The sequence below is a fragment of the Mustela lutreola genome, chromosome 11, assembly GCF_030435805.1.
Source record: "Mustela lutreola isolate mMusLut2 chromosome 11, mMusLut2.pri, whole genome shotgun sequence".
Taxonomy (NCBI): domain Eukaryota; kingdom Metazoa; phylum Chordata; class Mammalia; order Carnivora; family Mustelidae; genus Mustela; species Mustela lutreola.
Window position 1 is genome coordinate 91,742,386 of NC_081300.1, and position 283,533 is coordinate 92,025,918.

General features: G+C 53.6%; 1 protein-coding gene and 2 long non-coding RNA genes across 6 annotated transcripts; 2 read left to right on the forward strand and 1 right to left on the reverse strand.

The window, feature by feature from the left end:
- Window positions 1–29,954: 29,954 nt before the first annotated feature.
- RBM19 (RNA binding motif protein 19) lies at window positions 29,955–158,453 on the forward strand. Of its 2 annotated transcripts, none has more exons than XM_059139085.1 (25): window positions 29,955–30,115; window positions 34,081–34,263; window positions 36,107–36,232; window positions 36,434–36,472; window positions 36,747–36,939; window positions 38,092–38,366; window positions 39,975–40,055; window positions 44,845–44,923; window positions 53,427–53,498; window positions 54,231–54,434; window positions 55,163–55,293; window positions 56,066–56,187; window positions 56,627–56,723; window positions 58,306–58,416; window positions 60,492–60,692; window positions 62,019–62,148; window positions 69,002–69,180; window positions 71,454–71,514; window positions 73,250–73,329; window positions 75,874–75,929; window positions 77,599–77,715; window positions 121,435–121,540; window positions 134,392–134,512; window positions 152,725–152,837; window positions 157,870–158,453. In XM_059139085.1, exons 1-25 carry the CDS (start codon window positions 30,080–30,082, stop codon window positions 157,927–157,929), a joined length of 2,973 nt encoding a protein of 990 aa, XP_058995068.1. In that variant the 5' UTR covers window positions 29,955–30,079; the 3' UTR covers window positions 157,930–158,453. The 2 variants fall into 2 exon arrangements, with proteins under 2 accessions (XP_058995068.1, XP_058995069.1); XM_059139086.1 differs by lacking the exon at window positions 157,870–158,453 and adding an exon at window positions 153,423–155,813 and having other exon boundaries at window positions 29,957–30,115.
- Window positions 158,454–229,728: 71,275 nt separating this feature from the next.
- Window positions 229,729–240,905, reverse strand: LOC131811367 (uncharacterized). Its single transcript, XR_009345911.1, has 3 exons — window positions 239,763–240,905; window positions 236,528–236,614; window positions 229,729–231,454 (listed from the first exon to the last, which is right to left on the reverse strand). It is a non-coding gene; the product is annotated as an uncharacterized LOC131811367 (long non-coding RNA).
- Window positions 240,906–267,143: 26,238 nt separating this feature from the next.
- On the forward strand, window positions 267,144–272,998 carry LOC131811592 (uncharacterized). Of its 3 annotated transcripts, none has more exons than XR_009346006.1 (2): window positions 267,144–267,401; window positions 267,997–272,998. It is a non-coding gene; the product is annotated as an uncharacterized LOC131811592 (long non-coding RNA). The 3 variants fall into 3 exon arrangements; XR_009346005.1 differs by having other exon boundaries at window positions 268,000–272,998; XR_009346004.1 differs by having other exon boundaries at window positions 270,499–272,998.
- Window positions 272,999–283,533: the final 10,535 nt, after the last annotated feature.

Genomic DNA, 283,533 nt, shown 5'->3' on the forward strand with positions numbered 1-283,533 from the left:
GTGCAAGGCCACAGAGGTTAGAGCAGGGCAAGAGTTTAGGAAGTGTGCACTCTTCCCGGAAGCTGTCTTCACGGTAAATTCACACCCCGACCTTGGACTCGGTCCGCACCTGGCTTCAAATCCCAGCTCCGCAGATAATAATGGTCTCCCAAGAGGATTGCCAGGGGGAGGCTGGGAAAGTGACCTCTATTGCTATCCCTTCTGAGAGGAGTGTCAGAGGGGACGTGTCCCTGCAAAATTTGGGGCCGTGCAGACAGATTTCTCTAGGGAGAGAAGAGGCGCACTCAAGCCTGTGGAGGGGTTTCTGTAACCGCAGGTTCTGGACTTGGTCTTCTGACGGGGTCGGGCAGGGAGCTGGCTCGTGTTGCTGAATGACCCTCAGGGCACGTTTGCGTTGCGTTGGGCATAGTCTGGGTGAGCAGCTGCTCTGGGGAGCGGGGCGCACCTGGCGGCCCCATTAGGACGTCCTCTTCTGAGGACCGCCGGAAGTGTGCTGATAAAGCGGGGAGGCAGATGGGGACTCAGGGGATGCTCAGGGTCCCTTCAGACGTCCTGGAAAGGCTTAGCCTAATTTATCTTCTATCATGTTCTGTAAATTGGGGACATTAGCTGGCCAGGATCATAAGGTAATAGAGACAGAAGAACTGAGACCTCAAGATGGCTCCGTGGGGTAAGCGTCTGCGTTCAGCTTAGGTCATGATCCCAGGGTCCTGGGACTGAGTCCTGCATAAAGACTGAGCCTGCTTCTTCCTCTCACTCTTCCTGCTGCACCCCCTGCTTGTACACACACTCTTTCTCTGTCTGATAAATGAATAAATAAAATCTTAAAAAAAAATTCAATCAAGCCAAACTCTTGGCTAGATAGTTAGCCAGGTGTGTTTAATCTACCCATGACCCTGGTGAGCTGGGGACCCTTTCAATCCTCATTTTTCAGGAAGGAGGAGGGCAGCAGAGCCAAGCACTTTCTGAAGGACAGCCATGTACTGAGTGCCCACAGACACCAAGCACCAGACTATGATAATTTGATAACAGGGTCAAAGGACGGTTGTCCCCATTGCTCAGATGGGAACACTGAGGCGCAGCAAAGTCCAATCACCTGTCCGGCGCCTCTGGGAGAGCAAGTAGTAGAGCTGGGTTGCAAACCACAGTTTCTCAGGCTCCAAACCCCTTTCTTCACCAGTGCAGGTGCGCTTGAAGGGCGTGGGGGACCCCTTGTGGCTAACTTTCGCCTCCCTTGAAAAACAGTTCCGCTAAAAGGAGACTGTTGCCTGGAAAGAGGAGAGGAGGCTGGTGAGAAGGATTGCATTTCCTCTCCTGGGTGGAAAAGGGAGGCTCCCGTGAAAGCAACTGAATTACTCCATCGCGGTGTCTTGGCATCAGTAAGGAGAGAGATTTAAAACAACACAAATGTGCAACATTGTACATTCTTCTCTTCCTACCTTAAGTCAGTATCCCAGGTCACACCTGGATGGTAACATTGATTACAGTCAAGTCTTTCTATGTTTTATTCTTATTTACATTTTCCAAATATGATAAGCCGGAGTGCTTTATTTTTTCTTCTAGGGGAAAATATTGTCCTATGAAAAAGATCAAAAATTCTTTTTGCCATGCTATTTTTAAAAAGGATTTTATTTATTTATTTGACAGAGAGAGAGAGATCACAAGTAGGCAGAGAGAGAGGGGGAAGCAGGCTCCCTGCTGAGCAGAGAGCCCAATGTGGGGCTCGATCCCAGGACCCTGAGATCATGACCCGAGCCGAAGGCAGAGACTTAACCCACTGAGCCATCCAGGTGCCCTTATCATGCTATTTTTTATAAAGGGTTTTTTTGTATTTATTTGAAAGAGAAAACGAGCAGGGGAAGAGGCAGAATCAGCCTCCCCACTGAGTGGGGAGCCCAACACAGGGCTCCATCCCAGGACCCCAAGATGAGCCAAAGGTAGATGCTTAACTAATGGAGCTATCCAGGCATCCTCTTTTTACTGTACTGTTATAGAACAAAGTCACTGCTTTGGCGCCTCAGTCTACCCACTTATAAAATGAGATAACTGATGGATTTTTGATGACTCAATCGTGCACCATCACTAGACCCACTGCTCATGTTTTGGAATATCCTAGAAGCTGGGATACACCCCAAAGGTCTTCCTATGGGCATGGAGGGTCATGCTGTCTGTGGCCCCTTTCAAACCAACCCCCCCAAGGAAAGAGGGATGTCTGCTTCTGCTCCCCTTTGTCAAAAGGGCCAGTCACTGGCCATGTGTGCTTCTGTTCCCCAGAGTCCGTCCATGAGCTGCAGCTACAAATCCCCAAAATTGGGGGCTTCACAGTCCCCACAGGACACAGGACGGATGCGAGTGTCCATGCAGAATGCAGTCAGGATAAACTCTGGGGAAGGGTAAGAAGTTTGAAAGCACCTCCTATGATTTTAGAATGCCCCCCACGTGGGGTGGTGTCACACCCCCTGCCTGACACTTTGGCTGACCGAAGTCACTGCCGTCACCAGCCCCAGCCTCAGGCTAGCCGCCCGCCCATTGCTCTAGCCAGCGAGCCCCCTGGCTCTGGCATCTTCCTTCCTCCTGGAAGATCAGCCTTTCTGGGTCCCTAGATGGGGTTTGGGCCACTTTCGCCTGCCACCTCCTTCCCCAGGAGCGTTCCAAGACAGTTCAGCGGTGAAGGTTGTGCGCGGGTGTTAGAAGCCTGTCCTACTCCTGGCTCTGCCACTTGCTACTTGCTGACGCTGTCACACCTGGGAAGACGCTGAGGCTCAGGAGGCGCAGCATTTCCCCCGAGGCCACACAGCTGCTAAGTGGCAGAGGAGGGCTTTGAACCCAGATTAGTCTGGAGCTGCCCAGATCTTTAAATGTGCACTCCTGGCTTTCCTCCCTTTCTTCTCCTTCTGCTCTGTGTCTTAACGCAGGACTGCACCTTAAATGCAAAAAGCAGGTATCCGGGTGACACTAGGTCCCCTGGGTGACAGGGCCTGCCATCATCTGAGAGGTTGAGGGCACTCCAGTCCTGGATTTGAGATGTTGTGTAAGCCCCAGCTACGCAAAGGGTGGTGTGTGGACCACGGGACAGTCCCAGGTGTCACCCAGCCCTCCTGAACCCAAATATATGTATATAACCTATGTATATATAAAATATATCATAGGTATCATATCACATGTATAGTATATATATGTAATATGCACCTGCTCTCTCCTGGCCATCTCTCCATCTCTCTCCTTTCCCCATCCCTCCTCCCCTCTGTCCTCCAACCAGCTCTCTTGCCCCATCCCCCCCCATGCACACACACACATCTGTGCAGTAGGGGGGGAGGGGATGGGGGGCTAATGTTCGCTCCCTCTCAGGTGTTTCTGAGGATTGAAGGAGCTGATGCGTGCGCAGTACTTACAAGGGGCTCATCCGCCATCATGACAACCTACCGGCCCTTGTCACTGTCACTGTTGCCTGCAAACACGTGGCCAGAGCTGGGCTGCAGACCTCCATTTTCTTCTGAGCCCAAGCAGGCCGTTCTGTCCTGGACTCCAGGATTCCTCATGACCTGGTTTCCGGCAGGAGGGGCATCGGAACAGAGGTGGGCTGCAGGCTGGAGACATTTGGGAGGGGGGAGCAGGGGGGCACTTCCCAGACGCCTCTGAAGCACCCCCGCCCAGCCCCCAGTGTTTTCCACCTGCTGGAGGCCTGGCCCCTCAGGGCTTTCTTGGCTGCTGATGATTTCTACTGCCCCGAGTCCAGGCCCAATGTCCTGAGCAGCCCCTTTAATTTAATCTTTAAATGCACCTTCCTGGCCATGTGAGCCAACAGCAGGAGGACTTGGGGGGACAGGAGGGTTCTTCTGAAATAACTCCAGAGTGACAGCTCGGGCAAGAGGAAAAGGGGAGACTTCTAGCAGAAACCATGCCCAGCCCCCGCTCTGTTCACCCAAGGCCCACAGAGGAAGGAAAGCCCAGAACACACCCTGAAGAGCCAGCCAGAGGCCTTAACCTCCACACCATGAGGGCTTGCCACCTGGACGACTCCAAGAAAGCCTGCCAGCCTCCTGGCTGAACCCCCAGCTCCCCGGCTGAACCCCCAGCCCCCCATCTGCCCCAGGATTCCCTGATGGGCGCCCCAGCAAGAACCCAGCACATCTCCCCTGGCAGCTGGCTCTCCAATGAGGGAGAAGGAAGTGAGGGGGTGGTCCAAGCAGCCTCCTGAAAGTTCACAGGGCTCAAATCTCTCCCTCCTCAGGGGGCCTGGGCCGGCTTGGTTTACCTCCATGTGCCAACCAAAGAGGGGAGGGCCTTGTGGGAGGAAGGAGGGAAGAGTGGCACATCTGCTGCGGTCTGAGTTAGTGCTTATTGAAAAATGGGGGTCTCACCCTTTAGGGCCCCAGAGCACAGACCTATTGAATCTCAGTGCTCCTGGGGAAGGGGTGGGGGCGGGGGCCTGGGAATCTGCATTTTCCTAAAAGACCCCCCCCCTTCTCCCCGGGTTTCCACTGACAACAAATGTTTGGAGCGGTGGGCATTTGGAGCCGGACAGGCCTTGTGATGGGGCTGTCCCGTGGATGGGACGGTGCCCAGCACTGTCCGCAGGGCCACTACCCTCCAGACGCCAGTGGGCTGTGTCGCTCTGTTTCCTAGGGGTAACTCCACAGATGACCACAAAATCCGCGGCGTAAACATCACAAATTTGTTATCTCCCCGTTCTGTAGGTCAGAAGCCTGCCCCGGCTCTCCCTGGGCAAAGGGATATCAGCAGGGCTGTGCTCTTTTCTGGAGGCCTGAGGGAAGAGTCCGCTGCCTTTCTTCTCTCTGCTGCTAGAGGTCGCTCGCGTTCCTTGGCTTGTGGCCCCTCCCTCCCCGTCCAGAGCCCGCAACAAACATGGTGTCCCTCGGAAGATTGGCCCGAAGTCCCATCTCTGACTCTCTTTTCATGCCTCTCTCTTCCCATTTAAGGAGCTTTCCCATTCCATTTCCCCACCCAGATAATCCAGGGTGATACCCCCATTTTAATGTAAACCCATTAGCAACCTTAATTCCATGTGTGGCCCCATCCCCCTTCGACACGTCACGTAACATATTTGCAAGTTTACAGGGGTTAGGACACGGACGTTTTTGAGGGGACCCCGATTCTGCCTACCACACTAGAAGATACCCCCAGACTGTGACAGCCCAACGTGGCTCCAGACATTGGCAAATGTCCCTGGGGTTGGGGGTGAGGAATCACCTAGGTTGAGAACCTCTGATCTAGAAGCTTCTTAATTGTCTTAAAGTCTTTCTTCTGACAGTCATGCTCCCTAGTGAGTCCATTAGAACAACACAGGGTCTGGGGGGAAAAGCCTGTGTCTGGCAAATAGTGAGTATCGACCCCCAGAACCTTCATGACCCCCCGTGAGGCCAATGGCCACATTTGGGCAAGAAAGGTGACCTACATGACCTCCAGTTCCTCATCCGTACCTGAACTGCGTCTGGGGCTCTGGAGATTAAAATGGAAAATCTATGGAAAAGTCTCCCCACACAGTGCCGGGGGACCATGATGCTGAGGAAGATGGTCTCCAACAGAAAAATAGTATCCGGTGGGCTATCTTGGGGTTCCCCAAGTCAGAGCCCGAGACAGAGGTGACTTTGGGAGGTGATCCCAGGGAGCTGGAGCAGAGGGCGGCATGGGGAGGGATGGACGAGGGAAGGAGGAGCAGGGAAAGCCAACTGGAAGGTGTGTTATTGATCTGCATGCGACTAGGGACACAGGCTCGGTCCTACGTGGGCACCCGGCGAGCAGCGTGCAGAATACACCCCTGACGTTTCCACCTGAGCCATGGGAGAAGGGTGTGGAAAGCATTTATCACGAGCTCCGGACCCGGCAAGCTGAGGGTTGCCTGGAGAACGTTAATTCCCGAACTCTGCCCGCTGTGTGTAGGGGTCCAGACAGCCAAAGGCTCCCTTGCTGTGAGCAGAGCAGCTCAGAGCAGAAACCCACGGATGTGAAATATGGGGAAGGTGAGGTTCTGAGGGGCTGGTTTCCATGGCAACGGGATGCTGGGGCAGAAAGGGAACTGGAAAGGGGAATAGGGCTAAGAAGTCGCAGTCTATCTCGCGCATGTTAGGGAGTCAGCCTAGACCATAGGGAAGCCTGGGTCCCAATCCCAGCTTCGCTTCTGGCAATCCTTGTAGTAGAGTAAGACCCACTGCCTCTTTCTGCCCCAGCGTCCTCCTCTGGGATTGGGGATGCCACTGGCATCAATCTCCTGCAGTTGTCTCAAGGATGAGACAAAATCATGTAAGTAAAGTGCTTTAGAGGGATGACTTTAGCCAGAGGATGTTCCTAATACAGAAGTGACTCAAACACAGATGTCGAACCCCACTGTTTGGGAAAGTATGTCCGCTCCTCTTGCCCTCTTTTGAAAATGTCTGCAAAACAGACCAAAGTGTCCTCACCTGAAAAATGGAACTAATAACAAAAGCTAGCTCACAGGGCATAGTGAGGAGTGAGGGGAGCATGTGCCCATGCAGACGGGTACCCGGCACACAAAAGTGCCAAGTCTCGGCACGATTAGAAGTAACTCTGTTAAAAATGAAGGGTTAGCTTCAGAGAACTGAGGAGCTGGGACCAGGTTTTGTGAGTGAGCCCAGAAGGAGCCCAAATCAGAGAGAGGCTCTGCCCCACCCCCCGAGGTAATGGGGAGGTGTTTCAGAGAGGCGAGCACAGAACCTGACATGCCTGAGCGGAAGCTGGGAACCCAAGCGTTACCTATAGCAGGGGTCTGGCTGTGTAGACCAGAGGAGGTGTGGGGAGCACACAAGAAGACCTCTATCCCTGGAAGGCCAGAGTCCCAGTCACTGCTCTGCCCCACCGTTGCTGTGTGACCTTGGGTGAGTCCCTGTCCCTCTCTGGTCCAGAGCACCTATCTGAATAGTGAGACTGTAGACCATTGAACAGCTGAAGGATCTCCTAACCAGACACCCCAGCATCAGTTTTCCTCTCTCTTAGCCTCTGTCCATCTCCCCTTCCCCCCGGATGCTCCTCTGATCCTGGGGGGTCTTGTACACCGGAAGCCTTGGGACTGGCAGGATCATCTGGCCAGTGATTGTCACCCGGCTATCTAGTTCTTCACCACCATCTGTCCGGTGGGACTTGGTGTCCTTTGGACCGGTCATCTCTGTCTCCTCTCCCTTGATTTCCCTCCTTACCTCATCCCCAGCACTTGCCCGGTTCTGATCTCTGCGTAGTGAGAGCCACCTGGGAAACCTGCACGGATGTTAGCAACATCATCATGACCACTTTCTAAACAGGCAGCGCTGAAGCAGAGCTCCGCCTGGCCTGGGGGAAGTCACCCTGCCTTCTCCTTTCTCTGGAAGCTCGCTGCTGGCAGACGTAGCAATCATGCTTTTTTATTTTCTGTGCTTTCTGATGTTTTGACGCCAGGGAGCTCCCTGATCCTAGAGATACTTTCCCTCTGGCCCCACGAATTCCTAGACCAAGTAAAGAACTTGTAAGCCAACCAGTCCAGAGCTCACTCCCCACCCATCCCCTCCACAGGATGTCACACTCTGGGCCACTGTCCCCCTAGTGCCCTCATCACCCCAGGGCCAGGTAGCGGACAACTAGGGACAGCCACGAGGCTCCAGAGCCCCCAAAAACTATTCAAACGAGCTGATCTGAAGCCTACTTGCCTTGCTTTTCCTGGAGAAACCACCAGGAAGGCTCTCGCCCCTCGTCCCTCACCGCCCCTGCCTCCTGACCTCCCCCTGCCACCACCACCACCCCCCCGCCAAGTGCATCCCGGTGTGGGCCCCTGTGCCACACCATTCTTCCTGCTTCCAGGGATCCATCTGTATAGACGTCTTCCTTCAAGACAGTCACCTCTGTGTGTTTAGCACCTGATTAAAGCAAACCCCAGGTACCTTCTTAAATGGGGTGTGTCGGCTCCCACTGGTGATTCAGGACAAGACCTCGTGTGGGGACGCTGAAAAGTCAGCTCCCCACTCACTCATCCATTGCTCCCATTCAGGCTTTTGGATTACATGCAGGGTGAAGCCTCACCCGGGTGCTGGTGTGTTATTTTCCTTTGAACCCTCAAAAGTATTCTTTGGGGAAACGTATGAGCCTAAAAAAGCATTTCTCCCATTTTGGCTGCTCCTTGGAATCACCTGGGGGAGCTTTGAAAACTCCTGATTCCCCAGGCCCCACCCCCTAGGGAACACGATGCAATTGGTCAGGACTTCTCAGAGCTGTCCCGGAGATTAGACCGTGCACCCAGGTTTGAGGGCCGCAGGGTGGTAACAATCTGCGTCCCCATGTACGATGCTCCTGGAAGGGACTGGCGCGTGGACCTTCTTATTTACCTAAATCCCTGATCCCATCGGGGAATTAGTGACCCTTCCTAGCGGGTGGTCTCAGTGCAGCATGTGCTGGGTGTCTCAGTCCAGATGTGTCCTCAAAATCACTTAATGAAATACGCTAAGTATCTCTAGGGGTGCGGACGGAGGTAGGTTCCTTCTCTCCAAGTGCAATCAGACTAAAATCTCAGCCATCCTAATACTGGGCGAAAAGTTCCCTGTGGTTTGTGGTTTAGTCTCCATGGTCAGTATCTGTTATGGACCGAATCGTGTCCCCCCGCCCCCGACTCCTCCCAACCTCGGAAGGTGACTGTATTTAGAGCTAGAATCTTTAAATGAGGCCACTCAGATGTGCCCAAATCTTGACTGATGTCCTCCCGGAGGCTGAGATCTGGACACAGGCACCCACGAGGGAAGATCGCGTGAGGACACTGGGAGAAGGAAGGTGTCCTCCCGCCAAGGAGAGGGCAGGCAGAAGAAACCTTCATCCTGGGCCTCCAGGCTCCAAAACAGCGAGAAAATACATTTCTGTGTAAGCCCCACTGCCGCCCTTTGTCACAGCCTCTGTCCCAGCAAATGGATACACTGTCATACACCTAGTCAAAATACGTTGCATTCCAGACAGCTTGGATCTTTTTTTTTTTACAAATTTTTTTCTGAGAGCAAGAGCAGAGGGAGGAGGGACGGAGGGAGAGAGAGAATCTTCAGGAGGCTCAACGTCCAGGGCAGAGCCCAACACGGGGCAAGACCTCACGACCCAGAGATCATGACCTGAGCTGAAATCAAGAGTTGGACATTTAACTGACTGACCCCTCCCCCACCAGGTGCCCCTCAACTTGGCCTTTCTTAACACAAGGCTGGCCAACCACCAACTCACGGCTCTTGACAGTGGGAAAGAAGAGTAGAAGGCAGAGGCTCTGGCACCTTGGGCACGGTTCCATATCTGCCCAGCTGCCTCCCCCATGACTCGATGCACCCACCGCCACCACCGCACAACGCTCTTGGACCTCACTTCCTACACAAACTGCTGGCATTCCAGTCCTAGCCTCAGGGTCAGCTTCTGGGGGGGGGGGCGGGGAGTCCAGTCCCAGACACCACCCCATCTAGAGATCTGAGCCTCTGATCTATCCCGAGTTGGAGCTGAGGTCATTTTCATGTGTGTGATGATGGGCTTGGCTGGGCTTGCCTTGGCCATGGCTGGTATTAGGAGAGGACAGTCGTTCCAGGTCCTATCCGGAGCTGCCCGGTGCCCAGGGTGGCAACTATCCTCTACAGCAGAAGGCCGCCTCCCTGGCTCCTGTCCCCTTTTATTTATTTTTTTTAATTTATTTTTTTTAAGATTTTATCATTTATTTATTTATTTGATAGCGATCACAAGTAGGCAGAGAGGCAGGCAGAGAGGGGGGAAGCAGGCTCCCTGCTGAGCACAGAGCTGGATGTGGGGCTCGATCCCAGGACCCTGGGATCACGACCTGAGCTGAAGGCAGAGGCTTTAACCCACTAAGCCACCCAGGTGCCCCTCCTGTCCCCTTTTAAACAGCCAATGTGCCTATAGTTCTTGACATCACAGGACTCGTGCCTGGGTCAGAGGTCGGCACAGGCTCACCGCTGCCTTGACACCCATCTTCAACATGCTACAATTTGTGTGACCAGTTCCTATTCCAATTCCATTCAAAAGAGAGTGACCATGAGCCTGTTGAGTCTTACGGAGGAGAGGGGTAGGCTGGGATATCCCCAACATCTAGACACGTGGAAATAACGAAGGTGGTCCATTTAAAAGAAAAAAAAAAAAAAAACCCACTTCCCTAAAAGTTGAGAAAAGAAAATCAAGCTGCTGTCAACTTTCTCAAAACACTAGGCACAAGGCGGGGGGAAAAAAATCTCTCTTCATCAGCCTGCCCGTGCATGGGCGGTCCCCAACCAGGATACATTTCCTTTGGCCGTAAGATTGTTTTATGGGCTGTTTTTGGAAAAGAAGTAAAAGGTTTTTGAAAATCGTCATCCGATGCTTCCAAGAAAATTCAGACCTCTGAGCAGAGTGGGAGGCGGTGTGGTTTTGCCTGGGCATGAGTTGCCCCGGAGCCGGGGCTGGGGTGGGGGTGGGGGTTCTGGCCAGCTCTGGCTAGGGCAGGCGGAGCCCGGAGCACAGGAGGTCATGCTCACGGACATGCCAGTGGGCCACCCTGCACAGGACTGCCCTGCAGAGCTCACAAGGGGCTCATTCTCTCCGAGACAGCTGAGCACCGAGCTTGGGAGGAAAGGTGGAGACTGTGTTTCTTGGCCAAGCAGAGAGAAGGGTCTGGGAGATGGTCCTTTCAGAAGAGAGTCATCTGCACATCCCATCCTGGTAGGAGCTGACTCAGGGCAAGCTTCAAGAAGGAGTGGGAAACGTGAAACACCTTCAGGATCGAAGCTGGTCTGGAGAGGGAAAGATGATGGGGCAAAATGATGGCCAGTGTGGGGAAAGCCGGGTGCCAGGGTCCCTCTGACCTGCAAACAGCAGTTAGAAAGCAGATCCCTGAGCTGCTCTAAATGCAGCAGGTTGCGGTAAGCAACCAGGTTGACTGAGCCAAGCCACTTCACCCAGCGAGGGAGACCCAGGGGGCTACACTGCCCCTCACTGAGAGCACCTGATAACTGATATGGGGACAGCTCTGTGCTGCAGGTCACGCTCCTGAGCCCCCCAAGGCCCGGGTGGAAGCCAGACTTCACCTGAAACCCTACCCTAGCTTGGCTCCCTCCCCTGCCCAATCCTGATTCCCTCATCCCCCTCTGTCTCCGACCCCACAACCCTAGTGCCTCCTGCAATCAACCAAGGGCTCCTGAATCCCAGCTTCAGACTCTGCTACTAAAAATCTCCACCTGGGGGGAGCCGCATTTTGGGAAACACCCCCTCGGGGGTCATCTTGCCACTATGCCCTTTCTGTTGCCAGTCCCAGAGTTCTTCCCCTGATGAAACGCTGCCTTGTCCAGGCCTCCCTGCCTCCATGCTGCCCCCTGCAGGCCACTCTCCTCTGACGGGCCAGAGCGAGCCTTGAAAGGTAGGGGGGAAAAAAGGCTACTCTAGATGCTCACTCCTCCACTGGTGCTTCTGGGAACCGAACACCCTCTTATGAAACACCCCAAAATCCTCAAGACATTAGGGATAGAAGGGAACTTCCTCAAGCAGATTACAAGACCCCACAGCAAGCATCAGCCTTAATGACGTGCGCCAGAAGATGGGGAGCAAGACCAAGACGGCCACTCTTGCCACGTCTGTCCACGTCTGTCCACGTCGTGCTGGAGGCTGCAGCCAGGGAATGGGGAAGAGGAGAAGGGAGGGGGAGAAGGAAAGAAGGGCGGGCAACCAGCTTGGAAAGCAAGAAGTGAAGCTGCCTCTGCCAAGAGACGAAACCATCTCCTGGGGCACACGGAGGGTGGGGTCCTGATTTGCAGCATTTACGGACTTCCGTAGCCAACTCAGAGCGTCCGTCTTATGTCCCTTGATGTGGCGCTGGGAACAAATGCACAGAAGCGGCCCCAGGAGCTTGGAGGGCATGCCCACTGGTCAAGAGTCTTCCTCGGAAAGTTCTTCTCTGACTTCCGCTCACACCGTATCTGGAGCAGAGGAGACATTTAATATATATTGAAAGGGCAAAACAAAACCACTACTGTGACTTTCAGTTCCTCTTAAGTTAAAATGGAAACTCTTGGCTGTGGCCCCCAAGGCCCTGTGCGATCTGGCTTCTGCCCATCTTCCCAGCTTCACCTGGTACCATCTCCCCACTTGCTCACTGTTCTCGGCCATATCACCCTTCCTCTTAGTTCCTCCAGTGACCCAAGTTCCTCCCACCTCAGGGCCTTTGCACATGCTGCTTCCACTCCCAGCATGCTGCCTTTCCTCGGCTCTTACCGCTCAGGCTTCAGTTCAAAGCAGTGATTCTCAACTGGGAGGCATTTGTCAGTGTCTGGAGACATTTTGGGTGGTCAAGGATTCTACTCGATATCTTCCACTGTCCAGGACAGCCCCCACGACAACCATCCAGCCCCAAATGTCAATAACACCAAGATGGAGAAACTCTGGCTTAATGTCAAAGCATCTACGCTGATCACCTTATTAACGGACGCTTTTCTGTTATTCTTGCTTATAATATCCCCTGCTAGTCTCTTTCCTCGGATGACCTGACACAGTTTGGACCAGACCCACAGCAGACATCCCAGGATATTTGGGGAGATATTTGGGATGCTCAGAACAGACTGAACAGCCCTGCTTCTGTCAGATTCACAGAAGCAGGAACTGACACAGGGTCTTACACACGTGATTTATGAAGGAAGTACTCGGGAAAAGTTAGGAGGCGATGTGGGGGGAGCTGAGGGGGATACAGAGAAGAAGCCAAGCCAGGATGAGGTTTCAGCAAAGCCTCGGCTTAGCCTGATCCTGTGGGGAGCTCGGGGGTGTAAATTATACCTCTGAGCTGGTCCCAATCACTCGAGAAACAGAAGCTGAGCTCTCAGACTCCCGTGGCAGCCAGCAGCCGGCTAAGGGTCACTCCAGCATGATGCCCCGGGGTGTATCCTGTCTGCTAGCACCCCCACCCTCTGGGCTCCCAGGCAGAGCAGCAGTCATCTGATCCAAAGGCAGGTGCAGCCATGAGGAGCAAACCATCCCCCTGACCCCAGAACTCAGAGGATGTTCACAGATACACAAAAGAGACGGAAGCTGGGCAGAGTCCTGAGGGTCCAAATCTGCCAGACATCCGGATGATGGGATTCAAGTGAATAGCCGCGTGTCACTTTTTTTGGTCTGCATGCCCCAGATCCTATTTATGCCCCAGATCCCCTTTCCCCAGAGGCTGGCAGAAAGGGCCAAGCATTGGTGAGCACCTCCCGAGAGCCAGCAGCCAGGACAGGGCTCAGCGAGTGCCACTCGTCCCTGATTCTCGGGGTTTGGCTCCTTGTGCCTTTCCCATCATGAAAAGCTCCAGGCAGTTTCTCTCCCTTCCCACGATTTATGTTTCTACAAAGGGTGCTCCTGGAAAGAACATCTGTATATCCACCCACCAGACTTAATCAGCTCAGGGGTGCTCCTTCCCTCCCATGTGCACTGCTCTGGGTCTGTGGACAGTTCCCCATCTCCACAGTGTCTCGTAAGCCAGACAGTTTCAGGAGATTTGCAAACTTCCAAAAGCTGCCTGCAAAACATTCTTTGTGGAGATGTGCTCCCTGTAGAGAGGACCGGTTGTTCTGGTTGACTGTGCACTCCGAACTTGGCCTTCACCTTCATGTGGTGGTCGCCCCGTGAGCGTGTCTGCATCCACATTTCCTCCCCATTTTATTTATTTATTTATTTTAAGATCTTACCTATTGGACACAGAGAGAATGAGAGAGAGACAGTGAGAGAGGAAACACAAGCAGGGGGAGGGGGAGAGGGAGAAGCAGGCTTCCCGCTGAGCAGGGAGCCCAGTGTGGGACTCGATCCCAGGACCCCAGGATCACGAGCTGGGCTGAAGGCAGACACATAACGACCTAGCCACTCAGGCATGGCTCCCCATTTTATAAGGACACCAGTCATACTGGTTTGGGGACCTCGTCTTAACTAATCACATCTGCAATGACCCTGTTTCCAAATAAGGTCACATTCTGAGGCACCAAGTCTGGGACGTCGACATAAGACTATTTGAGAAACACAATTTCAGGATGCCTTAATGGAAGGCCGGTCCCATCTCGAGTTGTTGAAGATGGTGTCAGAGCCAAAGGTGCAAGGACAGTGATCACCAGCAGAGGGGGCAGGAGGGAGAAGATTGATGGCAGGGTGACCAGTTAGCGGTGGAGAAAATGAGCCAGCCCCCAATCCACGGATTCTGAGAAGCCTTCCTGGTAGTGCCCAGTATCTCAGACTCTTTTGTGCATTTCGTCTGTCCACTCAAGGCGACCTTTCACCCCCGCCACTGACGTGGAGACCAGTTCCCCAACCCACAAACCTAGAAGTGAGTGGGAACTAACAGTTGTGGGGCCAACTGTGTTCAAAGGAACATGTGAGCCAGTTAAGAATGTATCCTTCCTTCATGCCTTGTGCCGCTGCTCCTGAGATGCATTCTGTGAGACTTTCTGGGTCCTGCAGGATACACAGCAGCTGCCTGCAGCCGTGACCAAGTCAGTAACACAGGCCGACACTGGCCTGTCCTTCCTTGCCCCTCATTCCCACCCTCTGGGATCACTTGGTCCGACGGCCTGCCCGCGAACCCTTGCCTCAGGCTCTGCTTTCAGTCCAGGCTAAGACAGTCTGCAGGCTAAGACCTCAGGGAGATGGGAGTGCCTATCCCTCGTAGCACCTGATAAAGCCCCTGGGAGAGAGACTTGGAGGTAAGAGGAGGGAGGCGTAGGGGCTGTGATGCCCAGTCCCTGAGGATAAGCCACTGGCCACTGCTTATCTGGAGCTCATGGGCATCCACAGAAGCCCAATGGGTCCCCAAACAGCTCTATTTCTGCAAAAGCCCTGCAGCCCTATATACCATTGTTTGTAAGCTTGATTCCCTAATGCCCTCTGCTCTCCAAAAATTAAAAATGCTCTCCCCACTGGTCCACTCCCAAGAGCAACAGCGCACAGTCCCAGGGCCAGAACTGGAGGCCTGGAAGCTCTACCAACCCATGTACGGCCCTTGGGCCAGCAACTTAGACTCTCCGTGTCTCAGTTTTCTCATCTGTAAAATGGGGATCATCACAGTTCTGGCCTTCTAGCATTTTTGCAAAGCACATAGGAGGCTTTCCTGCCTCGCCTGGTTCCTAGGGAGCACACGAAAAATAAAAACAAAGCTACGGGGTTTCTGTGGCGGGGCTGGTCACTGGGAGGGAAGATGAGGGGATTTCTGAGGGGCCAGAAAGGTTCTGCTTCTCCACCTGGCTCCTGGTTCCACAGATGTGTTGGCTTTGGGACAATTCAATGTGCTGATGAGTGTGTTCTCCTGTCCCAATGTTACACTCTGCTAAAAAATCTGAAGCTGAGGAAAGGCTGAACGACCTGCTGCTTGGGGTGTGTTTGAAGCCCATCTGTGGGGACAGTGGGAGAAGGCCCAGCATGAGTGAAAAACCCGGTGACTTTTGCACTGGGCCCACGGAGTCAGAAGACCAGCTCTCCAATTTGGGCAACCTCTCAGATGGGTAAAAACCCATTTGATGTCCTGGTTGCACGACTTCCCACCTTCAGACCTCAGTTTCTCTGGGGGTCAGACGGAAAGAAAGGATGCTTGCCTGATCTCAGAGTCTGGTTATGGTTCTCCGTTTTACTGATAGGGAAACAGGCCCCAAACGGTTCATCAGAAATTCACAGGCACGAAAGCTTTTGGAAAGAGGCAGACTCTTGTCGCTCCCTCCCGGACCTGGCTCTGGGAGTAAGAACCACCTTGACGGCACAGCAACACCTGGCTCTCCCCCGCCACCAGGCAATATTCCAAACGCTTTGGGGTTCTTATTCCCATTTTGCAGAGAAGCAAACTGAGGCACAGAGAGTGAAAGTCACGGAGGCAGAGCTGATGCTCCTTGCCACCGCGGCCCTCAGCTCAGGGCCCCTGAGGTTGCGGGGTGGGCATTCGTCGCTCGCCGCTCCCCACCCACCCGGCACCCCATCCCCCCTCCCCTTCCCCTCCCCCACCCGCGCATTTAGCCGGGCTGGGTCCTTGCCAAGTCTGGGCTGTCACAGCGTTCCCACCTTTGATCACCAGTCAGCGTTCTTGAAGTGCCGAGCCTCCCAGATGTTGGCCTGATCAAAGGCAGCTGTTGCCCGGACCCTCCCCAGAGCACGACTGTAGACGCACGTAGGAGAGGCGAGAGGGTGGGAGGGGCAGGCACGTGACCGATGGGGCCGCTCCGCTGGGGGGGGGCGGGGCCAGGCTGGGCGACCTGCGAGAACCGCCCCCCCCCCGCCCCCAGCCAGGGTCTCCGCCTGTGTCACTGCGGGTCTGGGGGAGGACCCGGGTCCGGAGGAGCTGATGCCGGGCCCCAGGGGCGATGGCCTTACCTTTGAAAGTGCTGGCGCTAGCTGCGGGGGGCCGTGGCCTCAGCGCGGGCTCAGATGCGCGACCTCGCAGACTCCTGCCGGGGTTGCCAGTGGCTTTGATAATGACAGTAATTCCCTTCTGTTACATGACTCGCCCCATTGACTCCATCTTTCCGCGCAGGTCGTCAAGAGCTGAATTTTATGTTTACAATTCATTAAATAAAAGACAGAGCATGAAACAGCATGTACCAGATAATCCTGTGAGTTCTGAATTTTTTTTTTTTTTTAAAGCAGTTATAGGAACAGAGGAAAAATCTGGAAGAGCGTATACCAGAAAATCGACAGGGGCCGTGAGCGGGCTGGGAGAAAACACCTCGTTTCGGCCTTCTTACCTTAGTTCATCCATTCCACGACATCTGTGGTCTGCTTCTCCAACGAGAGTACCTAAGATTTATTAAATGGTTCCTGGATTCCAGAAACTGGCTGATCTCTAGTTTGCATTGTTAGCATATGCTATTTGGGGGATAGGAATATTAAGATTTAAGCAAAATAGAAAATGGAGCATATATTTGGATATTAGTTTTCTTTTCTTTTTTTTGGATATTAATTTTCTGAAAGATGTGATACAACCATAGAAACGTAGATGGAGAAATTGACAAGATAGAAGGCTGGAAAAAACTGAGTGGATAGACACGAGTAGCCCCCCCAGACCTACCCCTTGCCTGGCAGGTGGCAAACCCCATCTCCCTGTCTTGTCCCTGTTCCCATTTCCCAGGGAGCAAAACAGAAATGAACAGCCCATCAGAAGGGCTTCTACCCTGAGAAACCCCAAGGCCATAAACTAATGGGAGAGGGATAATGGCAGATTCCCTTTTTAAGTGTGTGATCTGTGCCGAGCACTTTGCAGACGTTTTCTCTGACCCTCAACAACCACCACAGCAAGTGGTATCATCCTGGTATTACCAAGACACAGAAGGGCCACAGAGGTGTGAGCTGATGGTTACATTTTCAGGAATTCTGTGAATCCATTAAATATGCCATTACTAAAACTTAAATTGTGGAAACGCACAATTACATAAGGTATATTAAAAAAAAAAAAAAGGCGATGCTCAAAACTCAACCCTTCTGAATCGTCTCGTAGCATTTTCCTGTTGTCTGTGCTCCTGGGGTGACCTCTGGCCAAGGGAAATATTGCATAACAGGGCACTCCCGTGTGATCTCTTCACAAATCCACATTCAGGGACATCACATCTATAGCAGTCAGCCATGGTGGGGTGGAGGGGAGTGCATGGCATGGAAATTGGCAAATGCCTTCATATCAGCGATTTTTTTCCCCCTAGGGGAAAAAAATTGTTAAACATTTATCATTGTTAAACATTTATCAGCACACACACCCCTTAGTGGTAAAGTCAGGATTTGAAATACACGAGAAGATCACCTGTGCTCCTAACACTCCTACTGAGGGTTCACGTTGTCACTGGTGGTCCTGGAGCCACCAGGTACCAAGTCTTCCAGCTACATGAGGAGATAAAATGCAAGTTTCATGTAAGCACAGAGGAGACGTTCTATTGAGAATGAAAAGCACATGAATGGAATCCTATTCTGTTGATCTACAGGCTTTGAATGAAGCTCCCAGCCTTGCCCCCCAGGCCTGACGGTGGGGGGATGGATGGTGGCCCCCCCAGACACACAGCTGAGAGCCACTCAATGCTGATGAGAATCGTGGGTCCCTTTCCTGAGCGCTTATTGTATGCAAGGGTGTAGGTAGAGCCTTCTAAGGGAATTATCTGGTGCATTCCCCCACAAGTGTTTGGGCATTCAAAGCTGCTTGAAAACAGATCCATGTTATTTTTCTATTCCCTCCAGGCCAGGCCCAAACATTCCACAAAGCGCCTTGGGAACAGAAGGGTCTACTTTTCCCTGCTCACTAGATGCAGTATCTGCCTTCAGTCCCTAAACGTGCTGTTTTTAAAGACCTAGGAGGAGACACAGTAGAAGTCACTGGTGGTAGTTTGGATCCACATCCCCAGCTGCACAAGCCGATGACTTCCCATGGTCAGAAACCGTGCACGGTCAAAAGGTTTGAAATTAGACCCACCACATCACTCTCCTGCCTCGGATCTCTCTGGAGCGGCCCAAAGCTCCCTAGTGAATGACCAAACTTGACCAAGGTCAAGGTCTGACATGGTTGGATTCATGCCCATGTCTCTAGCTGAAACTCTCGAGGTTCCTTCTGTTGCCTTTTGTGGCCCCAGCAGACCAAATACCTCAGGTCCTCAGTTGCCAAGCCCGCCACGCCTCTGCCCTGCACACCCAGGTTGTGCTTCCTCCCTGGGGCTGTCTGGTCACTTCCCCAGCTCCCTCCTTCTCTTCCTTCCCGACTTAGACCCTGGGGTCCCCTACGCACTTCCTCTCGGTCTATCTCCACTGACCAACCCTCCTCCGTGGACTTCGGGTTCTCACAGAGCATCGTCTCTGCTCGGCCCCCCCCTCACCCCTCACCACATCAGACCGCACGAGTCCTCCTCTCTGTCTTCCCCTTAAGAACGTGTGCGACTGGAAAGTAGGGACTTTGTGCCACCATCTCGATTGACCAATATTTGCCAGGTGCCTAACGGAGTCCAGCTCTCCCAGTTATGAGCTCTGTTCTGTGCTCTTAGCCTTATCTGTAAAATGGGTGAATAAAGATCTATGTGTTGGGGTTTGGCTTAACGGAGACCATGTATGTAAAAGTACTTATCATGAGTAACACAATCATTCAATAAAAGTAATTGTGTATTTGTGTGTGTGTGTGTGTGTGTGTGTGTGTGTGTGTGTGTTGGTTTTTATGGCCTTGTCCTCTGAAAGGGGCATTCTCTCAAGGATGGAAGGGGAGACCCAGGGACAGTGTGGAGGGGCCAGCTAGGTAGCCCACCTTTCTGCCTCAATATTCCCAGAGCTGGAGTCTCCCCACCCCTCCGTCCTGGCCTGCTCAGCCCCTGAGACCAAAGAGAGACTGATCAATCATCAAGACTTTAAAGGCAGTCGGCTTCCATACCCTGTGTCCTCCGATGTTTCTCTTAGCTACATGCTAACACCCGTTTGTTTAGAACTCACAGCAAATACATCTCGGAGAGGGCTTTGATCCCTGGCAGCTGTGTACGTGTGAGTGAGGCAGAGTCCCAGGGGCAGAGAGAGCCTGGAAAGAGGGCGGGCTGGGCTTGCCTCTCTCATGCCCTCTGAGCTTGGCACTCCCGCCAAGCCCCGCCCCAGCACACTGCCTTTGGGGTCAGAAACAAGAGCCAAAGTTCAAGCTCCAAAGTCAGAACATCCTGGGTTCCAAGGGAGTGCTGCCCTTTCCGACTGTGTGACCTTAGGCAAGTCACTCAACCTCTCTGGGTATCACTTTCCTCATCTGTTCAAGGGGCATAGTAATAGCTCTTGAAGCCAGGAGTTTGTGTCAAATAAACAAGATCATGCACTAAAAGCAATAGTAGCTGCCTTATAGGGAGGATACTATGGAAACCAAGGCAGTACCTTCATGTGCTTAGAAGAGCTCTCAGTTTATTGCATACACTCTATAAACATGACCTTTGTCACCACCATGGTCTGTGGCACCAGTGTCATGTGTTGCTGTGTGGCCCCCGACATTGCCCCCCTCTAACCCCACCATCCTGATCCAAGCTGCCATCACCTCTCACTGGACGCCTGTGGTATCCTCGTCCATGGGCTCCTTGTACTGGGAAGACCCACCACCAACTCTCCTTCATTAATAGGACTCTGAGTTCATTGATGGTGGCAACATCACCCCCTGGAAAGATGATTTCCCAGCATCCCTTGCAGCTGGTGAGAGCCATGTGCCTGAGTTCTGACTGACCGTGAGCAGGTAGAAACTGTTGATGGGGAGGACGTCTGGGAAGACCTTTAAAGGCACCGGATTCTTTGGCAAGGACTTTTGTTCTTCCCTCTTTCCTCCTCCTTCCTGCCTGGAATATAGACACATTGGCCAAAGCTGAATAGCAACTTCTTTCCAACTGCTCCTCCATTTTCAACAAACAGAGCTTCTACCTCATGTTCCATCATGGCTTCCCCAGCTCCTGCCCTCATGTCTCTATTCCAACCAGATGGAAGGGGATAAGGGGAGTGAATGATGACAAAGAGGCTACCTATAATCCAAAAGTGACCCAGGGACTTGACTGGTTGATTCATTGATTGATTGACTGATTTGGTTCACAGAATTTTTTTTTTCTCTTACTTTATGAGTCCCAACATCGAAAGGCGAGGACAGGTCATGTGAAAAATATAAATTTCTGGCTTTCCTTGAAAAATCAAAAGATCTTTCAGTCTCGGGGCTACACATCCATGTACCCACATCTGCAGGAGCCAGGCTGGATCTGCACTCATTGCACGACCCGCTTACGCCCGGGAAACAAACCACCTTCACCCTTATACAAATCAGCGTGCAAATAAGTGTGCATGCAGGGGGAGGGCGTATGGACCCCTTTTACAGGCTACAAATATGTAGAATTACAGCTTTTACTATCACACACGAAAACACATGCTTTAGAAAGTTAATATGCATTTATGCTTAAATAGGTAATATTTGAAAAGACTACACAATTTTATGACTCCAAAAAGATCAAGGAAAAAAAAAGAAAGAAAAAAAGGCTGTGTCTCCCCAAAGCAGTTCCCTTCCCAGAGACAGAATTGTGGCTTCACCTCATAGACACAGACTCCAAGACAGAGATTTGAATGAAAGTCCTTTGTTCGGTAGTTGATTCCCAGAACCACTGGTCGGGGAGGGAGTAGGAAGACAGAAAGAGAAAAAACAGCCAGTGGGAATGAGCTGATGGCTGCTGGAAATGACTTTGCCACTTGGCATGGCAGGGAGAGTGCCTGGGGCCCACAGCAACAGTAAGGGCTCACAAGAATTTTTTTTAAATCAGGAGAGGGGGGGGAAAGGGTCATAGTAATGAGTATAAAGTAGTGAAGCCTGACTGTGTTATATTTATCTTTATGCCAAACGCAGTCATAAAATAGGTACATGACTATTATAATAACTATATGATTATGTAGCCTATGACATAAAATATGACATATTTAACTATATGCTATATACTATATATACACGTATGTTATATACTCTGTTACACATATATAATATGTATATATGTGTATATATGACCACACCCACATATATGTAGTTATGTTTATAATTACAGCATGTGGCAATTTATGTATAGCATAGAGTTATACATATATATATATAAAATATATGCATCCTTTATGCAGAGGACATATGCACATATGTACATGTGCATGTATGCATTCATATATGTGTGTGTGTGTGTGTGTGTGTGTGTATATATATATATATATATATTTTTTTTTTAATGGGGAAAACTCCTCAAAGTCAAGTGTGTTCCAGTCCTGCAGGAGCCATGGGTCATATCTGATACTGATGTGGACAGCTGGGCTTCAGTCTAGCTGGAAGGGTCTGGGAGACTGTGTAGAGCACACCTGAGTTGTCCCTTTTCACCGGGGGATGAAGGATCTGGGCCATTTATCCATCTACTTCATTTTGACCCCCAGAGCCTCCCTGGTGCAAGGGTATTGGTATGAAGCCCTTTGGGGGGTGGATTGTGGGGCCACAGGAGTGGGTAGGACCTAAGTGCCTAGGGGACAGAAGTGGGCATTGACAGCCTATCTTATAAACATCTTGTCTGCTAGTTTCTTTCTTTTCCAGAAGTAGTCTATGCATATACAGGCGTGTGTGTGTTTTATACATCTTTACACAAGTCATAGCAGAATAATGTATACACGTATGAAGCCATCATCAGATACTTATGATGGCAAAAATAAAAACGTGCAGAATGGGTTTTAAATCTAAATGGAATCATTCTCTGCATAATATTTTCAAAGACTGCTTTTTCTCTCCAACTAATATATGTTGGATATCTTCTCATGGAGTTCTTTTTATGAGTTCAGTGAATTCAATTGTGCAGATAAACCATAGTTTTAAGAAATAATCTTTTAAAAATTTTTAACCAATCCTTGCCTGTTTTCTATAGCTTTGACTTTTCACTATTATAAACAACACATACTCAAAACTCTTATACACGTGTTAAAGTTATTTCCTTAACATAAGCTCCAAGAAATGCCACTGCTGTTATTTAAAAAAAAAAAAAAAAAAAAAAAAAGTATCCTGATGTGGTTTCCAAATAATCTTTCTGGGAAATTGTACCATTTGGCACAACTTTTTCCTGAATGTCACAAAACGTCCATTTCCCAACACCTTCGCTAACATTGGTTATTATATTCTTTTTCTATTTTTGCCAAGTGGGAAACTAGGAGCTCATCAATAAAGGTATCTTCAGGAAAGTGTTCCTAAGTATTGTTGTCTTTGTAGAAGACAAGAAAACCCATCAAAATATGAGGCTGTCCTGGAAAAATGGGAGATCCTGACCAATTACACGCCCACACTGGGCACAGAGGGTGTACTGGCTATGATCTGTTGTCCCCCCCAGCCCTGCCTGACTGAGGCTGACCTGCACAGACCCCACTGCAAGGGATTCCCGCATCGATCTATCACCTGCCAGCCGGCGAAGCCTGTGAGAGGCACTGTCAGGCTATGGGAGGCAGAAGACTAGGCAGTTAGATCTCCCCCAACGGTAGACGGTGGCCGTGTCTCCTGTGCCCTCAGCTCCCCTTTAAGTAGCCCCGGGCGGTATCCCTTCCCCTTCTATCCGTTTAGACTTTCCCATGGCCACTGTAATAAACTGCCACAAATTTGACAATTTATTGTCTTTCCATGCTGGAGGCCAGAGTTGGAAATCAGGATTGCTGGGCGGAAATTGGGGTGTCCGTAGGGCCGTGCTGCCTCTGGAAGCTCTGGGGGGTGGATCCGTGCCTTCTCTCTTCCAGCCTGGGGTGGCTGCCAGGGGCCCTGGGCTTGGGGCTGCTCATTCCAATTTAAGACGGCGGACGTCTTAAAATCTCTGCTCCATTTCACATCACCTCCCCCCCACCACTTGGTGTCAGATCTCCCTTCCTCTTGTAAGGTCATATGGGACTGCATTTCGAGTCCACCTGGAAAATCCTGGGTAATTCCCTCATCTCAGAATCACACTTATAACCTTAATCGCACCTATAAAGACAGACAAGATTTTTTTTTCCCCCACATAAGGTAACCTCACGTTGCAGAGAGGATGGTGTGCATGTCTAGTGGCAGGGTGGGTGGGGGGGGGGCATTTCCCAGCTTGCCAGGGGCTCCCACTGTCACCAGTCCTGGTATCCTTGGCATCTCCTTACTCTGCCCAGGACTCTGGAGCTGGCCCTGCCCTTGAGGAGTCCCTAAGACCATAGTGACATTTTCCCTCCGTGCTCACATGACCAGCGCCTGGTGTCCTTGTCTTCCTTCCCAGACAGAACGCGCGCTTTCTCTCTCTTGCTGTCTGCATTCAGACACCTCTGGCTGCCTTTAATTTCCTCTGGGTTCAAATCAATTTATTTATCCAGAAAATTTTAAGGACAAACTATAGCCAGGTGCTAAGTTTAGCAGGGTTCTGGGGAAAAGAGTCAGGGTCTGTCTTCCTAATGGAGTGAAACCAGAAATAAGCCCCAGCCACTGTGACCAGGCCAGGTGAGGCCCACATCTCTGGTGGTCCTGCGGGCCTGTGGGCAGTGTCCTCGTCCAGGAAACTTCCAGAAGGTTTTCCCCAATTCTTGCCCTGGTCTGCCTGGGGTTATACGTGATCCTCTTCCGCCCCCTTCTGGTGAATCTGTAGAATTGCAGGCAGCCCCCCTAAGTTAGCACAAAGACCCGCTGAGTGGAGATGCCTCTCCCGCAGTTAGGAAAAGGACAAAGGGCGTAGAATGTCGTGGGACACCACCAGCATTCAGCAAGAGTTCTAGGAGACAAAAACGTAACACCAGCAAAGAGGAAACATCCAGCTTGACCCAGGCCGTTCCAGGAGCAGCTTCCACACCATACGCCATGACGGCAGGCTCTGATTTCTTGCTTCCTACGTCCTGAGTGAGCTTGGCTGAGTCATTTCCCTTCTCTGTGCATTAGCTTCCTCATCAGTAAAAGTACCCACATCGCTGGGCCATTATGAGGTTTCGAGGAGGCAGCCCATCGATAAAGCTCTCAGCCCATCAACACACAGAAATATGATTTTTCTTGTTATTATTGGTGACGTGGCTGGATTGTCTCCACTCCTCACCACCTCCCTGGAAGCTGAGATTCCAGGAGAGTGATTGACGGTACCCAGGGTCACATAGAGGAAAGGGTCAGTGATGTAATTGGCTCCCAGGATGTCTCCACCACCTATGTCTCTACCTTTTCTGGAGCTCTGTGTCATCATCTCTGGATGGGCTACTCCTGGCTGTGATTTTTCCAGAGGTCTCTTCAGCACTGCAAGAGAAGAGGACATCTATCCCCTGGGCAGATGGGGGCACTGTCTACTCCCCAGAGAAAGGCAGGAGGGACCAATGGGCACAGAATTCGGTTTGCCTGGGACCTCCCTGCTCATCTACAAGTTGAGAAATCAGCTGGACTCTGGAGAAGAAAGCATAAACAAGCAATGCTTTCTGAAGGCAACTGGAATCCTGTATCAAACAAAGCCTTGAAAACGTCCATACACGAGCTTGCGTAAAATATTTATCCAGAGCAAGGGCTGGTGAACTGTGGCCCTCAGGCCCAGTAGTGCCCACAGCCGGCTTCTGCAGGCTCCACAGGGTCAGAATGCTTTTCATATTTTCGAAGGCTTGACACCTAAGCAGAGCGAACAGAAGAAGGACACCTGCCTTAGAACCATTAAGCTAAGTTGAGACCAGAGGTTAGGCATCGGGCCGGCTGCCTTGTCAACATTTCACTGGAACACAGGGACACTCATTTATTTCCATCTTGTCTGTGGCTGCTCACAGTGGCCGAGGTGAGTGGTTGGGACAGAGACTCAAATGCCTCTCAAAGCTCAATGTATTTGCCATTTGGCTTTTTACAGGAAAAGTGTGCCAACTCTGGATTGGGGAGATCCTTACCGAGAAAACCAAAATAACCAGAAATCCAAAAAGAAAAAAAACAGCGAGGCACACATTTCCATGAAAACTTTTGAAGGCAGACAGACGGTGACTGGCCTGAGATGCTATGTGTGGGGGTGGGGCCTGAGATGCTATGTGTGGGGGTGGGGGGGAGGACCACAGCAATTCAAGTTCATTCATTTGCCTTGAGCAACTGTTTTAGGCTGTTAATGCTGCTCTCTTGTGTGCCCCTGAGATTGGGATGTCCTTGTGCATGCCCCAGCTGGGGCTCTCAGGAAGCCAACTCGTGGATGGAGTTTAGAACAGAGGGTTCATTAGGGGGAACTCTTGGGGTGGGGAAACCTGGGATAAGACAGGGAAGGAGCAGGAATGTCCTGCTGAACTGCTGAGAGAGACCTCAGCCAACCTTGCTGGAAATTTTTCACATGATCTAAGCCAAAAGGCCAAGAAGCGATTGCAGAGAATTTTGAAGATGGGCTGAAACTTCAAGTTTGCCCCTCATTAAGGCAGAGGAGGCTGAGCTTTTATAACCTCCCACATCAAGCAGTCAGTGGATTGAGGCCATGCAGTCAGGTCAAGGCAGAACCTGGGGCAAGATAGCTCTTGGCAACTGGGAAGAGGCTCTGCCAACAGTCCTTCATGCCAGGGGGCTTACCACCATCCACCACTGCAAGTAAAAGCAGACACAGGCCAGGCCCAGTGAGGCTTACCTTGTAGGGGAGCAATAGTGTTAAACCTGGAGGCAAGCAAATGCTTATGCAATTACAACCAGCTGGGAAATGTGGAGGGTGTCCTCAGAGTCAAAATTAGTGTAGATGGAGGTGTCTTTCCAGGCCGAGGTGTTTAAGCTGAGGCCTAAGGGATGAGCTGGACTGCTCAGATGAAGAGTTGAGGGAAGAGCTCAGGATGTGCAAAGGCCCTGGGGTGTTATGTTAGTGTCCTTGGGCTGCTGTAATAAATTACCACAATTGGAGTTGGGGGGCTGCTTAGAACAACAGAAATTTGTCCTCACACGGTTCTGGAGATTAGAAATCCCAAATGAAGGTGTTGGCAGGACCATGCTCCCTCTGAAAGCTGGAGGGGAGGATCCTTCCCCACGTCTTCCAACTTCTGGTGGTTGCTGGCAATTCTCAGCTAGTGGCCACATACCCCCATTCCCTGCCTCCCGGCATCCCAGAGTTCTCCCTGTCTGTGTGTGCCTTTGTATGGCCTTCTTACAAGGACACCAGTCATTGGGGTTAGGGCCCACCCTCAATCAAGTTTGACCTCATCTCCAGATCCTTGACCTAATTATATCTGTAAAGACCTAATTTCCAAATAAGACCACACTCACAGGTTCCAAGGACTTATGTATATTTTGGGGAGAGACACAAGTCTGCCCGCAATAGGTGAGAACAAGGCCGCACATTTGAGAAGCAGAGAGGGGCCAGTGAGGCTGCAGCCAAGTGTGTGGGAGCAGTGGTCGGTGGCTGGACCTCGTGGGACCTTGAGGTCGGTCAGGAAATGAACTCCCTTTTCACACCAGCCTTTTGATCCTCTGTACACGAGACAGAGGCATCTGCTCTCAGCAATAAAAAAAAGAAAGCACAAGGATGCTGGCCTTACCCCCAGACCATCCTGTCTCGGGTCCCCAGGCCAGGTTACATGGACACTGGCATTTGGAGGCACCAGACCCCAGGATAAGAGCCCAAAGGGCTTGTCTTCTTAGAATAGGTTCCCTTTTTCCCCAGCCACGGTCTGGTTGATGAATGATTTGTGATGTCCGTTCTGTTTCCAGGCGAATCTTTGTGGTTCACTGCCAAGAACAGGAAGGGCCCCCACATCTCCAGAGGTGGACCCCCAGCAGGGCCAAGAGGTGGAGAGTGGAGGGGGGCAAAGCTCTGCTGCCACCTGTCACAGGTGAGCTACCTGCTGTCGCGCAGGTGTGGCTGAGGGGGGCTCACAGCTGGTCTCCGGTTACACTGTCCACCCATGCCCTGCAGGGTTCCTCTGCAGGCGCCTGGGAGTGGAGGGGATGCTCTTTTGGGGGGAGGGTTCCCGGGGGGATGGGCAGTGACTGTTGGGATCACATGGAAAGTGTCAGGCAGAAATCCAAGGGGTAATAGTCTCCAGCACCTTTTTTGCCGCCCCTACTGTCAGACCCCAGGGAAAGGCCACAGGTAGGGGAGGAGCAAGAGGAGCCCAGCTGGAACCTGGCCTTGGTTTCTAATAAGGGATCTTGAGCAAGTGCTTCCTTCTTCTGGGGATTCAGTTTCCCTGAGTGTCAATGTTTAGGAAGGTGGTTGCTTCTCCCTCTCCCCCCCTCGCCCTCGCTCATGTTCTCTCTCTCTAATAAATAAATAAATATATTTTTTAAAAAGTACTGTATTGGAGCGCCTGGGTGGCTCAGTGGGTTAAAGCCTTTGCCTTCAGCTCAGGTCTTGATTTAGGGTCTTGGGATCGAGCCCCGCATCGGGCTTTCTGTTCAGCAGGGGGCCTGCTTCCCCCACCCCCCAACTCTGCCTGCCTCTCTGCCTACTTGTGATCTCTGTCTGTCAAATAAATAGATAAAATCTTTTAAAAATGTATCAATATTAAACATCCCAAATTTGATGATTCCACTGTGGCTGTATCGAATGTATGTCAAGTGTTTCGGGGTGAAATAAAATCTTAGAAAATATAAAAATCTAATTCATGCACCAGAAGAAATTTTGAGAAGGAAGGTAGGCTTCTCAGCGTCCATGGGATAGGAGCTGAGACATTTGAAATAGAAAGGATGATGCCTGAAGTCATTTTAGGTATCCATTAGTTTACTGCCTAGAAGCGTTTTCCGAAGGTAGTGATCATGGCGGGGCAAAGTGCCTTTCCCTCCTGGAAAGGGAGCTCCCCCAGGGTCTAGACATGACTTCCGAAAGTCCCCAGCACACTCGTGAGGGCAGCCCTGGGTGGAGCCGGCTTTGACCTGCCTGATTATTAATCCTTGGGATTAATCAGAGAGGGAAGCCTGGTGGAGTCTAGGTGTCCCCGGATTATATCTGCTGGGAGAGAAAAGGAGGCAGGAGACAAACCGGCCAGGCAGTGGAGCAGAAGACTAATAATAATGTTACAACACAACTGTTTATTAAATGCACGGGGATCCGTAGCCCAGAAGCAGTCCCTCCATCCCCAACATGTGGCGACCATATTTTCCTGGCCCCGCGTTGGGACATGTGGATTGGCAGAGAGCATTTCATTTCTTTTAATACCTTTGAGAGACCTTCTGATTTGTGAATTTCTTTAAGGAAGGCTACGTTTAGTTGCACACTTTAATAAAGGCAGTTCATGAAAATAATAAAATTTTTAAAAAGTACATGAAACCAGGACTGGCCGGACAACCTGTACTTGCCCCCTCATAAAAGGCTAATATCCCGGAGCTGCCTTGTAAAGCCTGCTCCATCCCGTCCTGACCAGGGTCTCTGTGTGTGGAAAACAACCCCCTAATTGTCATTTAATTAAACAGCACTTTCATGAATATCAATAAATATCTGTTGAATAAACGAATGGCATCGAAACACGGTGACTCCTTTAATCACCTACTCTAGGCGTGAGGGGACATTTTTACATGTGTATGTGAGCTTTCCTGCAAAAGACTTTCTGCAGGAGGTGGAGAGGGTGAAATTCGATCTCCCAAGTAACCTATTAAACAAGCAAATCCTCATGTGGGGGGTTGAAGGGTGTCCCCCAAAGAGATCTACCGCCACGCCCTAACCACTGGAACCTATGAATGTGACCTTAGTTGGAAAGGTCTTTGCAGGTAGAAAGTTAAGGATCTTGAGATGATTTGAGATGGACTCTAAATCCAGTAAGAGAGAGGAGAAGGGTGTAGATGGGATTCACACACGAGGAGGAAGGCATTGGCACCAGGAGGCAAAGACAGGCACAAGTTAAGGGACCCCTGGAGCCACCACCAGGAGCTGGAGGAGGCCAGGAAGGCTCTTCCCCTAGAGACTACCAGGGGAGTAGCCCTGAGGGCACCTTGACTTTGGGGTTTCTTGCCTCCAGAACTGTGAAATAATACATTTCTGTTGTTTAAGGTCACTAGATTTCTGGTAATTTGTCACAGTAGCTGTAAGAAACCAATGAACCTCATAATCTTATCTCTTAAAACTATGGAACACTACTTCATACAGAACAGCTCTGTGCCTTTGAGCAAGCTGCCTTGCTCTGGTTCCCAGGCGACTCTCAGGCAAAACCACAGACGTTGGTTTCCCGTGCATACATTCTAGTACTTGCAAGTGATGCTCAAGACATTGCTTCACGGCGCCTGGCAGGCTTTCTGAACCTCAGTCTCCCCATCTCTGAAAGGGAGGCAAGCATCCCTAATCCTTCCTCCCATCCTAGGGCTGCTTTAGGACTCAATAATAAAATAAAATAGAGATGGAGGCTACAAAAGCTTCCAAGTGTTCCCGGGATTCAAACACCCAGCCGGCCACACGCAAACCCCCGCCAATGTTAGGAACCAGCGCCCCCTGCCGGCCGCGCCGCTGCATAGGTTTCTTCGGGCACGGCGCGGCAGCCTGCGCTTGCGCGGAGAAAGCAAACGCTCAGGTCCGCCCCTTGAGGGGTGTGACTTCTTTGGATCCCTCTGGTTCGGCCACACCCGCTTCCGGGGAGGGCGGGCTGACGTCTGGAGCACGTGATTTTGTTCCGGCTCGCCAAAGATGGCGGCCCCCAGAGCGGGAGCGTGAAAGTTGGTGAAAGAGGCTGTCCACCCGTGCCGGAATCGAAACAGTGGGGACCGTGCGCCATGTCGCGACTGATCGTGAAAAACCTCCCGAATGGGGTGAGTGCAGGGCCTGGACTTGGGAATCTGAAATTGGGACCAGCTGGGGGCCAGGAAGGAGAATGGCTGGAGAGAATTGAGGGGCTGTGGCCCTGGGGCAGGACTCAGGGTGCGTTCGAAACCTAGAAGGGTCAAGATTCTCGGCATATCCGCATTTGACAGTTGGGAGAGGGAGATAGCGACAGATCAGGTGTTCGCAGCCGGCCCGAGGGTACCTGACTTCCATCCTGACAAGTCTCTTCCTAGGAAGATGGCCAATACCCCCCCCCCCCACGTGTGCCGAACGCTCTCTCCTACAACCTCTCTCGTACGCGCACTTTTGTTGTTGTTCACTCGTCACTCGTTCGGATCCTGCACTTACACTCCTCTATGGCTCGGGAACTTGTTGGACAGGCAAATGGGGAGTAATAGGTTGAGGACCTGCGTTTCGATCCCCACTCCTGTCTTTGGGGCCAGTGGGCATGATTTAAGAAAACTGAGTGCGTGTGAAGAGCTTTAAACCATTCATTCAGTAAGTGGGGAGGGGGTGGCCTAGTCATACTTGTCTCTGTTTCCCAAGGGACCAGCACAGAACCTGGCACGTGGTAGGCCTTCAATAAAAACATGCGGAATGAATGAGTGAAGAAGTAGCTGCATGCCTGTGGTGTCAGATGACTCGAGGCAGTGGCTGGAATGGTTCATTCTTACCGATTTTACTATAACTTTGGTTTGGGGAGCTGTCCCTCACCATCCCTGTGGCCAGTAAGCTCATTCCCAAAATACAAAATGCGCCCTTCGGATGGGATGAGAGAGCTTCTGTACTCTTGAGTCTAACTCCTTAGGAGCTTCTCTCTTTAGAAGGAGGGATATAACACAAAGTTATTTCTGCTTTCTTTGTGGTTTTTAAACCTTTCTCCCCCCACCCCCGCCAGTGGGTTGTGGGAGAGCTATGACAGGATTTTAAGAATTCGAATAGTACAAAAAAAAAAAAAAAAAAAGGATTCAAACCATGGTGTATGAAATGAGAAGCAAAGTCTTTTGTTCCGTCCTACCCTCTGTCTCTCTCCAGGTGGAACCACCTTCAATGGTTTGTTTTTAGGACTCCTCACAGGTATTACTCCATGTCTAAATGGTGTGCTTTCTCCCCCATTTCTTGGTCTGTTTACCCCAATGGCTATGTGCTGACCCTCCCCCATGAAAGACAAGGAACCACAAACATCTGTTGTTCCCTTCCAGTCTGTTACATTATTATTTTTAGTTCTTTCAAAATACCTATTGATCCATCCACCTGCTTTAGGCAATCTCTCTCTCTCTTTTTTAAAGATTTTATATATTTATTTGACAGAGATCACAAGTAGGCAGAGAGGCAGGCAGAGAAGAGGGTGGGAGCAGGCTTCCCACTGAGCAGAGAGCCTGATGCAGGGGCTCCATCCTAGGACCCTGGGATCATGACCTGAGCTGAAGGCAGAGGATTAACCCACTGAGCCACCCAGGCACCCCTAGGCAATGTCTCTTGATGCCTCACTTTGATGGATGAGGATTTTAGCATGGCTGCCCTTTCTTCCCCTCCCACTTCTGTTTCACTGGGCTTCTTCCCTCATTGGACTGACTCTCTTACAATTGCTTGTCTTGTCTGGTGAATGAAGGAACTGATGAAAAACCAGTAGTAGTAGCTAACATTTTGAGAACTTACTATGTGCCAGGCACTGTACCAGTTGCTTTCAGTAAAGTAACTTATTTAATCCGCAGCAACTGACCCTATCAGGTCACTTCCATTTTTGTGTCCATTTTAAAGGTGAAGAAACTGAACTACAGCGAGGGGAAGTGACTTGCCTGAGGTCACACACAACGGGTAATTCATAGAGCAGGGACTGAATTGAACAGTCTCTTCTAGAATTTTCATTCCTGACCCCTACACCCTACTGTCTCTCCTTACATGATAGCATGCACTTTTTTCTTTTTTTTTTTTTTTTTAAATTAATGACTGATACCATTTTACTTTTTTTTTTTTTTTCCCAAGATTCCATCCATTCATTTGACAGAGATCACAAGTAGGCAAAGAGGCAGGCAGAGAGAGAGAGAGAGGAGTTAGCAGGCTCCCCGCAGAGCAGAGAGCCCCACGCGGGGCTCGATCCCAGGACCCCGGGATCATGACTCGAGCCGAAGGCCGAGGCTTTAACCCACTGAGCCACCCAGGCGCCCCAGTATGCACTTTCTTAGCTCTTACCCAACACGTGTTTAGTAGTGAGTACGCTATGTTGCTGACTTTGTAGACAGTGGGGGATAAGACTCAGTCCCCATACCTTTATGGCATTGATGGTCTAGCAGAGGACTTGGACACCAGATCGCCATGGTGTAAGAGGCAGGGACTGAAGCATGACCCAGTGCTGTGTGAGCACAGAGGGCTGGGTTACCTGACCTACCTGGGGAGTCCGGGAGAGGCTTCCTGGGGGAGGTGATTGAATGAGAGGAGTTAGCCCACGCCTGCTGGGAAGATTTCACCTAGAGGAGACAATTCGTAAAACGTCAGAGGTAAAAAGCAGAAAAGGCTGCAAGGCATTTGACAAGAGGTGGTGCTCCAGGGCTGGGTCAAGTTGATCATGGAGAATCTCGTGTTTTACAGTACTTGCTTATTCTTGAGCCTCTGGTGTTAGAAAGTCGCCAGGAGGTTCTTAACAGAGGAACGATGGGGGTCAGACTTGGGTGTGGTTGCTCCCATGTAATGGGGGAGATGAATTCACTGCCTTTTATGTATCTGAACTGAGTCACAGCTCTTGATTCTGTAGACTTGGGTAGATCATTGATCCTGGATGACCTTCATTTTCTTCTCTCTAAAATGTGGATAATTCCTAACTCATAGGGTGGTCCAAGATTTTAATGATCAGAGTTATTAAGAACCTGCCGCAGAAAACGTGTTTTTCCTTCCTTCTGGGCTGCCAGCATCCCTAGTTGCTTTAATTTTAGTCCTTGTTTTGGCTACCTGTGGGGTTCTTGGTGTCCCCACTACTACCCACACACAGATCCCCCAGTAACTGCTTAGAAAACTCAACTGAATTTCGGTGGTCTGGCTGGAGTGAGGATGGGGAGATGCTGGGAGTCCGTTTCTGTGTGGGGTTCCTTAACCAAATAATAATAATATTAAGGAATTAGTTTTCTATTGCTACTGTTAAGAAATCATCTCAAACTTAGTGGCTTGAAACAATACACGTTTATTATCCTATAGTCTTGGAGGGCAGATATCCTAAAATCACGGTGCTGGCAAGTTGCCTTCCTTCTGGAGACTCTAGGGGAGAATCTGTTTCTTGGTCTTTTGTAAGCTTCTTGAGGCCGCCCGTGCTCCGTGGCTTTTGGCGACACCCTGCAGGGTCAAAGCCAGCAGTGTGTCATCTTGCAGTCTCTTTTTTGTCTCCACCATCACACTGCCTTTTGCAGCCCTGACCCTCCTGTCTGCCTTGTGTAACGGGACATCGGTATTGGATCTGCCCAGATGAGTCAGGATAACTTCCCCTTCTGGAGATCCTCAATGTCTGTGAAATCCCTTTGGCCACATGCAGTTGCAGTCCCAGCGGTCCCAGGGGTTTGGATGTAGCCGTCTTTTGGGGTGCTTCATTATTCTCTCTACCCTCATGAGCAAACACATGTAATTTACCACGTTCATTCATTCATTCACGCATTTACGCTGACATTATCAGGTATTGGCGGGAGCGGCTATGGTGCTGGGCTCCGTATGTCATAGGTCTCTTTATCCTTTGAACAGCCCATAGAGTAGGATGATTTCACTGCAGCCTTCCTGCATCTAGATTTCCTCATCTACTAGTTCCTGTTCGGGCCAGAGCTGGAGCCAGGTCCCACTACAGAGCATGCTCTGCCCCAGCCTCCTCAATGTTGGCACTTGGGGAATCCCAGGGTCCAGGGTTTCCAGCCCTTTTGTTCCCTTGGCTCAGAGGACTCCCCTGCCCCTCCCTCAGTGCGCCCTTCTGTCGTAGATGAAGGAGGAGCGTTTCAGGCAGCTGTTTGGCTCCTTTGGCACCCTGACGGACTGCAGCCTGAAGTTCACCAAAGACGGCAAGTTCCGTAAGTTTGGCTTCATCGGCTTCAAGTCAGAGGAAGAGGCCCAGACGGCGCTGAACCATTTCAACAAGAGTTTCATCGACACCTCCCGGATCTCGGTGAGTCGGCTTCTCCTGCCTGTCGAGACGGACACCCCTTGATCTTTCCCTCCATGCTCTAGTCCTGAGCCGAGCTGTTTTCAGACTGTGCTGTCTTTGGTCCGTCTCCCTGGTTCTCCAACTGTCGTACATACGAATCCCTCGGAGAGCTTGTTAAAACAGTCTCGGAGTCATTGTCGGGGTGGGCTGGGACCCAAGAGTAGGCAGGTCAGCTAGTTCACGGGTGAAGCCAGTGCTGCTGTCCCCAACATGCTCAGACAACCATTGTTCTTTGTCAGTCGCTCACTCATTCAGCAGATAAACAGGGAGCACCCACGCCGTGCTGGGGATTTCGAGGAGCATGGTGCCCGTGGTCCCCGTCCTCGTGGGGCTGGCCCACAGATAGGCTGCTTTCACTCGGTGTTGTCAGGGCTGCGAGGGGGATGCTCCAGAGACCTCTGGAAAATAGAGGAGGCCCACGTCCTGGCCCAGGGGTTGTCAGGAGAGCTTCCTGAAGGAGGAGGTCCTATCCCTGTCACTCATATACATTTAATGACTTGGTCAAACATTCTTAACACTTGGTTGAGAAGAGAAAAGCAGATGTTAGGCAAGTATGTATCACATGACTCCATTCACTTAGAACCATATTTCTTAGTCTCCGTGTGTGAAACATAGAAAGAGCTATGCGGAAGGATTTTTACCAATACATTCGTTTCTCTCGCTGGGTGATAAGAATTGGGATTAAAAACTTTTTTTTTTTTTTCATTTTCCTTGTTGCTTTTCTCTGTTGATTTGAGTTTTTTTTCACTGAACACATCATTGCTACAGAAACAGCAGAAATATTTTGAAAGTCCGTAGAAAGGGGCATGGCAGGAGGACAGCCCCCCCCACCAACCCAGGATAGAGGTGGCCGCAGGTGCACCCAAATGTGGCAGAAAGTGCCGCCCGTCTTAGTAGTGTGTCGTGGGAGTCGTGTCAGCTCAGGCCTGACGCTGAGCAGGCTTCTCCGTGGCCGCCCACCTCTCTCATCACCCCGGAGCCATTCTCTGCGGCCAACGAGCTCAATGCGCGATAATTATAGTGAATCTGGAAGCCGTTAGCTTAGCCTTGCCTTGTGCCAGACCCCATGTCAGCCAGCCTGGGGCGCTGATTGGCTAAGAACTCGGGCTCTAGAGCCCAGGCCCCCCGAGTTCCTGTCCCCACTCTGTTACCTTCTCCCTGGGTGACGGGGACAAATGACCTCACTTTGCTGATCTGGGAAGTGGGAAGGGTGGTGGTCCCTCCGTCCCGCTGTTCTGGAGGCTCGCTGTCCTCCCGCTCGCGGAGCACTCGGACTGCCTAGTGTGGGCGGTGGGTTGCTAAGTGTAGCGACTGGAATGACTCAGAGAGGAGAAGGCAAAGGCCAGGAGAGGGTGACCGTGGCTGACCCTGGGACAGAATGGTGCCGGCCCCCTACACATGGAGTTTCTCATTAATACAGTAGAGTATCATAAATGTGTTTTCTGTTATGGTTTTCTTAATGTGTTCTTCTTTTTTAGCTCATTTTTCTATAAGAATGCAGGGCATTATATCTATGACGTACAAATTACGTGCCAGTCAACTGCTCTCCATAGGGCTTCTAGCCAGCAGGAGGCTATTAGTAGTTGGGTGTTGGGGGGAAGTGGACAGTTACACACAGACTTTTATTTACACAGGGTCAGTGCCCCTAACCCTGTGTCCTCCAAGGGTCCATTGTAATTTGCTTCAGCCGACTCCACTCGTAGGTGGCAATTGCAGTTTTCAAAAGCTGGGCTTCCAGGTGCTGAGGGTAGCACCGCGCTGGGCTGGGGGCAGGTGTCCCCGTCACCCTCTCTCTCCCACGCAGGTGGAGTTCTGCAAGGCGTTTGGGGACCCGACAAAGCCCCGGGCCTGGAGCAGACATGCTCAGAAAACAAGCCAGTCCAAGAATCCTTCAAAAGACAAAGATGCTGTCCCTACAGAACCCAAGAAAGTGCGTAGGTCACTCCCACCTACATCCCTCGTGTCAGCAAAGTGGTCACCTGCGGTGGGGGGTGGGAACAGAGCAACGGGAGCAGGAACCACCAGAGACTCCCTGTCAGATGGTTCCCGAAGGTGGACCCTCCCTAGGCAACCTGTCTGTCCCGTCTCCCCATCATCTGGGACTCTTACCCTCTGTGCCTTCTGTCTACAGGATGACAAGACAAAAAGGGTAGCAAGCGAATTGGAGAAGGTGAGTGTGTCCTGTGGACCAAGAGGAGGGGTACCCGGGACGGCACCGGGAGGGCTGCGGCAGGCTGAGACAGCGTGTGGTGCCTCTTGTCCTCCCTCTTCGTGCCTCTGTGGCTTCTTGGTCTCCTGTCTGATGACGAGTGCGACCAGCTGACCCCAGGGGTCCTCTAGAGACCCGGAGAAATGAGCACAGGGGATGCTCCCACCCACTCTCGGGGGGTCAGGAGAGTGTGCCCCAGCGGACCCTTCTTTCTCCACCTCCTCTCGGCCGCCAGCTGAAGGAAGACACCGAGTTCCAGGAGTTCCTGTCCGTGCACCAGAAGCGGATGCAGACAGCCACTTGGGCCAATGACGCCCTGGACACCGAGGCCTCGAAGGGGAAGAGCAAGGCTGCCAGTGACTACCTGAACTTCGACTCCGACTCGGGGCAGGAGAGCGACGAGGAGGTTGCCAGCGGGGACCCGGAAGGTGAGGGCATCCACGTGCCCCCGTCCACACAGAGCATGCGCCTGTGTGTGTGTCCCGGCCTGGGTGGCTCTGACCTGGGTGCCAGACACGGGAGATGACGTAAGAGACACCGTCCTCTCTGGGGGTGATTATCCCACCTGAGATCTGCCCGGACCCATGCTGGTCACAGTCGGTCAAGTATTTATTGAGCACCTGCTGAATGCCAGGCGCTGGTTTGGGCCTCGAGGATACAGCAGTGAGCAAAGAAGAGTTCTCTCCTGGAGCTGGAAGGTCAGGGGAAAGAAACAATAATTAAGCTTCTGCTCGAGGGCCCCCTCCTCGGAGGCCTTCCCTGGGGGCTCTCCTACCCCCCTTTCCTGCTTTCTCGCCGCAGCGCTCGTCTTCAGATATCATCCTTGATAGTGGACTTAATTCCGTATTGTGGGGAGGGAGGGGGCTTCTGTCCTCAGAAGAGGCTCACGGCGTAGCGTGGGGGCAGATGGGAACAGGAGCGTTTGCAGTCCGGACTGGTCACTGCTCTGGTTGTGGGTCAGGCATTGATTTTACCCGAAGGTGAGACAATGGATTGAAGGTGGATTTTATGCCTGGTGAAGTTTCTGGGCAAAACTGGAGTCTGGAGGACTCGCTGGGAGTGGGTGGGATATGGTGGGGAAGGGCCAGGAAGGGGTGGTCGCCAGCAGAGAGAAGAGCATGGCCGGGCACGGGGGACGGGGCTGCACAGGCGTTTGAGGGGAGCCTACGTGGTTTGGGGCGGCTGGAGAGGACGAGGTGGAGCTGGGGGGAAGCCAGTCAGCTCACGTCGGCCTGATGAGCGTGAGTGTCCTGTGAGCATCTGGAAGCCACTGGAAGCTAGTAGGTGAGGAGTGAACAGTCCTGTCTGTTTCTCTAGATGATCGCGCCGGCCGCAGTTGAAAGACCAGGCTGGCGCGGGCGGGGCCAGGGCAGGGAGCTGTGCAGGGAGCCACGGAACTCTCTCCACTTGTGGCACGTGGCGTGTCAGAACCCCCAACAGTTAGACCCGTTTAACATTGTGTGTCAGAGGCCTCACCAGGGCTGTTCAGCGCCTCAGGCCGCCATGCTGGGCCGCCTTGTTGGTCCCTGCCTCTGCTTGGCCAGTGCCCGTCACTAACTCCCAGCCCCCCGTTTTTGCAGAGGAAGGGGGCCACGAACCCAGGGCAGCCGTGCAGACAGAGCTGTCAGACATGGATTACCTGAAATCCAAGGTGGTGAAGTCCCAGTCGCCGTCGTCCTCGGAAGAGGAGGAGAGTGAAGACGAGGCCGTGAGCTGTGGGGCCGGGAGCGGGGCCGAGGAGGAGGAGGAGGCTCCCGGCCCCGCGCCCACCCAGCAGGACAGAGGGAGGCCAGGGGCCGGTCCAGCGCGGGGCAGCCCGTCCAGGAACGAGACAGCGGGGGTGGCCAGAGCGGAGGTGTGTGCATGGGGGTGTGCACTGGTGCTTGGGGGGCAGAGGGAGGAGGGGGGACAGCTGCCCTGGTTCTCGCTCACGTTCCCTGCGGGGCCCGCCTTCAGCTCTCGGCCCTGCTGCGTGCCTGCTGTGTGACCTTGGACAAGCACTTCTCCCCTCTGAGTCTGTTTTCTGTGGCGATGTGGAGAGCCTGTCTGCCTTCTGTGGCCCCAGAGTGTTCACGAGCTGTGGGAGGGGCAGGGGCATGTGACGCTCGGCGCTCCGTAGCAGGGAAGGCAGATGGGAGCCACGATGGCCAGTAAGAGATGGAGTCAGTGGACTGCTTGCTACGTGCTGGTTATAATGCCAGCTTGGTCGTTTGTCATTAAGTCTTACGACAGCCTTCCAGGGAGTGGGGGTGTGCAGGGATTCTTGTCCCATTTTACAGGGGAGGAACCTGAGGCCCAGTGAATGAAAAAGACTTGTCCAAGGTCACAGCTAGGAAGTGCTGGGGTCAGGCTTGAACCCACGCCCACTGGGTTCTGAAGCCTATGTTATAAATGTGGGTGCTACCTTCAGGGACAGACACCTTGTCCCCCCACTGGGCTTCTTCTGCTCAGAGACAGGGCAGGTCACACTGGGGCCCCCGTCCCCTTGCCTCCCTCTCCCACCCGGCCCTCTTCAAGGCTCCAAACAGCATCTCTCTTTGCTTTTCCTTGTCCCCCTCACTCCTTGATTTACGGCCCCTTCTCATAACCACACCCTGTCCTTTTGTCCTAAAAATGGACATTCCGGAGAGGTAGGCGAGTCTGGCGAAGTCAGAGAACTATGGGTTCAAACCCTAGCTCCGACCCAGTGTGACCGTGGGACCTGGGGAGAGGTGCTACTCCTCAGGCCACTGGTCCTCACCTAAGATAACGCTCAGCCTAGCAGCAGGCCCCATGCCTAAAGGGGGAACTTTAGGCACAGGTTCCCAAACCCCTGTGCGTAAGCGCATGCTGGCAGTCGCAGTTTCCGAGTTCAGGAAGACACCTCAGTGCCTCGTGCAGAGTCACAGTCCCAGGAGGGTCTGGGACAGCACCCCCTAATCAGGCACATGTCTGTTCATGTCTGTTTCTGCAATGAAACCAGGAATGACCACTCCTCCTACTAAGGGGGTAAAGGCAGATGTCATATTGCCTCACGTCCACTCAGAGCAGATTTTACTGGCCAGTGACTTTAAGTTAGGGCAAGTTTTGTTGCCAAAGGAATTCTGGTAAATTTAGATTTCTTTAGGACTCTCTGGATACAGAATTACAAAGAGGATCCTGAACCCACACCCTCTGAAGTTGCTTTGAGGATTCAGTAGGATAGCAGTATTTACTAAGTGCCTAAGTTAAGCCCTAAGTCCATGGCAGTGAATAGCAGAGTATCTCAAGGCTCCATCTGAGGCTCTCTGCCCCTCCTCGTAGCCTGAAGGCCCGGCTGGTGCACCCGTACCTCCCCCTCCAGCCAGACTGCCCAGCACAGCAGGCACGATGCTTGTCTGCATTCCCTGGCTCTCCCTGGAAGCAGGTGTCTCAGCGAGGCGTCTGGCCCCGCCTCCTCCTGCAGCTGTCCCCACGAACTCACTGGGGCCATTTCTGTTCTCAGGCAGACAAACCAGCAAACCAGAAGGAACCCACCACCCCCTACACTGTGAAGCTGCGGGGAGCCCCATTCAATGTCACAGAGGTACGACCAACAGTGCAACAACGGCGGGGAGACCCCGGGACATGGGGGGCGGGGAGGAGGATGCCAGGAGGCTCTGGTGCAGGGGGGCTTTGGGGTCATTGAGGACTTGATCTGGGAGGAACTGGGGTCAGAAAGACAAAGTTCGATCTCAGGGTCAGGAAACAGAGACGGCTCTACAGAGACCAAGAAATACTGGTTTCACTCTCTGGTCCTGTACGTTAGAAGTGGCAAGCACTCTTAAAAAATTTAAGGGTGTCTGGGTGGCTCAGTCGGCTAAGCATCCCAACTCTTGATATCGACTCGGGTTGTGATCTCAGAGTCATGAGGTCAAGCCTGTGTTGGGCTCTGCGCTCAGTGTGGAGTCTACTTGGGATTCTCCCTCCCCGCTCGCTGCCCTTCCCAGCCCCCCACCCCCTGCACTCTTTCAAAAATAAATCTTAAAAAAATTGTTTTTAAAGGATGAGCCAGATGATTTGTGATCAGTGTGGTGACTACTTAACCCTGCTGTTGTAGCACTGAGGCAGCCCTAGACAGTAGGTACACAAACAGTCATGGTTGTGTGCCAATAAGACTTTATTGACAAAAATGGGCTGCGGGCCACATTTGGCCCACATCCTGGAGTCGGCTGACTCTGGGTTTACATAGCAGAGAACTTTTTACTTCCTCATATAGGTGATAGAAGTTCAGTGTAGGAAAAATTTTAAAAGTAGCTAAGTGAAGAGAAGTGGAGTTATCTTTAACTAAGATGACCATATTAAATATCCTCCAGCTGAGTTGAGAGTGAGAGCAGTGCTAACCAGATAGTGTTAGGGTGCCAAGACGTACATCTACTTCGTGCAGGTGTAGTTACTGACGGTCCCAAGCAAGGTGGGGCAACATTATACACAAACACACACAGACACTTTATATCCCACTCAGTGACAACCAGTAATCATATCTTGTTAGACGCTTTTTTCTTTGTATATAAATACTGACCTCTGTTGTTTAGTTTTATAAAGCATTTCTACAGTAAGAACTATTTTGAAACTGTTTTCCTCTGTTACCACAATATGTTAAAAATACTTTTGCATATTGAATTTTCTGCAGCGATATCATTGTTCACATTGTGTTTTTTCTTACTCTGGACAATATTCTCACCTATCCCCCGAGGTGGAGCATGGGCGTTGTTTCCAGTCTTCTGCTGTTAATAAAAATGTAGTCATCATTCCTCGAGACTGGGCATGAGCTGATTTTTTTTTTTTTTAATTCTTTTGGGGGGGGTAAAGATCAGATAGCACAGATTTTAGGTTTTGGGGGTCATATGGTGCTTGGACCACATTTCTTCTGTCTTTTAAAATAAGCCTTCAAAAATGCCAAAACCATTCTTAGCTTGCAGGTCATACCAAAGCAGGCCATGGGCAATATTTGGCCTGTGGGCCACAGTTCGCCAACCCTTGCTTGGGGATATTTTATGTAAGCCCATGCATGGACATACTCAAGGCTTTGATAGAGAATGTCAGTTGCCCTCTGGAAGCATTGCTAATTTATACTCTCTTCAGCAGAGTATGAAAGTGCCCACATCTGGCGACGCTGGGTGTTCATCTTTATCAAGATGACAGACAAAAATGGTGTCTCATTTTAATTTATGTTTTAAATTATTGGTGGGGTCGATCACTCACGTTTGTAAATCATCATACATTTCCTTTACACAGTGCCTGGCCGTATCTTTGCCCTTTTTTTCCTCTTGAAGTGTTCATCTCTTTTGATAGTCTGTATATTTACTAATTTTTAAAAATGAAGCTTAGCAGAGTTCCTCTATGCAGTAAGCATTTGGGTCACACTGTGGAGTCTCTGAGTTAGCTGGTAGAGTCCTTCTGGAAAAAAGAATTCCATCTATCCACACTCTTCTGTATGTTGCATTTTTTACTTGATGGTACAGCATGGGGAATCTTCCGGATCAGGACATTCTTTTTCATGATGCACTATATTCTACTGTTACAATGTGCCACACTTTAGTTTTAATATCAAACACGAAGAAAATCATGCTTTAATTTAAAAAAAAAAAAAAAGAAAGAAACACTAGATGGCTTTTTCCAAAACTAATTAATTTAAAAAGTCACTTTTTTCTTCTCCGGGAATAAAAACAAAATGTAATAGAAGAAATAGTTTGTATGTAAAACAGAAAGAAAACCTACCTTTAGATAGTCTGAGGAATATTTGTGTGTTTGTGTGTGTGCGTGTGTAGGGAGGCTTTATAGATACTCTAATAAAAGGTTTTGGTTTTTTTTTAAGATTTTATTTATTCACTTGATAGAGATCACAAGTTAGGCAGAGAGGCAGGCAGAGAGGGTTGGGGGGAGGCAGGCTCCCCACCCAGCAGAGAGCCTGATATGGGGCTCGATCCCAGGACCCTGGGACCATGACCCAAGCCGAAGGCAGAGGCTTTAACCCACTGAGCCACCCAGGTGCCCCTCTAATAAAAGTTTTATAGAGAAAACATTAACCTCCAGTGAGGGATTTAAAAGAATACTATGTAAATGGGAAGCCATACACTTTTAGAATGTAAAGATGCTGACTCTTCCCTAATCATGAATGACTAAGTTCAGTTATAGCTCATCAGGGTGGGGACGGTGTCATAGAACATTCAGGAATATCCTGTAAGAATAGACCATTCCCCTATAAGATACTGAAACATGTTTGAGGTGGCAGCAATTAAAACAGTTTGGTTCAGGCAAAGTTGTGGACAGGTTGATGGACTAGAATAGAATTCGGAAATAAGCTCTAATTTGTATCAGCATTTCCTTGAGGATCGTGGGGGTGTCCCGTGTAGATGAAGAGAGGTTTTTCTGTAAGTAATAATGGGACAACTGGTTTGTCTTTTTGAAGAGAGAAAAAAAAGATGCATCCCTGCCTTATTCCTTATAGCAAGAGAAATTTCAGATGTACTGAAAGCTTTAAAAAAATGAGACTATAAATGTTACAGGAAAAAGCTTTGCTGAATTTACTTATAATAATAGAATCAAACAGGCCTCTCTGAGCCATTTGCAGAACTCGGTGTCTGCAAGGAAAAAGATGTATTAATTGATGGCATAACAGTTAAAACTTCTGTAAGATAATAAATGTCAGAAAGGAAAAAGACAACATTTGTTCGCAACCAAACAACAGGAACATCTGGTTTCTTTAATTTACAAATAGTTCAGGCACTTTTGGGACTTCTGACCTGATAGGAAAACGGACAAAGGGTAGGAGGTCTTCTAAGGAAAATACATATGGCCAGTAAGGATGCTTGAGTTCACTTGTAGGTAAAGAAAGACAGCTCGAAACTGGAAGGTGACATTATGCAAAAATTTTAAAAGTTCAATAATGCTTTCAGCCACTGTCAGTAGAGGTGTGCACGGCAGCCTTTTAATGGACAATTTGGAAGTATCAGTCAAAATTAAGAATATCCATATGTTGGAGCGAGCAATTATAATTCCTACACAGGAATTTGCTGTGTAGGCGAGTGAACCAAATACACCAAGATTTCAGTGCAAGAATGTTCACTGCTCTTGTATTACTGTTTTATTTATAACGTCATGTATCAATTTTTATCATGTCATTTATAAAGGGAAAAAAGCAGTAATCCTTTACACTTCATCATGAGAGAAGCCTGCTTCTCCCTCTCCCACTCCCCCTGCTTGTGTTCCGTCTTTCGCTGTCTCTCTCTCTCTGTCAAATAAATAAGATCTTTAAAAAAAAAAAAAGCAATGTACAGAGGAGCATGGATAGGTGCATTTCTTTTTTCCAGAAGAAGACACATAAAAATGAGGAAAAAAGCATTTTTGGGAGAATTTGGTATTTTTGACTTTTTTTAATGGAAGTAGGAATAGGAAAAATTCACAGCTTTATTGGACTTCTTTCATTCATTGTGTAGTGCTTTGATTTTTACATTGTTTGGACATTCTAAGCTTCCCTAAATGCCTCGGGCCAGTATGCGGATGAGAAGGGTGGTTCCCTACTTTCTTTTTTTTTAATCAAAAGCCAACAAGAGTGAGCCGGGCTTTAGGATTAGGGAATTAGGGGCCATTTTTGTTTTCTTCTTTGTACTTTAAAGCATTTCCTAATATCAGATATATCTGGATGTTTGTGCTTTTTTTTTAAAAAAAAAATGTGCTTAAGCCACCCTTTATGCCCAAAATAGGTGAGTTCAGAAAGTCGGGGACCGTCTACAACAGCACTTTAAATTGCTGTGTCTCTCTTTCGTGAAGTAACATGGACAAATACTAATGCATTCATAAGAGGTGACAAAAGCCAGAGTTAACCCCAAATATGTCTTAAAAGGTCCTTAGGAAAAAGATCAGAAACAGTGCCTGAAAATGCCATTTGGGACGATACTATTTTTTTTTAATATTTTATTTGTTTATTTGACAGACAGAGATCACAAGTAGGCAGAGGCAGGCAGAGAGAGAGGGGGAAGCAGGCTCCCTGCTGAGCAGAGAGCCCGATGCGGGGCTCGATCCCAGGATACTGGGATCATGACCTGAGCTGAAGGCAGAGGCTTTAACCCACTGAGCCACCCAGGCACCCCGGGACGATACTATTTTATATATAGATCTGTATTTTTTACTCTTCCAATCTTTTGTTCTAAGCTTATCTAAGGTAGTTTTATTGCATGATGGAAAAAAGCTCTGTGTTTAGCAGTGAGAGAGTAGCTAACAGGTGAAACACCGTGGGGACCTTTCTGAATTTGGAAATTTGGCCCACGTTTCTTCATTGGGGTGCGCCTCTGTTATCGGGCTTGATAAAGGAGGGAAATCTTTTCTGCTTGCAGAAGAACGTTACGGAATTCCTGGCACCCCTGAGACCAGTGGCCATTCGGATAGTGAGGAATGCTCATGGGAACAAAACAGGTAAGGCCTGGGCCCTCTGTGGGGTGGGTTTGGGGAGACAGAGGGCATCGATGGGAGGTAGGGGCAGCGCCTCGGGGGAATGTTTTTAGGGCAGCTGCTGTGTTTGTTCTTTGTGTCCCCAGTTCAGTGGACGTGTTCAAGCACTCGGGACAAGGGGCTGCCTCTGATGGTCTTGTATGTAGCTTGCCCCTGCTCTACCCTCTTGAACCCCCATTCCCGTCCTTGCTCTCAGCCTATGCTTGTGCTCATGGGCTCACCTGTTCCATTTAAACACATGTCCCGGGGGGAGGAGTCAAGATGGCGGAGTAGTAGCAAGCTGAGACTGCTTCAGCTAGCCGGAGATCAGCTAGATAGCTTATCTAAAGATTGCAAACACCTGAAAATCCATAGGCAGATCGAAGAGAAGAAGAACAGCAATTCTGGAAACAGAAAATTAGCCACTTTCTGAAAGGTAGGACCGGTGGAGAAGTGAATCCAAAGCGACGGGAAGATAGACCCCGGGGGGAGGGGCCGGCTCCCGGCAAGCAGCGGAGCAACCGCGCACAAAATCAGGACTTTTAAAAGTCTGTTCCGCTGAGGGACATCGCTCCAGAGGCTAAACCGGGGCGAAGCCCACGCGGGGTCAGCGTGGCCTCAGGTCCCGCAGGGTCACAGAAGGATCGGGGGTGTCTGAGTGTCGCAGAGCTTGCGGGTATTGGAACGGGAAAGCCGGCTGCAGAGACAGAGCCGACAGTAAGCTCACAGCTCGGTGTTACCTTGAACCGGTCACAGGCTCGGTGAGCTCGGAGCGCGGCCGGAGGTCAGGCAGACGGGAGTAACTGGGCGCTGTTCTCTGAGGGCGCACTGAGGAGTGGGGCCCTGGGCTCTCGGCTCCTCCGGCCCGAGACCAGGAGGCCGCCATTTGTATTCCCGTCCTCCGGAACTCTACGGAAAGCGCTCAGGGAACGAAAGCTCCTGAAAGCAAACCCGAGCGGATTACTCACCCCGGCCCAGGGTAAGGGCGGTGTAATTCCGCCTGGGGCAAAGACACTTGACAATCACTACAACAGGCCCCTCCCCCAGAAGATCAACAAGAAATCCAGCCGAGACCAAGTTCACCTACCAAGGAGTGCGGTTTCAATACCAAGGAGAGCAGCAGAATTCCAGAGGAGGAGAAAGCCAAGCACGGAACTCATGGCTTTTTTCCTGTGATTTTTTTTTTATTCTTGCAGTTAATTTAATTTTTTCTTTTTCTTTTTTTTTTTTTTAATTCTCGCCTTCGGGTAAATTTTTTTTTTAACTGTTACCTTTTTCTTTTTTAACGATTTTTTACTAGTTTATCTAATATATATATTTTTCCTTTTTTACATTTTTCTTAGGTGTTTTCTTTTTTAAAAAAATTCTTTTCTTTTCTTTTCTTTTTTTCTTTTTCATTTTTCTTTTTTTTTTTCTTTCTTCCTTTTTGAACCTCTTTTTATCCCCTTTCTCCCCACTCACGATTTTGGATCTCTTCTAATTTGGTTAAAGCATATTTTCCTGGGGTTGTTGCCACCCTTTTAGTATTTTACTTGCCCCTTCATTTACTCTTATCTGGACAAAATGACAAGACGTAAAAATTCAACACAAAAAAAAGAACAAGAGGCAGTACCGAAGGCTAGGGACCTAATCAATACAGACATCGGTAATATGTCAGATCTAGAGTTCAGAATGACAATTCTCAAGGTTCTAGCCGGGCTCGAAAAAGGCATGGAAGATATTAGAGAAACCCTCTCGAGAGATATAAAAGCCCTTTCTGGAGAAATAAAAGAACTAAAATCTAACCAAGTTGAAATCAAAAAAGCTATTAATGAGGTGCAATCAAAAATGGAGGCTCTAACTGCTAGGATAAATGAGGCAGAAGAAAGAATTAGTGATATAGAAGACCAAATGACAGAGAATAAAGAAGCTGAGCAAAAGAGAGACAAACAGCTACTGGACCACAAGGGGAGAATTCGAGAGATAAATGACACCATAAGACGAAACAACATTAGAATAATTGGAATTCCAGAAGAAGAAGAAAGAGAGAGGGGAGCAGAAGGTATACTGGAGAGAATTATTGGGGAGAATTTCCCCAATATGGCAAAGGGAATGAGCATCAAAATTCAGGAGGTTCAGAGAACGCCCCTCAAAATCAATAAGAATAGGCCCACACCCCGTCACCTAATAGTAAAATTTACAAGTCTCAGTGACAAAGAGAAAATCCTGAAAGCAGCCCGGGAAAAGAGGTCTGTAACATACAATGGTAAAAATATTAGATTGGCAGCTGACTTATCCACAGAGACCTGGCAGGCCAGAAAGAGCTGGCATGATATTTTCAGAGCACTAAACGAGAAAAACATGCAGCCAAGAATACTATATCCAGCTAGGCTATCATTGAAAATAGAAGGAGAGATTAAAAGCTTCCAGGACAAACAAAAACTGAAAGAATTTGCAAATACCAAACCAGCTCTACAGGAAATATTGAAAGGGGTTCTCTAAGCAAAGAGAGAGCCTACAAGTGGTAGATCAGAAAGGAACAGAGACCATATACAGTAACAGTCACCTTACAGGCAATACAATGGCACTAAATTCATATCTCTCAATAGTTACCCTGAATGTGAATGGGCTAAATGCCCCTGTCAAAAGACGCAGGGTATCAGAATGGATAAAAAAAACAAAACCCATTTATATGTTGCCTCCAAGAAACTCATTTTAAGCCCGAAGACACCTCCAGATTTAAAGTGAGGGGGTGGAAAAGAATTTACCATGCTAATGGACATCAGAAGAAAGCAGGAGTGGCAATCCTTATATCAGATCAATTAGATTTTAAGCCAAAGACTATAATAAGAGATGAGGAAGGACACTATATCATACTCAAAGGGTCTGTTCAACAAGAAGATTTAACAATTTTAAATATCTATGCCCCCAACGTGGGAGCAGCCAACTATATAAACCAATTAATAACAAAATCAAAGAAACACATCAACAATAATACAATAATAGTAGGGGACTTTAACACTCCCCTCACTGAAATGGACAGGTCATCCAAGCAAAAGATCAGCAAGGAAATAAAGGCCTTAAACGACACACTGGACCAGATGGACATCACGGATATATTCAGAATATTTCATCCCAAAGCAACAGAATACACATTCTTCTCTAGTGCACATGGAACATTCTCCAGAATAGATCACATCCTCGGTCCTAAATCAGGACTCAACCGGTATCAAAAGATTGGGATCACTCCCTGCATATTTTCAGACCACAATGCTCTAAAGCTAGAACTCAACCACAAAAGGAAGTTTGGAAAGAACCCAAATACATGGAGACTAAATAGTATCCTTCTAAAGAATGAATGGGTCAACCGGGAAATTAAAGAAGAATTGAAAAAAATCATGGAAACAAATGATAATGAAAATACAACGGTTCAAAATCTGTGGGATACAACAAAGGCAGTCCTGAGAGGAAAATATACAGCGGTACAAGCCTTTCTCAAGAAACAAGAAAGGTCTCAGGTACACAACCTAACCCTACACCTAAAGGAGCTGGAGAAAGAACAAGAAAGAAACCCTAAGCCCAGCAGGAGAAGAGAAATCATAAAGATCAGAGCAGAAATCAATGAAATAGAAACCAAAAAAACAATAGAACAAATCAACGAAACTAGGAGCTGGTTCTTTGAAAGAATTAATAAAATTGATAAACCCCTGGCCCGACTTATCAAAAAGAAAAGAGAAAGGATCCAAATAAATAAAATCATGAATGAAAGAGGAGAGATCACAACTAACACCAAAGAAATACAAACTATTATAAGAACATACTATGAGCAACTCTATGGCAATAAATTTGACAATCTGGAAGAAATGGATGCATTCCTAGAAACATATAAACTACCACAACTGAACCAGGAAGAAATAGAAAGCCTGAACAGACCCATAACCAGTAAGGAGATTGAAACAGTCATTAAAAATCTCCAAACAAACAAAAGCCCAGGGCCAGACGGCTTCCCGGGGGAATTCTACCAAACATTTAAAGAAGAACTAATTCCTATTCTCCTGAAACTGTTCCAAAAAATAGAAATGGAAGGAAAACTTCCAAACTCATTTTATGAGGCCAGCATCACCTTGATCCCAAAACCAGACAAGGATCCCACCAAAAAAGAGAGCTATAGACCGATATCCTTGATGAACACAGATGCGAAAATACTCAACAAAATACTAGCCAATAGGATTCAACAGTACATTAAAAAGATCATTCACCACGACCAAGTGGGATTTATTCCAGGGCTGCAAGGTTGGTTCAACATCCGCAAATCAGTCAATGCGATACAACACATCAATAAAAGAAAGAACAAGAACCATATGATACTCTCAATAGATGCTGAAAAAGCATTTGACAAAGTACAGCATCCCTTCCTGATCAAAACTCTTCAAAGTGTAGGGATAGAGGGCACATACCTCAATATCATCAAAGCCATCTATGAAAAACCCACTGCAAATATCATTCTCAATGGAGAAAAACTGAAAGCTTTTCCGCTAAGGTCAGGAACACGGCAGGGATGTCCATTATCACCACTGCTATTCAACATTGTACTAGAGGTCCTAGCCTCAGCAATCAGACAACAAAAGGAAATTAAAGGCATCCAAATCGGCAAGGAAGAAGTCAAACTATCACTCTTCGCAGATGATATGATACTCTATGTGGAAAACCCAAAAGACTTCACTCCAAAACTGCTAGAACTTATACAGGAATTCAGTAAAGTGTCAGGATATAAAATCAATGCACAAAAATCAGTTGCATTTCTCTACACCAACAGCAAGACAGAAGAAAGAGAAATTAAGGAGTCAATCCCATTTACAATTGCATCCAAAACCATAAGATACCTAGGAATAAACCTAACCAAAGAGACACAGAATCTGTACTCAGAAAACTATAAAGTACTCATGAAAGAAATTGAGGAAGACACAAAGAAATGGAAAAATGTTCCATGCTCCTGGATTGGAAGAATAAATATTGTGAAAATGTCTATGCTACCTAAAGCAATCTACACATTTAATGCAATTCCTATCAAAGTACCATCCATCTTTTTCAAAGAAATGGAACAAATAATGCTAAAATTTATATGGAACCAGAAAAGACCTCGAATAGCCAAAGGGATATTGAAAAAGAAAGCCAACGTTGGTGGCATCACAATTCCGGATTTCAAGCTCTATTACAAAGCTGTCATCATCAAGACAGCATGGTTCTGGCACAAAAACAGACCCATAGATCAATGGAACAGAATAGAGAGCCCAGAAATAGACCCTCAAATCTATGGTCAACTAATCTTCGACAAAGCAGGAAAGAATGTCCAATGGAAAAAAGACAGCCTCTTCAATAAATGGTGCTGGGAAAATTGGACAGCCACATGCAGAAAAATGAAATTGGACCATTTCCTTACACCACACACAAAAATCGACTCAAAATGGATGAAGGACCTCAATGTGCGAAAGGAATCCATCAAAATCCTTGAGGAGAACACGGGCAGCAACCTCTTCGACCTCTGCCGCAGCAACATCTTCCTAGGAACAACGCAAAAGGCAAGGGAAGCAAAGGAAAAAATGAACTATTGGGATTTCATCAAGATCAAAAGCTTTTGCACAGCAAAGGAAACAGTTAACAAAATCAAAAGACAACTGACAGAATGGGAGAAGATTATTGCAAACGACATATCAGATAAAGGACTAGTGTCCAGAATCTATAAAGAACTTAGCAAACTCAACACCCAAAGAATAAATAATCCAATCAAGAAATGGGCAGAGGACATGAACAGACATTTCTGCAAAGAAGACATCCAGATGGCCAACAGACACATGAAAAAGTGCTCCATATCACTCGGCATCAGGGAAATACAAATCAAAACCACAATGAGATATCACCTCACACCAGTCAGAATGGCTAAAATCAACAAGTCAGGAAATGACAGATGCTGGCGAGGATGCGGAGAAAGGGGAACCCTCCTACACTGTTGGTGGGAATGCAAGCTGGTGCAACCTCTCTGGAAAACAGCATGGAGGTTCCTCAAAATGTTGAAAATAGAACTGCCCTATGACCCAGCAATTGCACTATTGGGTATTTACCCTAAGGATACAAATGTAGTGATCCAAAGGGGCACATGCACCCGAATGTTTATAGCAGCAATGTCTACAATAGCCAAACTATGGAAAGAACCTAGATGTCCATCAACAGATGAATGGATCAAGAAGATGTGGTATATATACACAATGGAATACTATGCAGCCATCAAAAGAAATGAAATCTTGCCATTTGCGACAACATGGATGGAACTAGAGCGTATCATGCTTAGCGAAATAAGTCAAGCAGAGAAAGACAACTATCATATGATCTCCCTGATATGAGGAAGTGGTGATGCAACATGTGGGCTTAAGTGGGTAGGAGAAGAATAAATGAAACAAGATGGGATAGGGAGGGAGACAAACCATAAGTGACTCTTAATCTCACAAAACAAACTGAGAGTTGCTGGGGGGAGGGGGTTAGGGAGAAGGGGGTGGGATTATGGACATTGGGGAGGGTATGTGCTTTGGTGAGTGCTGTGAAGTGTGTAAACCTGGTGATTCACAGACCTGTACCCCTGGGGATAAAAATATATGTTTATAAAAAAAAAATGTTGAGTGAATATAAAAGATTCTTTCCTAAAAAAAAAAATAAATAAATAAATAAAATAAACACATGTCCCTGGTCCCGGGGCTTTACTCGGCCAAGTCCACGGGCAGTGCTATGGGTTGCCGAGGAGTGTGGTGTTGCCCCAGGCTGCCCTCCCCACTGCCTTCCCGCTCTGGGTGGCCAGCCCCCTCCCTAGGCTTCAGAGGGGTAGGGAGCACGCTGGCAGGAAGGTTCTGCACTTGGAGAGCTAGGGGCTCGCCTATGCTTACTTGGTGCCCTCCCGAGAGCCACCCTGGGGGCCTCTGGCTGGGGAAGGCCAGGCAGCAACCAGGAGGCAGGGTGTCCTTGGCAAGAAGACTCCCGCCTGGGCAGAGGGGTTGAGAACTGTGGGGGCTGGTGTTCAGGGAAGAAAGGGCTCCTGCTTTAAGGATGGTCTTGTCACCTTTGAGTATCTGCGATTCCTCCCTCGCTCTCTGAGCACAAAGCCCTGCTTCCCAGGCAGCGCCGTTCAGCCAGCGAGCTCTCCTTGCACCTTTATCCGAGTGCAGTAAAGGAGCGGGTGACGAGCACCTGCCTGGGCTCAGATCCCAGCTCAGCCACTGGTGGGTTCCATGACCCTGAATGAGGGACTTGGCCTCTCTCCCCTCATCTGTGCAATGGGGCAGTCCTACCTAGTCCGGTCCATTGTGAAGACTCAGTGAGTTAGCACACACACAGCATTTAAACTCTGCTGAATGCCTCCGACATACTTCCTGAGAGCTGCTGTTAATAGTGGTGGTGGTGTTGGAGGAAGGGGTGCCCCTGTTTTCATGGTACTTTGGAGACCACAGGGTGAGCAGGGGCTGGCAAGGGGGAGCAGGAAGGAGCATATCAGAGCTGTCAGGGCTGAGAGAAAACCGTATTGGAGGCCTGGGAGCTGGAGGGAGCTGGAATGGGAGCATAACACTTTTGAGGAGCGACAGATGTCCCCTCAGAAGAGCTGGTGAGGAGGGAGGACCCAGCCCCGAGGCCAGGGGGCTTACTATGACCATGGACTCCAGCCGAGGTGCAGGAGCGCAGCAGGGGCTTAAAGCACGGGGAGGCCACAGTTGGATACGGAACATTCCCTGGCTGGTGACAGAAGGGTCCTGGGGCCGGTCCCACAAGGGGTGGGTGGGCTGGGTGGGGCTTTTGCAGCCATCCAGGGAAGAATCCGAGGGGCGAGGGGGGTGGGCTGGGGTGTGGCGGAAAGGGAAGGGAAAGGATGGGGGATGTTTATGGGGATAGATGAGGTGCCTGCCTTTGGGAACGGAGAGGAAGGAGGAATCCTTAGAGGCAATAAAGAGCCTTGTGATGGAGCCCTAGACCCCTGGGCTTAGGACCACATTACAATGCCGCCATCTCTTAGCCCTGCCGCTCTGCTGCTCATGGGGTTTTGGCCCTGTGAGGTTGCGGATGGGGGGCCCCGTGCTCCAGGAAACAGTCCCGTGTGCTTGTTTGTGCACACGGGGCGAGCGACGGAGTCCCCGTGGAGACAGCCGCTCGGGTGCTGAGCTGGTCACACATTTCCGCCTCGGCTCATCTCCTCCAGGGGAGGCCATGGAGCGGGCCCTGGTGCGGGTGGGGTGAGGCCGGAAGGGAGCTGCAGGTCTCCTGTGGTCAGCACCTTCGTCTGTGAAACCAGCCCGCGGGGTCTCAGCACTGCCCGCAAGAAGAGGTGTGTGGCTGGGGGTGCGGTGGGGAGAGTCCGCTTGGGGTTATCCCCCACTTTCTGCTCAGATTCCCCAAATAGCCAGCACAGTGTGGGTGTTCCTGTGAAACTCCCACCAGTGTCTGCAGTCTCCCTTTTGTCACTGTCCCCTCCCAGGGTACATCTTTGTGGACTTGAGCAGCGAAGAGGAAGTCAAGCAAGCTCTGAGATGCCACAGGGAATACATGGGTAAGGGGCCAGCCTCCACCTGGTGGCAGGGCTTCGCTCGCTCATTCGGTCACTCCGTATGTTTGGGGGAGGGTCTGCTGTGTGCCCGACACTGGTCTAGACACTGGGGATACAGCGGTGAGCAGAATAGACCAAAACATCTGGAGGTGGGAGGTAGCTGGAGGTAGGAGTTAGGAGGTAGGATGTAGCTGCTGTAGAGCGGGGAGAGATAAGCAGCCAGCAGATGGGCTGGGATTGGAGCAGGTGCATTTTCAAATAGGATTGCGTCCACTTGGGCCTCGGTGAGAAGGTGACATTAGAGCAAAACCCAGAGGAGCAGCAGGGGCAAGCTCTGGCTTTGTGGGACGGTGCACAGAAGCCGTTCATCAGCAGTGCAAGGCAGTCCTCCAGGGTGGGCTGTCCTGGGACACCTTGGCCCAGGCAGAGCCAGGGAGTGTGCCTGAGGGGTAGAGGATACAGCACGGTGGCCTGCGGTGACCAAGCAGCTGCCCCTCCTCCCCCCGCACCACGGTTAAAGCCAGATGTGCAGGATGAGTGAGATTCGGGGAGAGATTCCTTCCAGTTCATGCCTAGCCCTGGCCCAGAACCTCCACCCTGGTAACAGAGCTGGGTGCCAGCACTCTTGCCTGGCTGTGGCCTCTGGCAGGCCGCAAAGGAGAGTTCGGCTCGCCGCCCAGGAGTCGCAGGCAAGTTCTGGGCCTGCGCCGGAGCCCTGACTCTGTCCTCCTGCAGGCGGGCGCTACATTGAGGTATTCAGGGAAAAGAACGTCCCTACGGCCCAGGCGCCCCTGAAGAGTAGCGCCAGACCCTGGCAAGGCCGAACCCTCGGGGAGAATGAAGAGGAGGAGGACCTGGCCGACTCTGGGAGGCTCTTCATCCGAAACCTGCCCTACACCAGCACTGAGGAGGACCTGGAGCAGCTCTTCTCCAAATTCGGTAGGGCCGCTGCCTCTGGCTCTCCTAGCACGTAGTGTGTGAGCCGTCGGCCTGGGCTCCAAGAGGGCCCGCCTCCTGTCAGCTCCTGACCACAGGCAGACGGCTTCCCCCTCTCGCTCTGTTCCATCCTCCATAGATGGGGCCCGTGATCCCTGAGCTGCTGGGAGTGCTCCCATGTCCTGGACGCGGGGGTTAGCAGGGCTCCCGGGAGAAGGTCGTGTCACGGGCGTTGTGAGCTGTCTAAACCCTGTGTCTCCTTGCTCTCTCTGTCTAAACACAGAACAGACAAGATTTGGAGACGATCTCCTAAGTTAGCCCTTGCTGGCCGAACTCTCGCTGCTCGGATTGTGAAGTCCCTGCATGGGAGCGGGTGGGGGGTGCGGACGCAACAGGGCTCCTCGGCCTGGGCTCCGCTGTCTGAGACCTTGCTCCCCACACCGAGCGTCCCCGGGGAATGTGATAGGGTCTTGTTTGTCATGGTCGCTGCTATTTCACAGGCAAGAACGGGAAGGCATGAGGCTCAACTCAGCACGCAGGGCTGCGTGTTTGTAAGGTTGGAGTTAGCATTTGAGATGGAGGGTAGACTCGTAAAGGATTGAGAAAGGCCACTTTCGACCACTGAGGTGGTCTCATGGTGACCATGGCTGGGACCCAACCAGAAGAGCCGGGTGCCCAGCACTCAGGCCCAGCTGCAGCCCCCAGGGTGCTGACACCTGTCCTGTCCCCAGGTCCTCTGTCTGAGCTTCATTACCCCATCGACAGCCTGACCAAGAAACCCAAGGGCTTCGCCTTCGTCACCTTCATGTTCCCTGAGCACGCCGTGAGGGCCTACGCGGAAGTGGACGGGCAGGTGTTTCAGGTGACTGCCCTGGGCTGGTGGAGGGTGGCTGGGCTCAGGTGATGGGGACAGGATGTGTGGGTCCACATGCACAAGCACCCACATTTCTAAGAAAACGTAGACAGTGTGCAAAGCCGCTGCTTCACAGGAGCCCGTGGTGGGTAGCTTCCTGAGGGCAGGGCCCTTCAGCACCTAGGACAGCGCCTGGTGCACTGTGGAGGCTTGAAAACTCTGTTAAATGAACACATATGCCTCCGTGCCCAGAAATACCACTTGGGAGAGAAGTGGGAAGGAGAGTTTGAAGCCGGTCACGTTAAACAGGCACAATAGAACGTAAGAAACTCTTCTTCTTTTCCAGTGTTACCGCGTAGTTTGCTTTGCCCGCCTGCTCAAGCCCAGGCCAACTTGTGCTCCCTTTCTCCTTTTTCTCCCTACTCATTCGTTCATTTGTGATTTATTGGTCTCCTGGGGCTGCCCAGCTGGACCCGGCTCCCACCCACGTGGAGCCCTCACTTCAGAGTGTGGGGCCGGGAGGGAGCCCGGGTTTGAGGGGGTGAGGGCTGCTGCGGGGTTTTCATAAGATGCTCAATTTCTGTCTTGAGTCTGCGTCAGACACCTCCCACCAGCGTCGGGGCCCTGAGTCGTGTGGCCAGGCCCCCATTCTGGTGTGAGGGTAGCCATGTGGGGGTTCTCCCAGAGGCAGCATCTCCCGACTAGGGTCTTAGCACTAATGTCTTGGGGCAGGATGTGGACCCACCCCGCCCTCCATCCTCTTCTCATCATCCTCAACCAGGGAAGGATGCTTCACGTGTTACCCTCCACCATCAAGAAGGAAGCCAGCGAGGACGCGGACACCCCAGGGTCATCGTCTTATAAGAAAAAGAAAGAATCTAAAGACAAAGCCAACAGCTCCAGGTCCTTACCCACTGCCAGCCTCTGGGCCCTGCTCCTCCAGCTGCCTGCGTGCTCTGGCCCCTTGGGATGGGTTTAGCCTCTTTTTCATGACCTTGCTGAGCCCCACTTGCCTCATCGGCTTAATGGGGAGAATCACAGTGGTGCCTTACTTTCTTGGGGTTGGAAGAATTAAATGAACTGATACAAGCAAAGTGCTGGGTCCCTGGCACAAAGTAAGTGCTTGTCCAGTGTCAGGGATTGTATCGTCCTTGCTCATGTCTCCAGGCCCTGGGTCCTTGGCCCATCCACACCAGGTAAGTTGGCAGGAGGAGGAGGAGGCTTTGGGGGCTTACAAGGGCAGGTCATGAACTTGTTTCTTAGAGCTTTTTCCTCGGAGAAAATTCTCTGCTCGTTCAGCCTTGGTCTGACGTCCCCATTCTGCCTCTGCCTCTCCTCTCAGCTCTCACAATTGGAACACGCTGTTCATGGGCCCAAATGCTGTGGCTGACGCCATTGCACAGAAGTACAGTGCCACCAAGAGTCAAGTGTTTGACCACGTGAGTGGATGTCCCGTCTGAAGCATCTGGCTCTGGGTTGATCAGAAGGGGAGAAAGAGCAGGGGAGGGGCCGTGGTTCTGGGGTCCTCTACAGGCCCCAGGCCTCAGGCCGAAGTTGTGGGCATCCTAGGAGCCTTCTCTGGAAGTATCCTCTCTGTGCTCCAGGCCTGCCTCTCCTGGGCTTGTGTGGAGCCAAGCCAGAGAGACCCAGCTGTGAGGTGCTCCTCACCACAGCCCGATGAGCTCGGTGCTCCTGCTGTCCCACTTTCCAGGGGAAGAAACTGAGGCCTAGGGACACAAAGCAGCTTGCCCAGGGTGATGCACTTGGAAAAAGGCAGATGGGATGACAGGTCTGTCAGACTCTGGTGCCCATGCTCTGAACCCCATCACCTGCCTCTCCAAGTGTTGTTGCACACAGTCTCTCAGCTGTGGGTGGGGGGGGCAATCCTTGAGACGAAGAAAGGGGAGTCATTGGTCTCTGTCCCTCTTCCCATCGAAGTCAAACCGGATTCTTGCTGACTTCTCCCATTCATCTTTCCAGCCCCCTTACGTCACACAATTTCCTTAAAATGTGCATGCCTCTATTTACACTGTGGCTAAGTCCATCTTCGGCAAAACCTTGGAGTATGTTTTCCAGCCAATCAGCAAAGGAGATCTGTGGTTTTGCCCCATAAACCACAGACCCATTGTCATTTCCTCCCGCCCAGCACTCCCAAGTCAGCGCTGCCCATTCGATCTAGAATGTGTGCCCCGTGTGTAGTGGCAGACATCATAATGGCCACGTTTTTTTAAAAACCAAAAAGAAACAGGCAAGGTTTGTTTTCATAATCTGTTTTGTGTAATTCAGTATAGCCCAAGCATAGCCAGGACACCATGTCTACGTAATACACGGTGTGAAAGATGACAAGATCCCTTCGCCTTTTGCTTTCTCACTAAGTATTGAAAATCCAGCATATGTTCTATACTCCGAGCACTTCTGGATGCTCACACGCCACGTTTCTAGTGTTCAGTGGCCAGATGTGGCGCGTGGCCCCCATGTTGGGCCGGTCACCTCCAGGCCTTAGACACTTAGGAGGCATGCGGCCAGTTCAGATCCCACAGGCACCCCACACAGGAAGGCTGGCTCTTCTAGAACCTTCCAGAGAAGGAAGACATGTATAAACAGGTGCAGCACACCCGTGATGGCTGGGAAGGCTAAGCAGAGTAGGAGAGAGGGTGTGAGAGTGAGGGTCACCAGTCAGCAAAGTGACATCTAGGCAGAAACTGGGTGGAGGGGGGGATTGGATTGTGGGTAAGCACCATGTAGGCGGAGGTCAGAGAGTATAGAGACCCAAGGTGGGGCTGAGGTTGGCCTGCTCGGCTGAAATGGAGGGTGGGGAGTGAAGCTGGAGTGGGAGGCACGGGGCTCTTGATTTACTGTGAGAGACCCAGAGCCCAAGCCACGAGATCACTATGGGTCCACGAGGGGCGATGGCAGGGCCCAGCCCCACCCAGCCATCTCCTCAGGCTGTTGGGAGATGAAACAGCTGACCTGTCACCAGCCCGCCAGCTAACAGGGCCTCTTCCCCCTCCCCTCCCATAGGAGACCAAGGGCAGCGTGGCCGTGCGTGTGGCCCTGGGGGAGACCCAGCTCGTCCAAGAAGTACGACGCTTCCTCCTGGACAACGGGGTCAGCCTGGACTCCTTCAGCCAGGTGGGTGCCAGGTCAGCAAGCCACCGGTGGCTAGAGGCCCACGGATGGGGTTTCAGATTCAGGTTGGTTTGAAAACCAGAGCTTTCCTTTTTTTTTTTTTTTTTAAGATTTTATTTATTTGACAGAGAGAGATCTCAAGTAGGCAGAAAAGCAGGCAGGGGGGTGGGGGGTAATAGGCTCCCCACTAAGCAGAGAGCCTGATGCAGGGCTCGATCCCAGGACCCTGAGATCATGACCTGAGCCAAAGGCAGAGGCTTAACCCATTGAGCCACACAGGCATCTCAAGATCAGGTCTTTCCAGGATGATGATTATTAATCCCTAAATTGTCTCTAAAGAAGAAAATATCCCTTGGGCTCAGACAAGGAGCCCGTCTGACTCACATGGTGTCTCTTGGGGGCTGTGTGCAGGGGCCCCGCCCAGTAGCTTACTAGGAGCCCTTGTAGTCTGTGAGTTAAGACTTTGGTTGGACCAGGTAGGAGAGCAGTCTGGACCCCTAATGCTCTTTCTCCACCAGGTAGGAGTTTAGATGACAGATGGTTCACCAAGTCCCACAAGCCTGCTGAGACCTGCTCACATCCCCCACTCCCTCTCACAGGCTAGGAAACTAAGGCCCAGAGAGGCGGTGGGGGTGGCGGATTAGAGGTCAAATACCAAGCCTGTGGCAGGAGCCCAGACTAAATCTCGAGTTCTGACCCCCGAGTAGCCCTCTCAGCTGTCCAGGCCAACCTCCAGGGCGAATGCATGTGTGAAATACGGATGCTGAAGGCTCGCACTTCCTGGGACTCCCCACAATTCCCCCAAATCTGTGTTTTATTATTCCTTTCCCTCACGTGACAACCGAGGAAAGCAGCCCTGTGTGTTCCCATCATGGTCCACAGAAGCTGAGTCATGTGTTCCAGGTCCCACAGCTGGGTGTGGATCAGAATGCAGCCCCAGAGCCCGCGCCCCTAACCGTTATTCTCTGTGGCCTTAGTTGTACCTGAAGCCCACTGGGACCCAGCCCTTGCCACCTGCAGATGGCCTCTGCCTGACTCAGTCCTCACAGCAACAGTGAGGCCTACAGGATGGGTGTTCCTGCCCATTTTGCAGATGAGAAAACTGAGGCCAGAGTTTCAGGTTAGATTCATATCTAAGCTAAGACTCCTGCTCAGATACCCCATATGCCAGGAGTTTTGCTGTAATATCTTGCTTCTTTGGTGCCCTTGCTACTTGATTTTTCAGTAAACTGATCGCTGACATTTACAGGGTGGCACATTCGATGTGTGCTTGGCTCGTGTTAGTGTGTGTAATTCATTCCCTCCCTGCGAGGCTCCTGTGAAGTGGGCGCCCTGTCCTGGCGTTAGGGAAGGGGCTGAGACCGACGTACATATACGTACCAGGGCCGTCGTAGTGTCTCGTGGGGCTTCTCCCAGAGGCAGATTGAAGAGGTTCAAGGTTGGTTCTCACTGGCCAGTGAGAACGGTTGAGAAAGTTCAAGGGGAGACCAACAGAGAGTGTGCTTATCACAGTAAGAGCTGCTATAGCAGGGGGCTGTTGTTTGCCTGGGGGATCACTGCAGAACTCACACTACACACTTGTGTCCCCACCGCACCATGAGGAAGGACGCACGTAGCTCTGAGTGTCGCAGGCTGCTCCCGCAGTAGTAACGTGCAAGCCCATCCCGCCTGCCCCATGTGTGACAGCAGGTGCCCTGCAGGTCCAGGACAAGACCTCTGGCACCAAGATGCACATCCTGGCCATTGGCAGTCTGGGCGGGGACAATCCGCAAGATCCAGCGAGGGCTGGCAGTCTGGGCGGGCACTGGCAGAATCTGCCGTGGCTCAGAAGTGGAGGGGCTGACGTGTGACCTGGGCTCTAGACCTGGGGCCCTTGCCCCTCCTTGCCCCGAGGAGCCACCTCTCTCCCTGGAGCACCATGTCTGAGGGAGTGGGATCTCGGGGCCTGCTCCCCAAGTACCTGGCACTTGAGGTCCCAAAGGGGTGCGTGGCGCAGAGAGAGCCGCAGGTGGGCGCTGGGGTCAGCCTGGAGAGCCTCCCTTCTGTTGTCCCCATGTGTCTTGATTCCCTGCCTGCAGGCGGCGGCCGAGCGAAGCAAGACCGTGATCCTGGTCAAGAACCTCCCGGCAGGCACCCTGGCGGCTGAGCTGCAGGAGACCTTCGGCCGCTTCGGCAGCCTGGGCCGCGTGCTGCTGCCCGAGGGCGGTGTCACCGCCATCGTGGAGTTCATGGAGCCCCTGGAGGCCCGCAAGGCCTTCAGACATCTGGCCTACTCCAAGGTAGGGCTGCTGGGGCCTGCTGGGGAGAGGGCAGAGGGGGATGGACCAGCAAGCAGCCTTACTGCAGACCTGGCTGGTGGCGCTGGTTGCTGGTCGCAAACTAGCTTCTCCCATGTGGCCTATGACCCCGCCTCCTCGGGCCAGGAGCATGCAAGAAGGCCTCTCTAGACATCCCCAGGAAGCACCCCGTGAGGTTCCTTGCCTCACTCTCGCTTTCCTTGGCTCTCTACTCCTACGCGAATTAGAGCCATCTTTCCTGGAGCCTCTGGTATGTTGCATTTCCAGTAAGTTGAAAGTCACTTCTGTAAGAGGGCGGTCTCCTGTTTCTCTGTAAAAAGAGAAAGAAGTCCTGTGTATATGCACATGTATAGCAGTAGGTTATCTTCTTGTGGTTTCTTGATAAAAGCAACGGCCACAAAGCAGGGGCTTGAGACAGCAGAGCTGGGGTATTGTCTCCCAGCTCTGGAGACCCAAAGTCAGAAATCCAGCTGACCCAGGTCCCTGCCTGCTTGGAAGTCTCTGAGAGACCCTTCCCTGCCCCTGCCAGCTTCTGGTGGCCCCACGTGTCCCTTGACTTGTGGCTGCATCTGTCTGGTCTCTGCCTCTGTCTTCACGTGGTCTTCTTCCCCTGTCCCAGGTCTAACTCTGCCTTTGTCTTGTGTGGACCCTTGTCCTCGGATTCCCGGCTCACCCAGATAACTCAGACGCTCTCATCTCAAGATCCTTCACTTAATGATATTTGCAAAGATCCTTTTTTTCCAAATAAAATCCCAAATCCGCAGGTTTTAGGATTTGGGAATGTGGACATAACTTTATGGGGGGGGGGGCACCATTCATCCGAGATGAGTAGCTTCTCTCTACCAGGCACTTTAGCTGTCCACAGACTGCTTATCAGTGTCTGGTTTGTCCGTTTTGTAAAAGGAAAGAATGTGCCTGCACACGTGTGTGCACGCACTGCCTGTGGTCTACAGGCAGGGGAGGGAGATAAAGTGTTCTGACCGCCCTTCCACGCTTCCTCCTGGGGAGCCGCAGTTCATAAGTGATCCTGCTTCCCCATCCCACTCCCCTTCACTCCCTGATCACAGAAGACCCACGGAGACCCCAGCGTGTCCAATGACAACAGATGCTCGGGCCTGTCCCCTGAGCCCCAAGCTGCAGCAAGGGTGGGGGGGAGTGTGGTGTTCTCGTGGGTCAGGCAGCACAGAAGGTTCCAGACTGTGCCACTCTTCTTGGCTCCGTTCCTCTGGTTGAGTTGCCCATACTCTGTGAGCCTCAGGCTCTCCGTCTGCAGGAGGAACTGAGCGCCTCCCCGCCTTATCTCTGCAGTTTCACCACGCCCCCCTGTACCTGGAGTGGGCTCCAGTGGGCGTCTTCTCCGGCTCAGCCCCGCAGACAAAGGAACCCCGCGATCCACCAGCAGGCCCTGCAGAAGAGGACAGGACAGAGCCAGAAACCCGTAAGAGCTGCGATCAGGGTGTCCCGTGGCCGTGGGCAAGTGGAGGACGGAGGGTAGCAGGGCTGGGCGCCACGCGGTGGTCTGTCACATACTTGGTTTAGAGTTCTTTATTTGTCCCGGAGACCAGCATATTTCAGACTCTCGGGTTTTATAGGCATGTAAGATGTTCTTAAGATCAGAGCGTAGAAATTACAGGCGTGGCATAAAGTAGCAGCTTTACAGTTTGCCAGTTAAAGGTTGAACAGACCGCTGGAATCTACCCGTAGGGATTTAGAGCAGAGCCCGTGGGCGCCTTCTTATTTAATGCCCCCACCCCAGTGCCTGGCCAGGGAGGGCGCCTGGCGGAGGAGACACTTTTCCCCGGGTCCTTGGAGTGGCACAGGGTCCCTAAGCCACCCAGGACCGCAAGGGCAGGACAGGGAAGGGACGCTGGGGCAAGGACGGGGGTGACCCACCTCCCAGCTAATGCTTCACACTTGGGGGCAGAGGGGACGCCATTGGCACCGAGGCAGCACCGGCCCCTCCTGATGGGATGGTTGTGCAAAGAGCGAGGGTTTTCACACGCGCAGCCTCTGCCCACTGCATAGTCGGGAGGGCTCAGTGCCCCTGACCCTCCGAAGCTCACTGCCCTTGTCCCTGCGGTGTTTCCCACATGTCCCCTAGGGGGCGGAAGCGCTCATGACCACAGCCGAGAATTAAAGACCTGAAAAATTTTGAAAAGGACTGGTGGTCCTGTTCCCCACAGGTTAGGAGCGCTCATCAGCAGTGTCCCCCGCTTTCCTAGCCAGCCCCCCATGGAGTTAGCCATGTATTGAAATAAGAATTGAGAAAATAAGGCTCCCATCTGCCACCGTCGTTCCCAGAAAGGGTATCTCAGGGCAAAAACGGGGCGAGCAGAATTCTCAGATTAAAGAGCAGGCCTTTCATTGAATAGCCCTCACTGTCCATAAACCTCCTGGGGCTGTCTGCACTTGGGAACCCCTAGTCTGGTATCTTCGTTCCGGTCAGGAAGGGGAGTTCTTTTGTCTCTGCATTTGGAGACTCCAGGAGGCCCCCCGGTCCTCAGGCTTACTAATTACCATCTGAATCTTCAGTAGCCCCTGATGCCAACCTAGTTCTGTCCTCAGATGGGATTAAGGTTCCCTTCAAAACCCGCCTGCGGCCATCAGGAAGACTTCTCTTGACACAGTCCTGTGATTTTCTTAACCAGCCATCACCCCAAAATCTTCAGCCACCTCACCGTTCACTTCACTTGCTCATCCTGAACCTGATTATTTTTTGGCCAAAGCTGGCCCTTGTTTCGGGCGCACAGACTTGCCAGGAACGAGGACCCATTTCCCACCTCTTTGGCAGGACCACCGAGCCTGGTGCCAAGTGGCCCCACTCATTTGCACGTGTCCTGGTGTGGTCCCTTGCCTTGCTCACTGCTGGGTGCCTCGCCCCCCGACGAGGCCCCAGACATAGCCTGGCTCCATGAACATGTGTGGGCGGAGTGAACGGATGCAGGAAGAAGGGTTTCTGCCTCTCTCTGCCTGGAAAGGTAGGGGCAGAGTCATCCTGGCTTTTGTGTCCCAAGCCTTGGGCACACAGTAGAAGTGTGGTTTTGGAGGGGTCATCCTCCAGCGGTCGTTCCCCTTCCCAGTGGTCGGAGTGGGGCGAGATGGTGCCAGCACCGATTACAGGGACAGTCCTGGCTCCCTCTGGGGGTACTGATTGACGCCCGCCCCACGAGCTACCCTTTGCTGTGTTTCAGCCCTCTCCCACTTCCTGGAACCGTAAACAGGCTCATTTCCTTGGTGTCTGTCTGCCTGACTTCGCTGTTAGAAAGTCCATCCCACAGGGCGGGGACATTTCTGCTGGCTCCCCACTGGAGCTCAGCATCCGGAAGGAGAGCAGTGCAGGGTGCTGAGTGAACCCAAGGGTGCTCACGCTGTGCCAGGCCCTGCCCCGAGCACTTCGGGTTCTTCAGGGTGCAGCTCGGAGCTCCTGGGGAAGTTACCATCTCTCTTGTCCTTTCACAGCCCTGCGCCCAGGCGAGCCGCCATCCTTCTCTGAGGCTCGGTTTCTGCATCTGTAAAATGGGCATGATGACCGTGCCGACTTCTCAGGGCGCTGGTGAGAGTATGGTGAGGCCCGTAGGGAAGGCACCGATAAACTCTGCCTCTCTGGTGGCTTTGGCAGCAGAAGCCGGGGTGTGCAGCCTGTCGTCAGCCATGAGCACCAGCTTCTGAGCCGGGGTGACCCCAGTGGGTGCCACGCAGACCCTCTTCCCCAGACGAGGCCTGGTGGGGGGACAAATGGGGGCCGTTGGTGGCGGCTGAGATGTCGCAGTGGGAGCAAGAGTGGGTCGTGTGGATGGACATATCCTAGAGCTCATGGAGAAGAGGCTTTGCAGAGACCGTGTACCCAAGTCCGGCCTGCCCCACTGTGCCCTGCTTCCCGGGGCCTGTGGTGCCGTGTCGAGAGCCTCCCACACAGACTCCCCCTGACAGGCCCTGCCTCTTGGGGCTGACGAGACTCACATAAAGGAGGCCACGGAGCCTGGCAGAGGGGCCCGGGTGCGGGCCCGATTTCAGACAGGGCTTGTGCGTGTCTGGACTGATTTCAAGCCCTGCTGAGGCCCACGTCACCAGGTGCATTCCCACAGAGCTCACCTCCTGGGCCTCTTTTTGTCCTTTCTGTTCCTTTTCTGACACGAATCGCATACAGAGCCCCCTCCCCAGCCTCCTGCACTGTCGCTTTTCATCTGCTCCTCCCCCTTGCCTAGGCCTCTACCTCGTTCCGGAAGCTTCCCCAATCCATCGCGTGGGGGCTCAGCCAGCCTCCAAGCCCTAGACTTCCTCAGGCCCCGAAGGAAGGGAGCGGGGAGGGGAGTGGATGGAGCTTTTCTCTTCCCCACCCCCTCCTTCCTTTCTGGAAAGCTCCCTGTTCTCTGTACCAGTCTCGAGGGAGGGGGACAGTGTGTTTTATCTCCCCACAAGCAAGACCCTCACCTCCAGATAAAGGGCTCAGAGTCGGGGGAGGTCCTGGAAAGCTGCTTGCAACTGATAACAGTCTCTGCTGTCAGCCTTCAGCGCCCAGAGCTGGGAAGGGGGGGCCACAGTAAATTCTGCGGCCTGATTATAATAAAGCCCCATGTGGCGATGCGTGACTGGGTTTTATTGTGCTAACTACAGATGGAAGCACATCCTCCCGGCCTGCCCCAGCCCCCTCCAGCCCACCTTGCTTTGAAATCCTCCCCCAACCCGAGCCGCACCCCCACCCTCTGGCCCTGCCCTGCTTCCCTTCCTTACTTCTTCCCGCTTTCTCTGCTTCCTGGTGATTTTGTTGGCAAACATCTGTTTGAGTTTCACAGGATCTCCTTTTTTGTTCTCTTCTCTGTCTCCCCACTCGGACCAGGAGCAGAAGTGCTTTGAAAAAAATGACCTTGGGCTTCGCGGCCGTGGCACTGGGCCTCCGCGACACACCTCTCTGGACAGGGACGCGGGTGTGGACCCCAGCCGGGCCGGGCCTGGCCTTGCCTGGCCGCTTGGGGAGCAAAAGGCCTCCCCAGGGATGTGGCCAGCAGGGACCTGGTCCCCCAGACTCTGAGGTGTGGCCCACACCACTACTGAGTGACATCACCAGGACTCTGACTGACCCGGGTCACTCCTTCCTCAGGCCTGTGTGCTTTTCACCGCTCTGTGCTAGTCTGTGGGCCCCTGGATTTTTCCAGGCCCCTCCTTTTCAGCAGATCTCAAAACTAGCCCCCTTATCTTGTCCCTTCTCCCAGCATCCCAGGGGCAGTTATGGATGCAGGCAAGTGGTTTCTGGGGACACCGAGGTTTAGAGAAGCCACAGACACCTCTGTGCTTCCACCTCTGGGAGGAGGGCCAGGCCAATTTAATCATGTCTTTTATTTCAAGCTGGCCGTTCGTCCCTGATGTTGGGGGTCAGAGCTACTGGTTGACCGATTAGCCGGTGAGCCAGACCAGCCACACACCTGGGGCAGACGTAGGTCCTGGCCGCCTTCACTGTTCCCTTGTTCTTTCTGGGCAGGGGCAAGGGCAGCTCACTTGCCATGGACACGATCCAACCCTGACCATAAGCTTCATTCAGCTTTCACTAAACGCAAATATCCCATCTCTGGGGCAGGTGCCTCTGACCCTTTACACAGCTCTTAGAAACGGGGCAGGGAGGCAGGATGGGGCTGGGCTCCCCTGAGCTGCTGTCCTGGGGAGCCTTTGAGCCCCCGGGACACCAGGAACCAGCTGGATTCTGGGCCCTTGGGAGGGCCGGCGGTCTCTGCTGGTGGACTGTGCATGGGCTGGGTATAGGGAGCACTGCACCAAGGCCCGATGAGCTGCTTGGTTTATTGGTTGACCACTGCCTGGTAAAGAAGCCACAGGTCATTGAGTTAGTTACTGAGATTAAAAAACCACGGGCTTTTCTGTCGAAAGGTGGATTTTCAGCTTCTCTTGGAAGAACTGCATGTGGGACCACCCTGAGCTGTCCTCTGATAGCAGCAGTTGGCTGGTACCAAACAGGGGCTGCCCCTTAAAGCTAACCATGAACCTTCTTGGTCACCATCATCCCCACCTCTGTCTTCTCTTTAAAAAGAATCTCTTGGGTCTTCTGTGAACCTCTCTCCCAACCTGAAGATCCCTCAGATTTAGGGCTCGGAGGCAGTAGCCTCTAGCGTTGGTTACAGGCCACCTACTTTTAGTGACGTTGCTCCCATGGTCATTAATGAGACCGTGCACCTGGGGCATCGAGCCCAGTGCCTGGTGTGTGGGGCAGGGGTGGGAGGATGGGGGGGTCTACTCAGCTGTCCTTCCCCACCCCCCACTCCCGGCTTTCATCTCCGAGATGGCAAATGCAAGGAGAGCCAGTGGGGTGGAAATGTCATTCCCTGCTGAAGGTCGTGGTTTTCAGCTCGACTGAAGTTCTCATTCAGACCCCGAAGTCTTAGCTACTTTGCATAGCTTCGCTTCCCCATCATTAGCAATACTCTGTCCACCCTGCTTTGCTTTGAACGTGGACTTTAAACAGCCACACCATGGAGTCCCTTGTTGGGTAAATTGTGTTAGTGTCTTGGGTGGGGGAGGAGCCTTTGTGTTGATTTCTTCTTTTTTGTCCTGGAGTGAAGGTCTGAGTTCTGGGTTCAGCTCCGGGGGAGCAGGAGGGGCAAAGGCTGTCTGTTCAGCTCATGGGAGACAGACGACATCATCACGGCCACCCGTTGCCATCAGGGCTTGAAAGGGTTGTTTCATGACAAATCGGTTGAAGCTTAATTAGGCCTCGCAAGCGTTCGGCTTGCCTCACAAGGGGCAGGGGAGGCAGACGTGAGGAGGTGTGGGTACTCGGTGTGAGAGTGAGCAGGGAGGATTCGAACCCCAAGAAGCTTGAAGTGTTTGAGTGCAGGCGTGTGGGAGGAAAGGCTGTGTCTGTCAGCCGGGAGCCGGCTCACAGAGCTGCCTCCCTGGGGCCTGGGCCGGGCAGGACGGGCCAGGTTTGGATCCGTGTGGAGGGACGGGCCCCCTGCTCAGAACCACACGGGTGTGAGGGTGCCGTCTCATGACTACTTTGAAAAACCTCTGAGATGGACCCCGATTTCCGCAGAGTGTGGGCGGAGCCTCAGAAGCTTGTATGCAGAGGTGGGACGTGACCCCGGACCCTGATCATGGGACTTGGGGACATTGAGGACGTTGAACTGCAAGCATTTCATCACAGCAGGACTTCTTAGAGGTCACGGTGCTGATCTCAGTCTTCTGAGCCTTCTGTCACCCCCCAGGTGACGTCCCCGCACGTCACCGTGGCTGGCCTGCGCCGCAGCCACACACCCACCTGCTGATACACAGCCTCCTGTTTGCCCTTCCCCCTTCCTGAAATGCTGTTCCTTCTGAGTGACAGGAGGGCTGGGGGCCTGGAAACAGCAGCACTCTGTAATCCCGTTCTCCAGAAACACCCAGGACACGTTCTGCCTTCCCTTCTAGCTTTCGCTTCCCCGTGTGTCTCTCGGCTGTGTGTTCGGAACGTGGTTGGGTTTATGCTGTTTATTAGTTCAGATCTTCATTTTTCTCATAATTTTTTACATCCTAAGCGTCCATGTTTGTCCTCACACAGGCCTCAGAAACATCATTTTTAACGAACACATACCGTCCCACTCTTTGGTGGCGCTGTAACTGTCCTAGTGTCCTATTTATGAGTATTGAGTGGTGGTAGGGGTTTTTTTTTTTGTTTTTGTTTGTTTGTTTGTTTGTTTGTTTTGTTTTGTTTTGTTTTTCAGTATTTGGCTATCATGTGCAACTCTGAATTTATGTTGTCGAATATAGATAAGGCACACTCTTAGTGTGTGGCTCCCTGAAGTTATGTACGTTGGGGATCCTAATTGAACGTAACATTCCTCAGGTTCATGGGGGTCTTACAGTGTTCACATTTTACTGCTGTCCTGTAATTTTTTGTAAGTTTTGAGTCCCATTTTAATTTGAAAGTTCGCTCCGTGTCACTTTTTGCGAAGTAACACGTTACTTCGGTTTTGGGTTCACTAGAACAGTTCACACAGTAATTTATTTTGAGGCTCACATTAGCAGGGCTTAGTCCATGGCTCAGACTTCTGGTCTGTGTTTCATATTCCTTTCTGTTTAAAAGAGTGGCTGGAGGCAGGACAACCTCGCCCCCCTCCCAGTCTCCCCATAGCTTCCCCCAAAGAGCAGCTAGAACCCCGCGGTCGCTGGCAATCCATGCCCCTTCCCAATGCCTCCCGCACAGAGTCGGAACCCCTCTGGTCTAGCAGGTTCTGTGCTTTAGGCCCCGGGACTTAGACCTTTGATGGGTTTGACATCTAATGGTATTGTGTTTTGGGGGGACCCAGTGCCAAACAACAAGACCCCGGAAGATGAAAAGCCAGCAGAGGGAGGAGCTGCAGACAGTCCAGCGAAGGTGGAAGAAGAGGAGGAAGAGGAAGAGGAGGAGGAGGAAGAGAGCCTCCCTGGGTGTACTCTGTTTATTAAAAATCTCAACTTCAACACGACGGAGGAGACCCTGAAGGACGTGAGTGATGGCTGAGAACGGGGAAGGAGATCATAGGGCGGGGAAGCCCGTCTGCTAACATTCTGGATGCTTTATTCGGCTGGTAAATCTGGTTCACGCTGATATGGGGCCGCACAGCCAGCAACCAGCCCCTCCATCCCTGCTGGGCTGTCCCATCGGCATCTCCCCCAGGGACCTGAGCCGTGCGCAGACCAGCCTGGGGGCTGGGAAGGGCACCCACAGACATGGAAGGGGACATGTCAGGGCGGCTGGGGAGGCGTGTGCAGTGTGAAAGCTGTCGTCTGTGTGTGTTAGCATGGCACATTCAGAAAACAAAGCCATCCCCCACCCCACCTCCCCCACGCCCCGTCAGTTGTTTCTGTGGCGTGAACCACCCAAAAGCAAATGTTAGCACAACCTCCTGGCCTGATGGGAGCAGGCAGGAGACACGGGAATGGGTGTAGGGCAGCCCTGCCTGAAATCCATGGATGGGATGGGGGCTTGTGCGTTCTTGGGGGGTGGCGCAGAGGGTGCAAAGATGAGCATCTCCAAGTAGTTGTCTGGGAAATACCAGGTGAGTCCTACCCTGAGTGGGGTTGGGGGCCCTTGAGAAGGAATTGGCCAGAGATAGGGAAATGGGGCCTCCAGTTCCAAAGGATTAGGGTCTGCAAAGTCTCCGCTGGGCTGAGAACTGTGGGGAGATTTCTGTGAACTAGGTTTGGCACTTTTTCTTTTTTTCAATGCCAGTGATTACGAGCAGGCTGACAGCCATGGACTGGTTCTGAAAAAAACGGTGGCCATAAGGATTGAACTCACTGACTTCTAAAAATTCTTTTGAGTTCCAAAATTGCACAGATGGATTCAAGATGGGGGAACGAGGTCCACTGAGTTCCAGAGAAATGGTGCTGTAGGGGTGGGGCGGGGGGCAAGCCTGCATCTGGAGGGAGAGATTGCCGTGTCTCCTTTTTGGGGAGGCAAAAGAGGACAGAGCCTCCGCTGAAGCCACCTGGGTAAGCGGCTGTGCCGTGACTGTCCTCTTGCCGGCTGGGAGAGTGGCCACGGCACAGGGACATGGTGGCCAAAGCAGCAGCACCTTTGGGGCAAAGATTCACTGTGTGGAGCAACCGGAAATGCACCCTGGGACTTCTCATTGGCTGCTTCCGGAGTCCGTTTGGGTCTGGGCTGGGTTTGCTTTTGTAAAGAGGTAGGTCCCAGCGGTGCCGGATTGCTCGGAAGAGGTGAAGACAGCGTGTCGTTTGTGTTCGTTTCCGCTGTGCAGCTCTCCCAGGTCCTGTACGGGAGCGTCGTCGGGAATTGTTTCCTAGAAGACGCACCCGAGCTTCAGACTCCGGAGCTGGGAGTCACCGCTAGGGTGACGTCTAGGTTCCGCACGTGTGATGTGAGGCCTGAGCTTCAGGAGGTCAGGTCACTGTCCCAGGGCCATGAGCCCATCGGAGGCACCGCAGGGAGCAGCGCCCAGCCCACAGGGTTCCCCTCATGTCGCCCCAGGTTTGGGGTCAGACTTGCCTGGACGTGGATCCTGGCCTCACTCTTTTTTTTTTTTTTTTTTTTTTTTAAGATTTTATTTATTTATTTGACAGACAGAGATCACAAGTAGGCAGAGAGGCAGGCAGAGAGAGAGAGGGGAAGGGAGCCCGATGTAGGGCTCGATCCCAGGACCTGAGCCGAAGGCAGAGGCTTAACCCATTGAGCCACCCAGGTGCCCCCCGGTCTCACTCTTGGCTAACAGTGCAATCCTGGGTGAGTCCTTTAGCCTCTCTGTGCCTTGGTTTCCCCATCTGTAAAATGGAGTTGTTAGGTGAATCTTCCCACGGAGTGGTTTTTTGGTTTAAGATTTTATTTATTTATTTATATCCTTACTTATTTGAGAGAGAGAGCATGGAAGAGAGAGAGGAGCAGGGGGAGGGGCAAAGGGAGAGGAGGAAGCAGGCTCCCCGCTGAGCAGGGAGCCCGACATAGGGCTCAATCCCAGGACCCCAGGATCACGACCTGAGCCGAAGGCAGATGCTTGACTGAGCCACCCAGGTGCCCCTGGTAGAGTGGTTTTAAAGATCTGATTAGGATGAATGAGATAATCCAAGGGTCTGACACTTAGGATTAAGAGAGTCCATACGTGTCTGCACCTCAGGCGTGATCTGGCTGTTAGCTCTGCTGTTAGTCCTGGCCTCTTGGGGCCCTGGCCCCATCCGTAGCCTCTGTCTTTCAGGATGCGCCTGCACCAGTTGCAGAGTTAGCCTGAAATACTGCTGACACACATTAACATTCCTTTCCAGGTGTTTTCCAAAGCGGGGACGGTGAAAAGCTGTTCTGTTTCCAAGAAGAAGAACAAAGCAGGTATTCCTTACGAAACCGGTCAGGAAGGATGATTGCAAAAGGACCTGTGGCTTTGGGTGGAGGGCGAGGGTAACTCTCACTTGCTTGTTCGGAAAGCCTTCACACTCTCACGCGGCCCTCCTGAAATGGTCCCTCTTTGTCCGTCCCCAGAGACTCGCCATGTTCCGTGGAGGCAGCCGTGCCCGTCAGGGTCTTCTGCATTTAGACTCTTTGCTTTGGACCTTGGACTGTCCCCTGGTCTCAGAGTAGTGCATTTGATGGGCCACTGGGGTTGACACTGTACCATAGCAGAAACCTCTCCCTCTTACCAGCACCTCTGGGCTCTGGAAATGTCCTGGAGAATAGCAGGCAGAGACCGATCCTGGGTCTTCCAAGAGAAACAACCCAGATGTAGAGGCTCTGGAACATTCTACCGAGCCTGGTTCTCCAGGAGCTGCAGAGCTAGTTTGGGACATAAGAAAGGCAGCTAAGTACCAAGTAAGCGACGTGAAGGCTCACTTGTGGGGGCTTCAGGAAGGGAGGTGACCCCTGAAGTCCAGGTGGTGAGTTGGGCTGGTAAAGGGGCCCCTGGCTCTGCCTGGGGCTGCATCTGTGGGTTGTAGGGTCACTGTCCCATTCGCAGGCATCAGACGCTGTGGAGCCAACCTTTCAGCCTACTTTAGCAAGAGTTACCTGATCTTCCAGTGCTTTCCAGTATCCACTGAAGAAACCAGGGTTCATGGTTGTCACAGGGTAGCACTGCTTGGCAGCCAGCGGGTCTGTCTGAGGTTCCCATCTGTGGCCCACAGAGCCACGTGTGGACAATTCCGTGCACTTCCTCACGGCACCGGGGCCTCACTTGATAGCACGGGGTTGTGAAAACAGTACAGTAGAGGCAAAGATGGGACCGGCAAGCGAATTGAAGGTGTACATCTCAGTCCTCATTTGGACCCATCAGACTTGAGCCAGCTCTCTGAGTTCAGCTGTGGCAAAACGGAAGAATGAAATGAACGCATCTGTATAACATGGGGTTGTGGGGAAGGAGGCACATGTCACATTCTGGCTGTAGGGCAAGGTGTAACCAGACAAATGCCCCATAAAATACAAGCTGCCCCCCAATTCTACGTACATACAGAACACGCACAGACCTCGTCGGGAAGCAAGTGTGTCCAATAAACTTCTGAGCTCTCCCTTGCTCCTCATGGCCTTAGAAGGAGGGGGCAGAGAGGTCTGGACAATGCAGCCGCCCTCCCCATCTGACCTCGGCATCTGAAACCCAGGAGCAGCCGTAATCTAATCGGATGGTCGGAAAGACCTGCAAAGGGGAAGTCTCCAGTGTCTTTGGCTTTCACACACATATTCATCTGTGTCATGTGTGGAAGCAGAGGACGGCCCAGGCAGACGCTGTGCCGCTTGTCATAGCGATGGTCATCCGTGTTCATTCCTTCTCCCTCCCAAAGGCGGAATTCTATTACGAAGTTAATTATCATGTCAGTCATCTGTTAATTAACAGTCAGTTGGGCCTCAGGTGACGTCTCTATAACTTCATCGACTGGTTCTTCAAGATGACTGGTAATCCATGGTGAGCCAGGAGTGGAAATCTTTTTGGAAACGAAAGAGGGGTATGAGGAAGAGAGAAGAGTGGACGCCCAGGGGCCTGCTGGAACCCTTGCACTTGGGCTTGTGCTTTCTCCGCCTTCTTGTCCCTCACCCCCTACCCCACCTCACCCCAGTGATTTCTGCCTCTCTCCTTCAGGAGCGCTGCTGTCCATGGGATTTGGATTCGTGGAATACAGGAAGCCAGAGCAGGCCCAGAAGGCTCTCAGGCAGCTCCAGGTAAGGTGGGGATTTCAGCTGAGGTCCCCGGAGGCACTTGGCAGGTAGTGGAGGCGGGGTGGGGGGTCCCCACCTGTCAGTGCTCCCGAAATTGAGTGAGAGTGCGAAGAAGGGCACGTTTTCCTGGGCCCCTCACTTCCTCCAGTTCTCTAGGGAGGAGAGAACTGTGGCCCAAGAAAAATGAAGAACCCTCCTCAGCACTCTGTCATCACTGCCGTGTGTTTGTTAAGCCACAGTTCTGTGCCTGGTGCGGGGAAGCCTGGCAGAGCGGAACTCTGAGTAAATACACTGGACCAGGTCATGAGAAGTGCTTGGATAGAAATGAAGCAGTCACTTTGGATGGGCTGGGAGGGCTACTTTACACTGTGTGGTCTGGGGAGGCCACTCTCAGGAGGTGACAGTTGAGCTAATACCTAATTGACAAGAAGGAGTCAGCTACATAAAGATCTGGGGGAAGCAGTCTGGCGGGGGCAGCATGTACAAAGGGCCTGAGGCAGGGACTCTAAGATAGGAGTGAACTGAGTCTGTTTGAGAGGCAGAAAGAGGCCAGTGTGGCAGGAGGAAGTGTGGGGTGGGTGGTGCCTAGATCTGGATCTTGTAGGCATTTTAAGGACCATGGAATCCAGTGTAAGGCAGTGAGATTCCATCAGAGGGCTTGGAGCACACCGGGGAGGGGACTGGTTTATGCTTCCAGTCAGTCACTCGAGCTGCTGTGCAGAGAGTGGATCACTGAGTCATCCAGGTAGGAAAGGCTTTTGGCCTGGGCCGGGGTGGAAGCAGTGGGGACAAGGGATCTCAACTCCAAGCTGTTTGGACAGAGAGACTCTGCATCCTTTTCAGAGAAAAGAACAGTGCTTTCCTACAGGGTCTTCAGGAGGGGGAGTGGGAAAGGAGCTGAACTGGGGCCACAGGGAGTGGGACAGCCTGGGATTTGTGCCCCCCAGTGAGCCAGGCCTCTGCTCGGGACAGTGTCCTCAACGCTCTTCCCGCTGCCCCCCATCCCCAGGGCCTTCGGCGGAGGGGATAAGGAGGAGTGCCCCCCCCTGCCCCGCCACGTTCCTCTTTCTTTCTGTAGACCCACATGCTCCCTGCTGCCACCTGCCTTTCCCTCCTTCTGCAGCCAGGGCACTCGTGATCGTTCCTCTAGATCAGGCTTCTAGACCCAAGTCCATGGATGAGCGTCCAGAGGCTCAGAGACCCTTTTAAGCCGTATTCAGGATGTTACATGTTCAGTTCTCTAGAGAGGAGAGAACTGTGGCCCAAGAAAAAGGGAGGACATGGCCTGCCTGGCATGAGGCCCAGCAGTGGGAAGGTAAAATAGAGCCCAGTTTACAAGCCAGGGCGCAGCCAGGAGCCCACTATCCCCAGCTCTCCTTCTCCCTGTGCGAGATGCACCTGGGCTGGGCCCAGCTGGGCTGTTCTCAGTGTGGAAAGGACGCCCATCCAGGGGCCCTCTCTGGCCCAGCAGAGCTTCCCCTGCAGGGGAATGGCCTCAGGGCTGTTCGAAATGTAGCCAGGCACTTGGCTGATATGATTGTTTTTGTAGAATTTTGATGACCTTGGCTTAAAGCAACTTCACAAAGGGCTGAGTTGGTTTGGAGTAGGACTATGGGGGAGGGAGCCCCCTGGGGCCTCTGCTGCCTTTGAAAGGCTCTCTGGTCTCCACCAGGGCTCAGACTCACATGCCCTCGGTGATGGCGGGGCGGGGGAGCTGGGGGGAAACATAAGGGACAAAGAGGCAGGCATCACCCAGAGCAGAACCCCGGCACCTGGGGCCTGACCGAAGGGGCACCCACTTATCGGCTTCGGCCCAGTTGCTGCCTCGTGGGGAGGCGGGTCGCAAGCATTACCAGATCTCCGGAGTGTGATTTCTTGTTGCTTTTGAAGAGTCCCTGGAAGTCCAGCCTCGTTAGCACGTGCCACGTGCTACAGGCTTCTGTAAAACGGCACCCCGCACGCCTCCCGCGTTACGTTCTGTACTTCCCCATGCGCACATGTACACGCATGTTGCCTCCGAGAATTGTTTACATGGAACTATGCGCAGTGTATTTTATGGGAGATTTAAGCGATTTTCGAGGGTGATTTTGTTAATTCACCAGTTTTTGCCTTAAGGGACCCACGTGAGTTTCTTTGCAACTCCTCTGTGGGTTAGAAATTTTTTTTTTTTCTTAAGCATCCAATCTAACCTGAACTCTCACTCTGCAAGCCAGACCAAAGGGGCTTCCTTTGCCTGCAGATGCTTATACACGATGGAAAATTCTGTGTCCCTCCAGTGGCATAAAGGTCAAGACCCACGCGTGGCTCGAGAGGACATTAGAAGGCTGGGTCTCCGTGACCAGCAGCTGCTGCCTGGGCTCGGCGTGAGCCATTTCCAGGAGAAGCTGTTCTCTGTCCTTGATTCCAGCTGGCCCCTCTGCCTGGGAACATCTTCCTTCTGGGATTTCCCTTCCCCTCCGCAGAAGCCCGCTCTGGTGAAGGACAGGGGGTGCGGGTGAGTATTTCTGGCAGGACAGAGTGACAGGCTATGTTGTCCTTATCTCTTAGGGTCACGTCGTGGACGGCCACAAGCTGGAAGTGAGGATCTCGGAACGAGCCACCAAGTGAGTCTTCAATGCCCCATCTTTGCTTTGACCCTGGGCAGTCCCTTCTGCCTGGTGCTGGTGCCCCAGACCCTTGCCATGACCGCCCCGCCCCCCCGCCCCAGCCGGAACCCCTCACTGTGTGGGACTCTTCTTCATGAAGCTGGTGTCCCATTTGCCAGCTCCAAGGCCCGTTTCTGTGATGAACCGGGACCGTTCCCGTCTTTGAGTCAGTGCTTCACGCACATGTGTTGTCACCAAAGGAGCAAGAGTAGGAAAGATAACCACGTCCTGCTCGTCTTGGTGATACAAATAACCCACCAATGAGTTGCAAGTTGCTGGGGCTTTGGATGAACGAGAGAAGCAAGAAAAACTTAGACATCAGCCTTTATGGGGCTTTCTCTCCTGGAGCTGGACGACAGAGCCCAGAGACAGCCTCTAGTTAATTCAAAAGAGATTCGGTAGGCATTAGAGATGGAGACAGACCAGTCTGCCCAGTGACCAGTTTCCTGAAGTACTGGGGTTTATTTCCTAAGAATTTGGTTTGTTCCTGCCCTCTACCCGCTAGTATGTCTAAATGAGCGGATCCCCCTGAAGTGCCTCTGACGGTCCTAGGGCCGGTTTGAGTTGTTTCTTTGGTAGTTTCCAGCAGGTTGTTTGTTGTGGTCATTGAGCCGATGAGCCGCCCGGGGCTGGCCTGGAGCCGCTGCTTTCTCTTCCCTCTCTGTTCTCAAAGCTGCTTGTGAACCCAGGCCCCCGGCCACTTCTGGTATCCTTCACCCAGCCCTGTCTGTGCCAAGGGAGTACCCTTTGGGAGAAGAAGGCCTGGTATGGGATGGGCTCCTGAGCTGTGAGGCAACAGTGGCGATCCTCAGGGAGAGCCTCCTTCAAGGAGCAGGCCCGACGGAAGCAGGTGGTAACAATAGTCTTTATGACAACTTGCCGCCATTTACGGAAGTTTAACTCATCGTGGGCACCGTGCAGAGTATTTGACAGGTCCTCAAACAGTATGACGAGGCCAGCCCTTTTATTAAGGCCATTGTGCCGTTGAGGAAATGGAGGCCCAGAGAGGGCCTTGCCCTCTACGTTACTTGCCCAAGATCACTCAGATCCTGCGTGTCCGACTTGGCTTCCACAGCCCGATTATCAGCTTCTTGCTCACAGCCCTGCCCCGCTTTGATGCAGGAGTGCATGTGAGATGCGGACACGTTGGAGAGGACCCTGAGCCCCTGGATCAGTTTCCTCTCTAACCCGCAGCCCATGTCCCAGGCCAGAAACTCCTCTAGGGCTTTGGGATGATGCCCCTCGGGTGAGCGGTGGAAAGTCTCAGATAAGTCCTGTGGGCCACTTAGGGTCTTGCTGCATCCCAAAAGGGACAGTGGAGACTGGATATGGTGTGGAACGGGCCTCACCCTCCTCAGGGTTCCTGTCTCCAGTCCCTGCTGGCCCCTGGGTCTCTCAGATGACGGGCAGGAGAGACCCAAAGGTGGGCAGGTGGCCTGACTGGTCCACGGCCGTTTTGAGAACATGGTCATGTCCCTCATGGGAGACCACTTCCCTCCCATTTCATCTCTGCCTTGTCCACAGTGACTCCTTGACTCCCTCACCTGCACAGAGAGGGAGGGCAGGGGAGTCTGTGGAGGGCAGCCTACACCCCGAATAACCCGAACCCTTTCCCCCGACTGTCCAGGCCAGCCCTGACATCCGCTCGCAAGAAACAAGTTCCCAGAAAGCAGACCACGTCCAAGATCCTGGTGCGCAACATCCCGTTCCAAGCTGACAGCCGGGAGATCCGTGAGCTCTTCAGGTGAGAAGCGCTGGTTCGGTCTGAGGCGCGGGGTATGGGTGGGGAGGCCACAGGATCCTTGGAGGAGGTGGCCTTGCGGTCCTCTGATGGCTCAGCCAGAGGCCGGCCCGTGGTCTTTCAGAGGTCATCTTTCGGCTGCCTCTGATATATCTGCCTCGAACTCACACACTGCTTTCCAGAGCAGTGCACAGAAAAATCTCGCAACAGCCAGGCCGCCTCCTCCGGAGGTGAGACAGAAAGAAAGGGAGGCTGATCTCCATCCGCACGTGTAGCAGGTCGGGGCGGGAGCCACGTGGCTGAAGCTCAGCTCTGCCCACGTTCGCCTCCTTCTTGGTATTTTCGAGTCACTTGGTGACTTTCATAGACATACCTTTGCTCAGACCCCACCCCCAGGGAGCTGGATTTTGTTGGTGGGGGGTGGGTGGGGGAGGGGACAGACATTGATATTTTGATCAGAGCTCCCCAGGGGTTCTGGTTCTACCAACCAGCCAGAGTTGGGCACCTCTGTCTACATTGCTACTTACGGAGAGGCCGTTTCGCATTAAGAATGAATCACCTGTATAAATCATGCCGTCTATCAGCAGACGCTAGCACAGGGTCAGAAATTCCAGGTTCTGGGACCTGGAAGAGCAGACTGGGGGAGTGCTGGCAGCTGGAAGGCCAGTCGTGATGCCCTGCAGAAAGGTGGGTGTAATCAGACCAGTTTTCCCACATTTCGAAAGAGAAACCAGCAGTCCAGATTTTGGAGGGAATAAGTTGGCAATTAATTTGTACAGGACAGTATCTGTGGCCAGATAGAACCCAAGAGCCACCACTTTGCAACCCCCGTGCTGAGACATTGCACGGTTGAGCATTGGAGATTAGTGAGGTAGCACCCAGAACCAAGCCCTGGATCGGACGTGTCTATGGAGGACATCACAGGAAGAGGTTTAAAACCAGGGCCCTGCCCAGGCAGGTGCTAGGTGGCACAGAGAGAGACCATCCAGCCCTCAGAATGTAATGGCAGTTGGAATTAGCCCCAACCAAACAGATTATCGGGGACCCCCCGGAACCCACAGGCTCCTGGTCTGCGGGATCAAGAGAGCTAGGTCTGCGTTAAAATCATCGGTCAGCATCTTATTCATTGGATTAACTTACCAAGGTCAGTTGTGGCTGCAAACAAGAAATCCTGTATTTTGGGGACTAGAAAGACGTATCTTTGTATGCACTCTACCGCTGTGCACTCATTTGGTGTAAAGGGTAGGGAGCCGTTTGTGGGATTTGCTTCAGAACTCGCCATCCCTCTCGCCTCTGGGCCACACCGTCTGCCGGCGTGCCGTTCATTAACAGGCGTGGTTAGCGGGTGCTGGTGCCGACGTCATCCCTGCCGGCTCCTAGCAGCTGAGTCTTAGCTGTGATCCCGGGTCCCCTGCGGGGCAGCCACAGCCTGGTGAGACGGGGTCACAACCTGGGGGGACGTTTTCCATTTCCCCGCACCCAGGGAGACGAGTCAAGAGGAGTGTGCGAGCGAGGTCGTCACAGGAGAGCCCGTATCCTCAGCCCCACGCGCCTGCTTGTTTTAACATGCTTCTGCTTTTGAAAAGAGAGTCCAATTTAAGAACTGCCAGATCAAAACAGGATTGCTGCAAACAGCACGTGTTGATCAGGAAATAGTATCCTGCCGAAATGACAGTTTCACTTGTTTCCGCAGTGTATCTAGGATGACACTGATCCAGGGAAACAAAAGACCAAGACAGGAAGGAAAAGCGCTGTGTTTGATCTCTCGCTTTATATTTATTTTGAGAAGACAGGGAATTAGTGTCCACCGAACGTAATTACACGCGGAGTCTCTTCTCCCTGCCATTGTTGTGACGGTAGTTCCCGCCACCCCTTGGAAAGGAACGCTCTTGGAGGGCTCACCTTGCTTTGTTGTGCACTCGGGCTAGGGGTGGAGGCAGCTTCCAGCAGCGGGCAGCAGGGGTCGCTGTGCGCCTTCTCAGCGGGGCTAAGCTTGTCGGAGAAACCACAAACCCGATTTCAGACAAAGCCAGTGGCCGGCAAAGGTCAGAGCCAGGGGAGGATTTGGGGATTGAGGGGAACCAGCCCGGTCCATTTCGCAGGCAGGTTTTGCGGGCTTGTCCTTGCAGCTGTTACCAGAATCCTAGCTCCCTCTGATGCAGCCCTCGCTCTGTGTTGGGCCCTGGCTGTGGATCTGCTGGTGCTGTGTCTTCTCCTTTAAGCTGTGCGGCCCTGCTTCGGCAGAGGGATGCTCATCCCTGTTCTGCACCCGGAAGGACGCTGGAGACCTTGGGTACATGAAGTGTCCTGCCCAGGACGCACAGCTGAGCCAGGACTGGGAGTTCAGTGGTCTGTCCCAGAGCCATGGCTCGCAGTCACTCCTCTCTGCAGCCTGCTCTCCTTCTCCCGGGTCTGGAAGGACACTGCCCCTGAGATCATGTCAGTGGAACCACTGTCCTGTGAACGTATTGTTCCTACCAGCCATTGTGCTAGGTGTCAGGCATGTAGCTGTTTTAGGAGAGATGGGCTCCTTCCTTGAGGACTTCACTGTTTGTGGGAGCCCAGGGAGCAAAGCGACAGTGACAGTCGGACAGCGACACGCTCAGGGTGTGCAAGAGTGAGCGTAGAGCCATGGGACAGCATGGTCAAGAGCACCCACTGGGGGGTGGCAGTTGGCCCACCCTCCCCCGCCTCCTGGGCCCTGCTTGTGAGCTGGGGCAGCAGCTTCCCACCAAGGCAGTGTTGGTCTGCGCCGTCCCTGGAGGCCAGCAGCCTGCAGTCAGGCCTGCCTGCACCACAGCGCAGCCCCTTGAACCCAGCAACAACACAGGCCGAGAGCTGCCACAGAGCCACGTCCCTGCAGGATTGTCACCTGGGACAGTTTGAGGCCCGCGCTGTAGAAAAGGCAGAGTTGACACAGCAGTGGATTAGACAGCGCTTCTCTTCTCTGCCACCTCCCCTCTGAGCCTCAGTTTCCCCTGGCACAAAGTAACAGTAGGAATGCTGCTGACGGTGCATGCTGTCATTTACGGGGACAGCGAAGTAAAAATGTTAGTGTTTGTTATCATCCAGTAACATTTTCCAGCCCAACCTGTGCCGGGCACTGCTCTGCGTTAGTACAGGTCTGTTTTTCCCACAACAGGCCTGCGAAGCAGTGTTGCCTCCCTTTCCCAGGGAGGAAATCCATTCCCCAGCCCAGATTCCCACCCCGGGGCCTTCCGCCCGCTGGCTGGCACCCAGCTCCCACGCCCCATGACTGCCTCAGGGATTCTGCATGCCGAACGTTTCATACAGGGCTTGCCGTGGGGCCGGTGGTTGATAAACATTAGCTGTGGTTATCGAACAGCACAAAACCGGTGGCGCCGGACTTAGAACCTTGGACAGCCTGACGGCAGTGCAGAGCCTCAACGGTCCTCTGGGCCATTTTCTTAGTGTTTTTTCTCCTTTTCTAAGTATGTCCCTCCTGCCCTGTGATCCTTTCTGGTTCTGGGCTGGAGAGAGTCAGTACGGGGGGACACAGGTCTCTCCACCCCAGAAAGGAAACGCAGAAGACAAACGGGGATTCTCTAGAGTGTGCAGGTGTGTGCAGGAGTGTGCATGTGTTCCGGGAGCAGACTCCTCACCCCATAGCTGGAGCAGGGGTGGAAACGGCCCCCTGGCTCCCAGTGCTGTGTGCACAGTCTTAAGCCAGTATCCGTTCCAGGAGAAGAAGGGGGAATCTGCTTCCCTTCCTGTTTGGGTTTGTTCTGGGGTAAGTAGGCGTGTGTGCGAACCTGTGGATCTGCGGGGTGCTTTGCTCACTCCAAGGGAAAGCCTGGATTTGGAGGTCCCTGGCACAGAGGATGGTTCAGAGAACAGCCCCACAGATGGGACCTAAGTGTGTACCCCACCTAAAGCTTGTGGCCCCCGCCCCTGTCCTTACGCACAAACTCAAGTAGAGAGCATTTGATGGACAGGACTTGTTCCACCCGAGTTGCAAGGGCTGAGCCCTGACTGCACAGACGCCGTGGAAGGGGATGGCTCAGCTTTCAGCTCTCAGGAGCTGTTGGACAGAGACTGACCACGTCCCACGTGTGAGAGAGCTGCTTGCACCTCTCCTGGAGGAGGAACCCAGGGCGCAGAGAGGTACAGGCGTGTATCCCATGGGCAGCCTTGGTTTGGGCTGCTCGGCTCCTGAAAGGCAGTGATCCTGCAGGAAGGAGTTTCTGCCAACAGGGTGGGCTTTGAGTGCTCGTGACCAAGTGGCCCCCGACACCGCCATGCTGGCTTCAGTGCTCTGGGGTCGCTGTCCTAAAATTCTTACCGTCCGGACAAGAGGCCCTAAGTTTTCGTTTCACACTGGACCCTGCAAATGGCGAGCCAGTCCTGCCTGCAGGCCACTGGAATGGTGCCTGGTTCGTGCCCACTGGAACTAATGATTTAAAATACACCTTCAGCACGTCTCAGCCTGTCCTGGTCTCTCAAACTCCCGGCTCCCCTCACAGCCCCTCTTGGAGATCTGTCCCTACGGTTTAGTGTCCCTGAGCCACTCCAGCCCCCCAGACAATAATCTCAGCCACTGTGGATGCTGCTCTGTCCACAGGCACACAGAGGGTGCTTGATAAATGTTGACTAAGCACATAATATGCTCTGCACAGCCTTGCTTATGGAAACAGGATGTGTGAGGCACAGAGAGGTTAGGGCGTTTGCCCAGGGCCACACAGCTCTGCAGGCGCACCACCCAGTCTCCCTCTCTGGAGACCTGCCCAGCTCCGTGCAACTCTCCATAAGGGTCAGGGGACTTAGGTGGGAGCTTTTCGCAGAAATGCTGCCTCAGGGGGCTAGGGCGGTGACTGTGGGCTACAGATGGGGAGAGCTTTCATATCTTTCATCCGGTCTTCTGATCCTTTTTTTTTTTTTTGGTTATTCCGTTCCTCGGAGGTGTGAACCACCTGCTAGGGGTGTGAATGGGTGAGCTCCCAACAGGTGTCTAGAGGCCTTAATTGCACAGCTTGCATCTCCTGTCCCCAGTGCACCTGTTGTGCCTGCTTTGTGGACAATGTCCGTTGTCCCCGGCCTCTCTCCTCCTCATTTCCTCTCACAGTGACCGTGACCGTGGAGGGAAGGCCAAGGATAGCCTGCCTGCCAAGTTCCCCTCACACGCTCCCCACCTTGTTCCCTCGCCCAGGTACGGGGTTACCGCCTGATTAACTCCTAGTTGTCACCTGTGCTTTTCCAAAAGCTAAGAGCCCTGGCATCTGCTCTCTGTGGAGGCCTGGGACTGACGCAGCCACTTCCTGCCCGCCAGCCTCCATAGGGGAGAAGCTGCACTGCGCAGCCTTCCTCCGGCAGCCCAGAAGGGCCACTGGAGAAGGGGTGTTGGTGGAGGGGAGAGAAACCCCTCGGCCACGTTCTACAAGGTGGGGGATAAGGAGGCTGCCCCTGCTCGCATAGGTCATCCCCATACATGTGCCCCTACAAGGGGCCCCCAGATGGAGGCCACCATCATTCATGCCAGTGCCGGTGCTGGCTGCTCCCCCACCGCAGACACAGCCGTAGCTGTGTCTGAGACCAGCTGACCCACAGGCACATTACACACGGACGGTCTGGCCCTTTATGGGGTATGTTTGTTGATCCCTGGACTAAGTTAAACGTAGGGCTCCAGCAGAGTGGGGGCATGCCCTTGGAGTTTTTGGCAGTGTCTTCTAGATGAATTACCTAGATATCGTAATGTTTTTGTCCCTTTTTATAAAACATACAGACCTTACAGGTGAAACTGTCGCCCCGTTGGCCCCCGTTGAGCTGAGAAGTGAGGCCCCACTCCAAGTTTCCGTGTTCACCTTTGCAGGCGCCTTCCCCCACCCTGACCCGTTTTCACATCGGGGACGTCCCTTCTCTTGATTTGCTAAGGACTTTGTTGTTTAAGATCCTCTTTAAGAGCAGTTTCAGGTTCATGGCACGATTGAGAGGAAGGTGTGCAGTGTCCGTACCCCCTTCCCCCCGTACACAGCCTCCCCGCTACCTGCCTTCCCCACCAGCGTGGGACTCTGGTTCCATTCAGCGAACCTGCACCGATCCATCGTTGTCCCCCAGAGTCTGCATTGGGCATGAGGCTGCGTTCTTGGGCATTCGGACAAATGTGTAATGACGCGTACCTATCGTGATCGTATCCTCGGAAGTGTTTTTTGCCACCCCGGAAGTCCTCCGAGCTCTGCCCACGCATCCCTCCCTCCCATTCTGCAGAGTTTGTAAAGGACGGTATGAATGCCCGCATCCGTTCTTCACTGAGCTGGGGGCAGCAGTGGGTGCATTCAGGGCCCCCCCCAAACACAGTATGACCCCACCTTACCCCGATCACATCTGCAAAGACCTGATTTCCAGTACGATCCTGTGCGTAAGCTGTGCTGGGCATGAATTTGGGGGACACATCTCACCCAGTACTGGAGGTCTTAGAGGGGCAGTTGGGGAGGCTTCTCGGAGGAGGGGACATTCTCGTGGGGACCTGAGGGTATGAAGGAGTGAGCTGCCTCCAGGTGGGGGGAGCTGTGGCAGGTGCCACGCCCAGAAGTGGGAAAGAACTTGAGGGGGATGGGCAGGAGGAGGAGCATGGGGCAGCCCTGCCATGAGATGAGTGGGCAGGGCACAGTCTCGTGGGCCACGAGGAAGGCTCGGGCTGGTTTTTCAGCTTGTTATTCAGGTATGACTAGCACCCAGCTCAAAAAAGAATTGTCCCAGCCCACTCTCTGTCTGGGGCCTGTTCCCATCACTGCCTCCCACCCACTCCCTGCCCTCCCACCCTTACCCCAACTTCTGAACACCTGTGTTGGCATGGCCTGTTTTTGTTCTTTGTCATTGGCATCACACCGTTATCTACTTTCTGGAGTCTGGCGTCTCTGCTCAACATTTTCGGTTGTAAGATTCTTCTGAGTTGTTAGTTGTCATCGCAGTCTGTTCATCCTCGGGGCCGTGGAGTGTAGTACAGAACGCTCCTGTGAATATTCTTGCCTTTGTCTTTCGGTAACCTCGTGCACGCACCTCTGTAGGTGTCCCTGTAAGACTAGAATTGCTGGGTCACTGAGTGTGCATATTGCAACTTTAGTAAATATCCCACACGAGCTTCCGAAGATACTGTCAGTTTGTACCTCCCCATGGGTCTGGGTGTTCCAGCTGCCCTCGGTCCTCACCGACACTTGGTATTGTCTGTCTTTTGTGGCCATTCTGGCGTGTATGTAACGGCATCATCACGTTGTCGTTTTAATTTGCACATAAGGAAATCAGTTGTTTTGTCATATCCTTATGAGCATGTGTTGAGAGACTTGTGGAATGCCTGTTCAAGTCATCTGCCCATTTTTTTTTTAAAAAAATGGGATTGGCTGTTTTTTTTTTTCCTTATTATTTTTCTAATTACTTTCTGTATAATCCTACGTGTTCTGGATTCAAGTCCTGTGGTTGATATAAGGTAGCAGTCCCTCCCTCTCCCATTCTGTGAGTATTTTAATGGCGTCCTATCAGTGGTGTCCTTTGATGAACCGACGGCTCTTAATCTTAACATTTGTCACTTTTCCCCTTCGTAGTTCGCTTCATAGTTGCCTTCAGGCCTTTTGTGTCCTATTTAAGTCATCCCTGCCTCCTCCAAGCTCACGAACATAGTCTCCTATTTTCCTGGAAAAGCTTTGACCTTTCACATTTGGGTGTGCAGTACCTCTGGAATTGATTTTTGTATATGGTGTGAGGTAGAGATCGAGGGACTTCCCAACGCCCCCCGCCCCTGCCACCTGCGATGGATAGTCGATTGGCCCGACATCATTTATTGCGAAGACCATTCTTTCCCCTCTGCTCCGCGGTATTGATTTTGTCATAAATCAGGTGACTGTGTATGTGAGGGTCTGCTTCTGGACTCTCTAATCTGTTCCTTGGGTCTATTTGTCTATCCTGGTGCCAATACACGCCGTCTTAATTACTGTGGCTTTGTAAGAGCTTGATATCTGGTGTCTTTGTTCTTCCCCAAGATTGCCTTGACCATTCTCGGCCCTTTGCACTTCAGGCCTTTGTGTTTTATTCTATAGCCACGAGAGGTTCTGAGCGGAGGGAGTGGTGGGTGACTTCATTTTTAAAAGAGCTTGAGAGAAGAGGGTCCGAGCGGGCGTGCAGAGATCTGCAAGGCGGTTTTTTCTGCAGCCACCTGGACCCAAGGGACTGTGGTTTGGACCAGGTGTGGGCGGTGGAAATGGGTGCCGGGTCGGTCTGCGGGTGCGATTGCTGGCTGCTGTTGATGGATGGTTTTCGTGGGTCTCCTGCAACAGAGACAGGAATGGAGGATGACTATAGGAGTGTGGGGTTCCTGGTGACTGGCTGGGAGATGTGCCACATTCGGGGTGGGGGTTGCAGAGTGTAGCACTAGGGAGGCGTCAACCCCGCCTGACGTGCCCCGCACTTCCTCCCCTATGATGCTCACTCGTAACCACCAGCCACGGTGGCGGTGCAGAAAGTTGTGCTTCCCATTCACTCTGTGCATGAGCACATGCGTGTGCGAGGGGTACCCTCAAGCCTTCCTTCCAGGAGCAGCTCTGGCTCATCCACAGATGTCGGCCACCGCGTCAGCATTGCTGTACCCACGTCCCTACTCAGCAGTGTTCTCTGCCACGCGAGGGAGGCACCGCTCCTTGCTGGAGGGCCCCGCCAGGGCCTGGAGCGCTCTCGCGCTCGTGATTTCACTCATTCCTCCCCGAGAGCAGCCTCAGGAGCTAAGCACACAAGGCAGATGGCCGCCTGGCCATAAAACCCCAAGCAAGTTGCAAAGTTGGATTCACACTCCCCATCGCTCCCTTTCGGTGCAGGCTCTCACATTGCACATTCCAGGGACAGAGATGTGCCTTTTTAACCCTTTCCTGGACCCATCCGGCGCATGTATTAAGTTCTTTCCACATGCCTGTCCTTGGCAGTCGTCACTCTTGAGATTTTCTGTGTCCCTGCTGCTTATGAAGGCCACTCTGCAAATACTTGGCATGTGCTGCCCGTGAGCTGAACCCTGTGCCCTTCAGAGAGCTGGCCCTGCCCTCAGGATCACTACCTTCAGAAAGAGGATGAAAGTTACAAGGCCATAACTCAGACATGCCAAGGAATCAGTTCTTCCTCGAAGGGAATGTCCCAAGGACAGAATGGAGCAGTCCTTGCAGGACATCTTTTTAGTTGGAAAGAAGATCTGGCGTTCTGAATGAACCCCAGCATTCACATTAGCCAGCTGTGGGAAGCAACGCAACAGAATCACCTGGTCCAAATCCCAGATGCCCCACCCCAGCAGCCTGGCTGCCCCTCGGATCCAGCTCTTAATATGGGCCCACTTGGTTTGGGCAGTTGTGGGGGGGTGGGTGGGGCACGGACTTGGCTCCATCAGGCTGAAGACCCAAGGCTGGCCAGCCTACAGAGGCAAGCCCTAGAGGAGACTGCTGGTCCTCACAGCAGATGCCACCTGGAGTCGGCCCAAGTGAAAACACACACCCGCTGGAATGGCTAGGATAAAAAACGGGAGTACAGACCACCGCTGAGGACGCGGAGACACTGGACCCATTCACCCATTGCCAGTGGGAATGTGAAATCGTACAGTGACTCAGGAAGAGGACAAGCACTTTCTTCCAAACTACACACACACTCATTTTGTGCCCCAGCATTTCCGCTCATGTGTGTTGATGCCAGAGGAATGGAAAGTGAAGTTCATGTAAAGACCTGTCAAAATATCCAGAATAAAAGGCTCTAGGATTAATAGTTACTTGTGGATCAGGAACTGGGGTGGGGAGGTAATTGCTAAAGAACTTGGGGTTTCTTTCTAAGCTGATGAAAATTTTCTGTAGTCCTGGTGATGACTCACAACTCTTGACTATACTAGAAACCACCGAGTCATACACCGCAAATAGTTGGATCTCGCGGCGTGTGAATTGCATCTCACTGAAGCTACTACAGGAGGAAGCAAGAGAGGGAGGGAGGTAGGGAGGAACTTGTATACAGATGCCCATAGCAGCTTTATTCATTGTGCCAAAACCCAGAAACCACCCAAATGTCCTTCAGCAGGCGAGTGGCTAAATGAGCCGTGATTCGCCCAGAACACAGAACACTACGAAGCAATAAAAAGGGACAAAACGTCGGTACACCCAGCAACCTGTGTGAAATCTCTGACCCATTTTTGCCGGGTAGGAAAAGCAAATCTCCAAAGGGTAGACACTGTGTGATTCCATTCATGTAACATTCTTCAAATGGCAGATTAGAGGGATGGGGAGCATTAATTGGGGATCAGTTAGGCGGAGGGAAAGAAAGGGTGGTGGTGTCTGTGAAATGGGAGCACGGGCGATCCCCGCGGTGTGCATTGTGTATCTTGACTGGTCACAAGTCTACACATGGTAAAATTGCGTAGAACTAGTACGTATACTCAAATGTGTGCACATAAAACCGGTGAGATCTGATTAAGGTCAGCGATTGCATTAATGCCAATTTTCTGGTTATGATATCATAGTGTTATAAGATGTTACCACGGGGTAGACTAGGTAAGGGGTGTGAAGACCTCCCTACTTCTTCCAGCAGCTTGTGAATCTATAATTATTTCAGAATGAAAAGTTTTTTAAAAAGCAAATATCCAAATTCATAAAGGATTATAAAAGGCCATACCCTGTAGTAATGAGTTGCCTGTTACCAGGGGCAAGCAAGTGAAGACCAAGGCAACTCTGTTAAGCGTGCGATAAAGGAATTTCTGGTGGAGTAAGAAGCCAGGCTCACTCCCTTCAAGACACTTGCACCTGCCATATTGTCAGCATTAGTATCCCGGGGCTGGGGGGGTGGTCAGAGAATGGAGAGTCCTTTGGCCTTTGGTCGGAAGGATATCAGCATTCAACAGACACACAGTTGATAGCCAAGTGAGGAGGGGGTGGGAATGAGGAAGAGAAATTACCCCAACTTTTATATGCTGTATAAACAGTATATACTTTATCACTTAAATCTAGGCTGATTGAACCCAGGGAAATGAAGAGACTGGCCTCATATGTGTATTTGATGCATGAACTTCGCATTATAGGGAACACAGAAGAATATTAAGCGTCCATTGTTTGCAGTGCAAGGAAACAGCCGTTCTGTGTGGCTCCTGCCTTCTCAAAGAGCTCAGAAACCAGCCCATGACTTCCTTAGGCTCTTGTGGATCTCTGTCCCTCCAGACACTGGGCCCGGCAGGCCGGGCACAAAGCCACATTTCTCAGAGTGTGCCCTTCACCATTTAAGATCCCCAGGAGCACAGCCCCGAGGCGTTTAATGGGGATGTGCGCTGGGTGAGACTCTCTTCATTCACGAGGTCCACTTTGCAGAAAATCTGTTTCAGACCCTTTGCTTCCCCTTTTTTAATTATCCTGCTCTCTGCCCACTGGTATATCCACCAGGGGATGGTCAGAGGCTGTACAAGTTACTGCTGTTCAAACCAGGAGAAAGCAACCCTTGCTCGGATGAGATACCTGGGTTACCCGACGTCCCCTTTCTCGTGTTGTCCTTGTGCCGTGGTCATCATAAGTCTGCTGTCCGCTTGGAAAAGAGCCAGGGTGATTTTCCAAGTGAGCAGAACACTGGCCAGGGAGTCAAGAAATCTGAATTCTGGCCCAGCTTTGCCTTGCACCCTTGAGGTCACCTTGTGTAATTGCGTGACTTCTCCAGAGTCTCTGTTTGTTGAATGAGTCAGTGAAGGGGTCAGGCGAGGCCAGCCAGGGGCCGACAGCTTCCTCCTTACAAGCTGACACAAAGCTGTTGGTCATGGCTGCCCGGTGTCCTGGGTCCGTGGACAGCCAAGCTGTCTGGGCTCTGCAGGAAACAGCATTGCAATTGATTAGTGATGTCTGCCGTGGATGTGGGCGCAGCCTCTGTGATAGGCAAGCAACTACAGGGAGTCACCTAAGAACAGGGCGTGCATCGACTGACCGTGGCTGGAGCTTTTGTGTTTCTGTCTGCCACACTGGCTGCTAGAGGCGGTCCCAGACCGGGGCCCATGGGGAAGCCTACTTTTGTTTTCCTCTTGTTGTTCTTTTCCTTTGCGATTCCATAGATGTGGTCCTGGGTCGCAGCTGACAATTTCTTTCCCTTCGCGCCTTGCCTGATTCCAGGGAGGTGACAAAGGCCCAGACGGTGGGACGGGGCACCCTGGGGAGAGCATGCAGGTCCCTGGGGGGAGGGGGGCCATCGTGCGCCCTGATTCCTTCCCCACAGCCTGCGCTAGCCTTGCTTTCACACCTCCTCTCTTCCCATTCCATTCAGGGCCTTTTCAGTTACAAGGTCTCCGTGCTTTGTCTGGGCTTGCCAGGAGAGCGGCCGGCAGTGGGCTCTTTGTTGCAGCTGATAATTGTGCTCCGTGTCTCCAGCATCCTGGGTGCTGAAAGGCAGCAGGAGCCCCGGGATATCTTGGGAGGCTTCCGAGCAGGAGCAGCTTCTGCCTGCTCACGTGACTCGGAGCCTTCCGTGGAAAAGGAAGGTCTCGACACACTGCTTTTTAGTTAAGAAATAACCCGCCGGTTTAGCAAATATTTACTGAGCATCTCTAATGAGCCAGGGACTGTGCCAGGTGCTGGGTTACAGAAACAAACGTGAACTCCAGAAGGGAAAGGGACTGTCTTGGTTTAGGGGGGAAGCGGATGCTCGGCTCAAACCATTAAAAACCAGGTCTTCCGCACCACTGGTCTGGGGACATCCCTAGGACTCCATCCAGGTCTATCTCTGGAGAAGGGTGAGGTTAACAGCAGTGTGTGGTTTGCTGTGAGGACAAGGTCTTGGTGAGGCCCCTGGCCTTTCTCTGGCCCCCTTGCGGCGGTCCTGTGTGGTGCTGAGGGCTCCCAGAGCACCCGAGTCTGTCCACTGAGAGCTGGGGTCCCGCCACCCAGCGTGGAGCTCTGTGGAAAGATATCTTGCCTTCCTGTCCTCCCCCAGGCCGTTCTAGAGTGAGGGGGAAGGTCTCTAAAAGGGTTTTCTTTCTTTTTTTTTTTTTTTTTAATATTTTTATTTATTTGATAGAGAGATCACAAGTAGGCAGAGAGGCAGGCAGAGAGAGAGGAGGAAACAGGCTCCCTGTTGAGCAGACAGCCAGATGGGGTCTGGATCCCAGGACCCTGGGAGCATGACCTGAGCTGAAGGCAGAGACTTTAACCCACTGAGCCACCCAGGTGCCCCTGAAAGGGTTTTCTATTTAAAGGGACAGTCTGTAAAGTCACAGACCATGGCAGTGTTTCTTTCTTTTTTTTTTTTTTTAATTTATTTGACAGAGAGATCAAAGTACGCAGAGAGGCAGGCAGAGAGAGGGGGGAAAGCAGGCTCCCCGCTGAGCAGAGAGCCCGATACGGGGCTCGATCCCAGGATCTTGGGATCATGACCTGAGCCGAAGGCAGAGACTTTAACCCACTGAGCCACCCAGGTGCCCCCATGGCAGTGTTTCTTAACACCATCCCAGTTCTTGAGCAATGTACAAAGAGCCCTTTGGAAGAAAAACAAAACTCTTGGGGCCCTTCCCCCACAGCAGTGATGGGAATGTTTGTATCATTATCTTACTTAACCATGTACAGACATACCACGCAGAATAAACCGACAACTTATGCTTATGGTTCTCTTAAGACTATAAAACCAAAACATGTTTTCAAATTAAATACAAACAGAATTTAAAATCAATAAAATTCAAATGAACAACATTATTTTAGTGTGATGGATGATTCTGTTTTACAGGAACTGAAGTCAGAATGTGGGTTTTGGTATTAGAAAGATGTAGCCTGGGGTCCAGATTTATAATCTGCTTTATGCCTTGACGTCAGCGGCTCCTAATGCACAGAGCGCCTGTGTGCATAAGTGTGTGCGCGCAGAACGGGAATACCAACTCGAAGGCTCTACCTGCCAGCTCAGCAGAATCAGACCTCTGGCTTATCTAAACGCAGCCTGTCATCCAACCCCCCTCTTAGCATGGTGTCCCTTAGTGGTTCAGCACAGCTGTCCTGATCACTTAAAAATAAAAGTTAGTTAGCATTGTAGTGTTTTCTGGAAATTATCAATAAGTGGATAACCAGTTACTTTCAGAACTGAGAACAGAAAAGTGTTTCATTGTCCACTCTGGCTAATCACTCTCTTGTTGCAAAACAGAACGCACACAGATAGGTTCCACACAACAGTGTCCACTGTCACCCTGAGACAGATCCTGGCTCCTCCGGCCCAGGTCTTTGGGAGTCATCGTGCCCGCACCACTAGGTCCCAAGTCTCTTTAAGCACCATTCTAATACATATGCATGTATGTATATTAACAGATTGTCTAAATGCAAACCAAACATTTTTAAATTACCCTGCAAAGTCACTAAGCCTCCCCCTAACCCTGCCTCTACCCTCACATACACATATATGCCCAAATCTATCAGAGAGGCAGCAGGCCTTGTTTTGAGACACTCCATTCTATTAAGTAGGCTCTGATAAGAGCATGATTTTTCTGTCCACAATCCTTATTGGGTCCACTTAGACCTCTAGATCTTTTTCTCTGCCAAGCCTACTTGTGGTTTGAGATCAGTACCACCAGTTTTTATGTAGTGTATACCATTGGAGTTGATCGTTTTGCCACTTGCTTACCAAGGTTAAGTGAAGCTTTGGGAGTTCTTCTGCGTGTCCTACCAGTCTGAATTTGCTAGGAAAAGGAAGTGGGAGTCAAATCAAGAGGCTGCTCCATGAAGGGGCTGTTACAGCTGAAGGCTTTGTGCTAAATCTAACACCAACTGTTAGCTTAATGATTTAGAGCATCAGCATCAGCATCAGTAGTCTGTGAGAGTGGCACTCTCTAGAATTGTGTAGTATTCAACCTGTGCCACCGAACAGGGCTGCCCTGGTTGTCCATCAGATCCACATCAGTGTTCAAATGTTGGCTCCTCCTTTATCGGCTATAGGACTTGGATAAGTCACTTAGGTGCCTTCAGTCTCAATATTTGCCTCTGTAAGAGGGGGGCCATAGTACATACATGTCAGGGTCATTGGAAAGATTCAATGAGCTAATGAAAATAACACAGTTAGCCCAGTACTTGGTTCCCAAACTGTGCACTGAGGCACCTTGGGGTGCCTCTTTGAACTCACAGGGACACTGTGGGCTATTTTAGATTTTTGAGGAAAATGTAGCGACAGCTTTCAGAGATGGTGCCAGCTACTACTGTGAAGTTGTCGCCGTGAGGTTAGACTGTGGAGTTGTCATAAGCAGACTGCTAGATATTCCTTTTGGCCTAGAAATGCCATGGGAAAAGAACCGAGACACCAAGAGCACTATGCATGAACCACAGGAGTTTGGGGGCCTGTGGCCTAGCATTCGGTGCAAGCCAGAACGGTTGTGCGGGCCTCAGGGCCTCAGAATTCTATTTTGTTTCAGCTCTTCCTACATTTCACTGTAGGGCCCAGGATTGGTATCCAGGGTTAGTAGGCTGTTCCTCTGGCCTCCCCCTACTCTTCACCTCTGCCCGCTTATAAAGTGCAATTCAAAACATTGATTTCCCAGCTCCGATTTTGGAAAACCCCAGGCTGCCTGCAGTCCTCTCAAAGGGGTGTCACGAAGCGTCCAAAACATAAAAGTCGTAGAAGAAAATTAATTCACTTGCATGTCCATGCCTCGCAGTGTTCCTGGCAAGGTCCAGTGGCTGCGGTCTGGACCCAGGAGTCGAAGGGAGGGGGAGGGGAGGTGGCTCCTCCGAGTCAAGGGCCAGACCCTGGCTGCACAGCCCGATTTCTGCAGAGGATGGCCATGGCCTTGACTCCCCTAAGACTTTGAAGTCCACAGGGCCTTCCCTGATCTCAGTAGCATCCTGTGGGCGGGGGGCTGCCGCATCTGGAGAAGCAGGCTCGCCCGCAAACCTTTGCACCAGGGCAAGCCACAGAGCACGTATGCCCACCCGGGGCCCAGGGATTTCCGGTTCCGGTAGGTTGGGATCGTTTTAACTCCGCTCCTCCTTCCAGCCCCCCTCTGGCCAGCAGGTGAATGGGGGTGCTCTTTAACCTCCAGGTATTAAGTTAGACTTTGTAAGAATGCCACCACGGGGCCATCTCTGACCTGCAGAAAGAGTGCTTTTACTTCGTTCATCCTTGTAGTGATCGTTCACCCGTCACGGGACTGTACCATGCCATGGTCACGCGCTCTCACCCTCTCTTGCTCGCTCTCTCTTTGTCTGTACGTGTGTGGCTTATTTTACTTAGGTATGGTTGACACATTCATACGGTTTTCTGTGTTTAAAAATTATTAACATTTACTTTCACAGTTGATACAGGAACATGTTGTCCTTGTTGTGAGACCCTTTCGTCGACGGCCGCCCCTGGTCAGGGCTACCCTCCTCCCCAAAGACACTTCCTGTTACCCATTTGAGAACTGTCCTTCCAGAGCCTTCCTCTGCATTTCATACATCAGTGAACCCGTGAACAACGTAGGCAGTTGTGTCATGTGCATTTAGACAAAAATGGTGTCGTGTTTTACGTATCATGAGGCTTCCCCCCCCCCCCATCGGAAAGGAATCTTGGTGATCTTTCTGGCTTAGTCTGTGTAGCTCTACTGGGCTCTTCTGAACGCCCCACGTTATCTCTTCCCTCCAAGGGAATCTTGAAGCCCATTTTACAGATGAGGAAAGTGGAGCGCAGAGCAGGGCAAAAGTACAGAGCGGGCAAATGGCCAGGCCGCTCTGACCCCCAGCCCAGACTGGCTTCTCCCACCAGCCGGTCTTGCCCCACTCCCGAAGCCCCAGCAGCCTGCTGTGTCCTTTTTCAGACTCACGTGTAGCTCCTTCCAACCCGACCAGAGCTGAGGGATGGGGCTTTCTGGCAGACCCACCATTCGGGTTAATGGAGAGTTACCATCGATACCATGGATGGCCAATTTCCAAGGAATTAGAATAGAATAAAATATACTTAACATTGGAACTTGGTGGAGTGTAATTGAATCTTTGACGATCCAGAAGGCAATTCAGGGCCTGCAGGGCCTCGGGTCATCATTACAAATATTAGTCATCACCATGCGCGCTGGGCAGGAGCCTCAGTTCATGGGGCTTCCTGGCTGCTGGCCTAAGTGGCTCTCATTGTGCACGGCCTCCCCTGTGATGCGCCTTGTCCTCCGGCCAGAAGAGCCGGCTTGGGGAAGGGAGCAGCTCTCGTCCAGGATCCGGAAGCCCAGGGCCATCTGTGGGTGGGTGGCCGTCCCACGTGAGCCTCTATGATGCACTTTCAGCCAGAGCCTGGGCTCCGTGGTCAGACAACACCAGCTTTGAGTGCCAGCGCAGACCCTCCCTCGCCAGAGGGAGCATGTGCACAGTGCCCTCCCTTCTCAGGAAGAGGCAGCTCTGATTGCCAAAGGGACTTCCGGGTCTCAGCACCTTCTCCAGGAATCTGTAAAGTTGCCTTCTATTTGTTTTTCTCAATTTGCAAGTAGATTCCTCACCTACTTCCAGAAGGATCAAGACCTCCGTTCACTGATTGCAGAAATTTCAGAAAAACATCACTTGGAAGAAAATTATATTACGACTCCAAGACTGAGGAGTACTTCAGTAAAGCGGCACTGAACTTAAGTCTGAGCTCCCTAGCAACCAGAGCAAGAAGGGGAAAAAGCATGAGTGCCTGCTAATTCTGCATCTACCACCCAGCCCCTTTAAGAGACAGCACTCCCCTGGAGGGTTCCCACAGTCTGGCAGGCTGAATTTAAGCCTCCGGTTCTCAAGCTAGAGAGAGCGTACTCTCTGAATTCCACTGCGTAAAGCTGCAAGATTAATAGGGATCTTCCTCCCAGTAATATTGTCCCCAGTAATACAGGGAAAAAAAATCTTTTTGTGTTTTTGCACTGACACAATCCTGTTGTGCAGTAGAATGCAAAGTTTACATGAAACGTTAAAATAACCATAAGACAACCGTGAGGTATACTCACTGAGTCTGTAGAAGTGGGTATTTATTCTCGTCTGTCTTAGCGGGTATGGTGCATTGCTGGAAAGTTTTGAGAACTTTTGACATAAGTACTAAGTAGAGAGAAGGATGTGGCAGTGGAGGTTGGGGAGGCAACTCTGGGTTCTACAAGGGGAAGGTGCCAGCCGGCAGTGCCATGCTCTGCTCCGTGCACGGGCCTGTGCTACGAGAGGGTGGTGCGTTTCTCTAGCACCTTCTTCAACAACGGAACTAGGCCCAGGGTGGTAGCTGCTGAGCTCTTGAAACACGATTTGCACAACAGAGGAACCAAATTTCAGTTTTATGTGATTCAACCGCAAATAGCAAAATAAGCATTTTTTCTCTTTTCATTTGAAATAGTCGCACGTGGCCGCGGCCGCCATGTCAAACAGCACGGTAGGAAAGTGGTCCTACTCTTTGATGGGGCCATTGCCTTTCTAGATCTTTATCCTGAAGAAATAATTGGAAATTTCAACAAACTTCCCGCATGCAGGGGATCATCCAGAAGGATGATCTCCAGAAGGATGATCATCCAGAAGGGTCTCTTATGACAGCAAAAAATTGGAAACACTATTAATAATCAACGACGGGAAGGGGTGTGTTTAGTAAATTATGGGTAGAATACCAGAAAGGCACCAACAGGGTTTAGAAAGAATGTCACTCGGGGGAGTTGTTTTTGATCCAGCAATTTGGTGAAGGAAGCCAAGAGTCAGAATAGTCTGGCATATGATTTTTGAGTAAACACACGTAGAAAAAAAAAAAAAAAAGGAAGGAAATGCACCAAAGGAACCGTCATTGTTGGTGAGCTCACTGGCACTTCCTGTTCCCTCCTCTGTGTTGCTGTGCGTCTGACTGATGGTCTACACTGAGTATGAAGATCACTGTAGATTCAGAAGGAAAAGTGTTTCTCCAAAGTAGGATAATGGCCCGTTGCTCTACCAGAGCTGCCAGGGAAGGAGGGCATGGAGGAAGCTTCTTGAAATACTCTGGGTCAGACTCAAGGCCCAGCGCGCATCCTGGGCAGCCGGCTCAGCATTCTCTTTCCTCATCTCCGTTCAGAATGGACTCCGAAGCCAGCCCCCTTGAAACCCTGATTGCACTAAACGAAGCCAGGACAGTACGGCTCTCGTGGGTTTGCCCAGCACTTCCTGGGACTTCAAAACTCTTCCGTAGCCAGGGGTCCTTTGAGTCTTTCCGCTCTCAGAGAGTCGAAGTGTTACTCTTTGAAAATTCTTCTGTCCGATTACAAGGAAGAACCTCGTTGCGGAGACTCTGGGAAATGGAGCCGAGGCAGGTGCTCGGCACCCCGTGTCCCCACCACGCACCGCCGTGCCCATGATGGGCGCCTCCCCACATCCTCCTCCTCTGACGCCTCTGCAGCAGGCCAGGATGAATATCACCATTTCACAGATGAGGAGATAGAGGGTCAGAGAGGTTAAGTGCCTCGCCTGAGGTCTCATAGCTGGTTAAGTGGCAGAACCGAGACCCGAGCCTGAGTTCCAGTCTGTGTTCTCTCCCCGGCTCCGTAGGTGAGGTTGGCCGTAACCCCCAGATGGGCTTCTCACCTATTCATGGGATGCTGAGAGCCTCTTGTCCTTCCGAGTGTAGCACTTAAAAGCCTTCTATAATGGCTCGGCTCACAGAGTAACTTACACCGGGCTGATCCTTTCTTTATGGGAGTTTACAATTTAAAGTAGGCACGGGCACCCAGACGGCGTTACACAGGCAGCACATTGTCACACACAAACAGCGTAAGCTAAGTGTTTACCCGACACACGGACGGAGGAATAAAGGCTTTCTGCAGGGAAATGAGTGCGAAGAAAGAGAGAGGCATGTGGAAGAGGCTTTAATCCCGGCAGCATGATTGCACTTCCCCGGGACAATTAGACTCTGCCTACCTTGAATTTAAATCAAGTCCCTTTAACGGCTCGTTCGCAAAAGAGCTTTTTTACCACCCCTGCCTGAGCCTTCACCTCCATGTCTCTTAACGTAGCCAAGCTCAACCCAGAACAGTTTAGAAAAGAAAACCGGGTGGGTTCTTAAGGGCCTCTAAACTTCCTGGAGTACAGCGGTGTTCTGGAATTTTCGGAGGCATGCCGCATCCTTGAGAAAATGGGTGTCAAAGCTTCTGCCTCCCCTCCTGCCTGGCCAGCCCTGGCCCTGGCCAGTGTGCTCAGACCGGGCCTTGACAAGCAGGGAGAGAGGCGAAACGAGGGGCTGAGACCCCAGCAATGGGGAAGGAAGGTTCAGAGCTGCCTGCCTCTGCTCCTCGGAGCCCCTGCAACCCTGGGAACACAGAGAAGTGCTGACCACACGCTCTGTACTCCCTGGGGCTTATTTGTGCTTTTCTTTTTAGTTGTGCTAATGTTGACTTCCCCATGGGAGAAACAGCCCAAGTTTTAGGGAAAGAATTGGCTTGGTGAATAAAAACAGAACAACAACCCAGCAGCCGGGTCAGGGATGGGCGCTGTGCAGCCTGGGCGGGAATCCATGGTTTCTCTCTCTCTCTCTCTCTCTCTCTCTCTGTCTCTCTCTCTCTCTGGCTGGGGCTCCCGAGGCAGCCTCCCCAGCTTGGTGGACAGACTCCCCCCTCCTGGGTGTTTCTGCTCCGAGACTCCCATCAGCATGTCCGGTTGTGTCTTGGACTGTGTGCAGACCTGAACAGGGAATCGGGAGCAGGGAGGGTGTTGGATTTCGGGCCTGTTCTGGAGTCCCGTGGGACCCCTGTATGGGGAACAGAACGGGCTCAGTTGTCCACATCTAGTGGGTTCAGTGGATTGTTGTACCCCATCCCTGAAGCGTCCCCGAGCACGCCCCGCCACGCCGGGGCTGGGGGGTAGAGGGTGCTCGGTGTGTCCCCATTCACGGAGAGCCGCTCATTTGTATCTCATTTTCGAGTTATTATCGAGCTGCCGGTTGTGAGGCCGTTTTGACAGCAGCTGTCGGCAAGGTGCAAGTGGCTGCCATCACCTCCCATTGGCTGAAGACACCTAAGGCAGCGCCTGGATACTCTTCAGGCCCTCCCGCTCCCCCACCCCACCCCAAGAGCGGGAGCCAGGGGAGGCAAAGCAAACTCAAGAGCCCAGGATGAGGACAGGGAGAATACCCCAGCCACTCCAGGCATTCCCCGAGCCAGCCCAGCACAGCCCGGCGGGGCCCCGGGATCGTTAGCATTTTTCTGACTCCCGCTAGAGAACACGGCCGTAAAAGACTCAGATTGTGTCTCGTGTTTTATGTGATTTATTTTATTTGTGGTTTTGGGCAGCAAAGGGGTTGTGGGGAGTGGGGGGATGAGAGAAGATCCATCCAAACAACCATTTAGGCTTGTCAGAGTTCATTTATTCAATTAGTGAGGTTACCACTCTTGGACTCCCAACTGCCAGCCGGCAAAGCCAGGGACGATGCAGCCCGGGAGCTGGGGAGGGCGGTGCCCGTCGGAGAACCGGGTGCTCTGATCAATTACGGGTCCTTTTTTTTTTTTTTTTTTTTTTCCCTCCCCTCTGCTTGACTGAAGTGTGGAGGGATGCCTGTGATTTTCCTCCTTCCTTGAAGAGCCTTCTCTCTCCATCATATAAATTGTTCCACGTGTGTGTCTTTGCAAGCACTGTGCATCCAGGCAGGGGAATAAATAATGCTTTGTAGTCACTGCCTTTTACCTAAGCAGTTTAAAATTCATTCTTTTCTTTTCTTCTCTCTCTCTCTCTCTTTTTTAAGTATGAAAAAAAAAAATGTCAGCAATACCAGAAAGCAGATGTTTTGTGATCAGGAAGCAAGCACACTTCTGCCTCAAATGGAGGACCCGTGGGGGTCGTCTCTAATGCATAGCGACTCCAAGAGAATGTAATCTTTGTGTACCAGGCAGGGAAACCATGTGTCATTCTTCTTTTCCTACCCAAAGGACTCCCAAGTCAACGCAGACATCATAATGGGGTCTCTCACTTCGGGGTTGCCGAACCCTGCAATCAGACGGGGGCACTAAAATGACTTTGGTGCCCTAGATGTACACCCTGCTGGTTTTCCTTGCCCTTTGGTGCCAAGGAGCCAAAAAGAGTCACATTCTCAGGCTCTGTCTATTAACCTACAGCATTGGTGTTCAGTCCGGGGCACTTCTGGCCGTCGGAGGACATATGGAAATGTCTGGAGTCATTTTGGTTTGTCACAACACGGAGGGTGCTGCTACGTCTAGTGGGTAGGGGCAGGTCGGCATCCTAGATGGCACAGAACAGCCCCCGCCATGGGGAATCACACCCCTCAGCCCCCGATGTCAACAGTGCTGAGGTTGGAGAACCCTGAACTGTAGGAAGAGGGACCTGTTTGCCGAGGAGACCGCAGAGGAGTGGAGAGGATGCCAGTGTTTCTAAATGGGGGTGCTCTGGCATGGGGAGGGACGGTCCCGTGCATGCGGGGTATTTCACATGTGTGGCCACCACCGGCAAATTGTGGCATTGTGGCATCCAGATTGTGGATTGTGACGTCCAGATCATTGTGACAACCAGAAACAACTCCCTGCAGATTCCTAAAGGCCCTCTGGGCTCCAGTGCCCCAGAGTAACCACTGCCTTTAATTTTTGCCTTTAGTGATAACCATGTGCTCGGTACCAAGCTAAGGTCTCACACGTCCCTTCTGTTCGTCTTTGTCACCATCCCAGGAGATGTGTGTTTACTGCCAGGTCAGACATAGGGAAGGAAGATGACGTGGAGAGAGGTGCTGTCCCATGCCGGCAGCCAAGAAGTGGGTTGTGGGGAGGCAGAAGAAGCCCAGACCTGTCAGAGACCAAAGTCTTAACCCCTCGGCTCATCCCTGAGCCTCTCAGAGCCTCAGTTGGCTCATCTGCTAAATGGGGGGAAACTATACCCATTTACCCATGCACCTCACCTTGTGTTTTTCTTGAGACTCTTAAGAGAGAATGCACGTAAAGTGGCTTTGAGGAAAAATTCCTCACAACCGTGAGGAAATTGCAGTAACTATTGTAGCTGCCAGGAGTCTAAAACCACGTGAATGGTGAGCCGCGTTCTTCCTAAACCGGCACCATCTGCTGAGTCAGTGGCCGCTGGAATCTGCGCTTAGAAGACCCGGTTTAAAGCCAGACTGGGTTTGGGCTGAAATGTACATGGGAGTCGCAAAGCAGGGTCAGATAGATACCCTTTGAGTGATGTGACGTTGGCTTCTTCGGGGTTGTTAGGCATTGTGTCATTGAACAGATGGGTTACAGAAAGGCACGCTGAAGGGAATGTCTTAAAAGCACTGGGTGTCTCGGGAAGCAACATGGACATCGTGGCAAAGGCCCCTGACTCAGAATCTCACTAGAGCGACATACCGTGGCCATCTCTCCCCGGCTTGGTGATGGAAGCCAGGGGTGTTGGGCAGCAAGTCAAGGGACCCAACCTCCAGGTCATACCCAGTTCACCATGGGGGGCTTTCAGAAAGTCAGGAAGACTGGACCAAACCCCAGCCAATTAAATCAGAACCTCTGGGTGCATTTTTTTAAACCTTCTCCCACTCCGCGGTGGTCCACAGCTTGCAGCCAGGGGCGAGAAGGGCTCGCCTAGATTACAGGTTGGCAACTTTTTCCATAAAGGGCCAGGTAGGAAACATTTTCAGCTTTGTGGTCAGAGGGTGTCTGTCTCTGTGACTCCATCCACCCTGCCCTTGGAGTTGGAAAGCAGCTAGAGATAATAAGTAAACCAGGGGGCAGAGCTGGCCCAATAAATCTTTATTATGGACACCGAAGTTGGAGTTCCACATCCTGTCCTTATGCCAGGAAATACTATCCTTTTGATTTTTTTCTTGCCAACCATTTAAAAAATGGAAAAAAAAAAAAAAAAAAAAAAAACCATTCTTCGTGCACAGGCTGTCCAAAAACTGGCAGCAGGTCTAGAGCAACAGTGAACTCTCTTCCAGTGCAGACTTTCTAGAGGTCTCTTAAGAAGCAGGCTTTCCTCTCCAAATCATACAGATTCACCTGGCCAGACACCTCTGTCCTTGGGCATGATGGGAGGCCTCCCTGCCTATATTGTTAGCATCGTTCGCAGCCACACTGGCCTCCCGGCCCCCTCAGCACCTTTGACTTTGCTCTTCCATGTGCCTGGAACCCACTGCTCCGGGTGAGCCCACGCCCTGCCCCTTCACAGTGTTCATGATCCATCCAGATGTCGTGTCCCCCAAGATGCCTTCCTTGGCCACCCTATATATGCTGTGAAAGTTGAAAGGTAAAATTCACTATGGCCTTGAACAGCACAGAGCCCACGGTCCGTTCTCAAGAAGCTCAGGACCGTCGCCCGGACTGTCCCCTCCTGATCTGTCGTCAGATTGGACCGTTTCCACGGGACCCCCGGGAAACATTTTACAGATAGGGACGTGGACTCGGCACCGACACGTCACCTGCCCAAGGTCAGGCAGCTCCTAGATGGTCACACAAACCCTTGGAAACATTGACCCCCTCCATCCTAGAGTTTCTTTGGACAAAACAGGCAGGAAGGTTGGTAGCTTGGTTTTCCTTCTTTGGGCCCCAGACCTTGTCCTTCTGTCTTGGGCTGGCTGTGTGGGCTGGTCCGTCACTCTGTCCTTTTAGCTTGCAATGTGCCATTGGAACATTCTTTCTTTCCCAATGTGCGATAAGCTCCTTTCTTCTTTTCTGTCACTTCCCCTGACACCTCAGCTGGTTAATCTCAGCTGACACCATGACTTGCGTCTGGCTCACCATCAGAGGGGGCTCGGTCTGCGCTGGACCGTGACCACTAGCCTGCTGTCCTGCCGGGACCAGCCTCCCATAGCTTAGGCCGGGACTGTCCAGACCTACAGTCTGTTACCGCCTTGCCACTCTCAACAGTTACTTTGACAGCACGGGCCCCTTCTTGAAAACTCTGGGGAAGAATGTTCTTAGGGAAGATCGCCTGCTTTTTGCCTTTCCTGTTCCTGAAATCATATGTCTCTGTCTCTCTTCTTTTGCCTTTTTCAAAGAGATGTTTAGACTCATGGTTTTTTTTCAAGGCATCGCAAGAACCTCCCATTACCACCTGACCCCCTGTCCCAGGAGGGAGAGGGTAGCTTTTTACTGTCGCACAACCACTCAGGGGGCACAGGCCCAGGGTAAGAGCTGAGTCCTGGATGCAGGTGTCTTGAGTCTTTGTGGCAGCTCCAGAAGCCCTCCACTGGGGGTGCTGGGCTTTCTGCAGGGACTGGCCCATGAGCCACACATGCACAGCAGCAAAGCAGTTGCCTTTCCTTAAATTGTGGATGGCATGGGGACTGATGGAAGTCCTGGGAGGAAACTGTCCCCAAGCCTCACCGTCCCCCCACCCCCAGGAGCCAGCCCTGGTCTTGCTGCAGCTCCCCTTGGCATTACCCCTGTCCCAGCCCCTGTCCCTCGGCCCAGAGCTGTCATTTGAAACTCACTCGACTCCACTGCCTTCTCTGTTCCTTCTGGTGCCAAGCGGGTTTTGTCTGGCGACTCTCTTTAGCGTGACCTTAGAGCTCCTTTGAAATAAAACGTGCCGGTTCCTTACGTCCAAGGGAGAGTATTGCCAGGACATGGAATTGGGGCAAATCGAGATGACACTTCACTGTTTGTGGACCCCTTCTGGGAGCCTCCATGGCGGTGCCCAGGCTGGTTCACACACGGGGCCAGTGACTCGCTTAACGGGGCAAAGCCTCCAGGACCAGGTCTCCACTGTCTCTCTAAATGACTGGTTAAAACGGAGAGAACCATGCCCTGACCCAGGCAGCTGTTAATCTGCCCATTCCAGAAGGAATGTGGTTTTCTGTCTTTTCACCTTAAGCGGGAGACCCCAGCACCCAGCCACCTCCTGTACCACCACCGTTCACAGTGTCGTCCACACAGCTTCTACAGGCAGGTCCGTGCCATGCTGCCTGGAGAACAGAGGCCCCCGGGGACTCCACCCTGCCAGCGGGGTCCGGTGGGGGGTGGGGGGTGGCTCCCAGGGGTGAAGTTCTAGTGCAGGAGGGCTGGGCTTCAGCAGTCCCCGGAGCGGGGGGGTGGTGTGCACAGTGAGCAACAGCAGGTGGGCTCGCACCCAGGGGGCGGAGGGTGTGTGCACACCTGTATGTGCAGGCTTGGCTCCCTGCCAACAGAGGAACCAGCTTCTGAAAGAGCAGCTCCCTGCCCACGCATGTCAAGGGTCAGTGGCACCAGGCAGTAACCAGTGGCTTGTAGGACAAGGGTTCTCTCCGGCCTTGCTGCTTTCCCCGTCAGGGAGACAGGAGGTCATGGGGCCAGGGCGGTGGCTCCATTTCTCTTCCATGCCCTGTCCTGTTCCCAGCTCCTTCTCCGTCCATGCCCAGAGCCCCGAAGGAGGCAGGAAGCCAGTCAGAGGCTTTGATGAGCCGTTGCTTTAAGGAAAGATACTCTGGGCTTTGGATATAAAAGGAACATAAGCTGCAGCCAGAGGAAGACACAGTTTGCATAGACATCCCTATGGTTTTTGTGATGCGCTGGTTTTCCCTCCAGTGAAGGTAGATGTGTGAGGCATTCCCACCTGGGTCCTGGTAGAAGACGTTCTCACTCTTCCGTCCCTCCAGCTGGGGGCCTTCTCTGGCTACGGGAACGCAGATTATTTTTGGAGGTGGGGACCTCAAGCTGCACGATACTCTCCTCCTTCCTCCCTTCCCATGAGAGATGGTTAAATTATTCCGCGGAGCCGGCGCTCTGAGGCCAAATTACAACGACGGCTGTATCATGGCAACTGTACCTGTCTCCCGTTCTAGCACTTTCTTCCGCAGCTGCAGTCGCCAAGAAACTTGGTGGAGAAAAGTCATTATCAGGGCCGGGCAGAGAATCCAAGACAGTAAGTGTCCCGGAACCCCTCTGAATCCGCGGACTCCCAGGGCAGCTTTTGTTGGCAGGCAGAGAGGGCCCCTCTCTTTCCGTGGTCCTGATTTGTACCCTCAAGAGCCCAAATTAAAACCTAGCCCTGGCAGCGCCGATGTGAGCACGGGGAAGTGGCCTGTGAAGAGGGGACATCAGAGAGTGATCACGCATGGCGTCGACTTGTCACAGGGTGATGGGCTCCGTGGTACCTGGCCATTTGGTGCCGTGGTCAGGGAAGGCTTCCTGGAAGCGGTGACTCTGTTCTGAGATAGAGCTGTTGAGCAGACTGCAGGGAGTGAGTCAGGCGGAGCTCCAGGCGCTCAGCTGCCCAGGCCCTGCGGCCGTGTGGCTCTCACCTGGAGTCTAATGGCACAGCAGCAGCCACTCGAAAAAGGACCCTCATCAAGACGAGGCCCACAGAATGAGAGCCTTCATGTCTGCCACTGCTTTCAATACTTGGGTGGAACGGGTGCCTGCCAGCTGTGGGCAGAGTCTTGGGGCCCACAGGGGACCAGCAGGGGGTGGGAAAGGAGGCACCCAGGGCTCCCAGAGACCAGTGCGAGGTGGGGGGTCCTCAGATGTCACAAAGAAAAATACAAAATGCTGGTTTAATTTGAATTTCATATTTTAAAAACACTTTCAATATGCAGCGTGGGGAGACATGGGTTTGGTTTTGTTATTTTGTAGTGTTAAGTATGTCACATGCAATACTGGGCACGTATTTATCCGAAACAGTTCCTTGTTCTCAGTCTGAAAATCTTATTTAACTGAGTGTCCTGTGTTTCATCGAGCAACCCCCAGCACTGGGGGCCAGAGTGACAAGGTGGGGAGTCAGAGAGCCATTGAGAATAGAGGAGGGGCTCCCCGGGAGAACTGGTGTCAGTGGGTAGAGCTGGTGTCAAAGAAGGGGCCCCAAAGGAGAGGGACACTGGGAAGAGGTACCCCGACCTCTCTCTGCTCACCCTCCAACCTGCCCACAAGGGAGTCAGGGTGATGCCTTCCATAGGGCCTGTGGGCAAATAGATCCGGGAGAGAGGGCAGAGCTGTGTGCGGGTGAGGGCCATATTGGGGGCAGAAGACTTGGCCTAGAAGGACTCTTGCAGTGGGGTACTAGATGTAGCCTGAGCTCCCTGGCAGCCTGGGGAATAAGGGAAGAAAGTGGTTCCGCTGGGCACCATGCATGCGTGGATCAAGGGAGAACATCCTTTTCTTAGCACTGTACATTTTAGGAGAGAGGAATGAATTAGCAGTCCAACTGTGGTTGGAGGGACCAGTGATTGAACTGTTAGTGGCTCTTCTTTCTCCCTTAAAAAAAAACCTGCGTTGTATAGATGTGCATGATATCTGTTACGTAGAAATGTGTTTATTATACTTATGCATATATATGCTTGTTTTGTGGAAAACACTCAGGTAGTGTAAAAGCTATAGAAACGTATAGAATAAAGGCAAGTACGTATATTAACTTGGTTCCTCCCGAACTGGAAGCTGAGAGAAGGACTTCGGTACAGATAGTGGAGCGGCAGGTGGCCGCGGGCGCGGGGAGAGCAGGAGGGGGAAGGCAGTTCACTGCTTCCGAGCCCCAGGACCTGATCCCACGGACAGTCCTGAGCGGTGGACAGAGTGCTTTCCAGAACAGTCCCCCTGAGCTCCCCTGGCAGCGTGCTGGCCAAGGACGGCCCCCAAGGCCATGGCTGCCCTGCCCCCGCCCCCCCCCCCCCCCCGATTGGATGGCCCCCTGGAGGTGGGGGGTGGGGGTGGGCCCTGGCCAGGAAAGGGAAGCCCGACTTACACAGCTCAGCTGCAGCCTGGGGAGGGGCGTGGGACACAAGGTCCAGCTCTTGGTGCCCCCCCCCACAGGCCACCAGCACAGCGGAGGTCCTATGTCTCGCCCCAGAAATAGACCCCCCCGTTTTTTGTGTTGTTTTTTTTTTAACCCTTTGGCATCCAGTTCTTTTTTTCTTTCTTTCCACTTAATCATATTTCTTGGTGAGGATTTACTTGGGCGGGGGGCCCTCTCCTAACTTCACCCCCTGGATAGGTGGCCTCGGCTGCCTTCCTCCTATTTCTGAGTCCTCAGGGCTGTGAGGCGTTTATGGGGTGAGATCGTGTGTGGGGACGGGCCGCGGGGAGGAGGCAGCGCCTGTTCCTTCCGGGCCCTGTGTCTTGTCACTGCCCCGACAGGGCGATGAGGCGGGTCGCCCCTGCCCCAGCCCTGCGGAGAGGAGCTGCTGTGGGAGTGCCGGGGTCAGCCGGCTGCGATGGCCGGCTCCTGAGAAGGCGCCCCTCACCAGTGCCCCTTAGGTGAATGAGGCAGCAGGAGGGGGAGGCAGGAAGGCCTCGCGGAGCTTTGTGCAGACCTCCCTGAAGACCAGTTGACTTCGGTTTTCTCACAGCCTCTGCTTAAGTGCCTCGTGATCTAATAAGCCTGATTAAGGCAAACAGATGATTCAGGAGTGACGAGGTAGAGACCCTGCTTTTCAGGGGGACAGAATTGGGGGCAGCAGTGCAGGAGGAGGCCCCGAGCCGGGCGCGGGGGTGGCAGCGTGGGATTGGGGCCCGGGAAGGAGATGGGGCTGCAGGTGGGCTGTCAGACTTCTGTGATGAGCCTGTGGTGGTGAATTTCATGTGTCATCTTGACAGGGCCACCAGGTGCCCAGAGCACCTGGTGTGTCTGTGAGCCGAGTCACAGCATTTGAATCGTGGACTGAGTGGAGCAGGTGGCCCTCCCCAGCGTGGGCTGGTACCATCCAGTCCGCAGAGGGCCAACATAGAACCGAAAGGTGGAGGAAGGGTGAGCCCGCCTTCTTAAGCTGATACATCTGTCACCTGCTTGGTAGCCCTGGTTCTCGGGCCTTCCGACCGGGGCTCACACCATAGGTCCCCTGGTTCTCGGGCCTTTGGCCTGGGACTTATGCTGTTGGGTCCCCTAGGTCTTAGGCCCTTGAATATGGACTATACCAGCCTCCCTGGGCTTTCAGCTTGCAGACAGCAGTGCGTGGAGCTCCTTGGCCTCCCTAATCATATGGGCCCATCCCACGTAGTAAACGTCTTTCTACCTCCTGTATCTATGCTGCCACTTCTGTTCCTCTGGAGACCGGCCAGTGTGGTCAGAGAGTCAGTGTTTTTGGCTTTGTGGGCTGTATGGCCTCTGCCACAGATACACAGTTACGCTGCCGTGGCTCCAGAGCACTCTGAGGTGAGAGTGAGCCGTGGGCATAGCTGGAAGCCACGGGCATAGCTAGGAGGCCAAATTCGCCCGTGGACCGTGGTTCTCCAATGCCTAAGTCACTTTTTCCTCATTGTCCTTTGAAACACAAAGAGCCATCCTAGCATTCAAGGACCTGAGAGAGCAGTCAGGGGACAGGCCTCACCCTCCCGAACCTTCTGGACACCTGGCAAAGGGCCGGGCACATTGGAGGTCCCTCTCACCTGCACAGAGAAGCGAACCAGAGAGGGACCCTGAAGACCCATCTCCGCGAGCCCCCATCCCTGGGGCTGCTGTTGAACTTCGGCTCCTTTCCTTGCCGCTGGCTCCCAGCCAGCTTGGTCTCTCCGCAAACACCTGTGTTTCCGTACCCGTAGCAGTCAGGATAGACTCGGGGAGCTGCAGGCACAACCTCGCCCCAGAACGTCAGTAGCTGCGCACAACCACAGCTGGTGTGCACCTCGGGGGGGGGGGGGGGCATGCCCACCCCAAGACTCCGGTCACAGTGGGCCTGCCGCCTCAGAAGAAGCTGCCGCCACACTTCCTCCTCATCCAAACGGACCGAGGAGGGGGAGGCATAGCCCACAAAGGGCCCCTCTCCTGAGCGCTGCAAGGGAGCAGGGATAAAGCATGTGGGCTCTTTGTGCATCGCCGGAGACACGATAACTTCCCTCTCCCTCCTCGCGAACTTTGCGAACGACACTCCTTCACCAGCTCCTGGGACGGACAGTGGTTGCCGCAGACGACGCCTCCTTCCCTCTGGCTGCTGGCGCTTCTCCTTTCCCTGCACCTCTGCCTACAGCTCCTCGGTCATCCCGCAGCCCCACTCCTAGCTGGCCCTGACAGGGGAGACCCTCCCCACCCCACACACCCCGATGCCCGGCCCACGTTCACACGTGGCTGGCTCACTGCCTCCCCTCTGCCTGCCGCGCCCGGAACCTGCCCTCTGGAGCCCGTGGTCTGCCGCCGGCTCTAGGCTGCCCCTGGCCTGGCTTAGACCACGTAGCTCTTGGCTTCTGGTGACCACCCGATTCGCAGCCTCCCCTTCCCCTTCTGTGACTAAATGGACACTTCTGCATTGGTTTGTTTGGCGCCAAACAAATAGGCCTTCTCACAGGTCCATTTCCTCCTCTCCCTGCTTCTCAAAACTGGCCAGCCACCGAGTCTGAGTTGTTTTATTGTTGTTTTCTTTCCCAGACTTTTAAAAACAATATTTGTCCCAGCCGGGGTGAGTCCTCCCCCCACCCCCACCCCCCACGCTGGCAGGCTCAGTGGCATGAATCACTGTCCTCGCTCCCTGTCTCCTGCCGTGCCTCTGGGACAGCCTCCAGCACCTTCCATCGATTGGCCAGGGCTGTGGATTTGCCTCTCTCCCCTTTGCAGAGCTGCCTTGCTGTCCTGCCCTGTGGCCATCGGCCTGGCTTTCTCAGAGGATCATATGTTGGGGTGACTCCATTATCTGAGGCATACCCTTGTCCGAACCGCAGTAGACCCAAAAAGTGGTCATCTCCCAGCATGGACTTGTCCCACTAGAGCCTCCTGGGGAGACACGGTGACCACAGTCTCTGCCCCTTCCCAGCTCAGACAGATGCTTGGAACTCTCAGGGAGGCGGCAGAGGGCGTCCATAGCAGGCTTTCTAATGCGCTGGGGACCTGGAGTGTTCCTCCTAGAGGCAGGTATCAGAAGCCTCTAGAATGCCAAGCTCTTTAGGAGGCGCCCTGTGTATCATCATCTTCACAGCCTCTTTTGTGCGCCCTCCCTCTTTGGCCTGATAGTTTCCCAGTGACTGGCAGCCTGCAGCTAGGACCGGAGGACTTAGTTCGAGGGCAGAAGTGGGCTGCTCTGCCCGGAGGGGCATCATGTGGCAAAGCTGGAAGTCAGGAAGCTCCATAGACCAGGCCACCAGCTCTCTGACAGATGTCCCCTCGTTGTGTCACGTGCACCCTGGGAGCGCTGCCACCCTGTGGGGTTGCTTGAGCCCCTGAACAGAGAGCTGCTTGCGTGGTGTTAGCATGTGGTATGCATCAGCACACGCTAGTCCACTCCCCACTCTCCGGGGTGACTAGAAACAGAAAAGCGAGGACTAGTGAGCACCATTCACAACTTGGTCCGTCGGCAGCCACCGGTCAGTCTCTGCTGAGTGCCTGCTGCACCCCAGGCACTGTTGGACCTGTCCTGGGTGCTGGGCACTTGCTGGTCCAGCTGGCGAGACAGACACTCATCCTCACAAACAGAACAACAGTCCGTGGGCATCAAGGAACGGGAATGGGGCAGGTGGCCGCAAACACAGGGTCTGCAAGGCTGTCGGGCTGGGTGGGAAGGTCCTTGAGGTGGCATTGTGCATCCTGGCCATCTTGCCCTCATGCCATTTAGCGGGGCAGCAGCTGGCTTTACAGGGCTGTCTACTTGCTCCTCTGCCGAGTAGGTCCTGGGCAGGGGGTCGAACGCTCACTGCTAAGAGCAGACCACCAGCAATGAGCGTTCCCTGGTAAGCGCCTTTGACCTCAGTCCTCTCTGGAAATGTTGACCACTCAGTGGAAGTCTTTCTAAAGTACACAGTGCCCCCTTCTACCCATACACAGGGCGCTGTGCCCAGGCTGCCGTGCGGCTGCCGATTAGAGCCATCCAGAGTGTTTGCTCTCTGTCCCACAGCTGACATTCCTGGGCGGCTGTGTTGTGTTGTGTGCTGTGTTGTGGTTTAAATTCCACGTTTTGGTTTGGGAGGGCTAATTTGGGCATTGGCAAAATAAGGCTCATGTGATGCCAGCCCCCCCCCCTTTTTGGTAAATATAGTTTTATTGGCACTCAGCCGTGCCCATTCGTCTGCATACCGTGTGGCTGCTTTCATGCTACAGGGTTGAGCCGTTGCAAAGCCAGAAATACCTACCGTGTGACCCTGTGCAGAGAAAGCGTGCCCACCCCTGGTCCGACCCACGGCTGGCAGTGATCACTTCTGGAGGCCTGTTAGGCCCTGGCCACTATTAACCCCTTGGCCCTTTCCAGCTGCTGTGGGATGAGAAGTTAGCTAAACAAGTTGTAAAGTAAAAGTAAATAGACTTTCGGTGGGCAGAGGGCAGGGTCAAGGGCTTTCCCAGAATCAACAGGCGGAAGCAGAGTGTGTGGGCATAGTGGCGTCGCTGTTGGTTGCGGGGTTCGGGGGGCTCTTCTTTCTGGAGTCTCTTGATTCTGGGTGACCGACCGAGAACATCTGTGCGGGCTGCAGGAGCTGTGTGGCTTTATTCTGAACCCCTGGCTCCCTGAGTCTCTGTTCCGGGCCCTGAAGTAGTGGCATCGGCCCCCACCCCATGTGTGTTCCCAAGAGGGAGCTGAATGGTTTCCCTGAACCCCTGTGGGAGCTCCTGCCACCGTGCCACCACTTTCTGAAGCTGCTGTCAGGACATCACAGAGACTTGTGTGGATGTCAAGGTCGTGTGGATGGTGCTCCTCCAGGGGGGTCCGAGAGAAGGGGCCCGGAGGCCATGAGTGGGGCATATGCCTTAGTGCACCCCCACAGCCTTGATCAGAAAGTAGGAGGTGGGTGTCGGTTACTAAGGGCTGCTGTTTGGCACTTTTTACAGGGGGACTGTCCCTGGTAGTCCTCTAACCCCCCAGTGACTATACATCCAACCCGCAGGTGCCCCCTAAGATCCCTCCATGACCCAGCCAGCTCGGCAGAAGTTCTCTGTACATTTGTAGGATCTTCTCTTCTCGTCCCTTCACATGCTCCTTCTTATGCTGTGACCGTTGCCCCGTTAGGAGCACCTAGAGGTGGCCCTTAGCCAGAGGGCTTAGAACGGTCCAAGACGCGAGTGGGAAAGCCGCGTCCGGGCTGATGGGAACCAGCCGGTTGTGGTGGGGCTTCGGGATAGGAGGCTGTCCTCCTTAAGGTTCTGGGCACTGAAATGGACCCCAAAAATGCAGTTGCCAGGGCCCTTTCTGAGTATGGGGGAGACATGGCAGGAGCAGGGGTGGACACTGAGGGCAGGCGGCAGGTGCAAAGAAGTTGAGTGGCCACTCTTAATTCAGCCTTCTCCGGAAGCCTGGCTGTGACCTGGCGGCAGGTGGCATGAGCGGGGTGTGAGCCAGCGATAAGGGACGCCCCCTGCTCAGCCCCCCCTCCTGCTGAGGGGTCCTGCTGCCTGCTCTCTTTTGCACAGGAGGTCACCCTGGCTTGTCCTGCCTCACTCAGACCCCAGGGACTAACAGTGTAATCCCGCATCAGAGGCTTCTGAGTTCGGTGCTGGCTCGGGGCCCGGGGGTTCATCCCTTAGCGGTCCTTGCTGGAGCAGCGGCAGGTTTGGGCAGAGGGGAAGGTGTGGAGGGGTCTTTGGGTTCCAGCACGGTCGGCGACTTCCAGAGTTTCTCCACCCACTTTGATATTTTCTGGGGTTACTGTGGAGATAGCACACTTGGCAGAGATAATAACACTGAGCAAGAGACAGGCAGATCCATTCTTTAACCAGATTTAAGCCAACAAGAAAGAGGCTGGGTTTTCTCTTTTTTTCCTTTTTAATTTTTTTTTCCTTCCCTCGCTCCAACATTTCCTGTACTGAGGATAATGACACCAAAGGGTGTTAAATTGGTTCTGAATGTCCACCTCTGGCTGGCCACATTCTTGTAACGATTTCATTAGCCTGAATTATCCACTTTATTTTCTTGTAATGGGATTAGCTGTACTTGAGGCAGCTGAAGACCAGAGGGGGAGAAAGTGGGGGAGCGCGTCCGCTGTGGATTTCATTAACTCACCCCGGCAGAGGCGTGGAACTGACCAGAATGTGCGCCCCAGGCCAGGGGTGGCGTCCTGATCCTCTCCTTCCAAAAGGAAGAAGGAACACGAGCTGCTCCAGTGGGCTAGCTCGGCCCGAGGGAAAACAGGGGTGCCTGGGTCTGGCTGAGGGATGCCTCCCCGGGGATAGTTTCTTCCAATTATCTTGTAAAACTGGTGGGTCATGTGGGTAAGATGAAGAGCTGCTGCTTTTTTTTTTCTGGGCACCAAGAATCACAAGATCACATCTGGCTCTCTCAGCAATTGGCTGAGAACTCCTGGGGGTCCACTGGGAGGGGCCTGCCTGGCCCAGCCTGCTCTTTCTCAGCTTCAGCCTGAAACCCCATAAGGGCTTGGAAGCGGTCCCTCGCTTGGCACCAGCGCAGATCCTTTTAATGGTTGTGAGCACCCTTGTCTAGGGCTTCCATTTCTTCATTCCCCTTATACGCCGGGAATCCTCCATCCAGCAGCCTCGTAGGGCGGGGCCGTCATTTCTCAGGTGAAGAGCTGAGCCTGGGGAAGGTGACATCACGTGTAGAGCTGGGATCGGGACCCATGTCTGACGCCACACTTCCATTCTTTCAGTGATGCTGGGACTTGGCCCCTCATGGGCAAAACTAGACCTCTGCAGCAGCTCCCCACTTTTAGAGCTCCGGGCGAGGTAGAAGCTTTGCTTCACTGTGTGCGCTCCAGCCTTCCATGATCATTGCCTGACCTTGCTTCTCCCAAATTGTATTCCACAATTGTGTCCCGAGAGATGCTAATAGGTTTTCTTGTTTGGGGGTAGGAAGGTTCAATGGCCAGATGAATTTGAGAAGTACTCTGTCTTCTCCCTCACCCTTCCAGATCCACCTTCCATGTACCTAATACCTTAAAAGCACTGACAAGGTCTGCAGCAGAGAAGCTTGCTGAACTGTGTTTAACCAGCTAGCTCTCAAATTTACTTAATTCCAGAAGACTTATTACACAAAATACCTCTTAACATCTTTCAGGACAAACTTGGAAACTACTGTTTTTAAAGAGTTGGTCACCTTTGATCTTAGAACTATTTTTATGACATCTTCTGCTTAAGGACAACACTTAGGTTCAGCAGACAGTATCCAGCCTTCAGTGGCTTCTCAAATCCTTCAGCCGTGCACGGATGGACCCCCGCTGGTTAAGAGCACAGGCCTTCCAGAGTGTGTCTGTTCTTTCCCAGCACGGAGTTCAGCATTTGCACTCAGGACGCACTCGGGAAATAGTTGCCCAAGAATGAAGGACCCGTGCTAGCTGAATGACGAGGCATATTCAAATTGTTTCCATGCCTCAAATCTGAGTCTGTGTCCTGGAGGATGGGGGTTGGGGGCGGGGAGCAATGATTCCTTTGGTGAATGTGTCGCCAGAAGTGGTCCATGCCTGGAGTAGATGCTGGAGAGCAAAGTGCACTGGGAAGACCCTCTCTGTCTCCCGGAACTTAGACCCCCCCCCCCCAACCGCCAGGGCCACATTATGTGAACCCAAGCCAGCAAGGGGCCGTTGGACTGCCAGCGGCCAGGAGAGGCCCAGTCCTGACTAACAAGGAGGGGAGGAAATTTCATCACTTTGGAAGTAGAGCAGCCTCTCTGATCTCTGGAACCACAGCAGAACAGGAACTCAGGTGTGCAGGTGACGGACAGGCCCCCCACAGGCTGTGTGTGTTGCACTTGGTGACACGGTGTCTAAAATGTTTCGACTTTGTTACCAATATTTAGAAATTGCATTTCTCCAAAGTATCTGGACAGTAGGATGGTTTAGAAGAAAGAGAAGAGCTGGGGAGTACTTGAGGCAGCCCGGGTGCTGATCCTTTTGTCCGGGCATTTCTCGAACGTTGATCTGAGAGGAGAGGGTGGGGGAAAGGGCAGGGGATGGTCCAAGCTGTGTTTACCTGTATTAGGCATCCAGCTGGCCGTCCAGACTGGGGCTGAGTGGTCCCTGCCCCCTTCTGGTGGAGCAGGGATCCTGAACCTAGAGCAGGTTTCCACTCCCCTTGCGTGTGCCTGCGTGTCGCTCTCCTCCTTCAGTCCAGCCTGGAAACGACTCCACCGGGGTCACGCAGCTGGTGAAGACCAAGAGTCAGGCCAGAAGCTTCCATTCCTCGGGGCCACATGCCCTCCTTACAGGAGCTAGCTGCAAGAGAGAGTGTGGGCCCTGCCTGGAATACGGGCCCCGACTCTGACTCAGAGATACCATTTAACTGCTCGGCCCAGGAGTCCTCATCTCGAAAACGAGAGGGTCACGCTTGCCTGGAAAGGAGCCATGAAAGGCTATTGAGAAAAGCTAAATGCTGTCCTCCGCGCTTCCTTTCTCACTTTCTTGGAAACCGGGCCATTTTTCAGCCTCCAAGAGGCCAGAGTGAAAGGGAGGATTGCTCTGATGGAGACGAGGTAACCTTTCCACATCCGGCTCTCACCGCGATGAGTGGTGAGTAATTGGAAAAGTTCGGTCTAAAAGCCACCCTTTAAAAAGAGAGCGAGCAAGAGAGAGAACAAAAGAGGAAGGAACTGCATGTCCAAATCGGTCTCCGTTAAATGTCTCTGAGAGCCAGTGCCCGACGAGGCTCCGGTCCACAGGGTACACACGCTCCCCAGCTTAGCCCTCTGGGGGAGGAGATACCAGCTACAGCAGGGCAGCCATGGCCAGGCTCCCTGCTCGCATCTGCACCTTGGCCGAGGCTGTTTAGAGGGAACCTCCAGAGATGTGTCTTCTCTGACCCAGCGGGGTTCGATTCTGAAGCTCACTGGCCCGTTCCTAGACCCCCCAATAAATCCTAGAGCCAGTCCCATGTTTGCTTGCTGCAGTGATTGCGCTGTAATCGATGGGACGCATGTGGGTCTCTTGGAAGGAGTGGTTCCCCCGAGGGCCGCACACTCCTGTAATCACCTGTGGTATGTGAAGACGTATCCTCAGGACAGAAGGACTGTGTGTTCTGCCCCCAGACGTGACCACATGGCTCCAGTAGCCAGTGCTTGCTCAGTATAGGGACCTGGCCCTGGGGTAGGACACTGAAGGCCAAACGCATGGCCGAGTGAATGTGAGAGTGCGTGCTAGGCACAGGCCTGGACTCTATAGACACAACAGGGACTAAACTCAGCCGTCTTGGAGTGTTCGTTCTATTTCTAGAACAGAGAAGGGAAAGACAAGTAAACAGGTCATTTCCGACAGTGCTCAGATGTGACAGAGTGGCCCGTGAGGTAGGGAACAACATTGGATGGAGTGGCCTCTTCGGAAAGGGGGCGTTTGAGCTGAGATCAAATGACAGGAGGGAGTCAATGGTGGGCACATCGAGGTAAGGAGAGGTCCAGGTCATGAGAAGAGTGGGGTCAAAGGTTCTGAGGTAGGCATAATTTCGGCAGTTTTGGGTTTTGGACGCATTGCAGCAGTGGGAGGTTGGGGTGTTGGACCCTGCGCTCAAGCCTCTGTGTACTGCAGAAATCACTTATCGTAGACGATAGGGGAATGAGTTTGTGCCTCTCCAAGCCTCAGCTGGGGCCCTTATCCACATGGAGACTGTTAAGAAGGCCACAAGACACGATACCAGGCAGAGCAGCTGCCCCCCTGCCACGTTCACTCCCCTAGTGGGAATCACTGGTGGGTCCGCACGTTCACGGGGAGACCCTTCTGTAGGATGGTGGGCACAGAGGGGAGAGATCGGGAGCCCTGACCTGTGGCCCCTAGTTGGCTGAGATAAGAAGTTTGATTGCAGAGTCCTTTTGTGTCTGCAGGATGGGGGGGGGGGGGTGTACCCTGCCTTCCCATCAGGCGAGTGTCCCCTGGGAACAAGGTTGATGTCTAACCCACAATCGCCTCCCTCCCGGCACCTGGTACCCGGGGAATGTCAGGCCGGTTGTTGCTGCACAAGACATTGTAAAATGCTGCTTGTAAACGCTGAATGATCAGAGGCACAAGGGGACAAGCCACCTGCTTGCCCCCCGCCTCAGCTCATTGCCACTTGTGGGACCTTGGATAGGATGCTCCACCCCTTTGGTACATAAGGACTTGCTGAGTGACCTTGGAGAAATCCCATGACTTCTGAGACTCGTTCTCTGCACTGACAGAAAGGGAGTGGCGGTGCCCACCTCCTAAGGCCATTGGGAGATCGTGTCCAATGTGCTGGGGGGGCCCACAGCCCAGAAGTCCCAGGGGGACGGCTGGATATGCTGGTAAATCGGAAAATTGGTGCTGGTGGTGGGGGTGTATTTGAAAGCCTTGTTTTGCCAAGAGATTTACCCCTTTTTTCTTACCTCCAGAAGGAAGGGAAAGAAGCCTGGGGCTTATTCTTACCACAAACCATCCCTTTATCTTGTCGAGACCATGCTGTTGTGTGACTCTGGGTCCCTTGGGTGACAGCTGGTATTTTTTTTCCCCCCTCAGCAGTGCATTGAGCGCAGGTGGAAGAGAAGTCATGCCAACAAACTTCCCCACGTGACTCGGCACTTCTGCTGGGCTGCGGGTTCCTCTGGCAGATCCAAAGAGGAGAGTGTGATAAGGACTTAGGTCCTGGGAGCAGAGGGGCCGAGGCTCTTCAAGGTGTGCCCGACCCCCACTTGGTCAGCATACAGGTCAGAGGGGCAGGCCAGCCTCACAGTCCGCTCATGAAGCCCCAGAACCCGGGCACCAGAGCAGCGGCACGACCACCTCAGACAAGGAGGCTAGAGGAGGATTCATCCCTTCTCAGGAGCAGAGCCAAAAACCCCAGCCAGGGCTGGAGTCCGGTTGCGGGGTTCGCAGTGAGCACGGAGGGAGGAGACCCCCACGTGCACCCACGGCACACGCACGCGTGCACACACACACACCCACATATTGTATCTGTGTTCAGGCCTGTAGTGCAGACCTGATTTGCATGCCCAGACCTGTTTAGGAGGGCTGGGCATAATTGGCTCGCCTCGCTCCACACCTCGCACCCCCTCCCACCTCTCCCTCCCCTCGCTCCCTCCCACCCCTGCACATCTCGGAAGAAATTAGAAACGTGACAACAAACTCCAGTCGTGGAAAGCCCACCGGTGTGCCGGCAGTCCTGCGCTGTGGGTGCGGCAGAGAGGGTGGGGCTGCGGCGTGGGGAAGTAATTGGTGAACCCAAGGTGAATGAAGTAATTGGAAAAGTGAGGTGTGAGTTTGTTATAAAGTGTGAGCGTGGTAGGGGAGGGAGGGAGGGCCACGTTTAAAAGCCCGGTATGTCCTCTTTATTCACAGCTTCTGATACAGTAATTGCTATTTTGTGGTTTCTATTATCTACACAGTGGGGAGCGCACGCGGCTCCTTCCCCAAGCGGCGGGGTCTGGGCTGGGTGGCGGGGGAGCTCCTGGGTGCCCCACGACTTCCCTCCCTCTCTGGTCCCTATCGGCCCTGCCCGGCCTCCCCCAGGTGGCGGCCTCTGCTCCCCAGAGACGAGGGTACATGCAGAACTTCCTTCAAAAGCCACTCTTAAAAATGGCTCCGTGGACCTTCCTGTCAGATAAGAACCTTAGTAATGGCTGGTATTTATATATCGCTTATCTCCAAGGAGCTAAAGGTACTTCATCGATTTTCCCCCCCAACCTTTTTTTTTTTTTTTTTGCTTTTTAATTCGCTTTCGATATCGCACTGAGATCATTAGTACCAGCCTTATATTATCCTGCACAGTCACACAAGCGGCTGGAGTCGGCCGCCTTCCCAGCATTGTTCTCGGGCCGGGGAAAGGGGCAGCCGGGAGAAAGCGCATGGCCAGGGGACGGGGCCTGGTCGCCTGGCCGCTCCAGCCTCTGGTTTCTCTCCCCTGGGGAATCCAGACAGTTACATCTGGAAACGGTGTGTTTAAAAAAAGGCCGAGCATCCCCCTGCCCCTGGGCACCCGGCCATCGGTGGCTGGGGCCACGCCAGCAATCGTGGTGTCTCGAAGCCTCGCCCGTTCATTTCAGGGCTTCCCAGACATCGGGAAGCGCCTTCAAAGATCTGACCCTAATCTTGCAGCTGCCCCTCAAGGTCCGGCTCTCTCTCGCGCTGTTCTTAGAGGAAAGGAGGAAACATGCTCATCAGGACCGTTTCCCAGGTCCCCTTGAAGAATAACGGGACTTCTGAAGCCATATTCTGTGCCGCGCAGACAGGGGCTGCGACCTGCCTGAGGCCCCCCCCAGCTGCCCGGGACAGGAGCCCTGGAGCCGTGTGCTTGGTCCCTCGTGGCTGCAGGGCCTCTCTCTGCCATGGACCACCCCCCGCAGAGCTCTGAGATGCCATGTCTCCGGGCCACGTGAGCACACCGCCTTCAGCCTCTGCTCATCAGCTTTTCTCTCTACCTTTTAATTATTTTCTTTGCCTTTCTCCGGACCCTGAGCTGCTTGCCATGCACAGAGCATCCGCAGCTCGTGGTGTGCTACAGCGGGAAGAGTGCACCTCAGCCATTCCCCCCCCCCCCGCCCCGCTCTGTCACGTACACACTCACATCAGCTAACTCACCACAAATTTAGTTGAGGCTACGAGGAAATCTGGGCAGAGGCCATCGGGACCATCAAAGGACAGGACTGAAATCCCTGCAGGCAGAGACTGCCGGTTCACACATGGCGGGAGTGGAAGGAACTGGGACTCAGTCTCCCTCTCTTGCCATGGGGTGTTGACTAAGTCACTAGAGCCCTTGGAGTCCTTGCAGGCCACTCCTAGCCACCCCGCTCCGCCTTTATGCCTCCAAAAGAGACCCCCAGTCCAGAAGGTGGCCAGACTGCATCCAGGTAACAGAAGGACCACTTCAGGGGAAGGAAAGCTCTGGCTCATGTCCTCAGCCTGCCCCTTGCTAGCCAGAACCTCTGCTCCCTGAGCTCAGTCTCCCCATCCGTGAAATGGGGGTGGCAGGACTACTAAGGAACACGTGTGCTATTTGTACCTACCCTGTGGCCCATGCCACGTCCCCCTCAACACAGCCCTTGGGGTGTCGGTGGTAACATACCAGTGGTCGTGTCTACGACCCAGGGCTACCGTGGGCTTGTCTGTTCAGTCCAAAAATGCCACCAGGTGTCCCCTCCAGGCCAGGCAGCGGGCTCCTGGCTGCGGATCCCCTAAAGAGCAAGATAGATGTGGTTTCTGCGGTTGCAGAACTGAGCACCCACCTCGGGGTGGTGGAGAGCGCATCGGCACCTATACCGCAGGGCCCTAGTGGAGAAACACGGTGAGCCCTGACTGCGGGGGGCGGGGTGGGCATTCGGGCCAGGCCGGTGTGTGGGGGTGGGGGGGAGTTTAGCATAGGCTGCTTGGAGTAAGCAGTGGTGAAGCCAAGGCTTGCAGGAGCCTAGGGCAGGGTCGTCGCACCCTTGTCCGCAGGGCCCCCTGCGTGGCCTGGACACGTGGGAGGTGCTGGCTGAGGCCTTCTCTTACCTGCTGAGTCTGAGTGCTGTCATCGTCGGGTCCTCGTGGCCATCAGACGCAACATCCCTGCGGTCCCCACATCTCTCTGAAAAACTCGGAGCCATCGGACCGTTTACCTGAAGGAGACTATGTGGAAATTCCTCTGGCCGCTGCCCTCCCCGGCCGCGGCTCTCACGGAGGAAGAGGCAGTGCCTGTCATGGGACGCTTTGGCCTTTAGGTGGCAGAATAAAGCAGGCTTTGCAGGCTCGAGGACTCCGGCCCTCCCACCTCACCTTCTTGCGTGTCCCCACCTGCCCAGCCTCCGGGCCCCAGCCGCGCCCCCTCGCGCCCCCTCCTCCCAAGGAGCCAGAGCCTCAGCCAGGCCAGGAAGACTGACAGGGCTGCAAGGCCTACCTGCTCTGGCCCCTCCCCTCCCCAGGAGGCCAGCCTCCTCGCTAGCCTTGGGGGAGCTGCTGGGGGAGCTCGGAGAGACGTGCGGATTCATTTTGAGGAATCATAATGCCGCATTTACACACCATCCTGCCTTCGGAAATTGGGCTGGCAGATGCCTGGTCATGCTGGCGGGGCTCCGGGTTCGCGCCTCGGATTTAGCTTATATCATTTCACGAGAGCTTTACTGTGTTTTTACCCAATCGGTCTTTGGCCCCGAAGCATCCTCGGCCGCTGAGTGTGTGCGCCGTGTGCCCAGCCACCCGCAAGTGTGCGCAGCTTTTCAAATAAAATAACACCTCTTCAGATCCCGTGCACATTAAATATTTATCCGCAGCAATTTGTGCATATATATTTGATAAATGGACATCGGGATAGGGTTGGGGTGGGGGGAGCGAGACAGGAGAGCCAGAGAGACCTGATCCTTTTGTCCGGGCATTTCTCGAACGTTGATCTGAGAGGAGAGGGTGGGGGAGAGGGCAGGGGATGGTCCAAGCTGTGTTTACCTGTATGATTTCTGCCAGGGGGAGCCAAGCCATTTTCTCCTCCAGAGCTTTGCCTGACTTCAGATTCGCAGATCTCGAAATTATAGCCCAGAGGGAGGGGACGTGGGGTTTAGAGGGAGTAGCTGTGTATTGTTCTGGCACAGGGCACTGGAGAAACATCCCGGGGCCCGGGACCAGGAGCAGAGACTCATCCTGCTCGCTCCACACAGGCTTGCCTTGTGCTCGGCTCAGCCGTGCGGGCGGATTCAGGTCAGGAGACCCTGCTGACTTGGCGTCCGGATCCCAGGCTCGTGCACACAAGCAGCCCTGTGCCCTGGCCACGGGTGTGCAGGGCTGCACCACCCCCCAGCCCCCACCCCTGCCAGATAGCCCCACAGGCAAGGGGAGGCCAAGTGTGCCAGCCTGTCAGAGAAGAACCAAACATTCTCCGCCAGCATCTCCAACCCGATTATCCCTCCATGCCCAGCGTGATGGCAGGGATCTGAAAGGGGAGAGAAGGACAGTCATGGCCCCAAGCACGTGCTGGCCAGTGGGGAGGCAACCCTGTTGTACGGTGCATGCACGTGCATGGGTGTGGGTGTGGGTGTGTGTACACGTGCGCATATGCCCCCTCAAGTACTTCTAACCAGAAAGGAATCATGTGTGAGAGTGGGTCCTACCCTCCCACACATACCCCAGCCCCTTTGCAGGCCTCCATTCTTAAGCTGCTGCATTTTGCCTTTTGTTTCTAGCACCTTCGGGGAGCTGAAGACCGTCCGCTTGCCAAAGAAGATGACCGGGACGGGCACACACAGGGGGTTCGGCTTTGTGGACTTCCTCACGAAACAGGATGCAAAGGTGAGACAGAGCCCTCCCTGGCCCACCCCGACTTCGGTTCTGAGCCCTTAGTAGGAGAAGCAGCTAAACCTCTTAACGGATGAGGGCTTGTCACAGCCCTGTGTGGTTCTCCTGCTTGTTCCCTGACCCTGCTCATTTGTGCAACTCTCTTGGGAAAAAAGACCCTGGGTTTTGTGCTTGGAGGAAGGGTTAGTTCTGTGTCTCCTACCCTCCGTCCCTCCCCAATGTGACATCCTCAGGAATCTGGGGATACAAAGTAGGGAGGCCAATGGGTTTCCCGGGCCTCCCCAGCTCACACAGAGCTCCCTGGTCATGAGCGCCTGGAGGCAGATAGCATGGGAGAGGCCATGCAACGTGGCAGGGGCTGGGGGCCAGCACTTGGGAATGTGGACATGTCCGCAGGGACCCACATGTGTTTCCCCTCAGCTTCCCGCTTGTGGCCAGGGCCTCTTGGTTGTGCCGGTTATAGGTGAGGTCATCCCAGGCATATGTATAAGCACAGGTACAGAATTTTCCAGGCTCCTTGGAGACAGAATCTTTCACTTTGGAAGCAAAGTGTCCTCTCAGATTGGGGCACGGGGCAGCATGGGGCTGGGTTGGAGAGTGGGGGTCACTCTTGTGGGTGCGGGGCCCAGCCCAGCAGCAGATGTGGGATGTGGGAGCAGAGGCAGTGTGGTCAGGGGGCCCGCTATGTCGGGGGCTCCCTCAAGAGCCTGTGCCTTTCCCCTCTACTGGCCTCCTCTTTCCTCAAGGGTGCGGTGAAGTGACAGACGGGATCCCTCCTCATCTCACGAGGTGTCCTTCGGGAAAGCAGGGGTGTTGGTTAGAATCACCCGTTGGCCTTTAGCGAGCTGCCGTCACCAGAAACCCAGTGGGTGGAGCCGAAGGTGACATCTCAGGGACGCAGCTGCAGCCTTTGTGGGCCCTGGGAACGCGCACAGGCACAGAGGGCACTCCTGGGACCTCGGGGAGCCTTGCCAGCCACCTTTGTCTCGGCGTCTTGAACTCAAGTGCCTGTTTTGTTGACACGTGGCCGCATTTGTCCGGACATCTGCTCCCCTTTCTTCTCAGCTGGCAGCCTTTCCCTTGCCTCCTGCCCATGGCAGCAGGGGCAGCACCCCCGTGCGCAACAGGCCCTGCCTGGCCTCAGTTCCCGTCAGCAGGGACCCGCGCTGGGGGACCCGTGTTGGCTCGGAGGGCAGTCGCAGAGGGCAGCCATCCAGAGCGCTTTCCCATCGGCGGCTTGGCCTTCCGAGCCTGCCTCACACTCCAGGTTCCTCAGCTGTAAGACGGCAGTGGGAACCGGGTCCCAGCCTCGCAGGGCGCAGGCGGACGGCATGCGTGAGACCCTGGCGTGCTGTGCGGGAGCCCAGAGGGTCGTTGCCTCGCTGTGTGACCTCCAGACCTGCTGCCTTGAGGGCCGCTGTGCCTACGTCCCAGCCGGAGGGGAGGGAAGCCCAGGGCGGTGTTTTCTCCCTGGCCTTCCATCGAGCTCGAGGCTTCTGAGGGGCTGGACAGTGAGGGTGCCGAGCTGTTGTCACCTGTCTGGTATCGGGGGTCCTGCGTGAGATCGTGAGCGGGGGAGCAGAGGAGGGGGGTATCTACTCCCGCCTCCAAGAGCTGCGTCTTCCGAGGGGGCTCGTTACAGCACAGACTCGGAAGCCGGCCTCTGCCTGCGTTGGAATCCCAGTCCCGCCACTCCCTGTCGTGTGACCTGGGGCATGTGCCTTATGTTCTGTGGGCCTCGGTTTCCCTCCTTATGAGACGGTGATAGGGTTTTCCTCATCGAGTTGTCCTGAGGTTTGGATGGCGCTGGCCCTGGGAGCTCCGTCTGTTAGCTGCAACCATGAGGAAGGTGGTGTCGGGGGCGCCGATCTAAGAAGGAGGGGGGATGGGACAGAGCGGGGAGAAGAGGCGTCCGAGCCCCGTAGCCGGAAGGCAGTCGTCTTCCACACAGCGACCTCTCTCCGGGGCAGAGGCTGCTGTCAGAACGGACATGGCTCTTGGGGCTGGAGGGTCAGACGGGGCATGGGCCCGGCCCCGGCCTCCCATTCCGTGTGCCACATCGCCAGGCTGGGGTCAGGGCAGCTGTGTCCTCCGGGATCCCTGGGACAGAAGGGGCCCCTCAGGTAGATGGGGCAAGGCGAGTGCCCAGCTGGGCAGCTCTTGTCACCAGAGCCGGGCTGCAAAAGCTATTTCCCAAGGCCCGCCAGCCCAGCCCTGGAGATCCGCACAAGTGGCTCCCCCCCGACCCCCACCCCCTCCCCGCCTCCCATTCTGGGCTCCGGGAGGAGAAAGGGCAGCTGAGGACAGGGAGGACTCGACCCACAGCCCCTCTGGGATTGGGTCCTCCCGCCCCTTGGCTCTGACAGGCGGCCAGCCAGGCTCTGGGGCCACCTGTGGCCCTCGCATCCCCCCGCAGCAGCTCTGCCCTACGGCTGCCACCCTACGAGCTGGCCCTCCCCGAGGTGTGAACCCACCGGGAGTGAGCGCGTCTTCCCTGCGGATAGCCTTTTGCTCTTTTTGCCTCCCGGGGAAGCTGCTTCTCCCTCTCCTCCGTGTCTGTCTGAAGAACTTTATTGTTTTCCGAGGGGCACATTTAGCGTCTGCCGCTGACCCAGAGAGGTGTGCGTGCTGCACGCTGGTGAATAGAATTCCGACCATGGTGCAGGTCGAGCCAACGCGAGGGTGGGCATGAGGCTGAAGAGGGAGCGCGAGTTCATAAGGAGACCTGAACTGAGCACCCCAAGATCTCGGTCTACTTCTGCAGAAGGAATTGGTGGGAATGCTAAGGGAACCTGCCTGCCTGATCCCAGTTCCCCCAGTGGGCTTCTCCCCTGTGGCTTTCCTCCTTCGGAAGCCCTTGAGGAAGGAGACCTCCTTTAGAAGCCTTTCCAGGGCTCCACTGATCCCTGACCCACACGAATCCCTCCTGTGGGTTCACTTCTGTTGCCTGGCTGGATGCCCTTGTGAAGATGGAGGTCGTCACTCTTGGCATCAGCAACCCTTGAACCCGGCATTGGAGCCTCCCCCTGGCGGCTTGGGCAGTGCTCAGATCGGAGCGGGGCGGGGGGAGGCAGGACGGGTCACGAACAGTGGATTGCACAGTGAGGAGTCTGGAAAGCAACCGAGAAACTGATGGTTTCCGGGTGGGGCTGGGGTCCGAATCCAGCTGAGTCGGCTCCCAGTCCAGTGCTCCTTCCCCAGCATCAACCAGCCCATTCGCCAACCGGCAGAGGAGAGAATTAGGCCTGGTCGGTCCCTAGAGGCACCCCCTCAGCACCACTGTCTGCTGGGGCCCCAACATGCCCCCATCTATGCCGCCCCTGTGCCCGACACTGAGTCCTCTAACCTTTCTGCATGACACCGTGTCCCGCCCCCCGCATGTGATCAGGAACTGTGTCATCCGCCAGGCTCCTCTGGGTCAAGCACACACCCCCAAACTGGAAAGAATCCTAGCATGAGGCTCCCCAGAGGCTGTGGTGGCAGAGCTCGGGGTAACCAGGCAACTGATGACAATAGCCAGAGGCTCCCGTGGCCAACCGTGCCGGCTTTGTATGTGACATGCACACGTGTGTTGTACACCACACCGCATCGCCTTGCCCCAGCCTGCAGCAGCCCCGGGAACAGGGTGGGAAGTTCGCATCACTCCTGCACGGCCACCGAGCTCCATCTGTGTAGCTGCTGCAGAGCTCCGTGGACTGATCCCCGTGAACCGAATTCCATGGATCGATCCCCGTGAACCAAGCAGAAGCCCAGGCTCCGGGGCCGCGGTGCTACGCAGGAGACCCGTCCCCCTTATCGCAAGGTCAGCGACCTGGCACATTGTCCCGTCCTAGGACACTTGTGCCTCGGTGTCCGGGGCGGTGAGCGTCAGTCCTTCTGGAAGTGCCCCTGTTCCCTAAAACTCCGGGGTGGTGAGCTGATGTTTCTCGAAGAACTTCCCCCTCAAGGTGAAGGGGAGTGGGAGGGCTGGAAGCTGACGGAGGAAGACTGAAGTCAAGGACTCGACCCGTTCCAAATGGTCTTCCCTGGGTGGCCTGAGTCTGTCTCACATGCATGCTCTCTCCCTGTCTCAGGAGCCACCCGGACGTTTCCAGAAGGGTAACGTCTTGGCATTGATCTAAACCGTCAACTTCTCAAAGCCCGTCTTTGGCAGGGGGTGCTAGCCATTCCCATTTGTCACTCTCCATCCTCCTAGGACTCCAGGAAGTTGGCGGTGGGTGGCATTTGACACCTGAGGACACTGGGGCTCAAAGAGGGTCAAGTCACTGGCCCCGGGATCATGCAGCCGGGACGGGGCAGAGCCGGCCCGCGTGCTGACCAGATGCCGAAGCCCATGCATCCAGGGCCCGCCCTCCGCGTTCATCTCACTTACACTGAGTGCCAGCCCCTCTTCTCTCCAGCGCCCAGCAGAGAGGACTTGCCTGTTAGAGACGTTCCGGTGGGGCTGGGGGGGCAGAGCATCTCTTGGGAGCACACCCAGGCTGAAGGGAGCCCCCCACCCCCAGAGAAGGGGCGAGCACCCCAATATCAGCCCCACCAGCGTGCATGTCAGCTTCCGGTTCCCCGAGTCCGACAGCAGCCTGGCCCCCGGTAGCCACTGGGGTTCTCTTCCACAGCAACCCCCTCCTCTGTCTTTGCCCGGAGCAGGCTGGTCCCGGGGGAGAAAGGGATGGGAACAGCAGACTCGCAGCCCAGAAACCAGAATATTAATTTTTTTCCCATGCATGCGCCTTTAATTTTTCCCTTCCCGAGCCCGCCGCGCCTTTGTACTTTTGCAGTTGCAGCTGTTTTTATTTGCCGCCGCTGCTGTTGTTTTAAAAGGTCTATTTTCACATGGAATGTTATCCAATTAGCAGAGCAATGTGTTGGCTTAAATAAACACTTGGGGGGAGCCGGCAGTAGGGAGACGTGATGGCGGCTGGTGTTGGCAGGCAGAGCTGTTCTCACCGTGGTAAACAACCACGGCTTTAATTGTGGGGGCGCTCCAGTTAATGTGTCCCTCCCCACGTCTCGCTACGGCACCGTGCCGGGGAAGGGGGGTGGGGGGGACGTGGACCCGTGCCCCCTCTCCCCGCCCCAGGGTTGGGCTGCTGCTGAGGGTTTTGTCAGTGACCCCCATTGGGCCCGGCCGCACCCAAGCTGTCACCTTGCAGACTCTGCCGAAACCAGCCCAGTGCTGGGCAGGGCGGACCGTGAGGGAGCCGGACGGGGCTCCGGACGGGGCTCCTCCGAGCGGGGATGCCCGGCTCCGTGCCCGGTGCCCAGTGCGGCCCGCGCAGGGCTGAGCCGTCTCGCCTGCCCTATAAACGATGATCGCCGTCAGATTATCCGCGGTGTGCGCTCTGCACACGTTTGCTTAACTGAGTGGAAGAAGGGAGTAGAGCACAGTCTCCGGGGGCCTGTGGGAGTGCGGCAGGGTCCGAGGGGCCGTCGTCCCGTGGAAAGGAGGAGGCCGTGGACGCAGACGAGGGGCTTCATATCCCCGACCCCAGGTTACTCGTCCATCCGCACATCGGAATGCATACTACCTCCCCGAGGCAGCCGTGAAGGTGAAGGGCCAGGCCTGGACCTTGGCACGTGGCACCGCAGAAAGGGCAGCAGCAGGGGTCGAAAGGGCCAAAGCCGGGCCCCCAGGGTCAAGGCTGCTGCCTGGCTCTCAGATGCTCTTCGTCCCCAGACAGGTTAACTGCAAGCCAACTCAGGAATCGGGGTTGATCCCCGTTTTCCTGTTCAGGCAGGTCCACGAATCCCGAGCCTTGCATTTCAAAGCAGGAAGTCAGGCTCAGCCAACACATTTAGCATTTATAGGCTGAGAAGTCTGGGTCAGGACAAGCCCCTCTCAGCTTAGCAGGGGGGCACCCTTCATTCATCTCCAGGGGATAAGCAGAGCTGTGAGCTCCCCCTCTGCCCCTGGGTGAAGGTCAGTCAGTTTCCAGAGTCTTTCTCTTACATCAGGCAGTCAGTCCCTGTAAGCCGGGAAAACCGACCCACCTTTCAGAGCTGGGCGACTCTCTCCCTTCCAGGGGCACCACTCATAACTTCTGAAAAGCTCTACTACCAACGGCAAAACGGGATCAGGGCTCAGACCCTCACCGTGTGCTGGGCACTGGGGGAAACAAATCATCGTGGTCTTATTGATTCTTCGGCAGCTGCGGGAGGTCAGGGTGCCCCCACTTCACAGTGAGAAAGGGGAAACCCAGAGAGGTGCCCCATCCGTCACAAAGCCGGAAGGCATCCAGGTCACGTCACAGGTCCCCCTTGGAGCCGAAGGCCATTAGCAGGCCATGCCGCCTCTTTGCCTGGTTGCTTCTGACCACCGGTGACCTGGCATTGGTTCCTTTATCTCTCCAGCAGTTAGAGGGGGTGCCTCACCTTTGTGTCCCCCACTGGCGTGTTAGCTCATGGTGGGTCCTCCGGGAAGTCGAGTTGAACTGGATGGAATTGTGTGGATGAACGCAGGACAGGGAAGAGAACCAAGGCCCCGGCTATCTCTCTGAGAAACTTGTCCTCAGATCCCCGGGTTCCCCACTTGCGAAGGTCCAGGGTGCCAAATGGGGCCCCCCAGTCCCGTGCCAAGAGCCACGCTCATTCCAGATATCAGCTCCCGCGTGCTGGCAGGACGCGCTGAGAGCTTGCTTTCGGGATTGTGAGTGCCGAAAGTCAGGGATGGAAAGGTTCTGCCCCTCAGAGCTCGGGGGCTGCCCAGAGAGACACAGAGCGTACGTACAGAGTGTACAGAACCTCCTCCCGGAAGCATAGGCCCCATGTTTTTGAGCCACCTCCGCAAAGAGAAGGAGCCAAGCCCCCAGCAGTGCCAGCCAGGGCCCGGTGCTCCCGTTCCTGTCACTCGGTCCCATGCTCCCAGGCACACGTGGTCATTCTTGGCCATCTTAGGTCACACTTGCTCCAGGCACTGGGGGCGCAGATGGCCGGGCGCAGGTTGCCATTGTTTGTGCTCAGGTGGATCTGACGTCTGCAGAGAGAGGCAGTCCATCCACTCTGCAAGGCACAGAGCAGAAGGGGCTGAGAAGGGCCTGGGCTTGTAAAGACAAGAGTCCTGTCCTCGGGCACGGGCTGGGAGCCACACACCCATGGGACAGGAGTCCTGCCAAGGGCACCAAGTGGACTTCTTTTGTTGGGAGGAAGAGGTCTGTCTCCAGGGAGAGCTGCAGAAAGGTCAGCCCAGTGCTGCGCTGGCAGCCTTCCAGAGCCCTCCGTGTTCCGGGAAGATGGCTGCCAGGCCTGGTCACAGTCTAGCCGATGGCTGTCATTCCCCTTCTACGTTAGCAGATTTTCTCAAAGTGGGCAGGGGAGGGAGGTGTTGCAGAAGAGACAGCTGGAGGCTAGGACTCTCGGTGCCCACAGTTAGTGGCTTAGGTCAGAGGAGATGAATGGGGTGTGATTCTGGGACAGCCAAGCCAGCAGACCGGACGGTAGCTAGCTTGCGCTCCAGCCAGACCTGCTCTAGCTGGTGGAGTACACCTCAATTCTGAGAGGGGCCAGGCCTTGAGACCTGCTGTCTGAGGTGAGAAGTCCATCTGCCCCTGGTCAAGGCAGAGGGACTTGGAGCCGCCAGCTGGGTCAGCAAACAGCCTCCTCCATGATGGTCCGAGAGGGATTTATGAAGGAGTAGGTAGGGCACGGGGACTTTCCAGGGACGCTGATGCCCCCAGGGGCCAGTGACAGTGCTGGGGAGGGACCCCAACGTGAGCTCTGGTCCTGGAAGAGAAATCTCCCCACCCCCACCCGCCCTCCCTCCAGGACTACTGGCATCTCGCAGTTGCTCACCCAAAACAGAAACCAGAAAGCCAGAGCCTAGTTATACAGCCCGTGGGAGTCGGCTGCAAAAGGCCAGAGAATGTTCCAGAAAGAAGCAGGAATAGCCAGCACTGGCCTGTCGGATGATGACAGGAAGTGGCTCCAGAGAGCAGGGGCTCCCCTTTTCTGTGGTGTTATCCTCCTGGCCAGTCGGATGCACCTTTCAAGTTCCCCTCTAGATCTTCAGGCTTCTGCAGTGACCCGAGTGGTGGTCTGGTGGTGTACCGAGTCCTGGTGGCCTGGGCACCTATATCTGTCCCCCGAGGTCCCCAAGTCATACCTATTAGGAACAAATCTTTTTCCCCCTCTCCATTGCCAGACACAAGACCCTATAGGCACCAAGTCACGTCCCAGTTGGAAGGCAGAGTGCGCCACACATACAGGCAGCCAAAGACATGAGTTTCTTGTTCCTGTCTTCCATGGTCGGTATCGTAGGAGTATGGAGGGACCACAGCAGGCTACTCAAGTCAGCCCTCTGTCTCTGGCCAGGACCAAAGCAAGTGTCCCTTCCAGTCTGCAGACCCTCGGTGGAAGAGCCCCACGGTCGGCTCTGTGAATACAGTAGCCCCCTCCCACCCCCTTACCTATGGTGTATTACCTGCGGTCAGCCGCGGTCCAAAACCAGATGACCCTCGTCCAGAGACGGCCAGTGTAGCCGCCCGACACCCACATTGTGCACCTCGCTCATGCCCTCTCATCTCACAGGCACATTAACCTCCCACACCCCACAAAGAAGGGGGAGTTAGGACAGTAGCAGATTTTGAGCAAGACCACGTTCAGGTACTTTTATTAAAGTTTATTGTTACGGCTGTTCACTACTGTTGTAACTGTAGCTCTCTAATCGCAGTGTTATTAAATCTCTTACCGTGGTTAATTTATAAATGAAATTTTGCCACTGGTACACCTGTAGAGGAAAAATATATATGTGTGGGTTCCATACTGCCTGTGGGTTTGGGCGTCCCCTGGGGTCCTGGAGTGTATCCCCCACAGATAAGGGGGAGCAGCCTTATTCCCTGGGCACTACTGGGGCAGCAAGGAGAGAGGTCTTCCTTCCGAGGTTCAAGGCTGAGCTTAGGAGGCTGGCCTGCAAGCAGATGTTCATGGGGCGGGTGCGGGCTGGAGGCCGCACAGGCGGGACACAGGGAGGGCACCCGGCTGTCATCTGTGAAGAGAGCAGGTTGTGCCCTGGGCCCACCAGCAGGTCAGCTGTGACAAGGGAGCGCTTCTGAGGCCAGATCGGAGCAGGTCACAAAGGCCCGAGGATGGCACGCACAGGGTCTGAAAGGGAAGGAAGAAGCACGTGTGAAGGGACCTTTGCCGGCGCCTGTTTTCCTGTCCCTGGAATGGGAGAATAAAGCCTGTTCTCGTGAATAGGTTGGGAGCCTAGGCTTAGAGTTGCAACCCTGGAGGTCCATGATCTGCTTCCCTTTCATTCCAAGGGAAGAAAACAGGCAGCAGCAGCAGGGTTTAGAGAGAAGCACCAGGCCAGGAATGTCTAACTCCCCGCTTTTTCTGAGACACCTTCATTGCACCAAGTCCTGGGCGCCCCCAGATGAATGACGCCCCGAGAGCTGATTTGTCAGAGGGGGCCTGTGCCGCAGCTGAGGTTCAGGCTCTCAGGAGGAAGGTGACATGCGTCTCAGCAGGCCCAGAGGCTGGGGGGAAGCTACCGGCAGGCCCCAGGCCAGAGAGGCCGGGGCTGCATGTTCCCCTTGGCAGTGCCTAGAACCTTCCGTGCCTTCAGCACTAGCCTGAAGGCCTCTTGAGGGGGGGCTATGTCCTTCTCCTCACCCACCCCCTGCCTTCTAGGACCCCCCCAGATAAATAACAAGCTCCCCTCAGGCCCCTTTAGTGAAATAAGACAACTCTGGATTGTCCGAGGCCACTTTTAGCTTCGAGTCCCTGTACCCGCTGCCTGCGACAGTTTGAGGCCACTACGTTGAACTTGCAAGGCAGCGGGCACTCAGGAAAGCGGCTCGGTCTCCTGTGAACCGGAGGGGACTGGGATGAGGGAGGCTAGTCCTGCTATTTGGGCTCCAGCACCAAATCATAAGAGCTTATGTCCCACCAAATATTGTTCCGGTTTTTCGGTGGCGTAGGGGAGCAGAGGGCATCCATAATAATAACCCCAGCTAAGGATGCTGTTAGACTTCACAGTCCACGGGCTCCTCCTCGCCACTCTTTGCTGCCACCACTCAAGGAACCGGTCCCAGAGAGGTTAAGCAGCGCGCTCGAGCTCACACAGCTTGCACGTGGTGCAGTAGGGATTTGAACCAGAGGCCCCCAGCCTTAATGACTGTGCCACCTCACCTCTGGAGGTGAAAAGCCCTTCCAAAGCGGAGGTGAGAATTGGGAAGGGTTGCCATCAGAGGCCAGGAGAGGGAGTTTTTCAGCAACTGCGGCAGTGAACGGACCCCTCCCAGGCTCCATGGGCGCACAGCAGTGGAGAACGGGGTCGGAAGGAAACGCCAGTCTGAAGGCTGCACGCAGAGAGGGGCCGGGACCGGGGTGTCATGCCTGAGGCCCCCTCCCTCCCTTCTCTCTGCAGCCCAGCTCCCACCAGCTGGAGCCTCGTGCCCACCCCCAACCCCCCCGCCCACCCGCCTGCATCCCCGGGACTGCAGCTCCTCAGGGACCCGGACGGGGGGACGGAATACCCACCACGCCAGACTCCCGACTGACTTCTCTCCCCCAGCTCAAAACCCCAGCTCCCCCAGTCAGGCTGTCTCTCTGCAGTGCCAGCTGAGAACGCGTGTGTTTTAAAGCTCGGAATGGGCCATTTCGGCTCGGAGTCCAGATGCAGTTTTATGTCCGTGTGGAAAAAATGCAGAGGCTCTGCTGGCAGTCAGAAAGAGTTTTTTAAATTAAAGTAAAACAAAAGGGAGGGGGAGGAAGGGAGAAAAAGTTTCCTGCACCTGGCCCTTCTCAGAAAAGGGCAACGAGAACAGAGCATTTCTGTACTCAGACTGCATGTCTTTATTTTTTAAAAAGTGCATGTCCCACCAGTCCTCACCAGTGCTTTTCAGAGTTGATTGTTATGGAATATCCACTGCAGGTGACCCCCACCCCGGGCACATTGTGTGTTCATCCCACGATTAGCCCCATTTTACAGATGAGGAGACCGAGGCTCCCAGTGGGGCACCTGACTTACCCAGGGTCACCTCAACTGCTATAATGAAGTACCACAGCCTGGGTGGCTGAAACCAACAGAAATTGACGTCTCCCCATTCTCAAGGCTGGGAGTCCCTGATCAAGGGGGCAGGAGTTGTTGGGTTCCTTTCAAAGGAAGTCTGTTCCCCTCCTCTCTCCCAGCATCTGGTGGCAGCAGCATTCCTCAGCCCCCTGTTTCCACGGGGCACCGCCCACGTCTGTCTTCACGTGGATGTCTCTTACGAGGCCACAGTCATACTGGGTTAGGGGGCCCGCCTTCTCCAGGATGCCCTCGCCTTTATTTGACTACACCTGCAAGGACCTGTTTCCAAATAGGGTCAGAACCCAAGGTCCCAGGGGTGTGGATGCCAACACCCATTCTTGAGGGGAGCCTGGTCCAGCCCGTAACAGTCACGCTGAAGGCGAGGGCCAGGGGCGGTTCCGTTCCAGAGTGGAGCTCTCCTGGTCACACGCCACCTCCTCGCAGCATGGAGGAAGCAAGAGGGATGCGTCCTGGTGGCCCCTCTTCTCGTACTGCATGGTGCTGATGGCAGTCCAGAAGCACAGACAAAGACGCCACTGTTAGCCACTGTGGCTTCCCGACCTGACGAGCACCTGGGGCTGGCCCTGGCCATTCCCATGGCTGGCCCGCGGCCTCGCTGCTAGGAGAAAGAAATCACAGATGGGACAAGTTAGCAGTAACAGCGCAACCAGGACGAGAGCTACCATCTATTGATCACTTAGTGTATGCCCCACACATTCTAGGCATCTTCCACTTAATTCTTTCTCCTCTCCCTTAGAACCCTGAGATTGGAAGGCCATTAACATTCCCATTTCATAGACCAGGAAACTGAGGCCAGAGAGGTTCATTAACTTGCCCAAGGTCTTGAAGCGAGGAGGTACAGGACCTGCGCTGCCCAGACACAGTGGCTCTGGAGTCTAAGCCTGTGGCTTCTGTGAACCACAGGAGAGCTGCAGGGCGAGCCCCGGGGTGGTGCCGCTTAGCCTGGGCCCTGGTGACATTTAAGAGCGAACTCATCAGTACCGCATGGTTCCATTTATCCGAAACATCCGGAACAGGCAGATCCAAGGAGATGGAAAGCAGACTCGTGGGGGCCGGGGGCCGGAGGCTGGGTGCCAGGGGCTGGGTGAGGGTGAGGAGCGACCAGTGCCGAGTGTGGGGTTTCTCCAGGGTGGATGGAGGATGACACGTTCCGAACTTGACACGGTGGTGGCCGCACAACTCTGACTGTCCTGAAAACCTACAAGCTATGTACTTTAGAGGAGTGACTTGCATGGTGTGTGCCTTCTATCTCAGTAAAGCAGCCCCAAACACCAGAGAGGAGGTAGGCAGAACTTGGGAGGCCAGGAGCAGCGAAGAGCGGGAGGCCAGAGCTGCTGAGCCCGGTGAAGGAGCCAGCGCCTGGGAGGGCAGGGGACGCACTCCCCGGGGCTGGCGAAGGACAGAGCCACCAGGGAAAAGCGAGGGGCTTGTGTGGCTGGTCACCATGGCTAGGCAGGGCTCGGCTTTGTCCCATGGCGCTCCCCCGATGGCCCGGTGGGAGGTGAGCCGGCCCATGGGGTAGCCCTCCCCAGACGGGACACATTGTGGGAGGAAGCCGGCCACGGGCCCAGGCACCAATTACAGGCAGATATATTGATGGCGCGTTCCCTCGCAGCTCTCTCCCTGGGAATGTAACCTGCTAATTGAGTTAAGGGCCCAGCAGCTCCCATACCCTTGCTAGAGAGCAGGTGTCACAAGGGCCAGAACCTGGCCTTTGAGCTTGAGGAGCCGGCATGGGGGCAGGGGACGGCATGAGCGTCTGCTATAGGTCTCTGCTAACTCGCCATTTCATTTCCTGCCCTCGCACCCCCAGAGAGCTTTCCACGCCCTGTGTCATAGCACCCACCTGTACGGCCGGAGACTGGTCCTGGAGTGGGCCGACTCGGAGGTGAGCCTGCAGACCCTGCGGCGGAAGACGGCCAAGCACTTCCACGGTAAGCAGGCCAGGGTGCCCGGGGGTCTGTCCTTGCCTGGACAGGCTGCTGCCATCCCTTGACGGGATGCTGATCTGTGCAGACGGTGCCTGTAGCCTCCATACCCTCTGGCTGGGTTGGGTCATTGGGAAGACTCTGGTACCCCGCCTTCCATCCTGGCAGGTGGCTGGCTGGCACTGCCACCCAAGGCTGCAGCTCACGTCTAGTTGCCCTCTCTACCCGGCACTCTCTGTCCAGGTCCCCTTGGCCAGCCAAGGAGGTCACTTGCACTGAAACCCCTACTGTCTGCCTCCTTTCCGGTGGACCCTCCTCGGTTACTCTGTCTGAGGGCCGTCCACTCCCTGCCAGGAGCCCGATGGTCACAGGACCTGACTTCCACCTCTCACACACCTTGGGGGCATCCCGTGGCCTCGCGGATTATTCAGTCCCTCCCCAGAAAATACTCAGTGAGCACCTGTTGTTCTAGCACAGGGGTGCAGCTGTGACCTGGCTGGGCAGCAGGTTCTAGTGGAAGAGGCCAGGTACGTTACTTGAGCGGGTGGTCTAGAAAGGTCTCCCTGCAGAGGTGACATTTGCGCCCACGAGAGGGCTGCCTGAGCAGTGGGGACCTTGAGCTTGGCACCTGCAGAAGCAGGGAGGCCAGCGTGGCTGGAACAGGTAAGGTGGCGAGAGTTGGGGGCCGGCTTGCAATAAGTCTCATCCTGTCCAGCAAGGTGCTGGGGAGTCAGCTAGGAGGGGACAAGGGAAGGTCTCGAGAACACTGAGCCACACCGGGCGCGTGGAATGAGAGGCAGGTGCCCCCGACTGTCCCTCCCAGGGTGCACCCCTGCACTTGGGCTATCAAGGAACCTTTGAACTTGAAGCCCATCTCCACGCCTCTCCCATGCATCTCAGAGGTGCATTCAGGGCCCGGCAGGAAAGGGGCAGCTGCTAGCCTCCTGCCCACTTAGGATCCTGTCGGCTTCGTGAAGGGTGCCCAGGAATAGCCTCCCCCGGCTGGGAATGCGTCTCTTCCTCCCACCTGCCCAGGAAAGCAGGCTTGGTAAAGGGGCTCCGTAGTCCCACGGCATCAGCCACGGCTGCTCTGAGGTCTCAGGTGGCAAGCTGCCTTCCTCCATCCAGGAGTCCCAGGGACAACTGGAGAGTTTTCAGCGCTCGGGGTTTCCTGGGTGGACCAGTTACCCAGGCGCCTGCCACTGGTCCCCTCACCCATCCCCACCAGGCAGTGGGGAGCCGCAGTGTGACCTGGGGGCAACCTGGGGTATTGGCTGCAGAGCCCACCCTTCTGCCACTCACCCCCGTAGGGGTGGAGCATAGAGCCAGGATGTGACTGTTGCCTGTCCCAGCCAGTGACACTGGGTCTCCCCAGTCATGCAGCAGCGTAGGGGACCCCACAGAGGAGGCAGCCCTTACAGGGCTGGGAGTTTTCCAGTTGTTGGGCCCCGTTGGTCTTGCTCTGGGCTAGCAAGCAGGGCCTCTGAGCAGTGTCTTGGGTGTGCAGACGGCCCCCCTCCCCCGAGGTTTGCTTCGAGCACAGGGTGTAGCCTTTGACTGTAGCTCAGCCTGTGGACCCTTCAGATACACCAGGGGCCTTTTCCAGCCCAGTCCCATGTGACCGCCCTGAGCGCGCGCGGTGGTGCTCTGTGCCTCCCCACGTGCTCTTCCCTCTGCTCAGAATGCTTGGCCCTCCGGTTTGTTTAAGCAGCCAGGGCCTGTGCAGCCAGTAAGGCCCAGCTCAAATGACACCTCCCCCAGCAAGCCCCCCCTTTCTCTGCCCCTCTCCTTCGGTATCCGCAAGGGCTCTGTCCTCCCTTCCTATACTTCCCTGCCGTGTCGTAATTTATTTCATTATGGCTTTCTCCTCGCTGGACTGATGCCTTTCCCCGCATGGACACTGTGTCCTTGGCTTCCTCTCTGGGCCCCTGTGCCCGGCCCCATGTCCAGCATAGGCCAGGCCCCCCCGTCGGAGGCTGGGGAAGTTACCAGCAAAAGTACACGAGCGACCGGAGGAATCAGGACTGAGTACACAGTCCCCAGCTCACAACTCAATAAGTCCCCAAATCCTGACGTGCAGAAAGGGAACCTATCCCTATTGACAGCCATTGACAGGCCCAAATGCACCCGTCGGCAAATGTTTGTGTAAGGGCCTCTGCCCACGCCTCGCCTCCACCCGCCCCCAGGGCCGGCGGCCTGCAGGCTCAGCACTTCTCCCCCACGTCGTGGAGAAGCCCCCTTCGATAAATTGAGTTCCAGAGACAGCGTTATTGCCTCACCCCAGCGGAAAGGCTCAGTCAGGGGCGCCACTGTGGGATCGGCTGTCTCTAGTATCGGCTGCAGGCCGAGGCCCAGACAGAGCAGGTGTAGTCCCAGCGGGAACAGAGGCAGTAGCATTCGTCCGCGCGGGTTCCCGGGAATTCCCCAGCAGCCCTGTGAGATGGGCATGATGAGCCCCGGGTTGTGGTTTGTTTGTTTGTTTGTTTGTTTTAATTTTAGGATTTTATTTATTCATTTGAGAGAGAGTTGAGAGAGCATGAGCAGGGAGAGGGACAGACTCCACCAGGAGCAGGGAGCCAGGTGCGGGGCTCGATCCCAGGACCCTGGGATCTTGACCTGAGCCGAAGGTGGACACTTCACTGAGCCACCCAGCTCCCCCTTGATTAGCCCCATTTTACAGATGGGAACACTGAGAGCAACCAAGCATTGCAGTGACACGTGACTACTCCTGTTTATTAAGGACTCACTCCATGCTGAGGTCTGTTCTCAGTCTCTGACCTACACCGTCTCACTGAGCCCCAGGACAGTGGCAGCAGCTCCGGGCGCTTCTGTCTCCGTTTTACAAAGAAATCGAGTGAGGCACTGCCCGTGGTCACGCGGCCGGAAAGTCACAGATTGGAGCTCTAGGCCAGCTCCAGAACTCTCACCCCACCCCGCCACCCTGTACTACTCCATACTAGCAAGTGCCGTCTTCCAGAAGTCTGGGGCTTTTTTTTTTTTTTTTTAAGATTTTATTTATCTTATTTGACAGACAGAGATCACAAGTAGGCAGAGAGGCCGGCAGAGAGAGAGAGAGGAGGAAGCAGGCTCCCTGCTGAGCAGAGAGCCCGATGTGGGGCTCGATCCCAGGACCCTGGGATCATGACCTGAGCCGAAGGCAGAGGCTTTAACCCACTGAGCCACCCAGGCACCCCAAGTCTGGGGCTTTTATTAGACCTGGGTATATGAGTGTTTCCTGCATGGCTTCCTTCATCCTGACTCGTCCAGACCCTGAATGTAGACTGTCCAGAAATGGAGGCTGTCAATAACAGGTCATGATGGAAAATGTCAGACAGCCCTTTGGAATTAACACAGTGTGTCCTCCTAGAAGGCCCCAGGAGGTGCACATTACCGTGTCCCCACTTATAGGCTGGGAAGCTCAAGTGCAAGGTGAGGTGAGGGCCCCAAGGTCAGTTCTGAGGGTCAGCCCAGCTCTGTGTTTGGACTCCCTTTGAGTCCCCCTGGAGGAACATGGCCCTCAGGTTCTGGAAGGGGCCATGCGCTCTGAGCTGACCGAGTGTGTGGAAGTGAGTATTGCCAGACCCTTCCTGAACCAAGGGAAGATGGGCAGGGTCCTAGCAGGGAACAGAATTATCCCAGGGGTTGGCAGGAAGAGCCTGTAATGCAGAGGTGAGGGTAGGGGCCAGAGGTGAGCAGTACTGAGGAGCAATCCCCCCTCCCCCCACCTTATCCCAGGGCCTGTAGGGGTAGGGAGGAAATGATGTCCCTGGGGTCCATCGAGAGCAGGGACTGCAGACACCTACTCAGTCCCCTAGTGTAGAAGCCCACAGCCAATGCCAGAGAACCCCGCAAAGCAGGTGGGGAGCGGCGGGAAAAGTTCCTGCAGCTCCTTCTCTTCCCACCTTTCTCCCCGCTGGGTCTCCCCTTGGCCCACTGCATCTGTAAGCCAGAGGACCAGGTCCCCCAGGGACACCTGCCAGCAGACAGCAGGACAGAAGATGGATCTGGTGGTCCCAGAGAACATCTAGCCCATGTTGGGCCCACGAACAGCAGCAGGGCTGTGCTGAAGGGAGCCTCCCATCTGGAGGGGTCTCTTAGGCGCGCACCCGCCTGCCAGACCTCCACGCTGGCCTCACCCGTCTGGGTTGAGAAGATGACAGAACGGCAGCCTGAGAGTAAAGTCATTCCCAGTCGTGTTTCACAGCACTCTTGCCCAAAGAAACACATGATAATCCTCTGAAAACAAAAGAAGGCTCTCTCCAGAACACAGCAAGATAAGACACAGGGATTTGTACCCTAGGATCCGTGAAACCTTGTCTTCGCGGATCCTAGTCTAGGGCTGGCCTCAGAGGAACTGAGCCCACCCAGAAATGTTGTCATCCCGTTGTGGGGGCGGGTGTGGGTGCGTGCACGTGTGTGTGAGCAGGTCTACCTCTCGGGCAAGAGGATCTGTTATCAGATTTTCCGTAAGCTCCTGGTCCCCGAAAGGTTGGCTGTGGGAGAAGGAACGTTGACCTTGTAATCCAGGAGACCCGGTTTCTGTTGCTCCCTGACTGAGGGTCAGGGGGCGGGGCTTGGGGGGGAGTCAGTGTGCCTGCCCCCTGGGTTCCGTTTCCCCTTCCACAACTGTTCACCAACGGTGGCGGTGGCAGCTGACAAAGGCGCCCCCTTTTCGAATTGTTGTGCATGGGCTGCCCTGTTGGTTTTCTCACCCAGAGGGCACCCCCACCCCCGCAGGGCAGTCCCAGGAGGTAGGGACTGTGTCTTCCCTGTTTAGAGATGGAGGGAGGAGGCACGTGGAGATGAAGTCACACGCTGGGGCTCACGCAGGCGGTGTAGGGTGGAAGCCAGGTTCGAGCTCGCGCAGTCCGGCTGAAGGTCCCTGTACTCAGGGCAACAGCTCCATCTGTCCTTCCCACGTTAGCTGGACCCTGGGGGGCGGGGGTGGGGGAGGGGTTCGACAAGTCAGCCCACAACAGGTGCTCGGGAGCCTGCAGTCCCTCGTACTGACCCCTCCATTGTGTGTCTGAGCTTTTGGGGGAATGGGAGGTGCCCCTACAGCCCTGAATGTTCAAAATAGGGCTGCTGGCCTCCTGCTCTCCTGGCTGGACCCTTCCCCCCGCCCCCCTGCTCTGCCCCTTCCCCGTGGCGAAAAATACCCAGCTCATTTGTGTCGAAATCTGCATTGTTCAGCGCTTCCAGGGCCCTGGCAGACTCCGAGGGCAGGTGGGACGCATGCCCAGTTTCCTTCCTCCACGCCGAGCTCTGCCAGGAAGGCACTCAGGTCTCCCGTGGAGGCCCCAGCCCCGGTTGCCCAGCCCGAGCCCTGAGGCCACGACAAAGGGCTCCCTGTGGAATGTGTTCTGGGGATGACAGGCAGGCGTCCGACCATTCGGCAGGGGGGCCAGGCACGAAGCTTGCTGGCGAACCGAGAGCTCCGCAGCCCCTGCGACCAGCCCCTCTCTCCGTCCATGAGTCCCTGATGAGCCTAGGTGAAGGTGGAAGGTGCCATGTATGGTTTGGGCTAGATAACACTAATTATTATTATTACTGCTGTAACAACTTTCATCTGTTAAGCCTTACTCCGTGCCAGGTGTTATCGACGGGCGGTCGCAAGTATTAATTCTGGAGAGTCCTAGGGGGTAAATACCGTCATTCACTCCTGCTTTGTAGATGAGTAAACTGAGGCACAGAGAGGGCAGACACCCTGCCCAAGGGGGCAGCCGAGTCAGGAGTCAGACCTGAGCTTTTGGCCATCCTGCTAGACTGAGTCTTTGTATCAGCAGGTGTGTGCTGGTGCCCCTTCCGCTTGCCCCGGGGTGTGTCCCCATCCCAGCTCTGTGACCTCGGGCACCGTGCTCAGCCTCAGCTCTCATCCATATGGCGGGACGAGGGTGCCTACCTCCGCTGGGAAACCTTGGGGCTCAAGGAGGCGATGCCTCTAAGGTTCCTGGCACAAGTGAGCGTGTGACAGATGTCACTTCCCCCATCTTTCCTTCTTGGGGCCGCCCAGAGCACTTTGTTGACCTCGCTTCCCAGGCCAGCCGGGCTGAGGAAGGATGTGCTCCGGGCAAGGGAGAGAGACCGGAGAGGAGCCCCGGTTTTTGTAAGCCTGGCTTGTAAACGGCGAGTGCGCGTGCGTGGGTGAGAACCTGGAGAGGCCCAGCACGTGGGCCCTGCCCGGGGCCGGTGCGTTTGCATCCGACTCCGGATGACAGCTCGTGGAGACGGTGTCCATAATGCCCTGCCTTCCGACGCAGGTGTGGGAGCGAGCCGTGCTCCGTGCCGGCCTGGTGTTCACCACTCACAGAGGGTCCTGTGTTGGCAGCCAAAGAAGCTTGTTTTAAACCTCCACCGCCACCCCACCCCTGCCGCCGGCTTCCAACCCTCCGGAAGCCTCCATCCTGTCCCTTGTCCCTGTAAGATGGCAGGGTGTCACGTTTCTCCCTTCTCAGGTGAGGCCTGCGGTATGGCCATGACGTTGAACAGCAGTGGCCAGGTCGGCCTCTGAATGCCATTGGCCATGTTGCTCTGATCTTGACACCAGACGGAGGTGCCCTGAGAGGGCAGAGCAAGCCGGCCGTCCTCTACAGAGCCGTCTGCTCCCCTCGCCCCTGCCCCGCCCCCACCCCCCCTCCCGGCCTAGAACCGTTTTCCCCTCTGCCCCTCGCGGCCCCCGGTAGGTGAAGTGCTATTCTTCAGCCCTCGCGTGTGGGAGGGTGAAAAGAGAGAGCAAGGAGGGAAGAAAGAGGAAAGCCGGCCACTGGCTGTGTCCTTTTCTTCCCGAGCGTGTTACAAACCAGCAGGGTCGAGGCATCGAGAAGCTTTCAGGGCCTCGGCAGGCCGCGGTACCCGCAAGCGGCACCGAGAGAATATAATGGTAGAGAAGCAACCCGCCCGCAGAAGCCTCTGTTTCAGACCCCGCACAGCCAGGGAGGCCCGGGCAAACGGGCTTTTACTTGGCCGGGAGCGCGGCTCTGCTTCCCGCCGTTGTCTTATTCCAGCTGGGAGGACTGATGGGCTGTGGTTAGCGGTTGTACCTTTCACCTCCGGAGCGGGGAGCGCAGACATGACCGGCATGGCAAGCGGCTGGCAGCGGCGCCTCCCCTGCCCGCCAGAGCCGGCCCAGGCCCGGGCGGGAGATCCGCTCTCTCTGGGTGCGGGCGGGTGCCCGGCCGGTGCGGGGATGGGGGGGTGGGGGTCACGAGCCTCCAGCACAGGTGCTGATGGGGACCGGAACCAGGTGGGGAAGGGGCCCGACTGCCAGAGCTCTTGTCCCGGCAGCCTGTCCCTTGCCCCTTCGTCCGCCACTCTCAGCCAGAACATGAGAGATCGGCCCTCTCCCTGGTACCCCTGGTGTGCTCGGTTCCCCCATCATGCTCCTCCCCCCTCTTCCTGCCACTCTGTGTTCCTATGTGCGATACTCTGATGTCTCTTCTCCCCGTGAGGCCTGCCCTCCAGGGCAGGGGTCCTCCGCATCTCCCCGTCACTGTTGTCCTCTGCCTAGCACCGTGGGCGCTCCTTAACTGTCCGTGGGCCAGGCACACGATTGTCCCATCGACCCATTCTGACCCAGTGTCTCGTCCCTAGCAGCCGTAGTGCGGGAGTCGGTTCAGCCCCTCCTCACTGTCACCCCACGGGAGGGAAGCCCGGTTGCCGGGACGCTGTACGGTTAGCCGTGCAGCCAGCCCCAGAGCCCCACTTGGCCTGAAGCCAGCTCTTCCACCTTGAGCCTCCGCCCACCACCAGTCTAAGAGAGGCAGCCATGTGACTTCGTATTAAAGACCAAGTCAGGTGCTGGAGAAGAAGGGAGAGGGCTGAGTGGAGGACCTGCTCTGTGCTGGGAGCACAGCCAAGGGGTTCGGGGATGCAGTCCCGTATTGGCCTCCCCCCTCTCTGGAAAGAAGTGCCGTTCCTGTCTTCCTGAGGTGCACACTGAGACCCAGAGAGGTGTGTGTGCCAGAGGGCACACAGCTTTGCATACTGCAGAATAGCTCCCCATTTCCTATTCTGCAGAAGCCCCCACATCCCCAGTTGCCACCCCCCATCAGACCCGGCCTCCCAGTCCAGGTAGGGCAGTGGTTGCAAACCAGAGCCCACAGCCAGATCCAGCCTGCAGCCTGTTTTTGTAAATAAAGGGTTTTTGGCTCACGGCCGTGCCCGTTTGTTCCCACGGTCGGTCCAGCCGCGTGCTCGCACTATGAGGGAGGAGAGGGGCTGCCGCGGAGACCTGTGGCCTGTGAAGCCAAAATGGTTTACTGCCTCACCACTTACAGAAAAGGCCTGCCCTGGGGCTTGAGAAATGGCTGCCCTTATTTTATCTAAAAGCCACGGGGGTAACTAATTCCTCCTACCATGAGCTCTCCTTTCTCAGAGCATATACAGTTCTAGAAGCATCACGGTCACACCCTCCCCCACCCCTGCCCCACTGAAGTCTCTGCTTAAGAACTCCAGCTCTCCCTGGGAACGAGGCCCCATCATCCTGCCCCTCACTGGCTCTGTTCGGTCATTCACTCATTCATTCATTCACGTGCTCGACTCTGCGTTAACCACCTCGTGTTCAAGCTTTTCTCAGCCCTGAGGACAAAGCAGTGAACTAGAGAGAAGTCGCCTGCCCTCGTGGAGCTGGCATTTCAGGGGGAGAGACAGATGACAAAAGAGACAAATAACAAAGTTAGGACGATAGCAAGCCCTATGGAAGAAATCAGAAAGGATAGCAAGGTGCTCCTGGGAGCCGGGAAGGGTGGAGAGATTTCCCCCTCCTCTTGGCACAGCCCTGGACTGGAAGAAGTTTTTCCAAGGAGTGTTTTTTTGGTGGGAGGAAGAAAGCCAGCCAGCCAAAGTTCCGGGGGATAAACATTCCAGGCACAGGGACCCGTAGGTGCAAAGGCCCTGGGACAGGAACATAGTCATAACAGGCCACCGTGGCTAGAAAACAGTTCCAGGGCAGAGAATGCTAGGAAACAAAGCTGGAGAGAGGCCAGCGGAGCTCCTTGTGGGGCCTGGCAGGGAGCCTGGCTTTTATTCAGCATAAAGCAGGAAGTTCCTCAAAGATTTAAGAAGGGAGGATTTACATTGTCAGACCTTTTCCTCCCTGTTCCACGGGGCCTGCATTGTGGAGGGGCAAGAATGGAGGTAGGAGTCCCATCGTGGTCCTCACAGCAAGCAGGAGCAGTGGCCTGGGTGGGAACAAAGACCGTGGGGATGGAGAGCAGGTGGACTGGGCCTGTGTGGTGAAGGGAGAGTCAGCCTAATTTACTTCCAGAAGGCATGAGGGAAATTAAGGCCGGTGTGGAGATTTCTGCTTGGAGCCACTCAGGATGGTGGTGCCTCGTGATGATGAAGCCCAGGAAGCTGGGAAAAGCAGGTGGGGGTTGGGGAGGGGTGCACATGGGGTTTGAGACACTATTAGGACTCCCCATGGGATGTCAAGCAGATAGATCTATGAGTTCGGAGCTCAGGGGCGAAGTCTGGACTGAGATATAAATTTGGAAGTCATCAGCATACAGATGATATTTAAAGCCTGCAACAGTTCACCATTCCCCCGCCTTCCATAACTTAATCATTCCTAGGACGGCACATTTTCAAAAGATCGGGGACCAGGAGAGCCCCTTATCCCTATGCCAGCCCTTGCAAATATGCCTTCTTGATCTTGGCCATGAAAACATAATCATCGGGCTTTAAAAATCACAGTCGGGAAAGTTCAAGCAAGTATGTGAAGTCACAGAATTTATTATTCAAAATATCCCTTCGCTGTGGATCTTTCCAGCTCCCTGGAGACAGAAGGTTCCTGTAAGCTCCCCATGCCTCATTTTTATTCCTCCATTTGGGTGCTTCTCGGTCCCTCCTTAAGGCTTCACGGAAGCAGGCAGCCCTTCCTCCAGAGGCATCAGAGGAAGCCGATGAGGGCGATTGTGCCACTTGCCACCGCAGGGACAGGGACCAGAGGGCCTGAGAGGCGTCTTACCCCTGCCCTCTTGGAAGGGCACTGCCTTCCCTGGCCAGAGTGCTGTGTTTTGTTCCTTCTGGGCGGCACCAGGAGAGAGGTTGAAATTGGCCGGGAGACCAGCTCTTTTCTCAAATGCCCCAAGCCGTCGCCGCTGTTGGAGGCAGAGTCGAGCGAAGCCACACGAAGAAGCGGGAATTGTTTTCGTCCCGCAGCTCCTGGGCAGCAGGGGTGCAAATGGCCGGCAGTAGGGAGGGACCCACGTCCAGAGAGCCAAAGGCTTCCCTCCTGCCGAGGTGCTGCGGAGGCCGGAGGGGCCCGGAGCAGGCAGGAGCAAGTGTCTGCAGGTCCCCTCCTCCTTCTCCTCTCCCTGCTCCCTGCCTCACGCCCTGAGCCTCTTGGAGTGGTGTTTTGGAAATATTTCCAGGCGCTTCAGCAATATCCTCCCCACTCTCTTCCCCTTCCCCCGGGAGCGGCTGTCCGTGCGGGGAAGGCACTTGCTCCCAATCCAGCTAAATTGTTATTGACTTGTGTTCTCTGCGTTCCGCAAACATTTCACTCAGCCGTCGCCAGCGAGGCCAGGAATCCCTGCTAGGGCTAACGGGGAAACCAGCTGTGCCGGGCCATTTCTCCTGCTCTTCCTCATCGATCACAGAATTCAACTGACAGAAGGAGAATTTCAGAGCGACTTGGGAGGGGAAGGGGCTGGGCCCGGATTGGACAGGGGTTCGGGGACCTGAGGACCAAAGTGCTGGAAACCGGGGCAGGAGGAGGAGGGTAGGCTTTCCCTCCAGGGTTGTGGCTGGTGGCAGGAGGCGGCCAAGTTGGCGTCTGAATTGTCGGTTGGCCCGGGCCGGAGGAACCCACGAGAGACAAGACAGGGAGATTTTCGTTACTGCTTCATGGCCACGAGTGAGACTAGTGGGTTCTGTAGACAGGAGACCATAAATCAGAGGCTGCCCAGGTGAGCCATCAACTGAGCGCTGCCGAGGGTCTTTGTTTTACCTATAAAATATGCACAGGTGGGGTTTGGTTTTGTTTTTGTTTGTTTGTTTTTAATGAATCTCTACTATTTTGCTATCAGAAGATTTGGCCTGGAAAATCGAGATTCTGGCCTCTGGAAAAATTAGGTCTGACCACGCTGGTGCTGCGGGCCCGTAGAGCAGCTGGGGCTGGGTTGCCGCAGTCTGCGGCCTGCCCTATCGTCTCCCTCCTGTGCCTGCCTGACTGCCTAAGGCCCGCGCATATCCAGATCTGGTGCGGATTTCTTCCGCCTTGATGCCCTGAGGACACATTACTGTGTCCTCCCTTTCCAGGGCTCCCTACTCCCACCCCAGGGCTATGCCAGGAGGAGGGGGACAGGAGGTTCATGCCCATCAAGCCACTGCTAGAAATGGAAAGATCCCTGCAGGCCCAAGGCAGGGGAGTGGGGGATGCCTTCCAAGGGTTCCACTTCCTTTTCCTTTGCTGCGTGCAATGAGTCACCTTCACCTGGCCACTCCCTGCCTCTCCAGCCTGCACCAGCCTCTCCAGCATCTGTAACTAATGCAAACACATGCAGGACGGAGCCTGAAAGCCCCTAGGCTTAGCCCGGCTCCACAGCCCTACCACAGGCTAAATCCATGGTAATCCAGGCCCTGCAGATGCGGAGCTTCCGGGCCAGCTGCCTGGAGCGCACGGAGGAAGGGCCACCTTCCAGGCTGCACGCAGTCTCCTGCTTCCCAGCGAGCCAGGGCCCTGAGCACCGTGCTGATCACCTCAGTAGCCAATGCCCGCCCCAGGCCACTCACAGCAGAACCTCTGGGGATGGGGTCCCAGCTTCGGTGGTTTCTAGATTATTCTCTCGGGCAATTGGGTGAAGTCCGCCACTGCAGGTAGGTGGTGCTGCGGAGGCTCTGTCCGTCCAGTCCTTTTCTGCCAAAGAGCTCTTTCCTATGGGGGCTGTGGCACCGGCCACTGAGCCCCGGGACCGCAGGCATCACTGGCGTGATGGGCTGTGGGGTGAATGCGGTCAGGTGACTTCCCTAGAACCGCTGCTTGCGCGTCTGACAAATGGGACAGTAATACCACGCAGCTTGTGGGATTTCTCCCCGTGCACACCCAGCCTGCCGCTCCGAGCCAGCGGGTGCCTGGGACGTGGAGGCCCAGGGAATGCGGGGGTCCTCCTCTGCCTCTCAGCTTCTCCTGGTCAGCCCTCGGCTCACAACCCCCTGGGGGCCCCCGACCCGGCACCCGTGGCTGGCGGTTCCGAATATCCTTTATAGAGTTTTCTGCACGGCTGCGGCCCCAGCCCCAGGCCTGGCACAGAGCATGTGCTCGCTTTCAGGTGGGTTCACGGGCCCCCTGGGGCCGGTCCTCCGGTTTCCACAGAAACTAGAAACGGGGACTGTTGCATAGCATCTCCCCTTTGTTTGCGAATTAGTAACTAGTTTTTTACATCTTAAATCGAGTCAGCAAATGCAAACGCTCTACCGGGGACCTGTGTCACGGGGGAGGCTTCCTTCCCTTTGATCACCCGGTCACCCGTAGCCGTGGTGTCCTGGTGCAGGTTCCCCAGGGGCAGAGCCTGAGACGCAGACTTGGCTACCAAGCAGATCACCTCAGAGGTGAGCCCAAGAAGTGCATGAGGAACGGGAAGGAAGCGAGGGATCCAGCCCAGGGCCGCAGCGAGTGGGCCCGCCAAGGGCAGCAGGTACTCACCGCAGCCAGGGCCCTCCAAGATCTGTGGGGCACACACCTCAGAGCTGCCCCCCCGGGAGTCGAGGGAGCGGGGACATGTGTCCACCAGCTCCCCATGAACACATCTCTCTGGGCTTATGTCCCCAGCCCCTACAGCTGACCCTGTGCCGCGGCATCACATACCCTGGAGGCCAGAGACAGCCACTGACATGTCCCAGAGCCATGCACTAGTGCTGCATGCGGCCACCAGGGTGGGGCACCCACAGTGGCTCCCGGCACTGGCCCAGGGCTACTACTGCTGCCCCTGTTTGGTGTCCGTCCCGGAGCCGGAAAATGGGCCAGCCTTCCCTGAGCACTCGCCAGGGGCTGTGGGGAAGACTTAAGGGGCACCCCTCTGAGCGAGCAGAGTACCTTCAATCATTGTGGGACACAGAGGCAGCCCAGCCCGGAGCAGCGGGCTCTGATCCTGGCAGCCGGGGTTCAGCCTCCCCTGGCTGCCGGCACCTGCTCCTCTCAGGGCCCCTGCAGAAGTCCTCCGTCCCTGGCTCTGCTCGCTCTTCCTCAGTGCTCTGCCTCTGGAACAAAAACCCATGAGGCGCTTTCTGTCATACTCCCAGCAGCAGCCCCCCCCCCGCCCCGCTCGCGCCTTCCTGTCTGCCTGCCTGTGCCTTCCACGCGGGGCGACAGTGCCAGCCAGGGCTGGGAGAGAGACGCGGGCTGGCATTCTGTCAAGGAATTAATTGAAAAATAAAATCATTAGATGGGAACTCCAGAAATGCAAAATGGTGGTTGGAGGGGGGGAGGGGCGGGGAGGGGGGCAGGACTGGGGGGTTGTTGGGGGACGGCTGAGTTTTTTGTCAAGTTAATTTCTTGGGTATTGATGTTCGGGTGACATTCACTTGTTGTTTATCTCCGGGTGCAGCTGTAATGCTAAAAGAAAATGCACAGCTTGTTTCGTTTATTTATTTTACACCTTTCTCCGATTCTGCATTATGTTTGTTTGGTGAAAACCCACTGAGGCTTTTGATGTCGGAGAAGTGGGATTTCAGCAGCTGTTTCCTGCAAGCAGGGTGCTCCGCACGCAGGCAGGGCCGGCGGGCGGTGCTGGGGGTCGTGCAGTGGGGACTCAGGCTGACGCGTCCCCTGGTGGCGGGCGTGGGGGAGTGGTGGGGGGGGGGGCGACCCGAGTCGGATGCGCCAGGCCCGCGAGAGCAGTCACAGCTCCCAAGTGCTGAGCCCTTCGTGTGCGGGGCTCTGTGCACAGACTCGCAGACGCCCACAGCCGCCCCGGGAGGCGGGTCCTGTCTTCACACCCCACATACGGATGGGGAAGCCGAGACACTGGGAGCGGAAGTGACTTGCCCAAGGTCACGGAGCCATTAGGTGGCAGAGCAGGGACCTCAGATCATCTGACCTGCTGCCTACACCACTCGCCCCGCAGGAGTCCGTGGATCCCCCCCCCCCGCCCCGTTTTCCAACCTGGGGCGGGGAATGGGTACCAGACCTTCCTTACCCTTTACCAGCCAGATCGTCTCACTCGTTGATCTAATAGCTCGTCATCGATCACCTGTCATCAATAGCCATCCTGACAGTCCCCGCCCTGTCGGCGCCCACCGGCCAAATGGCAAAGCAAGACACTACACCAACACCCACGGTGACAGGGGTTAGAGCAACAGAGATGTCAGTCTGGCCGCCACCCGCTGGGGCCCAACCAGGGGCCGGTCACTGCTCCTTTCCCTCCGTTAATTCTCCCCACGACCCCTTGAGGTGGTGGTACCCCTGCATTACAGGCAAGGAGACTGAGGCAGCAAGAGGCTGGTCAGAGGGGCCTGAGCCTGCATTCCCGAGTGTGTATGTGAAATGCTGAGGGAGGACATGCAGGGTAGCCAGGAGAGGCTTTCACCAGAGGGAGGAGCCTGCACCTGCTCCGGGCAGAAGGAGGGACTTACCGCTGGGCCTGCCGGTCAGCTGATGGTGGCCACAGACAAAGCAAGGGAGGAGGAACTGTCCTGCCTCCTGTCCCAATTTTATACGAGGGAGTGAACCTTGCGGGGTATGTGACTGCCCCCCCCCCCCCCACCGAGGGCACACAGCTGGGAAAGTGCCAAAGCCAGGAGTGTGTGACCCTAAGGCCAGACGTGGTGACCACCCACCAGTCTCTGTGTCTTAGGCTCCCATGCAGCCTTGGCCATGGCCTCTGCCCCGGGCCAGGGCCCCTGAGAGACGCCCCATGGCACAACCCAGACAGTGTGTGTGGCCTGCAAATGGGACAACTGAGGCAGGACCCCAGGGCTGCTCTCTGGTAGCTGGGAGCCTTGGGGGGTGCGCCTTGCCCTGCACCTCTGTCTCCCCAGCTGTGAAATGAGGGTGATGGCACCCCCTCCTGCAGGGGGTTCCTGAGACTCAGCTGAGGCCCTGCCTGTGTGTGTCCTTCTGCTGGCCGCATCCCCCTTCTTCTGGGCCTCAGTTTCTCCAGCCAGATCACCCCTCCAGGGCCTGCCACGGGATTGGCCCTACTGCCTCTTCCAGGAGCGGGGGGCTGAGGCTCAGAGTGGGGAAGGTCCCACCGCCAGCGAGGGGAAGCAGGGGATTGGAACCCAGCTCATGGCTTCTCTTCATTCTGCTATGGCTGTGTCGCGGGATGTTTGGCTCTTAAATGGTTGTCAGATGGCTGCAGAGGAGGAGAGCGTCTGGTACCCAGTGACTCAGAGGAAGGTGAGAGGGCAGCTGAGGGCAGGGCTGGTATCCCAGGCACAGGTGTGGAAGAACCGGTTCACAAGTCTTGAAGACCGCGAGGTCCGCTCCCAAGCAAACTGAGCATGGCTGGTGCCTGTGGGCCTCGGGGCCGAGGTTGGGAGGTGCCCACTGGTTCAGAGGGTGGGACATGCCAGGCAGCCATGCGGGAGTGAGACCAGCACAGTGGGGTCAGAGGGCCGGAGCTGGGAGTCAGCTAGGTTCTGGCCATGTTTCCATTGTCATCTCCTCCAGGAAGCCACCGTGATAGCCCACATGAAGCAGGTTCGTCCCCACCACGGCACTAACCCTGCCATGGGTTGTGGTTGTATGGCTCCTTCTCTGTGTCCCCTCACGGAATGCCTCAGGAACGCCCTAGACGGGGCCTATCCCACTCACTCCCAGGCCCGGCCCAGAGCAGCCACTGCCTGGTCTCTGCTGTGAGGGGATGAAAACGTGAACAAAGGTGGTTCAAGACTGCTTTGGGTTTGGCCCCTGTTTCTGTGTGTCCTTTAGCAGCCCGAGCTGTTGAACCTCATCTAGGCCTGCCGTCCGTCCACTCAGCCAACAAGTACTTTCTGAGCATCTGCTGTATGCCACGCGCTGGTCTAGGTCTTGAGGGCGCGGGCCTCCTGGAGCTTCCTCCTGGAGCTGGCCTCCCAGCGGGAGAGGCAGACAGTAAGCTGCACAGTAAAACACGGGTGAATGCCGTGGAGAAGCACGGACGGGGAAGTAGGGCAGGGGCACTGGGGGCCTTGTGCTTTTAAACAAGGAGATCGGGGAGTCCTCCCTGCAAAGCTGAGTCCCCCACGTTGCTCCCTGGGGGAGGAGCGCTCCAGGCAGAGGGAACAGCAGGTGCAGAGGCCCGGAGGTGGGGGCCAGCAGCCAGGAAGCGATCCTGGGTGGCATTTGCCATATAAGTAGGTGCGGGGGAGAGTGTAACCGGAAGTTCACGGAGGTGACAGGTCCCCTGTGTCGCTCACAGAGGTGAGCCGTCCTGACAGCCTTAGCTTTTCCCCAAGTGAGCCAGCAGCACGGAGGCCAAGTCAACCGGGCCACAGGAGCTGATGCCCCGGGTGTCCCTAAGAGCGGTCTCTGGGAGGGAGGGGAGGAGGTGTCCACTGTCCTGGCAGCTCTGGCTTGGGGCGGGGGGAGGGGGGCCACGGCAGGGGTGGGGTGTTCGGGATGCAGAACCGGCTGAGGGCTTGAGCCCCAGGGCGCACAGGAAAATCCCACTCCCTTGCCGGTGCCTCCGTGCCGTTAGGTGGTGGGAAAGCTCAGAGAAACCTTGAAGGTCAAGCCCACGGCTCTGTCACCGCAGCCCGGGAGCTCGCACCCCCATTGTTAGTAACTAGGAGGGGGCGTCCGTGCCGGGCTCACAGGCCCTATTTCGCTGCTCTTCTATTTCCCGGCTCCCATTACCTGCCCACAAATTCAATTTCCCGAGGCCATTGTGCACCTCCAAAGCCTGGCGATTAGAAGGAAACCCAGAGCGAGGAGAGGAAGCGTGTGTCTGAGCCCAGGGCTGCTGCCTTACCCCCTGCCCATCCTGCCCCCTCTCCCTTTCCATCACTAACAGTGAGTGGTGGATCCAGCTGCTGGACCTGCAGGCTCCTGCGCCCCCAGGGTGGGGGGTGGGGGCCCCTGGCCCAGCGTGGAGTCAAGACAAAGGGTCACAGGGAAGTTTGTCCCCCCGGGAGGACTTCACAGAGGAGGTGCTCTTTGAGAATGGGTTTGGGACTGTCTGCGGCTGCCTCTGAGCAAATCCGCGTTCTCTGGGACCGAGGCTGGCCGTCAGCGAGAGGTCAGACTGCAAGAGGGACTGATGGCAGGTCGGCCTGAGAGCAGCCTCCTTCCACCCCCAACCCTCCTGGGCAGTTGTCCCCATCTCCCTGGTGTTCCCTAGCCAGCGCCGGACACTCATGAAATGTGGGGAGACTGGCTGCGGCGTTGCTGGGCTTTGAATCCTGCCTCCAGCCCTTGTAGCTCAGTAACCTTAGATTTCCCTGTCCGTGGCCTAGCTCCCTCCCCAGTAAGAGGCGGCCATCACCCCTACCTGCAGGACTGGTGGTTGTTGCACGCAGTAGGTCCTCAGTAGTGTTTGGGGCCCAAAGGGACTGTGTGAGCTGAGCCCAGTGTGCGTTCTGGTCCTGCCCTGCGTCTGCCTCCCCTTCCCCTCGCCTCGCAGAGAACTCCTCTGCATCCTTCAAAGTCCAAGTGAAAGAGCCCCTCCCCTGCAGAGCTGCCTCTCAGTGTTCTTCCCTGCCTCCCTCGCTGGCATCTCGGTGCATGATTTCAACCAACAGCCACTGAGCTTCTGCTCCATCAGGCGCCTTCTGCACCATGAAGAGTCTGTGGCCTCCAGGAAAGCCGGAGAAGCTTCTGCTTTTTTCCCCAACAATTGCTCTCGCTTGACCCGTCCTCTCTGAGGGTGTTCCGCTCTCTGCAAGCCAGCCCGAGATCCGTCAGCCTCTGGGCTGCTGGGAGAAGCCCTCCTCGCCCCCTTCCTAACTGGAGCCCTTGCCTCTGTGGGTGGAAGGAAGCCCGGGAGGGGGTGGCGGGCCGAGCCGAGCCGAGCCAGAGAGTTCCTGGGGCCGGGGAGAGGCAGCCCTGGGGTGAAGCCGGAGACTGACTATCCATGTTTCTCTCCCCTCTCCTGTGTTCTCCACACCCCCGCTTTGGCTTCTGGTCCCCTGTGCCCCCTCCTCTGACTCGCTGTCCTCCGGTGCCGCGTCTCCTCTCTCGCCTCCCCGCCCTCCATCTTGCTCCCCCCGGTCCCTCTCCTTCCTGCCATTTCTCCCTTCCCTTCCCTCCCCCTCGGCTGTTCTTTCCTCCTCTCTTGCCATCTGGGCTCCCACAGAGCCCCCGAAGAAAAAGCGGTCTGTGGTGTTGGACGAGATCCTGGAGCAGCTGGAAGACAGTGAAAACGACAGTGAGGAGCAAACCCTTCAGCTGCGAGCTGGCACCGAGAGGGTACGTGGCTCCGGGGCCCTGGGGACTGGGGACAGCCGCTCCGGCTTCTGCGCTCCTGGCGTGGGGGCTGGGGGGTGGGGGAGAGCCAGCGGTGGGAGTGCAGGCGACCCCGCCCTGCCCCAGCCTCAATTCAGAGGGGACGTTCCAGCAGTCCCCCACACATCCGCCTTGTGCCTGGCACCCAAGGGCCGGGGGGCGGGCGAGACACAGCCACGATAGGAAGTTTCTCGTGGCTATACCAGGACCTGGAAGCCTGGCCGTCCGCTGCTCCCAGATGGGGAGACGGGCCCCCCCGCCCCGCCTTGCTGGTCAGGGGATCTGGGTACACAGGGACTCGGGGGCCTGCTCCTGTGCAGCTGCATGGGATCAAGTGTGGCATCAAGAGGTCAGGACAGGAAGCCTCCATTCCACCCCACACTGGCTGGGGATCCTGGCCTGGTGACCTAACCTCCGTGGGCCCAGTGTCTGCCCCGGTTCCCACCTTAGACAGGTTTAATGGGGAAAACATGCCGCCGTGGTCTGTGAACTGCCCCCGCCGCAGTGGAAGACCAGCTCAGAAGCTTCTGTTCTTGGACTCCCCTCCAGGGCTGCTAGCTGGAGCTCCCACGTCTGCCGGCCATGTGCAGGAGTGCTCTCAGCCGGGACCTGGCCTCTGTCCTGCCCCAGGATTCCCAGGAACGTCGAGTCCTGGTATGACCACCAGGGGCTGACCCGAAGCCCACATGCCAGCCGGTTGAGCCTAAGATACGACTCTGATGGCCGATACGCCTGTCACGGGCGGACGACTCTGAAATGCATCCCGGCCCCGTGGAAAGGCTTGTCCCAAACTTGGGGCACCCGCACGCACACCCCACTCCAGCCTGGAAATACGGCCTCCGCCGGGATGAGGGGTCCTGCACTCAGCACATGCTGGGAGCCTGCCTCCCGGCGAGGAGGGAGTCGCTTGCTTCTCTCCCCTGGGTCCAGTCCCAGCCCCACTGTTCTCAGCTGTGTGGCCGCAGACCAGTGAGGGCCCCTCTGACCCTCAGTTTCTCTTTCGGTCCAGTGGGGGTGGTGTGGTGCCTTCCTGGTGTTTGACTACCTCAGTCAATCCAAGTAAAGCCCCGAGGAAACGCCCATCAGCACTTTTGTTACTCCTTCATTTGGGACCTCCCGGCTGGGGCTCCCGGGGAGAGTCCGGGAACCTTCTGACTTTGCAGAGAACGTGGTATGTGCGTTTTGGAGGAAGGAGGTTCCAGTCTTCATCCAGTTTGCCGAGTGGCCTTGAATCTGAGCAACGCTCTCCAGCGCCGGTAGCCATGTGAGGCTCCGTGCATGCCTTACGGCCCACAGGGCGCCGCTTCCTAATCGGTCCTGCTTTCCCCCTTCCTGGTTCCCCAGCTTCCGCAGCAGGCTGACCTGTAGACGTCGGGTATGTGCACCGCACGCAGGTGGGGCCGGTGTTAAACCTCACCCAGGCCAGGCCCTCAGGTGACCAGGTCTCCCAGTTGCATGGGTCTTGGGGTGACGGGGGTCCCCACCCCATTCCTCCCCACTGCTCGTCTTGTTCAGGGACCCGTGGGACTTTCCGGTTGAACACGCAGTCTATATCCACACGGCCAGACCGATGGTGAGGGCGTGGTCACTACACTGGAAGTCTTGGGCCCATGGGCCTGGCACACAAGGGGCCTCACGGGCACCCGCCTGACTTGGACGAAGGTACTAGAACGTTCCAGGGCAGGATCCGCCAACTCCTGCAGCCTGGTGTTGGGTGCCAAGCACAGGCCTGCAGCCTGGGAGACCAGGTTCCCATTCCTCCTTCCTGCCTCGCCTGGCCTCTCTGACCCCAAGCCCGGGGGCTCACTATCTGGACAGGACCAGCCATGTAAGCAATGAGGAGCAGTTGAGTCCACTCTCCTGGAGGTCTCAGGGTGCCCCATCACCCCCCCTTTCATGCTGCCAAGGATGTCCACAGTGGACGCCATCCTCATCGCCTCCCCTCCCTTAACCCAGGAGCACTGCATTCTCCACAAGCAGCCAGAGGGATCCAGCTGGATCCATGAACTAGATTACAGAAATACAGCCTCAAACCCTCAGGGTTACCCACACTCTTGGAATAAAGTCACATCACACTCCTCACCTCGCAAGGAGGCCCTGCCACTTGGCCCTCCCTTACTTTGTGCTGGCCCTTTGAGGGTATTCTCACCCCAGGGCCTTTGCACTGGCTCTTCCCTCTGCCTGGGACCCCCCTTTCCCCCACATCTCTCCTGTCTCTTTTTTTAAATTCCCCTTTGAGATCTTAGTTTAAATTCCCCTTCTTCACTCAGAGACGCTCCCTGACCACTTTGTCAGAAGTAGCCATACTCCGCTCCTCTTCTGCGCCCAGGCCTGCGCCCACACCCGTCGCAGACGTCTCTACCCGTCCTTTTCAGTCACAGCACTTAGTGCAGGGAGTGGCCTGAACCCTGTCCCTGCCCCTTTGAAAACGACTACCACCTTGCATGGTCAGAAAGTACTCACACGGGCATAGTTCCATATGGGAACCAGCACTGTTGCGATGATTCTGGAAGGAGATAAACCATGGTTGTTAGTCAATGGTCAGGTGAAGCCCAGTGAGGTACTCCTGGCATGGAGGACGGATGCCGCCCCTCCTCCTTGGAGGGAGACGCATCCGTCCAGTGCGTGCCGGGTGAGCTGTGGGGACTCTGGGCTATGGGGGCCCAGGCAGCCTGGAGACAGTCACTGTTGTCACCAGACCAGGGCACAGGGGAAGTTTGTGGAGGGAGTTAGAAGTGACAATAAGGAGCGCCTGGGTGGCTCAGTCGGCGAAGCATCTGCCTTCGGCTCAGGTCATGACCCCAGGGTCCTGGGATGGAGCCCTGCTCCCGACTCCCTGCTCCATGGAGAGCCTGCTTCTCCTCTCCCTACCCACTGGTGCTCGCTCCCACACGCGCTCTTTCTGTCTCTAGCAAAAATAAAGTCTTTTTTAAAAAGTGACACTGGGGCATCAGTCGATCTAAGGAAGAACCGCGAGGAATAAACCATGGAGGGATACGGAAGAAGGGTCGCAGCCCCGGGGCTAGGGGAGCCTCCTGAGGCCCGTGTAGATGCAGCCATTTCTCAAAAGGGTCTGTGGCCTCCAGATGCTCAGGGGGAACAAGGAAGGGGGCCGTGCTGGCAGCTGGGCTGGGCTGGGGGGGACGGCGGGGTCAGGAAGGGGGCACCTGAGCTGATGAGGCTGTGCGGCCGTCTGCAGAGGCCAGAGCTGGAACCCGTTGCCCTGCATGTGCCCCCACCACACATACACACACACACACACACACACACACACACACACACATGCCCGCTCGGACTCGGGGCCTGACCCCTGCAGGCCAGTTTCCCAGGCTCCCCTGGCAACAGGCTGCCAGTTGGGTTTGACCCGGGTGGGCACCATCGGGCGTCTGGGGCTGGCGGAGGAGGGAAGATGAGGCGGTGCTCCTCCCCCTCCCTCCATCCTGTACAGGGTCCCCACTGAGGGTCCAGCCCTGGATTCTACCACTGCCTCCTCAAGACCCCCACCCCCAGCCTCTGGCTCTGGCTGAAATCCCCTCCATGGAACTGGCTGACAGGCGCAGCAAGGAGATGGGGAACTGGGAGGCGCAGCGAGGAGATGGGGAACTGGGAGGCCTGTCTGCAAAGAGGAGCCCCGGGTTGGAAGCAGGGGTGGGAAGCCAGGAGTTTGGTCGGTCTGTGCACACGGGGCTCTAGAAGACTGAGCAGACAGAGACCCCCGGGAACTGCAGAAGCTTGGTGGTCTAGGGGAGAGCCATGGGCAGGAGGCCCTGAGGAGCCCTGAAGGGTGGGACAGAGTGTTCAAATGCGGGACCAGGCTTGGGGAAGGAGGGGTGCCGCCAAAACCCCTGGGCCTGGCCGGGGAAGGTGCCGTATAGACAGCCCTGGTTGGACAGGTGAGGAGGGTCCTGGCTCCTGCTTGCAGGTGGAGGACAGGGGATTAGACAGGGGGTCTCACAGAGCTCAGTGAGGGTGGGGTGCACCGCAGCTGGGGGGGTGGGACCCACAGGCCTGGGCGCGATCCCTGCTGGACCACCCAGTGCTTGCGAACCTGCACCCAGGGGCTCAGTGTCTCCTGCCTGGATTTCCGTATCTTTAAAATGGATATGAGAGGAATTTGGGCCTGGTAGGATTTTCTTCAAGATGGGAAATATTTAACAGAGTTGCATTTTTAGGGGACGCTAAATTGTGACTATCACAACCGTTTCTATTACTTAACAAAGAGGAAAGCATGGGGCATTACACCTGTGGATGCCCCAGCAAGCCAGAGTCCTGCGTGCACACAGCAGGCCTGCTGGGCCCATGTCAGAGGCCTGGGGCAGGATGGGGAGTCCCTGCATCCAGGAAGGTGGCCTGGAGAGGGTGCCTCTGCCCACAAGCCCCAAAGCAGGCTGCACGGGCATCTCCTTCACCTGGTCGTTTCCCACACAAAGCCAGACAGGAGATGAGCCTACGGTTGCCCAGGGAGCGCTTGGAAACAAGCGAGGCCTTCTCCAGGCCCTGGTATTGCTGGGTCTTTTCCCGACACTGCGATCTGGGGGTCACCCACAGGCAGGATCGTCTGTTACGAGAGCTGGGCTTGGGCCTCTGGGTCAGTGCTTCTAGGCCAGTCCACAGACTTAGGTGGGTAAGTAGACGTTCTCGTCATCGCCCAGCCAAGGGCCTGACTATGGGGTCATCCGGTGTCCCAGGGTCTGTAGTGATGGCCCTGGACCAGGCCTCGAGGTCTGCCTCCCCCCACCCCCGGGAGCTGGCATCTTCTGGGCCCATCCTGCGCACCGCTCGAGGGCTGGTGTGACCAGAGAAAGCCCAGCTTCCCTCAACTCTGGGAGGCGCCGGGCAGCTTGTGGCCTCTGGGAAAGGAGCCGTAGTGTGTGCAGCAACCCCCTCACTCCACACAGAGCAGGAAGGGGCGTCCGCCAGAGGCCGAGTCTGGCAGGGCGAGTCCCGAAAGCCAGCCCAGAACCTCAGCTCGTGTATTCATTCACCAAACACTTAGGGCACCGGGGATTCAAGGCCAGAAACGAGATCCACTCGCAGGTCTGTGTCCGGGGCTTGAAGATCCGTGTGTCCGGCAGAAGACAATCTCCAGGAGCCCTCGCCCGCCTGCTTTCCCTCCTTCTCTTTCACTGCCTCCTCAGCTTTTTCTGTCTTTTGTGGCCGGGCGGGCTCCCGGCGCCTGTCTGTGCTCTGCAGCGTCTAGGAAAGGATTAGTGCAAGCCGAGCATGCAGGCTTTGGTGAACAGAGCCGAGTTTGGTTTCAACATCTAATTCAATTTGTTCTGCCGAGATTGAAATATGAAATGGTTGCCAGTCAAACGTTCAAAGGACGGAGAAGGGAGAGTGAACGCCGGCTGAAATTTAAATTTTAATGAAAATGACTTTAACCCCTTGGTGCATGCACCTTGCAGAAAAAGAGCACGTTCTCCCCTCCTGCGGAAGAGCCTCTCCTGGGGTCCCCCCCCCCACCGCCGACCCTGCGCTTCTCTTTTGCAGAGCTTCCCTAAGACTATGTAACGGGTTTGTTTGTTGTTGTTGTTGTTGTTTTTTCCCGGAAGTATTGTTAATAAAAGATTAACGGAACACTTGCTTCCTAAGACACTCCCGTATTCACGCGGGCCGTGGAACTGGGCACCTGCCCAGCAATGAGTAGACCCCCCCGCCGGAAGCTCTGGCCACAGTGCTCGGCCCCGGTCACAGGTGGAAATGGTCATCTCTGCGCTGCGGTTTCCCCCAGGAAAGCCCTGGGAGGGCAGGAGCCGCGGTTTGTGCCCACGGCACCCCCTGCCTGGCAATATTTGGTGGACTGAAAACTCCGCACTTTGAGCTCCCAATAGCCGTGGGAGGTGGGTTTATGGGACATGGAGACACGGAGGCAGGTGGCATCCCCCAGGTGAAACCACGCAGGGGGCTGGCATGGGGACTCGTGTCCAGCTTCCCATCGCCAGAAGCCCGAGCTCTCAACCCGGCAGTCCCCTGCTTCTCCAGGGTGAGTGAGAGCCCAGCCCTGAGCAGGGTGGTGGGCCACACTCTCCTCTCCTCACCCCTGCACGGTGGGCTGTGCCACTGTCCTCGGGTTACGGGCGAGTGTGGGGCTCAGGAGGGAGGGTTTCGCACGTGCTGGGTCTGGATCCCTAACTCGGGGCGGCTTGAACAAAAGGTGCCCTGTCTTTTTTTCCCCAGATTAGGCTTTTCTTGTTCAGCACCTACTTGCCATGAACCACAGATATGCTTTTGGTAGGGGGGTGTTCAGTACCACCAATGCCGTCACCCGTGGGCACATGCTGTGGCTTACGATGTCTGTGGTCAGTGCCAGGCATTGCCCGGCAATCCTAGGACTCTAGGGCAGAGGGTGGGGGGCTGGGGACCCTAACACTCCCTCGAGAACCGAGGGACCAGCAGTTCCTGAGGGCAGAGCCCTTGGCTTCATCCCTAGGAGCACATGGAACATGAAACCAAAGCAGTTTGAACCTTAGATACCTCGGCGTGTGTGGCCAACATGTTTGTGAAGCCTGTTGTGCATGAGGCGGGGCCATGGGAACCGGGGAGCAGGAGGGAGCTCAGCGGACGACTCTCCTGGTCCCGACCAGCTGATGGCAGAAGGTGGGGGGCAGCCAGCCTGCAGACGCTCCCACTCAGTGCTACTGAGGCTGCCACGTGGGGTGCCCAGAGGGGCCGAGGGAGGGCCCCCCCCAGGGGGTGTCATGTGAGCAGAACCCGGGGAGGGAGAGAGCAGCGACATGTGTGCAGAGACGCTGCAGTAATCTGGGAGCTGGGGGTGACTCAGCCCCTCAGAGGAGGTGACAGGCAGCCGGGGCCTAGACGTGCTGCTGCTGGAGGTGGAGCCCAGGGGAACAGAGGTCCCAGCTCCGAGGCGTGCAAGGCCAGGGTTGGCCCCGTGGTTTGGGAATGAGAAGGAAGAAGCGAGCGTGTGCTGGAGCTGACCTGACTGGAGCTGGCACGGGGGACCGCTGGGATGTAAATGTGCATTATGTTGGGAGGTGACCGTAAGCCATTGGGCAGAGAGAAGGCCCTGGGCACGGCCATAATGGGAAATCATCGGCTCTTCTGTAAGAAATTTAAAATCAGGGCACCTGGGCTGCTCATCTGGTTAAGCATCTGGGCTCAGGTCATGATCTCAGGGTCCTGGGATCAAGCCGTGCATCGGGCTCCTTGCTCAGCGATGAGTCTGCTTCTCCCTCTCCCTCTGCCTGCTGCTCCCCCTGCTTGTGCTCTCTCTCTCTCTCCCTCTGGCAAATAAATTAATCTTTAAACAATAAAATAAGAAATCTGAGGAGCGATGTGGGGGACTCACAACCCCATGTAGGCAGAACCAATAAACCCTAACTCAAAGCTCAGAACTTCCAAGTTCACTTTTAAGTCGCCCCTAGACAGGTCCAAACTCTCTTGGCCACAGGCCCCCCTTTTCCAAACAAAAGTTTTATGCAGAACCCCAACATAGAAAGCAGACCTGCCCTGTTCAAAGTCAGGCTATGAGGCCTGCCCATCCCCCACCCCACGTAGTCGTCCTCTGCCTCAACACCCCAGGGTTTGAAGACTTGAGGTAACGTGTAAACGGGACTCACAAAGCATGACGTCAGGCTTCAGCGGCCACGAGAAGATTGTAGGCAGCCCAGGGGCAGACTTGTAATGTAGGAGTTTATTTTCACATGTTCACGTGTCACAAATACAGACACAGAGCTGGCTCATCAAAACCACAATTTCACCAAACTCTAAGGAGGAGGTTTTAAAAAAAAAAAAAAAAAAAAAAAAAGGGACGCCTGGGTGGCTCAGTGGGCTAAAGCCTCTGCCTTTGGCTCAGGTCATGATCCCAGTGTCCTGGGATCGAACCCCACGTCAGGCTCTGTGCTCAGAGGAAGCCTGCTTCCTCCTCTCTCTCTGCCTGCCTCTCTGCCTACTTGTGATCTCTGTCTGTCAAATAAAAAACAAACAAAAAAAAGTCTTTAAAAAAATAGTGTATCGGTATAAAGGAAATTGTTAGACCATGAATATAGTAAAACAGAAGTGGTGAAGAAGAGCTATGAGTGGTCAAAACCAGGCATTGGCCAACTGCAGCCAGGGGGCCAGATCTAGCCGCTGCCTGTTTGTGTAAAGTTTTATTGGCACCGGCCACGCCCAGGTTTCTGGCTGCTGCCGCAGAGTTCCATAATTGCAACAGAGACTGTATCGCCTGCAAAGCCTGTAATTACGGTCTGACCCTTCACATCAAGTTTGCTAAGTCCCGATCTGAAGCAAGCCCCTGTAATTTCTCCGCTCAGAAAGCTGAGGGCGCCTGGGTGGCTCAGGGGTTAAAGCCTCTGCCTTCGGCTTGGGTCGTGATCCCAGGGTTCTGGGATCGAGCCCCGCATCGGGCTCTCTGCTCAGCGGGGAGCCTGCTTCCCCCTCTCACACTCTGCCTGCCTCTCTGCCTACTCGTGATCTCTATCAAATAAATTTAAAAAAAAGAAAGAAAGAAAGAAAGAAAGAAAGAAAGAAAGCAAGCAAGCAAGCAAGCAAGCTGGACCCGGAGAGGCTGCTGGCTTCTCCAAGGTCACACCGTACAGAAACCCCCATTCAGTGCACAGACCCTAGCCAGGCTCTCTGGGCTCCCATCCCGGCTCTGCCCCTTACCCGCAGCATGACCCTGAGCCCACTCCTTGACCTCTCTGTGCCTCTGTGGCCTCATCTAGGAACCGAGAGTAACAGCAGTACCAACTCACTGGTGTTCTAAAGTTAAATGATGGCTGAGACCAGGGCCCGCCACTTGGTGAACACTGAACAAGCCATCGCAGCTGGTACCCCAACCCCCCCAATGTAAAGATGTGTCCCCTATGTCCACCCCGTCACCCGCCACCCAGGAGACCGAGTGCTCCGGCACGAGACCTGGGCCCAGGGCCTTCTAGCTGAGTGGACCAAGAAAAGGGGCCCTGCCATCTCATTAGAGCATCGCCAGAAGCCAGGGCTGAGTCCTCTCCAGCTTCCGTAATAAACCCCTCTTCCCCTTCATTGCAGCTTTCATGAAAACGATCCACTGGGGCCTCAGCGCCCCATCCTTGGGCTCAGGCCAACAGCAAACATTTTTCTGTTTTGCAGGATTTCCAGGTGGCAGCTGCTCTTGCCTTCCCTGGGAACCCTCAGGAGCCCTCCCCTCTCCTGGTCCCCAAAAAGATTCCAGGCGATCCTGTAGCCACCTCTTCATAGGTCCACGGGTCACCGTGTAGTTGACAAAGCAGTTGAAGTCACGAATTCAGTGGCGTCCCCGCCGAGTCCCAAGGCGGAGACTGTCTCATTGCATGAGTAGGAAACTGAGGCTTGGGGAAGTGAAGCGGCGCGTTTTCCAGGAAGGTGCCAGACGAAGGTAGGTGTGAGCCGCGGCCACCGCAGCACGCTCTGAGACCTCCTCTTGGCCTGCTTGGCCCTGTGGGGAGAAAGACGGAAGCTGAACCCATGGGGCCCACAGCCCAGGGTTCCGTTCGTGGTTCTCAAACTGCCCTTCCCACAGGAGCTGGGGATGTGGCCTGGGACCAGAGCCCTCAACCCCCTCCAGGTTCCAGGCTGCTGCTCTCAGGCTGTAAGCATCTCCCAGTGAAAGTGTCCCAGGTGGGAGCTGGGAGATGTTTAGCGGGTGCTGAGATGCGGGCCAGCTTCCTCAGGGGCTCCGAGACCAGTTGGCTCCAGCGCCCCGGCGCCCGCCAGCTGTGCCAGCCTGGCGGAGATGAGGCCGCAGTTCGAGAATGTCACCGCTGCCGTGACAGACCCAAACATCGGTGGTCTAACAAGATGAAGACTGGCTTCTCCCTCACCAGACAGCAGGCAGGGCTGTCGGCGCGGTCTGTAACCACGCTGGGGACCTGGCTCCCCTCTCTGCCAGGATCAGGCAGCAGGACAGAAGGACAAGGCCAGGCCTGCCCCACCCTTCAGGGACACCGCCTGGACAGTCTCTCGTGGCTTCTGGCCAGAACAGAGTCACATGGCAGAAGCAACGTGGAGGAGAGCCTGGGAAGGAGTGCCGGGCTGCCCTTTGCCCCACAAAGGCATGAGGTCCTTGTGCCGTGGGAGGCAGGAGAGTGAGAGAGGGGACAGCCAGCAGCCTCTGGTACCGAGGTCATCAGCCTGCTGCCTGGGCTCTTCCTGGGCCATTTCCCGATTTCCACCCTTCGAGCTGACTCGCGTGTTTAGCCCCACGGGAGCACACTGTGGAGGTCCAAAATGTTAAAAGGTTAAAAATGTGCCTCCCGGATTCTTAACCCAGGAAAGGTTGGAAGTGTACTCTCTTAGACCCAGTAAGAAACCCCTGAGACGCGTGGATCTGGCTTCCACATGAAGACATGTTCACTGCTGTCCCACTGGCCACAGTGAGCCACATGGCAGAGCCCGCGGCCATGGAGGGAGGACACTGCCAAGGGGCAGCGGTGGGAGGGGGATCAGGGCTTGGATGCAATCCCTCCCCCACGCATGTCTTAAACGGGCCTTGCATCCGCCCCTCCTTGGGCACCGTCTGTTGCCTAGATCTGTTGTCTCTCCCTTGTCCCTCTACCCCAGCCCTTCACCCGGCCACCTCCTCCTGCTCGGCTGTCCCCACCAGCCACCCCAGACTCGAGTGCTTTCCATCGGGGCCTCCCCCTCGCTTGTCACTTACTGCTCCGGCACTGCCCACGGCTGCAAGCCCTCCGAGGGCAGGGCCCGGGTCTCATGCCCTGCTCACCAGGGGAGGCACCACTAAAGTGTTCGCAGGAATCCAGGTCGTCCCCGGTCTGGCCTCTTGAGAAACTGGACAGAGTTCATGCTGAAAACCCTAGCCGGGCAGGTGAGCCCGGCTTCCCCAATCGCCTTTTCACTTCACGCCACGTAGGGTCCGAGAGTACGTTCGCCAAGCCCCAGGGCACGAGTGGACCATGGAGTCAATTCCCTCCTGCGGACAGTTTCTGGGCTCTCTGCCTTCCTCACACGCTCTGGTCCGTCCTGCCGCATCATCAGCTAGGCGGGCCCCAGAACTTCCCTGGGGGGTCACCGACAGATGCCCTGCCTGCCAGGGCGCCCTGGAGGACCTGTGTTCCCCCGCTCGGCCTGATCAGCTTGGCCTAGAAACAGTTCAGCCTTCCTTCAAAAGATGCCCCGGGGTCCTTTAAAGCCCAATATGGTCCATTCTTGTCCCCAAGACTCCGTGTGTCCGGACCCCATTTTCTCTGGGAACCGTTTGGGAGTGAGCCTCGGCTCCTCTGCCCTCCCCGGGCCTCCCTCCCTGGCTCTGCAGCCCCAAATCAGGAATGACAGCACCGCCCCTCCATCCCCCCAGCTGGGGCGGCTGCACTTCTTGGGGAAGCTGAAAAGCAGGTCCCCCCAGGTCCTGCTCAGAGGAGCCCAGGCTTGGACTTTCTAGTGTCCAAAAAGCAGTCCCAGCTCTGGGCTCTCTCTGCTGCTCAGCCAGGCGGTGGTGTCCGAGGGGCACTGGATGCACCCGTCCGTCCAGGCACCACTCTGCAAAGCAGTTTGATGAATGAAGGAAGAAGACTGCTGTCAGAATTTTTACTTTTTCTGAGCCGACCGTCAAGTATTTACTCTTACCACGTCTTGCCTGGGAGCCTTGGTTTCTGAAACAAAAGCCACTGGACCCTCCAGATGAGAGTACTTCCCTGCAACCCAAGTCCTTGGGGGTGAGAGGTCAAGGGCCCAGAAGCACAGGCTTGAGAATCCTCCGGCCTGGATTCTGCTTCCCCAGTCTCGAATCTCTGCCGACTCCTTCCTCTGAAAATAGGAGACAAGACCGTCCCAGGAGGGGGTGCCGAGGCACAGCCCAGGGTCTGGTCCGTGGGGAACGCTTCCGCTCATCCCACCGAATCATACAGAGCGCAGCCCACGCCGGGCCCCCGGGGAGCACTGACCCCGCAGCCAGAAACAAGATCGTGGGCTGTGGTCCTCTGCTGCGTGGGTGCAGGGACAGCGTGCAGGGGGACAGGGTCGGGGTCTCGCGCAGATGGGGCCCTGGGAAGGCGGCTCTAAGAGGTGACGTCCCAGCTGCAGGGAGTTGGAGGAGGGGGCCAAGCAGAGAGGAAATGGAGAAGGGGCACAGCCCATGGGAAGCTGCAGCGACGTGGCTGGGCGCTGAGCCTGGCTGCCGGTCCCTTCCACCGCAGCCCCTGGCACCTGCGTCCGTTGCCCATCCAGACTGGAAGGCCCTGCTGGCACTGTCCGGTCCCAGCCACCCCCGGGAGGGGACTGCTGTCAGCCGGGGGTGGCTCCCAGCCTCCCCCCACCGCTGTCCCCGGCAGGGGGCCGCCGCTGCGTGTCAGGGCTGCTCCGGTCCCCGCGTCCCCCAAGGCAGGGAGTCATGTGACAGCTGTCTGAGGTTTCAGATGGACCCACTCATGAATATCAATCGGGCCTGGTAATTCACAGTAAGTGGGATCCAGATTGACTAATAAGGAAGGCTTTCACCCCAAACTGGGTCCAGGAGAGGAGAGTGGCAGTGGCGTGCGGCGGCAGGCAGGTGCGAGCACGATGTGACCGGAATTGCAAAGCCCAACAGAGAACGGCAGGCAGTAGGGTGGCCCGCAGCCGCGGCCGCTCCACGGCGGAGCCGCCAGACAGCATGGGGAGCCGGGGCCCACGGGCAGCAGCCAGCACCCCCGGCGGGGGCGGGGAGCAGGCTCCAGGGAGAGCTGCACTGGAGGGAGGGGCAGAGGGTGGAGAGAGGCGAGGGCACCTTTCAGGGATGCTGGTGCCCACCTGCATCTGGCCGGCATCCGGGGTGTGCCCCCACCCCACCCCCCGGCAGGTTCCTGTCCCTCCTGCTGGGAGTCGGGTAGCGTCCCTCTCCTGCCACTGCTTTTTTTTTTTTTTTTTAAGATTTTATTTATTTATTTGAGAGAGAGAGAGCATGTGAAGGGGGAGGGGCAGAGGGAGAAGCAGACTCCCCGTGCAGCTGGGAGCCCGATGCGGGGCTCAGTCCCAGGACTCCAGGATCATAACCTGAGCCAAAGGCAGTCGCTGAACCAACTGAGCCACCCAGGGGTCCCGTCTCCTGCCACTCCTGACCACATCCACAGAGATCAGTGCCTGGGGAGTCCGGGATGGAGCCCAGGTCCGTTCTGAGCACTTCCCGTGGGTGCCAAGCTCCTCCGTCCACCCCACAGCCCCAGATCAGGGGATCAGGATGAAGGACAGGCCGCTGGGAACAGGCCAGGTTCATGGAGGGAGACCCAGCTCTGCTCTTACAAGCCCTGCAGTCTTGGGAATGAGTCCCCTGGGTTGTCCCGGCTTTAGTCTTCTGGAAGCGGGACCATGAGAACACCCACCTGCCAGGATTCGCTGGTAAGCGCCCCGCCTGCAGGGGGCGTCCGTGGGCCGAAAGGGACGCATGAACCCCTGGTGCACCAAGGGCATTGGTCACCTCCGTCCCTCGGCCTTCCCCACCCTGTTTTCACCCACTGTCCTGATGATACGAGACCACCGTCATCCCTGCCCTAACCACCCATGACTCAGACCCCAAGAGACGGGCTCCATTTCTGCCACCCTGACCTCAGTGAGGAAGCGGCAACTCAGAGAGGTTAGGTGCCTTGCCCAAGACCACACAGCTCTGGCGGAGCCGGGGTACCCCTCGGCCTGCCTGACGGCCCGGCCTCTGCCTGTTGTCTTTCAGATGTCCAAATGGGAAGGATGGCAAGGCCCCGAGCCAGTTCTGGAGGAAAGCCCTTAGAAGATTCGGGGTTCCCCTTAGAAGCCCCAGGGGGCTTCCAGGCACCTCTTGGCCAAGTTCTCAGGGCTGGGTTCTGAGGCCTAAAGGCTTGGCCATCTTTCAAGTGTAGGCCCTGGGGCTTCCATGGTTAGAAGAAGTCGAAGGATCAGTGACGGAATCCTCAGGGCCGCCCCAGGGCCCGGGCGCACTGTTTCCCCACCTTTGGCAGTTCAGGGAATGGAGGCTCAGGGCTGTGCTGGGGACACCCACCCCCAGAGTCACCCCGCTCGGAAGAAAGAGGCCAGCATGGTGTTCCTGCCCAGACTCCCTGACTCTGATCCCTGAGCACCTGGCTGCTGGCTGGGGCCTGTGTTTGTTCCTTCCGAGGAACACAGACTAGCACCTTCCCTTGGCCCCGGGGTCCCTGGGGAGGAGTGCAAACCCAGCCCCCGCCCTGCAGAGCCCACGGCCCCGATGGTTAGCAGACAGAAGACGGACAGAGGGGTTCGTCCTGGGAGCAGAGGAGGCTCCGGGCTCTGAAGGCAGGTGGGTACACATCTGCGGGGTCGTGTGTGTGCAGGATGGGAAGGCCATGGACACACACGGCTCTGGGGTCACCGAGAGCTCGGTATAACTGTCAGAAGGCGGTGTGCCCGGCACGGGCCACTGCCTCTGCTGGCCCATCAGCGGCCAGAATCCCTCCTCAGGACCCTCCAGGACCCTCCCCCACCACACTGGCTCTTTTTCTGATGACAAACGGGTAGTCTAAAAGCCCTGGCCTCAGGGCATCTGGGTCTCTCAGTCCTTAAGCATCTACCTTCAGTTCAGGTGAGGATCCCAGGGTCCTGGGATCGAACCCCACGTTTTGATCCCTGCTCAGCGGGAACCCTGCTTCTACCTCTCCCACTCCCCCTGCTGTGTTCCCTCTCTCACTGTGTCTCTATCAAATAAATAAATAAAATGTTTTAAAAATAATAAAATAAAAGCCACAGCCTCTGTGACCAAGGAGGTGCAGAGGTCACCCGCCTCCGTCGCCAACAAGCCTCTGTCCACGTCGTGTATGTAACACCCTGTCAGGCAGAGAGAGGGCCTGGAACTCAGAGCCGGTGGGGGCGGTGCTGGACATGGAGAGGAGCACCTTCCCGGGGGCTCATGGATGCCGCTGATCAGGTGACAATCATGCTGTGGCCGTCACTGGGTCCTGGTGATAGGCACAGAGATGGGGCTCCCCAGGGGCCTCTGCAGCACCCAGCACATAGTAAGTGCTCAGTAACAACAGGCGAGGTGCTGGTGAGTATTGCTGCCTGCAGAGCCAGTCGTGGTCTCACGGATTCTCCAACAGAGATGTGGTCAGCACCATGCGCCCCCATCTGAGCTGCAGAGCTGGTGACACTCACAAGGGGTCGCGGGGAGTAGATGGGCCGCCAAGCCTCCAAGAGGGAGGGGTGCCCAGCGTGGAGGCAGTGGGGGCCGCGGCGGCAGGCCCCCCAGTCCAAAGGCATCCACCTACCTGTGCGCTGGGGGTGCGGTGAGGGTCGGCCAGCGCGGCCCGTGAAACACGGCGAGTTTCTCATTTTCCCCTTGAGTGCTTTCACCTGCAGCAGAGGCTGGAGACCCAGGCCTCCCCAGGAGGGAGGCGGCGGTGGAGGGGCGCTGAGTCCACCCAGCACCGCGCCCTTCCCCCACCACCAGCAAACAACCGGCAGGAACCAGAAGGAGCTGGAGGGAGAGGTGATTTATAAACACCGGCTCCAGCCCCTCGGCAGACCCAGGGTGCGTCCTCCCCAAACACGACGATGCCGAGCCTTCAGATTCGCTTTGGACATTTGCAGCCTTTGTGACAGCAAACTGTCCAAAGACACCTGTTCCTGCTCCTTCCCTTTGAACGCCAAGATGTGCCTTCCGTTCATCTCCCCAAAATGGCCTGTGGGGGTGTGGCCGTCTTTTGTTCACGGGGGCTGTGCTGGTTAGAAGGGTTTCTGTGGAGAGCCTCCCTGGGGCCAGATTCTTGAGACTTAAGCCCGTCATTAACCGTATGAGTGGGGCTCATGTGCCCATTTTCCAGATGCAGAAGCTGAGGCTCAGAGAGGTGTGGTGGCTTGCCCGCGGTGACACAGTGTGGGAACAGCGGAGGGAGGCTTCAGGGCCCAGAGTCTGACTGCAAAGCCAGGGCTTCCCACAGAAAATGCCCCAAGAGTGGGGATGGTGAGAGAGAGAGAGAGAGAGAGAGAGAGAGAGAGAGAGAGAGAGAAGGCCCCTCCATGCCCGTGCTCTTGCGAACATGTCCGGTCTGGGCTCTGGGCAGTCACCAGGCCGCCTGGCCGCTCGCTTAGACTCAGCAGGGGCGGGTGGAATGAGACCGTCCGGCCAGGGCGGGCTCAGCCCTGCAGGCAGGTCCAGGGGCCGCACGCAGCCCTTCCGTGGGCTTCCCCTCTGGCCAGGACTCCAGGGGCAGAGCTGACCAGAGGCCGGCCAGGCTGGGCTGCACCGAGTCCTGCCTCATGAGGCCTCGAAGCGTCCAAGGCTGCAGGACCTAAGCCCCACCCCCAGCCCTGTCTCCAGCCTCGTGCTGATTCCCATCGCAGGATCGTCCTGTTGCGCACCCTCTGCCCCTTGCTTTCTCCTCAGACGTGACCTTCCCACTGCAAACACAGTAGTGTCCCCAACACCCTTCAACCCCCTGACTCTGTTTCGTTTCCTTCTGAGCATTTACCACGTTTGGATGTACTTGGTATTAATCTGTTTCTTTCCTGTTCTTCCTGCCTCCCCCAGCTAGAAAGTTCCACGACATTGGTCACTGCTGAGTCCTCAGAGCCGGGCCCAGCTCTGGGGCCAAGGGCGTGTTGGCCCCGAGCCGGTGACTCTTGGGGGTCAGTAGACAGCTCCCTCCTTCAGTCCGAATGACCCTTCGAAGCGAGGCTTCACATCCCCCCTTCACAGAGGAGAACACTGAGGCCCCCGCCCGGGTGCCTCCGGTCCCAGGACGCTTTCTCCTCCTCGAAGCGGAGGGACATCCAGCTAACTCCTGGCAAGTCGCTGCTTTCGAGAAGGAAAAGGGGGAATAAAATCAAACAGGAGCTTGGACGCTTGGGTCGGCCGGCGCGGCCCTGAGCCCCAGGCGGGGCGGCAGCCGCCGTGTGTGCCCGGGTGGTGGGCGGCGGGCCGGGGGTCTGGGGGTTTGCTGGCAGCCGGCCGGCCGAGGGCTCGTCTCGCCTTCGTTAGAATGCAGCCGTTAGATCCTGCCTGCTCTCTGATGGCTGCGAGTGATTGACACTTACAAATTACCCAGCCGAAAGTGTCGAGTCTTTGACCCCTGAGTAACATCTTTGGCAAGCCTGAGATTTGCCAGCATTTTGTCATCTAATTACTACAAATCCCTTGAAAATTCACTGGCTGGTGAATTTTTAATGCGGGGCAATTTCAATGTGATGCATTGCCCAGATGGGTTCTTGCGTGTCTCACCTCTCTCTCTCTCTCTCTCTCTCTCTGCTTCCATCCCTCCTCACTTTAACTTTAATAATAACCTCACAAACTTTTGGATGAGCTGCAGCAGAAGCCCCACCCCAAGTGTCCGGGCAGAGCCTCTGGAAGGTGTCTCTCTGACCGGTTGCACGGTCTGTTCCTTGGAAATGGGCACCCAGGCCGGGCTCTAGGCGGCACATGGATGTCTGCTTTCTCCCCCACCAATCTCTACCCTCCCCGGACTTCCCTGCCTGCCAGAACACCAAGAAGCCAGGCTCCTTCACGACACATCTCGTGAGGGGTGGCTTTCCCTGGGCAGGAGGGCTGGTGGCTGTTTGCAAGGCTGGTTACTTTCAGGCTCAGTCTTGGGCAAAGCAAGTGTTTCACCCATTATTATTATTATTATTATTATTATTACTATTACTATTGTTAATTGTTACTGAATCTCATTCATTAGATCCTTGGGTGATGGAGCTCACCAGGGCTGGGGAGAGAGGGCTTCTGTTTTCTGAGTCTCGGAGGAGAGCCTGCCTTTTCCACTCTGCATCCCTGGAGAACCTCCAGCCTCCCAAGACCCAGGGGAAGAAGCTGGCCTCTTTCTGTGGGAGCACCGCGCCCGCCCGCCCATGCTGCAGAACGAATCTGGAGTTCAGCCCCCAGGAAGCCAGCCCTTAGGACCTGTTCCTCCACAGAACAAAGACCATCTCCAAACCACGAGTGAAAAGTGGCGCTGGGGCGAGAAATCTGGCTCCTGGGCCAAACACTTGTTATTCCTTTTTTCCTTCACCTTTCAGATGTATCTTGGATTCTTATTTCTCAATGCAAAAACGAGATGCTGTTTGAACTTGGTCCCCAGAACAGCCCCCTGTGTGGCCGTTTCCCTCGCTAACACCGCGGAGGGCGAGAAGGGTGGCCGCCGCCGTGTTCTCGCTGTTGACCTCCCGGAGAGAAGTCCCTTCTGCCACCTCCGCCAGCCCTCTCCACCCCGCCTGTCTTCCCCCTATTCAGGCAAATGAGGTTTTGCTTTTCAGCCCCGTTTCTGGTTACATATGTACATGGCTGATAAAATATTCCACTTCACCCCTTCTCCCCGTGGGACCCGCCGTCTTACGGGAAAAGGGTTTGTATGACAGCGACCGTGACAGCCTGTGTGTCGCCTGGAAACGGCGGTGGGGGCCGGGAGGCTCTCTCCGGCTCGTCTTTATTCCGATTCCCCTCTCCTGGTTCTGATAATGGCATCGCTGGAGAGAAGCGGCCTGGACCTCCTCCGCGGGCTCTGGCCGAGGCCTAGGCAGCTGCCCTCCTGTCCTGGACAGAGGAGATGCTACCAAGGTCCCCACTGTTGGCTGCCTGACTACCCCCCTCCTGCGTCCTCCACCTGGGGCCACCCACGCACGCAGAGTGGGTCCTGCCCTTCCGTGCAGCAGGCCTACTCCGTTCCACACCAGACAGCCCGGCTGTGGATGCTCAGGGCGGGAGCTCTCCCTCCCTGGACGCCGTGGAACATTGGGGCCAGCGTAGCAGCAGGGTGGGAGGTCTCAGAGAAGCCACCGTGGCTGGATGGAGAGACCCCAGCTGTGGCGGCCGGGCACCGTGCAGGCGGAGGGGATGTCATGGCTGCTTGACGTTGTCCATTCCTGTTTTCTCTCCACCCACTCGGTTGTCAGCTGTCTCCCTCCAACAGTCACTGACGTTCTCAGATCCAGAATGTTCCAGAGACCGAATCCAGGGGAGGAGAAAGATGTCCTCGAGCTTTCCAACTTCTTTTAACAAAACGTGGCAGCTCACATGGGTCCAAGTTCACGGCAGCCGGGTCACGGCACCAGCGAGGGAAAGCCCCCCTCTGCGGTGTCCCCCCTCTTTCAGAGGACCTCAACTCCGGAGCGGATGTGTGCAGAGTTCTGCGATGGGCATGGCACAGGGGGCAAGGCCACACCCTTCTGCTGAAAAGAGGTTCGTGTCTCATGTGGGGTTGATAAGACCAGAATGAACTGGATAAACTTCACGTGGGAGGCGCAGGGTGTTCGGAAAAATGGGAAGAAAGCGAGGTTTGGCATGAAAGCAACAAGCATTTAGAGTGGCACCTGAGTGGCTCAGGCGGTGACGTCTCTGCCTTCTGCTCGGGTCATGAGCCCCGGGTCCTGGGATCGAGCCCCACATGAGGCTCCCTGTTCAGCAGAGAGTCTGCTTCTCCCTTTGCCTTTACCCCTCTCCCTGCTTGTGCTTACGTGCTCTCTCTGTCAAATAAATAAATAAAATCTTAAAAGAGAGAGAGAGAGAAAGCAGCAAGGATTTAGGAAGCACCCACCGGGTGCTGGGCACTGGGGAGGTAGAGACAACAGACAGGACCCTGGCCGGGGCGGGTTAACATCTGGCAGAAATGACCTTTGCACAGAGATGACTCTTCGAAGGGGGCTCGGGGTGCGAGGTCGCGGAGGTGAACAAGGGGTTCAAGTTCACGTGTGTGCGTGGGACCCCGTAAGCCGAGGCTGCTGGGCGGGCCCCCCACAAAGGCACACACGCACATGCCTGTGACATACACACAGCCCGGTCCCTCCATGTCGTGGCCTGATGAACACGAGCTTGTGACACGGGGCCTGCATGGAAAGAAATGCATTTGGGCCTAAAAATAAGCGAGTCACTGAAATGATTAATTCTGTCATCTGTCTACTGATGCCGCCGTCCTCAGCCTCGTGGTCCAGGAATGAAGCAAAAGGGCTGGTGGGACATGTGAAGGCGTCTTTATTATGCTTCCCCATCCCCCCCCACCCTCTTCTCCTCATTCAGATTCACTTTGGAGCGTGTGGGTGTGTGAGCACGCGTGGGCACACACACATTTTATTCCTAACCACAGTGCTATTAGGAGCATGTAAAGTCCCAGACTAATTTGAGCTGTACCCCCACTTGCCAATACCGGCCGACAATTCTGACACTATTGATCTTTCTTTCCTTTCTCTTATTCATTCAACAAATACTCATTGAGAGCCCGGCACTACCGCTTTGCACGGGAACTTCCCAGCTTAAGTCTCGTGGGAAAACAGACGATAAACCAGGAACGAAGAAATGTACAATTTCGAGTAGGGGTGACAGCTGGGGAAAGGGCCGCTCAGCCCGGGATGGGGGGTGGTGTCTGAGAATCCCACCCTGGGAAGCAACTTTTCAGCCAAGAATCCAAGTCAGAAAGGAAGCCACCCTAGCTCACTGACACTGGAGGTGAGCTGCAGCCTCTTGGGTAGAGACAAGCAAGTTCAAATGTCCAGGGGCAGGCAGACTGTGTGGCTGACGACTGAAAGCTGGTCTTGTTCCTGGAGCACAGCAGGTGACGGAAAGATAGAGTTGACAGACACAGCCACACAGAGTACCACCGTTTATTCAGACAAGAAAGACATAAAGGATGCAACAGTGAAGCACAGGACATGGGTGAAAACAGGGTGTGGCAGATGCTGTGGGATAACCAGTTGTTCTGCTCCCCATGTTGCCTTCTACCTGCTTACTTACCACCATATTACCTAGAAATCTTTGAGACACCATTCTAGCCAATCAGACCCAAGCAGAAATCTGCTAGAAGACTTCCAGCCCAAGTTTTTGTTTTCCTGATAAAAGGGTAGTGAAACTGCAGGCCCTCTCTCTTCCGCACTTCTTATTGCCTTTAACTCATATGTGATGCCTGGAGCTACAGCAGCCATTTTGCAACCTTGAGGGAAAGGCCAAGAATCTCATAAAGACAGGCAAGCCATGTAAACCCCACACCAGGTACCTCCCCCCAGATTTTTCAGTACGTGGGAGGAATGGCCCCCATTCGTTTAAGATACAGTTAGCTGGTTTTCCTGTTACTTGTTTTCAAAGGAATGCCTGGGCTAGTACATAGGGTAAGGAATTGGGACTGGAGAGAAGTGAGTGGGAGCATCTGAGTTCAAAAACTACAGCCTTGAGAGTCTGACACGGAGTGCCAGATAGGTAAGAACTGTCTTTGGCTGAAAAATGAATCTACTGTTTACTGGAATATGGAATGTTTGTGGTTTATATGCAAAACTGAACTACTTCAGGTCCCCTCTTTACTGGGAAGAACTAAAGGGAAGTGAATCGAGACAGACACAGATCCTCATTTTACAGACAATGCATATTTCACCCAAAAGCAAGGTGGGTAGGCAGGCCTCCCCATGTGCAAAAGACTGCTTTCTGGGATTAAGTTCATGGGTTCTTCGAACGTAGGTGGGGAAAGAGCCAGAGGTGATGGAAAACAAACAAGAGGAAGAGAGAGGGGAGAAAATGCTACTGCAGAAGCCCAGACAGGGCCCTCGTGCTATCCCCCGGGGTCTCCTGAGTTTGACACACATGACAATAAATTAGGAGAGAAAAATGATGAGAATATGCAAATTCTTTACACATTAGAAGAAGAAAAAAAAATGTTCAATTGTGTTTTGTTCTCTCAAGAGGTCCACATAACTTCTTTTTTTTAAAATATTTTATTTATTTATTTGACAGACAGAGATCAGAAGTAGGCAGACACAGAGGGGGTGGGGGAAGCAGGCTCCCCGCTGAGCAGAGCGCCTGATGCGGGACTCAATCCCAGGATCCCAGGATCATGACCTGGGCTGAAGGCAGAGGCTTTAACCCACTGAGCCACCCGGGTGCCCCTGGTCCACACAAATTCTTAAGCAGGAGTGCACACTGATCTATAACTCGCACAGAGGCCACTAGCTCCAGCTCACCTAGCATCGCCGGAGGCCTCAGTGATGTTGTGCTGGAGGGGATGAGCATGTGAGCTCTAGCTACAAGCATCCAGCAGCAGGTCAGTCCCGGTCCTGCCCCTTTAATCGAATCCCTTTGACCCTTGACCATCACGCCCAAGAGGAAGGTGCCAATGCTGCGGATCCCGAATCCATAGCTCTCTGCCTATGCGTGTAGCGTGACGGCATCCCATCAGCAAACATTGGTTGAAGACCTACTGTGTGCATACCGTCCTGAGTGCTGCAATCATCTGAGACCAGAGGTGGATGCTGAAAGATCAAAACGGATGCTGGGGAGCTGCCCCAGGACTAAGGATCAAGCCCATCTAACCGCCATGCCCTATGCTAGGGAATGTGCTTTTGCTGCCTCTCCATGGGGACATGGCCCTTCTCAACCCGGAAAACACCACACGTGGCATGAGTGTGGAAGAGCACACCGTCGTCCGTGGTAAGCCTCATCTGGAACCCTTCAAGGGTCCAGCATCCCGGAGGAAGGCTCCGAAGGCCTCGGTGTTATTGAAAATACAAAGACTTGCAGGAAGAAGCTAAGAGACGTCGCAGAAACCCACACAGCCTGCCCTTGGTTCTGTGTCTGGTGCTGGTCCGCAGTGCGGGACCTCCGTTGCAGGAAGGCTACCCCACGGTAGGAGAAAGAAGAAAGGAGAAAAACGTAGGGGCGCCTGGGTGGCTCAGTGGGTTAAAGCCTCTGCCTTTGGCTCAGGTCATGATCCCAGGGTCCTGGGATTGAGCCCCGCCTCGGGCTCTCTGCTCAGCGGGGAGCCTGCTTCCTCCTCTCTCTCTGCCTGCCTCTCTGCCTATTTGTGATCTGTCAAATAAATAAAATAAAATCTTTAAAAAAGAAAAAAAAGAAAAAAAAGAAGGAAGGAAAATGTAATTCCAGTAAGACCCAGACATCAAAATCTCAGTATGAGAATGTTCGCGGCAGCTCTATTCGCAAGAGCTAGGTCCTGGGAGCGACCCAACGTCTTCCCCGCGGTGGCACGGGTGAATAAATTGCGGCGTGACCACACGAGAGCACACCGCCCCGCAGTGAGAAAGGAATGACTGGCGTCAACAGCCGCCGGACACGGGACCGCTGCAGGACTGCAGGGCTCCACTGGTCTGAAGTTCAAGAAGAGGCAGAGCGGGTAGACGGTGATAAAGGTCAGAGCAGTGGTTGACCTTGGGGAGAGGCTGCCGCCGGGCCGCAGATGTCCCTTGTCTTGTCTGGGGGGAGGGGGTGGTTCTCCAAGTGTTTACAGAGGTAAAAATTTGGAGAAATGTGCCTTTCACCTAAGCTCCACCTCAAAAAAATAAATAAGAGGACTCCAGATATCCATGTAATCCAATTGTAAAGCCTGTTCTGTGACTCCTCCTGGACCTGGCTGCCCATGAGGGTCTGCTGGGGAGTTACTGAAAAACACAGGTGTTGACCCCACCCCCCAGAGCTTCTGTGATGACTCGTCTGGGACATTGGTGGGGGTTTCAAAGCTCTGGCTAACTTGTTTTTTGTTTGTTTGTTTGTTTTAACTAAAGTCACTGCAGCTGTCCCCAGGTAACAACAACCCTGGGCCCTGGGACTTCCGTCTCAAGGGAGGCCTCTAGCCTTCCTCCCTCTAGGTGTTCATGGTCTATTAGCAGAGACAAGATACCAGAAGTAATGAAAAGCTGGGGTTACCGCTGCTCTGAGAAATCTCAAGGAAGAAGTTGGCGTAGGTCTTGTGTCAAGAGAAGAGAAGGCTTTGTGTGTAAGACGGACTACGAGTTAGGTCGACTGTAAGCCGACGGAGAGGGCATGGATAAGCATTCCAGGGTGGAAGGGCATAAACAGGGTGCAGAGGCAGACGAGCCTCGGTAGCATGAAGCGCACCACCCATCTCTGCTTCACCCGCAGCCTCCTCCCCTCATGTGACCTCTGTACATCCCTGCAGAGTAACTGCCCCATCTGCAAGTCTAACTCCCCGTGAACCGTAAGCTCCCCAAATACTGATTGACATACTCCCTGCTGAACCACCCAACTTCTGACCTAGTTTCTTGCACAGAGAGGGAAAGAGGCATGTAATTTCCAACAGAGAGCTGGGAAGTCAGGCTGAAAATGGTGTCAAACAGGTCTTACCCAAAGTCACTCAGCTTGTAAGGGGTAGAAATTAACCCAGGATCCAATGCTGGACCTCATTGGTTTGTACCCTGCCCCCGAATCTAGTGCCCCCTGTAGTCTGTCCCACTCTGTACCCCAGAAGCTGGCCCAGATGGATGGTGTGGGTGGGTTCCCTCTCAGGGTCAAGTTGTGTTTGCCCAGAGGGTGGGGGACTGGCAGAAGAGAGGCAGGAAGGGAGAGAGGTTGGGTTATTCATTCATCAGACCCCCTATTGGCGGGACCTCTGGGTTGGCTGGTCCCCCTACCCGGCCACCACCAATGACTCCAGTATCTGATGGGCAGCTCTCTGCATCAGCTACAGCTTCTTCGTTCTTTATTTTGTCACCAGGCCCCTACGGAGACTTTTTAGGCATTCTTTATCTAATCACTCCGCCCTCCCATTTAAATTGCAATACTGGGGCACCTGGGTGGCTCAATGGGTTAGGCCTCTGCCTTCAGCTCAGGTCATGATCCCAGGGTCCTGGGATAGAGCCCCGCATCAGGCTGTCTGCTCAGCAGGGAGCCTGCTTCCTGCCCCCTCTCTCTCTCTGCCTGCCTCTCTGCCTACTTGTGAACTCTGTCTGTCAAATAAATAAATAAAATATTTAAAAATAAATAAATTGCAATACCACTGACATACTGGGTATCTGTTTAGAGATGTGTATGGATGCTGTATGCCTCCTACATAAAAGGGTAACCTTGTTTCATCCCCCAAGCACACATTTTTGCCTCTTGAGGGTGACATGGACCCCACTGGGAAGGCATGAGTTCTCAGGGTGCCCTGCCTCCTCCAGGCAGACTTGCAATGACTCCTCACTGTTGCCAATCCCAAGGCACTTCAACCCCCACCCCACCTTTGCGATGCCTCTTAACCTTGCCCACCCTCCAGCCTGCTGCCACACTGACTGATGGAGATTCAGTGTCTGAGATCACAGCATACCCTGGGAATGTTCTGGAATGTTCTGGAAGCAAGGTGTGAGCATAGAGAGTTACCCACCAGATTCCGCTCACCCCATACCTCCACTCCTCCTGCTTGGAGGTGACATGGCTTGTCCCTCTCACAGCTCACTTTCCTAGAACCCCAGGACTTGCAGGTGGGGGGGAACACCTCAGTCACACAGCTCTTGCTTCCCAAGAGCATTCAGCATTTCCTCAGGTACACAGAAAGTGCTCTCCTTTCTCAGAAGACTAGTAACAGAGCCACTTATGCTCTTTATATGGATGCCCTGATGGTCAACCTCTCACCGGCCAAGACAGTGGTGTCTCACACACATCAACACAGAGGCCCCCTAATGTACTCCATTAAGACAAAGATTTCATATATTACACAATCCATGCTGGTTAGCCAGGGAACTATCCTATCACTGGCTTCCTTCAAGGGCCTTCTGGGGTTCTCACCTAACCTGTGGCTCCTGGGGATGCTTGTCGACAAGTGTCTTTTCCTAATGGGTGAGCCGGTGTCTGCACTTTGGACCCTGAGTCTTGCAATGACACAGACTCACTGTGACAGGCACGGGAGCTCTTTTTTGCCCCAGAGTTCTTAACTGCCTCTTTCCTGACTCTACCTGCTTCTGCCTTTCTTCTCTCTTTGCAGTCAGCCCAAATATTCTGCCCGGCATCACTAATAATTTGGTGCCCCTTCGCACTGAAAGCCACTACAGGTCATTGTTCAGCATTGATTTAAGGAGCAGCTGAGAGCTTCCTGAGAAGATGGCAAGAATTGCGTGCCCCCTGGTGGAAGAGTTCAGCCTCTCCTGTGTGAACCACAGCAATTCCACTCCAGCCCTAAACTTGCATCTTCTTCAGCAAAACAGGGGCCTTGCTGTTAGTTACTAGACACATAGTCCTAGTAAGGCAGTTCAGCAAACATCTTTGTTATGTGAAAAAATCTTGGGGGTCTCACTCCCGACTCCAAGAGCCTTATCAGCGCCCAGACCTATGTAAGTCTACCCCATCAAGAGTTCCAGAAAACACTATTGTCTCCATATTATTACAGGTCTATTACAATTTTAAGACCCTTAGAGATGGCTGTCCGTAGCTAGTGTCCAACTGGCCTGATCCTTAATTTACCTCTTTTTCCTGCCCCACCCTGCTTTGTCTGCCATACCCCCTAGGATGCTCCTTAGCCAAAGTCTCCCCCACCCCCACTAGGTTAGAGTCATATTGTCTCAGCCCCTTCTCTCTCCACCAGGGAAGTTTGTAGACTGGCAGCTTTGCTGAAAAGCCCCAAGTCTGCTTCCAGGCCTGGAGTAAGAATGCAGCCCCCTCCGACCCAGTCAGTGCATAGCCACGTCCTAGGCTAACAAGGATGACAGTGGTGGCTATTATCTGGGTGACTCCGAATGCTGGGCCAGACTCTGTATCTGATCTACACACATTATCCCACTTTCCCCTCGTAAGAGCCCCATTTTACAGATGATGAAACTGAGATTCAGGGAGGCAAAGTCACTCCCCAAGGTCACACCGCAGAGCCAAAATTAGCTCATCTCACTCGGACAATTAGATCCTGGTGCTAGTGACTTCACAATTGGGGTGTGTGTGTGTGTCTGTGTGTGTGTCTGCATGTTTATAATCATGAGGTTTATAAGGAAAAGTCTGGAAAAATGGACACCAAAGTGTTAGCAGTTTTTACCTGCCAGGTTGAGAAAACAGAGAGAACTTTACTTGTTAAACCTTTACTTGTAATGTTCGAAATTTTAATACAGAAAAATAAAATAGATTTTTTTTTTTGAAAAATCAATAATACTTTTCTTGCTGACATACGGAGCAGGCCCTGAGTATATGGTCGGGTGTGTGTGCGTATGTATGTGGGGGTTGAGGAGTGGGGAGAGAAACTTCCAGAAAGCCGCACGCTGGGAGAAAGGGAGCCCAAGTCCTGGAGACCATAAAGCTGGATGGTCAGATGATGGGAGGCACTTGCAGGTGACCCACCCCCAAGCTGTTTTCCCCCAAAGTCTTCACATTGTGCACCCACGTGGGGGTGGGCATTGGGGACCCCCAGGAAAACTGCAGGTACTCCAGGCCACTGGTCCCCCCTAGGGCCACAGGCCCTGCCTTCCAGGAAGCCCACCACCATCCGGCGAGTGTGAACCGGCCCCCTCAAAGTCCCTGGGGCTCACAGGACAGGAGATTCTCATTTTCACCCAGGAGACAGCCTGTCTGTCGGAAAGCTAGGAGCCTCCTTCTCTCTCTCTCTTTTTTTTTCTGAATGATAATTTTCCCCCCCTTTTTTTTTTTTTTTGTAGCTAAAAATCACCCAGGCTTGTCCAGACGAGAGGGCAGAAAATTATGCCGTGAAAGAGAAGGGAAGATAATTTCTCCGGGTCACAGACGTTCTCACTTGTCATCGGTCTGCAGCAGCAAAAGTAGAGAGGGAATGAAAATGAAGGCGGGCTCAGATCCATCACTGTCCTCCTCGGCTCTCCCGGGGTGGGGGGGCCGACCTGGGGAGGGCAGGCGGGAGGGATGGGAGCTCTGGGCTCTGATCAAGGGGCCAGGCAAAGGGGGAAGGCTGTAGAGCTGCTGTCCCAGCTGGACGGGCCCCCTCCACCCCTCAGGCCTCAGTTTCCCCACTGAGCAAACGGGGATTATCACTAGCTCCTCACTCGCTACCTGCACCCCTCCCCCACACCGCAGATAACAGATGGGAACCTTCTGGAGACTCTGGACCATGAAAGCCCAAGGTATGGGAGGTGATAACACTGAGGTCCGCCAAAGGCAGAGGAAGCCTGCAAGTGGGGGTGGGGGGTGGGGGGCACGGGCTCAAGTCCAGCTCTGTCCTGACCACCCCTTGGGCACCTGGCAACCCTGTCTGGCCTCAGTGGTTTGGTCCATTGTCTGGGTCTAGTGCTAGTTTCTCTTATGAGCCAGGGAGGTCCTCAGGTCTGAGATGAAAGTGACACGAAGGGTCTGCTCCGTTTCTTTGAGCATATCAGTTTCCCTCCTGTCTCAGGGTCTTGGCCCCTGCTCTTCCCTTGCCTGAAATGCCCTTTCTTGTCTTCTTCACCTGAAAAGAACCTGCTCAGCCTTCAGATCCCCTCTCGGACACGCCTTGCTCAGGGAAGGCTCTCGTGACAGCTTACATCCCCCGCCCCAACATCCTTCAGAACCTTCCAGGTTGGGATTTGCCAACAGCACCTACTCCACTCAATGCTAAGTCCCGTAGGTGCAAGGAGGGGCTGTGTCTGTTCATGGCTTCATTCACTGAAACTACGGACATTGACTGAGGACCTACCAGGTGCAGCCTGAATGGTTAGGAACAGGAAAAAAAAAAAAGCAAGATATATAAGGACAAATGTGCTGGAGGCCAACATGGCTGGGATAAAGTGAGTGAGGGGAGGAGATGCATGGGGAGAGGTGAGGTGCAGGGGGACATTGATTTAATACAGAGGCAAGGGGGAGCTGTATCAGTCAGCTACGGCTTTGATAATGCTGCGAGACAAACCGCCCTAACTGTTGGAGAGGAAGTACTGTTTCGTGCAACTGTGGGTCACGGCGTGGGCTCCGGCCGGGGTCTCTTGTGCATCACTGGCATGTGCATGTCTCTTCTGCATCAGCTCGTGGCCACAATCAAGGAGGGCCTCTTTCACACGTTAGAGAGTCATCTGGCTGACGGATGGGGAGGAGCTGGCTCTCCTCCACGTGGCCACTCGTCCCGCAGCGGCTAGCCCCAGCTCATTCTCGAGGTAGAGGCAGATCTCCAAGGGCCAAGAGAAGCTGCAAAGTGTCTTGAGGTCTAGACTCAGAGCTGGCACAGAGCATGACTTCTGCAATCTTCTGCCAAACCAAGTTTGGAAGCCAGTTCGGTCCACCATTATCCCTTGCGGGAGTAACATGGTGCCGGGCACGGGGGAGGAGCTCAGTCCATAGTGGGATGGACGTACAGGTGGAGGGATGATGGATGGATGTTCTCTGCCTTTGTCAGAGCCAGAATTAACAACAGGCAGAGGGATGGGGGGTCAAGTCCCTGAGGCTGACCGATTAGGAGCCCCCCCTCCCCCTTCCCAGAGCCGCAATGAGGAGAGAAGACGGTGTTCTTCCTCCCAAAGTTTAATTAAGTGATCTGCCTCCACGGGGCTAATCCTGTTATCACTGCCCAAAGCTGACCACAGGGGCAATGTAAAATGTCCCCTGTCTGGAGGGCCTGGTGGGGCGCTGAAAGCCGCTGGAATTTGGGGACAGGCAGGGGGTGGAGAGGAAGCAGAGCCCCCATGGGGGCAGGACGTCCGCTTTCCAGATGGAACACAAAGGAGCTAACTCAGCCTCAATCCCATCCCAGGAGGAGAGGAGGAGGAGGAGGCAGTTGGCTAAGAAGCTTCTGGCTCAGATGGCCTTTGCTCGGGCCTCTCCCCATCCCGGGTGCCGCATTCCAGAAGGGAGACCTCTGGCCCCACATTCCTGCCTTGTCCCTTCATCCTGGACACACGGTTCTGGACCAGACCAGCGTGGGCTTGGATCCTTTAACCAACCCCTTCCCGTGTGGCTGGGGGCAGTTTCTTTCACCTCCCTGAGCTTTGTTTCCCCCTCTGCACCATGGAGGTGGTGGGGATCTTCTGGGGCCGGCGAGAAGACACAGCGAAACACCCGGGGTCACGGGCTCTCAGGAAATCCTGCTACAGAGTCTTCCTCACATGACAATGGTCACATTTATCACAAGGAATGATGGTGTTCTGCCCTCCCTGCCCATCCATGGGCTCCTTGGGAGTCAAGACTGTGTCTTAGACATAGGGCCACCTCCCACCTCGGGACTGATGACTAGCGCCCCCTGGAGGCATGCAGAGTGCAGGCAGCTCTGCGGGAGGCTGAGTCCCAGCCCCTCGCCTGGGGCCAGGCAGGTGTTCCCTCTGGGTCTCACCTGGGACTCATTCATGCGTTCGCGCATTCTTCCATACGCAAATATCTGTCGATGCCATATCACTTTCTCCGCCTACAAAGCAGGCAGCGGCGGGGGAGGACAAGACGGCTCCTTCTTGCCTCACATGCAGTGGTTTGGGGGAGACTGGGGAAAAGCACCCCACCTCTCCCCTGAAAGTGATGTTCTTATCCGATGCCTGATGTTCCTCCTGAAGGCAGAAGCCATGGCAGTCCCCGGTCATGAGGACCGGGACACTTGCTGGGTGGGAAAGCTGTGCGGGGAGAGAAGCAGACCCCCAGGGATGCAAGAGGCAAGGAGGAAGCCGAGCCTGGGCCACCTTTCTAATAATCACCTGTTTGTACGCCATACGCTGCCCCAAATGCTTACCAAGTTATCCTCCTGACCAGCCCGAGAGGCGGGTCCTATCATGACCTCCGTCTTACACATGAGGAAACTGAGGCCCAGAGAGGTGCCCCCGGCTGGTTCATGGGGAGCCGGGCCACCAGCCCAGGGAGCCCAACTACATAAAAGCCCGTGCCTTTAACCTGTTTGCTGAATGCCTCTTGCCTCAGTTTCTCCACCTGTCAAGTGGGGTTCTCATGACCCTCCCTGCAGACCTAACAGGGGCGTGGAGAGAAGGGTGGGGCTCCTCTGGAGGCCGAGAGCCACGGAGGGGGCTGCTGAGGCTGTGAGGAAAGTAAAAAAGACCTGGGCAGACTTTCACAGCTGGTGGAGCAGGGGATGGCCAGTCACCCTCCGGTAACTTCTGTTTGCTCATCTGCCACATGGGGTGATGCGCTGTGCCGGCCGCCTGGGCTGCCTGGGAGAACAGCAGAGCTGTGTGTGTGTGTGTGTGTGTGTGTGTGTGTGTGTGTGTGCCTGCCCATGGCCAGCCACCAGGCCCGAGTCCATGGGAGGCGCCAGCCAGACACGTGGCGAGAGGCACGTCTACCCCCGCCCCCACGGTCTCCAGAAGTCGTGCACAAATAGCAACCCCAAAGAACTCCATAAAATCCAAGTGGTAGTTAAGGCGGACTTCTGAGTGAGCAGGAGTAATTAGTGCACTTCTCACAGAAAGTAAAACCCAAATGTCAGACAATGCCAAGGCCATTAAGGCCGTCCTCTCCCCCGCCTCCCACCCAACTGCTGGCTGGGCCGGCACCTGGCTGCAGACCTTCTCGAAGACTGCAGACGGCACAGCGGGCAGCTGCCCAGGCCTGAGGACTGGCCTGGACGATGCCGGGTGGGCTTCACGTTCTGCTCAGCTCCAGCTCGGACACTGACGGAGCCTCATCTTTGTCGTCTGTGAAATGGGCTGTATCTTCTCCAAAGCATTGTAGGGAGAGTTAAATTTGGTTCTGGGTCTAGGCAGTAAGGCACATGGTAGCCACTCTCTGTGAAGTAGGTACCACGAGGGCAAATAGTGCCCTAAAAGCAGCAGGTGTAGTAGGTGCAATGGGCACTCTACCCAAGACACCTTTGAGCAGTGCGCAACCCCCACCCCCCCACACCCTACCACTGGGCTGGCTGCTCAAGGCTCTCGGCTCCTTCCTACTCCGGGCATGCCCTCTGCCAATGGGAGCTGCCCCCTGAGTGGGGGGTTTTCCAGGGCAGCCCGCAGCCAATTACTGGTTAATACAAGGGTAAGAAAGTCATCCCTTGGCTTGAAGAGAAGGTTGGCGGGAGAGGCAGGGGAACAACTCTGTGGCATCATTCACACTGCAGAACTTCTTGGGAGATCCAGCTGTGGCCAAACTCCAGTGAAAACCACACCTTTGTCCAACATCTTCCTCTGCTGTACGCCCGCTTTCCTCCTCTCTCGTTGGTGTCTCCCGCCTATTCCCCTGCTATAAAACACTTCCCATGAATCCCCATGCCAGTCTCTGCCTAGAAAGGGCGTCGTCACGTGAGATCATAGGTGTTCAATCAGACTTGTTGAATCAATAAACATATTGTCTGTTATTAAACACACACACACACACACACACACACACACACACACACACACAGAGGCCTGGAACTAGGGCGGGGCCAGGGAGGCGCCCAGGATGTAAACTGTAGGCGCTCACCCTCCAAGTCCTATAGATGCCCAGTGCTGCTAAAAAAAAAAAAAAAAAAACTGGAAATCAATTACAGAGATCAAATCACAGACTGGCTATTTGGGTCATGGGACTGCCTGAGACAGGGTGGAAGGTCACGGTTATGTAATGGATTCTTGACTCGGATGGAGTTCAAATCCTGACTCTGTCGCATCATTGACAGTGACTTTGGGTAGGTTCCCACACCTCACTGAACCGGGGTTCCCTCTGCTCTGACATGCATGCATGATAATACCTCCCTCCGAGCGCTGTGGGAGGAGCTGATGAGATTGTGTTCATGTACATTGCACAGAGCCCAAGCTCCGGAAAGAGTAGCCGTTGTGGTAACCTTTCTTAGTACTTAGAGCAGTTTTTCTGGTGCTGCCAGGGGTGGGATGTCTCGTTCCCGCCTCTGCTCTGTGGTCCTGTCCCAGATCTCTGCTTCACCTGTTGATGCTGCTTCTCGTGTACGTACTGCCTATAATCAACGATCAATTTTTAATGACGTGTACCTTCCCTCTGCTTGCTTACCAATGGGCGGCTGAGCTGATGTCTCAGGGATCTTTCAATCAAAATCATGATAAAATGAGGTGTGCCTATACGCACCCCATTCCATGAACTGTTCCAAGAAGCTAAAAGAAGGACCCCCCAAAATGCCATAGAGTCAGCACCCCTCTGGAGGTCTGATGACAAAGCACAGGCTTTGGGGCCCCTATCTGGCCGTGTGTGGTTCCACTACCACTGTGTGGCCGAAAGCCCGCTGTGTGTCCCTTCTCAGCCTCTGTTTATGTGTCTGCAAAATGGGTGTGCTCTGTGTGAAGGAAAATCCAGGGCGATGAAGGCTTTTTCTTTCTTTCTTTCTTTCTTTTTTTTTTCTTTTTTCTGTTTTCTGTTTTCTCTCTGCTGATCCAGCTCTGACTTATACCTTCCCACATTCCCTCTTCTCCTATAAATACATCACTTCTCTCCCCTCCGGGTCCATAGAGCCTGGGTAAGGCTGATTCACCTTCAGGCCCAGGGATGATTATGACTCAGTTCTGGTCAAAGTATTGCATCCCCCTGGCCTCACTGATTGGTCCAGGATGCGCCTGTGGCCCAGATTTGGCCAATCGGGCCATTTCAGCCCCTTAGCCATACTGATTGGTCCAGGGATGAGCACATGACCAAGCTGGTCCAGTTGGAGCTAATCCAGGGTATTATTCTGGAGTCTCTCATTATTCCTGGACTAACAGTGAGGAGGAGGGAGTAAGGGACTTCCAGGGACTATCATGAATGATGCCAACACCCAGGAAGCAGGATCGGGGAGACAGACACACACCGGGCTCTGATGACATGGTTTGAGCCTCTGGATCTAGCTGAGCCTGAAGCCACATATCTAGTCCTGGATTTTTGTTCTATGAGACAAGAAATTTCCTTTTTTGCTTAAGTCAGTGTGGTTTGGCTTTCTATCACGACAGTCTAAAAAGCTCTAACACAAATTTCAGGCCCATTTGTATTATTTTTTTCCCCAGGGGAAGGTTTCTTTCTATCCCCACGTGATGTCATTTCCAAGCAACAGTGTGGAAGAGCAGGGAGAGCATCAAATCTGGCATCAGACGCACTTGGATCAAGATCAAGGTCCTGAAGCGAGGCAGGGCTCTTGCTGTTTTAAAGCCTCAGTTAATTTATCTATAAAATGGGCATAGTACTACTCCCATTCCAGTGCAGATTCAATGGGAAAACGGATTTAAATCTTTGCCCGTGCCGTTCCTTCCACCCAGGAAGCCCTTCCTTTCCCTCTTTGCTGACTTGGCATCTACTCGTCTTTCAGATCCTTGGTGTAAAGGTCTTTTTGTCAGGGCTACCTCCCCTAACCTTGCAGGTCAAGTCCGGCTGCTCCATGAAATTGTCCTCAGGGTAGCAGCTCTCGGCCTGGTTCCGATGTATGGTTACTGGCATGACCATCTGATGAATGTCCACCTCCTCCACCAGCATGTAATTTGCCAGTGAGCAGGGAAGGAACAAGTAGGTGCTGTTGATTGCTGTGCGCCCAGCGCCCGGCCTAGAGCGGACCCTCCAGAAACGTGTGTTGTATCAACTGCTGTCCAACTCCGTTTCCGGTCAGAACATTCAAGGCAAGGAGTGCTTCTGTGCCCTCAGCTTACATGAACTGAGTGTCTGACAGGTACCAGGATGCCATGATTCCAACAAGGGTCTTTAAGAGGTCGTTTGACCTAAAACCAAGGGAGAGGTGTGCTGGTCTTTAGAGGGTCCGTCTGGGCCTAGAGAGCAGATCTGCACCCATTAGCCAGTTAAAGTTCACCATCCCCTGTGGATCAGGAAGGCAGGAACAGTGGCCAACAGAACAAGGGGACTTCAAAGAATCCATGGACGTTTTGAGCTTAAAAATAGGGAGATGCGGGGCGCCTGGGTGGCTCAAATGGTTAAGCGTCTGCCTTCGTTCGGCTCAGGTCATGACCCCAGGGTGCTGGGATCGAGCCCCGCATCAGATTCCCTGCTCAGCGGGGAGCCTGCTTCTCCCTCTCCCTCTGTCCCTCTCCCCACTCATTCTCTCTCTCTCAAATAAATAAAATATTTTTTTAGAAGTAGGGAGAGGTTGTGCTATTGTGGGCCCTGGAGCCGATGTACCTCTGGAGGGTTTTAAGTCTGCTGTGCCCCTGACTCGCTGGGTGGCTTTGGACATGCGCGACCCCTCTCTGAGCCTCAGTTTCTTCCCCAGGAAAATGGGGATGGTCGTCCCTGCTTCCCAGGAGCATCCAAGTCCCTGCCCTTCATTCAAGCTCTATGACCCTGGGCCCCTGCCTCACCCGTTTCATGCCTCGGTCTTCTTGGTTGTGGATGAGGGAGGATGTATCCTAATTCACGGGGAGGGGGGAAGGCTGAGACACTTCAATTATCAGGAACCAAGCCCAAATGTAACAGGCTCTCAATCTATGGGGCCACGGCCGTTCTGCTACTTCTGTGTCTGTAATAATAGTAAGACTATGCATATAACGAATGTGCCGCCTCATGGCAGGCACCTAACACAGTGCCTGGGGGGAGCCATGGGTCCCTTTCCCTCCTGGCTCTGTCCACTGGCTGACCCACCCCAATTAGGTGACTCTCCTGTTAATATTGGCACACAAAGGACCCAGCTGGCGACCTCTGAACTCACCTCACTTGGGATCACAGGCTGACTTCAGTCCCAGTCGTCAGATCTGGGAGCTGGACTCCTAATCCTCTTTGACGCCGATAGGACATGGTCTCACCCTCACCTTTGCTCCCCGTCTCCCTGCTTCCCAGTGTTCCCTGAGCCTGGCGGGAGTCACGCCGCCCATAGCACGGATGTGGCCCGGACCAAGGGGTGGGAAGCCTGCATGGGCCAGTGTTTGCTGCTTGGAGAAGGGAGAGGTCGAGACAGAGCGGGTGGAAGCCTTGGGCCTTGCTTCTGGATAGCAAGGAGGTGAGAGCAGGCAGATTTCCTGCCAGAGAGCCCAAGCAGGAGGCCTGTGGGGACTCCCAGGAGGGAGAGGCTGAACAGCGGAATTTGCAAATGCGGGTGCAAAATAGAGCATCGATGGGGAGAAAGTGGGTGTGCTGCAAGCACTGGGAGGGAATTGTCCAGGAGGGAGGCCTCCTCCCAAGGGTACACCACACAGGGTTTTGTCCAGATGCCTCACCCACTACCTCTGACCCTGCTTCTCTGTTAGCTCAAAGGAGTCGGGACCCAACGAGACATGAGTCCCAGGACACAGGCCTGTGTCAGGACATCAGGTGGTAACTGCAGGGGAGTGAATATACGGGCACTGGAGAGCCCCAGGCTCCACTTCTGGCTCTGCTCGCTCCTTAGCTGGTCGCCTCACCTGCTTGCTCAGCCTCTCTGGGCCTCAGGTCCCTCACCCAGAGTTCGGGAGAGCAGCAGGGTCTCTGAGGCCAGGCACATGCGGAACCCAGCCGGTGGAACATGCCTCATAAATATTAAATCTGTAACAGATAGGACATGATTTCTTTTTCTGGAGAAGTTTCGAAAGTCAAAGGACCCCAGCTTGGAGGCAGGAGACACAGCGCCCTGACTTGGATTCTCCTTCTGGCCATGCAACTAGGAGAATTCTAAGCTCCCCAAAGGAGTTCCTACCTCCCGCACCACCAAGATTGGGGCCTATTAGTGGGTGGAGGCAGAACGGGCTGTGTTCTTTGCAGGGCCCGGTGCAGAATGAAAACAGGAATCCCTTGTTAAGTATTAAGAGTGTCGAGATGCCGACCGGGGAGCTCGGACTCAAGCACTGAGGCCTGTGGCAGTGCAACAGCCACGAGGCCGGTCCAGGGGAAGGAACGGGCTCGTGACTGGTCACACTGCCCCTGGCCATGTTCCCGGCCGACAGCAGGTAAGGAAACGGGCACTTTGTGGGCCCTGCCACGGACAGGAATGCACGTAATCCGAACACAGGCCTGGTATCCCCATGTTACAGACAGAGGCATGGAGATACAGAGGGAAGGACCCCGAGCTGGACGACCTAAGGGCATGCAGCTGGCTGGCGGCTAAAATGCAGAAGTTTGGGGAACTACCGCCTGGGATCGGGAGACACCTCACCCTAGTAGCCCACTCCTTCGGGAAGATGAAACTCACCATCCCCCCCAATGCAGACAGCCTCCAATGTGGTTTAACCCCCATGTGGGCAGCTACAGCCCCCAGATGTCAAACCCCAGCCCCCGTGGGCACCTCCCTCCCACCGCACCCCTCTTCCTCCAGCTGGGAGCTCCCCTCTTTCCAGCAGGACGGGGTCTGGCCGCCGCCACCTTGCTTCCGGGCCAAGAGTTACCGTCGGAGGAGAGCCGGGAGAGTGTGGGAGCGAAAGGACATGTCAAATCAATCATATTTAAACAAAAGCCTCTCCCGCCCAAGGGCCCTTTTAAAAGCTGCTTATTTAATTAAAAGTCCCATTTTCCATATTTATGGCCCTTATTCAGTTAAATATTAACCGCTGGGGCCAGGGCTGGTGTGTGCTTTGAGAGCGCTGTGTGGGGAGGTTCATTACCGCGACTGGGATTTACCCGATGGCGGCGCGGGCGGAGGATCAATGCGCCTGGCCTTGGACAAACACGCTCGCACCCCCCTGCCCCGCGCGCCCCGCGGTCTCTCCGCGGTCTGCACGCTCTCTCCGCCCTGGGCAGAGACGGAGAGGCAGCCTGGAGCCAGAAACCCAGAGACCTAGAGAAAGAGAGAGAGCCGGAGACCCAAAAACCCAGAGAGACACAGAGCCAGAGAGACCCAGGGAGGCACAGAGACAGAGACAGACCCAGAGAGACAGGGAGACGGCGAGGGGCTGAGACAGCGGACAGAGAGACAGAGAGAGACTCAGAGAGACACAGAGACACAGAGAGACCCACAGGAGACCCAGAGGCCCAGAGAGACAGTGAGAGGCCCGTGTTGTTTCTCCACGTCTAGCTGTGTCTCGGTCAGGGCCAGGTGCATCCTTTGAAGGACTTGATGGGAAATGAAAATGTGGGGCTCCTCGTTCATCAAGAATTTCAAGACACCCCAGTGTGATGGCACAGCGGCACGTGCTGGTTTCTGTCAACAGCTCTCAGTGTGACCGGGCCCAGGGGGCAGAGGGGCCGGGTGTGGGGATGTGACAAAGGCCTGCGCTGCCCCTACTCGGTGCTGTTCCTGGTCCCCCACGTCACTGAGGAGACTGCCCCCAAAAGCTTGGGGGCAGGGGCTCCTGGTTTCTAGGACTCCCCCAGGATGTGCTGCTCCCTGGGACAAAGAAAGGAAGCATCCGGTGAAGGAGTGTGGGTCTGAGTAGGGGTGCGCCTGTCTGCAGGGCCCCAGCACACCGTGAGCTGTCCTCGGCCTTCCCGTGTAGCGGGCACCACACGGAGCACTGCCCAGCGTTAGCTCAAGGGATGCCCACCTCCATCAGGCAGGTGGGTATCCCTGAATCTCCATCTTACAATGGGGAAGCAGAGGGCCTGAGAGGTCAGGTAACAAGCCCAGGGTCACATGGCCAGTGAGAGCCAGAGCTGGGATTTGACCTTAGACTTCTGGCTTTTAACCCCACAGAACAAATGGCCAGGGCCACTGAGATTGGGCAGAGGACCACCTATGCCCTTTCCAAGCCGTGTGACCTCATGCAAGCTCCTGACCCTCCCTGAGCCTCAGTTTGCCTATCTGCAAAACAGGGATAAAGACAGAACCTCCTTCTGGTTGTGACAAGGATTAAATGGCACAGTTCTTGCAAAGGGCTCAGCAGTGCCCGACACAGTGATCATCATGCCATCGCTACGGGACCCAGTGGGGCTGCCCCAGATGCTGCCAGCCTTGTCCCACACAGAGCACCCTCTCTCGGAAGGGTGCTGGTGTCCTGGTTCCCACTTACACTTTGCGACCTTCCCAGTGGCCTGGCAGAGGGAGACTTGAGCCCCAGTGCCAGCTCTGTGGGACTGTGACCTCAACCCTTGAGCAAGACTTTGTTCTTCCTGGGGCCTCAGTTTACCGATCTGTGGAATGAAGAGTTTAGAACATCCCTCTGGGCCAATTGCAGAGCTAATGTATCTCTCTCCGCAGCGGACGGGGGGCATAATTTGACCTGGATATGGAAGTCTTGGCAAAATGTGCCCACTTGTGTTCTGGAAGGACTGGGTGTAAACAGAGGGAGGGGCCCAGGCCCTTGGAGATGTCCGTCGGCTGCCAAAGCCAGGCCGGGGAAGGCATCTTCTACATCACAGACACACATGCACACACAACATGTGCTTTACACACACACCCTGGTGTGCCTCTTGCCCCGTGCTCTACCCCTCCGTTTGGATCCTACTGGGAGCTGGTTGCTTCCACTGCTATCCCCCTCCCCCAAAGAAAAAAAAAATTCTGAAAAGCCAGATTAGAACTTCACACACGCATCGCCGGGAAAAATCTATGTCTCATTTTCATATCTAGCAAAATAAAATGACACCAGAACACTCCAGCAAACCCCTAGAGGGGGGAGCGTGTCTGCGGAAGATGAAGGGTGGGGTGGGGAGACACCTTTCCCAAAGAGGGGAGGCCCCAGGGCCAGGAAGACGGGAGGGGGCGTGAGCTGGTGCAGGGATGAAATCGATCAGGCCATTTTCTCCCGGGTCAGAGGCAGGCTGGGGGTCCTGGGAAGAGCCTGGGGGGTTGAATGGAGGCGGCGAGAGAGGGAGAGAGAGGAGGAAGAAAATCCTGAGGATGGTGGTGTGAGTGAGGGAGAGAGAGAGAGAGAGAGAGAGACACTAGGTTATCAGAGAAGTGTGAAGACAATAATACAATCTGACATTTCTGAAACAAGACCCCCCGGTTGCCATGGCAACGTCTCATGTGGGAGCAGCTCCCAGGAGACGGCTCTGAGATGTACTATAAATGATGTTTGATTAGAATTTAAATCATTTAGGCAGAGAGAAGATAGGCCTTTTGTCAGCAAGGGGACCTGGGGGTGGGGAGGGAGGGGGCCAGGGCTGGGCGGGGGAGGGGGCGCAGCCTGGGACCTGAGCTCGGGCTCAGGCTCCACCAGCTCGGGTGCGGGCAGCGGGATCGGAGGTCAGCCCGGGGCTTGATTACTTTTGCCCTCGGCTTCATTCCCGTTTACAGTAACCTTTTGGAGGTGGCCGGAGGGACTGGGAGGGCAGGAGGGGAGAGGCCTGGGGGGACCTGGGCGTGGAGGGGGGTGCGGGAGAGTAGCCAAGCTGCGGAGAGATGGAGCAGCAGAGAGAGGGAGAAGGAGAGAGATGGGGAGAGAGAGAGGCAGAGAGGGACAGAGAGACACACACAGAGGGGCGGAGACTGCGAGACAGAGAGAGAGAGGGACAGAGAGAGAGGGGGGAGGCACATGGACCAAGAAATAGTCTGAGAGGCACAGAAAGGAGGTACAGAGGGAGAGGAGGAGAGACTTGCCAGAAGGGAAATGAAAAGAAGCAGACCAAGCAGTGGAGAAAAAGAGACAGAGAGAGAGAGAGAGCCACCCAAGCCAGGGCCTCTGTTGCTGAAAGAGAGACAGGCAGACGCACAGAGAGGCAGAGACGGAGACCACAGTGGAACCCACCCCCACACTCGCAGTCACCGTCCAGCCTCTGAAAAATGCACTTAGAGGGAGGCCCTGGATGAGCCCTGCATTTCGGAAACGCTCAGCCTCTACCTCCCACTCTGGTTTCCCCCACACGGGGTTCCCTGGGCCTGGACCTGAGCCAGCACGGGCTTCTAGTTCTAAAATGGGCCAAGCTGGCCCTCCCTGGGCAAACCATTCCAAGCCTCAGTTTCCCCAACTGTAACATGAAATATCTAAGCCAGCTCAGCTGTGGACAATGAGTTCCTTCTGCCCCAAACACTTCTTTTTAGCTGCACTGGTTGCGAACATTTAAACATTGCAAGACTTCATATAAATAGTTGGATTTCTGGGTCCTTGAAAAAAAAAAAAAACAACCGGAAAATCTCTCCCGTGCAGGGCTGCGCTTCTGCATGGCAGCCACCTGCTGGAGAGGAGGGGCAGTGACCCCTTTTAGGGTAACCTGGAGTCTCTAGCTGGCCACAGTCCTCCCTGCTTCCTTTTGTCTTGTACCCGGCTGGATTTCTCTGGTTCTTGGTTCCCGCCTGGCTACTCTGGGCCTTTGGACGTTCAAACCCTGTGATAATCTCCGGGATTTTTATGACTCTAGGGATCTACAGCTTTCGCACCCAGACAAGATAGCTCAGGGGCCACCCGCAGGATTAGAGCACCCTATGCAGCCCCCCACATCACAAAGTGGGTACTCAACTAATGTCTTGTGAAGGCAGGAAGGAAGAGCTGAAGTTCAGCTAATGGCGAGGGAGACTGCGCAGGGGATGCAGATGGCGTGGTAGACACAGGCAGCTATTGGAGAAAACGGACCTAGCGCCATCAGGCATTGAGGACAAAATGATCTGCTCGGGCACAGCCCAGGAGGCGGATGAGAGGGAAAAGGACTTGTGAAGAGGCAACAATGGAACTCCCTGCCTCAACCCCTTCCTCACGTCCTTCACACGCTCATATGGGCTGTGTGTTTGTTGTTCGTCTATGCGTATGTGTGCTTGGTCTCCTCTCCCCGAGAGGACCTCGAGTTCCACAAGGACGGAGACCGCGGCTGCTGGAAGCCGTGCAGAAGTACAGTGCAGGTGCTCTGACGGTTCTTGATGAGTCAACAAAGGAATGAGACCCCCTTTCTCGCGTGCCTCTTCCAGCTCCCATTTTCCACTGGGTGTGTGAGGCTCTGTGAGCCCTGTGCTCATACCGTGTTCATATGATCAAATCCAAGCAGTTTGATCGTGTTTTGTGCATGGAAAGGGGCACTTCCCTTCTAAGAGGTGACAGTGATGTGTGACCCTGGGCAAGTAAGGGGCACCGATGTCTCTGAGCTTCCATTTCCTCACCCACACAGTAGAGCTAATACCTTCATCATGGGAATTGTTCAGAAACGTTCCACCGTAGGTGCTCAGGAAATGGAAGCAATTCTTACTGCTGTAGATACTACTACTAAGAAGAAGAAAGAAGCAAAGAAGCAAAACTTAGGAGTGATGGGAACACAGGGAAGAATTTAGAACCCCTTTGGCAACATTTCCCTTGGACGAAGCTCTTTCCCCGGGAGGAGAAAGAGCTTGATGTTAGGAGGAGTTTGAAGTTTCATTATTGAAGAGAGCGGATTCATATAAGAGAGGTGACCAACAGGGACCGCAGAAGCTCTTGAGCCTTCCAACTGCAATTACTGGGTAGTGCCGTCTAGAGCTCTGAGTAAGAAAGACATGTTCCCAGCGGAGCCAGTGGGCCTAAGAGAGCACAAATGCTATGATCGATTAGTCATGTCTGCCAGGGCCAGGGATGCGGTCCCTCATTTGCTATCCTGGTTGGGATGTTTCCAGGTACAGAGAGAGTTACCTTGTGTTACTGTCGCTGGATATTTTCACTAGTGGAAGATTGTGACTACCTGTGCCACACCTGAATGGTGACTTCTGGAAAAGCCAAAGAGGCAGGCAGAGCTCTGGGAGCAGGAGGCAGGAGGGGGTCACTTGATCATTGGTGAGATTGGTGGGGTGTATGACATTGCTGAGGCCAGTGAGCTCTTTACCCTCAGACTGGAACCCCCATTAGCTGAGGGACCCTGGGGGACCGGAGAGGGCTTGCCTAAGGAAAGGCCAGAAGCTCTTAGGATTTGAGTGGAGTTAGAGATAAGCTATTTCACGTTACACACTGAGCCTGGTGCCTGGCACATGGGAGCTCATGGTAGCCACCTCCAGTTCCTCAGCCCACCTGGACACCTGTGCATGATCTGTGCAAGCATTCTGAGGTACAAATCATGGGGACAGCCTCCTACCTCAAGTGTGAGCTGTGTGACATTCTTCCTTCTGGCCCAGGCCCTCTCTGATGCCGTGGGGAACCACCCCCCCCCCCAGCTGCACACAGTGCAGCCCAGGATTCTGGCTGGCATTACTTTCTAGCCTCTATTCTATCCAATTTCCACCAAGTTAGTGACTTGAAACCACATAGATTAATTATCTCACTTTTCTGGCCGTCGAAAGTCCAACACGGGTCTTACTGGGCTAGAATCAAGGGCTGTGTTCCTTTTCCAGGCACTAGAGGAGAATCACCTCCTTGCCTTGTCCGGCTTCTAGAAGCCACTCATCCTCCTTGGTTCATGGCCTCTTCCTCCATCTACAAAGTCAGCAACACTGGGGTGAGTCTTCCTCTTGCTGCCAGCTCCCTGGATGTCCCTTTCGGCCTCCTCTTGCACTTATAAGGGCTCTTTGATTACAGTGCATCCAGGACAATCTCCCTGCTCTATGGTCACCTGATTAGCAACCTTAATTCCACCTGCAGCCTTCATCCTTCTCTGTCAGGTAACCTCACCTGTTCACAAGTTGTGGGGATTGGGACCTGGACATCTTTGCGAGGCTATTCTGACTTCCACATCACCCCTGGAACAGCCCTTCTCACTCTGGAGGACAGAAGCCTGTGGACAAACTGCCAGCCTCCTTACCATGTGTAGATAATTCTGGAAGGCACCTCTCTACACTCCTCAGGAGGTCTGGAGAAACCGAGTCCCTGCTGTCTGCAGGAGCAACCTCAGCAATGACTTTCTATTGACTCTCCTACTTCCCTGAATCACTCTTCCTTTTCCTTCACTCCTGCTTCCAGAGATCACCTGCCAGGGAGCCTGCACCCATGTCTACCTCTCCAGCTCTGCTCTCAGGGGAACCCAAACTAGGACAGTGCTCAATAAATGTTAACTATGGCATTGGTTGTGCTAGGGGGTGATACACACCCAGTTCAAAGTGGCTTAAGCAAAACCAATTTATTTTCTCATTGTCTGAAAAGTTCATAGTTAAGTCTAGGACTTCAGGCACAGCTGGATCCAGGTCCTCAAACAATGTCATAAAGAATTTGTCTCTCTTGTTTAATTTGAAAGTGGTTTCCTCTGAGTTGGCTTCATCCTCAAGCAGGCTTTCCTCAAACATTGGCAAAGATGGTCTCTAGCTGCTCCAGGCATCAATGCCAGCACAAATGACAGTGACTTTTGCCTGACAAGGCCAGCGAATGGCAGGTATCTTTGTTCCTTCGCTCTGATTGGTTCATCTTGGGTCATAGGCCTATGCCTGAACCAATCCCTATGGGGAGAGGGGATGTGGTACTCTCCTTGGCTTGGGATCTCTTCCCTGTCCCAGAACTTGAGGGTAGAGTCAGTCCCACTGAGGCTACCTGGCCTGAGAGGCAGTAAGGTGTGGTTCCCCTAAGAAAACTGGGGTGCCTTTAACATCATAAGGAATAAAGGAAAGAGCACAGATGTCCTCTACAAGTAAGATCATCACATAGTGTTAATTTTAGGTAAACCTCTCCCAACGATGGGAGACAAGATGCTGCCCAGCAGGTGGGGGTCTGGAGCTGGGAGGAAGGGTGAAGCCAGGCATGGTGCCAATCAGCAGTGCCAACCCATTCTGGCCGGGGGGATTCTCAGGATCAGGAATCTGCAGTCTGAGAACACGTCTATATTTTTGCAATTTCTATTTTCTTCCCTACAGAGCTGAGGGAATGCCAAAAGGAAATAAAACCCCTTTCAGAACTGCCAGCCTGTCTGTGCATATGCAATGGCGTGGAAAAGAGCACCCGCCTTTTGCGGAGACATGGGGAGATTGGAGATGGGGAGGGGCCAAGGGAAACGCATGGGAAGCCCCCCATCACCCACCTTCCAGGCAAGTTCAACTCGTGGTTGTGGATCGCATCCACCTGGATATGAATCCCGGTCTCACCACTGCCCTGGGCATGCCTTATAACCTCTCTGACCTCAGTGTTCCCATCTGTGAGATGGGGATGATAATACCAGGCCCTCCTCCCATGGCTTTCATTAAGATTAAATGAAACGGTTCTTACGAAGCCATTAGTCTGATGCACTTGACATCCGATCAGGGCTCAGAAAACATTAGCTGTTATTATTAGGAGTGTCATTACAACTTTTCAACTGTCACGGTCACCTGTCCCAAGGAAAATGAATTCCTGGCTTCCTCTGGAACCAGAGGGTGGGAAAGGCAGCAGGTAGAAGCCTCCAATGCTGTGTTGGTCTCTTCTTGCTACTGTAACAAATGACCACAAACTGGGGCCTGGGGACAGCATACATTTGTTCCCTTACAGCGCTGGAGGTCACAATTCCCAAGAGAAAGGTGATGGCTGGTCTGCCTTCTTTCCCAGGACTCTCGAGAAGAGTGCATTTCCTTTCTAAATTCTAGAAGCTCTTCATGGTCCTTGGCACATGGCCCTTCCTCAAGGCACATGGCCATGTCTCAAGGCCAACATCATAGCGTCTTCAGTTTCTGTTTCTGCTGCCACACCTCCTCCGGAACTGAAACTCCTGTCTCCCTCTTGGGGGACCCTTGAGGTTATTTGGGCCCACTACCTGAATAACCCAGGACAGTCCCCTCATTTAGAGGTCTATAACTGAATCTGCGTAGCCCCTTTGGCCACGTCATATAAGCGATTCACGGGTTCCCGGGATTAGGAGGAGGTGGATATTTTTGGGGCCACATATGCCGAACCTGGATAACAGGGAAGATGCGTAATGAGGGGGCTCAGGGGTACCACCCCCAAATTTGTGGCTCACCGCCACAGCCATCGGTTTCGTTCCTGACTCTGAGCTGGCCGGGTGAGTCTGGCCAGGGGGTGGTCGGGAGATGGAGGCGTGAAAGCCTGTGGCTGTCGTCATGCCCCGGGCTGGCGTAGGCTTCTTCAGGTGTGGACATCAGCGTTCCAAAGCTGCACAGCTGCTTAGGGCTCAGACTCAGAGCTGGCACGACGTGGCCGCCATTGTCTCCTGGGAGACAAGGCAAGCCACAAGGCTGGGCCAGATTCAAGTGTGTGGGGGGGTGGGGAACAGACCCTACCCCTGGGTGGGCAAAACCTTTAAACATTGCGGCCATTTCTGCAACCCACCACAGGGCCGTGGGTTAGCAAGCATTTATGGAAAGCTGCTGAGGGCAGGCACCGTGCTAGGCGATCTCATGACCACCGCTTGTCGTCCTCTCAATGCCCCTCTGAGACCAGCACATTCAGATCCAAGCCCCCAGCAGACTCCGCCCTGTGACCCCTCTGACTTCCCGCCTTCGTGCAGCCCTCCCCGCCACACTCCACCCGTCCCCGGCCTGGGACACCCCCAGCTCCAGATGCCCCTTCGTCCATTCTGCTCATTTCTCAAATGTCCCTCTGCAGGGGGCCCTTTCTCGATCCACTAGGTCGAAAATAGCGACCTTCTCGATCGTGTCTCGTCCCTTCTTCTGTTTGACCTCGCCTCGTGCTCACCGCCCCCACTGTCATTCTGCTGTGTGCCGGTCTATTTCTCTCTTTGCCCTCTGCCGCCCCCAACAGAAAGTCCTCCCCCGGGGCAGCACTTCCCCTTCCGTCTCGCTCCCCACTGTGCTGCGGTGCCTGGGACTGTGTGTGGCTCATAGTAGCTGCTCAGTAAGGAGGCTTTGTATTGATGAGAGAATAAATGAGTGAGAGAAGGAACCCAGGACTGGCCGTGGCCCCTGTACCCTCTCTCTCTCCGGCAGCAGAGGACCCTGGGGTCTCGTGGCACAGGGAGTTCTCACCTGGTTCCACAGGGGACCAGCTCTGCTGTGTTCGTCCATAGCTCTATTTCTTCCCCCAAGGCTTGCAAAAGAAAGGCCTCACAGAGGGGTGTCTCAAAAGCCAGCTCTATCCCAGGGCAGGACCCTGTCCTGGGGCCCTTCATGGAAGGACCCCTGAGTCACATACCATGCACAAGTGTCTGTGACTTCTACCAACCCTTAGGAGCTGCCTTCTGATGGGCACGTCCCCCATCAGCCTCTGGTGAGAAGAAGGAGACCGAAGGCACCATCATGACTCAATGGGGGCACCACGAGCCTTCTAATGTGGAATTGGGAACTGGGGCCAGAATGCCACAGCTTCTCCCTGCTAGATGCCAGGAGAATTTCCTGCCCCAGTCGGGACACCCAGAATGTCTCCAGGCATGGCCCAATGTCCCCGGGGGTAGAACTGCACTGGGTTGAGAACCAGTGCCCCAAACCATCTCTTCCAGCAACCCTAAGACAGGGCTGCCGGGGCCGCTGGTGTCTTCTGAGCCCTCCTGAAATATAGCCTCTCCATATGGGCTGGCTGCTCCCCTTGGGCGAGCTAGTCTGGGGGACAGGAGTCTTGGAAAGAGCGGCCAGGCTGTGCCGTGCAGAGACTTTACTAACGCAGCAGGACTCACGTCCCTCCAGGGTGCACAGGATGGGGCTGTAAGCAGCCTCCCCTTCAAGAAGACCTTCCTTGGCTTTCCCAGGCTAGCCCCCAGCCAGCGGTTGGACAAGGCAGTGGGAGCAGAGGACACTCTCTTTAGGGCAGGCCCAGGGCAGTGAGCTAGGCAGTGGCATGAGCGTGGTGTCATTTCCACCCACCTTCGAACTCGGCGGTCTTTCTCTACCCCCTGCCCAGTCCCGCCGGCTCCCTTCTCCTCCCTGGTAAGCCTCTGCCCTCCTGCCCTCAGCCTCGGCTTCCTGGAACGGCCAAGGGGCATGGTAGTGGGGGTGGGGCCCAGAAATCTGAGTTTCCACCTTGTTCCAGAAGCTCTGGGAGCCTCCAGGCCAAACAAGCCCTCAGGCCAGGGCAGCTCCAACAATCTAGGGTTCAAGCTTTGGGAGAATCCTGATTTGACTTGGGGCAAATTTGAATGGGTGCCATAAACCACGCAGCTGCGGGGCTCACTGCCAACTCTGGGCAATGCTGGCAGCAGGTTGTAAAGGCTCTGCTTGAAGGGACACCTGGGTGGCTCAGTCGGTTAAGCATCAACTCTTGATTTTGGCTCAGGTCCATGATCTCAGGGTCGTGGACTCGAGCCCTGCACGAGATTCTCCCTCTCCTCCTCCCCCGTTCACTTTCTCTGTCTCTCTCAAACAAATAAATAAATATTTAAAATTTTAAAAAAGGCTCTGCTTGAAGATGGGGAGGAAATCCCGATCCCATCATTCGGATTCCATCCCCATGTGCTTGACAAATCTCCAGGTTCTGTGACTTTCTCATAGTCACAGAATAGCCAGGAGCCGTCACTGTCCCCAGATAAGAATTTTGGTGTCAGCAGACCCGATCTGCTGGACCATGAGCAAGTCACTTGGCCTGTTTCCCCATCAGCAGTACGAGACTGTCAGGCACCAGCAAACTGACGGAGTGCTTTACCAGGTCTGCCACCAGCCTCCGGACCGGGGATAGAGATGGGAAGGAGACAGGGAAGACAAGACACGTAGCCCAGAGTGTACATTCTAGAAGGGGAATGGGCAGCGGACAACAGACTGTGAACATATGATTTCCAGCAGGGTGAATGTTGGACGTTAGCTAACAGGGTGATGAGGTAATGCGGAGCAGAGGTGAGCATGGGGGGGATACCAGAGTGATGGGGGATAGCAACAGTGAAGCGGACCCCTCAGGTTGAGAAGAGAGGGGCTCCTGGAGGGTGCAGGAGGGCAGCGTCCCACACACAAGGAACAGCACACTCCAAGGCCCAGAATAGGGGGACGTGCTGGAGGCGGCAGGAGTGGCTAGAGCAGGAAAGCAGGGAGGAGAAGAATTTTCAGGGAGGACTTGGTCAATGACTCTGACCTTGATGGGTTGGTACTGGTGCTCTCCAGCAGGGGAAGGCCATGGCCTGGCTCTCTTAAGAGATAAAAAGGACCTAATATAAGGGACTTATCCAAAGCCGCAAAGCCTGTTGTCCCAGCTTCTCCTCCTCCCAGAAAGCCCCATCCAGCAAGGAAGGCAAGTGAACCAAGTGCACTCAGGGGCAGAACGAAATGCACAAGAGCCCCTCCAGGCAGACAGGCCAAGCTGGGACAGGGAGAGCAACCCACACCCCCACGGAGCAAAGGCGATGGAGCCTTTGAGATCCCAGATTCTGCCTTCATGGCTCGGTCCCAATGACAGCACAGTGAGGACAAAGCAAGGATGTGGGGAGCCCACCTGTGTGTAGACAAGGCCTCTCAGGGTACAGAAGGGAGCTGGGGGTGGATGGGCCAGGACAAGAGCTAGGGTGAGGAGAGGGAGGTTCTCAACTCAGGTACAAAATCTCAGGGGCCATCAAAAAAACCATCATCAACATAAATGTTGTCATGCCATGTGTCAACAGCTCAAAGGCACACCAGAGAAGCCAGCGTAGGCAGGATCTCAGCCAGGACCCAGCCCTGCACTTGCCTTCCCCGACCCTGACCTGCACGGCATGAGGCTGGAGGCCGGGCTCTGGAGATCTCAGCACCACACGCTCTGGAGTCTGAGAACACGAACCTTGAAGCTGGCTTTCCGGTCTGTTCTGGTGGCATACTTGTCCAGGCAGAATAGAGCATATTTTATTTCAGAGTTTGGGAGCTCCATTTATAACTTTTAAATATCAGACATATGGGAGGCGGGCCTCCATCCATCTTCTCGCCCCTGGGCCTGTTCATGGTGGCCACTGGTGGCCCGCCGAGGGAGGAGCTCTGACAGGAAGCAGAACCCCATGTTGGCCCACAGGCGCTCAAGGGCTGATACAACCAAAGAGGGGCTGGGGGGAAGTGCAAGGAGGGAAGAAGAGAAAGGGATAGTAGGGAGTTTGCTAAGAGGAGGGAGGCAGTATGATGGGTTGAACTGGGGCCCCCAGACTCCTCTGTCCACTTGGAGCCTCAGTGTGTCCTTACTGGGAATTAGGTCTTTGCGGATGTAACCAGCTAAAGATCTCAAGATGAGACTCCCCTGCATTTAGGGTGGGCCCTAGAGCCAATGCCTGGCATCTGCAAAAGAGCATTGCCATGGACACACAGAAGGGAACATGTGACAACGGAGGTAGAGAGCAGAGCATGGCAGCCACAAGCCAAGGAACACCAAGGATCGTCAGTGGCCGACAGAAGATACAGAGGGGCACAGGGCAGATTCTCCCTCTGAGCCTCTAGAAGGAACTACCTGAGGGAACCACAGTAATGTCAGACTTCTGGTCTCCCAAACTGTGAGAGGATGAGTTTCTGTTGTTTGAAGACCAACCCCATCCCACCCCCCGGTTGGGGCTGCTTTGTGCTGGTAGTCTAATAGTAGGAGGGAAGAAGTGCCAGGCAAGGGGCCAGCCAGCAGGAAGGCTTGGCGGGGTCGGGGAGCACCGGGATGCCCACTCCGACTTAGACTAAGCTGGAGATGTCTGCTGCAGACCCCCAGGCCCATGTGCCTATGTTTTATGTGGGTGCCACCTGGGACACCTATTTGTTTCCCAACACATCATAATACTAGACTGCCAATCCCTAGAGGACAGCATCGTCATGTGCTTGAATTCTTCCAATGCAAGTGGTGGATTAGCAGAAACAAATGAACCCTGTATTAATCACTGATAGTATATTGCATGCCCGCCAAGCACCAAGCCTCCCACACATTATCCTCACCTCTAAGGCAGGTACCATTATTAGTCCCGTTTTGCAAGCAAAAACTCAAGCCCTCCAAGAATTGCCACATGTCAGGATATAAACCCATAGATCCCACGTTATAACACCAGCCCATGCCTCCACGATGCCCACACATGCTGGATGGTGATCTGAGCGCTTTGCATACATGTCAACTCATGTCACCCTGATAGGGATTTCCTATGATTCCACCCATGTTACAGGCAAGGAGCAAAAAGAAAAAGGTCTTCAGCACTTATGCAAGGTAGAGGTGGAATATGCCCCCAGACAGACTGACTCCAGCTAAGCCGCCTCCTGAAGCCGTTTCCTGAAGGCCTGCCACTGGCCAGGCAGCGCAATGGGCATTCTCCTCTTTACCCCTCTTGGCCACCCCGAGGCCAGCACAGAAATAGTGATGAGCATTGCACACATAAGTCATTGCATATTTGTACATTCGTGTGATGGCAGCATGCAGAGGGATGCTTACTGTGTACTGACTTCTGTCCTTGTCTCTGGAACATCCCTACCTCCTTCACCAGACTCACAGGGGCCATGGAATGTACCTGACTGACCCTTGAATCCCCGACACATAGCACAGTGCCTGGCACATAGTAGGGGCACATGTTTCCTGAGCATGGCCCAGGGGCTCAGAGAAGGCACTGGAAGGTACCCTCCTCTCAGTGAATACTGCAGCCAAGCTCACCATCCCAGGCCCTAGGCCCTGGCAGGCAGAAGGCTAGTGAAGCCATGTGGCTGAATTTATGCCCACCTTTCCTGCCTCCCAAGGGGCCAGGCTGAGGAGGAGGAGGAAGAGGCAGGATCCACTCCAGTGCAGCCTTGACAGACGCATATATCACCCAGTATAAATGGATCTACTCTGAGAAATATCGAGCAGAGCGAGGCATACAGTGTGGCAGGCCTGCTAGCCCATTGGTGCTGCCCCTGCTGCCCCAGGGTGATGGTCATGGTGGGGCCCCATGCAAGTGCTCCAATGGGGCCCCATGCTCCTGGTCACCCCCTTGCCAGATGGGTGTTGGTGAGGGATGGGTGACTGCTGCTTAAGGATGGGACCTGTTTGTGCAAGCTTCCTTGTGGGCCTCACCTGTCTTAGACCCAAGCTGGAGGGGCAGTGGGCAAACAGGTGATGACAGGACACTTTTAGTTCTGTTGGGCAGATAAGGAGCCTGGCAGAGGGAGGTGGGGGCAGGACAGGTCCATGGGGCTGGTGGTACTTATGGCCAACAGCATCTAGATAGGTCAAAGACAGATGCCTCCCGAGATAGCCAGCCCCCATCATGGAGGGCCTGCGGGTAGGGGTCCGCCAGTCTGGTCTGCATGGGTGGAAAGTGAGGCTTTTTAGAGGTGGGTGGGAAGAGGTGGGTAAGAAGGCAGCAGTGGAAACAGTTTGGGCAGTGGTGGGAGTAGAGGATAGGAGATCCCTAGAACACAGTTTCTCTATCACTGTCTCTCTGATTGCCTCTTTCTGCCTCCTTATCTCTGCCTCTTTCTCTTTTCTCTCCTTCTCTAGTCTCTGCTTCAGGTTGGTCTGTCTCTCTCTCCCCTTCCTTTCCCTTTCTTCCTTTTCCTCCTCCCCCACACCACCCAGCCTGCCACTCCTCCTGCACAGGTATGCACTGTAGCAGCATGTACCAGGCATGGGTATTGTTTGAGACACCGTTCTATGCCCTCAAACTGTATTTGCACACATTACATAGCTCTGTCCTCCCACAGAAGATATTGCCCGTGGGTCCCAAAGGGGCTGCTTGCATCTAGATCCAGGATGCACTTGTGGGGATTTCCTGGAATTCAAGCGTGTCCCTGTCTGCTAATAATAATGACAATGATGGTGGTAAAATAATGTACTGGGCATTCCACTGTACTAGATGTTTTATGTATATCACCTCAAGAAATCCTCCGAGCACCCCTGGGAAGTGGATATTATTAGCCCCTCTTTGCAGATGAGGAAATGGAGGCTCAGAGATCTTACATGACCAAGTCATTGGTCAAGGTCACACGGTTGGTAAGACGGGGAGCAGGGCTGGAAACAAGGTCTTTCTGAATATTGCCTGTGTACGGGAGGGAGCCTGGAGTCTCAGGGCTGACTCTAGTCCATGAAATACCCCTGCTTGTGGTCCTGGCCCCAGAAACCTCCATGGCCATGTCAGTCCCCTTGTCATTTCTCTATATCTCTTCCCTTTTCTTTCCCTGGTTCTGAAAATCTCTCTGCATGTTTTCTCTCTTACCTCCCAATCCCTCTAATCTTCCTTCTCTGTTTTCCTCTTCATGGCCAGGCTTCTGCCCCTCTTCCTTCTGTGGCCTGTCTGCAACCCTTCTTGGTCTCTTCAGGGACCCCTCCCCACCTAGATGGAAAGATGATGCCCCCTATCCCCATTATGGGTAATCATGTCTATCAGCAGACACTTTCACCCTAAAACCAACATTCATAAAAAACAAAGTTCTCATTTTTGGAAACCCAAATGGCCTGTAGGCATTCTAGAAAGTTCAGAAATTAAAAGTTCATTTCTGAAATGGGTAACCTTATAAAACCAGGACTCATGAAATGTTTCAACGAGAGAGTATAGACACACATGGAGAAGTGTACCATCCCCGTTTTCCCTCAGACCTACTGGGAGGGGATATGAGCAAGAAAGTACCAAAGCGAAAACAACCCAGAAACCACTGGTCATCTTAGCCATGGTCTTTCATGAGAGGGCCTGAGATCATATTGGTGCTCAGTAAAGAGTTACAGCTGAGCTTTCCATCAAGATGGCTCTTGACTCATTGTTGGTCAGAAATAAGAATAGCAAATGCAAGAATATAATACTTGAATTATCACCCATGCATAATTTCTTCTGTAATAAAATACCTAACGTGGAGTAGTCTATATTTTTGAGATGTCTGTTCAGTAAACACCCTTCTTTTCTGAGACCCACTCATTCATTCCCTTATCCTATAAAAGGAAAGCCCTTGGCAGCCATGTTGGTGTCAGTGACTCTGCCTTCCTTGCTGATTGGACCAGAGATGACCACGTGACCCAAATGCACTGATCAGATCCTGTCACATGAGTTTGGAATACAGTATCTAATTTTTTTTCATTTTTCATTTTAAAAACATTATCTGTCACATAAACTAGCATTATTACTTTTAAATTATGTGAATAATACATGCTTATTGGAAAAAAAAGTTAAGTAGTACATAAAAGTAGAAAGAAGGCAATAAAAATGGTCTGGAAGCCCATCTTCCTGAGTGTTAGCCAATCACAGTTTGGTGATGAACACTTTATGCATCACTTTGTGTGTAAACTCCCACACACATACCTCATTTTAAATGTACAGGCTCATATCATACATGCAGGTTTTTACATAGGTAATTTTTTCTTCATGGTGTTTTCCTTCCTTCCTTCCTTTCTCCCTCTATCCTTCTTCCCTTCCTGCCTTTTGCCTGCCTCCCACTCCCAGTTCATAACATGTTGTGTATCCTTCTGTGGGAAGGGCACAATGGTCCCCAAAAAACATCTTTGTGAAACCCATATTCCCTTATATGGCAAAAGAAACTTTAGGTGTGCTGAAGTTAAGGACCTTGAAATTTGAGGAGATTATTTTGAATTATCTGGGTTGACCCAATGTAATCACGAGGGTCATTCTGAGAAACAGGAGGGTCAGAGTTAGGGGAGAAGGCTATGTAAAGGCAGAAGGAGAGATCTGGGTGAGGCAGCTATGCATCAGCGTATGTAGAAGCAGCTTCTAAAGCTGGAAGGGAAAACAAATACACCCCTATGCCTCCAGAGGGGACAGCCTTGCTGACCCCTTGATTTTAGCCCCAAGGGACTGATTTTAGACTTCTGACTTCCAGAGCTATAGGAGAATAAACTTCAGTTGTTTTCAGTCATATTGTTTGTGACCATTTTTTGCAGCAATAATAGGAAACTCATACAGATTTTGGTACCAGAAGGGGGTACTGCTGTAGAAAAAAAAAAAAAAAAAACTAAAAATGTGGAAATAATTTTAAAATGGGGGAGTGCATAGAGGCTGGAAGAATTTTGACATGCATAGTAGAAAAACCCTTGATTGCCTTAAACAGACTATGTGTAGAAAGAAATAAAATGTTCTTCTCGGAGCTCAGAAGCAAATGAGGAACATTTTTAGAAAGCAAGAGAGGGGAATCCTTGTTATATGGTGGCAGAAAGTTTAGCTGAAGAGTGTCATATGGTCATGTGAAAGTAAAGCTTGCAGGTGACGAAGCTGGACACGAAGTTGCCTGCTCAGGGTGTTGAAATCTCAACACAGTTTCTTATTGCTGTCATAGTAAAATCTGAGAGGAAAGATATATATTTGGGGCAACACCGTTGGGCAAAAAGGAACCAGGACCTAATGATCTGGGAAATTCTCAGCCTATACCGACTGCAAACAATGCAAACATCAAGAGATACACAGTTGGGAAAGCATACTTTGGAGAGAAAACCAAGGGTATGGCTGATCAGTGTTTTGTTAGTGCTTTAGAAGGATCAAAGGGTCACAGAAAGCAGTCACACAGAGAGCTCTTTTAAGAGATTGGACTTATGACTTGTTGACCCCTTTGGCCATCTGGGCAGAAGGCAGTGAGAGAGATGAGATTGTCTGGGAAGGACCTGCAGAGAAGCCTCTTGTCAAACAGAGTGAATCCCTGTAACATACATGGGAAACCCACACAGTTTTTGAGAATGTTATATCCATAGAAACCCTACCAGCTTGGACTAAACAGATCAGAGAGGACAAAATGAAAGGAAGCTGTCAGACCCTCCAAATTCTACAGGAGGAAATAGGCTGAAAAAATTACTCAGTTGAAAATGTGTGCTGCGTGGGGCACCTGGGTGGTGCAGTGGGTTAAAGCCTCTGCCTTTGGCTCAGGTCATGATCTCAGGGTCCTGGGATCAAGCCCTGCATCGGGCTCTCTGCTCGGTGGGGAGCCTGCTTCCTCCTCTCTCTCTCTGCCTGCCTCTCTGCCTACTTGTGATCTCTGTTAAATGAATAAATAAAATCTTTAAAAAAGAAAAAAAAGAAAAGAAAATGTATGCTGCTTTTCATTTAAGAAAAAAAAAAAAAAAGGAGGAGGAAGGCTGGCACGGAGGACAAAGCTAAGGGCCCAGATGGCAGTAACTGGAAATCAAGACACCTTCCAGACCCTGTGGATGCTCTTACCGCCATATTAAATTACCTGTCACTAACTAAGGATATGTAAACTCAGCACACTTATTCTGAAAAAAAGAGAATGTTGTTGCTGTCTATCTGAAATTCTAATTTAATTGGTTATTTTGCATTTCTGTTTGCTAAATCTGGTAGCCAGAGGATGCTGCTACCCAGGGAGACAGGCAGTCTCTAGGGTGGATGATGTCCTTTCCAACCAGAAAAATCTGAAGCTCTAACTATCATACACAATAAACTGAGTGCAGGGGTTTCAACGGCCACACTGTAGTTTGGGTTGATTTTCTGATCACTTTTATGGGTACATCAAGGCACGAGGCACTCAGAGACACCCAGGAGGGATGGGGGTCTGGTGTCTGCAACCGTCTTAGCCCTGACACAGTGACTGGGGCTCTGCAGGTGCCACTCTGCACAGTACTTTCTTCCACTAAACAGAACGCTCTTCTGTGTGCTATAAGCATAACCACTCTTTTCACAATCTGTAGGCGTTTGATTTCTTTGCTTTCAGTCTAAATTCCACCAGGCCAGGGAACAGGCCAATCTTCTATCCCAATGCAATGCCTGGGAGATGAGAAATACCTCCGCACATTTGCCCAGAATAAATGACACAGTTTGGGGGCGGCCGATGAATCTCTTGGTTTGTGTCTCTCCAGCATATAAGCCAACATAGCTTTGCTACTCCAGCTGTGGTCTAGGGACTGGCCCCACTGATGTTCCCCGGGAGCCTCAAAAATGCTGAGTCTCGGGCTCCGCCTCGGCCCTCCCGCATCCACTGAATCCGGTCCGCCGCTTCCTGTGGGTAATTGTAGCCAAACCTCTAAGGTGCATTTTCCTCAGCTGAAAAATAAAAGGTAATAAAGCCCTTTACTGCCTCTTTCTAGCGCTGTTGCCCATATCAGGCGGAGAATGGCCTGGAAGGTGCAAACTTGAATATGCTGTTTGCGAGATGGCATCGTTCTTAAATGAGCGGCGGGGGGATTATAAAAAAGCACCCTGCTTTCCCGCTCCCCAGTTCACCTTCTTCCTCTCCAGTTCTCTGCTCCCAAGTTCCCAGTCCCTGAATAAAAGCAAGCTTCCCCTTCTCGCTCCTCCCCATGCCTCCTCTCCAAGTTTCTAATAGCAGAAGAACTGGCCAGGCGCTTGACGGTGGTTTGAGACCCGCATTTGCATGTGTGTGTCTGAAGGAGGTGGGGGGGGGGCAGCTGGGAGGTTGAGTGGGACCAATTCAAACCAGCTCCAGTCCCCTGCACAGGGGTTTCAATGGCCACACTGTAGTTTGGGTTGATTTTCTGATCACTTTTATGCAAACATCAAGAGACACACAGTTGGGAAAGCATACTTTGGAGAGAAAACCAAGGGTGTGGCTGATCAGTGTTTTGTTAGTACATCAAGGCACGAGGCACTCATTGTCTTGTTGAAAATGCGGCGATTGATGCAGGCCTGATCAAACACAGGTCCGGGAGCCGGGGGATGCAGGGATAGCCTGGGGGATTCTCATGTTTCTCTACAGAGCCTGCTAGCATCCCACGGCCTTCTGCATTTGGGCCTCCTGGGGATCGCATCCAATTATATGCACCTCCAAGTCCGGCTCCCGCCTTCACATCCCACAGCAGCACTGGAGGTGTGCAAGGGAGTGAGATAACATCTATTCATGTTTTCAACATGCCAGGCTGTGTGGCCGGTTTATAAACATTTTTATGGGGTGCCCTGAGGGGTGGGGCGAATAAAATGAAACATGGGGTGAATGCATTTCCTGAAATCGAAAATCCCGTCAACTGTAGCTTTGTCCTCGTGATGTAATCACAGCCACATGAAATGTGTCAGTCAGCAGCTTCCTGGCTACTGAGAAGCTGGTCGGAGGGCCAGGGGCATCCACTGCCACAGGAGTACTTGCTAGAAATGCCAGTCCTACCCCAGATTGACTGAATCAGGATCTGTGGTTTAAAAAGATCTGCAGTGCAAAACCTATCTTCATTTCAGAACCATTTGAATATGGGTGGAAACACGTTTAGAATCAAGGCCATGGGGAGGTTTCCATCTCAACTGAGGAAATGGAGGCTCAGAGAGGCAAAGTTATTTGTCCAAGGTCACACAGCTTGTTGCTGCCCAAGCCAGAATGACAGCTCAGACCTCCGAGGACCCTGCTGTCAGCAGCTTGAAAGGAGATTAGAAGTGGCCGCAACAAGATGGAGGCTCTCCCTGTCACCCTCTCACCACACGGCACTCTGCTGCACCCCTCCAGTGACAGATGTCATTGTCACCAGGGGTAATCAATACTTGGGTTTTGATGTCAGCTCAAGATAGTTACCAAAAACCAGGTGTGTTTTCCCTGTCACTTTGAGAGGCTGACCTTGTGGACCACTGGAGGCCCGGCTGCCAATATCTCCAGGCTCAAAAAAAGATCTGGAGGGTTTCCTGCTTAGGGTGTTGACACACCGTATGGTAATGATCAAATATTGGGTGACTGCACAGAAGAGCCTTCTGCTTCCCATCTGGGCCTCCTATCCGTGTCACCCCCAGGCCTTCCTGGAACCTTTCCAGCACATTGACAGGCCCTCATTCTAAGTGTGGCACTTGTCATTGGTAGAGGTGATCTCGACTATCTGTTGGCTTGCTTATGACCTTCTCACAGCTGGCGTATCAGTCCCGTTAAGGGATCCTGTCTGCCTAGTTTAACACCGGATCCCCCTTGTCTGGAGAGGGCCTTGCACTTGGGAGGTGTCTAGTCGCCATTTGTTAAGTCGGTGAATGAATGAGTGCGTTCATCCCTTAGATGGATGGGGGGGGGGGTGGCAGGATGGGTAGATGGATGGGTTGCCTGGGCGGGTTGGAGACAGCCAGAGGGTTTGGGAAGGGCTTACTTTCCTGTTCCACACTGTGAGCCATCAAAGGAAAGTCTCCAATGAACACCACTTTAAAACAAGCTGCCCACCAGAACTGAAGGAAGTCACCTTATGAAAGAAGAGAATTAAGAGAGAGAGAGCGCGCATTTACTCGGCAACAACAGGTCTCATCTGTACACAGATGAGGCTATTTAGAAAGCCAAAACAACATGATCAGCACCGCCCTCCCCTTTCCTTGCTCTTTGTTTCTGGCTCCTATAACTCAGTGGGGCTGAAATCGAGCCGCCTTCTTCTAGATTCTTGATGGCTCAGGGGCAGCTCCCAGGCTGGTCATTAGGTTCTCTGCCTCTAAGTCACTGGCCCATATGGCGCCTTTGTGAGGACGAGGGAAAGGCAGGCCTTCTTCCAGGTAGGCATGGCCTTGGGCCAGGAGGCCCCCAGGCATCTCCTTGACTGGGTCCTTTGCACAGGGACCGATCTGCCCAACTCTGCGGGGTGGCCTCGTCTGGCCCCCCAGGACTTGTCTGTTTCAGTCCCAGAGGCTCTGTGGCCTGTGGCTTTGTCACATGTCCCGATTCCCAACCTGATCTCCAGGGGTGATGCTTTGGTCATTTCTAGAACCTAAGCCCAGCAGGATGGGGGGAATCTGTTCGTAGTCTCCCACACTGCCAACAGAGGAAGCTTGCAAAGGGCTCTCTCGGCTCAGATGCTTCCCCCACCACACACACCCACTCCTCTCTCCTGTCTGTCTTCCTCTGCGATGAATTGCTCTAACAACACCCCAAAGTCCCCGTGATGTGGGCTCCACCAGGTGGCAGTCTGAATGATAAGACTCAGCCCCCTTCTCTCTGCACTGGAGACGGGTGTCAGTGGAGGGGCCAGTGGGCATCCCTGCTCACCTGAAGGTCATTTTAAGGACTGTGACCAGGATCCAGCCCTTCAGGGACAGGGCAGGACCTGCAAGCCAGCCGTGAGGAGCACACACACAGCCCCTAGAAGGAACTGGACCCCCATCTCCACATCTGTTTAGTAGATGGGCGTTCCGGCGAGCACCATGGCCTCCTGGATCCTCTGTTTCTTCTGTGAAAAAGGCATAAAGATGCCGTGTTGCAGGGCTCTGAGGATGCGATGCAAAGGCCCGGGGCTGCTATCTTGACCAGAGACAAATTATTTGGGGGTGAGGGCAGGCAGCAGTCTCATCCAGTAACCAGGACCCATGTGGCCATGGGTACTGGGACCCAGAGAATTCCAGGAGATGGAGAGGCACAGTGAGATGAGCAGATGGGCAGTTGGGGCTGTGCATTTTCCCGGCCCTGGGCAGGGGGGCTGGTCATCTGAGGCCGGAAGCATCTTCAGGCAATGTGTCATCCTCTGCTGTCCCCTGACAGGACGGAGCTGGGAATTCAGAATTCAGATAAAGAACTTGTGTGCTCTGTTCACAGAGAACTCCCTGGGGCCCCGGGGGCCGGGAGCTTTGGACTCCGTCTAGAGAAGTCCCTTCGGAGAGCAGCTTCGGGGATGAAAGGCAATGAGCGTTCTCGAAAGTCCTCTACGAGCTGAGAAGTGCTTCAGAACGTGGGCAAGTAGTTTGTAAACTGTAGAGGGCTTTACAAATTGGAAGGTACATAATCATACTGAAATCTACTAGCTCCAGTCCCTGCCTGGCCCAAGTCACCTGAAAAGCCTCCCTTTGGGGGGTTGTGGATAATCAGACGCTGGAGTACAGAGACCGGCAATGGGTGCCCGGAAGGGCCGGGCAAGTCTCTGAGGCCAGGAACCAAGGGCTGCTGCGCTCCAGCCCTCATGCGAGGATGCAGCTCAGCCTGGTCCCCCAGGGCCTGTGCGTCCTCTGTCCCAGCCCTACTTGGCCTCCTTCTCTCAACAGATGCTCCTCAAAATCTTTGCAGGGAGGACCCCTTGTCCCAGAATCACCCACAGGTTCCCTCCCCACCCCAACATTCTGCAGATGCCCCGCCCTCTCCCAAACCACATGCACTGCATCACCATCTCTGGGGGTGAAGCCCAGGAATCTGCTTCTTAACAAGCTCCCCAAAGGATCTTGATGCTCCAGGATGGCTAAGGGACACTTAGGCCCAGGGCTAAGTGTCTAAGGGACAGTGTCTAAGTGTCTTTGTGGCTAAGGGACACTTAGCCCTGGGCCCCTGTCCCCAGCAATCCTGACCCCATGTCTGGAGTAGAGCAGGCACCCAGCCTATGCTTGTTGAATGTAGTAAAAGCTTTCTATCCTCAGTGTTCTCATCTGTGAAATGGGAGGGGTGATGATCCTTGTCTTGCCCGCTACACTTGGAGGCAATTCAGCAAACAGCTGACCTTCTGAGAACAAGGTGAAGCAAGGCGTGAGAAGTCTAAACACAAAATGACATCAGAAATGGAAAGATGGAAGGTACAGAGCAATGTGTGTGTGTGTGTGTGTGTGTGTGTCTGTATGAGAGAGAGAGAGAGAGAGAGAGCGCCTCCATGTTAATAAACATCGAGGAAACCAAGCCGAGGCTCAGAGAAGCCCAGGGATCCCCTCTGCTCCCTGAGCTCTGAAAGCGAGACGATCTGCGCTCAGGAACGGGGCTACCCAAACCTGTAAGCAGCCTGGAGACCAAGACTTGGGTGCAGAGAGTGTATTTGGAAGTAGGAGGAAATGGGGGGATGGGACAGAGAAGTGAGAAAAACAGCAACATCTGCGTTTAGGAGCAGGGTCCTGCTGTGAGCCCCTGAGGGTCCCTCGGGCCACTTCAGAGGAGCCAGGTAGCACCGGCCTCTGTACTGAACCACTGTGGGACATAGAAGCTGGGGTCTTTTCCCACCAACTGCCGTCCTCCATTGGTGGAAGGGTTAGACCTTCACCCTGGAGCAATTAAGACCCCAGCACATCCCAGCTGCCCGGGGTGCCTTGGAGAGAGCTGGCGGACAGTAGAGCAGGGAGTCATGGGTGCTGGGGGAGGGCTGGCAGCAGGCAGCTCACGGAACGTCTGCAGGGGAGCGGAGCCCAACTGTCCTTCAAAACCTGTCTATCCCCCTGGCCTGTCTTGACCGTCACTTAGTCTGCAGGTGAATGTCATCAGTCCTCCACTAGATCCTCCGTGCTCAGGGCATGGCCGGATCACATCGAGAGCTTGTTAGAAACGCAGAGTCTGGGGCCCCAGACCTATGGAATCAGAATCTGCATTTTAAGGAGCTCCCCAGGGCATCCATTTGTCTGCTGAAGGTTGCAAGGGAGATTCTACGTAATGGTTGAGGACCAGGACAGGGCCTTCCTTTTGTTTTTCTTATGTTCCAGGAGAAGGCTCTTCTTAGTATTTTTAGCGAGTGCTAAGAGCATAAAGCAAGTAACGAGTGCCTGGTGGTCAGAGGCTGATTCCACGGGGCTGATGTGGAAGCTTCCGGCCACAGCAGGCAGGGACCGTTCACGTGGACTTGGTCACATTACTGGCTGCGTACTGAGCACCAGAGCCATGCGATGCATTGCACAGGGTATAGATCTGTGAGTCTGCTGGGCAGTGACCCGAATTCAATGCTGGGTAGAGTGCTGGGTGTGTCGGGGAGATCAATAAGCAACTCTAAGTATTATTACCGTTAATAATAAATGCTACACAGTTCGGACAAGAAAGCCGTGATGGAGTGGGCGCCCGCCTGGGAGCCCAGGCCTGGGTGTGTAGGCGAGCCGGCCCTGTGTGCCTCGGTCTTAGCCCTGTGCCATTATAGAGCACCTCTATGCACAGAGGAGGTTGGGCGGGGGCAGGAGCGATGGTCTCGATCCCCGTGTGCCTGTTCACAGCCTCCCCTGGTGGGTGAGAGAGAGTTGGGGGCCCCTAAGGAACGCAGGTATTCTTGGGTGGGATGGAGCTCCGAAGAGATCCCTGGGGGTTGACTGTTGATGAGGTGACTCTAGAAGATTCTTTCAGATGGTCCAGCTCTGTGGATTGTCCCGGGCAGAGCTCATTGTTCATCCCCCCGACCATAGTCCTCTGCACGCCCTCCCAGAGCGCCGCTCACCTCGAATGCACGTGAGGGCAAAGGGGCAGTGTCGCCAGATGCTTAGCATGGACTCAACAGCCAGACGGTCTGGGTTCCGATCTAAGCTTCATCACTGAGGAGCTGTGTGTCCTCAGACAAGTCACTTAACCTCTCTGTTCACTCACTGGCGACATGGTGATAACAGTCATGCTCTTCTCATGGGCCTTCTGAGAAGATTATGCGTATAAAGTGCCTTCCACACAATGGTCATTCCAAAGTTCTTTGTTCTGATTTACTTTCCTGTGACTTGCTCAGTCTTGAAAGCCTGGTGGCTGGCACAGAGGAGGTGCTTGGTACATGTGGGTTAAATCAGTGGCTCTACCAATCATCACAGCCGGATTTACTGACTGCTCATTCTTGCCAAGTACTAGCCTAAGCATCTACTTGCATCCACAAACTAGTTCATCTTTACACCAATTCTTGGGGGGAAGGACTACTATTGTTTCCATTGAACAGAGGCAGAAGCCAGGCCAGAGAGGTTACGGAACTTGCCTGGGGTCATTCAGTTGGTGAGACATCTGACATTTAGACCTGGTCTGGGTCTTGAGCGCATGCCCCGCACCACAGTGCTGGACTGCCTCTTGAATGAATGAGGGAGGGAGGAAAGGAGAGAAGAGAAGAGGAGGGAAGCCAAAGAGGGAGGAGGGACAGAGGAGGAAGGGGAGGGCTGGGAAGGGAGGAGAAGGATGGGGGAGAGAGGATGGAGGGAGAGAATGGGGGAGGGGAAGAGTCATTACATGGAGAGTCGGTAAACTCACTGATAGCACAGCGAGAACCGGCCTCAGACTGTGAAGATGAACATGGGTACAGGCAGCAGGCTGGGCACACAGTATGTGCTCAGTAAATGTTAGAATAATGGCCATGGGGGTGCCTGGGTGGCTCAGTAGGTTGAGCCTCTGCCTTCGGCTCAGGTCCTGGGATCGAGCCCCGCATCGGACTCTCTGCTCGGTGGGGAGCCTGCTTCTTCCTCTCTCTCTCTGCCTGTTTCTCTGCCTACTTATGATCTCTCTCTCTCTTTCAATGAATAAATGAAATATTTTTAAAAAGGAAAAGAATAATGACCATGGCATGGCAGTGATGACAGTGGACAGAGTGGCTAAGCATGTACATACGTGAACACCCATGGATAGGACCAGGGGGTTCACGTTTTGAAGACCTGACCAGCCAGTTCTCCCAAGAAGCCAGGAAGTGAGACCTACGTACAGGGACTCAGATTTCTCCCTCTGCCCATTCCATAGATGGGGTCGTGTGAGGCGCCAAGAGTGGAGAGACCTTCCAGGGTCACACTGCTAATACCAAAGACAGGATTCAATGCCAGGACAACCCCGTGGGCACAGTTCTGTCCTTTGGGGCCCTGCCCTGGCATTTGATGGTATCAGCACGATGAGGCTGTTCTTAAGGACTGAGGCAGAAGTACTGCAAAAAAATTCCCATTTATCAGCTCAACAAACACTTATTGGGGTGCCTGTTGTTTCTGTTGGTCAAGTGTCCGACTCTTGATTTCAGCTCAGGTTCTGACCTCAGGCTCTTGAGATCCAGTCCCACATCAGGCTCTGAGCTGAGAGTGGAGTCTGCTCGAGATTCTCTCTCTCTTTCTCCCCCTCCCCCTGCTTATGCTCTCTCTCTCTCTCTCTAACATCCCCCACAAGAAACACAAGCAATCATTGAGTGCTTCTGTGTGTCCAGCCCTGTTTGGGGGGCAAGCGTGGTTCTGATGGGCTGACCAATGTTCCGTTCACCTTCCCGTTGGTTTCTGGACCCTGGCGCCTTCTGCCCGGCAAACTCGTGGTGATTAGGACGGAACAGAAGCCAGCAGGGAGGCCCGCAGGGGACAAGCGGCTATCAGTCAGGTCCACGCTAAGATAACCAGCAGCTCTCAGATCTCAGTGCCTCAGAACAACTGGTTAGAGTCTCACCTTTCACCTGTGCTACATGTCCCACGCGTGTTACCAAGGGCTGGAGCCCAGGCCGTCCTCCCTCGGGTCCCAGGCTGGTGGAGTCAGCGCCCTATGGAACATGGCCAGTCTCTCTGGCAAGGGGCAAGGGAAGCTGCACAGTCACACGCTCCTGTTTTAGTAGACTCCACGTGGCAGGGACACCCTTCACTCCTGCTCACATTTCATTGGCCAGAGCAAGGCACCTGCCCCTGCCTAATGCGAAGGGTGTATGGAAGGCAGTCCCACCATGTGGCCAGAGGAAGGGAATTGGAATCTCAGCGAACCCCACAGAGGTTCACTGCACAGACCGGCCGCGGGAAGGGGCCCGTGGCTGGGGCCGTGCGCTGTCCACGTGCTGCTGGCGTACTCAGCAGACACTGCGTGAGGTGGCAGGCCGGAGTGAGGAGCCAGACGAGGCTGGTGCCGAGGCTCAGCTCACGGTTGGGATCAGGATTCAGACTGAAACCAGGGTCAGGACTCCATCCGTGACCAGAGTTGGGGGTTAGTCTGGGATGAAGGTCGGGACTCAGTGTGTGACTGGGGTCAAGATTCAGGTTGTGCCTGAGTCCGGGCTCAGGGTGAGCCTGGGATCAGGTTTCCGGCTAGGATCAGGGCTCAGTCTGAAACTGGGATCCAGGCTCGGTTTATAACTGGAGTCAGGCCTTGGTCTGGAGCAAGAGGCAGGGCTTAGTCTGGAGCGAGAACGAGGGTCCAGCCCTTGACCACGGTCAGAACTCCCCTGTGACCCCTCAGCAGCCACTTGCCAGACTGTTCCAAGCCTGGAGTCCCACACCCCGAACCGCTGACCTGAGCCCTGATCTCAGCCCCACCCTTCAGACCCCTCCACTTCCCCAGGACGATGTCTCAAAGTGGAGGCGCCCTGGCTCCCTTGCCCGGCCGCCTGGGGCCTGCCCCTCGTGGCCGTGGGCTCCGTGGGAGCCTCGTCTGCACCCGCCCCCGGCGCGCCTCCCCCCTGCCTCCCTCCCTCTGCCGCCAGCTGCCGGCTCCGTCTGCTCGCTCGCTCTCCCTCTCCCCCTCTCTGCCTCAGAGACAGCTATAAGTCTCCCGTGAAATATATACAGTGTAAATATATAAAAAGCTTGTGCCTGCCTGCTGCTTATGTATTCATGAAATAGTAAATAAATTTTATGGGATAATTTGAAGGCTGCCAGGAAGCCAGGAGATGGAAACGAAGCCCCAATGAGATGAAGTATCAGGGCGGCACAGGCACAATCGATCGGCGCCTGCCGGCCGAGCGGGAACAAGCCCGCCTCCCGCCGCCCAGGGCTGTGCTCACCAGCCACTGCCCAGGGGTTTCCATGGTCGTAAACCACGGGTGGCTGCGGCCCGAGGCCAGGGCTCGGGAGGCAGGGGTGGGGTGCTGTGGGCCACCTGGGAGACCCGGGCAGGGGGAGGCGTGGGCACAGAGCTCTTTCCTGCTCTGCCAGGGGACTTTCTGGATGACTTTGAGCTAGTCCCAGACTGTCTGTGGGCCTCAATTTCTCCTGGCGGTGTACGATGAGGATCTGGAAGGAGCCGGCCCCCAGGCTGGAGCGTGCAGCCGTGACAGTCTCCCTCCTAGGGTCCTACTCGGCTCCTTCCTGTGACTTACTGCAGTGGGTAACGATATGTTTATTTTGTGCTTATTGGATTAATAATCTGTCTCTCCACTCAACTTCTACTCTGTTTGGACAGGCGTGGAGGTCTGTTTTGCTTGGTGCTTAGGACCCCCAGTGTCTGGCACAGAGGACGTTCTCAGTATCTATTTACTAGTAGGATGGATAGTGGAATGAATGAATGAGTGTGTGAGGGGAACATCCAGAACAGAACCAGTCCCACCCACTGCCCTCCATGATGACCCCCTTAGTCCAAGCCCCCCTTAGTCCAAGCCGCTGTCATCTCATGCTTGGACTGGTGCAGTAGTCTCTTCTCTGGTCTCCCTGTTTCCACCCTGCCTCCCTATAGTCCATTCTCCTCACCAACAGAGATATCCTCTTAAACTTAATAAGTCAGACCATGTCCCTCCTCTGCTCAGAACTCTCCCACAGCGCTCATCTCACTCAAGGAAGCAGCCAGAGTCCGCCCCACACTCCACAAGGGGATGTGTAACCTGACATCAGCTACTCGGCCCATACCCCTATAACCCAGCACTAACCTCCCTCCCTCACTCCACTCTAGCCCCTAGCTGCCTCTGCTCCTGGATCTTGCCTCAGGGCCTTTGCACTGGTGGTTTTTCCTTTCCCTGGACATCCTCACAGCAAACCCCCTCTCACCTTTTTCAGGTCTTAGCTTCAGGTCTTAGCTAAAATCCTATTCTCTCTCTGATGCTGCCCTGATCAACTTACACAGAAATGCCTTCCAGCCTCCTCTTGGCACTCCCCAGCCCCCTTATCCCCTTCCACCCCCACCCCAAAGCTTTTACTTCCTAACACACTATAAAATTTACTCACTGTTTGTTTGCTCTCTGCGCCCTCCCCCCATGAGGATGTGAGCTCCATGAGGGCAGAGATTTTTGTCTGGGGTGTTCACTGCCATATCTTAGCATCTAGGACAGTGTCTGGTACACAGTAAGTGCTCAATAAATACTGATTGGTTGAAGAAATGAATACCGAAGGGACCATCCCAAGCTGGTTTCATTCATTTCTTTAAAAAATTTTTTATTGAGCTTCTCTTAGCCAGGCCTTGGCTTGGGCATCAGTCCTGAAGGGTGGGGTGGGCAGTGTCCTGGGAGAGGGTGGTGGGAGGGGGCACAGAAGGGAGTGACCTGTGCTGGCTTGGATGGGCACAGATAGAAGAGTGGTCTTGGTCCTCAGCAAGGGCAGCAGGGAGGGGAGAGGCCAGCCTGGAGCCTGGGGCTGAGACGGAAGCAGGCCCTGACCAAGCTCCATTTCAGGCTGAGCTGTGTCCCCCACAAAATTCACATGTTCACTCCCGAACCCCAGTAACTGAGAATGTGATCTTATTCAGAAATAGGGTGGTTGTAGACATTAAGTAGTCAAGATGAGGTCACCAGGGTGGGCCCTAGTCCAATATGGCTGGTATCCTTACAAAAAAGGGGAAATTGGGGCATAGCCATGCACACAAGAAGGGTGCCACGAGAACACAGAGATCCAAGGGATGTGCCTGGGAGCCAGGAATGCCAAAGATCACCAACAAACCCCCAGAAGCTAGTGAGAAACAAGGAACAACTTTTCCATTTGAAAAGGACCACATGGAAGAAGGGACTGGCCCTGCCGATGCCTTGACCTTGGATGGGCAGGCTGTGGACTAGAGATACTACATTTCTGTGGTTTCAAGCACACACACACCCCACCCTCTGTGGCGCTTCGTTACAGCAGCCCTGCGAACTCATCCAAGCTCGAGAGGCAAAGGCACAAACGTGAGCCTGGAAATTTCACTCCAGGCCAGAGGTGACCTCAGGAGGCCATGGGAGCCATCCTCCTGCAGGAGCAGAGAGAGGACAGCCTGATTCTTTCAGGGACAGCACTGAAACTCTCCTCCAGGCCCATGAAATTGTTGAGAAGTCCTTCCCAGAGCTGACCCAAATCCCACATGCTGTAGTTGCTCCCCCTGTCTTGTTCCCGGTGGGAACATACATAGTTCCCTTCCCCGCCCCACCGAATCTGGACAGGACACTTGACAGTCAAGACTTCACCTTGAGCACGGGAGTCAGACACACCTGGGCTCCAGCCCTGGCTCTGCCACTTACTGGGTGGGTGGCTTGGACAAGTCATTCATTCCACAGCTCAATGTTCTCATCTGCAAAATGAGGAAAGGCAAAGCTCCCTGGTACGGCATGGAATTACTGTAAGGATTCAACAAAGTCCGTCGTGTGAATGCCCCTCGCCCAGTGCCAGGTGGACAGCAGGAGTGAAATAATGGGTCAGACATTGTTACTATTACGGGTTTGCTGTTGGATTTCATGAGATAACATGGGGAGGAGGCTACAGGACCACTCTGGCTGAGCCTCGTTTTGGCCTGAGCCTCCCCAGCAGATAAAGGGGAACACCCGTGTCCCGGACCCATGAGGAACACGAGGGCCTAGAAGCAAATTGACGTAGGTGGACAGGACCAGATCTAAAGAGACAGAAGACTGTCCACTAAGAGGTGCTGAAATTACAGCGTCAAGCTCAAGGCCTGGCGTGTAGTAAGGGCTCAGTGAGCCGTAGCCAGAATTCTAGCCTAAGAATATGGACTTAACACTTCCCCAGTCTCTGTCCTCAGTCTGCATTCTAGCCTAAGAATATGGACTTAACACTTCCCCAGTCTCTGTCCTCAGTCTGCACATCTGTAAAATGAAGCTGGGGGTTACATCTTCTAGCTTCTAGCTTCTAGCTCCGTGATGCGGAGGCAGGGACGGTGTGGGAAGTTTGCTGCTTGACGTTAATATGATCGTGTCTGCACGTGTGCCTTGTACATCGCCCATCCTTCCTGGACACAGGCCCACTTTGGAAATCCAAAATTTGCCGCCAACAGGCTTCCTCCACCGAGACGAATGCTCTTCTCTCCACCTGACCTCCCCCTTCCCCTCTCCCTGACCTGACTCCATCTCTGCCTTGTGCCCCCCCAACCCATGGCAGTAGGCGCCTGAAGACCTTGGCATCTCTGAGCTGCACTCATGATTAGCCTGGCAAGACACTTCCCAGCCAAGCCCTTAATCCACTTCCTTCCAGGAACCCAGAAAGGCACCGCCAGAAGTGTGGGGACAGAACCCCAGGCTCTGCTCCTCTCCCCTTCAGCCTCTCCTCTCCTCCCCCCTGGTGCTGGAATGAGGCTAGGAAGGCTTGAGGGGAGGGACTGGTTGTCTTTCCTGTCCTGGCTCTGTCCCCCTACAGATAGGACCAGAGAAGAGCCCAGAGAGAGCAAGGGAGCCCGGAGTCTGCAGCCGGAGACCCATGCCTCAGACAATGAGGCAAAGTCCACGCTGGTGGTCATCATGGCTGTTAGTGCTGGAATTTTCCCCTCGGCGTGTCCCACTCCTTGTGGAGAACTGTGTACCCAGCACTGAGCAGAAGAATTTACGAGTGTCACCTCGTTTGAGCCTCAGGACACACGGTTAGGGGGCAGAGGTAGGTGGGGGGCTCATCAGTAGGCTTCTGAAGCATGGGCCTCAAGGCTTCTCACTTGAATGGGCCCCTTTTAAATAAATATTCACTTCTGTGTCTTATATTTTATTCATAATAGACATATTTTTTCTTAATGACATCCTCTAAAATTATATAAGCTTCAGGGCCTCCAAACCTGGATCCACCTTAGAAGGAGCAAGTCTGATTATGCCCTTTCTTTCTTTTTTTTTTTTAATTTTTTTAAAGATTTTATTTATTTATTTGACAGGCAAAAATCACAAGTAGGCAGAGAGGCAGGTACAGAGAGACAGAGGAGGAAGCAGGCTCCCTGCTGAGCAGAGAGCCCGATGTGGGGCTCGATCCCAGGACCCTGAAATCATGACCTGAGCTGAAGGCAGAGGCTTTAACCCACTGAGCCACCCAGGTGCCCCTGATTATGCCCTTTCTACAGAACAGAGCTTTGGGGCCCAGACAAGTTTCTCAGTTGCCTGGGGGCACACAGCTTGGAAGAGGCAGGCTGGGGACCCGAACGCAGAGCCCTTGGCTGCCATATTGTGCGATCTTCCTGTGGAGAAGAAAAGCTCCCAACACATCCAGCCTCTAACTCCTGCCACCCAGGGGCCAGGCTGGGGCCTCCAGGTCCTCAGTGGAATCACTGGACCTTAAGGGGTGGGATGCAAGTCTGAGAAGCAAGGACCAAACATGAGAAATGGTTGCTTCGCTGGAGAGACGTGGGTGACCTTTGCCAACAGTCACTAGTTCTAAAGAAGATGAAGTTAAGGTTGCCAAAAAAAGTGGGATATGAGGTTCCCCTTGGAGTTTTCTATCCATAAGCTTATTATGTTTCTTTTTATAAGATGTTTGCAGTGGGGACACCTGGGTGGCTCAGTCGGTTAAGTGTCTGCTTTCAGCTCAGGTCATGATCCTGGGGTCCTGGGATCGAGCCCCGTGTTGGGCTCCCTGATCAGCTAACGGTCTACTCCTTCCTCTCCCTGTGCCCCACCAATCGTGTGTTCTCTCAAATAAATAAAATCTTAAAAAAAAAAAAAAAAGATGTTTTCAGCAAACTGATTTCTTAGCAAGAGTTTGGGATGAATTAAAGAATGTCAACATCATATACCACTAGTGACTCTGGTCCAAGCCACCAACACAGCCACCTCCTAACTGGCCTCCCTGCTTCTGCCCTTGCCGTGCTCTTCACCCACCAGCGTGGAACCCACTGTATAATTCCCATCGCAATCAGAAGATGTCACCAGTCATAACGGTTCCTACACACACTCACCCCCCAGATGACCTCTCTGACCCCATCTCCTGCTAATTTCCCCAGCTTACTCAGTCCAACAATGCCAGCCCCCTTGCCATGCTCAAGCACTCCAGCATGTTTCTACCTCAGGGCCTTTGCACTGACTGTTCCAACTTTCTAGCACCCTCCTTCTCCAGGAAACCACATGGCTTGCTCCTTTGTCAGGTGTCAAAGTATAACATTACAATTTCATACCCAACCTCTCTTAGCTTGTTCCTAATGCGTTTTCCTCCTCGGCACTTGCAATCACCAAACCCCCCACATGTTCTACTTATTTATCTTGTTCATTATCCATCTCCCTCTCTAGAGTGTCGGTGCCACAAAGGCAGACATTTTTGTCTGTCTTGTTCATCACCATGTCCCCAGCACCCACACCCTGATATCAGCAATGGGCAGACCCATGGATAGCGCAGCACCTCCTTGCCTGTGATGGATACCTAAACTGAGCAGAGAACATGTAGGCAGGGAGGCACTTTCAGGGCTTCCGGAGCTGAGCATCTCTGTGAATGGGGCCCCAGAAGGCGGATCTACTCCAACGGCTCAGGGAGCATGGACGCAGAGGTCTGTGTGCATTGCACGCGACACTGCCAGTCGGCCCCGCCACCTGTCCCCTGTGTGGCTGCCTCTTCGGTGAAGTAGAGAAGGCCCTTTCTTCTTTTCCTTCCCTCCAAAGCCAATCTTTGTATTGATTTCTCCACCTCCACTTCCAGCCGCAGTCACTGGGCCTTGGGAGAGGCTGAGCATGTCAGTTTTGCTCAAGATCCTCAGTCCCGAGGGGACTGCAGAGCCTCTGGCTGCCACATCAGGTGGCGAACTCCCTGGGAGGCTGGTGCAGGCAGCCCCGGGACTCTCGAGAGAAACAAACCGGCACCCACTCAAGGTTAGTCATTTATGCCCTAAGTGGTATCTGGGTTCCTTGTTTGTGCTGGGCCGCATTCCTAGGCAGAATCACCAAGTGAGTCACTCAACTAATATTTGATGAGCACCCACTATGCGCCAGGCACTCTTCTAAGTACTGGGATACAGCTTGGAGCAACAGGGATGAAAATTCCCTCTCCCTGTAGAGCAGGAAACATGGGGTGGTGGGAACGGGAAAAAAACTATATGCCAGATGGTGATAAACACTAGGGGAGAATATAATGTAGGCTAAGAGAGGTAGTGACTTTTGAGATGGGATGGGCTACAATTTCAAGTGAGGCATCAGGGTCATGTTTGAAGTGTAGATAAGCTTTGAGCACAGTATTGGAGGGGGTGAGGGACTGGGGGACTACCTGGAGGAGGTGAGGGACGCAGCCATTGGCAATCGGAGAGAGGACAGCCCATGCCAGGAAATGGTAGGTGGAAAGACTCTGAGCTCTGAGTTCCTGGGAAAATCCTATAGGGCCTCCATGTCCTGGTAAGGACGTTGGCTTTTTCTCTGCAACGAGAGAAAGGCACTGGAGGGTTCTGAGCAGGAAGCCACAGGATCTGACCTCAACTGTAACGGGTGTATCATGGCTGCTGTACGGAACACAGACTGAGGGAAGGAGAGGGAGGGGGCAAGGCTATATTTTGTTTATTTCATTCCCTTACTGCTTGATATCCTGCCTTACTTCTAGCTACCAGAATTGTCCCATCATGAAATGGGCTACATGCAGAGAAGCTGAATTCCCAGCACTGAGCCTGAGGGGCGAAGCAGACGATATTCTGGGAAGGTACCAGTCCTCCAACCAGATGACCCTAAAGTAACCTAGTTTAAGTTCCTTCCCTGCCCTGAGATTTTAAAGTTAGAGCTGAAGCTTTCTGGCTTTCTTATCCTTTCACAAACCTCTCTGCCACCACCTAGGCTGACCAGTCAGAACTCTTTATAGCTGCAAGTGACAGAAACTCACATCGGATGGGTTTAAGTACATAAGGGAACTGATTGGAAGACAAAAGTGAAAAATTCCTGCTTCAGGCACAACTAGATCCAGGAGCCTGATTGCTCTCATTTGAAATCTGTCTCTCTCTACCTTTAGGCTGTGCTTTACCTAGTGGTGGCCTTATTCTCAGGCAGGCTCTCTTCACCTGGTGTGGAGAAGAGCCACCAAACCCCTCAGGTTGACAGCCTTCCAACTTAGCAACCCAAGAGAAAGAAACTACCTCTTTGCCAGCAAAAGTACCAGGATGGAATCTCATTGGCCCATGTGGGTTATGAGCGCATCCTTGAGCCAATCATTTCAGGCAGAGGTATGACGTGGTCTGTCCAGCTGGGACCTTACCGGTCCTTACCCCTGGAGCTGAACAGAGAGCGGGGAGAGGGGCCACTCTGCCTGAGCCACCCAAGTCCCTCAAAGGAAGATGGGCGGGGGAACTATGAGAGGAGCAGGAGTGGCGAGCTTCAGACACCTCTGCCCAATGGCGAGTCGACAGGGACAGCCCCAATTACCCCACTTAGATTCTGCAATCACTCCTTTTCCCAAGTCAGAACCCGAGATCTCACAAAACACGGTCAAGGACAAAAACACTTGGGAGCACAGTTATAGTTGTTTGCAAACAAAGTCTGGACCATAAACATAAAGCTTTCCAATGTTTGTGCTCTGCCATCAGCCCCAAGGCCACCTGGACCCCTGCCAAGTCTGAACTCATGGAAATGACACAAAAACAATAGCAAGGCGATGCTTAGCAGGGAAGGGTGATCTGAATCCTGCGAAGCCAACAGCATCTGGCAAAATACCACCCCTGCCCTGCCAAGAGGGGCTCAAGAGGTCCTTGGACCCGTCCTCCTGCCTCCAAGTGGGGCTGAAGACAATCCCTAAATCACATGCATCAATCGTGGACAGATGTGGCTCAGAAATGTCAGGTGCAATTGTCCTCGTGGAACCAGGTTTTTGATAACAAAACCCACTTCTCTATTTGCTGCAGAAATTCCTTGGAGAGTAAGTGGCTCCATGAAACGCAAGCCCTCTGCGGCTTGCGGAATGCAATTCTTTTCTTTTCTTGTCTTCTTTCTCTCCCTCCCTTTTCCTTCCTTCCTTCCTTCTTCCCTTCTTTCTTCTTTCTCTTTCTTCAGTGTCTTTCAGTGGTTGATATCCTGGCTGCCAGGGAGCTTAGAACCTAACACTTACACTTACACTTAGTTGTGTTACTCTGGGGGGTCTGGATGCCTGTGTGGGTTTGTTTGTTGTTTGTTTGTTTGCCTCGGTTCTGATTCCACTTAACTCTTTCTTTTTTAATTCTAACTATCATGTTGCAAATGCCCTTGAACTCTTTTTGGAACAAACTGGGAATGTATATCAGCATGAAGAATATAGGAGAGCACTGAGAGGTGCCCTGTGGTTAGAGATTCAGCAGGGGATTCACTGGAAGACCGATCCAGCACAGTTCTGGTGTTGGGAACTAAAGTTTTAAAGTCAAGAGAAGTGGGTTTGACCCCTGACTCCTCAAACTGTGTGGGCTCGAGCAGATTACTTAACCTCTCTGAGACTCCATAATTTTAATCTTTACAATGGAATTAGAAAATGCCACTAAGCATCAGGAAAAATGCAAATTAAAATAATGATGAGGGGCACCTGGGTGGTTCAGTCGTTAAGCATCTGCCTTCGGCTCACGTCATGATCCCAGGGTTCTGGGATGGAGCCCAGCATTGGGCTTCCAGCTCAGCGGGAAGCCTGCTTCTCCCTTTCCCACTCCCCCTGCTAGTGTTCTCCTCTCTCGCTGTGTCTCTCTCAGTCAAATAAATAAATAAATAAAATCTTTAACAAAAAATTTAAAAAGTAAAATAACAACGAGATACCATATCAGGTGCACTAGACTAAAATAGCAACTGACATTATCAAATGTTGGCAAGAAAGTAGAGCAACCAAATGATTTGATGTTCAGTGATTGGACCACACAGTGGTCAAGGCTGGTGGGAACGTAGAGTGGTATCTGGAAGTATGTGTGGCAGTTTCTTGTAAAACTAAACCTACGGGGTCCTGGGTGGTTCAGTCGGTTGGACGTCCGACTCTTGATTTTGGCTCAGGTCATGATCTCCGGGTCGTGAGAGGGAGCACCATGTGGGGGCTCCGTGCTCAGTGGGGAGTCCGCTTCTCTCCCTCTCTCTCTGCCTCTCCCCCTGCTCGTGCGCTCTCTCTCTCTCCCTCTAAAGTAGGTGAATAAATCTTTAAAAAAAAACAAAACAAAACAAAACAAAACCCAAAAAACTAAACCTATAATCATTATATGATCCAATAATTCCACTTTAAGGAAGTTATCCATGATAAATAAAAACACACGTCCATGAAGGTATTTGTACAAAATAATCAGAGCAGCTTTGCTCATAAGAGCCCCCAACCAGAAACAGCTCAAATGTCCACCAGCAGATGAACTGATCAACATGCTGTCGTGTGTCCAAGCAATGGCATACCGCACAGCAATAAGAAGGGATAAACCTCCGACAGACACAAGGACGTGGATAGGTCTCCAAAATTTATGCTGAATGAAAGAAGCTGTATACCAGCCAGCATACACACTGTGGGATTCCGTTTATGTGAAGTTCTATTATAACCAAATGAATCTATGGTAGGAAAAAAAAAAAAACTGGAATGATTGTTGCTTCTTGAACATGCAAATTAATTAATTAGGAAAAGGAATGAGGTCATTTTCTGGGTAGATGAAATGTTCTCTAAAGTTACAGAGCTTGTGGTACTCAAATGTAGCTATACTTGTCAAAACTCAGCAAATGGTATACTTAGATTAGTGTTTTTCACTGTCAATTTTACTTTTTTAAAAACGTACCTAACCAGGGGCGCCTGGGTGGCTCAATGGGTAAAGCATCTGCCTTCAGCTGAGGTCATGATCCCAGGGTCCTGAGGTCCTGCCCCACATCGGGCTCTCTCCTCAGCAGGGAGCCTGCTTCCTCCTCTCTCTCTCTGCCTGCCTCTCTGCCTACTTGTGATCTCTGTCTGTCAAATAAAATCTTTTTTAAAAAGTACCTAACCAAATAATATATTCCAATTAATTATAGACATCCTGAACTAGTTGGTGGGGGGAATATATAGATGTCTACAATTTTACGTGAATTGCATTTAAAAAATGAGATGCACTGGTAGATGGGGAGACAGATAAATGAAACAGTCTATAATAGAACAAATATAGCCAAATGTTAGAGGTAGAATTTAGGGACGTCTGGGTGGTGCAGTCGGTTATGCGTCGGACTCTTGGTTTTGACACAGGTCGTGATCTCAGGATGGTGAGCTCGGGCCCTAAGGAGCCCCGCGTAGGGCTCTGTGCTCAGTGCAGAGTCTGCTGAGGATTCCCTCTCCCTTGCCCTCTGCCCTCCTGCTCATGCTCTCTCTCTCAAATAAATCAATCTTTTTTTTTTTAAGTTAGAATTTAGATGTTGGATATACAGATGGTTCATTTTTCTTTCACCTTGATGTTTGAAACTATTTGTGACACAAAAAATATTGGAGGTGCAGGGCTGGACAAGACCTGCCTCACGAGGTTGATGTAAGGACCAAGTGGGATGAAGTCTGCGTGGTGACCAGTCCAGAGAGGACACGCCATGCATGGCAACAGTCACCATGATAAGCAAAGACAGTGGGCAGAGCATTTGGAAAGGACTGTCAAAGTGTACGAGGTATTCAAGACCCAAGTTGGCAAATCTTTCCCACGTTTACTATTTTAATTTTGGATCTGTTTGAATTGGTAATACTTGCATGGGGTATGAAATTCAAGAGCTACAACGGTGTACAAAAAAGGACAGCTCTTTACCTTTCTTTCATACCCCAGCTACCCGGTCTTGTGCCCAGAGGCAACCCATGGTCCCAGTTTCTTATATTCCCTTTTGGGGATATTCTACACAATATACATAATTTTTTTTAAAAGACTTTATTTATTTGACAGACAGAGATCACAAGTAGGCAGAGAGGCAGGCAGAGAGCCCAATGCAGAGCCCGATCCCAGGACCCCGAGATCAAGACATGAGCTGAAGACAGAGGCTTTAACCCACTGAGCGACCCAGGCGCCCCAATACACGTAATTTTGTATAGGTTTTTCTTTTTGTCATGAGAACACATCTTCACATTTTGTAAAACTATCTGGGTGATACATAAGAAGCCATCCTTACTCTTTTATATGACTGCATAGTATTCCGTTGAATGAATAGACCAGCATTTATTTACTCAATCCCGTATTGATGGATGTATGGACGTGTGTGCTGTTTCCATTGTTCACTAAATCTTTTAGATGGTGCCATTGCTTAAAGCCTTTGAAACCCAACCTCACACCTCTCAGTAAATGAGTCAAAGAACAGGGGGCTTTTCTGATCAAAACCCACAGCGCATCATTAAGTCCTTGGGCTTCTCACTCCAGCTTTTATTAAATTATCCCAATTTGTCCTTTCAAATAGATGTCTTTTCTTAAGTAGTGATTTACCACAATTAAGCCCCCCAAAATTAAATTAAATGAATTACGTCTCTTAGGTTGGGTGTCTGCAGGAACCGAGGTTGGGCGCAGTAATGGTCCAGATGCTATTAAAAGCAAAGGCAGGAGAATGTGTGCTGGGTTAGAAGGGAAAATTCATAGCTCCACTGATACGCCATGATAAATAATTATGAGTTATTAATTTTAAATTACATCTTTAATGCGTTGCATGATTTTAATTCCCCCTACAGTATTAATATCGGACTGGCTTTGATTAATTTAAAGCAGAACAGAAAGGTGCCAATTAAGGGGACTCGCTGGGAACTTTGAGGTGTTTATATCTGTCTCTTGATAGCCCCCATGGTGGGGGGCAAGGTCATTGCTCAAGGGAAGCTGGTGATTACCCACGGGAACCCAGGATGGCATGTGTCAAGAAGAGTGGGAGATGGATGTTAACCCTTTTTGTGTCTTTGAGTGCCAGGGAGGAGACAGATAAGGATGGAAAAGCAAAGGAGCTGAATATGTGCTTTTAATGAGCCAAAAGATAGGTCAGAGTAAAGCTGGGCCTCCCACGGCCTCAGGGAGGAATCCACGGGCCAGGACTTCTGGTTTCTGGGTTTACTGTGTCAATCCAGACAAGAACTTTGACCTCCCTATGCCTCTATGGACCTCAAGACTTGGAAAAAATGGGCTACCGCTCAGTAAATATGGAACCATAAATCCGAAGACTTCTCTAACCCGCTGAATGGTGATAGGGCAATCCTTGGGACAGCAGCCCCTGTCAGAATATGGCACACGTGAAGATGCCCTTGGGTGGCCAATGACTAAACATATTTTATTTAATAGCTAAGGGTTCATGTCAAGGGATGCTAAAGAGAAATATGTAACCAGCCCACCGAACTCGTGATTTCAAAAACATTGTTGCTTATGTTGAAGCTAAAATTAAGTTAAAAAATAAATAAATAAAGAAGAACCCCAAACAAAATGTTGAGTCATACTTGTATTTGGCATGTGGCTGTGGAAAGAAGGAATAATGATGGTGATGAGATGAAGTTAGTGCTGTCAAATTAAGGCCATTACAGCCACGGGTGGCAGCAAGCCCTCGGCTTGGGAAAGGTAGATAGAAGTTGATATATATGAACCGACGAATTGGAGGTTTCTAGTCAGCTGGATGGTGAGAGGGCGATGCCCGGTAGAGCAGCCCGCTGTCGGGATCTGGTACCAAAGAGGGTGATTTGGGGCAAGGGAGGGGGACATTTTTTGATTCCACTTACCAGCTACGTGTTTACTGTGTACCCATCTAACTCCTGGTCTCAGGAGAGTACTGCTTCAGTTAAGGTTCGATCTACATTTAAGGAAATGAGTCATTCAAAACCCAATATCAAATAAAGCCTAGTTGTACGTGGTACGTGGCGATGGCAAATAAGAGTCATTATGACGCTCGTGTGCAAGGGACGGAGGTTAGAGAATATCCAATTAATGTCACTATAGCCACAGATGATAGAAGTCCCAGTCAAGGCTCGAAATTAATGACCCTAGATGAGAGGAAGCTGAAAGAGAAGTCACCACAAGCCTGTGCGAATTTATCACCTCTCCTCCTCCACGACAGATCAGACCCGATAGAGCAAAGTGCTTTCCCGTTTGGGACATGCCATTCTTAAGACAGTTCTGGAGATGGGCAGCGCCTAGAAAAGTGCCTGGTTCACGGCTGGTGTCCCCTAGAGGATTGTGGAGGCTGGGAAGGAGGAGGCGGGAGAGGGGGAAACCAGGAGGGAAGGGAAGGAAAGGTGGAGAACCAGGGTTCACCAATGCTGACATGATGACTCTGTGCCAGCGCAGTTCGAAGCAGTCTGCGTAGATCATCTCATGCAAGGTTGGCGACAGCCCCATGAAGCTGGCCTTCTCATCGGTCCTCATTCACCCATCAGGACACGGAGCTCAGAGAGGTGGGTCAGCCTGCCTCAGGTCACTCGGGCAGGAGGCAGTGGAGCTAGGCATCATTACTGCAGTAGCGTTTGATAACCTCAGAGCCTGGAACAGAGAGAGGTTAGGCAGCCAGGCCAAGGTCATGTGGACGTTTAACGACTTGGAATCCAGGCAGTCTGGATCCAGAACTTCAGCCCTTGAACACCAGCCGCACTGCCTTATACAAGAGATGCACAATGGGAAGATGGAAAAAACAGAGACCTAGCATGTGTCCGTCCTGAGGGGACTAACCCAGTGCAGGACTGAACTCAGGTAACAGGACCCCCTGCTCCGTATTCTTGTCATCACAGGTGGCTATGTCTATGTGACCCATTAGCACCGGAAAAGGGTCTCTCCATGGACAGAGTCCTGTCAAGCACATAGTAGCTGCTCAGTTCACGGCCTCCCCCAGCAAGGCTCTGCTCCTTCCAGGCTCAGATCCTTAGCCTGCTGGTCTCCCCCAATTGCCCCTTGTGCCTCCCCCTGCTCTGGGGGCCTCAGGAAGCCCCAGCCGGAAGCCCCAAGCTCAGGCTTCCCAGCAGAGTTGCAGAAGCGAGACAATCGCATTAGGTCCCCGGGGCGGATTTGGCAGCCTCGTCACGCCTTTGAAAGACAAGGATTGGACGTTGGACAGCGGGAGCGGCCGGAGCTGGTTCCTGTTCAAAGCTCCTTCCTCCAGCCGCATTAAAGATGGATTATCATTCAGGGGGTTAGAGAAGGGTGAGTGAAGCCAGCCCTCTTCCCAGATAAGACGGCCACGCAGGTGGGAACTCGCTGGTCAAGGGGCAGCCGGGGTCCTGGACAACAGCGGGGGCCGCAGTAACAGCGGTGAAGACAACTGCCGGCCGGAGCGCTATCAGGTACCAGGTTCTGTGCTAAATGCTTTCCGTCATCATCTCGTTTTATCTCTCCCAGACCCAACAGGAAGCCGAGACACAGAGCCATGAGCTAACGAACCCAGACAATGCAGCTAGTGAATGGGCTGAGCCCAGATTCTGAGTCAGGTCTGACACACCTCTTGCTTCTCCCTTGCCTGTCCCCCAAAGTAATGAGTTAAGTATTTGTACAATTCATTAAGTCCCTGGCTTCCCTGCTGCTTCATGAGTTCAAGGCCACTGTCCATACCTGTTCATCTCTTTTACTCCCGTTAGGACTCCAGAGTCGAACAGAGCGCCTAGCATAGAGTGCGGGCATGATGCATATTTGCTGCATCAAGTCTGGAAGGAAAAAAAATGGGGGACAGAGGGAGGGCGGAGGGAGGGAAGAAGAGCAAGGAGAAAGAATAAACTAGAAGGAGGGGAGATACTAAGCAAAGGCCCAGAGGCTTGAAATGCGGGCACAAGCCTCAGGGCTGTGCTTACCGAGTCCTGGGCCCAGAGAGCAGGGACCCCCACTCCAGCCCTCACGCTGTACCTCCCCAGCCACAGGACCTTAGACACATCAGTTTATTTGTTACAGGTGGTCCTCAGTTTCCCCATTTCCCTGCCGCTGGGGGCTGCTCTGAGGATCACCTGGGAACAGGGGCTGTTCACACCCTGGCTAATCTGATGAGAGCATTAGGCCCCTCCGTCAAAGCCGTCAAAGCCGATAGAACAAAAGGACATTTCCCTCCAGCTTGGAGATGAGAAAGCCGATAGGGAGGGTGTTACGAATCTGAGTTCGGGAATTTGCTTGGTCTCTGGGTCTGTCTCCTGTCTTTAGTTTGGGGATCATGGTATGAGCATCTACCTTACAGTGTCTAGTGATGATTAAATGAGATAGGGTTTGCAGTGAGCTCAGGGCGGTCCCTGGCCGTGGTCAGCCATAACTATACAGTAGCTGCTCTCTGCAATGTTATTACATTCTAGAAAAGTCTGCCTGACAGCCATGTCGGGGACTGTGGAGGGAGCGAGGGGTTTCTGGAGAAGGTGGGGTTTGGAGGAACAATTGAGTGAGTTTGATTTTGAGGGAATGTCTTAAATACAAGCACTGAAGTCAGAAGGGAAAACGAAATTTAAGGGGAGCAGAAGAATGCCTTTTTTAGGGTCTCCTGAGCAGAAACGATGTTACACATTTATACTTCATGTAGTAGTTTTTCTTAATTTTGGAGGAGACTATACACCACCCATGTGTATCAGCTACCAAGGACCACATCATGCCGCGTAACAAACAATCATAAAACCTTAACAGTGGCGGTCAGTGGCCAGGGAGCTCTGCTGACCTTGACTGGGCTCATTCAGGCATGGCCTTCACTCCCCAAGCTGGCTGACTAGTGTGGCTCAGCCCTGCTCCATGTGGCTCTCATCGTCCGACAGGCAAGCTTGGGCATGTCCTCATAGCGATACAAAAGGGCACCATCAGAGTGAGCCCAGTTGCACATGTGACTTTTCAGGTCTCTACTCATGTCATATTTTCTATCCTCCCATTAGCCAAAGCCAGCTGGACGGATGAACCCAGAATCAGAGAGGCTGAGGACTGCAAACTCACACGGCAGAAGGTGCAAATGGGGAAACAGATGAATTTTGTGTGATCTACAGAGTTCGACATTCAGCAAGTACAAAATGTAGATACTAAAAACCTCCCTCTGCTTCTAACTCATGGCCACCCCAGCTGTGGGGCTCTTCTACAGCTGTCCAGACATGTTCTATGATTTTTCCAACATTGTAATAATTTCCATGTCTCAGTGGCCCCTAACCCATTCCTTCCTATCCTTGTAAATTCAGCACCTGCCAGCAGTGTCGAGGCTGGGATGTCTTGTCCCTTCAGTCCTAATTCCCACTGTCACCTGCTGGCAGTGTGACCATGGCCCATCATTTCCACTCACTGAGTCTCACTCTCCTCATCCGTGAAATGGGCATAATAGTGTGTCCCTTGCAGGGGGTAACACAAAGTTTACACAGCGTCCCCGGACATGGCAGCTTCTAAATAAATGCCTTGTCATTATCATTGTGGCTCTTATTAACTCAGGAAGGCACGGACTGAGACACTGGTTTCAAGGCTTCTTGGATTCCCAGTGGGAAAGGGCTTTCCTTCCCACGGCTGGGCCCTGGGGCCAGCTGACCATCTGCCAGGAGGGATTGCTGTTTAACAAGCTCTTGTAATCTTTGCTGTGATCACGACTCCCTTTCCAGTCTGGGCTCTCCTCTGGGGGCCTGCAGCCTCTTAGGCTAAGCCTCCTCCGCCGAGCTATGAATATCTGAGCGCCTGACCCCGCATTTCAATGTACCCAGCCTGTCCCTGGGCTCACGCGTGCTTCCCGGAGATCTGCCCCAGGAAGGCTGTTGCACGCTCTCCGCGTCCTTCCCGAAACCCCCACGTCCCCAGCACTAGAAATGCCTAATCATTCAGGTCTTCCACTCAACAAGCATTTCCTGAACACCCACCTCTATGGCAGCCCCTGCCCCAGCCCTAAGATGCTTGTCAGTGATGTCTGACTGCTGCTTCTGAATCTGCAAGACCTTGTCAGGACTTCTTAAGAAAAAGGTTCAAATGCTCAGCCAAAAACCAGGGTGCTTAGACTCAGTTTATGGTTAAACCATCAGTTGGTTCCCAGGAGTCCCCTATCTCAGGGAAGCTTAGGCAACCTTCTTACACAGGTGACTGATGGAGAAGGCTCTCAGGTCGAGCCTGGAAAGCATGAGGGGGCAAAGATGGGGTAGGAGCTGAGGAGCCCAGCTAAGATGGGGCTGCACAGGAGAAGTCTCGGCCCAGCCTGGGGCTCTGGAACGCAAAGAGCACTGCAGAGTGGATCCGACCCACCTCAAGGCAAAGGAACAGGGCTTTAATACCCGGACACAAGTCAGTCATTGACTACAGGCCACCTCGGGGTGCTTGGGGAGGTCATATAACTCCCAAGGTAGCCCCTGGAAGCAGATGCGATCCCCCAAGGGCAGCCCTGCAGGGAAAGTCTCAGGAGTGAATGCCTACTAGGAGCCCCTGCCACCCCAGGGGGAAGTGGGCACTCTGTGTCCCAAAAGAATGCCCATGGAAATGGGCCGGCACCCTCTCTACTCTCAGCATCTCCTCTGGATGCAAGCATTATCATTGATGGCTGTCCCTGAGCTGGAGGGAGGTGGCTGAAGGTGAAGGTTTGGCATCAGATCAAACCCAGTTTCTAATGCTGCCTCCACTGCTCACGAACTGTGTGACATTGGGAAAGTCACTCTGCCTCTCTGGGCTTCAATCTCTTTACAAGAAATGGAGGGAATATTCATCTCGGAGAGGTGATGTGGCGACTCACTGTCTGGCCAGTGCCTGATTCCTCTTGAACACTTGATCATGATCTGCCAAGGGCAGAGTGTGGATTTGAACCCACAATTCCTTGGATCCTAGCCCAGTGCTTAGTAATATCCAGAAAACTCTGCAGAAAAACCTCACAACATCTCTGATTCTCTGTTTTCTCAGCCGCAAAGTGAGCTGATAGCGCTCCTGCCCATTTCTCTAGGACTTTTAGAAGGTGTAAGTGCCAGTTTACAAAATAATCAGCTTTTCAAAGCTGGAAGAGGCGGCAATGAGCCGACTTTCTGCCTCTTTTCTTTGGAGCCATTTTGCAGATGAGTAAACTGAAGCTCCAGGCAGTCAAACAATGTCCCTGGGGTCCTACAGCCTGCTCAGAGCTAAGACGGGAACTTAGCTTCCCTAGCCCCGGGCTCCAGAGTCCTCTTCAGAGCAGGTGCACACCCTCCACCCCCCATCCCCACCATGATCCTGGGCAAGCATAGTCTCTTCTGGCCTCTGCTCCCCACATCTAGAAATCAAAAGGGCACACTAGATACTCCCCACACCCTCCTTGATTTTGAACATGTCTTGTCTCCAGGCGCACTGGGTGGTCCAAAAGCCCAACACACAGTAACCTCCCTTCAGCGGCAGCTGACAAGAGTGGGGGGTGGTGGCGGGGAGGGAGCCAGTGCGTCCATTTTATGGGTAAGGAGACTGAGGCCTGTGAGGGCTTGTCTTCAAGTGAAAAGGACCCCCTGGGCCCACACACCTGCAGTGCCACTGGGAGGGCTGAGGAAGACCAGGGAAAGAGAAAGAGGGAATCCAAGAATTGTATTTCCCCACACAATCACATTTACCTTAATCCCTCAGCTCACAGCTTGATCATTGGAAACTTCCCATAGATTCGCCACTCGATTCATTACCAGACGAAAGTAGTCCTACCTCAAAAACTGGTGTCGGCAGGAAGCTGCAGGGTCCGAGGTGACCGCAGGAGGTGAGGCTCCTTCATCACGGCTGTGAGGACAAGGGCTGTGGGACAAGACAAAGGGGCAAGTACAGAGAGGCCCATGGGGGTGAGGGACACGGGGGTATCCCCACCCCATCCTATGGGCTAGAAGGCCCGGCCGTCCCAGTGTGTGCCTGTGAGGACACAGGGCCTCGACCCCGCAGATCCTGAGGTCATCTGGGGCCTGGCAGGACGGGGAGGAGGCTGAGGGATGTGGCGGAGCCGGAAGACCTGCATCCCCTGGGGACTCTGATGTCTTACTGGGCAGAAGGCGCAATCCCCTTCCTGAGAACACACTCTTACTTTGAGTCATGGCCCCTCCTCGGTGCCCTTGGGTGGGAAGGCCGCCTCCTTCCAGCTCGGTGGTGGGCATGCTATTGGCGCTGCCAGTCCCCAGCTGCCACCAGCACTGCCCCGGCTCAGGGGACTGCCCTCCGCCGACAGGAGCTGACTCCTGGTGGTCATGAGTCCAGCCCACTCGGGGCAGCCGATGGCATCTGACACGGGCGTGTGGAAGCCCGGCCACCTTCCTCAGGGACAAACAATGTCAGGGTGCAATTTATGCCCCAGAGGCCCCGTGGGATCAGAACACTGCCTCAGTCCCTGCCCTGTCCTTCTCTGCACCCCACTTCCCAGTCGCCCCGGAACACTGGGCTGAGGTCAGTGGCTCAGAGGCCAGGCCCGACACAGGTGGTGAAGGAGCTCTGTCTCAGGAGCACAGGGTGGCTTGGCCGGTGTGGCCAGAAACGTACTGCGGCTGAAGCCCTGCCTAATGGTAGGGGTAGGGGACAGACCTGGGGGAGGTCTGAGCCTCATCCCGGGTCGCAAAGCCCTCTACCAGAACATATGACCTGTTGTCTGGGAAGAAGCAACGGGGTGGGGGGTGCGGGGTGCGGTGGGACAGGGAGACAAGATGGCTGGCGGGGACACAGGGAGAGGAGTGAACTGGAGAAGCCTCCTTTGTCCGCCAGCAGCACCGCCCATGCTGCCGAGGGGCCAGGCAGGGGCTGCGGGGGCCGAGTCATGGGGCCCCAAGCCATACAGGGCCAGCGGCACGGTCCTCCACGTCAGGGGCGCTTGGTGCTCCGGCAATGACAGAGGACACCGAGACCTGTTCTCCTCCCAGCTCGGGGCAGCTGTAGGACGCCTGCAAGCTCCAAAGTACACCTGGATGCTATCGGGGGCTGCTGGCTTTAAAGGTCATCTCCAGACAGAGAGACTCTTCTGGGTGGCCTCGTCTCCCAAATATAGATGTTCTGGATTGAAGGGAAAAAAAATGCCAAAGGCCATCCTGTTTCTGCTTGCTTCTCAAAAGGTCCTTGGCCCCAAACCTGCATTAGAAAACAGGTGTGGTTCACATTGGCGCACCCCCGCCCTCCAGACCAAGAAGCCAAGACCCGCGGGCTCTGCAAACCCGGGGATCATGGTCCTTTATCACGTCATTTCCCAGTCCGGAGACAGCAGGTAAATGGGCTCTTCTCCTCCCTTGCGTGGGTTTGTGATAAGGGCGATGTCAACTCACGCATTCCTGCATGAGTTAACTGAACACCTACTACGTGCCAGGCTCGGTGGCTCTAGCAGTGCACAAGACAGGTCCCCGAGTTTGGCTGGGGCTGGAGGAAGACATAAACAGGTAAATACACAGCCCATGTGTGTCCGGAAGCCAGTAACAGGATGAACCATGCAGAGGCCGGGCACTTCTTTAACTTTGGGGACAAGACAGAAAGTCTGGGTGCTTAAAGGGACAAGCTGAAGAACCCCACCCAGTGATCCGTCAGGATTCCACCAAGGAGGAAGAATCCCTCATTCAGAGGCACGAGGCACTGGGCATATAGGCATGAACAGAACAAAGATCCCTATGGACACGGAGCTCTTGTGGACGCCAAGGACAAACGCCACACAGGTACACTGGGGAGTGTGTGTCCTTAGAAACAGCTGCGGATGTGCAGGAAGGCTCCGCCGGGGCCAGGAAGCACATGGGGCAGGCACCCAGTGGGACAGAAGACAGGGAGGGTCCCCGTTATCAACCTGGCAACTAAAGGGGCAAGTTCAACGCGTCAGGGAGGGCCTGAACTTCAGTCAACTCCTCTGGAAAGTGGGGAGAACAGCGGATCCTCGTCCACACAGTTAAAATTAACCTGGTATATGCAGAAGGTGCTCAGAACAGCACTAAGCCCCCTTGTAAGAACAAGTCACTCTAAACTTGCATTCTTACTTAAAATCAAGGGAAGTCAGCTACACCCCATTCTCAGCCTCCATTTCTGCTGTGGGGGGAGGGGGAGAAATACCATATGACATAGCAATTCCACTCCCACGTAGACCCAAAGGAATTGAAACAGGTACTCATGTACATATACACCCAGGATCACGGCGGCACAAAAGGCAGAAACAACCCACGTGTCCATCAGTGGATAAAAGGATAAACAAAATGTGGCGGATCTAGACAACAGATTATTTTTCAGCCTTAAAAAGGAATAAAATGCCAACGCATGCCGTGACATGGGTGAACCTCAAAAACACGAAGCTGTGTGACAGAGGCCAGACGCAAAAAGTCACACAGTGAGTCTATGTATATGGAATGTCCAGAACAGGCAAATCTATGGAGACAGAAAGTAGATTGGTAGTGAAATAGCAAATACTTTGCTACAGTCAGCATGGAGTGTGCCTGTTTCCGTCACCTGCTGTCAGCACCAAACATCTCCTGGTTAAAGGCAGTGGCTTAAAACAATGATCACATTTATTCTGCTCATGAACATGCAGTTTGAGTCGGGTTTGATGAGGTCCAGCGGCTGGGGCTAGAATCATCTGAAGAGTGCTGTCTTAGCCCAGCCCGCCTGCTATTATAGAGCACCATAGATTGGGTGGCTCATAGAGAAATGTATCTCTCGTGGTTCTGGAGGCTAAGAAGTCCAAAATCTGCTAAGAACCACTTCCCGGTTCAGTGACGGCCAACTTCTCCCTGGGTCCTCGCATGGCAGAAGGAGCAACAGAGTTTCCTAGGGTTCCTTTTATAAGGGCACCAATCCCATTTGTGAGGGCTCTACCCTCGTGACCTAGTCGTGACCTAGTCGCCTCCTAGTCGCTCTACTCCCACATACCCTGGGAGTTGTTTTCAATGTGTGACCTTCAAGAGGACACAGAGATTCAAATGGTAGCAAGTGGCTCACTCACCTGTCCGTCGGTTCATGCTGGCTTTTGGCTAGGACTTCAGCTGGGAATGTCAGCCAGAACATCTAGATGGGGCCTCTCCGTGGAGCCTGAGCTTCCTTGCAAAATGGCTCCTGGGTTCTCAGGGTGAGTGTCCAAGAGAAAGAGAGAGTCAGGTGGACCTAGTCTTGGACATCGTGCGGCGTCATTTCTGCTTCATCCCATTTGATGAGGTTATCACAACGTCACACAATGTCCTTAAGGGAAGGAAAATGGACTCCGCCTCTTGACTAGGCTGCAGTGAGGTTCTGGAAGAATGCGTAAGATTTGAAATATGGCTGTGACCATCTTTTGGAAACGACAGTATGGATACCACAGTATCCGTCAGAGAAGGTCCTAGCTGGAGGAGAAGGCAGAGTATTTTGCAGGTCAGGGGACAGGACTGGATGGTAATAGGGCACCCTTTGCACCAATTCCCCCTCTTGGATTCCGTCCCCCCAAAAGTCTCCTCTTCCACTTCTTCCTTGGCCACTCCTGGACAGGAGCTTCAGACCCTCCTCCCCTATCACAGGAAGAAGCCAGGATTCTCTGACTCAAAATAACAGATCGAGTTCAGCTCAACCCGGTTCTCCTCTTCTGGCCTGTTTCTGTTTCCTGGGAAAAAGAATAGCGGATATTTTCTCTTTGCAGGGGGTGGGGGGGTGCTGAGTTGTCCAAAGACGCCACCCCCTTCCAGGGGTTCCCCATGAGCTGAGACAGGTCCCAGCCACTGCCAGATGTTTCCACGGTGAAATAAAAGACAGTCAGAAGGTCATCGTCTTAGCAGTGGCAGCTGAGATTTCAGACTTGAACCGTCCTCCAGCCCTACTTGCCAAGACATAAATACCTAAGCTCCTCTTGGACACACATTAGGTATCTCATTCTGAGGCTCTTCTGGTCACTAATGGCAAAAACACAGCTCAAAATTCCTAAATAATAAAACAGGGGGAGCATGTAGGGAAAAAGCCAGAGGAAGTCCGGTGACCCAGAGGGCTGCATCCAGGGCTCAGATATTGCCAAGAATTCATCTTTTCCCATGTCGACGAGACTTCATCCTCAGACAGGCTCCCTCGACAGGGCGGCCCAGGTCCTGCAGGGGTTATAAACCCTCGTATCCTTCCAGTCCGGTCATAATCTCCAGGCAATTGCAACCCAGTTCGGGAGCTGCATCTCCTTGGCCTGGCTCCGGTCACGTGGCTGTCCCTGGCCCAATCAAGGGTCTGGGGATGGAGTGCTCTGATTGGGTAAAGCCTGGGCCGCCTGACCAATCCCAGCAGGCAGAAGGGCGGACCGCGCTGAAATCACGCGGCCTGAGCACCCGGATGGGGAGAGTTTCCGAAAAGAAGGTCGATTTGCTGTTTGTTTAGGAGCCGGTGTCGTTCTACTGGTTCAGACCAGTGGGGGTGACTGTCCAGGCTGGGGTGGGTGGAAAGTGGCAGACGGATGCAGCCTCTCCTATGAAGGATTTTACCCTTTGGATGGAGTGAGAAATGCCCAGGAAACAACACTGGGGCAGGAGAAGAAAAACAAAAGCAAAAACAAACAAAACAGGGTAAGCAAAGGTGAAGATGTGTTGGTTAAAACTCTACACCCGAGGGCGTCCGGGTGGCCCAGTTGGTTAAGCGACTGCTTTCAGCTCAGGTCATGATCCCGGAGTCCCGAGATGGAGTCCCACATCGGGCTCCCAGCTCCACGGGGAGCCTGCTTCTCTCTCTGACCTTCTCCTCGCTCATGCTCTCTCTCACTCAAATAAATAAATAAAATCTTAAAAAAAAAAAAAAAAAAAACTCTACACCCGAAATGAGATCGTTCATGAATAGCACTCATCAGGCGGGGGATGGATGCTGTCCAGCAGTAAGAGGGGAGCCACAGGTGTGACTCTTGAGTTTTCCACTGGCCATATTCAAGAGAGAGAAAGTAAAAAGAAACAGGTGAAATTAATTTTTTTAAATATATTTTACGCAGCCCAGTAGATCTAGGATATGGTTTCCACATATAATAAATTTTAAAAAATATTAATGAGATTTTTTGGGGGGTGGGGGGGGACTAAGCCTTTGAAACCTAGTGCATGGTTTTACTCTTATCACCCATCTCCATTTGGACGCCCCAGTGTCGAGCACTCCAAGGCCACATGTGGTTAGTGGCCGCTGTACTGGGCAGGCCAGCTCCAGATCCTCGCTGCTCCAGCTGTGGTCCACCGACCCAGGGAAAGAGAAATGCAGAGTCTGGGGTCTGCACTGAACCCTTTGCTTCCCAAGTGATTCCTTTTCACGTGGACTTTGAGACAAACCCACAGTGCCCAAAAGAACTTTCTGCAGCGATGAAAATGTTCCGTGTCAGCTCTGTCCAATGCGGAAGCCACGGCCTTGCAGTGGTTCTTGAGCCCCTGAAACGGATCTGTGCCACAGGCAACTGAATTTTTCATTTCATTTCATTTTAATTTAATAAGCCAATGGCTACCTCTTGGATGGCACAGACTTGAATCGGTAGAAGTGCTCCGAAATCTTTGCTATTGTAATTAGCATTACCCCGTTACTTGTGCAAGAAGGGGAGGTGAGTAAAATGAAAATGTATTCAGCAACACGGACTCATTGTTTATTCTGGAGTAGGTGTGTAATTGTCCTCCTTGGACAAATTTGGAAAGTGAGGTCGGGGACTTGTTCAGAATTACATAGTAAATAATAATGGTCATGCTGGGATGCTTGGGTGGCTCAGTCGGTTAAGCATCTGCCTTTGGCTCAGATCGTGATCTCAGGATCCTGGGATCAAGCCCCACATCGGGCTCCCTGCTCACTGGAGAGTCTGCTTGTCCCTCTGCCCCCCACCCCACTCATTCTCTGTGTGTGTGTGTGTGTGTGTGTCTCTCTCTCTCTCTCAAATAAATAAATAAAATATTTTAGGGGCGCCTGGATGGTTGTTGTTAAGCCACTGCCTTCAGCTCCGGTCATGATCCCAGGGTCCTGGGATCAAGCCCCGCATCAGGCTGCCTGCTCGGCAGGGAGCCTGCTTCTCCCTCTCCCACTCCCCCTGTTTGTGTTCCCTCTCTTGCTGTGTCTCTCTCTACCAAATAAATACATAAAAATCTTTTCTAAATAAATAAAATCTTTTTAAAACCATTGAAAACATAAAGTTCATGCTAACATACATCACCAGGCAAGCCCATCTGTGTGTCAGGAACTCTATATATTTGGTTGTTACGTATCATAACTCCCCAATGTGTAACAATACTATGTTACACTTGCCATTTTAACAAAGAGGGTTTGGGAGGCTCGGAGAGGTGAGGCGACTTGTCCAGGGTCACACAGCAACTGAGTGGCAGAGTTGGGTGTGGCCCTAGATCTGTCTGTCTCCCCAGGTTTCTCCAAGGCTGTACCCATGTTTACCCCGAGGAGAGGTGAGGCCAGACCCATGCTCAAGGGCTGTGCAGCCTAAGGCAAACAGTGGATACCCTTCAGCCTAGAGATGCTGCTCGGTAGTGGGGGCGGGGAGGGTGCGCCACAATGACCTCCCGAGACCCCCTCGCTGCCCTCCAGTGGGGCCGTGGCAGATGCCAGGCACACACTGCCGCCTGCACGACCCTCCACGGGCTGTCTGGAGCGGAGCTAGGTCAGCCCAGGCTGCAGGCGGCAGGCACCAGGGGACGTGAGCAGCGTCTTGAGTAGCTGCTGCCGGCGGCTGCGGCCGGCGTGGTCCAAGCAAGCCCACGGAAGCCGGCCTTCCGCCTCAGTCTCTGCTGCGTGCTTGTATTTAAAGCCTCGCTCCATTTCCAAGCAAATGTGGGTGCTGTGTGTTTGTTTGCCTAGTGACAGAAGGCGGCCTCCCAGGGAAAGGCGCCCCTCCCTTCCTCCCCCTGCATGCTCACACACCCCGCCCGATGCTGCCTGGCGGGACAAGCCAGATGATTAGAAAGCAGACTGAGGTGTAAAGGCAGCCTCTCCTGCCCTCGCCATCCCCAGACGAGCTCGTCTCCAGCCAGTGGGAGCCAACCCAAGATCCAAAATGCTAAAAGGACAGAGGCGTACCGTCCCTGCACGGTCATGGTGGCCTCCCTGGGAACTCAAAGATGATGGGGTCTGCTGCCCTGAATGCATGTCTGCCTGGACATCTGTGATACAGGGGGGCAAGCATGGGTTTGGAAGTTTGGACTCAGTTCTGTGATGTCCGCATTGCGTGACCTTGGGGATACAAGGGGCTTGACCTTCTGAGCCTCGGTGTCCTCATTTGTACAGTGGGGATATGAAGTCAACTTTGCCTGATGTTCAGAAAGGAATCAGTGAAGGAATATGTGTCACCAGTGGACCACAGCGCTGGTATACAATAGGTCCTTAATAAAAGATAGGAGTCCACACCCTGGAAGGTGAAGCCGCTTCCTCTTTAAGCCTCTGGAACTCACCTCCCTGGAGCAACAAGGTCCTGATCCCAGGGAGAACTTAGTGTTGTGCTTATATTATCTCACTTAATCCTAACCACAACCCTTGGAGCATGATCAATCCCATTTTATAGACCTGAAAACTGAAGCTCCAGAAAGTTAGATCGCCCGCTACGGGTCTTGAAGCTGCTAAGCATTTGAGCTGGGAGAGTAGTCAGGCTTCGGTGGACTCACAGTGCCAACCCAATGCCCTGTGGCAGACCAGAGCCCAGGCGTCCAGCTGGGCTGCCGCTGAGCGTCGAGGGTGGTGGCTTTGGGTGACTGAGATGTCTGCCCCTCACAGATGGAAAGCCTGAGGGAGCCGGTACAGACTGTCTCTCACACACTCACCCACAGCTGCCTTCGGCTGCTGCTGCAGCGTCCTTGCCCAACTGCTGGGGACGGCCATCACCATGGTAACCGCCGAAGGCCAGCTGGCCTCAGGTGCGAGGAGGCACCGTGGCCACCTTGAGCCCTGGCCACTTGATGATGTGTCCAGCCTGGCAGCGGCTGGAAGTCACCAACCCTGACAGCTGGGTGGAGAGAGAGACCCCGCAAATGCCCCACTGGCCCTGCCCCCAGCTCCTGCATCCAGGGTCCTTCTTCGGCCTCAAGGATGCCGCTGCCCTGAGGTCTGGGGTCCTTGGCCCGAGAAGGGCTAGAGGCCTCAGCTCTGTGGGCGGGAGCGGCTCGGCAGTCACAGCTCGGTGCTGCAAATATTAATTATCTCCTAACGACTCCCCAGGCAGTCATTATATCTCAGCTGCTGGCAGCTGTTCCTAAAAACCTACCCAAGTCATCTCCGGGCGGAAGGAACCTGCCCCGGTGGCCAGAGGGGTAAGCCGGGCCCTGCGAGCACATGGGGGCAGGAGGGCTCGAGGACTGAAGGGGGGTCTGCTGCCCTCCAGAAGGCTGAGCACTAGGGCGCAGAGAAGGGGGGCTGCCGGGTACTGGAGCAGGCCGGAGAGACAAAAACTTGGGCTGCAGGGATGCCCAGTCTTTGCTGAACATCATTTGTATTTATGGAGCCCTTTCAAAGTGTTCGGCGCTTCCACGCTGGCGCTTGCTGTGGTCCACAGACCCTGCTGCCTCAGCATCATCCCCTGCTGTTTAGAAATGCACAGTCTGGGGGTGCCTGGGTGGCTCAGTCATTAAACATCTGCCTTCAGCTCAGGTCATGATCCCAGGGTCCTGGGATCGAGCCCCGCATCGGGCTCCCTGCTCAACAGGAAGCCTGCTTCCATCTCTCCCACTCCCTCTGCTTCTGTTCCCCCTCTCGCTGTCTCTGTCAGTCAAATAAATAAATAAAATCTTAAAAAAAAAAGGAAAAGAAAAGAAATGCACGATCTATTGAATCAGAAGCATTCAAAAAAAAAAAGAAAGAAAGAAAGAAAGAAATCCCCAGGGGATTCGTGGAGAGGCTGAAGCTTGGGAAGTGTAGCTCGAGGACATGATCCCTTTGAAGACCCCCCCCTCCCGCAAGGCCCAAAGGAGAGGTACTGTGATGCTCTCCACTGGCCAGAAGGACTAGGGCTCCATGATGCGAATGACTGGCCCAAGGTCACACAGCTAGCAAGGGACAGAGCCTCAACTCGTGCCTCTCTCCGGCAAATCCTCTCAGAGCACCAACCCCACAGCAGCTACTGTACTCGATCCTGAGGCAGGGCCATCTTTCTTCCGTTCCCAGGGGCTCAGCATCCCGCCAGCTTTCTGCTGGTACCATGGGGTTGCCGTCAGAACTCAGACCCCGCCGGGACCTCCCAGGTAATGTGCCTTGCCTCACACAGAGGCAAGGCACACGTATCTGACCATCGCGATCAGTGGAGAAAGCTGCCCCCTTGAATCCCCTTTTCCAGATAAGGAAATTGGGGCTCGGAAAAGGAAAGGGATGTCCACCAGCCAAGGGGCTTGTCTAAATAAGTAAAGATCAGTTTTGCCTCTTCCTGACCTCAGCCAAGCAGAAGCACAGAGCATATGCCTTAAAAAAATTTTTTATTGAGATACAATTCACATACTATACAAGTCACCCTTTTAAAATATACAACTTGATGGTTTTTACTATATTCACATCTTGTAAAACCCTTACCCAGATCGATTTTAGAATATTTTGTCACTTCAACAAGAAACCCCATAGCCTTCAGCCATCACCCCCCCCACACACACACCCCATTCCCTCCAGCTCCCGGCAACCCCGAATCTGCTTTCTGTCTCTCTGGGTCTGCCTATTCTGAAAATTTTGTATAAATGGAGTCATGCAACAGGTGACCTCTTGTGTCTGGCTTCTTCCACTCAGTAGCGTATTTCCAAAGCATACCCAGTTGTAGCAGGTGTCAGTACTTCGTTTCTTTTTATGGCTGAATCATATTCCGTTTTGCATGTGGTTTTACCCATCCGTCAGTGGGTGAACAAGAATGTGCCTTCTTGGGGCGCCTGGGTGGCTCAGTGGGTTAAAGCCTCTGCCTTCCGCTCAGGTCATGATCCCAGGGTCCTGGGATCGAGCCCCAGCGTCCTGTTGTGGGACATTTGGAGCTTCCATTTCGGCACCGTTAGGAGGGAAGCTTCCGTGAAGATTCTCGTGCTTGCCTTTTGCTGACCTTCTTTCCGTTTGCTCTGGGCAAGTATGCCACTGCTGGCCACTAGGGCAATGTGTTCAGCATCTTTAAGACTAAAGAGAGACAGGGGCGTCTGGGTGGCTCAGTGGGTTAAAGCCTCTGCCTTCAGCTCAGGTCGTCATCTCAGGGTCCTGGGATTGAACCCCACATCCAGCTCTCCGCTCGGCAGGGATTCTGCTCCCCACCCACCCCGCCCCGCCTGCCTCCCTGCCTACTTGTAATCTGTCTCTGTCAAATAAATAAATAAAATCTTTAAAAAAAAAAAAAAAGAGTCAAGAGAGAGAACGGGACTCATAGTTGGATTCCAAACGGTATCTTCTTATAATAGCATCACTTTGTTTTCACTGTGTTTTCATTCGTTACCTTTTCTTTATGGCAAATTGATAGTCCATGTACAGGACGGTTCCTCAGTTTCCTCTTTAAAGAATGCATTTAGGGTTTGTTTGTTTGTTTGTCTGTCTGTTTGTTTCTTAGTCCAAAGCAAGTCTTCAGTAATAATAGTACAGGTAGTGTTCAGACAGAGCAAAAGTTGTGAAGGAGACACCAGATCGATGAGGTCTGGGAGCTGGGAGGAGGCGCCGTGGTCAGACAGGCCTCCCAGCAAGGGAGGGACAAAAGCTGTACCTGGAAGGACAGCCAGAGGTCCGAGAGGATGGGGAGGGACAGGCTCCTTGGCGGGAGAGGTAGCAGGCCAATGGGTGGTCTCCATGCCGGCCAAAGGTCACTGGGTCTACATCCAGGTTCCCCCGCTCCAATGCTGTGTGGCCCCAGGGACAGCACACCAGCTCTCCAGCCCTCAGCCATCCTGTCTGTTAAATGCAGCCACGGGGCTGCACGAGATGCTGCAACCCGGTTCCCAGACCAGAAGCCAGGCCACAAATGTGTATTCCTTTGCGGTGCCTTCTAACAGGTCAACCTCACAAATAAGAAGAGGCATTTTTTTTTAAAAAAATGCAACCAAGCATCTTTCAACAACCTAAAGTTCGGGCAGCAGTGGGCCGCCACGTCAGGGTCCAGCAATTGGGCGGGGCCGAGTTGCAGCTCTTCTCATAGGCCCTGCAGGATGCCCCAGTCCCCACCCCTCCCGACTGCCTCTCTGGTTACTGAAGGACAGAGTTAGTGACACCCACCACTGCATTTCCACTCCTGCTTTTCTTCCGTATACGTGAAAGGGACCTCTTTCTCATACCTGGGTCTCTAACGAAAGTGAAAAACAAAAGCAAGCCGGGCCAAGACGCCAGCCGATTTTCCTCACACACAGCCGTCTTAGACCTCTCTCACCAGCAGACCCCCTCGAGGCCTCTGAGTTGGAGACCCCTGACTTTTATGATTTATAGAGTCCCACGAGGTCGGAGAGTCTCCACATGGTGATGAATCTGGCCACAGGACCCTCTAGTAACTTTTGATGACGGTACAACCATTTCGTGGCAGACAACCAGAACCAAAACCCCAGAAGCAATCATGAACATCAGGTCCTGGGCAAAGCCTGGGGTCTGTCCCGTTCACTAGCTGCGTGACTTTGAACGAGTCACTTCTCCTCTCTGTGCCTCAGTTTCCTCGTGGGAACCAGGCAGTTCCTTGTACGGACACACTTCTAATTCTCGGGATAGAGCCTCCAAGCGCCAGGCACATAGTAGGCCTTCAGCACCGGCAGATGGTGTCTGCGGTCATTATCGCGTCTCCCAGACCAGCCAGGCCTGCACGGAGACTCCGCGAACGGCCACCCAGGCCTCTGTCTCTTCCATCCCAGAGCGGCTGAGAGGACGTGCCAATAAGTAGCTAGTTAACTAAATAAATGAATGAGGCAGGTCTATGCTGATATAAATCTCTGGAAGAGAACATTTAGACACTCCATATTCGAGCTGGATATCATTTAAATTACCAGACTGCCTCCTCGGCCCGTATCCCCTTATTACCGTGTTTTTAAAGCTCAGAGCTTAATTGCACACCGCCACAGCCTTTGCCCATGGCGCCTGTGGAAATTAGAGGCGGTTGCCTGCCTACTCATTTGCAGCCCATCACCCCCTGGCCAGCGCGCGGCCTGGGGTTGGGGCACTGAGGGACACATGTGTGAGAAGTGGGGTCCAACGGGATGGGGCCAGGAGTGGGCTAAGAAGGGGGCTCCTCGATTGCCTCTGCCTCCATCCTTGCCTCCCACTGGACCATTATCCGTATAGCAGCTGGAGTAATCCTTCAGTATAAATCCGATGATGTCCTCCATCCCTGTTTTGACTCCCAGATCCGGGTTCACTCAAGTGAAAAGCCAACCTCCCCATATAGGCCCTCCCTCAGTGCTCTGTGGGAGCTAAACTCCCACGACCGCTCTGATCCCCACTCCTCACCCCTCCTTGCCTACTCGTCCTAGCTAACTGGCCTCCTCCTTATACCTCCAACAAGTCACTGTGCCTCAGGACATTTGCACCTGCTGTTTGCCCCCACCCAGCGTGCACTTCCCCAATACTTTCATAGAGGGCTCTTCTACCTGCTTCAAGTCTCTGCTCCTACAGGCCTTAACTAAAATATATCTCCTCTCCCAGAATGTGTCTGCCCATTCTGCTTTATTTTCCATCATAAAAATTCGTCATGCATTTGTATTATACTGTAGTTATTTGTCTCTTTGTCTCTTTTACACTCTCTTCCGCTAGAATGTCACTCTATGAGGGCAAAGGCTTTGGAGAAAAAGCAGGGAGCAAAGCAGGGCCTTCGTGATGCCTTAAGGGTAGGAAAGTGACCCAGTGGCCATCGAAAGAATACACACACTGTGATTATTGGGTGACATTCCTAGGTCACCTTTACACACTTGGAATCTTTAAGTTCCCATACCCTGTTCTGCAGAAGTAATGGGAGGGAGCAGGTGGCTTTGGACCATTCGATGGGGAAATTGAGGCTCAGGAACTTGATGGGGCTTTGTGGAGGTCGCACAGTAAGTCGAGGGACATGTGTCTCCACTCTCTGATGAAAATGTACAATGCTCCTCCCTCTGGGCCTTAGCCCGGGTTGCTCCCCCACCTGGATGCCCTTTACCTAAACCACCCTCTGGAAACCCCTCCCCTTCCTCCAGATTTCTCGTCAAAGTCTCCATAAGGGAACCCTCCCACCCCAAGACTAAGCAGATCTACTTTTTAGAAGCCCTCAGCATCCCTTGTATTTCTTCACAGTGCTGGTCGGAGCTGTAAGTGTAAAACTGTAAGAAGATATTTTTTGTTAACGGGTGAACTCAGGAGCGTCAGCAGAATGCAAATGCGAGCTGCTGGCCTAGGCCGGTTTCCCGCAAAGCCAAACCCGAGACAAGGACCAAGGACAGGGAGCCAGTCTTTGCATGGGAGGTGAGCCCAAGAAGCTTATTGGGAGGGAGGGAGACACCAAGGCAGAGAAGAAGGAAAGAATGCAGGGTTCATTCATGAACAGGGGACTGCCTCCGGCCACAGGGGCTCTCAGTCCCCACTGGGGATGTCTGGGAGACTGAGTAGAACTTGCCACCAGTGCTGCAAGGAAGCAGGGACCTGGGGCCACTCATGCCCATCCCTCACTGATGAAAAGTTGCTCCTGGGGTCACCAACTTCCTGGCACTTCCAACCTACCCTCTGTGGGAACTGAGTCCACACGGGTGGCCCCTAGAAGCCCTCAGGCAGAGAAAGGCAGGTGGCGGAGGGAGGGTGCCAACACCATGTTTGAGAACCGTCCTCTGAACCACCGACAGTAGGCCTACGGACACGCATGCAACCGACCATGTCTTCGACAGCTTCTTGCTGTAATTACTATTCCCATATTTGTAAGTCAGTCAGGAAACACTCTACTTATTAATCCTGACCATAAGGTCAGCCCTGAGCTCTGAGTGATGCAGAGAAGCCCAAGACCTTGGCCCTGCTCTTCTGGAACAGAAACTCTGGCTAAGGAATCCAGACGCAGACACCCAGAACAGCCCAGTGAGGCAGGTACATTTCACAATGAGGTGCAGAAGCACAGAGAGGTAAAGTGATTTGCCCAATGTCACACAGCTAATAAGTAGCAGTGCTGGGTCTTGAACCCAGGGCCACACCCTTAAGCCTCATCTACGAATCCCTGGTCTGTCTGTGTACCATTAGTGGTAGCTGTTAAATTATGCCTGCCAATGACCCTCCCACCATGTGAGTACAGTCTACAGCTACTCCAATCATCCCATTTTACAGGTAAGGAAACTGATGCCCAGAGGACACATGATCACAGGGCAAGTGGGAGCCGGGGCTGGGGTTAGAGATTCAAGTCAGCTGCTTTCCCGTGAGTCAGCCTCAGTTACTAGCCTCTTGTTTAGCCCTTTGGAGGTCGGCAAGTGGAAGAAAGATGGGGAAATGGTGATCACTGCCATTTATTGAGCACCTACTGTTTGCCAGGGCCTTTTACATAAACCATCTGTAGTCCTCACATCTACCTGCCCTATGAGATGTTAGTACATTTGTCTCACAAACAAGGAGACTAACATAAGCAGGCTTAGGCTTCTTCCCCAAGCAAAAGGCAGAGCCAGGATCCAAACCCACCTTCATGCACCAGGCAGGGATTCCTTTTAGGACAGCTGTGCTTGATTGCCTCCAGTCAGTGGGGGGCTCCTCACCTTGCAAAGCATACTGGTCCCCTACAGGGCAGCCTTCCCTGTGTTCTCCCTGCCCCTGGCTGGAGGAGGGACCCAACCCTGGAGCCTGGGTCCTACCCCGAATTCTCACAGCCCAACACCTGGCCAGCCTTTGTGGAGGGGAGCCTTTGGAGCCAGAGTCTACCTTTGAAAATCCCACACCTTAGTCCTCCTCTGCCTTTGAAGCACAAAAAAACTCAACCTAATCTCTCAGGGCGGGGATAGGGGGTTGGGGTTGGGGTTGGGGCAGGTGGAGAGACAAGGAAGGAAAGAAGCTGAATCACATAAGAGTAAAGTATGGAGCGGGGTCGCGAGTGCTCAGCTCGCGCTCCAAAAGAAGGAAAGCAGGTATTATTATATTATTACTGCTATTATTATTATCCGCAGGAGCACTGAAGCTTTTTGAGAACGCCAGGGCCCCTCGGCACACTCACAATTGGAAGCCCACCCCCCGGCATCTCCAGCACATTAAGAGGCACCCACATCCCACACGAAAACAATTTTCTGTGAAAAATAATTTGGAAGGCAATTTGCAATTTTGCTTCGGATAGTACGATCAATTTTTGAATCTGCAAGTTCCTCTTCTTCTAGCAGAGCTAATCATTTGTTTTCCCTTCAGGTGTCAAGGACTCTTGTTGGAGGAATTGGGAAGGGAAACTGAGGCACCAGGAGACAAATTTAGTGGTAGCTGCGGTGTTGGAACCCCACTCCTCCGACTCCAGTTTTGGCAGTAGAGGTGGCTGGCGGCCAGGGAGCAAGTCCGGTGGGGGTGTTGGCGGGACTGCAATTGCCAAGGGTGGTGGCGGGGGGGGGGGGGGGGACGGAGCCTGGGGAGCAGCGGTAACCCCTCGCCCTCTTGCCCCTGCCTGCTTAATTGCTCCCGAGAATGGTTCAGGGCCAAAGCTTCGCAGCGGGTCTTATCTTTGTCTTCACCATTTTTCTTTCTGGGCCATGAAGTTAAAAATCCCTTCTCTGCGCCCCAATGGGGTTTTGTAAATGTGGCCTCCATATCACTATTTAACATGCGCCACTAAAAACTCGATAAATAGCGACCGTCATTTGCAGATTAGCTCTTCACATGACGAAATGATTTATTTAGAAGATGCCTCTCTCTCTCTCTCCTTTCCTTGGCTAAGAACATATTAATCAGAAATTAAGGCAGAGGGAGGACTGGAGGTGGGACTGATGGGGGGTGGCGGGGGTTGTGGAGGGAGGTGAGTGGGAGGGAAGAGGGGCGGGGGGGGGTGGGTGGGGGGGCAGGGCGGGGGTGCCGGGGAGGCAGAGGGGACATGGGAGAGAGGGAGGCTAGGATAGAGACAGAGGCAGAGAGTGAGAAGGGACACAGAGATATGGAGAGGGAGAGAATGAGCAAAGTCACAGGGAATCAAGAAGTGGGGGAGCAGACAGCCAGCGGAGGGGAGCTCTGTTAACACGGGAAGAACCCTCAGTCCCCACGGAGCCGGGTCCCCACGGAGCCCGGAGCCCGGTCCCCAGGGAAATGCATCTGAGAGGCTGCTGCTCCCTCCACCCCCGCCCCACTGACCAGGACTGTCTTCCCGGCTCCCATCCCCCCAGCTCCAGCCCTGCTGGCCCCCCCAGCCACAGCCACCAGAATCTTCCCTTCTCGGGGTATCCTGGCCAGCTGTGGCAGGGCTGCCTCGCAGGGGAGAGGGAGAAAGAGCTCTGCTTCTTGCCTGGCATCCCCCTTTTATTATTTCATGCATATACATATATTTATATAAATTTCTATGAAACATAAATATATATGTATAAATCTCTCTCTTTCTCTCTTTTGCAAGCCCACAAGATAACCAGGCCTGGAGCAGGGGCTACAATGATAAGAAGATTAGGGAGGATTGGTTCATTTGTTGTAAGATACTCCAGGAGGGATATTTTGCTCTCAGAAGACCCACCGGAAGGTTATCTAAATAGGCTAGGTCTGAACTCACCAGAGCCGCTCCCCACTGGGACATTAATGGTACAAAGAGCGAAAGACAGGAGGGGCGAAGATGAGTTATAATGATTATTTGATTATCTTGGGCTTTAACAAACCCAGCCAGTTCGTCTGGGTGTGAAAAATTAGCTGTTCTCACAGCGGCAAATTTCACAGCGTTTGGCGTTATATATCTTTTTCTCCAGAGAGGAGGCAGGCTCTGCGCTCTGGCTCTGAGGTGACAAGGAAACCCCAATTTCTCTTGAGTGTGGCCCCCGTGACCCCATTCTCTGGACAGGGAGATCACCCAAATAATTCAGGGTCCGTTCGAAGAATGCTCTCTGGTTTAACATCTCCATCATAATATATATATATATATATATATATATATATATATGCATATATATAAAAATTCTCTATATATGTATGTGAGAGATCTATATATGGATTTTTTAAAGAAAGCAATATATATGTGTACATACAGAGAGAGCAAGAGGAAGAGATTGCTACAGAATGAACTACGGCACTTGCTTTCTTTAAAAAAAAAAAAAAAAAAAGGTGACTTGGCTGACCGTCTGGTGGGAAGAGCATTTCTGTCCCGGAGCTGAACTGCGCACTGGGGCGGTTCCCCCGGTTCCATGGGCCAGACACAGCCACGGAACCCTCCCCACGTGGAGCCCCTGAATTGAGATGTGAGGTAAATGCAAAACACAGACTGCGTTTTGAAGACTTCATGGGGGGAGGGGAACAGAATGTAAAATCTTACATTCGAACTATTTCTATGTCCGCGGCAGGTTGGAAGCACAGAATCTGGGGTATCTTGGGCTAAGGGAAGCCTTTTATTACACGAATATCACCTGTTCCCTTTTACTTTGTAAAACGTGGGTGCTGGGACATTTGCCTTGATACGCATGACCCTGGTTTTATTTCTGCCAGGGATCAGGGGTTGGGGGGCAGGGAGGGGCGCGGCTGATGCTGCGGAAGACCCCCTTGTCCGTCCTGGCAGCAGTAGGTACTCAGAGAGCCGCTGCACGCACTTGTTTGGTTAAAAGTGCAGCAATTTAGTGGAATTTGTTCCCGCCTTTGAGGGACAGCCTGGCGCAAAGGTTAGCCAAAGGCCAGCGCGCTGAGGCCTGGACCCGGAGGTGACAGTCCGCGGGCGGAGAGTGGCTCCTCCACGCAGTCTCCACATCCGGAACTGGCTTCAGAGCGCCGGGGCCGCCTCCGCAGCCCCCACGTGCTCAGTGCCCCGGGCTCTCTGTTCTGCTCAGCCCTCACCCGGGATAGAACATTCGGTGGGGGTAGGAGGGTTTGGGCAGCAGTACAAAAGAGGGGGGATTATGGGTAAGGTCAGAGGGCTCTGCGGATTAGAGACAGGATGTCTTAAGAGGGCAAGGCTGCCAGGAATGCTTTCCGTTTCCAGGCTGTGCTCTGAGCACTTGAATCGGGTGACCCCCTTCGTGTAGCCACACAGCGGCCCTGGGGGGTGGGGGTTTGGTCCCCATGTTGCTGCCGAGGACCCTGTGCCAGCTCTGCCCTCAGTCCCTGCCCTTCCCCCTGCACCCTCCTTAGATCATAACATCCATTTTCTGGCCCGGCCCTACCCCCAGCCTTGAAGGTTAAGGTCGTGGCCTCGCTGGGAGCCTTTGTTGGGGGCTGGGGGAAGAGAAATGCATCAGAAATCTGGACTGTGCTGTGTTCGCGGGAATGGACTTGGAAGTGAGGTGGCTGTGTGGCCTCGAGCAGTCCCTCTCGCTCTCTGAGCCTCGGTTGTCCCCACCTGCAAAATGGATGATTCCACCGCCTCTTTTTGAGCCCACACACCACGGAGGCTGCGGGCTGGGGTATACAACAGGTGCTCAGAAAAGGCTCCGTCTGACGCATGCGTGGTGGAGAGCCAGTGACCTTCTCTGTGACCGTCGCCCCACCCTCCTTGCTAATCACCTGGGGTTTATTAGGGGAGCGCTGGCCCCGCAGAAAGAATGCATTTGTTGGCAGCCAGGCCGGCCAAGGAGATGTCACTCCAAGTCACTGAGTGGGGTAGGGAGGTCCTCAGGGATCTCCTCCGAGGGACCAGTCATGGGCGGCTGCAGCGCCATCACCTTCTCCATCCTTCCGTCTGCTCGGAGCCTAGACTCGAGGTGGCAGGCTGGAACCCCGCTTCCGGAGGCCCCAGGAGAGCGGCGGCGCCCCAGCTCCTCCCGAGTCGGGACAGGGATGGGAACGATCTCGGCCAGGCCGTCGGGGAGCTTTCCACGGACAGCACCAAGAGCTCGTGGGACATTAGCCTCATTACTATTACCCCATCATTATCGTCATTATTGTTGGACAAAGGCGGCCCTCCGGGTGGCTTGCCGCAGCCTGAGCCCCACCACCCTTCTCTCCCCGAGACATCTTGGCTTCTGTCCCTGTGTTCTCTCCCCCTCGCTCCCTCCATCTCCCTTTTATGTTGCTGCCCCCCACCGCCCGCTCCTCTCCGCTTTCTCCTTCCTCTTTATTTTATCTCAACTTGCCACAAATCTGTTCCCCTACAAAGCAGCTGCCATCTTTGTTCTGGGCCATTATCTGTGGCAGCGCGGCTCGAGCGGGGCCGCCGGGCAGACAATCACCGGGTAATAGAGTGTCTGCGAGCTATTGTGGAGTGTGTCCGAGCCGATCCATCACCCGCAGCCTGACACCGCGCGGGCGGCAGCCAGAAAGCCCGCTGGGCCACTCTCGGAATGTCCGCCCTGGCCCTCCGCGCGCAGGACCGGGCCCTGGGAAGGGGAAGAGGTGACCCGCCCTCTCGCTGCTGCGGGACAGGTACGGCCTGCCGGGCGTCAGCCGGTCGTGGCTCTGTCTCCAGGCTTCTACAGTTCAGCTCTTTCCAGGAGGGTGGCTTCGAACCCTAGGTGAATCCGACTCAGAGAGGGGAGGTCATTTGTCCAAGGTCACACAGCACAGTTAGGGGCGTAACTGGGACTGGAACCCAGGTATGTCTGCTCTGGAAGACTGTGGTCTTAAACACCAAGTGATGCTATTTCCCAGAACCTGTTTTTGCAGCACAACGAAGTGTGGAGCATGTTTGGGCCACAGAATGGTGTTCTGCTCTGCGGGGCCATGTTCTAGACACTGAGTGTGAAGTAAGAGACATTACCAGCCATCCCCCCTACTCCACCCAGCAGCTGACGGGCTAGTGGGAAATGTGGGGCAGTAAAAAGGAATCCTTACCATGGTAGGCAAGAGAGTAGAGTTTAGCTCCAGCTCTGCCACTGAAGCTTTGTGACTTTGGTCAGGTAGCTTCACCTCTCTGGGCTAGAGTTCCGGAATCTGCAATTAGGATAGCCCCTCCTTCCTGGAGTTGCAGGAAGGATTCGGTGCCTCACCAAAAGACCTGGCACTTAGGAAGGATCATAGAAGTATTATATATTTCTATCCATTCTTGTCTGGCTTGGGACCTCATGTTTTGTTTACATTATACTGCATACCCCAACACCGAGCCCAACCAAAGCAGGTACAATTTTCTTCCCATTTTACTGATGCAGCCACTGAGGCTTGGAACCTTACCCGAGATCATCCAGCTATCAAAATAACACATCCTTTGGGCATTAACTGAGCATATACTGTATGCTAAGCTTTGTCGTGTAAGTGCTCTAAGAGCTACAAAAGAGCGGCTTTATGCACCAGCTGGCTTTGCAGGGAGGTTTCTATCCGCTAACCAGTTAGCTACAGGAGCCCAGTTAATCCTCTGCCAATTCTTAGAGGGGGACACCATCACCCCCATTTTACAGAGGAGAACACTGAGGCGCCGAGATGTTAAGTAACTAGTAGAACGTCCCAGAGTCCATAAAGAGGACATCCAGGACCATGCGCTGGCAGTATCCTTCCAGAAATGGAGAAGCACAAAATCATCTTGCTTGAGAGCACCCTTGCCAGTGCTGAAGTCAAAATGGCAGGGGGTTGGGGGAGAGGTCAGCTGCAGAAGCTCCTAATTAGGGTATGAAGACTTAGTACCACCACCCAAACGGAAATAGCCACCCCGACAGGCTCTGGCAGATCGGAGGTGAATTTAGGCACACACCACTGAGAGTATCAGGGAAGGCATCCTGGATGTGGGGCGGGCGCTGAATGGGGACCCCTGGAGAGGATGCCTAAGTCAGGTAGGGCACTCCGGAGCACGTTATTTAACTGGACCGGACTCAGGCCAAGACATTTAGGCCATTATTCTGAGCTCCCCATGACGGCTTTGCAGGAGGCAGCCCAGGAAGTGTTCCTCAGGGATCAGTTGTGCAGCCAGACTTTTACTTATTGAGCACCTACTGTGTGCTAGACCCCTGCTGTGTGCTCCCTGGCCACATATTGCTCATAGGCAAGCAGCAGAAAGTGATGACACGGCGTGCAAGTGCTTGGGGGAAAGCAGAAGGAACTGCAGGGGCTCCTGGGAGGGGCTCAGAACCTCTTTGCTTCTGAGGGGCCCCAGAGGATGGGATGGAAGAAACCAGAGGGAGAGGAGGGGGCATGGTGTTCCAGGCAGAGGCACCAGCACGTGCAAAGGGTGGGAGGGGGAGAGGGTGGAGCTGAGGGTGCTAGGCAGAGGGTAGGAGACGGGGTCTGTGCAGGGGTCCCGGTTTCCAAACCAGCTCCACAACAGACCTATGGCCAGAAGAGGGAAGGTCCAGCTCTTCATGATGAAGCCAGCACAGCCATCTCAAATGGGATCATTGCCGGGGGCGGGGGTGTGGGTCAGTGTCAAAGTTACGATGCCCACCATTCTTTGCCCGCTTCCTGGTTTCAGATACTGTGCTTCATGCTTTATAAGCCCCATTCCTGTGCCCGCCAATCTCTTTCCACCGACCTCCTAAGACAGACCTCATTATCATCCCCATTTTACAGATGAGGAAACAAGGCTCAGAGAGGTAAAATCACTTGCCAGCTGTCGGACTTTAGAGCAACTCTCAGCAGCTGCAAAGAACAGAAAGCCCTTTTTGCCTAGGGGGCTTCCTTAGGGAGCTGAGGCGAGGTCTTCCTCCCCAGCTCAAGTGGGAGCTCCTCCCACCTTCCCAGTGGCCTCAGCGTGTCCTTCCTGCCTCCCTTTGCCAGCCAGCTCCTTCTCCTCCTGCAGGCACCACCGGGACGTGCTACCACTGATTAAGCTTCTAACATATTCCTAGTATATTCCAGGCATTGTAATATACCAGAAGTAGTAGTAGTGGTAAGCGGAGTATTAGAGTAGTAATTATAACAGTAACAGCCACAATGGTAACCACGCTCCATTTTTAAGCACCTGCTGGATGCCAGGCGCTGTGGTAACAATGGTTTCAGTGGCCCTGGTTTACTGAGCACCTACTCTATTCCAGATTCTGCCACCTCTACTTTCCCAGTTCATGGAGGGTGCTGACTGTACCAGCCTCTTACCCTGGCTAATTGTTCTCTCCAGCCTCAGAGCAACCCGCACGTTAGGTCCCGGCCTTGGCCCATTGTTCAGAGGAGGTAAGTGGTGCTCAGAGGGATGCGGGGAGCCTGTGGAGCCCGCTGTCAGCTGCACACCAGCCTCGGGATCAAGCCTGAGCCCCCTCAGGATGCCACATGGGGTGACCCGGAGTTTCACCCCCTGTGAGGGGCCAACCTCAATTACCCAACTGCCCAAGCCCTCCTGGTCTTCTCTTTGTCTCCAGTTCCCTCTCTGTCTGGGCCTCTCTGTACCTCCTGGAAGTTTTTTCCAGGGGTCTTTGGGGTGATTTATTTCTTTAGCCCTCTTGCCTTTTCTCTACCGCTCTCCCCAGAGACCCCCAGCCACTCTCTCTTCACTCCCCTTCCTGGGCACTTGAACCCTGCGTTTGGCCATGGGGCCAGGGTGAGGGGGTCCCTTGCAGCAACCCCGGGGAAGGTGCAGAGTGCAGTGGGAAGGACCACCTCTTGGGTTCCGGTCCCAGGCTCACTGCGTGGCCCGAGGGCTCACTGAGGGGCCAGAGCTTCCCTGAGGTCCAGGAGGGTGCCTGGGAAGCAGGAGGGGCGCGCAGGTGCAGGGAGCCTTGGGGACAGCAGGGGGGGCTACAAGCCCGGAGCCGAGGGAGTGGGGGCCGGCTGATAGCCCACGCCCTTGGGGACCAGCGACCTGGGAAGATTCCAGGGTGGGGAAAGGCGGGGGGCGGGGCGGGGGCACGGGGAAGATGAGAGATCTCTTGGTCAAATGACTTTACCTAGATCAGAGTTTCTATTGACTGGGGAGGACTTGAGGGGAGGAGTAGACCACGAGTGTGTGTGTGTGTGTGTGTGTGTGCACATGCATGTGCTTGTGTGTGGAGATGGGGTGTCTAAGGGGGTTGGATGGGGTGGATCCCTGTGCGGGCGGGGTGGGGGGAGAGGGGGTGCAGGGGCAGGGGGAGCTGGTCTATGCCGGTGTAAGGGAGGCAGATAAGAGAAGACCCGGACTGCTCCTGATTACTCAGTTCTAGAAAACACAAATGCACAAGCCTTATAGCCCGATGCTGCTTAAAAGCAGATGCTCTATGTGTGTGCCTGTGTGTGTGTGTAATGTTGGGTTTTTTTTTTTTTTTTTCCTTTAAAATCAAGAGTCGCGGTGCATGTCAGGGGAAGCGGCCCCTGCGTGCCAGGGCCCGATGTGGTAATTAACAAAGGAGCCTCGATTTCCCCGTGCCTCTGTATTTACTGATCTATGCACGCACACACAAGGTGAGATAGGATGAATGGCTAATTTCCCAGCGGCTTTTGCTCCTGCTTGCTGCAAAGTTGTGAACAAAATGACTGGCCATGCATTGAACTGGCTTACACAGCTCTCCATATGGAAATTAAGATAATCCAGGGCCCAGCTTTGTGTCTCAGGGACGGCAGGGAAGCAGGGAGGAAAGGGGAGGGGGCTGGGGAGGCTCCAAAGAGACGGGGTGGGGCTCCTGGGCCTTTCAGAAGAACAGTTTACTGCGCGGGCTGGGGAATTTAGCTAGATTTTGTTGGTCAAACACTCGGGAGAATGTATTCTTCCATTTCCCCCCCGCCCTCACCCGCTCCCTGCCACCGGCTTTCTTCTGCTCAGAGCTCACCAGGGATGTAACACTTGGTCTGGGGTAGGAAGGTTTTAGGCAGCAGTACAAAAGAGGAGGGATTATGGGTAAGGTCAGAGGGCTCTGCGGATTAGAGATATGATGTATTAAGAGGGCAAGACTGCTAGGAATACTTTCCGTTTCTATGAAGCCTGTGTTAATTGATGGGAAAAATCTCTCCCCCGCCATATCCCCTCCCACTATCCGCTCTCCATGCTCCAAATCGGGCCTCTCTCTCTATGTCCTTGCTAATTCTCTCTTGTGCCTTTTCTAGCTTTCTGCTTGGCCCCAATCTCTTCCTAGCCACGGCTTTTCTGATGCGTTAGGGACATAAGGTAAAGGTGGAATGTTCTCGGGGAGGCGGTCCTGCATTGGAGTTGCAGTCTGGACACTCACTTCCGACCCCTCCCGGGTCCACACCCCACCACCGCAATGCACACACGCTATATTTGTGGAATTAGGGGGGATCCCTAAACCTGGCTGAACCTCAACTTTCTAATCTGTAAAATGGGAATCAGAAATAGAATGGGTACTTCATTCTTTTGTTGTTGTTGTTGTTTTAATTATCTGCTACCAGCCAAGCTCTGTGCTGGGCACTAGGGATGGAGCCTCTCCCCCTCTCAAGACTCTCAGGCTAGTGGGGACAAGGGACATCATCCAATAAGTACAATGGTGGCAGATGGTGGGGTTGAGGTAAGGGACATCAAGAGGGCAAAGTGACAGAGGCTAACAAGGGGGAAAGACTAGGGAGGGACGGCTTGCAATGATGGAACAGTCACGGCAGGCATCCCTGAGGAAGTGTCCCCAGTGTATAGCCCAAAGGCTGAGAAGGAGCCAAGCTTGGGAGGGTATGGGGAAGGGTCTCCAGACAGAGGGACCACCAAGTGCAGAGACCCCAGGGAGGAAAGGAGCTGGTGTGTTTGAAGAACAGAGAGGAACCGGATGGGAAGGGGCAGAAGTGCAAAGGGCGAGCTCTGGGGGTCAAGCTGGACCATGGGGTGCGGACCTTAGTAAGAGCTTTATGAAATCCCAAATGCAGAAGCCTCCACAGGAGGGTTTTCACAGGGAAGTGACAGAAACAGGACGCATTTGCATTTTTACCAGATCACTGGTGCTGGGTGGAGACCGTGTCACATCGGAGGCCCAAAGAACCAGAGTGGTTGACCTGGTGTCCAAAGATCAGATTCCAGGGCCAGAGGACCTGGGTTTGAAGACTTCTCTACTTCCCAGTCTTGGGACCAGAGACCAGAGACCACCTGACAACTTGGGGCCTCAGTGTCCTCATCTATAAAATGGATGTGATGACAATTAAACTCACAGGGTAGAGTTTGCTTTGAGGCTTAAAATAATCTGCATATGTAAACAACTAGGTCAGTTCCCCGCTTGTGTTTTAAGGGCTATCTGCTCATTCCCTATTAGCACAGTTGCTAGAGATTCAGGCCAGAGATCACGGTGTTTACCTTAGGGTGACAATGCCGCAGGAGCAGAGTGCACAGACACTCTCAGAGAGTCTGTTGGCCCTTGGCCTCTCTTCGCCCTGGGTTTGCTCAGCTTTGGGGTGGACTAGCTGCTTCACAGACCTGGTCTGTGGGAGAAAAAGACCGAAGGGTTTTCAGTTGATGGCATACTTACCCCAGATCACGGAGCTATGTGACTGATGGTGAAATGATGCCACACCAGGCTGCATTGCTGCTAGCATACAGGAAAGCATACAGGTGGGGGCCTATCCTGGTTACTGTGGGCTCTTCGGCATCATGCTTGGCCTCCATCCACAAGACACCAGCTGCCTGCACTCCCGTACGCATGCACACACCCGTTGTGACACCAGACATTGCCAAATGCCCCCCAGGAGCAAAATTCCCCCGGGTTTAGAGCCACTAACCCCACATCCAGAATATTCTGTTTCCTTCCGGTTGGCAGACTTCAGGAGGAGTAGACAATGGAAAGGACTCATTCTGTGAAGAGCAGCCATGAGCCAAGACCCTGAAAGTGTATCTTACCAAGAAATGAAAGGCTTTTAGAGAACATATTATGGCCTTGAAAGATTAAAAGGCTCTTACTTTGAAGAAAGCCAATGAGCAAACGACACAGAGTGACACAGAGAACCTTGTGAATCCAAGTCAGAGCTGTCCAAAGATGAGAGGAGTTGTCTTGAAAGGGAGTGATCTCCCCATTACTGGTGGCATGTAAGCAAAAATTGAGGATGACCTTGAAGCGGCGATGAAATACTACATAAAATGGAGATGTCTGTCACAGGAACACCCCTCACCACCAGGGAAAGCCCTGGTAGCATTTTTCTTCTAGCCCAGAATCTACCAACATTCAAGGCACAGCTCACTCCCCCCAACTCCCCCCAAGAGGCTTCCTGACTAGTCTTTCCCACGAAGAGCTCTCCCTGAACTGAAACCAAACAACCCCTGGGGTTCTCTTTAGAGGGTTCATGCTGAATCCACCAGCGTGAGAGATAGGAGGGTAAAAGTCCCGTTCTTACAGCCCACAAAACACATGGCTCCCAAAATAGAAAGAAAACCAAACCATACCAATGGCCCCTGGTCAGAAGGGGACAGGTAAGGGGCCAGATTGCCGCCCACAGGGAATATACAAAGACAAAGGGTTCCCATTTTCAGGCTTGAAAGGGCGATGAACCTGCCCTGTACCATGAGATCATCAGTGACAATGATGTTCCGAGCAAGGCTGTAGGAATTTCGTACAGGGAAGTAACTGGGTCTGGACTAGGTCCAGCATCTCCTCCCCAGACAGGCCCAGACTCCAGGAGACTGGCTTAGCTAAATGCAGTGCCGTGCCCAGGATAGGACCCTGGAACAGAAAAGGGACATTAGTGGAAAAACTGGTGAAATCCAAAAAAAAAGTCTGAAGCTTAATTAACAGTGATTTACCAATGTTAATTTCTTAGCTGCAACGAATCTGTTCTGAGGAGCAACTTAGTAACATTGGGGGAAGCTGGGTGAAGGGTCTTTGGGCACTGTCTCTACTATCTTTGCAATTTTTCTGTAAATCCGAGGTTATTACAAAATTAAACAGTTATTTTAAAAAAGGAAAAAAATTGGCTTTGGGAGAAATTTGGCCATTAAAGCAGTCCATCATAATCCTTTCATATCTATCCACTGTGTGTATGCTTCTCCATGGACTTCATATTTTTACTGGAGTACTCATTTTTTATTTTATTTAAAATCTTTGTCTACATATAACCAAGACAAATGCCACAAATGAGAATATAATATATATGCACGGTTTTCTAAAGTCTACGTGGAATGCACCTCCCAGCCAAGTCCCATCAATAAGTTCATATTGAAGACGCCTGGGTAGCTCAGTGGGTTAAGCATCTGCCTTTGGCTCAGGTCATGATCCCGGGGTCCTGGGATCGAGTCCCACATTGGGATCCTTGCTCAGTAGGGAGACTGCTTCCTCCTCTCTCTCTCTGCCAGCTTCTCTGCCTACTTGTAATCTCTGTCTGTCAAATAAATAAATAAAATCTTTTAAAAAATAAGTTCATATAGAGCATTAACAATTCTGAAGAACTTTTTTATCTTTCTTGTAGCCATAACCCCGGCTTCCTTTCCCATAGACACATCACCACATTTTTAAAAATTTCCCTTCTTTCTCTGTATACTATCACAATGCACATAACCCACGATGCATGTAAAACATGTAATTTTGCTTATTTTCGACCCTTACGTGAAGGAAGTCATTCTGATTGCATTTTATGAACCTTGCCATTTCTTTAGTTCAGAATTCAATTGTTGAGATTCCTTGATGTGGGTGCTTTCATTCTTCATACTGTGGAGAATTTAAATGTATGAACACAATTTGCTTTCCCACTTGACAGTATGTTTCTTTTCTTCTACCAGATTTATTGAGATACCATTGACAGGTAGCATCCGGCAAGGCGAAGCTATGTGATGATCTGATACATGTATATATTGTGAAATGTTCATCACAGTAAGGTCAGTTAACACATCCTTCACCCTGGCTAATTACCATTTTGTGGTTGCTATTATGGTGAGAACGTGTAAGATCTACTCTCATAGTCATTTGCAAGCATGCATTGCAACATTATTAACTCCAGTCGCTGTGCTGTTACACTCATTTTCTTTTTACTTTAAAATTTTTCTTTTAAAATGAAACCATACCTCATGACCATAAATGAAAAGCCAATTTCCCTCACCACAAACTGATGGCCACCGTAAAGGTAAATATGATAACAAAAGCAATGGAGATGACTGAGTTAAGCCAAATGCTTTTACCTGCTGAAGGTTCCAGACCCCTTTCTATGCTCTTTGTTAAAAGGGCAGGTGTGCAGTCATTAGAAAGGTGTCAAAGATCTATCGGCACCGGGCGCCTGGGTGGCTCAGTGGGTTAAGCCGCTGCCTTTGGCTCAGGTCATGATCTTGGGGTTCCGGGATCGAGTCCCACATCGGGCTCTCTGCTCAGCAGGGAGCTTGCTTCCCCTTCTCTCTCTCTCTGCCTGCCTCTCTGCCTCCTTATGATTTCTCTCTCTGTCAAATAAATAAATAAAATCTTAAAAAAAAAAAAAAAAGCTGGGACCTGTTCTTTCAGGGGATCCTGGATTAGCCAATATGCTCTCCATCGGCACCTGTGCCTGTTTACCCTTCGCTTAACTTAAATTGAATAATATGACAAATTCAGTTCTTGAGTCTCACTAGCCGTGTTCTGTGGGCTCCGGACGCTGGCTACCAGATCGGACAGTGTAGAGCGTCTCCATCACTGTGGAAAGTTCCACAGAACAACGCTGCTCAGAAGCATTTCCCTCTGATCCGGAGGCTTGGAAGACTCAGTGACACAAGCATGTTTCAAAACTCCTTTCCGTAAGCGCTGGTGAAAGGGGTCAGGTCAGCGGCCTCCGGAGAGCACAGAGAAACAGATGGGGCTGAGGCCGCAATGAGGCAGATGGGGCACCACCTCTGGCCTTGCGCTCGCCAAGGAGCCCCTCCCTCCTCTCCATCCTTGGAGGGAAGCGCCACTTGCTGCTGACTTCCTGTGGCTGGGGCTGTGCCACACCCCTCAAGGCCCCTTCCCCCTCCTCCTGCCACCCCCCAGCACCCAGAACACCCACCCAGACCCTGCTCCGTCTCTTAATGCCTGTCTTACAGACAAATCAGGATATATCTGTGGGTAAAGGAAAAAAGTAAATGGTTCAGAAGTAAAGATTGTTCCCACTTTCCCATAATCAGCCATATCAGTCTTTTCTTTCCAACCTTCTTTTTTTTTTTTTTTTTTTCCTCTCCTTAAGAGAAAGGCATAGCCAGAGCTGGAAGTGGGGCTGCTTAATACCTAGGTTCAAATCCTAACTCAGCCACTTGGTGGCTGTGCAACTCGGGGCAAGTCACTTGACCTCTCTGGGCCTCCATTGTGCTGCCTGTAAAATGGGGATTCATGTACTACAGTGCCCAGAGGATCAGGTGAAACAATTTATATAAAGTACCTCATACGTGGTTAATGGTAAAATATACCCCCTATTCTTATTATTAAAAAGATTAAGTGAGACACTTGCGGCTACCCTCCGTAGAACATGAAGTCCCACAACAAGGACAGTGGTAGAAATGGTGCGACTAGTAAGGGCTGATAAATTTAATATTCTGGGAGAAGTCATTCTTGGACACCCAATTTCCCCGACCCCCAAAACCTCTGATCCCCCAATGCCAACACTCCAAGCCTCATGGGGCAGACATCATGAATATTCATCAATATCTAGGTCTCTACTTCTAGATGCTCAGGGGGTGAAAAGTTCTCTGTCCTTTGAAATTAATTGTGGTCACATGACTGGTTTGGGCTAATTAAATGTGAGAAGAGTAACTGCGTTGCTTCCCGGCCAAAGCATTTAACTCCGTGTACATGCCCTCTCCAATTCTCTTCCTCTGCTGCGTGGATTGTGGGAATGTAGGTTGATGTGACAGTTCTAGATCAGGGTGGCTGGTCCTCCAGTCAAGTCCCTGAGTGACTTCAGTGAGCAGAGGGGGTGCATCAGGTGACCTGCACTGGAGAAATGGGATGGGCAAGAAATGAACCTCCATTATTTTAAACTGTGAGATCCTTGGGATGTTTGTTATGACACCATGACCTAGCCTACGCTGACTAATACACCCCGGCCAGCCCTTTGCTAAAGGCTGCACATCAGAAGTAGCATTCAGGTACTCTGCTATGTTGGCACTGCCCCTCACACCAATGATGAAAGAATGACCAGCTCCAGATCCACCAAAGCCATCAGCCCCCCTGTGCCCCCAGAATTTCTGCCCAAACCCAGTCTGTGATCCAGTGCATCACCCAGACCCACTTGGGAAACTAAGGTTCGGACCTCATCAGCCAATGCCAAGAGCCAAAGAGAATTCCAGCCTTTTCCCAAACTTCCTCCTCCCTGCCTGTACCAAATGCCTGCCAAATAGGACGAGATCTGGCGCAAGACCAGCAACATATTAGAGGTGACACTTTAAAAAACCCACATCAACAAACAAAACACCACAGAGAATTCATTCCCCTCTTTCTAAATAAGAGGGACATATTGCTCTTGCAAAAAGCCACATTGCTAATTACGCAAACACTCTTCCTAGTTAGTAACAGCAGTAGGATCTTTGAAACACTGTTGGCATTTTTCGGTGTTGAGTAGACGAAGAAAATAATTATGAAATTCTAAATTATCTGCTAAACAAAATGGCTCTTCAGTAAACTGTTACTTTCTTTTCTTCTTTCTCTCTCTCTCTTTTTTTTTTTTTTTCCTATTGGCTTCAAGTACTTGGAGGCTAAAGCTACATTCTGTACTAATTGTGTAATTTGCATGACATTTGTCATTCCCTTATTTGAAAAAAACTGAGCAACAATAACAACAACAAAACTAATAAGAAAATGCTCTGGTCTTTGGATTTCTAAGGATTCTCTTGGGTCTACAGGAAAACTGGGCGCTGACTCCTGGCTCCCCCAAACAGAGATGACATTTGGGATGGGAATCTGGTCACCGGGTGAGACTGACCATGTACTTGGAAGATTCCAGAAAGGTAAGCCTTGACTCCTGCCTTAGGCATCATTGCTGCAGTCTCGACTTTACTGGTCATCCCAGCCTTGACCTCTACTTTACTAATCTCTGTTATTTTACGAATAACATTTCTGTGTGCATTACTTTAAAAACAAATATATAACAAGGTTAAAAAAAAAATCATTCATAGTCAGTCCCTCTACCTTGTGCTTGTCACTGTTAACAGTTTGGTAAAGATCTGTTTAACATTTAGAATGAATAGTAAAACATTCACTTATGGCTGTTCGCTGAGCACAGAAACCCTAGTTGGAACACTGTGCCCCTGGGTCATTGGTGACTGAGCCAGAGGGTCACTGTGACACTGGCAGCGTCCCTCCTTTCCTTATCTGTAAAATGGGCACAGTAAGAGGACCTGTCCCATAAGGTTTCAGAAGCTAATGCTCCTAAGGGTCTGTGGCAGACACACATAAGATATCCTATAATAATCATAGCCTTCTGGGATTCACCCTGTATAATCTCTTCTCCTTGAGTGGGGGCAGGACCTGTGACTTGCTACTAACCAATGGAATACGGCACAGATGGTAGACGTTGTAAGATTGTAACTCTCATCTTGCCAGCAGACTCTGCCTTGCTGGTTTTGGTGAAACCCGCTGCCGTGTTGTGAGCTGCTCCAGGGAGAGGCCCATGTGGCAGGGAACTGGGAGCAGCAACACTGAGACCCACAGCCCAACAGCCCACAAGGAGTGGGATCCTGCCAACAGCCACGTCCACGAGCTAGGAAGTGAATCTTTCCTCAGTAAAGTCTCCGCATGAGACCTCAGCATCAGCTCCTACCTTGACCACAGCTCTGTAGAAGACTGTGCCCAGCTAAGCCGTGCTCTCACGGACCCCTGGCCCCCAGAACTGTGACCGAATACACATGTGTGGACTGAAGTTACGTGGCCACAAGTAACTGACACCAAGTTCTAAGCTTGGTGCATAATGAATGCTCACAAAGGATGGCTGAGCATATCACCACAGTAGACACCTCCACATCACCCTCCACCAGAGCGGAACTCTACCCGCCTGCAGGATCTGAGCTCCCTGGGGCATAGGACACATTGGTATGTTTACCCGGTGTTGAGCAGTCATCCAGAACTGCAACGATGGGCCAGGCTGGTGCCTGGAGTGAAGATACTGCAGAAGTCCAACCTGTTTCTAGTGGGGAGACAGACATGAAATACACATGATATAGATGATGCTACAGTTACAGATGTCTGTGGGATACAGAGGTTTACACATGCATGGACAACACTGTAACAATCATTGCTCCGTGCGGAGCACTTATGGAGGACCACACACGGCAGTAAAGGCTTGTATGCAGCATCACACTTCATTGCCAGAGGGACACTAGCATCAGTGTGCCCACTTGATGTGAGGGAAACTCAGACCGGGGAGGTTCACAGACCCAGGGTTCAAGTCCAGTCTGTGCCTCCAGAATCTCCCCTCTCTTCACCATGCTTTCTGCCTCACTTCATTTACCTTTATTAATTGCTTCATTCAGACCCTCTCTGTTTTCTTTGCCACCTAATGGACCCATCGAAGAGACTGGGAGCACTGTGTTAGGAGCCTTGGACTCCAGTGGCTTGGGTGATAATGCGGCCTATGGATCTGCCCCTCTGTTGACTAGCACTCAGGAAGGCTGCCTCAGAGTACATATCAGTTCTCACAAACATGACGGCTGGGGCCACTGAAGGCCTTGGGAGTGTGTAGATCAGTAGTTCTCAGCTGGGGGCGATTTTGCCTCCCCAGGGGGCATTTGACAATGTCTAGCCACATTTTTGGTTGTCACAGATGAAGGAGATGGTGCTACTGGCATCTAGTGGGTAAGGCCAGGGATGCTGCTAAGGATCCTATAACACATGAGGCCACCTCAAGACAAAGAATGACATGACCCAACGTTGAATAGTCCTGTTTTAGATGAAAGACAAACCCCTTGGAGACGGTGTGTGTGTGTGTGTGTGTGTGTGTGTGTGAGAGAGAGAGAGAGAGAGAGAGAGAGAGAGAACTTGGGAATGAAAAGGAATCAGTCTTTTAGGGCTCACCAAAGGCAGTCATGTCCACTCTAGTGAGAATCACTAAGAGTCTTTTCTTCTGAGTTTGGAAGTCTAGCTCTAAGGTTATTAAAAAAAAGAAATGAAGTTTTCATAAGCAGAGAGTGTAATTAATGGCCACAGGCTGTGAGTGCTTCATTTACACTGAGGTTGCCCAGGTCCCCACTTGCTTTTGTGATACCATTTGTGATAATGCTACCTCCACGGGTTGAAGATCTACCTCTGCTCTAGAAATGAGAACAGCACACTGGGCACAGTTCTGGGGTTGAGGCAAGATTTCTGGGAGCGTGTTTCAGCCATTCCTAAAGAGAAATTCTCTAAAGAAGGTAGCATTTCAGTTGCGGAGTAAACAGGTTCGTTGGTGATCACAGAGAAACCAGGCGTATGTTGAGTGCCTCCCACACACCAGATGCTGCCCTAAGCCCTCTGCATCTCTTAAATCCTCGTAACCACTTTATGAGATGGGAATTGCCATTATGCCCATTTGACAGATGCAAATTGAGGCACAGAGGGGTTCTGGAAGCTGCTTGAGGTCCCCCAGGCCAGACGGGTGAGAATCTGGATTCAAACTTAGGCCAGCTGCCTCCAGGACCCACACCCCAAGGCATCTTCGCCCTATGACCTCCGCAATTGTTATCTACCAGCAACTTTTTTCTCCACATTTAGAAATTCAAGACCTTAATGTAGAATTCTATATGAGGAAATGGATTTTTATTGGCTGGGAATGTTTGGTTTTCAGGTCTGCTATTCATTCAAGTGCCTCTTTGCTCCTTTCCTGGTTCCAAATTGGCCACAAGAGATTGTTTCCCTGTAGACTGTATGAGTTGGTATTCACGTGATGATCCCTTTGGCAAAATGCACTCAGAAGGGTTCCTGTTCTCACTCATGCACATTCCCTCCTGATTCTGTTTCTGTTCCTGATAATTTAGTTTCAAGATCATGTACATAGCCAGCTTTCTCTTTATACACCTAGGACCAGGCCGTCCGCCCACGGCAATTTCATTCTCCATATTATTGTTCCTCCAGACAGAAACAAGAGCCCACTCGTCCAGACCCAAAGTCCTGGGCACATCACAAGATGTGCAGAATTCATGGCCCAAGGGCCTGATGACTCCAGAAACCCCAAATCCATATATGGCTTCATCCCAAGGATTAAAGAGTTTTGATCCTTCATCCCGCTCAGCAAAAGAGACTTTGATTGGCAGAGCCAGAGTCGAAAGGAGTTCTTAAATCAGACTCTTCATGCCAGAGTGCGAATACATAATCTCACGCGTTTGCCAGGAAACACAATACATCATCATCCATAATCATAATACGGCGTCATACATCACCTGCTCATAATAAATAGCGTATCATCTGCTCATAATATTTTATCATATAATATCATGACATCTGCTCACAACAGCATATATTATGTGATCAACACTCAGCATTTCCTCCTAGAAGGTGCGTCCCCGGATATATTTGTTTAAAAAAAAAAAATAGGTACCGCTGACTTTTCTTAGACCGTGGGGAGTATGTCACCGGTCCTGGAGGCGGGCTTGAAAGGAGCTGGAAGGACCATCACACTACATCGCCTCTAGCTCCTCATCCACGACACGGAGTTGAGGCTAGACAGATGGCAAACACCTTCGTGAGCTCACGTCCCGTGACAATAAAGCTGGTTAAGCAGCGGGTACCTAGAAGTTACCTTGTATGCGTGTTTGAACACATGGTCCCCAAATTCTTGGATGTCTCTCCACTGAGTGGGGAGTGTCGGTGTTCTTCCTCTTCGATGTGGGTCTGTAACCGAGGAGACCCATCGAATCGCGAGGAGGTGATGCTGGGCCACCATGAGAAGTCTGAAGCCACCAAGCTGGGAGGAAGCCCGAGTCACATGGGGAGACCATGTGTAGGACTCCAGCTGACAAGCCTCTCCTTCGAGGCACTCCAGCTCCAGGTTCCAGACACACAAGTGAAGATGCTTCCAGATGATTCCAGGCCCCCAGCTGCTGTGTTATCGCCAGCCTTCCCGTGACCCCAGACAGCCAAGGTCCCAGACGGCAGGGAGCGGGCACGAGCCATCCTCAGCGGGCCCTATCAGAAGTGCCAGCTCGCAGATTCTGGGTTGTGTTACATCATTACATTGGGAAGTCACTCAGGCAACAAGAGAAGCTAGGACAGTATGCCTGGGGGCCACGTAGACAGGCAGATAGTAATAGTGGCAATGATAATAATAATAATGTCCACATTTAGGGAGGGCTTCTACTACCCTAGGATATGAATGGGATTGTTATCATTTGTGTTTGACAGCTAAGAAAACTGAGGCACATGGATTCAGTCAACAAACAGGGACTAAGAACCTACACCCAGCAGACACTAGCTTGGGGGCTGCCAATTGGATGAAGTAGATGAAGAGCCTTATCACTGCGGGAATTCCATTCTTACAGGGAGAAGCAAAGCATAAAAAAGAAACAGAAAGGGGCGCCTATGTGGCTCCGTGGGTTAAAGCCTCTGCCTTCGGCTCAGGTCATGATCTCAGGGTCTTGGGATCGAGCCCCACATTGGGCTCTCTGTTCAATAGAGAACCTGCATCCCCCTCTATCTCTGCCTCCCTCTCTGCCTAGTTGTGATCTCTGTCTGTCAAATAAATAAATAAATTATTTTTAAAAAGAAAAAAAGAAAGAAAGAAACAGAAAAAATCAGCAATGCCCAAGTCAAGAATGCAATACTTGGAGCCCACGAAACCTGACTCAGGACATAGGGGTCTGCTAGCCATCGAGACCTCCTGGACATGCAGGATGGAGAAATACTTATCCCCACGTACGTTTACTATGCCCTGAGATAGACCAAAAGGTGACTCGAGATGCTAACGCACGTTGACAACAGTGGTGCTGCCCTCACCGTGACGGACGCCATCCTCCAGAAGCCTGGCTGGCCTGGGAGCTGGGTAGAAATGCACAGTCTCGGGCCTCCCCCCAGACCTGCTGAGCCAGGCTGCAGCTGAGGAGGTGGTCGGGGTTTGCTGCTTCTAAGTGGAAGGGAGAGAGCATCCCGGGTCTTTAAGGGGGGCCGGCTCACAATGGCAGACAAGCAAGAGTCACGCAGGACATGCTCAAATGACAGGGGCACCCAGGTGCAGGTCACCGTCCTCACACACACTCGGTGGGGGACCCTCAGAACTTCCAGAGTTGGACCCTGGCAAATCGGGCATTTCTGTTCTGTTGACAATCGCTTGTCTGGGGGCATCCCGGCACCCCTCCCAATGTGAGAATTTCTATCAGGCTAATATTTTTAAAACAGACTTGTCTTTATTTACTGTATTCTTTAAAATTTCATAGGGAATCACCAAGAAGTGCAATTACCGAAGTATATATGTATTTTTATGCTTGTGTTGAGCATCTAATCTTTTTGTTTCTTAATCCTGTCTTTAAAAAATTTATGTACAAGCCCATACATATTTCCTCGCCGTCACTGCTAGAAATTAGAGACATATTTACAGAGAAACACTTTAAAAAATAAAATTAAAAATGACTCAATTCCAGGATTTCTCAGCCTCAGCACGAGTGGGCTGGAGAATTCTTGGTGGCGGGGGGCTGGCCTGTGTATGGCAGGTGCCCAGCAGTGTCCCTGGTCTCTACTCCCAAGATCCCAGGAGCATGTCCCCTCTGGCACCAAAAAGGTCTCCAGACATTGTCAAACGTTCTCAAAGGGTCAAATGCGTCCCCAGTTGAGAAACACTGTTCTAGCCTAAAAATCAGGGGCACATCACTCCTGGTCCAGCACCCCCTTCCTGTTCCTTCTTCCCAAGATGCTTTGCTTCGTCAGCAGGCGGGGCAGAGGGGGCAGCTGTGAGTTCACACCTTCTCCTCCCCAGGTCTGCGTGTGCCCCAGTGTGAACTCCTGGGTGAGCGTGTGTGTGTGTGTGTGTGTGTGTGTGCAGTACGTGTGCATTATTCCAGTAATGCTTTTATCTTCCTCTCACACCCTGGGCATTATGAACATTCATCAAAATAATTGACGCGGATGAAATTAGCACTTCCTGCTATGTCGGGCAGATAAACTTTGCTGAATATTGATTTCACACAAAGAAAATGACATGTGCTTAGGCCTAACCCTTTATCTGGCCGGGCCAGGGAAATACAGCAGGAGGGGGACGGGCTGGCCTCCGCCGCTGGAGAAGCGGCCATAAGAATTACTTTTATCTCTTCTTCCACAAGAAGACAAGGCAAGATAAGAAGCCAGAGGGAGAAAAAGCACAGCCCCGGGCATTGGGGAAATCCACAGAAGGCGTGGGACAGGGCAGGACTCTGGGGACCGCAGGGACCGAGCTGATGAATTCAGAAGGAAGAACAGATGGAAAATGAGGGTTGTTGCTGGGGAGAAGTGGCTGCAGCCGATCTTGGGTTCAAATCCCAGCCTCGTTGCTAGAATCGAGGGTGACCCAGCAGCTGGGTTGCAGGACTGAGGGGTTGCCTGCGATGTGGGAATCTCAGTGCTAAAACCAGACCATCTCAGGCAAGTCAGGATGGCTGGCCATCCTATGTGGGAGCTGCACAACTTTGGACCCCAACCAGTGCTGGAGAAATGACCTACCTCACTGGCATGGGGGGCTGGAGGGGAAAGCCCCCTGGAGTCGTGCAGCGCAGAACCTCCCTACTCCCATCATAACAATTCCAGATCAAGGCCACCTCCTCCCAGAAGCCCTCCCTGCCCACCCCAGCCCACAGAGACCTCCGTGTGCCATGAAGGCCCCCAGCTCCTAAAAGAAACTGCCTGTTTCTTCTAGAACTGTATGACTCAGAAGAGGCGGTTTAAGAAAAGCTCATGTCCTCCCTTCACCTCTGCTTTGGAATCATGAGCTTCTTGTCCCTGCTACCCGCTGGGGCTGGCCAAGTCTCTGAGATGCCCGCGTTAAGAGGGAAATGTTTTTCCTCACGTCACCAAGTTCACGTCACTGAAAGCCTACTATGTGCTGTGCCAGGAGGCACAGGAAGAGGGATAGCTGACAGCCAGCAGCATCCCCTGCCCCCAAGAACTCCAACTGCGGACTCCCCCCTGGGCCCCCTTGGCCAAATGCCTTGTCGCACCCCCACCCCAAACAGGAAGCAGGCTGGCTATGAGGTCAGACTCCGGGATGGGGTCGCTGCCACTCCCGAGTCACCGCCCAGGGTTCTCGGGACATGTGGGCAGCCAGAATGACGTGCTGGTTTGCCTGCTTTGGAAGGAGAGGACCGGGGACGTCGGCCGGGGCTCGAGAACTGGTCACCCGGAGCTGAACCCCAGCAGCACCTCTGGTTGTGTGGCCAGGAAAAAGCGAAGTACATAAGCTTTCCTTAAGGTGAACGGAGGACACTAGCATTTTGTAAGGAAATACTTAGGTACTTAGAAAGTACTTAATTTTCCTCTACTTCGTCTGATGACTGTGAGGAACGAATACGCTGCTGGTCATCAGGCACTTAGAAGGGTGCCTGGCACAGGCGAGCATTTGCCAGTTTTATCAAATTAGAGCCGCCGTGTTGTCTGACATGGAATACAATGGGAAGGGCGCCCCGCGGGGTTGTGCGACGTGGATCCCCCCAACCATAACAGAGACGATTCTGGATCAACGTTGCCTCCTCCCAGAAGCCCTCCCTGACCACCCTGGCTCCCAGAGGCCTCTGTGTGCCATGAAGGTTCACTGCTCCTCCTGCCTGACTCATTCCAAAAGCATTAGGGAGCCTTTCTATGAGGCCAGAACTGTCTCTCGAGAGGCAGGTAGGGGGCAGAGTGTGCTGGGGGGAGGGGGTACTTGTTTGCAGGCAGGCAGTCCCCCACCCCAGCCTGGGACCCACAGGACCTCTCCCTACTTTCTTCTCTCCTCTCCAGTTAAGCTTGATGGAAATTCAACAATAACGACGACATCAAAACAGCAACAACAATAATAATAATGTCCGTCATTGGAGTCCTTTCTGCTGACATAATCCTTAATATTCTGATTGAATCCTAGAGACCCTACCATGACCTGGGCAGTAGTAATCTCATTTCTTGGAGGAGGAAACGGAGTCTCAACAGAAGTGTCCCAGCAGAGGCCACACAGCCAGAGAGTGGTAGAGCAGACCCACACCACGTGGTGTGCCTGACTCCAGAGCCCGGCTCCCCCTCTGAGGCCAGCACGGGAGGCAGCGACAAGGGTCCAATGGGCCAGGGTTGGACTCCTCCTCCTGCCACATCCTGGTGACCTTGCAAGAAGCCTTTAACCTCTCCGCGTGCCCATTTCCTTACCTGCCTCCATTAAGGAGGATTTATGATCAGAGGGGAAGCAGCCAGCACAGTGCCAAGGACACCGAGGGGCAAGGCAATGGCAAAGAGATGCTCTAGTCGCCATCCTCCCGGAGACAGGGCGTGTGATGGTCGGAGAGCGGGGACGGGGACCGTGCAGCAGCCCCTCTGCCAGGGAGAAGGTAGGGATCAGATCATCCCTGATGCCTCTCTGGCCTGGCTATGTCCTGGCCCCTGCCTCAGCCCCAGTCGTGCCCCACCAGGCTCAGAGACAGGTCGGGTCCCAGATGCTCAAATTCAGTCACCCCTGCAAGCATTTCCACGGGCACTGGGCGGCGGCCCCGCCCCCTGGCCATTCCGCACTTGGTGCCCAAGCCTGGCATCCCGACGGGGGGCCATGGGGCTGCGGCTAATTGCAAATCATTTCTCAGGGCTCCCCGCTGTTCAGCTAAATTCACTGGAACTAATGTGTCCCGAAACAAATTTCACAGAAGAGCCCGGGCAATTACATGATGCTTAGTTCCCCTCCCCTCCTCCCCCACCGGAGTCTCCGGGCTGGGGCAGAGAGGACTGACGGTACCGCACATGGATGCAGGATGTCTTCTCAGGGGCCCAGCCCCTCCCCGATCATGCCTCCTCAACATACCTTCTGTTCCTAAATCATGTGGGTCAGCACACCGCCCAGGGTCTTCCTCCGTCCCTCCTCCCAACAGCTCCATTATTTCTATCTCTGAGCTTAGTTCACACCTTGATATAAAGACAAGCGCAAGCACTGGCTCTGAAATCAGACGGGTGGGTTCAAATCCCAGTTTCAATTTCCCCTAGCTGTGTGTCCTTAGAAAATTCAATCAACCTCTCTGAGCCTTTGTCTCCTAGTCCTTGAAATGAAGATACCATGATTTAGGGGCACCTGGGTGGCTCCGTGGGTTAAAGCCTCTGCCTTCGGCTCAGGTCATGATCTCAGGGTCCTGAGATCGAAACCTGCAACGGGCTCTCTGTTCAGCGGGGAGCCTGTTTCCCCCTCTCTCTTTGCCTGCTTCTCTGCCTACTTGTGATCTTCCTCTCTTTGTCAAATAAATAAATATTTTTTTTAAAAAAAAAGATACCATGATTTCGCTGGCATTGGCTGTTGGGAAAACTACTTCATTGGACAAAAGTAGGTAGGATATTCTGTGTGAGTCTGGGCATAGTAGGTCCTCAATAAATATTGATCTGTCTGGCACCTACTTCAATATAATCATTTCAAGGTGATTAGGTGAACATCTGAGAGTCTCAGAATCAATTCAAAACAAGAGGAAGCAGAAAGGAAGAAAGAAATCAAGAAAGACCTAGTCTAACCTCCCCCAAACAAGGCACCGACACACCCGATCTCTGCCTCCCACTTCCCCATCTCATCCTAGCCTCATCTTTCCAGATTTTTCCCATCAGAATCTCCTCCACCTCCTCCAGAGCCCTGCAGCACTGCCCAGGAGCCCCCCTGAGAGTCTGATTTCATTCTGCACCTCCACTTGCGTGGCCAACCCAAATCACTCATGGAACTTGGTGGCCACGATGGCTTATGGAAATTGTTCAGACCAGTTGCTGGAGTCTATTTTCCAGAGTGGCTCTCGTGGTGGGTAGGCTCAGATCCTGCGAAGGGAAACGAGAACTTGTGACCAAGTTCTCCAGCAACAGGACCTCCGTGAATGTTTCCTGGAGCTGTGGCAGTGTGGGCTGTCACCCCAGGGCTGCTTGGGAGGCTTTGTCCAAGATGGCACACAGCTGGCCAGCAGGTGCTCAATGAGACTATTACATGTCTGGATTCACATTTTATTTTTCAAAAGTTAGGAAACCCCCAGTCACCTGTGAATAAACTCAAAGTCACACAGAATGAGTGTGTCACGACATTAGGTCCAGTGAGTAAACATGCATATTTACTGAGCCCCTACCACGCACCAGGCCTGGGATGGGGTGCGGAGATGCCAGCTGAACAAGACAGACCCAGTCCTGTTCTTGGCTGACAATGTGGTGGAACGGACACACTAAACAAGCAGAGATGTGAATTCGTATCAGGTCGTGTGGAGTAGATGTAAGATAATAAAGATAAGACAAAGAGGATACAGTGAGTATTCGAGGGCTAGTAGATTGGTGGTCCTGAGATGGGGACCAGAAAGATCCATAGTGGCCTGGGGTCACGCATGCTGGTCAGGACCAGCAAGTGCAAAGGCCCTGTGGGTAGAAGCAAGCTGGAGTGGATGGAGCTGAGTGAACAAGGCAGGGAGTGGGAGGGGATGAGATGAGCTGGGCCAGATCATACAGAGCCGCAAAGGACCAGATAAGGACCTGGGGCAACCATGCAGAAGTCCTCACCTCAGGTGGACGTGGGGCGCTGAAGGATGTGACCCAGTCCTGTCCTACAGGGGCTAGCGTCCATGGCAGAGAGGAAGCCTCCTGCCCCAGGCCGCCCAGCCAGTCACCAGGGAGGTGCTCAGGCCAGGCTCTCTGTCATGGTGCAACCACAGAGAGAGCTTGTGGGCAGAGAGCTCCGGCCAAAAAGGGTTTCCGCTTTCAGGGTTCCAGGACTCCCCACTTAAAGAGCGCTTCTAGCTTCTATGCTTCTAGCATATCCTTTCACAATGAGAAAAATCGCCTCTAATTTATCTGCTCCATAAGTTCCGTATCACTTTGAAGCCCAGTGAGCACATCTGTATCCCCCTCTAGAAATAAAACACTATTTTAAAAACCTAACCTGGGGTTGTTGATGAGGACCCATGTTTCATGTCAGTGAGCACCTTTGGGGTCAGAGGCTGTGTGAGCTATCTCTGGGTCCCACCCGTGCACGGGAAGCACAAGGTAAATTATACGAGCAACAACTCTTTATTTTTAAGGACAGCAAGGAGTCCACCTCCTACCTCGTGCAGAGCAAGGTGCTAAGCACTTCCATTATTTTTTATTTAATCCTCATAATACAGAAGGTAATGGGCTTTGTCCCATTTTACAGCTGGGGAAACTGAGGCTCAGAGAGGCGAAGTCACTTACCTAGTGTCACACAGCCCACGGAAGCCAGGACTCAAACTAGGGGGCACTTAAACCCACGTTCTGACATTCAAGGTCTATTTTGAAAGAAAAGAAAAAAGGAATATTTAGAGACAGGAGTCACTTCTTTGGCCATTTGATGCCTCCGTAGACCTTAGATGATTTTCCTGATCCAAGGGCAGGGAGAAGGGGAGCCGATCAGCCGTGGCTGCTGGACAACTGGCTTCTGCCACTGTGGAGTTTCTGGCCCTCTTGTCTGCCCTGGACTGGTTGTCACTTGTATCCCCAACCCCTCCCGTATCTGGCTTCCTTTTTTCTCTTCCCGAGGCTCCCCCGAGACCCCCGCCAGGGAGTGGGGGTGGGAGGCCACCGAGAATATATACACATAGGAGTAAGTTGTCTCCTGCGACCCCACCTGCCCTTGGCTAAATGAATGCAGTGTCAGCCCAGATAATTCCAAAGCCATAAAGATGATATAAAAAAAAAAAAAAAAAAGTGGGGGAGTCGGTGCTGGGGAGGGACGGTGGCGGAGGAGATTACAAAAAAGAGGATGAGCTTAGCTGTGTGGCTTTGGCTCCTTATCTAACCCGCAGCAGGCCTGGCTGGGGGCTGCCTCTCTCTGGGGGAAAGAAGCTGGGCAGCTCTCTCCTGGCCAGCGCCCGCCTCAGCCCTGTCCCACCCCCACCCCCAGTGCAGTGTGGGGGGGGTGCATCACAGCAGGAGGGCAGGGCCAGTCAGTTACGATGGGAGCTGGGGTCCCTGAAGAACTGACCCCAAGAATAGAGGCGGGGCTTGCTGGGGGCCCTGCCTGTCCTGGAGACCCAGGGCAGTGGCCTAGCCAGTGCCAAGGATGCCCCCAGGATGCTAGAGGTCACACTTGGACAGCCGAGTTATTTTTATGAATATTAACTCCAGGAATAGGGCAGGGCAGAGCCTCTAATCACTGTATTCCACCTCCCCATAAGCCTCAGTTTCCCCATCTATACAGTGGGCTCCACAAATATCCCGCCCATGGCATTCTTTCTCAAAGTGTCAGCAGAATGGTTTGTGGGAGGAGGTGGGACAGCACAGGTGCAGAGGCTGTGAGCCCCACGAAGGGTATTGTTCTTTGCCCTGGAGAAAGCCGGACAGACGGTCACACGCACACATACACAGACAGAATTAAAGAGGCAAAGAGAGACAGAGGAAGACAGAGTATGAGAAACAGAGAGAAAGAGACAGGGAGATAAGCTGACAACGAGACAGAGGGAGACAGAGACAGATAATCAGAGAGGCAGAGATCGAATTGGTGAGAAAGAGAGAGATAGACACAGAGATAGAGAAAGAGACAGAGTCGAATAATCAGAGAAGCAGAGAGAAAGAGGGATAACAGAGACACAGAGACACAGAGACAGAAAGAGGGAGACAAGAGACAGGACAATCACAGAGAAAGAGACAGAGCAGAAAAGAGGCTAAGAGAGGGAGACAGAGCAGAAAGAAGGCTCATCGGAGACCCGTACGGGAGGGGTGGGTAGGAAACCAGGAACTCCGTCCCATTCAGCCAGCCAGCTCCCCTGCTCCCAGGACCCCTGTAAGCCTCTGCCCTCTTCCTTCCTTCCCACTCCCCTTCCTTCCTGCCGGTGCTCCTCTCACCGCTCAGAGCCTCTCATCCAGCCTGCGCCCCTACTCCACATCCAGGTCCCCATCCCGCCTGCGCCCCCGCCCCCTCCCTTCTTCCCATCCCCATCGCCTCCCCCCACAACACGGCAGGGTTTTCTGGCGCCTTTGTGGCCGCCCCGAAGTGCGCGGCGACAATGGCGGGGTGACGGGGTTAATTCGCGCGCGGAGGTGGGACGCGCGGGCGCCGGGCCGAACAATGCCCGCGGCGCGCCTTTGAGCGCGGCCATTGTGCGCTGTGTGAACGGGAAATCTGGTCCCCGCGCCCCAGATGCGGGCCGCTCCGGTTTAACCCCCTGTCGCCCTCTCCGCATCCTTGAACTCAGAGCTGCCTGGGGCCGCGGGCGGGGAGGTCACGGCGCGCCCCCGGTCCGGACGCGCGGTGCCACCCGGGGCGCGCCCGGGTCCCTCTCTGAGCCCGCCTCCCCGCCCGCAGACTGCGAGGGCGGCTCTGACCACCCGACCCGCTCCAGGAGTCCTGAAGGGGGCGCCCGCGAGGTGGGAGGGCAGGCTCGAACCCGCGGGGGTGCTTAGCAGCCAGCGGGTGAACACGGGTCCCAGTCCCTTGCGACCCGGGGAGATGGGCTCTGACCCACCACCCCCGCCTCCACCCAGGGCAAAAAGTCCAGCTCCGCCAGAATCAGCTGTGTCACCCTGGGGGAGTCACCCACCCTCTCTGTGCCTCCATTTCCTCTCCTACGCATTATCCTACCTCCCTCACTTTTTCTTACCAGAGCCCGGTGAACACTACCCAAGGTGACATGTGTCCGGCCCTAGTGACTCCGCTCTCTGTATGCAAAGCCGGGACCAATGCTGCTAACGTTTCCTGAGTCCTCGCTATGTGCCGGCGGCAATTCTAATTTCACGATAAGTAGTTTATGGTATTTTACAAACACACTACAGAGATCCTATACAGATGCATATTTATAAACATACAGAAAACGTTTACTGAGCTTCCTTATTTGCTGGCATTGTCCTAATGCCTGTTTGCTCATCTATGAAATGGGGACAATGGTCTCTACCACACAGTGTACCATGAGGTCCCTGCCTCCTCTTCCAGAAGCTTCTATCCTGGGTTCCAACAGGCCATGAGCCCCTTTCCTCTTTTTCCATGCTCCACGTCCCTAGCAGGGTGATTTCCACCCCCTTAGAGAAAGAGCCTCCCTGACATGACTCAGCTGAGGCTTCCCTCCTCCTCGCTCTCCAGAACGAGACTCTGGACTAAGAAGCGGGGTCCCTGATTGAGTGTGGGGGTGTTGGTGAGGGGGATAGGTGGAGGGCAGATGGAAGGAACCCTTTGGCAGAGGAGGGTCTCAAGCCTTGCCCTGAAGAACGTTTATCCCTCTGCTGGTGTTTTGCTCACACTTGCTCATGGTGTGAAGACTGAGGTGATTCTTCTGGATTCATGGATAAGGAAATAGAGGTTCAGAGAAGCTAATCTAGAAACTCTTAACCTCTTCTGGGGGTCACGAACCACTTTAAGATTCTATGGATGCTCCCCAGACCCTCTTTCTAGAAAAAGGTCCTTCTGTCCGCATGCAGAACTTTTGCCTTACCTCTTCAGGGGGCCGCCACATTCTCCTCTGCCTGCTTTAGAATGTACATGGTAGCCAAAAAAGGAATCCCAAGTGGGAATCCGAGCCTTGGCTTTGCCCATGCTCACAGTGGCGACTGAACTTGTGGTTCTCCTTTCATGGATTTGTAAGTCAGGCTCAAGATTCTGTGGTATTCAGAATTAGGGAGTGAAAAGTGTGTACACCCAGACCCCACACTGAGGTTTGAGGTAGGGCTCTGTGTGTGTCAAGTCTTTGCGTTTAAATGTAGCATCGCATGTGAGTCTGATGCAGGTGCCCTGGGGGCTGCGTGTGGAGAAAATGGTCCATAATGTCCCTCCAGGTGTCGTCCCCCCTCCTTGCTTCCGGCTTCTTCTCCCTTCTCCCCATCTTTGGCACACTGCCTTTTGTCCCTCACTGACCTTAAGTCCTCTGAAAACCCCCTTCGCCAGAGAGAGTCAAAGCCAAGTCTCTGGGCTCCCTCTTCTCCACGCATACGGTGGGTGGGCTCTGAAAAGCTCTGGACTGTCTGGAGACCAGGAGCAGTCTTCCCAGCAGGTGCCTACAGGGCCCCGCGTGCCGGGACGGGCACAGATGGAGTGGCTCTGGGCTGGGGGCAAGGGGCAGACGCAGCCACCCCTGGAGCCTCAGCTGCCTTGTTATCTCTTCATTGTCTCCCTGTCGCCCCAGCCCACCACCTCCCCGGCTGCCCTTCTGTCATCTCTCCGTGGCCCCTCTCGGCCAGCAGCCCAACCCCAAACTCCAGAGGGAGCGCCAGAGAGGGTCCCCCCAGGTTTTCCTGCTCTGGGGGCAAGCAGAACGGTGGGGGCCGTGGGGTGGCAGGGAGGGAGGGAACTTGGCTGGAGAGGCCGGAGATGGGGGTGTTAGAGTCTATCAATCATGCCCCACTGCGTTCCTGTTTAACACACACGTCTCCGACGAGTTGTCAGTGAAACCGTTAATTAATTAGCTAATCCCGCAATGAAGTGGATTCTAAATGGTTCTCCCCCTCCCAGCCTCCCATTTAGATAATTGCTGTTGAGGGATCTTTTGTGAGAGTCATTTTTTTTCCAACGGGGATGGCCCTGCAACACTGAGGGAGATGAATTTAAAGAAGGGGTCAGCGTGCTGTCCCCCAAGATCCTCGTAAGGGAGGGACCCTTCTCTTAAGTCACCGCAGAATCCAGGAAGGGAGTTGGTTATTGGGGTCAGCAGGAAGGGTAGGGAGGGGAAACTGAGTTTTAACATTGGGGGTTTGCTTTTAATCATTATGATGCTTTGTGGCTCTGCAGGACTCTTCCTGGGGCAGGGTCCCAAGGCAGGTAATAATATTAATAAGGAGAATGATGACCATTGCCACCACGTGTCAAAGGCTAACTATGGGCCAGGCACCCAGTGACACGCTTTACATGCGTGATCTCATTCATCCCCCCTTCACATTTGCTCTATGGGATTATATAATCGTGGGATTATAGAGACTTGAGAAACCGAGGTTCTAAATGGGCAAGTGACCTGCCCAAGGTGACATCTGAGCTCAGCACCCACACTCTTGAAGATTGTGAGATTTTCTTTCTTTCTTTCTTTCTTTCTTAAGATC

Excerpts from the sequence above, each read along its gene's own strand:
- RBM19 (XM_059139085.1), top strand. The coding sequence starts at position 30,080 with ATGTCGCGACTGATCGTGAAAAACCTCCCGAATGGG. Across the intron at positions 44,924-53,426 it reads TGCTCATGGGAACAAAACAG|GGTACATCTTTGTGGACTTG; the intron begins GTAAGGCCTGGG and ends GTCCCCTCCCAG. Across the intron at positions 56,724-58,305 it reads AGAGTCAAGTGTTTGACCAC|GAGACCAAGGGCAGCGTGGC; the intron begins GTGAGTGGATGT and ends CCCCTCCCATAG.